General features: G+C 47.7%; 1 protein-coding gene across 1 annotated transcript; it reads left to right on the top strand.

Annotated features, from left to right (window-relative positions):
• Window positions 1-262,155: 262,155 nt before the first annotated feature.
• Window positions 262,156-265,528, top strand: PYY (peptide YY). The gene is made up of 3 exons (XM_075347715.1): window positions 262,156-262,343; window positions 264,138-264,221; window positions 265,197-265,528. The coding sequence occupies exons 1-3, from the start codon at window positions 262,156-262,158 to the stop codon at window positions 265,222-265,224; spliced, it is 300 nt and encodes a 99-aa protein (XP_075203830.1). The 3' UTR covers window positions 265,225-265,528.
• The last annotated feature ends 22,830 nt before the right edge of the window (window positions 265,529-288,358 follow it).

Raw genomic sequence — 288,358 nt, 5'->3', positions numbered from 1 at the left:
TTTTGGCCAGCTGGAGCTCGGACAGCAGGTTGCTGAGTTCCTGATACTTTGAAGCATCCTTGCCAGATATTTTGGGAAGGTCGTATAGTTGTTTGAGCAATGCGTCTTCAATTGCTTCAGGACTGCCGAAGCCTTTCTCTAGTCTGTCCCATGCGGTTGCGAGACCAGTTGTTGGGTCGCTGATGTAGACGGATCTGAGTCTCTTGATTCTCTCAGTAGACTGTGGCCCTAGCCACCTGATTAGCAAGTCCAGCTCTTCAGCAGCCGTAATGCCGAGGTCACACGTTGTGGTTTTGAAGGCACACTTCCACCCTCTGTAGTTTTTGGGCTGGTCATCAAACTTTGTGAGACCGGTGTTGGTGAGTTCTTGGCGGATCATGTACCTCGCAAAGTCGGACATGTCTGATCTTTCCGACATTGGGGGCACATTTGCTGACTGTGTGATGCTGGTTGCGTGGTTCGTAGCTTCTTGGTTCGGGAATATGGGAAAGTATGGAGTGGCGTAGGCATTTAGACCAGCGACCGCCGGTTTGGTGTGTACAGTCTCTGTTGTATGCGGGGCCAGAGCTACACAGTTTTTGGGAGTGTATCGCCTTGTCGGCATGTTAGGTTGCATGTAGACATGGGCATACAGAGGTTGCTGATGCGCAGGGTGTGGCTGTGCATTGGAATATGAAGCAGGTTCAGGCTTGAAAGTCTGAGGTGCATTGGACTGACCTGGAAGGCTGGAAGTTGTAGGTGGATCAGTGTCTTGAAGCTCTGGAGAAGTGTTAGCGCTGACGGGAATGTTGATGGTAGTTGGCAGTTCGTCAGCTTGGCTCAGCACGTAATCTCTTGTACGCTTAAGTGAGTCTTCTGTGTCGAGATCACACAAACTGGCGCTGCCTTCTTGGCTCCCACCCAGAGCTTGCTCAAAGACCTTTAGCCTTGCCATGGCTGCCACATGTTCACATTCCTTCTGAAGGGCTTCAAGTTCTGCTTCCTTGCGTGCAGATTCTGCTTTCATCTCTGCTTCTCTGCGTGCAGATTCTGCTTCCTTGCATGCAGATTCTGCTTTCATCTCTGCTTCTCTGCGTGCAGATTCTGCTTTCATCTCTGCCTCTCTGCGTGCAGATTCTGCTTTCATCTCTGCTTCTCTCTGGGCGAAGATGGCTTGCACTTTCATTGTTTCTGCTTCGGCACGCGCCTTTATGAGCTGCTCGTTGAGGTTTGAGTACCTTGATGAGCCTGATTTGAGTGAGCGCCTTGAGCTCTTAATGGGCCTGGATTTGTAAGATGCCGCTCCTGACAATTGCGCCATTTTTGCTTCAGTCTCGCTCACAATGTCGCGCATGGTTTGGTCTTGTTCAGCATTAAGCTGTTGGAAGTCCTGTAGTTCTTTTTGAGACTCAGATGTATTTGATCTCAGCAGGGTAGAGGAATATTTTTTACAAATCTTTGTAGGACTGGTATGTTGAGTACAGTTGTTCAAGGGCTCTCTCTGGTGGTAGCTCATGAGCATCGGGCGCAGATAAAACAGTCACTTGTTTTTCCACTCTTTGCCACAATAATGCTGTGTGGGTAAACAGTTCACTTCTGGCTGTTTCTAGGTTCTCTTTAACCTTCCATGTCGGTTTGGTCAACCGCTTAGATCTTGCACTGTAATTTGATTGTGAGTCCATGTGTTTCTCTTGTTGCTTTAGAGCAGGTAGTGAAAGGGTTCTTCTTACCTCCATCAGGAAGGGTGAATGCTGCTCTGCACTGGTTGTCAGGGAAACCTATACAATGTTGCAATCTTTGCTGCGAGCAGCCTGTGTTTGCAGAATGTATTTGCAGAGTCTCTGCTGCAGTTTACAATTAGCTTATGGGTGATTCTAGGTTTATAGCTCCACACAGTTCTGATAACAGGTTAATACTTTACAGGGCACATTCTATCTGCAGCTGCTATAAAATTTTATGCTGTGGCTTGTTATCAGCCCCTTGGGGTAATCCTTTCTCTGGATTGTGTGCAGTATAGCACTCCTGGAAACAGGTTATTTACTGATATATGTATATTAATCCTGGTCACAGCTAGTCCTTTTCACTATTCTGTCTCTTCCTAGAAGCTGTGAATCCAACCACTCTAATTATCAGTCCCTTAGATAACTGTATAATTGTACTCACTCTTCAAAGCATCAACAGATAGTTCAACTCAGCCCAAATGATGACTTGTAGGAAGACAAGGAGAAACGCTGTAGTTTTCTTCTAGAATCTTGTATTAAGTGCAAAGTAAAGGCAGGTGAAAAGAAATAATCTGTACAGGGTTGTAGACATGTCTTCAGCAATGGTTCCTCCTAGATTAAACTGGATGAGAAGGGAGGAGCTTTCTATACAGAAGCCAACTAAGGGAGGAACATAGGGACAAACTTCATACGGTCTAATCTACCTAGTAACAATAAGGAATTTCCTGATAGGAGGAAAAATATGCAATGCAAGAAATGTAAACAACAGGTTGTTTCCATTCATGGGACACAACAATAATGCCAGCTGGTTTCGTCCTGAGGAGACATTTTTCAAAAGGCAGTGAAATCAACTAGGTGGTGTAGCATCAAACGCACCACCAGCAACCTGACCAGGTGGGAGTTGAGTTAGCACATAACGAGATAACTGAGAGAATACACTTGTTTCCACTTGTTCCTGGCATCAGAATCATGACTCGATATGTGATGATGTGAAAGAGGTGGTGTCTGAGTACAACAAGCAATAGTTTGGTTGATCATAATGACACCAACAAGGTGCTACTTAGAGATGTGGCCTTGCTTCTAGAAAGATGAATGCGACAAGAAGTGGTAGGATGTATAACGCCCATGCCGGCATCCTCACACTCTCCTGTTCCCCTCCTCCAGTGAGACGTTGGTTTGCTCACCTGTCCAGGCGTCCTGAGGCGGTGGATCCTTTCCCCGTCCCATGCTGCTGCTCCCCCTCAGAGCATCTGCACTCCTGGCCTCTGCCCATAGGGCACACCTGTGGCCACACCCCCTATCTTAAAGGGCCAGCATCCTCTTAACCCGGAAGTACCTTCGAGGTCAGCTGGGAGGCCACAGGTACTTAAGGCATTGCTGCCCTATCAGTGGTGCCTGGGCAACGAGTCTTATGTGGGCGTCACACGGTACGATATATCGTGTGATCGCACAAGCGATCGTACCCGCCTCCGTCGTTTGTGCGTCACGGGCAAATCGCTGCCCGTGTCGTACAAAGTCGTTAAACCGCCATCACACGTACTTACCTGCAGAGCGACCTCGCTGTGGGCGGCGAACATCCTCTTCCTGAAGGGGGAGGGACGTTCGGCGTCACAGCGATGTCACACAGCCGCCGGCCAATAGAAGCGGAGGGGCGGAGATGAGCGGGACATAAACCTCCTGCCCACCTCCTTCCTTCCGCATAGCCGGCGGGTGCCGCGGGACGCAGGTAAGCTGTGTTCATTGTTCCCGGGGTGTCACACGGAGCGACGTATGCTACCCCAGGTACGATGAACAACTGGCGCCATGAAAAATAAACAATTTTTTTAAAAATAAGCGACGTGTAAACGACTCACAATTTGCGACCAATTCTGCGTCACTCGGAGGTGTCACATGAGACGATGTTGTCAACGATGCCGGATGTGCGTCACGAAAAACGTGACCCCCGACGATGCATCGCATGATAGATCGTCTCGTGTGACGCCCGCATTACACATTGCTAGTTGTCAGGTCCCCTAGCACTGTGCTGCTGTCTCTATCCCTGCTGTTAGTCCATGCTAGTTCTGCTGCTGACATCTAGTTGTATTCTAGCGTGCTGCTGTCGTTGCTGATACAAGCTGCCATGTCAGCCAAAATACCCGCTATCGCAAAGTATCCTTGCCAGCAGCTGCTGCCGCATCCATCCGTCCCAGACGGAACCTCTACACCTGCTGCTGCTGTTACCTACCACCTGTGACTGCTGCTCTCGTACCACTGGGGTCAGCCGTCGCAGCACAGTCTTCTTGATGGGCACCCAGACTCACACCTGCAGCGTAACACCATCACCATCAGGGGCTCTGGAGAAGACCAGCTGTGGGTTTGTAGTCAAGCCCCCTTGGATTTTCTGTGTGCTGTGGCCCAGTGGGTTTGTTAAAATCTCTGCTCACCAAGCAAGCATAACAGGATGATAGTTTGATCCTTGCTCATAGTGTTGGCCAACTTGCTTTTTCGACATGAGCAATGATGCCACTTCATGTGCTGATGGAGAGCCATGATTCCCAGTTTATTTTAACGTTGACATTCATTGGACTGCACTTGCAAAAAGACTTGAAGGCCAGCAATGGGGAAAATATTTCTAACACATGAGATGCCTGCATGCAGGACTTGCTGATTCTTACACCTTCCTCCTCTGATGACAGCACTCTGATTTAGTTCTTAATTTTTGTCCAGCTCAGCTATGATCTTCATCATCTCTATCTCAACTGACAGTCGCCTCAGTGTGGGAAATGTTCCGATCTTGTTGGCTTTACCTGCCTGATTCCAACCTCTAAATTTTCACTGATTCAGAGTGCCAGTACCACTGAACTGCTAGTGCTCCCACCACCACAGTTGACAGAGCCCCTTACACAGCTAGTATGTGTCCTCTATTTCCTCCTGCCCTATAGTACAAAATCTGGCTGTTCATCTCATTTAAGATTAGGGGACTAAGGGGTAGAAGAGAAAGAGGTGAAAGTAAAATATAGGACCTGCAAACTTTTAGCATTGAATTAAAGGGGTGGTTCACTACTCTACAGTAGTGACCACATCTCTGTAAAACTGATAGGGAAGGCTTTTATGTAAATACCTTATTCAGCCAATTCTGCATGTGAGTGGCGCTATTGCGGACTGATCATCCCCATGAAGTGACCTCCGAGCTCCATGACCTCTGGGATCCGGTGATGTCATGTCAACTTCCTGCTGACATGACATCACCGTGGCCTGTACCAGTCTTCCTGAGTGCCTGAGCTGTGGGTGACATTTCACCGCTCATCACAGCCCAGTGTAACAGCGCATCATATCACGTGTGCTCTCCTTCACAGCAGAACACCGCAAGCAGGAGCGATGCTGGGCTGTGATATGCGGTGAAACTCCACCCACAGCCCAGTGACTCAGGAAGACTGGGGCTGACCGCGGTGATGTCAGGTCAACTGGAAGTTGACGTGACATCCCAGAGGTCATGGAGCCCGGGGTCACTTCATGGGGATGAGCTATCCGCAATAGCGCCGCTCAGAGGCAGAATTGGCAACACTGGCAACACAAGGTAATAAGAAAAAGCCTTCCCTATCAGTTTTGCAGAGATGTGGTCACTATTGCAGAGCAGTGAACCATCTCTCTAATGTTCAGGTACATAAATACACTATGTGGCCAATACACAGACATATACATACACAGTGTGACAGCACACTGCAATTAATGAATACATGAACTTCGATATTGCTATAAACTTTGAAAACATATGGTACTTAGCATTTTGTTTTTATCAAAGAGCACAAACGCCATTCAACCACGTCAAGTTAAATGGATGGCTTTTGCGCTCTTTGATCAAAAAAAGCTACGTACTTTGCTTTTTAATGCTTGTAGAAATATTGGAGTTCATGTATTCATTACTCACAGTGTGCTGACACACTGTGTTTGTATATGTCTGTATATTGGCTACATTGCGTATTTTTTCATTTATTCAATACAAAAGGTGTGTGGGCCCTATATTATTCCTTGTTGTAGTACATATTGGGCAGTGTGGTCCCCTCCAGGGCTCAGCATCCTTATTAACCCATCTTCCCCACACAATGTTTTCATTGTGAGCTATGCCTGGTTCATTTTTCACTCCCCATTCAGATAAGGTCTGGCTTAGCACATGGTTTCCAAAATGTTTTATAATTTTCATACAAAACAGTGTATAAGAAACAAACCTCATGCAAAGAAACTCAGTACCTTATGTTTTTAACATTTACAGTAATATTGGATGTCATGTATTCATTAATCTCAGTGTGCTGACCCACTGTGTATGTAAAAGACTAGCTGTTACCGCAGTGGAGGAGGAGAACTGTGCAGAACAATGACTGAAACTTACGGTGTCACAGTCAGAGTTAATATCTCCACTAATATACACGGCAGAGACAAGAGGACAACGGTTCATTGTTTGGTAGCACTACTGCCCAGATGGCTTGTGCCACTAGTGGGGGTAGTGATGCTGTGTCTTGCAACTTCCACATTTATTTTACCATATATTGTTTACTACACTATAATTGACTTTCGTCAATATTTTCAAGCTCAATTATTGAGCCCATACCAAAAAGTACTGAATTAGAAATGAAAGGTAGGTTCACAACTAGTATTGCTGTGTCTGTGTCAGCATTTTCTATTAAAACAGGTATATGAAAAATACAGAATTAAATCTCTATTGTTTACATTTTTATTTACTATTTTTAACACAATTATTTTCCTCTTCTCAAAATGGTTAATTTATGCGTCCTAAAAGCCAAATGCAGTAGCAGCTTGCAGTATGTTTGTATAGATGTCAAATTTGTCTATTAAAACAGGTGTGTAAGGCAACACTATGGACGTTAAATGTCTGGATAGTATTAAAAAATGTTTGCTATTTTTTTAACACAATTATTCCACTATCCCAGAAAGGACTAAAGTTAGACTTGTTAGAAGTCTGTAAAAAAAATGTTACAGGAGGATGCAGTACCGGTGTGGTGTGTTTGGGTATCAAATTAGGCTACTCAAACAGGTGTACAATGAACACAAAGCTACATGTCTATATTTTTTTCTTTTTGCTATTTTTTGACAATTTTTTTTCCCTCTTTCAAAGAAGTACTTAACACAAGATGCTACGTCCAAAAAGCAAGCAACAGTATAGGCTAAAATATTGGTTTGGTAAGTACTAGTGTCAAATTTGACAACTAAACAGGTGTGCAAAAATTACAGTCACAGTGTATATCATGCAGTGTTCTGCTCTATACTCACAAGGTGTGATGGTGATTTCTGTCTCTGTTCACACTGCAGAGTCTGATACGCCACCTGGTGCTTTGGAGTTGCTCAGTCTGAGCCGGGCGTCAACCAGTTTTGTGCTCACTGGTGATTGATCTAGCAGGAGTTAATTCTTGCTGGCCTGTGAATTGCTGCGAGGGTCACAGGTTGCTGAAGACCTATCAAAGCCGCCTCTGCCCTTTAAAAGATGGTGGAATCTGCTCCTTTATGCTGATTATAGCGCTAGCGAAACCAGTCACTGTGCGTTGTGATCCAGCTATTGGTGAACTGCTGAGTGCGATTTGGTGTGCTGTGGAAATATCCTCATTGTTTGTTTATTTCCTCCCTGTACTTTACTTCTCCCTGAGCACAAATTGGCTCTTCCCCCGTGTGTGCTTACACTGTGTTTGAGCTTTGGTTTACCACAGTCTGTCTGTTTTTGTGGTCTTCATAACTCCTGTCCCGGCCCTCTCCGTGGGTAGGGTGGGAAAGTATGAAACCAGGGCCTGATCAAAAGTCAGGGCTACGCTTGTGGTCCAGACCTCGCCACCATCAGGCGTACCTCTGGAATAAGGAACAGCTTAGGGTCCCTAGCCTGAGGTCCAGTCTAGGTGCCCCCATTCCAAGTTACTGAGTCACACCCCATGATAGTTTATCTGAACTTTTAATTTTTTTTGCTATTAGGAAATGCTAGGTAGATTTCCAAAAACCCAAATGTCACTCATCCAGCTGAAAAGTATTGCGGAGCAGAGAACGACTGACTCCCTCACCATAATACGTCTACTCACCGCCAGGCTATTTGAGATCAGCATCAGAAAGTTAAATTGCAGATGGCGTAATTACATCACTGTCTTGTGTCACTTGCGACGTGTGATCTGATATAGAAGAGAAGGAGAAAGAAGCGGCTTGGAGTGAGAACAGGGGAATACAGTAGTTTTTTTTATTTAAATGTAGAGTGAACATTATACTATATAGGGTCCAGAGAGGAAGACATTGAACAGTATAGAGTGAGATTATACTTTACTGTTTTCAAGGCTTGACTCCAGGCCTCAATTCGCTGCCCTCTATTTGTGTAGTCAGTTTTCCTCTGTGTTGAACCACAGCCTGTATTGTCTCAGTCTAACTGTTAGTTCTATTGCCTTTCCTTTTCACTGCCTTTCTGTTTTATTTCTATTAAGATGTGTTCACTTCCTCACTTTGTTTGCATTATCATATCTTGGGAGAGGCTATTTATACTCACCATGCATATATCTTCAGTGCTTGGTATATTCCAACATTGATGGATGTTTGGAGTCCCAGGTCTTCAGTTTAGGATAATCTTGCTGAGTAACCGCTTTTGCTTTTCTCTGTAGCTTGTTTGTGGGCATTTCCCATTATGTTTCATTTAGGATTTGGAGGGGTTGCAATTATTCCATAAATCTTTTTGGGTTTCTGTCAGTTTCCTTTGTCTTTTCTGTATGACTGTCTGAACCCATAATTAGTCCTGTATCTCACCATCTTCCAGTGTACACTTCTTTTATGTTTATTGATGTTTTGAGTTACCCTTGGTTTATAGATTAGGATGCAGTTAAGGAAACTCAAGGTCAGCCAAATTTGGGTAGAGGCACCATTGTGTAACTTTAGGGTGCCAACCTCCACGGTTAGGCAGGGACCAAACAGGATCAGGTATAACGATCTGTGGCTAACATCTCCTCTGGTTTGTCTGTCTCCATATGAGTGGAAGAGCAAAATTATAACATTATAACAAGTCAATTTGGTGTGTTCCGGGCATCTTTATGGATTCAGTCTGCTCCTTAGCCGCACAATTACAGGCCTTATGCCTGGATGTTACAGAAATTAGGAACCAACAGCAGCAGACACGTTCGTTCACTACTAGTGACCAAGGTCATCAGTGTACTACATTGGGACCTAAGATAAAGATGCTGGATTGCTTAGACAGTGACCGAAGTTAAGTTTTCCATTTTCTCTACTTCATGTTAATTATACTTCCGTCTACGTCAAGTATCCTCTGAGTCCGAGAGTCAATAAGTAGAGATTATTTTGTCTTTACTCCGTGATGATCCATAGGCCTGACTTTTTCTTTTCCTGAGGGTTCTCTGGAGTTGGCCTGTGTAGAGGAATTTCTCTTGGCCTCATGTATGATGATCCTGATAAAGTCGCCATAGCTAAAAATAAAATATTCATAGATTGGTTCAGGGACATAATACATTAGAGGATTACTGCCCAAAGTTTAGATGTTGGGCTGTAGAAACTTCTTGGAATGATCCTGGTCTTCGGAATCATTTCTGCCAGGGACTGTCATATGAGAATAAGGACAGAATGACTTACAATTCCTGTCTGCAGTCTTTGGAGGAGGCCATGACACTTGCTATTCATCTAGACAGTCGTCTGAGGGACAGAGACATGTTTAAGGTATTGTGGTAGTGCTTCCTTCATAAATTGAGATTGGTGAACATATGCAAACTGTTGCTTGCAGGGATCCCAGAGAGGGAACAGAACATAGAGCTCCAACTCGGTTTTGCTTATAATGTGGTCATTCTGGTCACATTATGGCTCAATGTTTCAGGTATATTATTGACTTTGAAGAAGAGAAAAAAACCTTTAGTGTGAAGTTTGAGATTATCTCTAGTATAGGAATCAGGTATTTTTTTACAGGTGTCTGAAGACTAGAACAGGTTTTGCTTTTACACCTGCATTTGTGGATTCAGGGTCTGTTTTGAATCTTTTAGATCATGACTTCACTATTAACTGTGAGTATAATGTCTCTAATCTCGGTCTTCCCATTCAAGTTTCAGAAATTGATAATTCTCCTCTTTCTCAAAGCCACATGACCTTGAAGGTGGAAGATGTATGTACGAAGGTAGAGGTATAACACACTGAATTCATTACATTCATGGCGTTTTGGCTAGTTAATTCTACTATCAATTGTGAGACTCTGGTGGTTTAGTCTTGGGACGACTCTTTTTTTCTAATTGTTTATCTAGAGCCCTGGCATCTGTGAGATTTCATCCTCAAGAATTAATTCAGGACTTTGATGATGTATTTTCTGAGTCTGAGTGTGAAGTTCTTCCACTGCATATGATTGCACTATCTAATTAATTCCATGTGCAAAAATGAGTAAGTCTTGTTTGTTTAACCTGTCTCTTCTAGAGAGAGACATCTTGAAGAGTATATTCTAGCCAAGGGGTATATACGGCCGTCCACATCTCTAGTTGCCATGGCATTTTTGTTAGTTAAGATAACAGATGGAAGGTTGCGTCCATACTTGGACTTTAGAGTGCTTAATAAAATCATGGTCCTCAATGCCTATGCTTTACCCCTTATACCGGACCTGTTTAATCAATTAGCTGGAGCTAAATGGGTTTCTAAACTTGATTTGAGGTGGGCATATAACTTCATACATGTTCGACTGAATGGAAAACTGCCTTTAATATGCTTGGTAGTCATTTTGAAAATCTGTTGTTGCCATTCATGTTGACCAACGCTTCAATGGTTTCATAAGTGACATTTCTTGCTCTCTGGTGGTTAATTTCAAGGTTTTACAAATATTACCAAAAGTTCATTAAGAACTTTTTGGTCAAACCCAAGCCTTTAAAGGGGTGGTCCACTACTAAGGCAACCCCTTCTGATTCCACGTTTCCCCCAGGTAAAATAAAAAGGCCTATATTCAACTCCGCGGCCAGCCCTGCATCCAATCAGCTTCTGTCTCCTCGCCTTTGGACACAGGACCAATCAACGGAAGTGAGCTCTGCCGCTGCCGCACACTTCCTGTTGATTAACTAATTTGGTCCAATGGTGAGGACAGAGGCGCTGATTGGACATGGGCCTCGTGTGACATCACAACTCCACGTGATCCCCGGCAACACAAACTGCGCCAGTCACGAAGTTGAGTATAGGCTTTTTTATTTTACCTGGGACAAACATGTACAATCAGAAGGGATTAGTAGAGGACAACCCTTTTAACAGACATGACCAAGAAGGGAACATACTTTTCCTCATAGTGAACCAAGGCAGTATATGCCTTTTCTGCTGTCAACAAAGCCTTTTCTAAAGTCCCTTTTCTCAGTCAACCCGATATTGATCTGCCTTTTGTGGTTGAAGTAGATGCTTCTGCTGTGGGGATGGTGACTGTTCTTTTGCCAAAGAAAAATGGTTACCTTCATCCCTATGCTATTTATACTTCTATTTTATTTATGCTATTTATTACTTTATTTGTAGGCTAGAAAGCGGATAATATACTATATGGGGCCCAGAAGTTAGACAATATACTATATAGGAGGAGAAAACAGGTACTTTATGCAGTATAAACTCAGTACAGTTATTTATTATGCATTGCTTATATCAAACCATCATATTCCATAGCCTTTGGTGGGATTTGAACCCAGGACCCCAGCACTGCAAAGCAACAGTGCTAACCACTAAGCCACCATGCTTCCCTAAATAAGTTGCTTGTAACAAGCACACTTTTTCTGACAGGCACTAAGTTTAGAATTTTTTTTTCTTTAAGAAATATTGTGTTGTCTTGCTCCTTTCTTACGTATGAATAATGAAAAAAAAATAGAGGACAACAACTGGCTACATTAAAGGGGTTGTTCACTACTTGAACTACCCCTTTTAAAAGAACAATGCTTAACTTACCACCAGTGCCAACGCCCTTCCAGCGGTGTTGGCAGTCGACCTCCTGGGGCTCATGTTGCGTTGTTATGTCATATGAGCGAGCCCTGTGCACGATCAGTGCTGGCTTTATACCGTGTGCAGAATTATTAGGCAAGTTGTATTTTAGAGGATTTTTTTTATATTGATCAACAATTATGTTCTCAATCAACCCAAAAACATAAATATCAAAGCTTAATATTTTTGGAAGTTGGAGTGGGGTTTTTGTAAATTTGGCTATCTTAGGAGGATATCTGTTTGTGCAGGTAACTATTGCTGTGCAGAAATATTAGGCAACTTAATAAAAAAACAAATATATGTCCATCTCACTTGTTTATTTTCACGAGGTAAACAAATATAACTGCACAAAATTTAGAAATAAACATTTCTGACATGCAAAAACAAAACCTCCAAAAATTAATGACTAATTTAGCCACCATTTTTATGATGACACTCAACATCCTACCATCCATAGATTCTGTCAGTTGCTTGATCTGTTTACGATCAACATTGCATACAGCAGCCACCACAGCCCCCCAGACACTGTTCCGAGAGGTGTACTGTTTTCCCTCCCTGTAGATCTTAAATTTTATGAGGGACCACAGGTTCTCTATGGGGTTCAGATCAGGTGAACAAGGGGGTCATGTCATTATTTTTTCATATTTTAGACCTTTACTGGCCAGCCACGCTGTGGAGTAGTTGGATGCATGCGATGGAGCATTGTCCTGCATGAAAATCATGCCTTTTACTGATCCAGCCTCTGGCCCATCCATCTGGCCCATCAAGAGTCACTTTCATTTCATCAGTCCACCTCTGAAAAATCAGTCTTAAGATATTTCTTGGCCCAGTCTTGACAATTTATCTTATGTTTCTTGTTCAAAGGTAATAAATAAATCAAAATGGAATGAAACCGGTTTAAATGCCGTGCTAGAAACCACAGATGCTGTAGATAAAAAGATTTTTTTTATTTCATAATTCTACGCGTTTCAAAGGCATCTCCGCCTCCTTCTTCAGGAACAAAAATCATAATACAAATATGGCCAACAGAACCTATATATAGGGAAACAGGTAGCCATGTATGCATTCAGAAAGTGAACAGCCCATATGACTCAGAGCCGATGACTCAGAGCCACATGGAGAAGGGAAAACAAAAAAAAACAAACAAAAAAACAACCACACAATGAATCATCAAGAATGAACAGAAAGAAATCCTCTGTGAGAAAACATAACTATTTCCAAGGAGAACAATAAATAAACCAGTGAATTAAATGATGAAAAAACCTAAAAACAATTTTTGTGTGTTATTTAGTAAAGATAAATTGTATAGAAAAATAGGGGGGGAGCGAGAAAAAATGAATGAAAAACACAGTACAGATGGCATGCGAACCCAGAAAGTGTGAGTGATGGCACTGCTGCCAGAACCCCTGTGCTATATGGAAATTCAATTTACCATGAATTTCTACTCAGAGACAAGTGAACAAAAAGGATATGCAATTAATGTAAAAGAAGAAAAGCAAAAAACGAGTGACAAATTTATTAAAGGGGAATGAATGTCTCTTTAGTGTTTTTGCACGTATAAAAAGACATGTCTAAATGTCAAAGGATCAGAAAAGTTTATTTCTTTGGGACATAAAAATTATTGTAGATATATATATATATATATATATATATATATATATATATATATATATATATATTTCACTAGATGGTGTATTTAATAATAAGGGGTCCCTGAACTATTGATAGAAAAATTACTAGCGCAAGAAACACACTTCGCTATAGAGCGGTTCCACAAGAAGAGGAAAAAGCTGCCAAAGCGCATGCGTGGGAAAGGTGACAAGAGTTTAATAGACCCGAAGGTAATGAAAGTCCACAACTGTGGGAAAATATCTCCATACGCCTGCGCTAAGCAGGCAGGGAAAAAGGAGCGGTTCCCTGGAAAGAGAAAGAAACTGCTAAGGCGCGTGCGTGATGAAAATATATGAATACTAGATACTGAAAGGTAGCAAAAGTTCATACTCGTGGGAACTAAGCTTAGTGCGCCTACGCAGTGGTGTAACTACCGCGGTCGCAGCGGTCGCGATCGCGACCGGGCCCGGGAGGTTAGGGGCCCGGCGGCCGCCGGGCAGGTCAGCAGCCAGCTCCTGTCAGTGTGAGAGGAGCTGCGCTGATCTCTCACAGACCTCGCGGCCGCTATTTGACCCGCTGCCGCCGCCGACACCGGGCCCCCCTGCCTGATGTCAGCGGCGGCACCGGGGCCCCCTACCTGGTGTCAGCGGCTGCGGCTTCTCCCCCTGTCACCGCGCACAGTAATGATGAAGCATAGCGCGGCCGGTGTCGCGCTATGCATCACCATTCTCCCCCTGTGCGATGACGTCTCTCCCGAGCGACTACTGTGCTGAGTGCACAGAGTGCAGGACAGGAGGACGCCGACCGCAGCATCGGGAGAACGAGCAGCGGGGAGGACAGCAGCGGTGGAAGGAAGAGAGAAGGTGAGTACTTGTTTTTTTTTACTATAAGTGAGTAAACGGTGGCCAGAGGCTTGGAAGGCAGTTCTGGGGAAGCTGCATTATTGTACATGGAAGCCTGGAGAGGCTGCTTTATACATGAAGGTCCGAGGAGGCTGCATTATATATGGAGGCCTGGAGAGGCTGCTTTATACATGGAGGTCTGAGGAGGCTGCATTATATATGGAGGCCTGGAGAGGCTGCTTTATACATGGAGGCCTGTAGAGGCTGCTTTATACATGGAGGTCTGGGGAGGCTGCATTATATATGGAGGTCTGGGGTGGCTGCATTATTATACATGGAGGCCTGGAGATACTGCATTATACATGGAGGCCTGGAGATACTGCATTATACATGGAGGCCTGAGGAGGCTGGGTGCATTGTTATACATGGAGGTGGTCTGGAGAGATTGGGTGCTATATTATACATGGAGGCCTGAGGAGGCTGGGTGCATTGTTATACATGGAGGCCTGGAGAAGCTGGCTGCTACATTATACATGGAGGCCTGAGGAGGCTGGCTGCTTTATTATACATGGAGGCCTGGAGAGGCTGGCTGCATTATTATATATGGAGGTCTGGGAGGGCTGCATAATACAAAATGAAGGACACCTTATACATGGAATATAGGGGTGCCTTATGCATGGAGGAGTATGGGGCTGCATAATGCAATATGAAGTTTTATGGGGTTGCGTTATAATATATATAGGACTATGGGGGCTACATTATAATATATGGAGGACTATGGAGGCTACCTTATACATGGACTATGGGGGTGCATTATAAAACATTGGGGACTATGTGGTGCAGTGTAATATATGGAGAACTATGGGGTGAATTATAATATATGGAGAACTATGAGAAATTCATTATAATAATTGGAGGGCTACTTTATACAAGGAGGACTATAGGGCTGCATTATAATATATGGAGGCCTATGTGGTGCAGTATAATACATGGAGAACTATGGGGTGAAATATAATACATGGAGAACTATGAGAAATTCAAGATAATAAATGAAGGGCTACTTTATACATGGAGGATTATGGGGGTGCATTATAATATATGGAGGACTATGTGGTGCAGTATTATATATTGAGGACTATGGGGTGAATTATAATACATGGAGAACTATAGGAAATGCATTATAATTCATGGAGGACTATGGAAGTGTATTCTAATATATGAAGGGTTATGTGGGACCCTTTATACTATTTGGAAGGCTATGTGGGTGCCATTATTGTATTTGGAGAACTATATACAAGGGGGGACAAAGATACAAGCAGGGGATGGCAACGTTTTGTGCTGAGGGAAAAAGGCTCTTTTCCCTCAGCACCCAGCTTTCCCATGCTCTGCTATACATCTTCTCTCAGCACCCAGCTTTCCCATGCTCTGCTATACGTCATGTCTCAGCACCCAGCTTTCCCATGCTCTGCTATACATCTTCTCTCAGCACCCAGCTTTCTCATGCTCTGCTATACATCATGTCTCAGCACCCAGCTTTCCCATGCTCTGATATGGGAAAGCTGGGTGCTGAGGGAAAGATGTATAGCAGAGCATGGGGAAGCAGTGTGCCGAGGACAAGATGGATATCAGAAAATAGGAAAGCTGGGTGCTGATAGAGGGATTTCAGATCATGGGAAATCTGGGTGCTGTGGGTAAGAGCCAAGTGTCAGCATCATTATCCTGTACCCCGAGTGTCAGTGTCATTATCCTGTACCCTAAATGTCGATGTACGTGGAGGGGGGGCCCAGGTCTGAACTTTGCACCGGGGCCCATCAAACTCTAGTTACGCCCCTGCGCCTACGTTAAGCAGTCAAAAAGGGAACTGCTTTATTTTGGTGATAAAACATGAGAAATAAATGTGAAAAATATATATAAGAATGTATAAAAATGTGTGTAAGAAACGGGGCCTGGAGGAATTCAAGGAATCAATAAAAATGCGGTAGAAGCACATGTTAAAAATATTAAAAATATTAAAAACATTTACCCATAAATATGTCAAGTGGTTACATAACATCCCCATAAATCAGTATAAGCGCATCAGGAGGAATTGCTCCCTGGATGCTGATTTTTAGAGAACAGGTTGGGATACTGAGGGATCGCTTTATAGAAAAGGACTACCCTAAATCATTGATGAAGAAGGCCTATCAGGAAACAGTCAAATTGAAGCAGACAGATTTGTTAAAGCCGAAAAAAAGCTCCATCCCCTATGGATACTGAAGGGATTGATGTTGCTGAGAAAAAAAATGATTTTTCCATCAACTTCATCACTACATATAGCAGTGATAACAATATTATTAGCAATATTTTCTCTAGACATTGGGGGATTTTATTAAGGGACCCCATACTCAAAGGCATGCTACCCAGTCGCCCTGGGATCACCTTCAGGAGGGCACCGACTATTAAAAATATTTTAGCCCCCAGTAGATTGAGGGCACCCCAGGCTAAGAAGAAAGGCATAGGTTATGCAACTGGCTCTTATAAATGTGGATCTAAAAACTGCCTGTGCTGTAAGAGCATTTGTCATAAAAGGACCACCTTTTGCTCCCAGGGGGGTTCAGAGAATTTCCCCATAAAAAGCCGGCTCACATGCCAGTCAGACTTTGTAATATACCTGGTGGACTGTGTATGTGGCAAGCAGTACGTAGGGAGGACTAGCCAATCCCTCCACAACAGATTGAAGTCCCATAGGCACAATGTGAAAATAGGCTATATGTTACACGGTCCCTCTAAACATTGTGCTTTGAAGTATAATAAAGAGATGGTTTTTAACATTACACCTATAGAACAGGTAGCCATCGATGCCCCCAATAGAATGGAGACCCTAAGCAGAAAGGAAACTTTCTTGATCCATAAACTAAATACACTGAAACCTCTAGGTCTGAATGAGGTCACTGATTTGTTTTATTGATTTGGTTTTTATTGTGGAGACACGGGGCTCAGTGGGTGCTCTCGTCCACTAAAACCCGCCGCCTTTAGAAAGACAGCATGGCTCAGGGCTCATCCCAACTGAACGCCGGCCTCCTTAACCGTGGGCGTAACACTACTCAGACAACACAGGGTGAGGGAACCACAATAATTAGACTTTATTGGATCCCCAAACAATTAACGGCACATAACACATAACCAGCAAAACACACAAATGTAACAGGCAACAGAGTCTCACCCTTCCGCTGGCTCACCAGGGATTTAGAATGTCCATGCCTCACAGGTTCCAGGGCTACTCACTCCAATCCACATAACATAACTCACATCAGGAGCCATTAGAAAATAAGCACCGAGCCTCCCTTAATTAGGTAGGGAAGGTGCCGGCACTACTCATTATGGGAATAATAAACAAGAGAACAAGAGTAAAGTGCAAAAATAGACAACTTTTATTGAATACACAACAAGACAATTACTTCATTAACCCCTTAACGACCTTGGACGTACTGAGTACGTCATGGTGACATGGTGCTAAAGGACCCATGACGTACTCAGTACGTCCTGGCGAAATCGCGGTCCCGGAGCCCCGGGGAGTGAAATTTATTTACTTAAACGGTGGATTCGGGAAGGAGGGGACCTCTGCCTGACGTCAGGAGGGGTGGTGCCTCCTCCCCGAACCTACAGAGGCTGTGATTGGCTGACGAACGCCGCTCAGCCAATTACAGCCACTGTAATGTTCCAGCCATTGAAAATGGCTGGAACATTGAAATCCAGCCCTGATCAGTGCTGCTGTAGCACTGGCCATTGGCTGGAGCTGGGTGATCGATGCTTCACCCGCCCCCAGCTCTGATTGGAGAGACCGGTCTTGTGACCGCTCTCTCCAATCAATGTGGATCTGCGGCCTGTGACCGTCCCTGGAAGCCGAGGAGAGCGGTAAGTTGTTGTCCCCGATCGCCCCGCCGCCCCGCCCCTGTCCCCGATCGCCCCGCCGCTGCTCCCGCTTCACCGCTGTCCCCGCTTCACCGCCGCTGTCTCCGATCGCCCCGCCGCTGCTCCCGCTTCACCGCCGCTGTCTCCGATCGCCCCGCCGCTGCTCCCGCTTCACCGCCGTCCCCGCCGCCATGCTCCCGCTGCACCGCTGTCTCCGCCGCCGCTCCCGATCCACCGCCGTCCCCGCCGCCATGCTCCCGCTGCACCGCCGTCTCCGCCGCCGCTCCCGATCCACCGCCGTCCCCGCCGCCATGCTCCCGCTGCACCGCTGTCTCCGCCGCCGCTCCCGATCCACCGCCATCCCCGCCGCCATGCTCCCGCTCCACCGCCGTCCCCGCCGCCATGCTCCCGCTGCACCGCTGTCTCCGCCGCCGCTCCCGATCCACCGCCGTCCCCGCCGCCATGCTCCCGCTGCACCGCCGTCTCCGCCGCCGCTCCCGATCCACCGCCATCGCCGCCGCCATGCTCCCGCTCCACCGCCGTCCCCCGCCGCCATGCTCCCGCTCCAACCGCCGTCCCCGCCGCCATGCTCCCGCTGCACCGCTGTCTCCGCCGCCGCTCCCGATCCACCGCCATCCCCGCCGCCATGCTCCCGCTCCACCGCCGTCCCCGCCGCCATGCTCCCGCTGCACCGCCGTCTCCGCCGCCGCTCCCGATCCACCGCCGTCCCCGCCGCCATGCTCCCGCTGCACCGCTGTCTCCGCCGCCGCTCCCGATCCACCGCCGTCCCCGCCGCCATGCTCCCGATCCACCGCCGTCCCCGCCGCCGCTCCCGATCCACCGCCGTCCCCGCCGCCATGCTCGCCACTGTCCCCGCCGCCGTCGCACCCACCTTTTTCAGCCGCTGCTGCCCCCGATCGGCGGCGGCCGCCGCCTCCTTCATCGGCTGCCCCTTCTCCATCGCCACACCATCTATCCCTCCATGTGCTGCAAGCCACCCTCCCCCCACGTGGGGGGAGGGTGGCTGGCTTGCAGCACATGTGGGGGGAGGGTGGCTGGCTTGCAGCACATGTGGGGGGAGGGTGGCTGGCTTGCAGCACATGTGGGGGGAGGGTGGCTGGCTTGCAGCACATGTGGGGGGAGGGTGGCTGGCTTGCAGCACATGTGCTGCAAGCCACCCTCCCCCTACATGTGCTGCAAGCCAGCCACCCTCCCCCTACATGTGCTGCAAGCCCCCCTCCCTCCCCCTACATGTGCTGCAAGCCCCCCTCCCTCCCCCTACATGTGCTGCAAGCCACCCTCCCCCTACATGTGCTGCAAGCCAGCCACCCTCCCCCTACATGTGCTGCAAGCCCCCCTCCCTCCCCCTACATGTGCTGCAAGCCCCCCTCCCTCCCCCTACATGTGCTGCAAGCCCCCCTCCCTCCCCCTACATGTGCTGCAAGCCTCCCTCCCTCCCCCTACATGTGCTGCAAGCCTCCCTCCCTCCCCCTACATGTGCTGCAAGCCTCCCTCCCTCCCCCTACATGTGCTGCAAGCCTCCCTCCCTCCCCCTACATGTGCTGCAAGCCCCCCTCCCTCCCCCTACATGTGCTGCAAGCCCCCCTCCCTTCCCCTACATGTGCCATCTCTCTCTCCCATCAGACTCTGCCCCCCTCCCCGATCTGCTGCCTGCTCTCTCCCATTTTCCATCTACTGCCCCCTCTCACCCTCCTCGATCTGTTGCCTCCTTCATCTGCTGCCTCTTCTGTCTGCTGTGATCCTGCTGCCTAGATCCATCCTGTAAGGTAGGTATCCCCATCTCACCCCCCCCCCATCCTCTGCCGCTCCTCCATCCGCTGCGCCATTTCCCATCATCCATCCGCTGCGCCCTTTCCCATCCTCTGCCGCTCCTCCATCCGCTGCGCCCTTTCCCATCCTCTGCCGCTCCTCCATCCGCTGCGCCCTTTCCCATCTTCCATCCGCTGCGCCCTTTCTCATCTGCCACCCCGCCCTCTCGCATCGCATTATCCAGCGCAGTTGCTCGCTTCCAGACTGCAGTGGATGATGCGATGCGAGACTCGTGCATTGCTCTCACGTTTGGCACTGTCTTGGCAGGCGCTCATTTTTTTTTTTTTTTTTCTACTGATGTCTGTATTTTTTATTTCGCCAAACTAATTTTTTTTGTATGGGGGGGGGGGGGGTCTAGTTTCCAAAATGGGATCACATGTGGGGGAGCTCCATTGTTTAGGCACCTCAGGGGGTCTCCAAATGAAACATGGCGTCTGCTAATAATTCCAATCAATTTTACTGTGAAATGGCGCTCCTTCTCTTCTGAGCCCCGCCGTACGCCCAAACAATTGATTTCCACCACATATGAGGTATCGTCGTACTCAGGAGAAATTGCACAATACATTTTATGGTGCATTTTTTCCTGATACCCTTGTGGAAAAAAAGCTACCTGTTTGAAAAAACAATTTTGTGGTAAAAAAAATAAAATATTTTCACGGCTCAACATTACAAACGTTTGTGAAGCCTCCAGGGGTTCAAAGTGCTCCCTAAACAGCTAGATAAATTCCATGAGGGGTCTAGTTTCCAAAATGGGGTCAATTGTGGGGGAGCTCCATTGTTTAGGCACTTCAGGGGGTCTCCAAACGCAACATAGCGTCCGCTAATAATTCCAACCAATTTTGCTGTGAAATGGCGCTCCTTGCCTTCCGAGTCCTGCCGTGCGCCCAAACATTTGATTTCCACCACATATGGGGTATCTGCGTACTCAGGAGAAAATGCAGAATACATTTTATGGTGCATTTTTTCCTGATACCCTTGTGATAAAAAAAGCTACCTGGTTGAAGCAACAGTTTTGTGGTAAAAAAATTTTTTTTTCTTTTCACGGCTCAACGTTATAAACTTCTGTGAAGCCCCCAGGGGTTCAAAGTGCACATAAAACATCTAGAAAAAATATTTGAGGGCTCTAGTTTCCAAAATGGGGTCACTTATGGGGGAGCTCCATTGTTTAGGCACCTCGGGGAGTCTTCAAACCCGACATGGCGTCTGCTAATGAGTGCAGCTAATTTTGCACTCAAAAATTCAAATGGCGCTCCTTGCCTTCCGAGTCCTGCTGTGTGCCCAAACATTTGATTTCCACCACATATGGGGTATCTGCGTACTCAGGAGAAAATGCACAATACATTTTATGGTGCATTTTTTCCTGATACCCTTGTGATAAAAAAAGCTACCTGGTTGAAGCAACAGTTTTGTGGTAAAAAAAAAATTTTTTCTTTTCACGGCTCAACGTTATAAATTTCTGTGAAGCCACCAGGGGTTCAAAGTGCACATCAAACATCTAGAAAAAATATTTGAGGGCTCTAGTTTCCAAAATGGGGTCACTTATGGGGGAGCTCCATTGTTTAGGCACCTCGGGGAGTCTTCAAACCCGACATGGCGTCTGCTAATGAGTGCAGCTAATTTTGCACTCAAAAATTCAAATGGCGCTCCTTGCCTTCCGAGTCCTGCTGTGTGCCCAAACATTTGATTTCCACCACATATGGGGTATCTGCGTACTCAGGAGAAAATGCACGATACATTTTATGATGCATTTTTCCTGATACCCTTGTGAAAATACTAATTTTTATGGCTAAAGTAACATTTTTGTGTTAAAAAAGTAAAATTTTCATTTTTTCGTCTACATTGCTTTGGTTGCTGTGAAGCTCCTAAAGGGTTAATAAACTTCTTGGATGTGGTTTTGAGCAGAGTGAGGGGTGCAGATTTTAGAATGGGGTGACTTTTGGGTATTTTCTGTCGCCTAGGTTTCTCAAATCACTCCAAATGTGATGTGGTACCTAAAAAATTTTTTTTTGTAAATTTTGTTGGAAAAATGAGAAATTGGTGATGAACTTTGAACCCTTCTAACTTCCTAACGGAATTTTTTTTTTTTTCAAAAATTGCGCTGGTGTAAAGTAGACATGTGGGAAATGTTATTTAGTAACTTTTTTGTGTGACATATCTCTCAGATTTATGGGCAGAAAATTTCAAATTTTGAAAATTGCAAAATTTTCAAAATTTTCGCCAAATTTCCGAAATTTTCACAAATAAACGCAAAACATATCTGCCTAAATTTACCACTGACATGAAGTACAATATGTCACGAAAAAACAATCTCAGAATCGCCAGGATCCGTTGAAGTGTTCCAGAGTTATAACCTGTCAAAGTGACACTGGTCAAAATTGCAAAAAATGGCCGGGTCTTTAAGGTGAAAACAGGCTGGGGGCTGAAGGGGTTAAAATGGTGCACTACCAGTATATCCTGGGGATGCCAGCATAGAATAGACCAGTGATTATAGCCAACGAAGTCAAAAAGACCAATTAGTCAGAATCTATGTATATGGCAACAACTAGCCTAAACAGATCACAGTGATTGGGACCATACCCAGAACCAAAGGAACTGCTGTGTGGAAAGTGAGAAAATGGTCAGATCAAACCGTGGTTGCCCACCGTATAAGGGTGGGGAATCATGGTGATACCGCTGGCTATGCTGTTGATGAATATATGTGCACAGCAGGGAATCAGCATGCAATAACTATATAGCACAAGTGTGCAATTTAGGAAATGTTCCCTTACCTAAAGTGCTAAAGTGCAGATCAAACCAACGCAGGACAGCCAGCCGTGGACACAAGCAGTTCCTATGGGGTGTGAGAAGGCATCCTCAGGTCATCCAAAGGTCTCCATCCGACGCGCGTTTCGCGGGGATAGCTTTGTCAAGGTGGAAAACCAAAGTAATGACCCCATGACCTGCATGCCTGTTTTATATACCCCTCCTAATGTAAAATCCAACAGCTGAGTGGCCGGAAATGGCATGGAGACAGGAAGTGACATCGCTTAGTAACAAGCTTATGTCGCCATCGTACCTCAAAGTGGTTAAAAGTACATATAATCTGCGGGTCCATAGTGCCTCCAAACTAATCTTGATTAAACCGCTGGAAATTGGAACTGAATTAAACATCAGAGATCTGGCCCTGGCATATATCGTTACTACGGACGCACTTCCTGATACAACCAACAGGAAGTCGTCAGCACAAGGGGCAGGGAAAGTCCAGTGGCCGCTATGTACGCTGGCGTGTCGTAACTATAGACGCTATTCCGGATCGTTACCGGAAGTCGTCATAGGAGGGGGCGGGAAGATCCCACGTGTCCGCTATGGACGCTGGTAGCTAAGGAAGCTATGGAAGCACTCCGGTGAGACAGGAAGTCATCATAGGTCCTGAAGTCAACTCCACCCTATCGCCAGGTGAGTGACGCATGAATCGCCCAATAGCAATCCAAGTGCGGACATACGGGGATCACCACAAAGGAGGGCGGGGACAAGGAAAGGCCATATGACCGCAATGCAACGTCCAACCTAGGGCCACGCCTCTCCATCCCTGACTAATACAGATACAGATAGAGCGTACATCCCTGTTATAATAACTCATGCCACATTGGGTAAACCCCGTATGTCCGCACTTGGATTGCTATTGGGCGATTCATGCGTCACTCACCTGGCGATAGGGTGGAGTTGACTTCAGGACCTATGATGACTTCCTGTCTCACCGGAGTGCTTCCATAGCTTCCTTAGCTACCAGCGTCCATAGCGGACACGTGGGATCTTCCCGCCCCCTCCTATGACGACTTCCGGTAACGATCCGGAATAGCGTCTATAGTTACGACACGCCAGCGTACATAGCGGCCACTGGACTTTCCCTGCCCCTTGTGCTGACGACTTCCTGTTGGTTGTATCAGGAAGTGCGTCCGTAGTAACGATATATGCCAGGGCCAGATCTCTGATGTTTAATTCAGTTCCAATTTCCAGCGGTTTAATCAAGATTAGTTTGGAGGCACTATGGACCCGCAGATTATATGTACTTTTAACCACTTTGAGGTACGATGGCGACATAAGCTTGTTACTAAGCGATGTCACTTCCTGTCTCCATGCCATTTCCGGCCACTCAGCTGTTGGATTTTACATTAGGAGGGGTATATAAAACAGGCATGCAGGTCATGGGGTCATTACTTTGGTTTTCCACCTTGACAAAGCTATCCCCGCGAAACGCGCGTCGGATGGAGACCTTTGGATGACCTGAGGATGCCTTCTCACACCCCATAGGAACTGCTTGTGTCCACGGCTGGCTGTCCTGCGTTGGTTTGATCTGCACTTTAGCACTTTAGGTAAGGGAACATTTCCTAAATTGCACACTTGTGCTATATAGTTATTGCATGCTGATTCCCTGCTGTGCACATATATTCATCAACAGCATAGCCAGCGGTATCACCATGATTCCCCACCCTTATACGGTGGGCAACCACGGTTTGATCTGACCATTTTCTCACTTTCCACACAGCAGTTCCTTTGGTTCTGGGTATGGTCCCAATCACTGTGATCTGTTTAGGCTAGTTGTTGCCATATACATAGATTCTGACTAATTGGTCTTTTTGACTTCGTTGGCTATAATCACTGGTCTATTCTATGCTGGCATCCCCAGGATATACTGGTAGTGCACCATTTTAATGAAGTAATTGTCTTGTTGTGTATTCAATAAAAGTTGTCTATTTTTGCACTTTACTCTTGTTCTCTTGTTTATTATTCCCATAATGAGTAGTGCCGGCACCTTCCCTACCTAATTAAGGGAGGCTCGGTGCTTATTTTCTAATGGCTCCTGATGTGAGTTATGTTATGTTAATGTGTGTTTCTGTGCTTCTCACAGATTACTTGCATCCGAGCATGGATTTCCGCGCCCGTGATCGGGCTTGGTCAGCACATTTCGATAATGTTCTGAAAGACCACAACAAGGATACCACTAGCGATGTCAATACGCCTAACAGTGATATTTTGATTTTTAAATATAAGGAGTTGCTTAAAAGGAGATTGAGAATCTGCTGGAACCGCGCATTACTTTCTAAATACCTTGACAGAGACATGATCCCTCGGGGCCTGCGGGTCCAGATATTCCCATCCTTTCCGGTGGAGGATCCCTCCTTCCGTGAGAGGTGGGAGTGTCTGGCCCAGACATGCTCCTTGGGATTCCTGTCTCTGTTGAAGGAGCATAATACAACGACCCTCTCCACCATGGAGGCTGAGTTAGAGGAGCTTGAGAAAACCATTAAAAGCAACTGCACAGCTGATGTTGTCACTGGGATGGAGGCCGAAATTGAAAAAGAGCTGTCCAAATTGGAGAAAGAGGTCTGTGGTCAGAAACTGAAAAAATTCAACAGGGATTTGAGTGATTATGCCAGTTCCACTGCATATCGATGGCAAACTAGATCCAGAACAGGCCCTCGGGGACGAACCATCACTCGTGGCCAGTCTGCATCCCTTTCGTCCCTCACTTCTCTTGGTGAATCATCGGAGGCATCGGGCGGCGGCAGTGAGGTCGAATCGAGTGTCGGTGCCCGAGTAAAAACCACCCGCAACAAGCAACAGGCCACCCGACAGGGGGGGAGGAATAGACTCCAGGTGATTAACCTTTCCACACACATACTCTCCAACGATCAGTTGGAGGTATTATCAAGGGGTCTAACCTTCTCCCCTGTCAATAAATTTGATTTCTTTACAGCTTTGAAAGATACCCACCTTTTTGCACGGAAGCTGATACTTAAGAGACTCCACCACAGACGGGATGACACGGGACTGGATAGTCCCGCGGAGAGGGAGGCCTTGCAGGTATTGGAGGACCTGCTTGAAGAACAGTCCAGTGCCACAGTAGGTGTGTTTCCCAGGTCACTCCTGCCCAGATCTACAAGCTTTCCCCCCCTGTCCCTCTGTCCTGCTATTGAAATCTTTACTCGCCTAGTGTCTAGTGATCTCAAACAAATTTCATCACGGAGACGGCATGATAACCTTACTCATAGACAGCGATTGGCGTTAGAGGAATTAAACAACATATCCGATATCGTGATAAAACCAGCGGACAAGGGGGGTAATATTGTGATCTGGGCGGTAGCAAGTTATGAGAAGGAGGCATTGAGGCAGCTGCGTGACAGGAGTACCTACTCTAAGCTATCTTACAACCCTGTGCAGTCCTTTTCTCGTGACCTTTCCAGGATCCTTGAGTCGGCTTCTGAGGTTGGCTTAATTACCAATAAAATGGTGTGCGGGCTCTCCACCAAATATCCTACGATACCCACTTTCTATTTGTTACCTAAAATCCATAAAGATGCCCTCTGCCCTCCGGGGCGCCCCATCGTGTCCGGCATAGGAGGCTTGTGCGATCCCATCTGCAAATTCATTGATTACCATCTTAAGCCCCTAGTTGAAACCCTGCCTTCCTATGTCCGTGACACGACTGACGTGCTCCGGCGGATCGATGGCATCTTTATGGATCAGAACATGCTAATTGTTACAGCTGATGTGGAGAGCCTGTACACTTGTATTTCCCACCATGATGGTTTGGAGGCCACCCGCCTGTTTCTGGGGATGGCCGGTCGGGATAGCGAACTTAATACATTCATCCTTGAGCTGCTCCACTTTGCCCTTACACATAATTTTTTCATTTTTAAGGACCAATTTTATCTGCAGCAACGCGGCACTGCCATGGGGGCGGCCTGTGCCCCTGCGTATGCCAACCTCTTCCTCGGCATGTGGGAGAGGGAGGTCTTTGGCGAGGGTGGCACTGGGCTTAGCTCCCATGTGCAGTGCTGGCTCAGATATATTGATGATGTTTTGTTTTTTTGGCAGGGCACAGTGGAGCAGCTTGACGAATTCATGGGGCAATTGAATAACAATAACCTTAATATTAAATTAACATACAAACACAGCAGCAGGTGGATTGACTTTTTGGATATTAACATCGAAGTGGACCCTTTGTCAATGATTCAGACTAGTGTCCATCGCAAATCCACTTCAGTCAATGCCCTGCTGCATGCGTCATCTGCCCATACATCTTCGACAATACGCGCTATCCCGACTGGCCAGTTCCTGAGAACTAGGCGGATTTGTTCTACCGATGAGACATTTGAGTCACAATCGGCCGACCTCAGGAGCCGATTCAGGGATCGTGGATATAGCAACCGCTGTGTCCGAAAGGGGTATTTACGTGCTAAGCGGACTCCTCGTCAGCAGTTGCTTCAATATACTCCTAAAGTACAAAAAACTGATCCACCTATTCGTTTTATAGGTACTCATAACGATCACTGGCAGACTATGCGAGATATCCTGGGTAAGCACTGGCCTGTTCTTCGATCGGATCCTATTCTGGCTGACGTCCTCCCTCCTGGCCCTCTCATGACAGCTCGCCGGTCTAAAAATCTTCGGGACATTCTGGTAAGGAGTCATTACGTGCCACCTATTTGTAATCCTTTCAGTACCCGCGGTCCCTTGCTAGGGTGTTTTCCATGTGGTCGGTGCCTGGCCTGCCAGAACACCATCCGCACCTCCACATTCACGTCCTCAGATGGCACTAAGACATTTAACATCAGGTGTTATATTACGTGTGCTACTACACACGTTGTTTATTACGCCACGTGTCCTTGCTCCCTCGTGTACGTTGGCCTCACTTCACGTGAATTGAGGGTACGCACGAGGGAGCATGTACGGGACATTAGTGCTGCCAAGGACACTATTGACCCTACCACGCTGAAAACACTCCCTAGACACGTTTTTAAATTTCATGGGAGTAACCCGTCTGGACTGAAGGTACGGGGTATTGACCATATACGTGGCGGATCCCGTGGTGGCGATCTGAAAAAGCGTCTCGCTCAAGTGGAGGCCCGATGGATCTCCACTTTGGACACTCTGGTCCCCAAGGGGCTCAATGAGAACATCAGCTTTGTTTCTTTTTTATAATTTGACATCTAGTTGGCGTTCCAGCTATTTCCTGTTCTCCCTTTTTTTGCAATCCTTCTTTTTTTAATTTCATTGTTTGTGTGTTTATGAGTGTTGTTTTTATTGGTTTGTTCTTATTTTTATTTTAATGCTACCGAGAGCAATATTTTGCTCAATATTGTAATGACCTCTGACCTGCTATTAATTTTCGATACATTACCTTTTAGATATATTCCTCCTTTATGCGGTACGAGTGATTGTGTGCCGTAAGGCTGAAGCATGGCCTGGATTTCTGCCAGATACCCAATAGTGGGACAAATTGAAGGATTATCATCATCTTACGGAGAGAACAGCTCGATTCGTATACTCCGGTGGCTCTTTGCATATCTAAGATTTATTGAAGCTCAATTAGCATGTCCTAAATTGGTGTTCTGAGTAACTCTAATTGTACCATGTTTTCCATGTGTTCCTTTTTGCCATGCAATTTTGATCACCTTGGCACTTTATATTTGGTTTATAACAACTCTGTGATATGGGGGAAAAATGCTTTTCAATTTTGATTCTTCTTTATTCCCCCATGATGTTCCTCGGTACCTATCTTGTACACATGTACACCCTGTCTCCGGGGATACGTGTCCCTCGGAACAGGTGGTCTTGTGGTGACAGGACTTAGGACACAATGTGGTGGCTCATGGTCTGCGTTGGGTTTTGTCGTCCTGATTGGGAATGGTGGTGCGTGGTTGGGGGGTGACACGTCCCCACTAGCCACGTGGGGCCTTCCCACCAGGTATGAGAACTGATGATACTTTTGTCTTTGGACCGCTATGAGTGTTCACATATTGCGCCGAAGTCTGGGGAGATGTGGGCTGTTCTTTTCTCTTTCTTTTCTTTCTTTAGTTATTTCGGGTGCTATTTATAATCGGCTTTCCTGATTACCACATCATTCGGTAGTAGTACCATTACTTTTTCTGCCCGTCTAGTTACCCAATGTGGCATGAGTTATTATAACAGGGATGTACGCTCTATCTGTATCTGTATTAGTCAGGGATGGAGAGGCGTGGCCCTAGGTTGGACGTTGCATTGCGGTCATATGGCCTTTCCTTGTCCCCGCCCTCCTTTGTGGTGATCCCCGTATGTCCGCACTTGGATTGCTATTGGGCGATTCATGCGTCACTCACCTGGCGATAGGGTGGAGTTGACTTCAGGACCTATGATGACTTCCTGTCTCACCGGAGTGCTTCCATAGCTTCCTTAGCTACCAGCGTCCATAGCGGACACGTGGGATCTTCCCGCCCCCTCCTATGACGACTTCCGGTAACGATCCGGAATAGCGTCTATAGTTACGACACGCCAGCGTACATAGCGGCCACTGGACTTTCCCTGCCCCTTGTGCTGACGACTTCCTGTTGGTTGTATCAGGAAGTGCGTCCGTAGTAACGATATATGCCAGGGCCAGATCTCTGATGTTTAATTCAGTTCCAATTTCCAGCGGTTTAATCAAGATTAGTTTGGAGGCACTATGGACCCGCAGATTATATGTACTTTTAACCACTTTGAGGTACGATGGCGACATAAGCTTGTTACTAAGCGATGTCACTTCCTGTCTCCATGCCATTTCCGGCCACTCAGCTGTTGGATTTTACATTAGGAGGGGTATATAAAACAGGCATGCAGGTCATGGGGTCATTACTTTGGTTTTCCACCTTGACAAAGCTATCCCCGCGAAACGCGCGTCGGATGGAGACCTTTGGATGACCTGAGGATGCCTTCTCACACCCCATAGGAACTGCTTGTGTCCACGGCTGGCTGTCCTGCGTTGGTTTGATCTGCACTTTAGCACTTTAGGTAAGGGAACATTTCCTAAATTGCACACTTGTGCTATATAGTTATTGCATGCTGATTCCCTGCTGTGCACATATATTCATCAACAGCATAGCCAGCGGTATCACCATGATTCCCCACCCTTATACGGTGGGCAACCACGGTTTGATCTGACCATTTTCTCACTTTCCACACAGCAGTTCCTTTGGTTCTGGGTATGGTCCCAATCACTGTGATCTGTTTAGGCTAGTTGTTGCCATATACATAGATTCTGACTAATTGGTCTTTTTGACTTCGTTGGCTATAATCACTGGTCTATTCTATGCTGGCATCCCCAGGATATACTGGTAGTGCACCATTTTAATGAAGTAATTGTCTTGTTGTGTATTCAATAAAAGTTGTCTATTTTTGCACTTTACTCTTGTTCTCTTGTTTATCACTCCAATCCAGCAGCACCCCGCTTTTGGCGGGCACCCACCGTGACTGGAATAACGCCAGATTTAGGAAGCTGTGTGAGGTCTGCAAAGCCTGTAGCCAGGTGACCGGATTGTCCCAACCTGAGTGTCCTCCTTAGGTAGTCCTGGTATGATAATCTAATCCTGGCAGCCGGAGTCGAAATCCCTAGGCTGCGGATATGGTCTCCAACCAGAACAGGAGCCCCTAGATTGAAGCCATAAGATATCCTGATCCTCTAGTCAGCTCCGAAGAGCTTAGACTGGATCCATCAGCATCCAACAACCTTCATCCACCCTGGTAGCTTAAAGAAGTCCCTTTTATAGCCATAACCTTCCCTTAGGATACACTGCGTCCTCATCGATTGGTTGGACAAGATTGCTTCTCCCATTGGATGAATTTCAAGCTGCATGGATAATGTTCATTTAAATGATGTGCATAGAAAGACTCAGTATATCTACATGGAGTCGGCAAGTCACCGACTAGACAATGGCTACTAAGGTAATTACATCAATACACAACTACAATACAATGATTACTGGAAAAGTCTGAAGAGCAATAGGTAAGCAAACATGACTTAGCACACATAAGAACAATAGTCTGGCTGAATGTTAAGAAACTTTAACCCATGAGAGACCATGTCGTCACATTTATCTCCTGCCGCTCTCAGTATATCAATCCCAATTTTTCCTGGTTCCCTATAATAATATTCTGACTACTGCTAAATATTTTTATGTATATATTTATATTTATTTATTATTTATTTTGTATCTACTGCTGCTCTCAGTTTATCAATCCCAATTGTTCCTGGTTCCCTATAATGATATTCCGACTACTGCTAAATAATAATAATATTTTTATGCATATATTTATATTTAATGATAGATTTTTATATTCCCCCTCCCTTCTTTTCATTCTATTCATGTGTTGTTATATTAGCATTATTATTATTTATAATATAATATCTCTTATGGTAGCCCTTCATATATTTATGGGTAAATGTTTTTAATATTTTTAATATTTTTAACATATGCTTCTACCGCGTTTTTATTGATCCCTTGAATTCCTCCAGCCCCCGTTTCTTACACACATTTTTACACATTTTTATACATTCTTATATATATTTTTCACTTTTATTTCTCATGTTTTATCACCAAAATAAAGCAGTTCCCTTTTTGACTGCTTAACGTAGGCAGACTAAGCTTAGTTCCCACGGGTATGAACTTTTGCTACCTTTCAGTATCTAGTATTCATATATTTTCATCACGCACGTGCCTTAGCAGTCTCTTTCTCTTTCCAGGGAACCGCTCCTTTTTCCCTGCCTGCTTAGCGCAGGCGTATGGAGATATTTTCCCACAGTTGTGGACTTTCATTACCTTCGGGTCTATTAAACTCTTGTCACCTTTCCCACGCATGCGCTTTGGCAGCTTTTTCCTCTTCTTGTGGAACCGCTCTATAGCGAAGTGTTTCTTGCGCTAGTAATTTTTCTATCAATAGTCCAGCGACCCCTTATTATTAAAGACACCATCTAGAGAAATATATATAAATATATATATATATATATATGTATATATATATGTATATATATATATATATATATATATCTACAATAATTTTTATGTCCCAAAGAAATAAACTTTTCTGATCCTTTGACATTTAGACATGTCTTTTTATACGTGCAAAAACACTAAAGAGACATTCATTCCCCTTTAATAAATTTGTCACTCGTTTTTGCTTTTCTTCTTTTACATTAATTGCATATCCTTTTTGTTCACTTGTCTCTGAGTAGAAATTCATGGTAAATCGAATTTCCATATAGCACAGGGGTTCTGGCAGCAGTGCCATCACTCACACTTTCTGGGTTCGCACGCCATCTGTACTGTGTTTTTCATTCATTTTTTCTCGCCCCCCTATTTTTCTATATAATTTCTCTTTACTAAATAACACACATATTTATGTTTTCTCATAGAGGATTTCTTTCTGTTCATTCTTGATGATTCATTGTGTTTTTTTTTTTGTTTTCCCTTCTCCATGTGGCTCTGAGTCATATGGGCTGTTCACTTTCTGAATGCATACATGGCTACCTGTCTCCCTATATATAGGTTCTGTTGGCCATATTTGTATTATGATTTTTGTTCCTGAAGAAGGAGGCGGAGATGCCTTTGAAACGCGTAGAGTTATGAAATAAAGAAAATCTTTTTATCTACAGCATCTGTGGTTTCTAGCGTGGCATTTAAACCGGTTTCATTCCATTTTGATTTATTTATTAACTGCTCCCCGGGGCTGCTGCTAAACCACTATAATCACTCACATGCGACCATAGGGTGTTGTGATTGGCACAACCCTACCAGGTGAGTGTGCCTCTTTCTGTCTCTCTACCCTCATACCGGGTAAGACCCTATTGCGCTCTTTTTCCCCTACAGCTTTACAAGGTCTTGTTCAAAGGTGGTCGTTTTTCATCCTTCCTTACCTTGGCCATGTCCCTGAGTATGGCACACCTTGTGCTTTTTGATACTCCAGTAACATTGTAGCTCTGAAATATGGCCAAACTGGTGGCAAATGGCATCTTGGCAGCTTCACGCTTGATTTTCCTCAATTCATGGGCAGTTATTTTGCGCCTTTTTTGCCCAACACGCTTCTTGCGACCCTGTTGGCTATTTGCTATGAAACGCTTGAGTGTTCGGTGATCACGCTTCAAAAGTTTGGCAATTTCAAGACTGCTGCATCCCTCTGCAAGACATCTCACAATTTTGGACTTTTCAGAGCCCGTCAAATCTCTCTTCTGACCCATTTTGCCAAATGAAAGAAAGTTGCCTAATAATTAAGCACACCTTATATAGGGTGTTGATGTCATTACACCACACCCCTCCTCATTATAGAGATGCACATCACCTGATTTACTTAATTGGTAGTTGGCTCTCAAGCCTATACAGCTTGGAGTAGGACAACATGTATAAAAAGTATCATGCGATCAAAATACTCATTTGCCTAATAATTTCGCACACAGTGTAGGTGAATTAAACATCAAGAAGAAACTTTTATTGATGGTTGATACATCCAAAGGCAGGGAGAGTGATGCCAGCACTGATTGGGAGCAGGGGTCAGGTGACGAAATAATGTCACATGAGCCACAGGACACCACTGGAACTGCTACAATGAATATAAGCATTGTTATTTTAACTGGAGCAAACATGGTGATTGAGACAGGTTTGTCACTTTGTGATTATTCACACAGCCTGACACTGCTGATGGCACCTTTCTTATTTCTCCCAATAATTGAATTTCTGTATTTTTGGCTACATTCACACATTTGACATTTTTTGGGATCTATACACATATTCATGAAAAACACAAATCCATGTGAGATTAGTGAATCTCAATACAGGTCCTATTCTGATACATGTTTGCGGATCAAGTCTATAGGGATCCATGATATACAGATGGACATTTTAAGGCTTTACTTTTGTTTTGCATCTGTGTCTCATGGATCTGTTGCTTAGTGATAAGTTTGAATAAAATTGTGTCCTTCCAGAGGTTTTCTAATGGCATGGGAACAAAAACATTGCTTCAGTTAAAAAAGAATAGATGAGGAAAAAAACAGATGCTACATGGAAGCCCAGATACCACATGTAGGCAATACAGATGACACAAGAGGAATTTATGGTCTGTTTCTCACGGATGGTAAAATTCAGAAGGATGTGTAAATGTAGCCTTATTCGCATAGTACTACACTCATCTTCTTCACTGGTGCATGTCATATTACACTGAGGAGACACTGGAGCTAACTAAGGGAGTAGTTAGCAGACCAACCACTAGGGGGCAACAGTGTAGTGAAACAAGCCTGGTCTAATGTAACGCTGCCCTGAAAGGAAGTACTGAAGCACACCTCAGAGAGCAGTAAGCAGGAAAGCCCACTAGAGGGCAGTAGACTAGTCAGCAAGCCGAGTCTGCAGCAGGAGGTGTCGTCAGTGGTACAGGAGAAGGCAAAACATGGTCAGGTGATAGCCAAAAGGTCAGGAACCGGGAAGTCACGAAAACAGGATCTGGGAAGACAAGGACAAGGACTGGAATGGGGACACTGGGTAAGAGGTTGGGAAAATAGCAAAGGGACGAACAGAGATGGTCCCGGAGGGAAACAGAGGTGGAGACAAGGACAAGATGGGAGACACAAGCTAGGTCAGGACCAAAGGGGGACAGAGGTCAGATTGATTTAGGGGGAAGACAAAGATCTGGATGGGACAGAGCAGTACAGGACAGGTCACTCACAGGAATGTAACACAGCTGCGCCGGAAATATCACTGGTGAAGCACCGGAGGTGCAGCGCCAGGATATAGTGGCGTGCCCATCAGAGCGAGGCAACAAGCATTATCCCATCACAACCTGGAACCCTGAAAAGGAATACACGCATTGGCTCAGTGACGGCTGAGCCAGGCATAGATCATGACAGTGCAGTTGTACAACACACACTGTCTGGAGTATTTATTAAATTTTTATGGCTTTCTCTTTCCATTTCTATTAATGAGCTCTGGGTTCTGATGTCCTCCCACTATCCAGAATCACCACAAATAGTTGCTGTATTCCCTGCCTCAGCTTTTATACAGGCTACAATAGTCCCTTCTGATTGACGTCATTATAGCCATGCTGCCGCACCTCAGGTCATGTGAGTCTCCTGTGACTGATGAAATCTTCTACCTTGTATAAAAAGGCAGTGGTCATTTTGGGGGGGAGATTCACGTCAATCAAATCGCAAAATATTTAAATTTGGTCTGGCAAATTTCATAAAATTCAACACAAATTGATTTGACTCAAATCTAGAATATGGGAATCCAATCACAATATAGTTTTTCTCAAATTAGCTACTAGAAACATGTGAACATGTTAGATGAATTAAATGTTGATTCACAAAAGAATAGTGATAATAAACCATCCTGTCAAATACAATGGATGAGAAAATTAAAAGCATGTGCTCATAAAAGATTACTGTCTTGAATTTGTTGATGTACTTCGTTCTTAACTCTTGAAGGGGATATTATTTTATAAGTAACACATTCATGTTAACATATATACAGTAGATGCACATAAACACAAATATACAATCTACACACAGAATGCAAATGAAAAAGCATATATACACACATACAGAAGACACAAAATATACTCATGTCTACATATACACAATATACGTACATAAATAGATAAAATACAAATATATACCCATAATAGACTTACACACATCTACTCTGCAGCACAGTCCTATATATATACATATATACATGTACAACAGACGCATGAGTGCATACTTTGCAGGAAGTGATTAAAGTACATGTCCCAGGTGACTGGGTAACTACTCATGTTAAAAGCTCCGATGAGTATACTAATACTAATTAGAGCGGGGTGTGTGGTGGATCTATCTCCTTTCTGCTAAATGATGCAGAAAATGTCAGTGTGCCAAGAGAGAGTGCTGTACCTTCCGGAGCAAACCAGTCAACACCATCTGCCAACAAGGTCCCCTCGCTAAAGTTGTCCCCTCCCATTCTTACTGTACCTTATAGTGCACTGTACTGTGACTCCTGTGGACCCAACTACCCAACAGATAATGTACATAGCACCCCTCAATTTATAGATTTGCACACAGCAGCATAGATTTATCTTTATTCCTTCGAATGAAAATACATTTCTTGCTGTGTGGCATTATTACAGAGCTTTGGGTTATATAACATATCTTGGGAAGGCTGTATATGAAAAAGCCACTCACAGAATCCCACTGCTTAGTAGTCATTTGCATCTGTGATCTTATATACAGTCATATGAAACAGTTTCGGCACCCCTATTAATGTTAACCTTTTTTCTTTATAACAATTTGGGTTTTTGCAACTGTGTCGCCCTGGGCAAGCCAGGGGACACAGATAACAACACACACGCACCCCACATTCCCTGTAGGTACACCAGCTAACCCATAAATCCTTGTTGCCTTCCTCCAGAGGCTGATGATTCACACCAGGGGGTGGAGCCAGGCGGTTGGTGTCCGCCCACCTAGGAGATCACAGCTCTGGAGACAGGAAGTTCCAGGTTGTTCAGCAAGGGGGTAGAAAGGAGTAGGAGGTGAACAGAGTGTAGCTCAGGAGGGAGCTAGAGTGAAACAGCAGTGAAAGTGACAGAAAGCCTGAAGTTGGTCTGTGGCTGTGTGCCCAGACGGAGTCAGCAAGGTCAGCAGACAGTGGTGAAGATCTGCAGTGGGACTGTCTGGAGGTTGCTGGAAGGACCACGGAGGCTGTGTGTATCCGGGGGTCTGGAGCAGTATACAAAGGGCAGTCAGCACCAGAGCAGGGGCTTCTCGGATCCCAGCAAGGCTTGGAGTCGCTGTAAATTGCTAAATCCGTTAGTGAAGGGGACGTAGATCCCCCAACAAGCAAGTCCTGATTGACGGCAAAGGTCCAACCACAACGGGGAAACACCGCCACCGCCAAGGCACCAGTTTCCCAGGGCCGGCGCCTGCGGGCAAAGTGTGGAGCTCCTCCGGCACAGATTGCAGTCGGGGAGCGGGTAACCGGTGGGAATCCACCGCTACCAAACAGACATTTCAAAGGTGCAGGGAAGAGATCGTCACCGCTAACTGCAGGGAACCGCAGCACCGTAAACCGTCCGAGGGACCCGTCCAACCAGCCGTTTGTTTACCGAGAACTGTGTCGTGTTTACTGGCTGAGTGAGTACCTCAGTGCCGCAAGGCACAGCGCTGCCCCTGCGCCCCTGCACCCCACTGGCCCCCGGGATCACCAACCCCTACCCACGGAGGGGCAACACAACAACTGGCTGCTCCACATCACCATTCCCGGGATCCCCACATTGAGCAGCGGTGGTGAAATCACCACAACCGTGGGTGGCGTCACGAACTATAACAATCCCCACACCCAACCACAAAACCCCCCTTTCACTCACGGGCGAGGAGTATCGCTCAAGAAACCCCGGGATCCGGCCCACCGCTCGAGCCACCACTGAGCAGCTGCCGGACCCGAGCAGAAGGGGTGAGCGCGGTGTGCTGACACCCTCCTCCCCGCCCGCGACAACTTGGCGTCACGAACAGGATCTTACCGCTCTGCCGTCTGGTAGAGGTGCGCCTTGTTACCGCCGGAGGTATCCGGCAGAAAAATTTCAGAAGCCGCCATCTTTGGCGCGAAAAGTTCCCGCTCGAGCGTCTTCTCGAGCAGTAGAGGCGCGAAGGCCAAAACCCCGCCCCGAGAGAGGAGGGGCCGGAAAGAGCTAAGGGGGACGGAAACAAGATGTCTGCGCCCGACGGAGCCGCTGGAGGAGCGGTGGTCGCAGCCGCAGCGGCACCAGCGGATGGGAATGGGCCGGCCCAAGTCCCGGCTGTACCAGCGGGAGGTGCCGCGGCCCCCGCGCTCGCTCAGGTCATGCCGTTCTCTTTGCCCTATGCGCCCGGAGCCGCCTGGCTACCGCAGTATGATGGGAAACCGGATGCCCTACAGGCCTTCCGGAAAAAGCTTGGCCCGTTGCTAGAGCTGTACCCCCTGACTGATAAGCAACGCGCAGCGATAGTGCTAGGCCAGCTAACCGGTGCGGCTGAGCAGGAAGCGGAGACCTGGGCCGAGGGGGACCGGCTCTCGGCAGCCACCATCTTTGAGAAGCTACAGACTGCCTTCGAGACCCGGACCGAAGCTGAGCTGAGGATGCAGTTTTACCAGTGCCGACAACGAGCTGGGGATAGCATTCGGGACTATGCTCTACGTCTGCAGACCGCCCTCCGCACGTTGAAGCAGGTAAACTCTATTAATGAGGCGGATAGCAACAAGATGCTAGTAGAGCAATTTGCGCAGGGGATGAGGTCCCCAGAGGATCGAAAACAACTCCGGCTGTGGGCCCTGGAACACCCTGATGTGGACTTTGCCGTGTTAAAGGAGCGGGCTATCAAAGCACTACAGCCCCCGGCTGCCGAAGTTCTGGAGCCCGTCCCGTGGCCCGTCGAGACAGCTCCCGTTGTGGCGGCCTCAGCCAAACCAACCTCCCTAGTACCTGCAGCCCCGAGCAGCACAGTAGAAGAACTGGCAGCCCAGGTCCGTCGCATGGACGGAGACCTTGCTAAAATCCTTGCTGCACTACAACCTCTGACTAGACCTCAGCCCCCAGCACAGATACAGCTTGCTGACAGCCCTGAGGATGTACCCTGGATGCATCGGAGAGGTGCTAATCCCCCGCGGAGAAGGCCTCCAATCTGCTACAAGTGCCGTAAGCCGAGGCATTACCTTCGAGAGTGCCCGTTAAACGAGCAACCCCTGGGGCCCCGGGCCAATCCTCAGGAGTAGAACACCGTGGCCCCTCGGACTGGCGGGATCGGTATATCGGAGCTCGACCCATCATTCCCGTGGTTGTGGACGGTATACCGGTGATGGCTCTCTTGGACACTGGATCCCAGGTAACCACCATACCATACACCTTATACCAGCGGTATTGGGGGGCGGATGAGCTGGCACCCCCAGATACTAGTATAACGCTGATTGCTGCCAATGGACTTCCCTTGACCCAAGTGGGGTACAAGCAGGTGGCCATGACAGTGGGGCAAGCTGAACTGCAACAACAGGGTATGATTGTGATCATGAATGAGCCCAGTGATCATAATCCGAAGATAGTACTAGGGACCAATGTAATGGAGCACTGTATGGGTGATGTGTTGGCCCTATTGCAACAGCTGGCCGCCACGGCGGCGGGGAGCCGACAGAGAGCTGTGCAGCGTGAGATTCGAGCCTTGATGTACCGCCAGCATGTAAATTCAACAGGAGGAGAGATTGGTGGAGTGAGAGTGATGGATGTGGCCCCGTTGCTTGTGCCCCCTAGAAGTGAGATGATGATTTGGTGTAGGGCAGCAGTAGGGCCTCAAGGGCGTGACTACCCTGCAATGATGGAGCCCATGCCTTCCGAGCACTGGCCTACTGTAATGGCCGCCCGGGGGGTGGTGGATGTGAAGAAAGGGAGAGTGCCTGTGAGAGTGTTGAACTGTGGGGAGGAAGAAGTCAGGCTCCCCCGGTATGCCACCATTGCCAGGCTGCTCACCCTGGACCCTCACACCATCCAGGAAGCCAGTTCATCCACACTCCCACCTACCACCAGCACTCCCCCACCCCAGGGGGACACGAAGGAGTGGCACCAACAGCTACATGTAGGCACTGATGAGACCCCTACACATCACAGGGCAGGGGTATACAGGGTGGTGCAGGAGTACGAACAGGTTTTCAGTAAGCATCCCCTAGACCTTGGGCAGATCAAGGGGGTCCAACACCACATCCCCACAGGTGAACATCCCCCTATCAAAGAGAGGCATAGACCTATTCCCCCTGCACATTACCAGTGTGCCAAAGATATGTTGAGGAATATGAAGGAGGCAGGGGTTATTCGGGACAGCTGTAGTCCCTGGGCCGCTCCGTTGGTACTGGTTAAGAAGAAGGATGGTACCATGCGGATGTGTGTGGACTACCGGAAGATCAACCAGATAACCCATAAAGATGCCTATCCATTACCTCGTATTGAAGAGTCTCTAGCTGCACTGAGAACTGCAAACTACTTCTCGACCCTTGACCTCACCAGTGGATACTGGCAAGTGGCCGTGGCCCCAGAGGACCGGGAGAAAACCGCCTTCACCACCCCGATGGGGCTTTGCGAATTCAATAGCATGCCGTTTGGGCTGTGCAATGCCCCCGGGACCTTCCAACGGTTGATGGAGTGCTGTCTGGGACATTTAAACTTCGAGACCGTCCTGCTGTATTTGGATGATGTGATTGTTTATTCCCAGACGTATGAAGCCCATCTGGAGCACCTGGCCGAGGTGTTCGCGTCCCTTGCCGGGTATGGGATGAAGTTGAAGCCCTCAAAATGCCATCTGCTGAAACCCAGGGTGCAGTACCTAGGGCATGTGGTGAGTGCGGATGGTGTCGCCCCCGACCCTGAGAAGATCACTGCCATCCAGAGCTGGCCGAGACCAACTACAGTGAGAGAAGTAAGGCAGTTTCTGGGTCTGGTGGGGTACTATCGGCGCTTTATAAAGGGGTACACGAAGATGGCTGCCCCCATGCAAGATCTCCTCGTGGGACAGACCAAAGGTGGTAGACCCATTGGGGCCCCACTGTCCTGGGAGGACAAACATGAAGAGTCCTTTTGCCAGTTGAAGGCGGCCCTGACCGGAGAAGAGGTCCTAGCGTACCCTGACTATGGGCGCCCATTCATCCTCCACACGGACGCCAGTAACGTGGGGCTAGGAGCGGTCCTATCCCAGGTCCAGGATGGAAGGGAGAAGGTGATTGCCTACGCCAGCCGAAAACTCCGGCCGACCGAAAGGAACCCCGATAACTATAGCTCCTTCAATCTTGAGCTACTGGCGTTGGTGGGGGCTATCACGGAGCGGTTCCGTCACTACTTAGCGGCAGCAAAATTCACCGCATTTACGGACAACAATCCGCTGACCCACCTGAACACGGCTAAGTTGGTCGCGCTGGAGCAGCGGTGGGTAGCCCGGCTGGCCAACTATGATTTCACCATAAAGTACCGAGCTGGTCGTGTCAACATAAATGCCGATGCACTCTCCCGGATGCCCCATTTGTCAGAAGAGGGGTGCGGGGATGACGACCTTGAGGAGATTGAGTTGCCTGCGTTCCACCAGCCGCCTACTGAGAGGGTACAAGTATGTCAGCAAAGGGTGGACCCGGACCCATGGCCCAGTCAAGAGTGGCAGGACGCCCAGGACCAAGCGCCGGCTGTCCGTCTTGTCAAGACTCTGGTGGAACAAGGTGCTATGGGAATAGACCCTGCCGCTCCAGCCGAAGCCCAACGCTTGTGGAAAGAACGGAAACGGCTTTACCTACACCAAGGGAAGCTGTACCGTGAGTTGATTAACCCAAAGACCCATGAGAAGATATGCCAGTTAATCGTTCCTCAAGCTGATGTCGCTACTGTCCTGCGGGCATACCATGATGGCGCTGGCCACTTTGGGTGGAAGAAGCTGGAGATGCTGTTGAGGGAGCGGTTCTATTGGAGTGGGATGCGTGGATCGGTGGAAGCCTGGTGCCGAGAATGCGGTCCTTGTACGTTGAGGAGAAAGGACGAGGCTAGCCAGAGGGCACCGTTACATCCCATAGTCACCCATCAGCCGCTGGAGCTGGTCGCCCTGGACCATGTCAAGCTCACCCCTAGCCGAAGTGGGTATACCTACGCGTTGACCATGGTAGACCACTACTCAAGATTCATGGTGGTAGTCCCCGTTAAGGACCTGACTGGTCGAACCGCTGCTCGAGCGTTCCAGGCTTATTTTTGCCGACCCCATGGATACCCCGAGAAGGTGCTGACTGACCAAGGCCCGGCTTTTGAAGCAGAAGTATTTCACGAATTCTGCCAGTTGTACGGCTGCAAGAAGATCCGGACCATTCCATACCACGCCCAAACCAACGGCATGTGTGAAAAAATGAACCACTTGGTCCTGGGGCTCCTCAAGACGCTACCACTGGAAGAACGGAACATGTGGCCAGAAAAATTGCCCGACTTGGTCGACATGTACAATAATATCCCGTCCAGCTCGACGAAGTGCACTCCAGCGTATCTGATGAGGGCTCGGCCTGCCGGTGGATCTGGAGATGGGATTGGAGGCCCCAGAAGCACTCCCTTCAACGGTAGAGTGGGAAAGCCGGAGGAGGGTACAGTACCAGCAAATCCAGGAATATGTGGAGAAAAACCTCAGTCGAAGTCGAGAACAACAGGAGCAACGGTTCAATCAGAAGGCACCCGCAGGTCCTTTCCAGCCAGGCGATGTGGTGCTGAAACGGAAGAGAAAAACCCACAAGCTGGATGATCAATGGGAACAAGTCCCTTACGTCATACAACCCACAGAATGGGAAGATGGGAAGACCTATCAGATCAGTCGTGACCAAGGGAGCACCCTGGCCACAGTCTCCCGGGACCATCTAAAAAAATGCCCCCCAGCGTTGAAGGCAGAGGCTGAAGTACCGGTTCCTCCACCCGTGGAGAAGGCAGCAGAGGTAATCCACACTGTAATGGGTGACTTCCCAGCAAACTGGCCTACACAGAACGGCGCGGTGATACTTCCAGTGATACTGTTCCCACAACCCGTGGATGAAGAAGTAGTGGAAGCGGTTAACCGTGAGCCAGAACCAGTGCCAATGCCCAGGGATGAACCTGTACCCAGCCCCCCTACACCTCCGCCTGCTCCACACTATAGCAGGGAGGAGGAACCGATTGTTCCCTCTACCCCACTGTCTAGCCACACTGACACCGGGCCCCGAAGGTCCACCCGCTCCAACCTAGGTAGACCCCCACTTAGGTACAGGGAGACCGTTCTATGAGTAAAAGGGGTCCGCAGATGTGAAGGAGTGGTTGTTAGTTTGTTGTTGTTTAAAAGTTGAAGAATGATAAGTAAAATGATACCGAACAGTTACCTGATTTGCTTTTGTGATTAAACCGGCTGGAGCCGACACCGTTGTCCCCGTGGGGACCGTTGAAAGTTTTGCATAAGGGACTCCTTATGGACAAGCCCGTGAACTTGCAGGGCACCACAAACGTTAAGTGGCTTGTAAATATGTTGGGTACCGTTACCGTTTCCGCAATGCCGCCTCCGGAGAGGCAGGTTAGAGGGAGGGCCCTGAGCAGAGCAGGCTAGGGCCCAGCCACCAAAGGAACCGGTGGCTACCCTCTGGAGGGAAGGACAGATCCCGCTCGGGTAACTTGTGCTGGACTGTGGGTCAAGGGGTGCTGCCTGGGTTTTAGGGGCAGCATCAGGGCCAGGTTGCTTGGGTGGGAGAGAGCGGAAACCGTGACCGTACACCGTTGTAACGTTAAAAGTAAATGTGCCTCCCGTCTTGGGAAGAGTTGTTATTAAAAATGTATATAATTTACCGTTTATAATGTTATACCGTTTACATTTTCAGAAAACAACAAGGAAAATAAAACCGGTGTTGGACGGGCAGCCCGAGGACGGTCTGCGTTTTGCTAAGGGGGAATGTGTCGCCCTGGGCAAGCCAGGGGACACAGATAACAACACAGACGCACCCCACATTCCCTGTAGGTACACCAGCTAACCCACAAATCCTTGTTGCCTTCCTCCAGAGGCTGATGATTCACACCAGGGGGTGGAGCCAGGCGGTTGGTGTCCGCCCACCTAGGAGATCACAGCTCTGGAGGCAGGAAGTTCCAGGTTGTTCAGCCAGGGAGGAGAAAGGAGTAGGAGGTGAACAGAGTGTAGCTCAGGAGGGAGCTAGAGTGAAACAGCAGTGAAAGTGACAGAAAGCCTGAAGTTGGTCTGTGGCTGTGTGCCCAGACGGAGTCAGCAAGGTCAGCAGACAGTGGTGAAGATCTGCAGTGGGACTGTCTGGAGGTTGCTGGAAGGACCACGGAGGCTGTGTGTATCCGGGGGTCTGGAGCAGTATACAAAGGGCAGTCAGCACCAGAGCAGGGGCTTCTCGGATCCCAGCAAGGCTTGGAGTCGCTGTAAATTGCTAAATCCGTTAGTGAAGGGGACGTAGATCCCCCAACAAGCAAGTCCTGATTGACGGCAAAGGTCCAACCACAACGGGGAAACACCGCCACCGCCAAGGCACCAGTTTCCCAGGGCCGGCGCCTGCGGGCAAAGTGTGGAGCTCCTCCGGCACAGATTGCAGTCGGGGAGCGGGTAACCGGTGGGAATCCACCGCTACCAAACAGACATTTCAAAGGTGCAGGGAAGAGATCGTCACCGCTAACTGCAGGGAACCGCAGCACCGTAAACCGTCCGAGGGACCCGTCCAACCAGCCGTTTGTTTACCGAGAACTGTGTCGTGTTTACTGGCTGAGTGAGTACCTCAGTGCCGCAAGGCACAGCGCTGCCCCTGCGCCCCTGCACCCCACTGGCCCCCGGGATCACCAACCCCTACCCACGGAGGGGCAACACAACAACTGGCTGCTCCACATCACCATTCCCGGGATCCCCACATTGAGCAGCAGTGGTGAAATCACCACAACCGTGGGTGGCGTCACGAACTATAACAATCCCCACACCCAACCACAAAACCCCCCTTTCACTCACGGGCGAGGAGTGTCACTCGAGAAACCCCGGGGTCCGGCCCACCGCTCGAGCCACCACTGAGCAGCTGCCGGACCCGAGCAGAAGGGGTGAGCGCGGTGTGCTGACACCCTCCTCCCCGCCCGCGACACAACCGCTATTTCAGTTTCATATATCTAATAACTGATGGACTGAGTAATATTTCTGGATTGAAATGAGGTTTATTGTAATAACAGAAAATGTGCAATCCGCACCTCAACATAAAAGTGACATTAATATTTTGTAGATCCTCCTTTTGCAAAAATAACAGCCTCTAGTCGCTTCCTGTAGCTTTAAATGAGTTCCTGGATCCTGGATGAAGGTATATTTGACCATTCCTGTTTACAAAACAATTCCAGTTCAGTTAAGTTTGATGGTCGCCGAGCATGGACAGCCCGCTTCACATCATCCCACAGATTTTCAATGATATTCAGGTCTGGGGACTGGGATGGCCATTTCAGAACATTGTAATTGTTCCTCTGCATGAATGCCTGAGTAGATTTGGAGCGGTGTTTTGAATCATTGTCTTGCTGAAATATCCATCCCCTGCGTAACTTCAACTTCGTCACTGATTCTTGCACATTATTATCAAGAATCTGCTGATACTGACTTGAATCCATGCAACCCTCAACTTTAACAAGATTCCTGGTGCCGGCATTGGCCACACAGCCCCAAAGCATGACTGTGGGTAGCAAGACTGAAATTTTACTGTGGGTAGCAAGTGCTTTTCTTGGAATGCCGTGTTTTTTTGCCTCCATGCATAACGCCTTTTTGTTTGACCAAACAACTCAATCTTTGTTTCATCAGTCCACAGGACCTTCTTCCAAAATGTAACTGGCTTGTCCAAATGTGCTTTTGCATACCTCAGGCGGCTCTGTTTGTGGCGTTCTTGCAGAAACGGCTTCTTTCGCATCACTCTCCCATACAGCTTCTCTTTGTGTAAAGTGCGCTGTATTGTTAACCGATGCACAGTGACATCATCTGCAGCAAGATTATGCTGTAGGTCTTTGGAGGTGGTCTGTGGATTGTCCTTGACTGTTCTCACCATTCTTCTTCTCTGCCTATCTGATATTTTTCTTGGCCTGCCACTTCTGGGCTTAACAAGAACTGTACCTGTGTTCTTCCATTTCCTTACTATGTTCCTCACAGTGGAAACTGACAGTTTAAATCTCTGAGACAACTTTTTGTATCCTTCCCCTGAACAACTATGTTGAATAATCTTTGTTTTCAGATCATTTGAGAGTTGTTTTGAGGAGGCCATGATGCCACTCTTCATAGGAGATTCAAATAGGAGAACAACTTGCAAGTGGCCACCTTAAATACCTTTTCTCATGATTAGATACACCTGCCTATGAAGTTCAAAGCTCAATGAGGTTAGAAAACCAATTTAGTGCTTCAGTAAGTCAGTAAAAAGTAGTTAGGAGTGTTCAAATCAAGAAATTGATAAGAGTGCCCATACTTTTGCACCTGTCAAATTTTGTTTAAATGCAGATTGCACATTTCTGTTAGTACAATAAACCTCATTTCAATCCAGAAATATTACTGAGTCCATCAGTTATTAGATATATGAAACTGAAATAGCTGTTGCAAAAACCCAAATTGTTATAAAGAAAAAAGGTTAACATTAATAGGGGTGCCCAAACTTTTTCATATGACTGTAGATGATAGTATTATTCATTGTATTTATGTCATGGCTAAAGACAGGTTATCCATCTGAAATGGAATTTTCGCCTTTTTCGTGTGTGACATTTCAAGTGAATTTTATTGTGAATCAGTAAACTCTAGACAAATCTTTTAACCTACACGCTGGATTAAACTACATTTGTTTAAGCACCACATCAAGTATTTGGCTTGAATACTTTTCCAACCACAAAAAGAAGGTAAATCAAATTAAATCAGACAAACCCAGTCAAGACTGACCTCAGGACCTCTGTGCTGCGCAACACAGTAGGCCCGGAAGTTGTAACTACGATGCTATCATTTACCTAATTGTGTACTCGCCTACTGCGGTCACAGGAAGTCTACCTAGAATTCTGGAAAAATTTAATAATGATTGGTAGTGCAGCACAGCAGTTCACAAACGTAACAAAATGACTCTAAACCCACCTCTCCCCAGTGTAATTTCACATAGAGAATGATCAATATACCATAAGGTTCACCTTGACAAACACATGAGCATGGTGGAGGGCTTCTCCCCAGAATACCTCTGTATGCCCAGGAGGATTCCATTTTACTGTTGTAGTTCTATAAGGCACTTGTAGCTTGGGGAACTGAGTCTGTTGGCACTGACGCTATAAAGTCTTTGTATTTGCCTGTCTGAGTTTGGTGTCAAACGAACTGTATGTATGTGGACGCTCCCACTGTGATTCCTGTGGTAGGCCTGAGTTAAGGATTTACCGACCTGGGTCTAGTCACTGTAACGCTGCAGAGTTACGTCTGCCCGTCCACAGCTACATAAGCAGGGTATAGAAAGTCTCTGTGATTGCGTGATTCTACGGTTAGCTTCCTGGAGGGCGTTCCTGTCAATCTCAACACTGGAAAATTATCGCTTTCTAGCGTAACTGCAACGGTATCCTCTGTCATCCAGAGCAGTCCTTGTCTTCCCAGGAAACATGGTTCCACAGATGGCTCTGGATGAAGGTGCAACACGTCTGTCCCCTCCCAGCTCTCACATTCCACTCCCAAGATGGCTACAATCCATCTTCCTGTGATGAAGTTGTCGCGGGCGGGGAGGGGACGCTGCGCTCACCACGCTCGGGTCCGGCGCTGCTGCTACTGCTGCTCGGTGGCTCGAGTGGTGGGCCGGATCCAGGGACTCGAGCGGCGCTCCTCGCCCGTGAGTGAAAGGGGAATAGTTTTTGGGGTTTGGGAAGTCGGTCCGTGACGCCACCCACGGTTTGTGGTGAGGTTGGGAACACCACCGCTGCTCTGGACGGGGATCCCGGGAGCGATGACAGGGAGCAGCCGAGATGTTTCTCTCCCCTCCATGGGTAGGGGTTTTTGGTGGTCCCGGGGCCCGGTGATGGTGACTGAAAGGTGGATGGCGGGGTTTGGTGAGGTGCAGGGTCGCAGGGGCAGCGCGGTGCCAGACAGCACGGTGGTACTCACTCAGCCAATAACGTAGACGGAGTCTCTGGTAAAACAAATGGCTGGATGGACGGGTCACTCCCGGTAGGTTGGCTGTGACTGTCTCTCCCTGCACCTGTGATGTGTTTTCGGCTCCGATGGCTTCCCACCGGTAACCCGCTCCCCAGCGGTGTATTTGCCAGAGGAGCCCCTTTTTGCCCGCAGGTTCTGGCCCTGGGAACTCTAGCTGTGGCGGTAGCTGTATTTCCCTTCACGGTTGAGCGGTTGCCTTCAGTCGGGTCTTTGCTGCTGGGAAACCCCGGAGCTTCCTGTCGCTGATGGATTTGACTGGTTTAACGGCGACTCCAAGCCTGGTCGGGGTCCGTAGGCCCTGCCGAATGGTGCTGGCTTCTCTTCACTCCCCGGTTCGGTACCGGCAGGCCACAGCCCGTCCCCGGTCCTTACGGTTATGCGTCAATCGGCCTCTCCTGCAGACGGTCACCACCGTCTGCGAACCTTGCTCTTGGGTGCCCGGGCCACTTACCCGGACACGGTCAGTCGCTCTTGCTCCTCCACTACCACTTCACTCCACTCCCTTTCCACTCTCTAACTGAACTCTACTCCTTTCCAGCCTCCAGTACTGTGAACTCCTCGGTGGGTGGGGCCAACCGCCTGGCTCCACCCCACCTGGTGTGGACATCAGCCCCTGGAGGGAGGCAACAAGGATTTGCGTGTGTGACCGATGTGCCTAACCGGGGTGTGGGGTGTGTTGTTGCAGTACCTGTGACGTCCTGGCTTGTCCAGGGTGCCACAAACTTACTCCTGGTTACTCACATAAAATCCAACAAGAGTCTATAGAGGAGTAACAGGGGAAATAGTGGCCCCCAGTGGCCGGTGGTTAGTGCTGCTTAGCTAGTGGGTTCAATTTTAGGCAGTTGAGATAGTTAGGAGGGCGATAATGTGGAATAGGGATACGCAGGGGCGTGCAGTGTAGGGAACGTTGTGTGCCACAAATTGGCATTTCATCATCTATCGATTCCTAATTGTGTGGTCTTTCCAAAAATTTCTATTTCAGCATCTAAATAGTGATTGTTAATTTAGTGACAGGTGACTGATAAATGTTGAACTAGGATTGTGAAACAGCTGGTTAAAAGAGGGAAAGGGTACATCAAACATGAGTGGGACATCCTGAGGTCTTGGTGGAAAGGGGAATAGGCGTGGTGTTCGAGGTGTACATGGGGTAGGTGCTAATGTTCTTGAAAACTCTACTGAACAAACAGCGGCTCATCCTACCCAAAGACAACTGACAACTTATGTTACTGGACAGGCTACTCCACTCCCTTTCTTTGGCAGAAGCACAGTGTTACGACTTGTAGATGAAGGCCAGAAAGAGCATGTACTACAGTGGATGGCAAATGCTGCATCAAGTGGCCTCTTCTCCTCTTCCTCCACATCAACATTACACACAGTACAGTCCTCAGAGGTGGCACCTCAATTACAGTTGTTTCCACCTCGTCACAACTCTCCAACCACCCGACTTTGGGGAACCACAGTTGGGCGAGTCTGGAGGGGTGTTCACACATTTTCTTCCATGGGCATCAGAGGTCTGCTACAAACATTCACAGATTCAAGAGGAGGAAAGCATCTGTACCGATGGCCAATATTTTCGTCAGTTGGATCCGAGGCCGGATGAAGTAGGTCTCAGCAGAATGCAGACCCTCATCACCAGATGTCAACACCCGGGGGTGAAGTGATGATGACTAGACTCAGATACCTGAGGTGCACGCGTACTGTGCAGTGCAGTCAGGGTAGGACGAGGAGGAGGGTGACACTCATGGTGAAGGAGTGGGACAACAGAGAGGATGACGATGAGGTTGTAGATCGCATTTGGTGTGAACCCAGAGACACGCAGCTAGGCAGCTCAGTAGAGGAGTTGGTGGAGGAGGATGAAGACAAGGAGGTTACGTTGCTGCTTTCCGCACAAACACGTAGTGATGCAACCATGACTTGGTTGCAGGTCTCCAGTTCACTTAGAAGGCAAGGTTTGCCTAGCCTGGCCTTTTTTTCATGAAAATAGTTTTTATTAAAGTTTTCATTGAAAGATTCACATGTAGATGATAACTTAACATATAACTTACACTTTCCAAAAAAGGAAGTGGAGAAGAAAATGATATGCCAATCTTGTCATAATCAACACTAATGCAATATTGAATAACAAGGGATCAATTCAATAGAAATGTTGAAAACATTCATACCAAAGATTATTTTAGCCCGTAACATATCCACAATGAAAACAAAGATATTAGGGCTAACAAAATGAGAGAAGCTCATGTTTACAATGTCAGCAATGGTGATGAAAAGATAAAGCTAGAAAGCTAGAGCAAAAATGAGGAAAAAGAGAGAGAAAGAGAGGGAGGAAGAAGGAAGAGGAGAAGGAGTTGGGAGATGGAGGGAGGAGAGGGACAGTGTAGATAACACAAGTGGGGGGTATCAATTGTGACCCACTGTTTGGCGGACTTATTAAATCTCCAATCCAAGACCCTGAACAGCAATATCGCTTGATAGTATTGCTCAAAGTTGGGCATCCCTGCACCGCCTTTGGACTTAGGTCTGGACATTATATCAAATCTGAGCCTGGGCCACAGGAACCTCAAACAAATTTATTAAATGCTTTTTGTAGCTTTTTAAATAAAATTTGAGGACGTGTATTGGGTCGATTGGAAAGGTAGAAGAATCATGGTAGTATATCCATCTTTATAGTGTTTATTCTACCAAATCAGGAAAGTACGTTGATAAAGTGCCATATAGTTGAGAGAGAAGATGTCAGCAGGGCTGGCCGACACACATACTCCCAAATATTTAATGACTTTTGAATGGAAAGGATGTTTTAGTCTGGTAATTAAAGTGTTGAGAAGATAGATATTTATGGCTTTTGACTTGGCAAAATTTACTTTGAAGTTTGAGACTGCTCCAAACCGTTCAAACTGTTTAGGGCTGAGAAGGAGACACTTGGATTAGTTAAGTATAATGGTAGGTCGTCTGCATATAGGACAAGCTTAACATGTTTCCTTTCCATCTGAGGGCCTGTGATATCGGGAGAGTTGAGAATTGCTACTGCCAAGTGTTCCATTGATATATTGTAGAGTAAAAGGGAGAGGGGGCATTCCTTCTGAGTTCCATTGGCAACGGTGAAGGATGACAAAAGGGTATTATTGACTCTTATTCAAGCAGTAGGATTAAGATAAAGTGACATGATTAGTGATGGGTGAATTTGAACTGTAAAGTTCGCGGTCCACACCGAACATATAGTGCTCGTGCACACTGTCCCAAGCACGAGTTTTCCTTGGAAACTTGTGTTACAATTTGGGCCCAGTTCGGTCCAGGGGCTGTAAAAAAAAGCACATTAGAAAAAACATTATGATTATACTTACCGATCCCACGATGCGTCCTTCAGACCCACTATCTCCCGACCGCTTCTGCTTCTGAGTCCGATCATTAACTTCTGGCGGTATTCACTGCACTGCTCGTCACTCGGCAGTTTTTGGCTTTTTCCGTCCATGTTTGCGGTGACGTCAGGATTCACCCGAGTCCATGAGCCATAATGGAGTCTCTGCATGTTTTTTTTGTTTTATTTCTAATTAAAAATTTTTTTTATGAATTGTGTTTTATTTTTTACTGTTTACTAGAAATTCATGGTGGCCATGTCTAATTTGGCGTGATACCATGAATTTTGGGCTTAGTACCAGCTGAGAATACAAGGCTGGTATTAACCCCTTTATTACCCAGCGTGCCACCGCCATCAGGGCCCCTGGACGAGCCGAGTAAAGCACCTGAAAATGGCGCTAAGAAACAATGCGCCATTTCCAGAGCCTGTTGCGGGCTGTGGTTTTTACGTGGGGGCCCAGAACGCTTGGGCCTTACCATGCTGAGAGTCCAAGACCCCAGCTGCCTGGTTTTACCTGAGACACAAAAACATTGAACCAAAGCACATCTCGCATCAGAATCGACGCCACTCCATAAGGCACATAGGAGAAAAAAGAACTGGAGCTTTCAAAAGGCTGTTTTCGTAAAACATCAAGAAACTTTATTGTATATAAATTTAAAATTGGGTTTCAATCATTACAAGTAATATAGAGGTGCTAATAGCAGACAAGGTGAAAAACCACATAAAAGTGGGGAGCACAGGTGACCGCCACCCCAAATAGGGAAGTAATATTAACAGGGACAAAAAGTAATGAATAGTCATTAATGGCTGGCTAACAGATATAACGCCTCTGTCCTGACATAGTATAGAGAAACGTATGGCCCAATCGGCATCAGACCGTTAAACAGGGCAGAGGCATCAGAGCACAGCCAGTCACATAAAAAAGATCCAGTAACAGTCCCATAACTTACACATAGCAAAAGGGGTGATCACCAGAGCATCCCACACCAGTGAGAGGAGCCTTCCTACGCGCGTTTCGTAACACGGATAACGTCTGGCTTCATCAGGGAAGGTGTACGAAAAATGCCGTTCAAGGACCTTAAATGAGAGGTCACATGACCTCATTGGGCAGACCAGGACCTGAAAAATGTGTTCCGGCCAATCGGATCCCCGCTAGCACGCACGCGCACCGCGCGTCCGGCATCACACGCCCAACAGCCGTCCAATGAGAGAGGAGGCCCGGAGCATAGTAAACTCCGTGCTCCAAGGCCACCCCCACCCATCAGGAAGACGGCCAGGGGGCGGGCAAGGCCAGCGAGCGGCGCGCCTGGGTCACGGGGAGCAGAGGGCGGGACACAGCTCCCAGCCAGAGCCCGTCAATCAGCCAGTCGGGTTGCCATGACGGCGCGCAAACAACGCACGGCGAAAGTCCACACCCGGTCCCCGGCAGTCCAGCGAGGAGGGACGCAGTGAGCCCAGGGGTCCACAGCATCCCCCCACACTCACACAGGACGCCGGGCAGGCGGTGGGGACAAATCACCGCGCGGTGGAAGCGCGCACAGAAGCCAGAGGGCGGGACGGGCGGATGGCTGGGAAAAGTGTAAATGAGCCGAAGCGGGCAATAAATAAATACCCATGCCATCCCATGAAAAATACTACGATGGCATAGATAACAGTAACATCACAAATAAGCAATGCACAAAACAAGGAAACAGGGGAAATATTATGAAGGAGTCTTCTTAAAGTGACAGTGCATCCATATCATAGGAGAATCATAATCGAACAATTTTCCAAAACCGATGTCAGGTCCAAGTCCAATATGCAAACCACAATGGATTATAAATATCACAAGGTCCTATGAAGGCAAAAGGAATGAATTTAGAACACTGGAAATAAGTAATGGGGACAAAAGAAACCAATTAAAAACATTAAAAGTACCCTAAATTAAAAAGAAAGAATGGTGCAGTACATAGATACTCAAAAAATTCCTCATAAGAAAGGGGCGAAGTTTAAAGCCTCATTAAGGCCCTTTGGTGTTGCTGTGTCCAAAAAGTGGCGCGGGATAGTTTTTAATTCTGCCACATTGGTCGCTGTGATTGCCGCCCGAATATCCCTCACATGCTCCCTTACTCTTACTCTTAATTCCCTTGACGTCATTCCAATATAGATCTTATTACAATCGCATGTTGCGTAATAGATGACGTTGATGGTAGTACAGGAAATATGTTCTTTTATGGAGAAGTTTTTCATTCCGTCACTAGCATGGAAGGAGGAGCAGCGAGAGATATTCGGGCAGGAAACACAACGGCCACAAGGGAAGCAACCTTTAATAGGTCCGGACGAGCCAAAAGGACTACTGGTCACAGGTGGTATATAATGACTTTTGACCAAGTAGTCCTTGAGGCTTCTACACCGTCTGGCGGTCATCAGAGGTACAGGGGGTAGACGTGACTTCAAGGTGGGGTCCGATTGGAGGATCGGCCAAAATTTAGTTAGGATTTCCCTCATCTCCTGCCATTTGGCATTAAATGTGGAGATGAACCTTATATTTTCCACAGGCTTGGTTTCACCTCTCCTCCCGTGTAACAGATCATCCCTAGACACCGATCTTGCTCTCTGGTAAGCTTGTTTCAGAGTACGGTTACCATAACCTCTGTTTTTAAACCTCATCCTCAAATCATCTGCCTGATGTTTAAAAACGCTGTCCTGAGAGCAGAGTCGTCTCACCCTGAGGTATTGACCAATTGGGATGGCACGTACAGTGGAGTTGGTATGGGCAGAGGTAGCATGGAGTAAGGCGTTCACAGACGTCGGTTTTCTGTACACATCCGTCTGCAAAGCACCAAACTCATCTGCAGTAATCTTGATATCCAAAAACTCAACTCCACTGTCGCTAAAGCTATATGTCAATTTGATGTTATAATTGTTTGTGTTGAGCTGGTCCATGAAAAGCCTGAGTTGAGAGATGGTACCCTGCCAGATGATCAGTAGATCATCAATGTATCTCACCCACATGGACACCATGGGAGCGGCCAGGGCCGGATTATAGGCGGGGCAGGCGGGGCTTCAGCCCCGGGGCCCCCACCAAAAGAGCTTCCAAGGGGGGCCCCCACCACCAGGGCCATACTTGCCACCCGTCACCAATTTTTTTTTTTTTTCTTCACACCCTCTCCCCCTCCGTAAAGACAGTCTAAATCAGCTCTGTTTTCGGGGGGGGGGGGGGGGGGGTGGAGCACCTACATTCATTTGTATCTGCGTCTCTAAGACGCAAAAACAAACTGCGGGCGCAGGACGCTGATTGACCCGGAAGTACCAGCACCTGTACTTCCGGGGTCAGAGGTGTGCCTGCTCCCTGCTCTGCTGCGGCGTCCAATGCTACAGACGTCACAGCAGGACGCCGTGGATGTGGAGGAGAAGACCCACACCGCGGACGTCACAGCAGGACGCCGCGGATGTGGAGGAGAAGACCCACGCCGCCGACGCAGCGAAGAAGACCGACACCGTGGCCACGGAGGAGAAGACCGACGCCGCGGCCAGGAAAGGAGACTCACCGGAGCACGAGGATGGCCGCGGCACCGGAACAGCAGCAGGAGGACGGCGGCCTATACCGGAGCAGCAGGAGGATGGCATCAGAGCAGGTAAGGGCAGAGCTGAAGAAAGATGTGTGGTGTGATGCAGAGGTGTGTGTGTGTGTGTGTGTGTGTGTGTGTGTGTGGGGCGCAGAGCTGAAGAAAGATGTGTGGTGTGAAGCAGAGCCGTGTGTGTGAAGCAGAGCTGTGTGTGTGAAGCAGAGCTGTGTGTGTGTGTGTGTGTGTGTGTGTGAAGCAGAGCTGAAGAAAGATGTGTGGTGTGAAGCAGAGCTGTGTGTGAGAAGCAGAGCTGTGTGTGTGTGTGTGTGTGTGTGTGGCGCAGAGCTGAAGAAAGATGTGTGGTGTGAAGCAGAGCTGTGTGTGTGAGAGTGAAGCAGAGTTGTGTGTGTGTGTGTGTGTGTGTGAAGCAGAGCTGTGTGTGTGTGTGTGAAGCAGAGCTGTGTGTGTGTGTATATATGAATCAGAGTAGTCTCTGCGGCACCCCAGAACTATATGGGTCCCCCAGAGCGCTAAGCCACCCATCCCAGTAATGTGTACGCCACCAGAGCTGTTTGCCACTCCAGTAACGTCTATGCCCCCCCCAGTAACGTCTATGCCCCCTGACCCTCCTGTAATGTATATATTGTAGGCCCCAGACCCTCCTGTGATGTATATACAGCAGTGCTGTCAGTGTGCATGGTGTGCAGTCATGTCTGTTAGTGATGGCCATCATGCAACACAGCCACATGCCCTGGAGGAGCTGGAAACAAGCGGGGGAGGTGAGTGATGCTGCTTGTGACTTCTCCATATTAACACCTGTAATGCGTCTGTGTCTGCATGTATGTCAGTGTATATGACTGTGTATATATTTGTCTGTTTAAATGTATTTTTGTGAATTTGTCTTCAAATATGTATATGTACGTATGCCTGTATGTATATGTGCATGTCTGCGTGTGGATGGGGCCCACTGAGACTCAACCGGGGACCACAAAAACCTGGAGCCGACCCTGGCTGCCTTAACATTGGGATCAATTAAAAATATGTGAGTAACTCTACTTTCTGTGTATAAGTGACGGCTGTGAGTGATTCTGGACTGTATCTGTATTGTACTGTGTGTATAAGTGACGGCTGTGAGTTATCCTGGACTGTGTCTGTATTGTATTGTGTGTATAAGTGACGGCTGTGAGTGATCCTGGACTGTATCTGTATTGTACTGTGTATAAGTGACGGCTGTGAGTGATCCTGGACTGTGTCTGTATTGTAGTACTGTAAATCTGAATGTGGCAGAACAGGGTAAGATACATGTTCATTGGATTTATATCTAAATGCTACAGTTCGTGCTCTACTATTATGGCTAAAAATGTTAACGTTTATGGGGCCCCCACCAGATTTTCTGCCCAGGGGCCCCCACCAACCTTAATCCGGCCCTGGGAGCGGCCCATGCACCTCCGTCAACAAACAAACCCCTCTCCCAAAAACCGAGAAAGAGGTTTGCGTACAATGTTTTTGTGTCTCATGCTTTCTTTTGTGTTATTCACAGCACAGTCTCGGACAATGATGAACTTTAAAGCCCGCGAGGAGGCGTGGCTTAGTAAAATTAACGAAGTGCTAAAAGGTGAACCCACAGGGGTTTTGGAGAGTAATGGTGCATGTACTAGGGATTTGTGCAATAAGATGACAGAATTACTCAAGAAACGGACTAGGATATGGCTAAATTGTACGTTTTTGGAGCGATACGTGGAACTCGGTTTAATTCCGAGGGGATTACGAGTTCAAGTCTTCCCCTCTTTCCCTATTCAGAGTGATGAGTTTAAAGGTAAATGGGAGAATGCTGCCTCCGATTGTTCCAGGCAATTTCTTCAACTCCTAATTGGGCTGAACAAAGAGACCCTTACTACCCTGGAAGTTGATATTAACTCACTACAGGCCGACATTGAAAAAAATATGACAACAGTGGCGATTAATAAGTTTAATGAAGGTCTCGATCTGGAAATTGAGAAATTAAGTAAAGAGGTCCAAGATACTAAAATCCGTAAACTACAAAGAGACCTGGATGATAGACGTCAGAATAAGATGTATAAATGGAGGGGCGGTGGAGATAGATTTAAACCCTATCAACGCACACGTTTTGGGGGATCAAGATCTGGTTCCATCTCATCTTGCACGTCAGGTGAAGAAAGTGTTCCATCTGGCAGTGCCACTACACCTGGAAGGGCTAATCAGGGCCAGATGTCCTGGGACAACCGATTACGTCAACCCAAAAAGAGGGGTGTCGGCAGACCTAAAGACATGGGTTTAGGTGAAGGCCCCCAGGTAATAAACCTGTCCAAGCACATTTTGTCAATGGCGCAATTGCAAGTTTTAAGCAAGGGCTTAACATTTTCCCCCACTAACACCTTCGATTTGTTCACAGCTTTGAAGGATCTTCACCTTTTCTCCCGGAAGCTGATCCTTCATAAACTACATTCCAAATCACCAACAGGAGACACCGATCTTGCTACGGGGCAGAGTGCGACACAGATTTTGGAGGACCTCTCAGAAGAACCATCATCTCAGCTGCCAGGTGAGTTCCCCACCTCGATTGGGCCAAGATCCACGACTTTCCCCCCCTTGTCTCTGTGCCCGGCGGTGGAGATTTTTACTCGCCTCGTTACTGAGAACTTGCGGGGTATCTCCACCCGCCGATCACAGGACAATTTAACTGTAGTCCAAAGGAAAGCCCTGAGAGAACTGGGCAATATGAGTGATGTTATATTCAAGGCCGCAGACAAGGGGGGCAATGTCGTGGTTTGGCCGGTGGATCTCTATGAGAAGGAGGCTCACAGGCAGCTGAGGGATAGAGAGACGTATAGTAGATTGGATTCCTCCCCTCTGATTTCGTTCTCTGCCCAATTATACCTCATCCTCAATGATGCCCTAGACCAAGGAATTATTACCAAGAGGGTCTTTGATGGGTTATTTGTGAAGTATCCCAAAATTCCAACTTTTTACTTGTTGCCCAAGGTCCACAAGGACCCCATCAATCCACCCGGTCGGCCCATCGTTTCAGGGATGGAGGGGTTATGTAGTCCCATCTGTCAATTTATTGACTATTATTTAAAACCTTTGGTGGAGACCCTTCCATCCTACGTTAGGGATACGACCGAGGTTCTTAACAGACTTGATGGGGTTCATGTGGACCCGGGGACCCTCTTGGTGGTGGCTGATGTAGAGTCTTTATATACATGCATCAGCCATGACAATGGCCTGAGAGCAGCTCGTTTCTTTTTGAGCATGAGCAATTGGGATGGACGGATTTGTGAACTGGTCCTTGAACTTCTTGACTATGTACTCACCCACAACTTCTTCGTCTTCAAGGATAGATTCTATCTGCAGAGGCGGGGGACCGCTATGGGCGCGGCCTGTGCACCTTCGTACGCAAACCTCTTTCTCGGTTTTTGGGAGAGGGGTTTGTTTGTTGACGGAGGTGCATGGGCCGCTCCCATGGTGTCCATATGGGTGAGATACATTGATGATCTACTGATCATCTGGCAGGGTACCATCTCTCAACTCAGGCTTTTCATGGACCAGCTCAACACAAACAATTATAACATCAAATTGACATATAGCTTTAGCGACAGTGGAGTTGAGTTTTTGGATATCAAGATTACTGCAGATGAGTTTGGTGCTTTGCAGATGGATGTGTACAGAAAACCGACGTCTGTGAACGCCTTACTCCATGCTACCTCTGCCCATACCAACTCCACTGTACGTGCCATCCCAATTGGTCAATACCTCAGGGTGAGACGACTCTGCTCTCAGGACAGCGTTTTTAAACATCAGGCAGATGATTTGAGGATGAGGTTTAAAAACAGAGGTTATGGTAACCGTACTCTGAAACAAGCTTACCAGAGAGCAAGATCGGTGTCTAGGGATGATCTGTTACACGGGAGGAGAGGTGAAACCAAGCCTGTGGAAAATATAAGGTTCATCTCCATATTTAATGCCAAATGGCAGGAGATGAGGGAAATCCTAACTAAATTTTGGCCAATCCTCCAATCGGACCCCACCTTGAAGTCACGTCTACCCCCTGTACCTCTGATGACCGCCAGACGGTGTAGAAGCCTCAAGGACTACTTGGTCAAAAGTCATTATACACCACCTGTGACCAGTAGTCCTTTTGGCTCGTCCGGACCTATTAAAGGTTGCTTCCCTTGTGGCCGTTGTGTTTCCTGCCCGAATATCTCTCGCTGCTCCTCCTTCCATGCTAGTGACGGAATGAAAAACTTCTCCATAAAAGAACATATTTCCTGTACTACCATCAACGTCATCTATTACGCAACATGCGATTGTAATAAGATCTATATTGGAATGACGTCAAGGGAATTAAGAGTAAGAGTAAGGGAGCATGTGAGGGATATTCGGGCGGCAATCACAGCGACCAATGTGGCAGAATTAAAAACTATCCCGCGCCACTTTAAACTGGTCCATGGATGCAACCCCAGATCTTTTATGGTCAGGGGTATAGACGTGATTCACTGTGGGATAAGGGGGGGAATGTTAAAAAACTTTTGGCCCAACGTGAACTAAAATGGATCATCATTTTGGACACAGCAACACCAAAGGGCCTTAATGAGGGTTTAAACTTCGCCCCTTTCTTATGAGGAACTTTTTGAGTATCTATGTACTGCACCATTCTTTCTTTTTAATTTAGGGTACTTTTAATGTTTTTAATTGGTTTCTTTTGTCCCCATTACTTATTTCCAGTGTTCTAAATTCATTCCTTTTGCCTTCATAGGACTTTGTGATATTTATAATCCATTGTGGTTTGCATATTGGACTTGGACCTGACATCGGTTTTGGAAAATTGTTCGATTATGATTCTCCTATGATATGGATGCACTGTCACTTTAAGAAGACTCCTTCATAATATTTCCCCTGTTTCCTTGTTTTGTGCATTGCTTATTTGTGATGTTACTGTTATCTATGCCATCGTAGTATTTTTCATGGGATGGCATGGGTATTTATTTATTGCCCGCTTCGGCTCATTTACACTTTTCCCAGCCATCCGCCCGTCCCGCCCTCTGGTTTCTGTGCGCGCTTCCACCGCGCGGTGATTTGTCCCCACCGCCTGCCCGGCGTCCTGTGTGAGTGTGGGGGGATGCTGTGGACCCCTGGGCCCGGGGGCTCACTGCGTCCCTCCTCGCTGGACTGCCGGGGACCGGGTGTGGACTTTCGCCGCGCGTTGTTTGCGCGCCGTCATGGCAACCCGACTGGCTGATTGACGGGCTCTGGCTGGGAGCTGTGTCCCGCCCTCTGATCCCCGTGACCCAGGCGCGCCGCTCGCTGGCCTTGCCCGCCCCCTGGCCGTCCTCCTGATGGGTGGGGGTGGCCTTGGAGCACGGAGTTTACTGTGCTTCGGGCCTCCTCTCTGATTGGACGGCTGTGGGGCGTGTGATGCCGGACGCGCGGTGCGCGTGGGTGCTAGCGGGGATCCGATTGGCCGGAACACATTTTTCAGGTCCTGGTCTGCCCAATGAGGTCATGTGACCTCTCATTTAAGGTCCTTGAACGGCATTTTTCGTACACCTTCCCTGATGAAGCCAGACGTTATCCGTGTTGCGAAACGCGCGTAGGAAGGCTCCTCTCACTGGTGTGGGATGCTCTGGTGATCACCCCTTTTGCTATGTGTAAGTTATGGGACTGTTACTGGATCTTTTTTATGTGACTGGCTGTGCTCTGATGCCTCTGCCCTGTTTAACGGTCTGATGCCGATTGGGCCATACGTTTCTCTATACCATGTCAGGACAGAGGCGTTATATCTGTTAGCCAGCCATTAATGACTATTCATTACTTTTTGTCCCTGTTAATATTACTTCCCTATTTGGGGTGGCGGTCACCTGTGCTCCCCACTTTTATGTGGTTTTTCACCTTGTCTGCTATTAGCACCTCTATATTACTTGTAATGATTGAAACCCAATTTTAAATTTATATACAATAAAGTTTCTTGATGTTTTACGAAAACAGCCTTTTGAAAGCTCCAGTTCTTTTTTCTCCTATGTGCCTGGTTTTACCTGACTGGTAATCAAAATACAGTGGAAGCCCACACATTTTTTAAATGATTTTTTAAATAATTAAAAAAAAATTAATGGCCTTTACTGTATTTTGATTCTGCATCTTTATTTGGAGATATAATAACCAAATCTCATCTTTTAGTACATGGTGGTCAGTCAAAGCATAAAATATTAAGATGAAACAACATAAACAAACCACAGTAAACTAGTACAAAGGGTTATGTCGCCACTGGACTCCCAGTGCAGGTAGCTTGCATACAAAAAAATGTCTTTACCCCTGTGTGTGTGCTTGCATTGATTTTGAGCCTTCGTTTTCCCCTGTCTGTCGGTATTTGTGGAATTCATTGCTCCTGTCTGAGCCATCCCCGGGAGTGAGGGGGAGGGGGTGTTAGATCAGGGCTACTCAGGAGTCAGCGCTTTGCTGGCGGTCCAGACCTCACCGCTATCTGGTGTACCTCTGGAATAAAGGACAGCTTAGGGTCCCTAGTCTGAGGGCCAGTCTAGGTGCCCCTACTCCTAGTTACCATATATCACACCCTGTGACAACGTCACAATGTGACGTGAGCCCTTAACTATGTGGCACCCCAGGGTTGCCACAGTAACAACACAAAGGGTTAACTCCCCACACACAACACCAAGACCTCCTGGCCAGAAGGGGGAGACCAAGCTGCTTCCCTGTACATTCTGCTGGGGGGGAGGAAATGGTCAGGAGTAGTTTCAGTTTGGAAGTTCAGTGCAGAGCACTGAGGAGAAAGGATCTGTAGGTTGGAGGCTGGCTTTAGCTCACCTCAGGATCCACTGACCAATTCCAGGCCTAGCTGAGGGTCTGAGGGAAGGAGACAGAGTACACAGAGGAACATTCCTGGGAGACAGAGCATTGCAGAGCTCATCCCCAGTGGAGCACACAGAACGGATGCTGGATCCGAGACTGCAGGTTACATACTGCACAGTTACCACCAGAGAAGTGAAGATTCCAGATCTTTCACCTGTACCACAGACACAAGCAACAAGCGCAGAGTTCAGGAACATACTAGTAAGGACTCGAGTTGCCTGTCAGGTCGGTACCGAGGAGCACAGGGCCGGCTGCATAGTTCACGCAGCAGCAGGGACACAGACACACAGTGCAGGCAAGGAAGCCAAAACGGCCCGGCTGGGTGGGAGAAACCCTGAACCCCTCACAGACTCCGTGGACAGTACTCTGCTGAATACCATCATCAGTAAAGGACAAAGAAACTGCAAAACCGTGAGTCTGCCTGTTTATTGTGCTCGTGTCCTGCACTCCCCCCATAGACTACTATCACACTGCCCCGGGGAAAAGGCTCTACCCGTGGGGAGCCGTCCCATCTCAAGCTGCTTTCCATCACCCCCGGAGGTTCTGCAGCAGCGGTGGTCATCTCTGATCACATTCCACGGGTGGCGTCACGAACATAACCCCCCTTTTTCATTGTGGAACCAGGGAGCACGGACCGGGTCACGACACCGTGATCCCCTTTCCAGAAGCAACCCCTTGGCCCGGTTCTGGATATCCCCTTAACCCCTGGCGACACAACTTTGGCGTCACGAACAGGATGCGGACTGGACCCGGCTGCAACCCGGGTGACGTGTGCCTGTAAAGACTTATTGCATCGCATAAAAGACTTGCACTGTGAATTGTTGCAACAAAGAACGGACTTTAAACTTTGCAAAGATACCTGGAAAAATCCAAAAACATCATTGGTAACATTTTCCAGGCGCCATCTTTAATCGCGCCATTAGCTGCTACGCGCGGGAGAACAGCGCGCCTAAACTAAGACTCCGCCCACCGCTTGCAGAGGAGGTGCGCTCGGTGCTGCGACCCGAACGAAAACGCAGAAAAGTGTCCCAGGCTTGCTGTCAAGAAGACTGGTGAAATTAACTAAGGGGGCGCAAAGATGTCGCAGCAGGGAGACGCTGTTGTACCCGGCGGTGCAGCGGCACCTATCATGCCGTTCCTGATGCCGTACACCCCGGGTGCAGTGTGGCTGCCGCAGTACTCAGGTGAGCCCAACACACTTAATGACTTTATCGGAAAGCTAAAAATCTACTACAGCATGTACCCCCTGACAGAAGCTCAGCGTGTTGGTATGCTTATGGGACAGTTAACTGGCAATGCCCAGCGGGAGGTTACATCCTGGCCGGACGATGCAAAAGACACTGTAGAGCATATAATAGCTGGACTAAAAGCAGCTTTTGAATCCACTGCTGGCAGCCGGGCTAAAATGAGGTTCTTTGGATGCAAGCAAAAACCTAGAGAGAGCGCAAGAGACTTTGCCTTAAACTTACAGGAGGCGCTCAGAGCACTTAAATTAGCAGAACCTGCCTTAGCCCCTGGAGCAGATAAGCTGCTGATAGACCAATTCCTGGATGGACTCTCATCCCCTTCCCACCGGGGACAACTGAGCATGATGGTGATCCAGGATCCAGGACTAACATTTGCCCAGCTAAAGGATAGAGCCATCCGCCTCCAGCAGGTGGAGGAGCCGCAGGATATAGACTCTGTTCAACACCTTACAGTGGCACCCCAGCAGCCAGTAGTGCCGGTGACATCGGCCATGTCAGCGGCTGTTGCTAACCACCTGGAGCCCATCACTAATGAGGCTCTCCATCAAAAGCTTGAAGCCCTTACAGACACTGTTGCTTCCATGGCTAGAATCGTCCAGGAGCTGCGTGGATCCAAGTTTGCACCCAAGATTGAGCTGGCGACCAGCAAGGAGGATGTCCCATGGATGAGGCCTAGGAGATACCAAGCGACGAGAGGACGACCCAGCGACCGCTACCAGCCGGATGGACAGCCCATTTGCCGCCGTTGCAATGAGCCAGGTCACTTTGCCCGTGAATGTGCTTTAAATGGGGATCCCCTGGGGAGGCGGGCCGCTCCTCAGGAATGAACTCTCAAGGTCCCTCACCCTGCCACGACAAGTATGTGGGAGGACGTCCAGTCATCCCCATCGTGCTGGATGGCATTCCGCTCAACGCCTTGCTGGACACTGGTTCCCAAATATCATCAATTCCGCATGTCCTTTATAAGAGGTACTGGGCTGATTCAGACGTTAGCAGTGGTCCATCTAATGTTGCATTGAATATATGGGCTAGCAATGGTGAATTAGTACCACAGGTTGGTTTCAGAGAAATGACCATTAAGATTGGGAGAGTAGAATTGCAGAATCAGGGTATTATCATTGTTGATGTTGACCGACGAGAACGTGAACCAACTATGCTGCTAGGAATGAATGTAATTGAAAATTGTTTTGCAGAGGTAATTACTGTCTTGCAGCAGATCGTCGAGACTGCCAAACCTGGGCAACAGAGACTCCTGCAGAAGGAAATTAAAGCCTTGATGCTGAAGCAGCAGGTAGAAATGTCAGGAGGTGAAATTGGCAGTGCAAGGGTAAGTGACCCAATACCTATTGTAATTCCTCCCAAAACAGAAATGCTGGTCTGGTGTAGAGCCGCAATAGGCATCAGAGGGCGAGACTATCAGGCCCTGGTAGAACCTGTGTACTCAGACAGTAGGCCCACTGTATTGACGGCCAGAGGAATAGTTGAGGTACACAGGGGAAAAGTGCCAATACGCCTTCTAAATTGTGGGGAAGATGAGGTCACCCTACCAAAGTATGCTACCATGGCTAAGCTATATACGGTTGATAACAACGCCATCACCACCGTTGAGCCCTTGAAGCCGTCAAATCAGGCGGAGGACAATGGCTCAGAGGGAAAGCTGGAGGATTGGTGCCAAAAGCTACATGTAGGTACCAATTCTACACCCTCCCATCAAAAGCATGGAGTATACAGGGTAGTGAAAGAATATGAACAAATATTCAGCAAACACCCATTAGACTTTGGGCAGATCAAAGGGGTAGAGCACACTATACCCACTGGTAACCATCCACCAATAAAGGAGAGGTATAGACCAGTACCACCGGCTCACTACCAATGCGCCAAAGACATGCTCAAAGAAATGAAAGAAGCAGGGGTAATAAGAGACAGTTGTAGCCCCTGGGCAGCCCCACTAGTGCTAGTTAAGAAAAAAGATGGGACCATGAGGATGTGTGTAGACTACAGACGGATCAACCGCATTACACACAAGGATGCATACCCATTACCTAGGATAGAAGAGTCATTGGCTGCATTAAAATCCGCTACTTACTTTTCCACCCTAGATCTGACTAGTGGGTATTGGCAGGTTCCTGTGGCAGAGGCTGATAAGGAGAAGACAGCATTCACCACGCCGATGGGCCTCTGTGAGTTCAATTGTATGCCGTTTGGACTCTGCAACGCACCTGGAACCTTCCAGCGACTGATGGAGTGCTGCCTAGGACATAAGAACTTTGAAACTGTCCTCCTGTACCTGGATGATGTCATAGTCTACTCCAAGACCTATGAACAGCATCTACAAGACCTGGCAGAAGTGTTTGAAGCCTTATCCGGATACGGCATGAAAATCAAGCCATCCAAGTGTCACCTTCTAAAGCCAAGGGTACAGTACCTGGGACATGTCGTGAGCTCAGAAGGGGTAGCACCAGATCCTGAAAAGGTTACCGTGATAAGAGATTGGCCGAGACCCACCAGCGTGAAAGAGGTGAGGCAATTCCTGGGACTGGTGGGCTACTATAGAAGATTTATAAAAGGGTTCACGAAGCTAGCAGCTCCCCTACAAGACATCCTGGTAGGACAGTCAAAGAAGTCTGCAGCCCGAAATCCTCCTTTCCAGTGGAGTGATGAGAGAGAAGAGTCCTTTAAGAAGTTGAAGTGGGCACTGACAGGAGAAGAGATCCTGGCATATCCAGATTACCATCAACCCTTCATTTTGTACACGGATGCCAGCAACGTAGGACTGGGAGCAGTATTGTCTCAAAAGCAGGAAGGCAAGGAGAAAGTTATTGCCTTTGCAAGCAGGAAGCTCCGGCCTACAGAAAGAAACCCAGAGAATTACAGCTCCTTCAAGTTAGAACTACTGGCAGTAGTTTGGGCTGTAACAGAGCGTTTCAAACACTACCTGGCAGCTGCAGAATTTACCATCTTTACTGACAACAATCCGTTGACCCACCTGGACTCTGCAAAACTAGGTGCACTGGAACAGCGGTGGATAGCCCGACTGTCAAACTACAACTTTGTCATCAAGTACAGGGCAGGCCACAAGAATGGGAATGCAGATGCTTTATCCCGGATGCCACACTCGGGGGACGTGGAAGAGGAACCGGAGGGACTGGAAGAAATTGAGTTACCGGCCTTTCACCGTCCTAAGGTGGGACAGTATCAACCAAGTGTCTACCAAAAACAACAGCAGGCAACTCTCAACCCATTGGCACACCACGGATGGGCTGACACACAAGACAGTGATCCAGCTGTGAAGCTAGTGAAAGAACTGCTTACACAACAAGGTGCTTATCCTAATCAGAATGCCCCAGCTGAGACACAACATCTCTGGAAAGAGAGAGGTAAATTGTTCCTCTACCAAGGGAAGCTCTGTAGAAGGCACACCAATCCAAAAACACATGAGTTGGTCTGGCAGATCATCGTGCCCAAGAGAGACGTCAAGATGGTTCTGGAAGCTTACCACGACGGTGCTGGTCATTTTGGTTGGAAAAAGTTGGAAGTGCTCTTAAGAGAAAGATTCTACTGGGTTGGCATGAGAAAATCAATTGAAGATTGGTGTAGAAAATGCGGACCGTGCAACCTCAGAAGAAAGGATCAACAGAACCAGAGAGCTCCACTCCAGTCCATAGTAACCAAGCAACCACTCGAGCTAGTCGCATTAGACCACGTCAAGTTGTCACCAAGCCGGTCCGGCTATGTTTATGCCTTAACCATCGTGGACCATTACTCACGCTTCTTAGTGGTGGTACCCGTGAAAGACCTTACAGCTAGAACAGCAGCTAAAGCATTCCAGACTTACTTTTGCAGACCCCATGGTTACCCAGAACAAGTCCTTGCAGATCAAGGTCCAGCTTTTGAATCACAGATTTTCCAAGAATTCTGCAACATGTATGGCTGTAAAAAGATCCGCACAACAGCATACCATCCCCAAACAAATGGCTTATGTGAGAAGATGAACCATATTGTGATTGACCTGTTGAAGACCTTACCAGAGTCAGAAAGAAATCAATGGCCAGAGAAGTTGCCAGACCTAGTGGACTTGTACAATCATGTCCCGGTGAGTTCTACAAACTGCACCCCCGCTTACCTCATGCGTGCAAGGCCCGGTAAACTGCCAATTGATCTAGATATGGGAATTCTGAAGCCAGATGCAGAAGTTCAAGAATCCAATTGGGATACCCTACGTCAGCAGCAGTATCGCCAAGTACAAGAGTGCGTAGAGAAAAGTCTCCAACAAGCTAGGGGAAGACAGGAGAGAACCTTCAACCAGCATGCTCTAGCAACCCCATTGCAACCTGGTGACCAAGTTCTCAAGAGGAAACGGCGCACAAACAAATTGGATAATCAGTGGGAAACCACCCCATATACAGTCTTACCATCCAGTATGGATAATCCCAAAGTGTGTCTAATCAGTAAGGATGAAGGAAGGACATCAGCTGTCGTGTCAAGAGATCAACTCAAACCGTGTCCTGAAACCCTGAAGACACCAGAAGTCACCTTACCCATACAGGTACAACCTGTCAAGAAGGAAGAAGATGTATTCCATACAATCTTAGGAGATTTCCCAAAAACATGGCCAAATTACCATGGAGCAGTAGTAGTCCCAATGATCGCCTTCCCTCAAGTGGTGGAACCAACATCAGAACCCATACCACAAGAAGTCCCAAGACATGAAGAACTGGAAGTCGAAGCCGTAGAGGAAGAACAGATTCCTGGTCCCAGTGAGCTTGCCAGTCCTACAGTCAGTCCACCATCCTCACAAGTACCAGAAACACCAAATAGGTACACTTCCACCCACACCATTATGCTAAGTACACCCAGTACACCAGCAGTACGCAGATCACAGCGTAGTACTCAGGGTCATATACCAGCAAGATATAAAGACTAATGTGGAATTGCATATAAAATGTACATATGTTATGTTTATATGAAAAACCGTAACAGTTTAGTGTACAGAAAAGGTGAGAGAAGAGTGGTGTAAGGTGGCAGCACGGAGAGTTACAACTTGATCACATTGTTGGTGGCCCGAGGGCCGTGAGGTCTACTGCACTTACGACCAGAGTAGAGACACCTTTAAGAAGTGTTTGTTGATTGAAATGTTTATTTAATTGCAACGTTAAGACCAAAAGCCCAGTACCTACAGAGACTATACTGTATGAACACTTACATATTTTTGAACATTTTGGACTCTTTTTGAGCTTTAAGGTTTTTGTATTTTTTCCTTTTGAGACTCTGTATTTATATATACACTTGTTGTTCATAACTTGTTTGTTTGTTTCACAGTCCCGGAGTACTGTTCTTCACTAAGGGGGAATGTGGCACCCCAGGGTTGCCACAGTAACAACACAAAGGGTTAACTCCCCACACACAACACCAAGACCTCCTGGCCAGAAGGGGGAGACCAAGCTGCTTCCCTGTACATTCTGCTGGGGGGGAGGAAATGGTCAGGAGTAGTTTCAGTTTGGAAGTTCAGTGCAGAGCACTGAGGAGAAAGGATCTGTAGGTTGGAGGCTGGCTTTAGCTCACCTCAGGATCCACTGACCAATTCCAGGCCTAGCTGAGGGTCTGAGGGAAGGAGACAGAGTACACAGAGGAACATTCCTGGGAGACAGAGCATTGCAGAGCTCATCCCCAGTGGAGCACACAGAACGGATGCTGGATCCGAGACTGCAGGTTACATACTGCACAGTTACCACCAGAGAAGTGAAGATTCCAGATCTTTCACCTGTACCACAGACACAAGCAACAAGCGCAGAGTTCAGGAACATACTAGTAAGGACTCGAGTTGCCTGTCAGGTCGGTACCGAGGAGCACAGGGCCGGCTGCATAGTTCACGCAGCAGCAGGGACACAGACACACAGTGCAGGCAAGGAAGCCAAAACGGCCCGGCTGGGTGGGAGAAACCCTGAACCCCTCACAGACTCCGTGGACAGTACTCTGCTGAATACCATCATCAGTAAAGGACAAAGAAACTGCAAAACCGTGAGTCTGCCTGTTTATTGTGCTCGTGTCCTGCACTCCCCCCATAGACTACTATCACACTGCCCCGGGGAAAAGGCTCTACCCGTGGGGAGCCGTCCCATCTCAAGCTGCTTTCCATCACCCCCGGAGGTTCTGCAGCAGCGGTGGTCATCTCTGATCACATTCCACGGGTGGCGTCACGAACATAACCCCCCTTTTTCATTGTGGAACCAGGGAGCACGGACCGGGTCACGACACCGTGATCCCCTTTCCAGAAGCAACCCCTTGGCCCGGTTCTGGATATCCCCTTAACCCCTGGCGACACAACTACAATTACCGACAACACTGGAACAACACCAGAATGGGAGTTGAGTACAAAGTGTTTTCTTTTAACTGGGGGAAAGAAGTGGAATCAGAAAGGGTTGTCCTAGTAGTGGACAACCCCTTTAATGCTATTTAGAGGAAAAGTGGCCATTTTATGGCATAAAATGTACCTTGCTGAGTGTAATCTAAACTTCGTAGAGTGCAAAATAGGAAAATTGAAAAATGCTTTATTTTTCTGTTAACTAATCCTTCAAGCATTATCTTTCTCTGTCTTTTGAGGCTTAGGTATTATCTTGTTCTATATGATGAGACCCCAGTAGAAAAAGTTTGAAAAGTCCTGACTTTGAGTTAGTGGCCCTTTTATGGTATAATATGTCCCTTTCTGAAAGTTGTCCATCTAGATCAGGTCATTGCTGGAGCCTGATCAGTGTTTGTTCCAGTAAATGTTACCTGTCCACTCATCCCACACATACATTTTTTTCTATGATTCAGATAAGATAAGGAATCTCTCGTCGAGATGTTAATGCACATCCGAGGCAATCAATTTAATCTGTGTTCGGCTTGTTCCGGAACCTTCTGAAGCATCGATCAGGCTCCAGAGCTTGTTTAAACAAGATAAGGTAGAGGACCAAGGTGAATTAGTGAATTCTCTGATGTGTACACAGGAGATCCCCATCAGACTCTACTTAGCACATTAAATATCATGTATGTTAGGACTACTGAGCCAGAAGAAGAGAAATGATATCACAAAGTGAAAGATGTTACTTGGCACTGAGCCATAAAACCGTCAATTAAAAAGTAAAACAAATTTTTTTTAAAAGATATGTACAATTCTAAATAATCAATTATCTTAAACATATCATATAATATCATCTGTTTTTTTATTTTTTTTTAATAAAATATGGAAATGATCACATGAGAATAGTGGGGGTCTAAGAGCTCCATCCCCACCGATTCCATGAACCAAGTCCTAGCAGTGAATTCAGGAAATGGCCAGCTGAGGAAGACAACTCCATTTGAAAATTAGTTTGTAGGCAATGACTTGCCTATTGGGTATATTTATGATATAGAGAGTGGGTTGCAGAATTATTTCCTATGTTGAGTTTGAGGAAATCTATTAAACAATGTACCTACTGTGTATGTGCATTAAAAAAAATTACAAAAACTTCTCCTTGTTGGGCAAAAAAGATTTGTCATGTTTGATTTTTTTTCAGCAGATAATCATCTATTTTATTCTTGTAAACCTCTCATTCCTAAATATGAGTAGCATGAAGGTTAAGGATTAAAACATATTGGGGGAGAATTTATGGGTTATTCAGGATTCCATTGTTTTCCACCACCTTTACTGAGTGAATCATGTAAAAAAATATTATAATTTATTTTTCCATCTTGGTTCGTTGAACAAGGGATTTCAGATTAGTAATGGTGGGGGGGTCTCATAGACGCATCCCATTACTAATCTAGGGCTTAGTGACAGCTGTGAGCTGATATTAACCCCTTATTACTCAGATTGCCACTGCACCAGGGAAATCAGGAAAAGTTGGATTTAGTGCCACAATTGTCACATCTAATAGATGTGAAAATCCTGGGCAGCTGCAGACTGCTATTTTTAGGCTGGAGGAACCCAACAACCTGATTTTTTTTTAAATTATTTATTTAAATAATGAAAAAGAAAAAAAAAACCACATGTGGTTCCTCTCATTTTGATACACAGCCAAGATAAGAACGCGGCTGGGGCTGCAGTCTGCAGCCCTATGCTTTATCTATGCTCTGTATCATAATACGGAAAGACCCTACGGCAATTTATTTACTTATTTTTATACCACGACACTGACACGCAGACAGGGTCTGTGATTACAAGCAGTCAGATGCTGTCAGACAGGCTGGGGGCGCACATGCCTACAAACAATCACAGATGCCAGGACTGCCGATGGGCAGGGGAAGCAGTTAATATGTATGTGGTTAATAAGCAGCGCCGGAAGAAGAGTGAACTGTCCGGAAGCAGTTACAGCCAGCCCAGAGACACGGTAAGTATCGCTTGCTTGTTTTATTTTTCCTTAATTTTTAATTTAATTTCCTGAGTTGATGGCCCTTGATCATTAACTGGAGTTCCCTGAGAACTCCAGGCCTGGGTCAAGTACCTGGATACTTTTAAAACTGGTCCGGATCCGCCCATCACTAATGATGAGGTATTGGGGCCTGGTTCTTCACATGGGAATAGTGTATAAGACAGAAATGCGACAATATTGAAGTGTTGATATTTTATATAACACGCCAGTGCCCTGCATGGCTATGACCCACAAATGTTTTGAGGCCATCCACAAATTTTTGCACTTCAGTGATAATTGACAATGTCTTCCCCGTGAAGACCCCAATTTTGACCAACTTTTCAAAATTCTTCTGGTCATCAATCACTTCAGCAACAGGTTTGCTGAAGTGTACATTCCCCAGGGAGATTTGTGTGGATTAGTCGCTCATCCACTTCAAGGGAGGCTCAAATTCAATCCGTACCTGCCCAGTAAGAGGGCCAGGTATGGGATCAAACTCTACAAACTGTGCGAAAGTACATCAAGGTACACTCACAGATTTAAAGTTTATGTAGAAATAGGACACCCAGATTAAAGCCCTTAAATGCCCTGCTGTCTTGGGAGTGAGTGGAAAAATTGTGTGGGATTTGGTGCACCCACTGCTGAATCAGGTTTATCACCTCTACGTAGGCAACTGTTACATCAGCATCCCACTGTTCAAGTCCCTCTCTGCCAGAGCTACCGAAGCATGTGGTATTGTGCACAGGAATCATAGGGGCCTCCTGAAGACACTAATTGAGCAGCTGCTCAGAAATGGTGAGAGCAGAGCCCAATGTAGCAAAATCTGCAAGAGGAACGTCCTTTTCTTGACCACAATACATGATCCTGGTACCACCACCACTACTGTTCAAGATACCTCTGCACAGGTCCACAAACCGGACTGTGTCCTGGGGTTCAATAAAAACATATCTTTCTGATCAACATATCTTTCTGATCAAGTCCTCCAGCCCTATATTCCAAGATAAAGGCTAAGGTGTGGTACAAAAAGCTGGCTGTGCACAGTGTTTGTGCTCTCATGATGTGCAAGCCATACCGGAGCCTACCTTCAGTTCCAGGAAGTACTAATCAAGGCCTTTATATTTGGTAGTGAGGAAGGAGCAGGCAACAGTACCTTTGGATCTGAAGGTGCTCGTGTTGTACCAGGGCAACATTTCCCAGGTAAGGTCCCTCAACTAGCCAGGAGAAGGTGGTCACAAAAAAAGGTGCTGAGTGTGCTACAAAAGAGGGATAAGGAAGGACACTATTTGGCAATGCGATACCTGCCCTAACAAACCAGGCCTCTGTATAACAGAAGACTGCAAACTCTACCACACATCCATGAGCTACTAAATTCACAAAAGTCAATCTGACGAACTCTACATTGCTCACATACCAGCCTGACGTAGTTAATACAACTAACTCATGCCAATCTGATGCAATCTATACAACTTACATATACTACACTTAAATTCACATACCAGGAAAACACTACATCAATTCCAATATAGTCTCACTTGTTGGGGAATTCCATTGTTTAGGAACATCAACGGCTAGCCAAAGGCGACATGACACCTGCAGACCACTCAATAACACTGTGAGCCCTGCCCTGCGGCCAAACAATGGTTTTCCACCACATATGGTGCATCAGAGTACTTAGGAGAAATTGTACAGCAAATTTTGGAGTCCAATTTTTCCTGCTGTCCTTGTGAAAATGAAAATATTTGCTGCTAAAACAACATTTTTTGTGGGGAAACCCCCCCCAATTTTTTCATTTTCATGATTCCACGTTGGAAAATTCTGTGAAGCATCGGTGGGAGAAGTGTTACAACAAATTTTGGGGTCCATTTTCTCCTGTTGTCCTTGTCAAAATGAAAAAATTGGGGGATAAAAGAACATATTTGTTGAAAAAATGTACGTTTTCATTTTCACGGCTCAGCGTTATAAAATTCTGTGAAGCACTTTACACCTAAAATAAATTCCTTGGAGGTCTAGTTTCTAAAATGGGGTCATTTGTGGGGGGTTTCTACTGTTTAGACACATCAGGGGCTCTACAAACGCGACATGGAGTCCGCTAATGATTCCAGCCAATTTTCCGTTCAAAATCTTATATGGCACACCTTTCCTTCCAAGCTCTGCTCATTCTAAATTTACCAATAACATGAAGTCCAAAATGTCATGAAAAACGATCTTTGAATCACTGGGATCCCTTGAAGTGTTCCAGAGTTATAACCTTATAAAGTGACACTGTTCAGAATTGAAAAAAATGGCCTGGTCGTGAAGGTGAAAACATGAAACTAGGCTGGTCGGGTAAGGGGTTAATATCTTATTATATGCCCACTTATATATGCCTACTTATACCTGCTCCAGAAATGGCTGCCTCTGTCACCAGACACTATCAAATTCATTTTGCGAGTGGTCACTGGTGATGGAGAAGGCAGCATTGCCGATATTATTGGGTATCACAGATGCTAGGAATTTTAGTGTTGCGGGAGCTGTCTTGACGCCCACTCAGGAGGAATGTATGTGTTGTCCAGCTGCTCAGAAGGGATAATCAACTCCCTGCTGTGGCCTACTGGGCACTACCATATTCTATTTACACTCCATCTGCCTGCTGTGAGTTGCAAGTTATTGGATTTAGTTTCTCTGCAGGTGTGCTCTTATATTATACTGTTCCTGATCCTGTCACAGCTTGTTTCTTAAAGGGGTGGTTCACCCATTTTTTTTATTTTCTATATCAGTGCAACTTACAATTTTAGGTGTCTTCTTCATTGGCCTCTATTTTTAGTTCTGGCACTGAGTGGCGCTATCCTGCACGCTCAGTGATAGTCACGTGACCCCCTGGTGCTGTGGCTGCTAGTATCCTCTGACGTCATGTCAAGTTCCGGGCTCTCAGACTTGACGTTACATCAGGGGATGCTGGCGCCACTCACACTGATTGACTGGGTTGTGGCCAGGGATTACTGCACATCACAGCCTAGCATTGAAGGGAGGATCCGGAGGACGCCAGTGTGGAGCGGTGAAGAGCACTTAGCAGATTTGTGAGGTACGGGGTGCCAGTGTGCAGTACAGGGAGGGTTTCTTCAGCTGAAACCCCCCCTGTCACACAAGTATGTGATCGCACTATACAGCCGCCTGCTCTGCTCAGCTGTTGGACAGTGTGATCATGTACTCCCACCAGCACTACAGGTGACCGATTGCTGCATGGGACCAACTTCCTCCACTCTGTGACTTGTTGTGCAGGTGACAGAGTGGAGACAGTTGGTCCCATGCAGCACAAGTCAAAGTGTGCAGTAACTTGGTGACATGCAGCACAACAAGTCACAGAGTGGAGCAAGTTGGTGACATGTAGCAGACTATGTGTCAGAGCAGAGCATGTCACCAACTTGCTCTGCTCTGTCACCTGTCATGCTACATGTCACCAAGTTACTGCACACTGTGACTTGTGCTGCATGGGACCAACTGTCTCCACTCTGTCACCTGCACAACAAGTCACAGAGTGGAGCAAGTTGGTCACATGCAGCACAGCATATGACTGAGCACCTCTCTTCCCTCTCTCTCTCTTTTCCCTCTCTCTCTCTTCCCTCTCTCTCTTTTTTTCCTCTCTCCTCTCTTTTCCCTCTCTCTCTCCTGGCATGGTCAGTACAGAAATCTCCCAATCTATCGTGGAGGGGTGAGAGGGAGTAATAAACATGGAGTCCCTAAGTGTGTCTGTGTATTTATTTCTAATAAATTGTTTTTTCTCTGTGTGGTGTCTTTTTTTAACCCTTTATTGGAGATTCTTAATGGCCGGGTCAAACTTGGCCTGATATTAAGAACCTTGGGCTTTATACTAGCTGGTAAAACAAAGCTGGTATTAACCCCTCATTACCCAGCGTGCCACCTGTCACCAGGGCCACTGAAGAGTTGGATACAGCGCCAGAAGATGGCTTGTTCTGTGTCCCCCTGCATCCATCGCAGCGTGTGTGGGCTGTGAGGTCAGCTGAGTTCAGTCCAGCACTGGAGTCAGCTGATCTGAACTCAGGTGAACTCCAGCCCGCACACGCTGCAATGGATGCAGCGGGACACAGAACAAGTAATCGGCCGATACTGGAGTCAGCTGATCTGATTACTTGTTCTACTGGCTATGAGGTCAGAAGTTCAGCTGAGTTCAGATCAGCTCACTCTGGTACCGGTCAAACTCAACTGACCTCACAGCCCGCACATGCTGCGATAGATGCAGCAGGACACAGAACAAGTAATTGTCCGACACTGGAGTCAGCTGATCTGAACTCAGCTGAACTCCTGACCACACAGCCCACACACGGTCACACGTGATCGCCAGCAGGCAGTGACTGCTGTTAACCTGCATCCATTGCAGCGTGTGTGGACTGTGAGATTAGGAGTTCAGCTGACTCCAGTGCCGGCCGATAAATTCCGTGTCCCACTGCAGAAGGATCCGGTAAAATAACAATTGCGGTTGCATGTGTTACACATTTAATCCACAGGATCCGGTCATGTGCGGTTTGCGTTTTTTTTACTACAGGCAAAAAACACTAATGTGAATGTAGCCTGGAAAATGCATGCCACACGGATGATACGGATGACACACAGAGACTAAGCAAGAGGGGGAAAAGCAAGAGGGGAAAAAGCAATCTCATGACCCCATCATTTTTTTTCCCCAATTATTTATTTTTTTCACATGTTGCATTGGCTAAGGCTGCTTTCATACATCAGTTTTTTGCAATCAGGCACAATCCGGCGAAAAATGGATAAAGCTGGATTCGTTTTTTTCCTCATTGAATTGTATTAGCGCCGGATTGTGCCTGATGTCCTTGCGTTGCATCCGTCGTGCACAGATCCGGTGAGATTTATGTGTCCAGCTGCCGGAAAGGACGCAGCATGCAACGTTTTTTGGCAGCGGCAAAAAAAAAGGACTGCGCCGTCCAGCATCATGTACAATGAAAGCCTATGGGCGCTGGATCTGTCATAATGCGCCATACAATGCATTACAACGACTGATTCCGTTTTTTTTTTTACTGAGCATGCTCCGTAGCACAACAGATCCATCCAAAAAAAGGAACTAATGGAAAAAACTTGATGCAACTGATCCGTTTTTTCGCCTGATCCGTTGTATCAGTTTTTACACTGGAATGTGCTGATGCCAACAGACTGATGTGTGAAACCAGCCTAATCATACATACAATGAACTATACGAGAACAAGCAGAAGATAGATGCTTTCTTCCCCTGGTTGTGCAGAACTTGGAGCTTCTGCTGTCTCTATTGTGATTTCTCTCAGTGCTTCCACAGGGAAGACGGCAGGGAGGAGTCTTTGGGTGGAGAGCTGAGTGGGTGTGGTAGATACAGTCCTACAGCCACAAAGAATTATAGGAGTTGTAGGAACTGAACCCAGAAAGTCAGGAGAGAGATTAACCCCATCAGAGCTGTAGTCAGAAATGAGGATGTGCTGCTAGACCATGATAAAAGGTAATATTGCTGAAATAACATAATAGATGTGTGGAGAGGAACATATTAGCAAGATTTAGGCTACTTTCACACATCAGTTTTCTGTATTCAGGCACAGTCCTTTTTTTTCCTGATCCAACGGATCCTGAAAAAAAAGTGAAAACCGTATCCATCGGATCCGTTTTTTAACGGATCCGTTATGCCGGATCCGTTAAAAAACGGATCCGGTGGATACGGTTTGCATCCGTTTTTGCATCCTTTTCGTCCGTTTTTTGGCTGGATCCGTTTTGTTAATTACATTGGAGCATGCTCAGTTTAGAAAAACGGATCCGGCGGCCGCATCCGTTTTTTACCGCATTACGCCGGATCCGGCGTCCATAGGCTTCTATTGTAAAACACGCCGTATCGCGCCGGATCCGGCGCGATGCGTTTTTTTTGCCGGACAAAAAAACGTTGCAAGCTACGTTGCCTCCGGCCGCCGCTTTAACTAATTTTGCCGCATCCGGAAAAAAACGGATGCAACGCAAAGCCATCCGGTACAATCCGGTAACAATGCAAGTCTATGGGGAAAAAACGGATGCGGTACCGGATCCGTTTTACCCGTTTTTTTCCGGATTGAACCTGATGGCAAAAAACTGATGTGTGAAAGTAGCCTTAGGAGGATAAAAAAAAATCAGTTTTGGTAACTGGACAACTTCTTTAACCTTGTATTCTCCATAATACTCATTTTCACAGTGGCTTATTTGAGTTTGCTCTCGGTGGGCCTCCTGGTACCTGACGCAAGATATTTTCCTGACTGTGGTTTGTCTGACTGGCTGTATGTGGGTAAAGAGCCGAACTGCCCAATTGTGGCCTTCCAGTAGGGTTTAGGGCTCCAGGATCAAGTTCAGGTCAAGTTTGGGTCCCGAACTGAACTTCCGCTGAACCCCGAACACGAACTTCCCCGGTCCGCTCATATCTATTGGCTAGCACTAAGTATGTTCAACATTGTATGTTTGAGCGGACGGTCTCAGACATTACACCTCTTACAATTTTTGCTGGACTGGTCAACTATCTAATATGTCTGGAAAGTGTCCTTACATCATGTCTGATCAGTTGTCTCCACAAAAGATAAGAAGGGCAGTGAGCCCCATAGGGGTGAATGGACCCCATGACCATCGTGAGGGTGCAAGGTTAGGAGGGGGTTAATTGGTTGAACTGGGATAGGGGATAGTTAGGACTATGGGATTGGTGGAAGGAAGCTGTAGGGGGATTGGAGGGGAGCAGGGAAGGGGTGGGGGTTGTGGGGGGTATAAGAGAGGGGGGTGGACTGATTACCTCCCCTTTCGTCGCTGAAAAGTTGTGTCCCACCCGCCCGCCCTGATGTTATGTATATAAAAAAAAAAAAAAAAAAAAAGAGAGAAAAACATTGTATAAAAAAATAAAAAAAAAAAAAAAAAAAAAAGGAAACACTGGAGAATATAAGATTGCTTTGCCAAGTTGTTTTGTCACAGCGGGGTGATAGGTCCGTCTGAGAGGTTGGGAGTACCGACAGTTGGTTGGTTGGTACGAAGTCGCTCAAGGGGAGTGGCTTCGGATTGGATGGGAACTTGTGGGCGGAGGTCCCGCAGGTTCTGGGAAGGGGTAATTAACGATGGAACGTTGTTACCCCTCACCTTTGGGCCGGGTGGTTACGGCCGAGGTGGTCCTCTGGGCCGGTTTGGAGGTTACGGCCGGGGGGTTATGAAGGATGGTTGGCCTCTTGGACGGATCTATCGGTGTGTATGGTTATACGGGTATATATGTATAAGGTTTAAGTAACAATTGAGTGGCATGTTGAGCCACGAGTTTTGGTATACATATATACGGTTTAAATAAAACTGTGGCCATTCCTGCAATAAAGTCGTGGTTCTAGTCTTTATTTTAGGTAGATATGGTTGGGTGCTTTGTATGGTAACCTGCTTATCCCTGATAGATGCGTCAAGTTGATGCTAGAAATGTCAGGCAGAAGCCTAAAGCCTAGCTAATTCTATTGAGAAAACATGTATGCCTGGCTGAGCCCAACCTGCATCGGCATGTGGGGAAGAGTATAAGTGGAAGGATATCAAAGGTATAACAGTCTTAAGAATGGATCAATATATGCAACACACTAGTAGCTCAATGATGACAATTTCTTCACATGGTGGCATAATAACAGCCACTACTGTGTAATTATTGCTGTATGGGATAACTATAATAAAAAGGTCTTTACTGGTTTCTGGTTGGGTTATTATTGATCCTGGCAGAAAGCTCTAGCCGTTTATTGGTAGTGAGATAAGATAAGACTATTACACCATTTAAGTCTGCAAGCGTTATATCTTCAGTATCATGAAAGATGCATTCAATTATTACAAAGCTCAGGCAAAAATTGGCCCCAAGTCAGATGCATTAGATACTGTAACTTGTTGAATTACATGTTTTGTATCAGCAATAACATCTAGTAATGCTTCAAATACACATAGTAGGACCAAAATGTCTATTATTATCAGTAATATGTAGCTCAAATAATAATTATTTCGTTATAGGCATAAAATGTATAAAAGAAGTTGTTGTAACTGTATCTTAATTTCTTGGGGTACAATCTTGAGACCTCCCTGTCCGTGTATAGCTCACTCAGGGTCGTGATTTCAATCTGCCATCATATATTGTGTTGCCAACGTGAAATTATTTTTAAATGTTGTATCACCGAGAGCAACATCAAGTACCAGAATATGGAGACATGGCTATTATGACCTTCCTTTAGGTGGTCATCCTTCTAATGTAATGCTGCTAATTTTCATGGAAGCTTCGATCTACATGGAGCAAGAAGGCAGCCGAAACATTCAATGTCTTAATTCATGTTGATATTTAGGTTGTCTGTATCAGAACATCATATCTGTTGGTGCCCAAAGCTAAACCTGAAGAGGAAGAGCCAGGAAAGATGAGTAATAATAAACAAGGATTGTTATTTATTTGATTAATCAAATAGAATATGGCACATATAAGAAAAAAAAATGTTGCCACCCTTGTGTGTGAAGGACAGCGAACAAGTCAAATATGTGCCCATAAATTATAGCAACAGTTCTGCCATCTTTGGGATTGTTGGCATCAATGCCCCATGTAGATTTAGTCCACTATTAAAACAGTATGTATCCCTATGATTATTAAAATGTCATATATTTTTGCCATAATTATGTAGATATGAAGAGGAGTTATGTACATGGAAAAAGGAGGTGGTGGCTTAGTGACAGGAAATCCAGAGAGTAGACATTAATAGAACATAACACACTATGATTAGGTCAAAGTTACCTATGGAGTACCACAAGGGTCAGTATTGGGTCCTTTTTTATTTAATACAGTTATTAATGATCTTATTGAGGGCCAGGGATAGACATAATACATGTTCAGCTGGTCCACCTGCACAAGGACATTTGGGGCTGTTGAACCCAGTGAGACCATGAGAAAAATCTGTGGAAATACTTATGTTAGTTGCACTGTAACACAGCTGTGCTTGCACTCATGATGCTGCTGTGCGTTCTGTTTTTTTCCAGGTGTAGATTTAAATTTATTGGTATGCCTCAGTATGTGGCGCCCCTGTGGCTTCAGGCACCACAGGGTACTGCACCCTCATTAGGGTGTAGTACTTATCCTGGGTCCAGGGAAGGTCGAAGCCGGTTTACACAAATACCAACATACAGTGAGTGGGTTGCCCTCCCCAATGGGGACCGGGCCAGGGTCGGATCATAGTAGGGGTCAGTACAGCGATGGGTTTACTGTACGCCTCCGCACCAGGGGTTCCACGATCCAATGGAACCGGGGACTCAGGGTCAGGGAGAAGCAACCACCAGGGGGAGTCAGGAGCACACAGTGGGAAGAGCAGGTTGACCTAGTGAGAGTAGTGAACCAGCCTGTGGCAGAGGCTGGGGGCAACAGCTCAGAACACACAACACAACTACCATAGGGAAGAACAGCTTTCAGACACAGAACAGAGCGGATGTGCCGTGAGCAGATCTGCGGCCCAGGGCGCTCTACACAGTCGCTGGGGAGAAGCAGGCAGCTGCTTCCACAGGACCAGCACTATTGGGATACAGAATCCTAGGGCAGATATACTTAACGTTATCTACCAACTCCGCAAGGGTCGCGGGGAACGGCTAGAACAGTCACCAGACCCGTCCCAATGAGTCTGCAGCAAATAACATATATGATCCAGGGTTGAGGACTGGCCCCACAACGGAACCGCACTATCAGCATACAGAACGGGGCACTTTACTGACACCGGGACCCTCAAGTGCTTCACGCCATGGGGGTCCGATACTTAGCACATCAAAAGGAGGAAAGGGCTCACAGGCTGAAAAACATACTGGACTTGACTTTTCACGGATCCGGGATCGGCTGGAGCCCATCATGGCGGTGATCGGTACTCTGGGGCAGCGCCTGAACTACCTGTGAGTAAGAAGACCTGGAACCACAGCCCTTGCCTCTGTGTCCCCTTTACCGGGGCTGTTGCCCAGCACTGTGGTGCCTTCAGGGACCACCATCACCCCCATCATCCTCCTGGTGTAATCCTGCTCCGCCTGTGGGAGTGACACCATCCCGGCTGCAGCCAACATCTGCCCTGGCGGGAGACCCTGCAGTGGTGGCCCCCATCCCTGGACACGTACCATGGGTAATGTCACGATCATCTAAAATAGATTTTCCTAACCGTCACTACCACCCCCATCCTCCATCCTGACCCCCTTCTATATATAGTTAGTTATGTTTATTTTCTTGAAGCTTGGTGTGTCTTGGGACTTAAACTTAGGACATCTACCATAGCAGGCTGCACTGATAAGTATAGGAGTATTTTCTCTGTTTAAAAATCAAACTAGCATTCTTTTTATAAGCATATGGCCCTGGTAATGAGGGGCACTGCAGCCAGAAACTTGAGATGCTGCCCCCTGACTGCTGGCCCCTCTGCATGTTAAAATAGAGTTCTCCCCCCTGGAAAGACACTGACCTGCCGCCCCCGCCTCCTGTGGTGTGACTGGCTTAAGCCCCGCCTCCTGGATACATATCACTGTGCTGCCCAGCTTCCAGCCTCTCGGCTGCAGGACCCGGACCTGTTTGGACAGCCGGACACAGAGACCCGCTCCTGGAGGCGGTAAGAGAGCTATCAGCAGGGAGGTAAGCGTTTCAGCTCACAGCACTGTTAGCTGTGAGCGGCTCCCTCTCTGCTGAGGCACAAGCGATGTGTGACCGGTGAGCGCGGCATTCTAAGGGAACTACCCGCCCGCTGGTCCGCTTGTGCTCGCCATTATTTAACACCCTCACCCCCCCCCCCACCCCCCCCCTCCTCCCCTAAAATCAGCATGGAGGAAAGCGTTCTGCTCACGGCGCTGTTTGCTGTGAGCGGCTCCCTCCCTGCTGAGGCTCAAGCTACGTGCGCCGGCGAGCGGCGTTCTGAGGGAACTACCCGCCCGCCGGTCAGCTTGAGCCGCCATTAAGTTTGAAAAAGAGCGCTTCGCGCTCTTTGTCATTGGCCCCGCCCACCCGCCGCCCAGCCACCGCCGACCAGACACCGTCGCCAGTGCCGAGGAGGAGCTGGGTAGGGCTGTGTGCGCTCTGCACGGCACCTAAAAGGTGCCTCAGAGCGCAGCTGAAAAGCTCCGTTCTGAGGCGCATGGTGCCGGTAGAGAACGTGCGCTCAGCCTGCAGCTCCTGCCATAGACAGAGCAGGAGCTGCCGGCAAAGCGCACGGAAGTGACATGTCACTTCTTAGAACACAGGGATTCGGGCCCCAGCTGAATCGCTGCGTTCTACTATGCAACGTGCGTACGGCCTCTGCACAGTCTCCATAGACTGTGCAGGGGACGCAGGACGCATGAATTAGGCACACAGCCTAATTGAAGTGCAGACTCAGTGCAGTCCCTGTCACAGCGCAGGTTGGAGGCACGGTAGGGGGGAATGTAGTATGCAGGCACTAACCTGCAAGAGTTCAAATCATCCCATCCCACACACACTGAACTTCCCCTCCCCTCCGTTTGTATGCCCCGGGAATGCCAAGGGGGCTAGCCTGGGAATGAACCAGGGACCATGTGGGTCTCCCAGTGAGCGGGCGGGTTAAGGGATTCTGTTAGGACTTCAATGTTTAAATTGAGGGGGGCTGGTAGTGAACAGGGGCAAGAAGCAACAGTCAGCAGGTGGCGTGTTTTCCCTCCTGCTGATACCACACCTACACCAAGCCCCCTCCCAGGCCAAAACACACTCCATTTGACATTATGACAATGGTGACTGTTAACAGCCCCGCCCCGTTGTCACACAGTGGATTTCAGCATGTTATGGCGGCGGTGGGTGCGGTGCCGACTATCGCGTTGTACGGTCATGTGCAGGGGTCACGGTAGCAAGCTATGGCACGGGTAGCCATCATGTCCAGAGTCTGTCATCTTCACCATTGGATCGGTGTGAGCGTCGTCGTAGCAGGCGTTACGTGGGTAGATCTAGATCCAGTCGTCTTGTCATTTCCTGAATCACCAGGTGAGTACCCTGATGGGGAGTGCGGGGTGGGATAAGTGCCCCTAGGGAGGATAATGTGATGTCACAGGTAACAGGCTTCCCGCCCAGCTCTACATGTTGTCACTAAGTTATTTATAACAAACAATGTTATTGGTGCTGAGGGAATCGCCTTCCCCCGTTTTCTGTTAAAAGCTGTGATGGTATCTAGCATTCCTACCCCTTGTAGACAGCATTCCACAATCTACCTGCTCTAACTGTAAAGAAGCCTTCCCTATTTCGGAGGATTAAGTTTGGTGGCAGTTTATTTATATTGACCACACGGGTATTTATACAAATTATTATTATTTATTATGCGCCATATAATTCATGGCGCTTTGCATGCGAAAGGGGTTTTTACATAATAGGTACCAGTATAATAATCATAAACCATACAAGGCACGGTCTGGTACAGGAGGAGAGAGGACCCTGCCCGCGAGGGCTCACAGTCTACAAGGGATAGGTGAGGATACAGTAGATGAGGGCAGAGCTGATTGTGCGGCGCTGTATCAGACTGAGGGTTACGGCAGCTTGTAGGCTTGTCGGAAGAGGTACAAATGAGATATCCTCTGAGACGTCTTTCAAAAATTAAACATATCTTAATTTTTCAACCTTAGTTTAATACATTCCTTGTAATAATCTTGTTGCCACCGGTTAACTGACCCTTCAAGTGATTTTTTGATTAGTGACAATATTATGGGATCACGGGATCTAACCCCCCTGTTTTACCCCTAATGTCATGCTGCAATTGAAAGAAGGGATCGATATTGGCCACAGTTAGTTTTATCGAAATGTGAGAAGTATATCTCTGTACATTTGCATGGTTTGATTGTTTTTCTAAAACTGCTTCTTTTTTGTAGTGAAGTAATTTTCATCCTTTTGTACTAGATTTTCCCTCTTTGGTTAATTACGTATGTTTTAATTGGTTTTCCTTACCGTAAGAACCGAAAATAAACAAGTGAGATGGGAAAACCGGCAATGTTAGCTATTCGCAGAATAATTATGCCCGCTAATATTTTCTGGACAATTACTTCCACATACATATTCTAAAAGGTATAAATTCACTTTTAGTTTTTGTGTGCGTTGTATGGATTGGGGACGCTGCCCCATCGGGGCTTACGGTCTGGATTCCCTATCTGTATGTTTATGGGGGTGTGGGAGGAGGCTAGAGTGCCCGGAGTAGACCCACGCAGTCACGGGGAGAACGTACGGGCTCCTTGCGGATGGTGTCCTTGGCGGGATTTGGGCCCAGGTCCCCAGGGCTGCAACTAGCCATTGAGCCACCGTGCCATGCCATAATAGTTTCAAGAGCAGGAACAGACAGATTTGTAGATGGAGTATTACGGCGTTGCAGGGCCAGCTGTTTGGGATCATTTGCGATACAAAGTGTTTATATAGTTATATATATATAAAAAAAAAAAAAAAAAAACATGCTCCTTATGCTGGGCCCGGGGGGACATGGTCCATTAACCTAACTTTGATTGCGCCTTTCCCCCTATTTCGGTTCCAGCTACACAAAAAGGGGGGTGGACTGGGAAATAGGTGAATGACCAGTGGTCCGACGATGCCGGTGGGTAAAAGCCTTAACCAACTACAGCCCTTTCCTCGAATAAGTAATCAGGCTGATTAGGTTTTTGTGGCTTGGAATGATTATGGGTCAACGCAGGGTTGAAGGCAAAACAGGCATCTGGGTTCCGGGTTTGTATCGGGCACCTTATTGCAATCCCAATCTCAGGTATTTTGGTAACTCAACCCACCAGCAGGATCAAGGTTGGAGTTCTCAGCTAGATGGTGGGGTGCTCGGTGAAGTTAGGCCTATGATCCGGGCCTCCATTTTGCATTGACCTGACGGTTCGATGGTACGTTATTCAGCGGGTGTTGCTCTGGTGGTTGATGTGCGTGACGATTTTACAAGCCACCCTCTAGTAATACACGCCCTGCAGTATTCAGCGAATGTGCACCAATTTCGGTTGCAAGCAAACTGTTACGAGGTCGGTCTTCCCATTTTTAAATTGCGGAACGGTACTGAAGCGATGAGGGTCTTGTGGGGTGAAAGGTATTGAAGGGTTGGATGATTATGGTAAGCGAGTGGAGCACAGTAGGCCTATTCTTTTTTAGCCAAAGATTGTTTGTTTTGTTTTTAAAAAAAAAAAAAAAAAAGAAAAAGAAAAAAGTGGGGGTTTGGATTGTTCGCCCCATTGCAAATCTATACATTGATATTTTGGATCTTTTTCCCTCACTCGGCGGGTGTCCCGACGTTGTCGTTTATGTCTCTTAGGCGAGCGGGTGTATGGGACCAGTTTTTACCCATGACGACGGCACTTCATTTTAGCGTCACGTAGTTTGTCCTCCATTTTGTGGGCTGGTTTTTGGTTGGTAATGCGACGGTTACTCGTTCGTTATTTTTGGTGTTTGCCAGCCTGGTACCCGGCACGTACTCTCCCAGAGTTGGGGTGCTACAAGGCTTCAGGAGCCAGCATACATGAGCACAGTGTCAGTGGATCAGGTGACGACAATGGAAATGCATTATGAGGGACGACAGGTCGGAGTTGGTTTTCTTTTTTGAAATCGGGTTTTTATTCGACACGTAAGGAGATTCAGAACAGCGTACAGGGCTAATATAAAATGATATGATTGTGATTTGTTTATCCAAAAAAAAAAAAAAAAAAAAAAAAAAGTTTTGTCAGTACCACCTTGGTGAGAAGAGGTGTTTGACGGTTACGAGAATTCCCTGTTCTGACAGTGTTTTTGCCTTTCAGATCCAAGTCGGCCCAGTGATTGGGTCCGAGGTTACTTCCATGTATGTTGGCTGCGAGGAGAGCGGATCTTCGCCTCTTCGCCTTGGTGGTCGGTTCTTTGTTCCTGTTACAGTGAAAGTAATTGGAGAGGTTGCCGGGGCTTGGCTCAGCTGTGGGTTTATCGGAGGGGACCAAGATTGCGTGAGCTCTCTTTTTTACAATCGACTTGGTGATACACATAGGCTTCAAGTATCTGGTCCAAGGCCGTCTAGCTAGGCCTCTTACCCTTATCCGGTCAGAGAGGTACAAATTTCCCTGTTTTAGTGCAGAGTGTTACAACAATCCGGTCGAAGGTTACCCTCTGGCCCAGGGGGCTTGGAGCTATGGAAGAAGGTGATAAGGATCTCTCCTGGCGCATGGTCGATCGGGGCCTACCCAAGTTGTGCTGTTAATAAAGTGTTTTTATTAAAAAAAAAAAAAAAAAAAAAAGTTGGAGGTCTGGCACCGCCAGCTGGAAGGCAATATTTGGCTGTCCTTAAGCTCAGATGGGTACATCCCGAATGATGATGTTGTGGATATGGTGGTTGCGGAAATTCCTGGGACGGCTCAGGTATTTCGGTTTTTTGGGTGGGGTCGCAGCTTGCTGGCGCTGTGCTGCTCCTTGGCGGAAGGGGTAGGAAAAGTGGTGGTGAAATACCCGCGCCGGACGGCCGGATGGCGGTACATTTGCCTGAACCCCGTGATGTTGGCAAGTTAATGCCTGGTTAAAAGCTGCGACCAAATTTTATGCCAAAAGATGAGAGTGGTTTTTTCCCCATACCTCTCTCCAAAAATGGAAAATTCAAATAAAAGTATTTTAATTTATAAGAGAACGGTGTCGTGTCTTTCTAGGGGGGGAAAAATGGTGGTGGTTGGGTCCTGGCAGTCTGAGGGGCACTGCAGCCAGAAACTTGAGATGCTGCCCCCTGACTGCTGGCCCCTATGCATGTTAAAATAGAGTTCTCCCCCCTGGAAAGACACTGACCTGCCGCCCCCGCCTCCTGTGGTGTGACTGGCTTAAGCCCCGCCTCCTGGATACATATCACTGTGCTGCCCAGCTTCCAGCCTCTCGGCTGCAGGACCCGGACCTGTTTCCCACCCTCCCTCCCTTTTGTTTTCCAAGTTTGTTGGAGTTTACTGTGTTTTAAGTCGCAGCAGCGGAAGGGGTAGGAAAAGTGGTGGTGAAATACCCGCGCCGGACGGCCGGATGGCGGTACATTTGCCTGAACCCCGTGATGTTGGCAAGTTAATGCCTGGTTAAAAGCTGCGACCAAATTTTATGCCAAAAGATGAGAGTGGTTTTTTCCCCATACCTCTCTCCAAAAATGGAAAATTCAAATAAAAGTATTTTAATTTATAAGAGAACGGTGTCGTGTCTTTCTAGGGGGGGAAAAATGGTGGTGGTTGGGTCCTGGCAGTCATAGAGATACATCTCTATATACAGTTTCTCACAAAAGTGAGTACACCTCACACATTTTTGTAAATATTTAATTATATCTTTTTATGGGGCAACACTGAACAAATGACATTTTGATACAGTGTAAAGTAGTCAGTATCCAGCTTGTATAGCAGTATAAATTTGGTGTGCATTCGAAATAATGCAACACACAGCCATTGTGGCGCCCCTGAGTATATCAGGGTGAAACAGGGTACTGCAATCCTTACCCAGGGTGCAGGGCCTACCCCCCCATGGTTCCAGGTTCCTAAGAAACCGGTGTCACTACCATCAGCATAAATCCCAATCGCACCTCACATCATGACTTGTCAGACGCACCAGTGGGCTGGTTAAGCTGGAATAGGGCCAACCACCTAGGGGTCAGGCAGATTGGTGAGAGGGAGGAAGTAGGCAGAGTAGTGAGCGCCCTCAAAGAGTGAGGAGATGGAGTAGTAGCTCCTGGGGAGCTAGACCGAGGTTGGGTCACAGACGGTGGTCCGGGACAAGAGGAGTCAGGGAACGGTGGCAGTTACATTGGAATGGTGCGACGGACATAGTCTAGGAGGACTGTCGGCATCAGAAACCCAAAAAAACTGACCGGTACCCAGGGCCGTATTTGCCATTAGGCACTTGAGGGCACGTGCCTAGGGCGGCGCCTTCCAAGGGGGCGGCGCCCAAACCAAAATTTAAAAAAAAAAAAAAAAAAAAAAAAAATTTTTTTAAATCTTCCTCCCTCCCTCCTCCAAACTCTTTATTAAATCCGGCGCCTTTTTGGAGGAGGGAGGGAGCGCACAGTCATTTATAGTCGCGTCTATAACACGCGAATATAAATGACACTGTGAGCGTGCCGGACTTACTTCCGGGGTCAGAGGAGCTGTAATCAGCTCCCCGCCCCGACGTGCTGCCGTGCGCTCACTGTGCAGAGGTCACAGGAGCGTGAGGCCGCGCAGAGGAGGACGGGAGCCGCCGCCGAAGATGGAGCCGCCGCCGAAGATGGAGCCGCCGCCGGAGATGGAACCGCCGCCGGAGATGGAGCCGCCGCCGGAGATGGAGCCGCCGCCGGAGATGGAACCGCCGCCGAGCAAGATGTCAGATGCCGCCGCCGCCGCCGCCGCCACCGCCACCGTGGAGAACGGGAGATGCAGCCTGGAGCAGGTAAACGCTTTACAGCCGAAGACAGCGCCGAACAAGCAACCCGGGGGGGGGCGCAACATGGAGGATGGGGGGGTGGAACATGATATGGGGGCGCAACATGGAGGATGGGGGGATGGAACATGATATGGGGGCGCAACATGGAGGATGGGGGGATGGAACATGATATGGGGGCGCAACATGGAGGATGGGGGGATGGAACATGATATGGGGGCGCAACATGGAGGATGGGGGGGATGGAACATGATATGGGGGCGCAACATGGAGGATGGGGGGGATGGAACATGATATGGGGGCGCAACATGGAGGATGGGGGGGATGGAACATGATATGGGGGCGCAACATGGAGGATGGGGGGGATGGAACATGATATGGGGGCGCAACATGGAGGATGGGGGGGATGGAACATGATATGGGGGCGCAACATGGAGGATGGGGGGGATGGAACATGATATGGGGGCGCAACATGGAGGATGGGGGGATGGAACATGATATGGGGGCGCAACATGGAGGATGAGGGGATGGAACATGATATGGGGGCGCAACATGGAGGATGGGATGCAGCATGATGTGGGGGTGCAACATGGAGGATGGGGGGGGATGCAGCATGATGTGGGGGTGCAACATGGAGGATGTGGGGATGGAACATGATGTGGGGGCGCAACATGGAGGATGGGGGGGATGCAGCATGATGTGGGGGTGCAACATGGAGGCTGGGGGGGGATGCCACATGATATGGGGGCGCAACATGGAGGATGGGGGATGGAACATGATATGGGGGCGCAACATGGAGGATGGGGGGATGGAACATGATATGGGGGCGCAACATGGAGGATGGGGGGATGGAACATGATATGGGGGCGCAACATGGAGGATGGGGGGATGGAACATGATATGGGGGCGCAACATGAAGGATGGGGGGATGGAACATGATATGGGGGCGCAACATGGAGGATGGGGGGATGGAACATGATATGGGGGCGCAACATGGAGGATGGGGGGATGGAACATGATATGGGGGCGCAACATGGAGGATGGGGGGATGGAACATATGGGGGCGCAACATGGAGGATGGGGGGATGGAACATGATATGGGGGCGCAACATGGAGGATGGGGGGGATGCAGCATGATGTGGGGGCGCAACATGGAGGATGGAGGGGATGCAGCATGATGTGGGGGTGCAACATGGAGGCTGAGGGGGGGGATGCCGCATGATATGGGGGCACAACATGGAGGATGGGGGATGGAACATGATATGGGGGCGCAACATGGAGGATGGGGGAATGGAACATGATATGGGGGCGCAACATGGAGGATGGGGGGATAGAACATGATATGGGGGCGCAACATGGAGGATGGGGGGGATGGAACATGATGTGGGGGCGCAACATGGAGGATGGGGGGGGGGATGCAGCATGATGTGGGGGCGCAACATGGAGGATGGGGGGGGATGCAGCATGATGTGGGGGTGCAACATGGAGGATGGGGGGGGGAAGCAGCATGATGTGGGGGCGCAACATGGAGGATGTGGGGATGGAACATGATGTGGGGGCGCAACATGGAGGATGGGGGGATGCAGCATGATGTGGGGGTGCAACATGGAGGCTGGGGGGGGATGCCGCATGATATGGGGGCGCAACATGGGGGATGGAACATGATGTGGGGGCGCAGCGTGGAGGATGGGGGGGATGCCGCATGATGTGGGGGCGCAACATGGAGGATGTGGGGGCGCAACATGGAGGATGGGGGGGATGAAACATGATGTGGGGCGCAACATGGAGGATGGGGGGATGAAGCATGATGTGGGGGCGCAGCATGGAGGATGGGGGGGATGAAGCATGATGTGGGGGCGCAGCATGGAGGATGGGGGGATGAAGCATGATGTGGGGGCACAGCATGGAGGATGGGGGCGATGAAGCATGATGTGGGGGCGCAGCATGGAGGATGGGGGGGATGAAGCATGATGTGGGGGCGCAACATGGAGGATGGGGGGGCGCAACATGGGGATGGAGCATGATGTGGGGGCGCAGCATGGGGGATGGAGCAGAATGGGAAAATGAGGGAGGGTGGTGGACAGTATAGCAAATGGGAGTTACAGTATGGAGAATGAGAGGCATGGTATGGAGAATGGGGTAGCATGGGGGGGGGGGGCATTGTATGGAGAATGGGGTAGCATGGGGGGGGCATTGTATGGAGAATGGGGTAGCATGGGGGGGCATGGTATGGAGAATGGGGTAGCATGGGGGGGGCATGGTATGGAGAATGGGGTAGCATGGGGGGGGGCATGGTATGGAGAATGGGAAAGCATGGGGGGGGGCATTGTATGGAGAATGGGGTAGCATGGGGGGGGCATGGTATGGAGAATGGGATAGCATGGGGGGGGCATGGTATGGAGAATGGGGTAGCATGGGGGGGGGCATGGTATGGAGAATGGGGTAGCATGGGGGGGGGCATGGTATGGAGAATGGGGTAGCATGGGGGGGGCATGGTATGGAGAATGGGGTAGCATGGGGGGGGGCATGGTATGGAGAATGGGGTAGCATGGGGGGGGCATGGTATGGAGAATGGGGTAGCATGGGGGGGGCATGGTATGGAGAATGGGGTAGCACGGGGGGGGGCATGGTATGGAGAATGGGGTAGCACGGGGGGAGGCATGGTATGGAGAATGGGAAAGCATGGGGGGCTCGGTATGGAAGGGGAACCATGGTGGGCTTGGTATGGGGGGTCTTGATATGGAGAAGGGGCAGCATGGGGAGCGCTCAGTTAGGAGCCTGGGAGGGCTCGGTATACAGAATGCGAAGCATAAGGCTCATTATAGAGTGGGGACAGCATGAGGGGGGCAGTGAAGTGGGGGATGCATGGAGAGGTGGGGAAGGTGGAGGTCATAGTTCATAAGTGAGGAAGGTCTGGAGGGTATAATTCAGTGGGGAGGACAGTGGGGTTTTCATGTGAGGGGGCAGTGTAGTGGGAATGTTATAGGAGAGAATGTGGAGGCTGTATACTGTAAGTGACACGGTGTGGGGTCATTCTTTGTGCTGTGAGCTCAGTGATGGGCAATTATTTATTCTTGGGCACAGCCTTGGGCTTACTTAGGGTGGTTACTCTTTAGTGAGGAGAATTATGAGTCTGTCACCAGGTTTTTGCCACCTAATTTGAGAGCAGCATAATGTAGGGGCAGAGATCCTGATTCCAGTGTTGTCACTTACTGGGCTGCTTAGTGTAGTTTTGATAACATCACTGTTTAATCAGCAGTAGTTATCATTACAGGACTACTTGGTGTGCTGCAGGTAGTCCAGCATATTCATGAGCTCTGTATAACTGCGAGATCTGCAGCAGAGAAAACGACAGCAAACAGCTCAGTAAGTGACACATTGCTGGAATCAGGGGCTCTGTCTCTACATTATGCTGCTCTCAGATGGGGGAGCAAAACCTGGTGACAGATTCCCTGTACGGGCACCATTGCAGTATGTGCTGCAGCAGACCAAACAAGAGGGGAGTCTTGGGAGACGCTGGACAAAGTGTTGCTAAGAGCGATGACATTTTACTTTTACTCCCAAAATGGCAATTAATCTGCAGACACATTTATATAGGGGACGTCGCTCTGGCATGTACAGTTTTACCTTAATATTATATATATGCAAACTGTTCTGTCCCCCCTGGTGCGGCCGATGTCTTGGTGCAGATGTGCACCCTCCTATTTGCATATTAAAGACAGTCCCTCGCCCTTAGGTGAGTCAGTGCTGTTTAAAATCACTTAGCATTTCTGCACGTGTCCTGACACTGGAGGAGCAGAGTAGCACTCCAAGTGTCAGTGTGTGTGTGCCTGCAATGTGACTGCAGTGTCCGCGTGGGTGCGCCTGCAATGTGACTGCAGTGTCCGCGTGGGTGCGCCTGCAATGTGACTGCAGTGTCCGCGTGGGTGCGCCTGCAATGTGACTGCAGTGTCCGCGTGGGTGCGCCTGCAATGTGACTGCAGTGTCCGCGTGGGTGCGCCTGCAATGTGACTGCAGTGTCCGCGTGGGTGCGCCTGCAATGTGACTGCAGTGTCCGCGTGGGTGCGCCTGCAATGTGACTGCAGTGTCCGCGTGGGTGCGCCTGCAATGTGACTGCAGTGTCCGCGTGGGTGCGCCTGCAATGTGACTGCAGTGTCCGCGTGGGTGCGCCTGCAATGTGACTGCAGTGTCCGCGTGGGTGCGCCTGCAATGTGACTGCAGTGTCCGCGTGGGTGCGCCTGCAATGTGACTGCAGTGTCCGCGTGGGTGCGCCTGCAATGTGACTGCAGTGTCCGCGTGGGTGCGCCTGCAATGTGACTGCAGTGTCCGCGTGGGTGCGCCTGCAATGTGACTGCAGTGTCCGCGTGGGTGCGCCTGCAATGTGACTGCAGTGTCCGCGTGGGTGCGCCTGCAATGTGACTGCAGTGTCCGCGTGGGTGCGCCTGCAATGTGACTGCAGTGTCCGCGTGGGTGCGCCTGCAATGTGACTGCAGTGTCCGCGTGGGTGCGCCTGCAATGTGACTGCAGTGTCCGCGTGGGTGCGCCTGCAATGTGACTGCAGTGTCCGCGTGGGTGCGCCTGCAATGTGACTGCAGTGTCCGCGTGGGTGCGCCTGCAATGTGACTGCAGTGTCCGCGTGGGTGCGCCTGCAATGTGACTGCAGTGTCCGCGTGGGTGCGCCTGCAATGTGACTGCAGTGTCCGCGTGGGTGCGCCTGCAATGTGACTGCAGTGTCCGCGTGGGTGCGCCTGCAATGTGACTGCAGTGTCCGCGTGGGTGCGCCTGCAATGTGACTGCAGTGTCCGCGTGGGTGCGCCTGCAATGTGACTGCAGTGTCCGCGTGGGTGCGCCTGCAATGTGACTCCAGTGTCCGCGTGGGTGCGCCTGCAATGTGACTCCAGTGTCTGCGTGGGTGCGCCTGCAATGTGACTCCAGTGTCTGCGTGGGTGCGCCTGCAATGTGACTCCAGTGTCTGCGTGGGTGCGCCTGCAATGTGACTCCAGTGTCTGCGTGGGTGCGCCTGCAATGTGACTCCAGTGTCCGCGTGGGTGCGCCTGCAATGTGACTCCAGTGGGAGTGGGAGTGGGATGACGCGTCCCTGCTCCCGCGCGTGCGTGTTGCCGCCTGACGGCTGGCCCGCCCCCATCGGGACGCTGCTGACGTGCGCGCGCGTCACTCCAGGATGTGACGTGCGCGGAAGTGTATGCGCGCCCCATAATAAAAAACCCCTGGACTGCAACGAGCATAGCGCTGCCTTCTCCCTCCCTGAGGAAGCCGAATTTGAGCACGGCGCTCATTAGGCGAAACGTACGTTGGTGGGGTACGGGGGAGCCTCTTTCTTGTGTTTTTGGGATCATGCATTAGTCACTTTAAAAAATGCACTTTAAAAAATGCACTGGCCACTTTGTTTTTGAATGTTTTGTAAATACTCATTGGATGGTATCATGCCCCATTAATTAATCCTGGTATGCTTGAGCAGGTACTACATATATTATTGCACATGCACTTTATCTGCATATCTTATTGTTTATGCCTGCTCTAACAATGCCCCATTGCATGATTTGTATTACTCCAACTGGCCATTTGTGATTACTGTTCATTTCTTTGATCCTGATTATGCACTTCACACCCCTATGTGTTTTTATCCTCTTTTTTGCTGTTTGCACATCTTTTTATTGTATTTAATAAAATATATTCACTTTATTGGCACTTTTTGACTCTAGTCCTCCTATTCTTATATTGGTTATTTGAGTCTGTGCAATGGTCATACTGACCAAATTGGGCTAGACAATGTCTAGCATGACTTTTCATACTGCTGTATGGGGGTCCCTATATTTAACCTGTTTGCTTTCTGTGTTTTCCACAGTCTCCCTTAAGGCAATCATGGACTTCAGAGCACGTGATCGTGCGTGGAATAATAGATTTGACGACCTTTTGTGCAAATCCAGCGACACTAATCTACCTGGTGATGATACGTGCCCCCAAGAAATTCTTGTTTCCAGATACAGGGACCTCCTCAAAAAAAGATTGCGGTTGTCATGGAACCGGGCACTTCTGATTAGATATATTGAAAAAGATATGGTCCCTCGGGGTCTGAGGGTTCAGATCTTCCCGTCCTTTCCCATTGAAGATGACGACTTCAGGGATAGGTGGGAGGATCTGGCCCAGACCTGCTCGAAAGGTTTTTTGACACTACTTAAAGACCATAATAGTCGGTCCTTGACAACTATGGAATCTGATTTGAGACATTAGAAAAATCTCTTAAGGAGAAATGTACGTCTGAGCAGTTGTCCAAAATTAATGAAGATATTGAGGGGGAGCTTTTTAAAATTGAGAAGGAGACGAAGGACTACAAACTTCGGAAATTTAATAGGGACACTGCAGACTATGCCTCACATAGTGCCTACAAATGGCACTCTGGTTTTTCCAGAGGACGTCGGGGCTCACGGCCCAGGGCCCCATACAGGGACCGGTCTCCTTCCGCACGCTGCATGGTTTCCGGTGAAGGATCTTCGTCTGAGGCATCTGGGGGCACACTTGATGTGGATGAGAGTGTCGGTGCCCGGGTTAAAGACCGTCGTAAACAACACTCCACATGGAAAAAACCTTACAAGTATGTTGACAACCACAACCATCTCCAAATTGTTAACCTTTCTGATCATGTGCTCACAGATGCCCAGATTGAGGTCCTTTCAATGGGATTGTCTTTTTCACCGACCAATGGTTTCCATCTTTTCACAGCGGTAAAAGACGTTAACCTCTTCGCCAGAAAGGTACTTCTTAAACGTTTCCATCATAAGAAAGGCACGGAGGTGGACAGTTCCATGGACCCTGTGGAAAGAGAGGCGCTTCGGGCTTTGGAGGACCTCTTACGTGAACAGACAGTCACAAATACAGGTGTGTTTCCTGACTCATTACTGCCTAGATCTACTAAATTCCCCCCCTTGTCCCTCTGCCCAGCGCTGGATATATTTGTGAGGTTGGTCACTAGTGACTTCAAAAAAATTCCAACCAGAAGGACTAGGGACAACCTCACACACAGACAACGGGCTGCATTAGAGGAACTTCGTTCCTATAAGGATGTCATCATCAAAGCGGCGGACAAGGGGGGCAACGTCGTGATCTGGGCAGTAGATAAATATGAAAAAGAGGCAATGAGGCAACTGAGGGATAGGGATACCTACACGAGGCTTACTTGTAGCCCCTTAGCTGCATATTCTAAAGAACTAACCCATATTCTAGAGGCGGCGCTGGAGAAAGGCATTATAGACCAGAGGATGTATGACGGACTCTCCAATAAGACACCTAAAATTCCAACTTTGTATTTTTTGCCAAAAATCCACAAAGATCCCGTCAATCCTCCGGGGCGTCCTATCGTGTCCGGCATCGAGGGGTTGTGTGAACCCATTTGTAAATTAATTGACTTTCACCTTAAACCTTTGGTTGAGACACTCCCCTCGTATGTCAAGGACACGACGGACGTCCTCAACAGGATTGACGGCATCTTTGTGGAACATGATGTATTATTGGTTACTGTCGACGTGGAGAGTCTGTATACATGCATCCGACATGCGGATGGTCTGGCAGCAGTCCGTTTTTTCCTGGGGATGGACAGTCGATGCGGCAGGATGGGGGATTTTATTCTTGAATTGCTCCACTTTGCCCTTACTCATAATTTCTTTATTTTCAACGATCGGTATTACCTTCAGGGGCGCGGCACTGCGATGGGCGCGGCCTGCGCGCCTTCGTACGCCAACCTCTTCCTGGGTTTCTGGGAGAGGTTGGTCTTTGGTGACGATGGTGCGGGGGCTGGCGCTCATGTGCAGTGCTGGCTAAGGTATATCGACGATATTTTGATTTTTTGGCAGGGCACTGTGGAGCAACTTGAGACATTTATGGGGGAACTTAATAATAACATCTTCAACATCAAATTAACGCATAAGCATAGCAGCAGTTGCGTTGACTTTCTGGACATTAAAATCTCAGTCGGTTCTGAACGAACCATCCAGACAGACGTCCACAGGAAAGAAACGTCAGTCAACGCACTGCTGCATGCTTCCTCTGCACATACCCCCTCCACCATCCGGGCCGTGCCGACTGGCCAGTTCCTCAGGATGAGGCGGATTTGCTCGTCAGACACCACCTTTGAAAATCAGTCTGCCGATCTCCAGCGCCGCTTCCGGGACCGAGGCTACAGCAATCGGTCCATCAAAAAGGGTTACCTTCGTGCTAGGAACACCCCTAGACCTCAGTTGCTCTCATATAAGCCCAGGCAGGGTCCCCCAGAGCCTGAACTACGCTTTATTGGCACCTTCAACCATGAGTGGAGCACTATGAGAGGCATCCTAAATAAGCACTGGCCGGTGCTCCTATCGGATCCTGTGCTCTCAGATTTTCTACCACATACTCCATTGGTTGCAGCCCGCCGGGCTAAAAACCTACGGGACATCCTAGTGGCTAGCCATTATGTCCCTCCCGCCCGTAATCCATTTGGCTCCAGAGGTCCAATCACGGGCTGCTACAAGTGTGGCCACTGTTTGGCCTGCAGAAATGTAGTCCGATGCACGACTTTCTTCTCGTCCGACAGGGCACAAACATTTCAAATCAGGAAATATATAGCATGTGGATCCACACATGTGGTATATTTTGCTGTGTGCCCATGCTCCCTGATCTATGTGGGGCTCACTTCCCGTGAGCTCCGCATTAGGGTCAGGGAGCATGTCCGTGACATTGAGGCAGCAAAATCTGCCACGGACATCACACTGCTCAAAACGTTACCCCGGCATTTCAAGATCCACCACAATTGTAATTCTGCATTATTGGAGGTGCGGGGCATTGACATGGTGAGCAGCGGGTCCAGAGGTGGGAATCTCAAAAAAATACTTGCCCAATGTGAGGCTCGTTGGATCCACCGTCTGGACACGCTGGTCCCAAAGGGACTTAATGAGACACTGAGTTTTGCTCCGTTCCTCTAAACGTGCTTGAATTCCCGTATCACCAGGATTGATTTTCATTTATTATTTTTAGGGTTTGTGTGTTTTTATTTATTTCCATTTTTTATCATGTTTTATTCTCTTGTGCTTTCCCTCTCTCTTTTTTATATGCTATGCTCAGTCTTGCTGCATCATCTGGCGTGCACACTTTTATGTGTACATTAATCCATATGTTTTTTTATGTATATTCTTCCAGTATTCCTCTTTTGGATTAAGCACTCCTCTCTTCCTGGACCCTTCTACCCTTTTGGATACGCTGTCCCTAATAACCATCAAGTATATGAAGACACTGGATTCTATTTATATTATATGCCTTTTACTGTTCACATCACTGCTGTTATCATCTGGGCTGCGTATCTCCTTGTGGCCCTGTGTTTACTTAGTCACTTTCCTCTGCACGCGCGGCCCGTCTGTTCCTTCCTGGTGTGGGCGTGCTCGCCGTCACCTTGGTTGCCGCGCTCTCGCGGGAGTGGGATGACGCGTCCCTGCTCCCGCGCGTGCGTGTTGCCGCCTGACGGCTGGCCCGCCCCCATCGGGACGCTGCTGACGTGCGCGCGCGTCACTCCAGGATGTGACGTGCGCGGAAGTGTATGCGCGCCCCATAATAAAAAACCCCTGGACTGCAACGAGCATAGCGCTGCCTTCTCCCTCCCTGAGGAAGCCGAATTTGAGCACGGCGCTCATTAGGCGAAACGTACGTTGGTGGGGTACGGGGGAGCCTCTTTCTTGTGTTTTTGGGATCATGCATTAGTCACTTTAAAAAATGCACTTTAAAAAATGCACTGGCCACTTTGTTTTTGAATGTTTTGTAAATACTCATTGGATGGTATCATGCCCCATTAATTAATCCTGGTATGCTTGAGCAGGTACTACATATATTATTGCACATGCACTTTATCTGCATATCTTATTGTTTATGCCTGCTCTAACAATGCCCCATTGCATGATTTGTATTACTCCAACTGGCCATTTGTGATTACTGTTCATTTCTTTGATCCTGATTATGCACTTCACACCCCTATGTGTTTTTATCCTCTTTTTTGCTGTTTGCACATCTTTTTATTGTATTTAATAAAATATATTCACTTTATTGGCACTTTTTGACTCTAGTCCTCCTATTCTTATATTGGTTATTTGAGTCTGTGCAATGGTCATACTGACCAAATTGGGCTAGACAATGTCTAGCATGACTTTTCATACTGCTGTATGGGGGTCCCTATATTTAACACATTTATATAGGGGACGTCGCTCTGGCATGTACAGTTTTACCTTAATATTATATATATGCAAACTGTTCTGTCCCCCCCTGGTGCGGCCGATGTCTTGGTGCAGATGTGCACCCTCCTATTTGCATATTAAAGACAGTCCCTCGCCCTTAGGTGAGTCAGTGCTGTTTAAAATCACTTAGCATTTCTGCACGTGTCCTGACACTGGAGGAGCAGAGTAGCACTCCAAGTGTCAGTGTGTGTGTGCCTGCAATGTGACTGCAGTGTCCGCGTGGGTGCGCCTGCAATGTGACTGCAGTGTCCGCGTGGGTGCGCCTGCAATGTGACTGCAGTGTCCGCGTGGGTGCGCCTGCAATGTGACTGCAGTGTCCGCGTGGGTGCGCCTGCAATGTGACTGCAGTGTCCGCGTGGGTGCGCCTGCAATGTGACTGCAGTGTCCGCGTGGGTGCGCCTGCAATGTGACTGCAGTGTCCGCGTGGGTGCGCCTGCAATGTGACTGCAGTGTCCGCGTGGGTGCGCCTGCAATGTGACTGCAGTGTCCGCGTGGGTGCGCCTGCAATGTGACTGCAGTGTCCGCGTGGGTGCGCCTGCAATGTGACTGCAGTGTCCGCGTGGGTGCGCCTGCAATGTGACTGCAGTGTCCGCGTGGGTGCGCCTGCAATGTGACTGCAGTGTCCGCGTGGGTGCGCCTGCAATGTGACTGCAGTGTCCGCGTGGGTGCGCCTGCAATGTGACTGCAGTGTCCGCGTGGGTGCGCCTGCAATGTGACTGCAGTGTCCGCGTGGGTGCGCCTGCAATGTGACTGCAGTGTCCGCGTGGGTGCGCCTGCAATGTGACTGCAGTGTCCGCGTGGGTGCGCCTGCAATGTGACTGCAGTGTCCGCGTGGGTGCGCCTGCAATGTGACTCCAGTGTCCGCGTGGGTGCGCCTGCAATGTGACTCCAGTGTCTGCGTGGGTGCGCCTGCAATGTGACTCCAGTGTCTGCGTGGGTGCGCCTGCAATGTGACTCCAGTGTCTGCGTGGGTGCGCCTGCAATGTGACTCCAGTGTCTGCGTGGGTGCGCCTGCAATGTGACTCCAGTGTCCGCGTGGGTGCGCCTGCAATGTGACTCCAGTGTCCGCGTGGGTGTGCATGCAATGTGATGCAGGTACGTTCTGACACCTGGTTGCTGCCTGTATTTGACTGCCGATTCAATGAGGAAGGTTGTTGAAGTGAGCAGACAGCACATCACAGCGCCGTGTGCCCCTCCTCACTGTGCTCCTCCTGTGTTGGATGCACACATGCACTGACGCTTGGAGTGTGCCGCTGTGCTCCTCCTGTGTTGGATACACACATGCACTGACGCTTGGAGTGTGCCGCTGTGCTCCTCCTGTGTTGGATGCACACATGCACTGACGCTTGGCGTGTGCCGCTGTGCTCCTCCTGTGTTGGATGCACACATGCACTGACGCTTGGCGTGTGCCGCTGTGCTCCTCCTGTGTTGGATGCACACATGCACTGACGCTTGGCGTGTGCCGCTGTGCTCCTCCTGTGTTGGATGCACACATGCACTGACGCTTGGTGTGTGCCGCTGTGCTCCTCCTGTGTTGTGTGCACACCCGCACTGACGCTTGGAGGGTGCCGCAGTGTTGGGTGCGGTGCAGTCAGGAGATCTGGTGTTACGGTGCTCACTCTCACCAATGGATCACTATTAATCAAGACAAAGGCCTGGCTAGTATTTTCCTATATTAGGTGGTATCGGTGCACCCAGGCTTAGGCCGCGCAGAAATGTCCTCATTTTCATATCAAATGTGGCTTTTTCAGTGAATATTAAAGGGAACCTGTTACACCCTTTTTCAATTCTAAACTGCCCCCCCTCTTGTTAGTGACGCAATGTAAGTGATGCACATTTTCTGACTATAAGGACAATGGAGCAGTTTAATATTAAAGGTCGTGACCAGTTCCTTTTAAGCTGAACTATATGGGTGGGTTTATTTCTCCACAGATCATGTCCCCCATATAAATATTTCCGCAGTCTAGGTGTCATTTTGGGGTGACAGGTTCCCTTTAAGTCAGCTTAAAAATCATCTCACCTGATGAATGAGTTTTTTGCTCGTGCATCGGGTGATGGACACTGTTTAGATAAATCAGTTTCCCATCTTTGGCTGCAGTGTGAATGCTGCTTTTAAAGGGGTTTTCTCACATTGGGAACTTACCCCCTATCCTTGGGATGGGGAATAACTTTCCAATCGCTGGGGGTCCGACTACCGTGGCCCCGAGTGTTTCCCAGAACCAGAACATGCAGACAGAATGGATTCCGGGAGTAAAATTTCATAGTCCTGTCTCCTGAGCTGTGCACTTAAGAGGTCTTTTGAGCAATTGGTGGGGGTCTCAAGTCCCACCCCATGATGCCCCTTCTCCCTACTGAGCCCACCTCTGCCCTACTAATCTCCTCAGAATTAATGGACCTAAACCTATAAGATCTCGTCCAAAAGTTAAGTCTACTGCCTGGGACTAATCAGTATTGTGGTTCTTATATGGTCCACAGTCTAATGATGGCTGGTAACAACTACCAGCATCTCCTTACCATTGTTAAGGACATACTGAGAGTTGTACGTTAATGCAATACATAGATGTATATGGGTCTAACCTGACACTGCACTTGATTGCTGTGTGAATTTGGCATTGTATTCATGTACTGATGGTGGTTTTGGCGATGTATTGTCTTCAGGGTGGGTTTGGTGATGTGTTATTGTGTTTAGGGTGGTTTTGATGATATTACTGTATTGACAGTAGTTCTGTTGATGTATTACTGTACTAACTGTGGTTTTGGTTACGTATTATAGTATGTAGTGTGGTTTTAGTTATGTATTACTGTACTGATGGTGGTTCTGGTGATAGTCATGTGGCTGTTGTAATCTTTACCTTATCAGTCTTGATCCTAAAACATAGGGTCAGCGTGCTGGACTAAGGGTACCTTCACACTTAGCGATGCAGCAGCGATCCGACCAGCGATCTGACCTGGTCAGGATCGCTGCTGCATCGCTACATGGTCGCTGGTGAGCTGTCAAACAGGCAGATCTCACCAGCGACCAGTGAACAGCCCCCAGCCAGCAGCGACCTGCAAGCGACGCTGCGCTTGCACGGAGCCGCCGTCTAGAAGCTGCGGAGACTGGTAACTAAGGTAAACATCGGGTATGGTTACCCGATGTTTACATTAGTTACCAGTGTGAGCAGGGAGCAGGGAGCCGCGCACACTGAGCGCTGGCTCCTTGCTCTCCTAGCTACAGTACACATCGGGTTAATTAACCCGATGTGTAATGCAGCTACATGTGCAGAGAGCAGGGAGCCGCGCACACTGCTTAGCGCTGGCTCCTTGCTCTCCTAGCTGCTGTACACATCGTGTTAATTAACCCGATGTGTACATCAGCTACATGTGCAGAGAGCCGGAGCCGGCAGCACAGGCAGCGTGAGAGCTGCAGAGGCTGGTAACTAAGGTAAATATCGGGTAACCACCTTGGTTACCCGATGTTTATCTTGGATACAGCTTACCTCAGCTGTCAGACGCCGGCTCCTGCTCCCTGCTTGCTTCATTTGTCGCTCTCTTGCTGTCACACACAGCGATCTGTGTGTCACAGCAGGAGAGCGGCTTTGAAGAAAACGAACCAGGGCTGTGTGTAACGAGCAGCGATCTCGCAGCAGGGGCCAGATCGCTGCTCAGTGTCACACACAGCGAGATCGCTAATGAGGTCACTGCTGCGTCACAAAAAGCGTGACTCAGCAGCGATCTCGGCAGCGAGCTCGCTGTGTGTGAAGCACCCCTAAAAATACAGCTATCTGCATGTCTGTCAGCCGAATAAGTAATAGACTAAAGCCCCCATACACTATAGTCTGATTTTTAGGCCGGCAGCTATCTTGCTCGGCTCTCCCATATACAGGAGCACTCATTCTGCCAATTGTTTCTGTGTTCTTTATTAGAGCCGCTGCTGGACATCTCCGACAGCAGCTTATCATTTAGAGGATAATAGGATCTACACTCCGTAATTGGACATGCTGGATCTGTGAAGCCCCACAGGTGTTGTGTCGGTGCATTACCTTCAGGGACTCCACTCGGCTGTATCTTGTCACAGGTAGGAGATCTTCTTCTTGTCGTGACGCCACTCTCAGTATTGCGGCCAGTAGGGACCGCCACTGCAGGTTGAGGGACGCCTGGGGCTGATGGTGAGTGCAGTTAGTTGGAATAGCCTCCTGAGAGTGAGGCAAGCCCCAGGGCTCTGTGTAGGTGCGTAGAACCACAAGGCGCAGAATAACTCCACACAGGCAGAATGTCTTTCAGGGTTTTTACTCACTTCAGGTGACAGGGTGAGTAACCCGGGCGTAGCTGGGATAAACCAGGCGGGAACCAGGTATCCTTCAGGCTGACTTCTGATGGTGACTACCAACTCGCCTTCCTTAGCCCTTGGTGGTTTGGGGTAACCCCGACTTTGAGTCCCTATGGGGGTCACCCAGGGAAGTTGCTGAAGCCTCTCTCCCCTTCGTTTGCCGTTTGCTTGCTGCCTGGGCCAGATCACTCCAGCTTCTTGCCTCCTGTGAACTGTGGGCCCTAACTGTGGCTACGTGGCTGCGGCTTTTAGGTGTTGTGGTGTGGGCTTTGAGGGCCCCACACCGGCAGGTTTAGCAAAAGAAAGCTGGATCTATCTCCGCTTCGGGATCTGCCGCCCGTTTGGGCCTGGTACTCTCTAGCAGTCTCCTTACTTCCCACTCCGTTGCTCTCTCTCTAGCTGAAGATGGATTTCGGGTAGCACTGCTAGTTGACCGTTCTCCCCCGTCGGTAGCCACTGCGCGGACGCTGTCAGACTACAGCAGCCCAGGGGAAGGGGTCAGCTCTCCTCAGAGCTCCCTGGACTCTGCTCTGAACCGGCTCACATCTGGGACCTTCACTGCTGCTCCTGTCTGAGCTTCACTTCCATGCTCCTCACTCCTCCACACTCTGCTGCAGACTGTTTACTCCTCCTTCTCTTTTCCCTTTTGTGCCTGCCTACGCCACCTAGCAACCAGACTCTCTTACCACACCCCTTGAGAGGAGATGGAGGCTTTTGGCCCCCTCCACTATTCCAGTGGAGGTGAAGGCTTTTCCCCCTCCTGGGATCCCCAGGGGTCCTCTCAAAGGTACATGTGTGAGACCTGATCACTATGCGCCTGTGTTCCACACCCCGGTCAGCCTTCTGGATTACCTGTGTTGTACTGTCCCCAGCATGGGTGCAGTACTCAGTGGTGCCTGACCAGGTCAGGGGCGCCACATTCCCCCTTAGTTATCACCAGCACGTCCTCGGGCTGCAAGACAACATTTTAAAATGCATAAAACATTAAAACATGTAAAACATTTAAAAGCACCAGGTACCATACATCACCACCCTCCACCCACAAGTCCGTTAACCCACCCAAAACCCTCTCACGTTGGCCGCGCCTTCAGCCACTTCTGGCAGGATGTAGAGGCAGCTTTCATGGGCTGGTGGTCTTCAGGGTATACCTGGCCTGGTGGATCCGCGCCTTCAGCCACTTCTGGCAGGATGTAGAGGCGGCCTCCACAGTTGGTGCTGACCAGGTACCCTCTTTGTGGTGGAGAGCCAGGCCCCATAAACAGGCATGCTCTCTGGTCGCAGGCGAGCCAAGGCCCTATATACGGACGGGCTCCTCCTGGTTGCAGACGAGCCAAGCCCCTAAACAGGCTGACTCTGGTGGTGGTGGTGCCCTTTTGGTGTAACTATTTACACTGCGAGAGTTTGTGGCTATAGCCAGTTCATAGCCTTAAGGTTTATGGTTTTCTCACAATAGTTTATGTGGGCACATTCTTGAACTTTAAAACGTTGCAAAACAAACTTTTCAAAACTTTAACTTGCTGCATGCTTTCTTCTTGCTTTATGTGAACTTATGCAGATTCCTCTTCACCAGGGCTTGGGCCTGTAGGGCTGCGGCACCTGTTGCTTTCTTGACCTTTTTCCTCATCTGTAGTTGTCTCTTCATTAGGTCTTTGGTCTTTTCTTTCTTTATGGCTGTCTTTCCTTTCTTCTTTGGGACATGGCACTACATCTAGCGCATACCACCCTCTTTCTCCTTGGTGCATGGTGAACTGTACGGAGTCTCCTGTACGCAGGTTCCTTCCAGGATGTCCTCTGGGCAGATTAGCTCTGACGTCTCTCCTATTGACAAAAATGCCTTCTTTGATACCAGGTGCTACGATGAACCCGTATCCTGACTTGAGGCTGAAGTCCTCCACTACTCCTCTGCAAAGGGGTCCTCGGACCTGTGCTTTGGCTCTTCTCAGGAACCTTTTTTCTTGTAGGTCTCTGGCCGTGATGTCATCTCTCTGCTCTGGGGATGGCGGTGCAGGGGAAAACTGAGTTCTGCTGCGGCGCTGTGTCTTGCGGGCTGGATTCTGCGAAGTGCAGCTTACAAGCTCCCAGGTGAGGCTTTGGGGCAGATCTTCTTCAGCAGACGGTGTTAGGTCTTCTTCATCCCAGCGGGAATAGGGCAACATCTCCGGCTCTGGGCATGGATCCACTGCTGGTGGCTCCTGAGTCAGCTCCTCAGCTTCCTGGCCTCCCCTCCCCCTTAGTGCTTCTGAGCACTCCTTTGGTGGCAGTGCTGGGGATGGACTTTCTTCAGCAGGCCCAGGCGGGGGACTCTTTGGCGTGGTTGCTGCAGGGGTTGCCGGAATCCTCTTGGGGGTGTGCGGAGGGAGCATGTACTGATCCACCATCTCCTGTGGAAACTTGGCCTCCATGTCAGCCTTCAGCTGCCAGTATGCAGGGTCCTCCCCCAGCGTGGGCTTCCTAGCAGGGACCTCCTTGGACTGGGGAGCGGTGTCTGCTCTGGCCTTGCAGGCCGGGGAAAATGGTGATGCATTCTTATCTTGGCGGGCCGCGCCCGATATGGCGGCGGCCTGGTCTTGGCGGGCCGCGCCTGACATGGCGGCGGCCTGGATCGGCGTCGCTGTCGCGATGGGATCGGTGCAGGCCAGGCTGGGCGTCGCTGCAGCGATCGGAGCTTGGCGGGCCGCACCTGGCGTGGCTGCGGCCTGGTTCAGCACCTCACTTGCGGCGCGGACGAGCGTTGCTGCTGCGGTGGGGTCTCGGCGGGCCGGACTGGGCGTCGCTGCAGGGACCGGGTCTTGGTGGGCCGAGCAGGGCATCGCTGCGGCGGCCTGGGCTTGGCGGGCCGCACCTGGCGTGGCTGCGGCCTGGCTCAGCGTCGCCGCGCCGGACGCCCCTTCAGGGACCGCGGACGTGGCAGCAGGGGTCGGGGCACTCGCGCTGGCAGGGGCATCACTGGACTCACCCATCGGTGGCAGCATCGGGGTCTGAGTCGTCACCGCCCGGTCTGGCACTCGGCGCGCGGCTCTCCCCTCATAGGCCTGAACCGCCGCGGTCATCCACAGAAACTCCGTCCGTCCCTCTCTGATCAGCCTTCCGACCCTGGCCTCCAGTTGATCGCAGAACTCGGCGAGCTCCCGGCACCACCAGGCAGCGGAGCCCGGCTCTGGGTCTCTGCATTCAGACGCCATTTTCTCTAGCCACAAGCTGCTGGCTTCTTTTCCGTTCCGCCGTCTCTGGACGCTTCCGCTCTCTTCACAAGCGAGGTCAGAACTCTGCAGGGGATCTCTGGGTAGCCACACCTCTTCGTGGGCGGTAACTTCTCCCAGCGCGGGCTGCTGTTGTTTTTCAGCGCACTTTTCATGGTGGCAATATGGCGGCGCTTCCAATTTTCCAAGCGGACCGCCCAGGCACATGGTCACCTGTCTGAACAGGTCTAGTCCTTATCCTGTTCACAGCGCCAGATGTGAAGCCCCACAGGTGTTGTGTCGGTGCATTACCTTCAGGGACTCCACTCGGCTGTATCTTGTCACAGGTAGGAGATCTTCTTCTTGTCGTGACGCCACTCTCAGTATTGCGGCCAGTAGGGACCGCCACTGCAGGTTGAGGGACGCCTGGGGCTGATGGTGAGTGCAGTTAGTTGGAATAGCCTCCTGAGAGTGAGGCAAGCCCCAGGGCCCTGTGTAGGTGCGTAGAACCACAAGGCGCAGAATAACTCCACACAGGCAGAATGTCTTTCAGGGTTTTTACTCACTTCAGGTGACAGGGTGAGTAACCCGGGCGTAGCTGGGATAAACCAGGCGGGAACCAGGTATCCTTCAGGCTGACTTCTGATGGTGACTACCAACTCGCCTTCCTTAGCCCTTGGTGGTTTGGGGTAACCCCGACTTTGAGTCCCTATGGGGGTCACCCAGGGAAGTTGCTGAAGCCTCTCTCCCCTTCGTTTGCCGTTTGCTTGCTGCCTGGGCCAGATCACTCCAGCTTCTTGCCTCCTGTGAACTGTGGGCCCTAACTGTGGCTACGTGGCTGCGGCTTTTAGGTGTTGTGGTGTGGGCTTTGAGGGCCCCACACCGGCAGGTTTAGCAAAAGAAAGCTGGATCTATCTCCGCTTCGGGATCTGCCGCCCGTTTGGGCCTGGTACTCTCTAGCAGTCTCCTTACTTCCCACTCCGTTGCTCTCTCTCTAGCTGAAGATGGATTTCGGGTAGCACTCCTAGTTGACCGTTCTCCCCCGTCGGTAGCCACTGCGCGGACGCTGTCAGACTACAGCAGCCCAGGGGAAGGGGTCAGCTCTCCTCAGAGCTCCCTGGACTCTGCTCTGAACCGGCTCACATCTGGGACCTTCACTGCTGCTCCTGTCTGAGCTTCACTTCCATGCTCCTCACTCCTCCACACTCTGCTGCAGACTGTTTACTCCTCCTTCTCTTTTCCCTTTTGTGCCTGCCTACGCCACCTAGCAACCAGACTCTCTTACCACACCCCTTGAGAGGAGATGGAGGCTTTTGGCCCCCTCCACTATTCCAGTGGAGGTGAAGGCTTTTCCCCCTCCTGGGATCCCCAGGGGTCCTCTCAAAGGTACATGTGTGAGACCTGATCACTATGCGCCTGTGTTCCACACCCCGGTCAGCCTTCTGGATTACCTGTGTTGTACTGTCCCCAGCATGGGTGCAGTACTCAGTGGTGCCTGACCAGGTCAGGGGCGCCACAGATCCTTATTCCCCTGACAATCAGAATTGAGAGCCCCTGTTCACATTGGGCTATCAGCAGAACCTGTCGATATTGGCGGGTTTAGACAACTTTAGGTTAATGTGTATGGAGGTCTTAACTACTATCTGAAGGCTCTGGGCTCTATCAGGGCATGTGCACACGTCTTGTAGATGTCTGTGAACCCCTGGAATTATTCAGACAGAAAACACTTCAGGACAGTCATCATTTTATCCTGAAGCAAATATTTATTTTTTTTGCTGTGGCTTTTTGGTTGTTTTTTCCAACATCTTTTAGCTACTGGATTTTACTTATTTTTTTAAATGAAGTAGTAAGCGGCATCCAAGCAGCAGGCGCCATATAATGGACCGGTCACAACTAGTAAGCGGCATCCAAGCAGCAGGCGCCATATAATGGACCGGTCACAACTAGTAAGCGGCATCCAAGCAGCAGGCGCCATATAATGGACCGGTCACAACTAGTAAGCGGCATCCAAGCAGCAGCCGCCATATAATGGACCGGTCACAACTAGTAAGCGGCATCCAAGCAGCAGCCGCCATATAATGGACCGGTCACAACTAGTAAGCGGCAACCAAGCAGAAGCCGCCATATAATGGCCGGTCACAACTAGTAAGCGGCATCCAAGCAGCAGGCGCCATATAATGGACCGGTCACAACTAGTAACCAGCATCCAAGCAGCAGGCGCCATATAATGGCCGGTCACAACTAGTAAGCGGCATCCAAGCAGCAGGCGCCATATAATGGCCGGTCACAACTAGTAAGCGGCATCCAAGCAGCAGGCGCCATATAATGGCCGGTCACAACTAGTAAGCGGCATCCAAGCAGCAGGCGCCATATAATGGCCGGTCACAACTAGTAAGCGGCATCCAAGCAGCAGGCGCCATATAATGGCCGGTCACAACTAGTAAGCGGCATCCAAGCAGCAGACGCCATATAATGGACCGGTCACAACTAGTAAGCGGCATCCAAGCAGAAGCCGCCATATAATGGCCGGTCACAACTAGTAAGCGGCATCCAAGCAGAAGCCGCCATATAATGGCCGGTCACAACTAGTAAGCGGCATCCAAGCAGAAGCCGCCATATAATGGCCGGTCACAACTAGTAAGCGGCATCCAAGCAGAATCCGCCATATAATGGCCGGTCACAACTAGTAAGCGGCATCCAAGCAGCAGGCGCCATATAATGGCCGGTCACAACTAGTAAGCGGCATCCAAGCAGCAGGCGCCATATAATGGACCGGTCACTGTCAGCCGCTTCATGTCTGAGGAAACCTGACGCGCTTAAAAAAACTCCAAAGACTGAACATATGGACAGCAAGTCGTTTTACATTGCAGTGTATGAGTTCATTTCTTTAATATTTAGAGTTTGGGTTTTTTGGGCGGGTTATAGGGCGGATCTGTCTGGAAAAAAAAAAAAAAAGCTGTGTGCATATAACCGTAATCTGACTGATCAGAAGGGGGCGCCACCACTGACAGTGCCTAGGGCAGCAAAAACCCCAAATACGGCCCTGCCGGTACCAAGCACGACGGGGTACAGTACCCTAGCACAGGAACCGATTCAACGTCCTGAAAATTAACCTGGGAGGGAGAGTATCTTTACGAACTTCCCTAAGAGCTCAGAGATTGAAGGCGACAGCACACCGTGGGGAATAGGGCTTTCCAGTAAAGTGGCCCACTAAAATCCCAAGTGCCAGCCATCAAGAGCACAGCTACACTAAATATAGCGAGCGTGGCCCTAACAACTTCAAGACAAGGGGCCCCAACGGAGAACTAAATTGTGTATGGAGGCGACTCCGGATTACCAAGTGACACCGGTGGGAGCGGACACCTGGATGGGCTCCCCGTAGTTACTGTGATGCACAGAGTCTTTGGTTTATCTTCAGTGTGAGTGTCTGCTTCATAATCCTCATCCAGCACCACGACTACACACAGTGAATACCCTGGTTCCCCTGCACCCTGCGCTCCCAAATATTCCACTAAAACCCCAGAGGCCAGGGCCTTCCCTACCTGCGGAGGGACTGACACCTTGCTGCTCCCCACCATCTGCCCCGGTACTCTTTCCAGCAGTACTCCCATTACCACAACCCACAGGTGGCGTCACAAACTTCTCCCCTGTACATAATCCCCTTTCAAGGATCAGAGTGTCTGCCAAGCCCGGGTCCAGACCCCTCGAGCCACGACCATCCCGGATCTGAGCACCTCGGTCTGTGCCGGGGCAGCACACAACAAAAGTGAGTACACCCTTAAGTGACAATGGCCAAATTGTGCCCAGTTAGCCATTTTCCCTCCCCAGTGTCATGTGACTCATTAGTGTTACATTGTCTCAGGTGTGAATGGGGAGAAAGTGCGTTAAAAATTTGGTGTTATCGCTCACACACTCTCTTACTGGTCACTGGAAGTTCAACATGGCACTTCCGAGGATTTGAAATAAAGAACTGTTGCACTACATAAACATAGCCTAAGCTATAAGAAGATTTCCAACACTCAGAAACTGAGCTGCACCACGATGGCCAAGACCATACAGCGTTTTAACAAGACAGGTTCCACTTAGAGCAGACCTCACTATGGTTGACCAAAGAAGTAAAGTGCACGTACTCGGCGCCATATCCAGAGGGGTTGTCTTTTCAAAATAGATGTATGAGTGTTGTCACCATTGCTGCAGAGGGTGTGGGGTGAGGTGTCAGCCTGTCATTGCTCAGACCATACACTGCACACTGCACCAAATTGGTCTGCATGGTTATCATCCCAGAAGCACCTGACAGGTGATCCACTCGTGAATGCACTCTTTGAAAGACCCTTGAGACAGAGGAGCTGAGTCAATGGCCATAATTCATATAGGATTGGGTTACGCATCCACCCTTAACCCAGAAAAGCAAGCAAAGTGCTCATCAATGATATTTGCCCCTGCCTCACTATCTAAAAATACCTTGATGACGACCTCAGGCCCCCGAGTCTTTACCCTGGCAGGTAACAAACACTGAGTAGCCATCATGGAGGAGATACATAGGCCCAGGTAGGAATCCTCTAATCCATCTGAGCCTAGCAGTTTTCCGATAGCTGGCCTTTCTTAGGTATGAGGGGACACGCATTAATGAAGTGCTCCATTTTGACACAGAAAAAAATGCGCCACCAGATTGAAGAGCAAGGGACTCCTCTTTCATCTGAGTTGTCCCACCGTGCTGCATGTGCTCACCAGCAGTCTCCGGGGATGTCACGGGAGATGCTGCCCCCTCCCAGATAGACGTAGTCTCATGAAACCTCTGATGGAACCGGCTATCTATCCAGATTACTAATGCCATCGCAGACTCCAGAGAAAGAGGGGTGTCATACATGACCAAGGCCTCCTTAACCCTCTCTGAAATTCCCTGAAAAAACTGGCTCCTGAGCGTATTAACCAGCGCCGGAATTTGGCGCAGTAATCCTCCATCAGTTGATTCCCTTATTTTAGTGAACAAATCTTGAACTGGGCTAACAACTCCTTATTGGGGTCATCATAGGCGAGACCAAGTGCAGAAAAAAAAATGTCCACTGAACCAAACACAGTAGATTAGGGAGGCAGCGAAAAAGCCCATGATTGTGGATCACAGCTTAGCAGGTAAACTATGATCCCCACCCACTGGGGTTCCCAGAAAAGAGAGAGTGCAGTCGGAAGTACAGGAAGAGGTAAAGTAAAGGATTGTCACTAGAGATGAGCGAGCAGTAAAATGCTCGGGTGCTTGATGCTCGGGTCGAGCATTTTAAAATGCTCGGGTGCTTGACCCGAGCACCGAGCCCAATGTTAGCCTATGGGATACCCGAGCATTTTTCCGGCAGCACCCCCGGCCGTCTGGAAAAAGATCAAAAATGTTTCAAATGTAGAACAACAGTGCTCAAATGACATGGAAGCAGCACGGGGAAGACGCCTGTAAGCATTTCTGACTCCCATGTCCCTGCTGTGAGCAATGCTGTCTTAGTATTAGGGGGAGGAAGAATCAGGTGACCGCATCAGCTGATTACCAGCAGCTCCTGCAGCAATAAGACGGGAGTCTGCCAGACGAGTATAGGTTTTTTTTTGTACTGATGCATCAGCTGATTGTATAAAAGCCGTTTATACAATCAGCTGATGTGTCATGTGATTCAGGTCCTTGAACCTGATACATCTGATCGCTTTGCCTTCCGGTAAACCGATCAGATGATATTGAACCCTCGACCCCGGAGTACGGTGGAGGGGGGGTTCTGTAGTTCAATAAAGATGGAGTCACTAATTGTGTTGTGTTTTATTTCTAATAAAAATATTTTTTTCTGTCTTGTGTTTTTTTTTTTATCTTTACCAGAAATTCATGGTGGCCATGCCTAATATTGGCGTGACACCATGAATTTCGGGCTTAGGGCCATCTGATAATACACAGCTGGCCCTAACTCCATTATTACCCAGCGAACCATCCGGCACCAGGGCCACTGGAAGAGTTGGATACAGCGCCAGAAGATGGCGCTTTTATGAACACGCTATTTTCGGGGTGGACTGCAATTTGCAGCAGGGGGGCCCAGAAAGGTTGGGCCAACCTGCGCTGCAGATTCCAATTCCCAGCTGCCTAGTTGTACCTGGCTGGACACAAAAATTGGGCGAAGCTCACATAGTTTTTTTTTTTTTTATTATTTCCTGAAATTCATGAAGTAATTAAAAAAAAAGGGACGGCCCTATATTTTTGGTTCCCAGCTGGGTACAAATAGGCAGCTGGGGGTTGGGGGCAGCCCGTACCTGCCTGCTGTACCTGGCTGGCATACAAAAATATGGCAAAGCCCATGTCGATTTTTTTTTTTTTTAAATCATTAAAAAAAAACAAACAAACCCCAAACATATAACCCTAACCCAAGGGTTAGGGGGAAAAAAATTTTTCTATTGCTAGTTAAGGGTAACCCAAGCAGCTATTGGCTGTTAACCCCCACTGGGGTAGTCAGTGGTGGCGGGGCCCGACTCCGTGACCCTGGCGGGAGTCAATTAATATGGCTTCCGTGGGGGTGCTTAAAGTTTATATTCGTGACGCCACCTGTGGTTTGCGGCTATTAAGCCGCCGCTGCTGTATGGGGCCTTCCGGGGGTGATAGAATGGCAGCAATGGTGGTACTGCTCCCCACAGGTGGAGCGGACCCCGGGGCAACAGTGGGGGTTGTAAGAGTCTATGATGATGTTGTGGATGGTGCAGTGCAGAGGAAATAACAGAGGCAACACCAAGGGTGCAGTTTCAAGTTGTTTACTCACAATTCCTGGTTCGTAGTGCACTGGTGCCTTTGGACGGCTGGAACCCACTGTCAGGGACCTCCGCCGATCCTGGGTAGATCTGGGGGCAAAAGCCGGTACACCCCTCTATTGTGTCTCTTTCTCGGTCGTCTTCTAAGCCTCGCCTTTTATGGATGGACCTGGCTTGACCTCCACTACCGCCTCCGGGCCGGGGGCTAGCCTAGTTGGTATTCTACCCTCTTTCCAGAGGTTCTGCTGTGGGCTGTAGCCCTGGGCGTGTGCAGCTGCCCTGGGCCTCGGTTTTTGCCTTTGGAACTGATTTCGCGTCCTCCAGCTTCTAGGGACCGTCCCCTGTATGCGGCCTGATCCCTCCACCTGTTGTCTTCGTGGAACAGGCCACCAGCCTGAAAGCTGTCTGTGGTCCTGGAATCCCTTCTGTTCTACTTGGTGTCACCTGGACCTACTGGGTCCCAGGATCTTCACCAGGAAGCGTCGCTTTCTTCTTCTTGCTCCTGGCTGACTAGAGCTCTTTCCTACTGTCTTTCCTTCTCCGCTGACTCCCGCAGACCTCCTCACACTCCTTCCTTCTCTCTCTTCTCTCCCTTCTCTCCCTCCGACTGCCTAAACTCTGACCTTCCTTACTACTCTGCTCTAGGGTGGCTCCTCCCACCTTCCCCATTGCTAAGCTACCACCCTATGTGAGCAGGGATGGGTCTTATGGCCCCTCCCAGCATGCAGCATGGGAGGGTTGCTGCCACTGTCCCTGGTCCCTGTGTGTACCTAACAATGGTGTTGTGCAAATTTGCCTGTGGACCGGCGTTCACCCCTTTCCTTACCCAGGATGGGACATCACACCGCTGGATGGGGTGCAATGTCCCTGTGGTGACGGAAGCCTCAGGGGCGCCACATTTACATCACATCGTAATATGGCCACAGTATTACCCTAATACTGTATCATGGTCCCCAATATTTACCCCATAGTGTAATATCGCCCCCAGTATTTCCCGCACCTTGTTATATGGTCCCTAGTATTTCCCTCACACTGTATCATGACCATCAGTATGTATCACACAGTATAATATGGGACTCCTACTCAAAACAAAGATATTGACTACTGCAGAGGTAAAACCGGGACACATTTGAGATGGACAGTGATGCACTGGAAGTTGTAAAGGACTTCAACCTAATCGGATCAATTATTTAAGATGCAGCAATTACACAAGAAGCTAATAGGAAAATAGCTGTGGGCAAATCAACAATGAAGTCACTGGACAAGGTCCTCAAATTGAGAAAAATGTCACTGGTGATGAAGATATGGCTCATACATAGTCTGGTCTTAGTAACATTTGGATGGGAAACTTGGATGATAAAGAAAAAAGACAGAAGAATAATCAACGCCTTTGCAATGTGGTGCTGGAGAAGGATGTTATCAATACCATGGATGGCAAGAAGAACAAACAAATCAATTTTGGAACAAATCAAGGTAGACTTGTCACTCGTAGCAAGGATCACCAAGCCACGACTTGCCTACTTTGGACACATCATACAAAGAGTGTAGTCACTGGAGAAGGACATCATGGTCGGAAGAATAGAAGGAACAAGGTGAAGAGGAAGACAAGCAACCCATCGAAGAAGACCCTTTTGGACCTATCTAGGCTTGCACAAGATTTATCTTCCTTCAGAGCGTTCATCCATCAAATTATTATGGCTCGAAATTGAGCTGAAGGCCGTTAATTTTTTTAATAATTATAATAATAATAATAGAGCCCCCAGTGTTTCCGCCACAAGCAAAAAAAAAAATCTTATACTCGCCTACCCCTGAGGATCCTGAGGAGTCTAGGAGGAGACAGGACCAAGGTGTGAGAGAACAACCGTGGTGATATCATCACGCAGGGGCACAAAGAGTCCCAGCATGATGACATCATCACGCCGCTGCATGTCTCTGACTCCATCATACTCCCTGCTTTTTTGTAGACCGCAGGCCCAAATCAACCTGCAGTCTATAGAACGAACAGCGCTAGTGTGTGCAGTTTTGACCTTCATTTTTTGTCTCTTTATGGGGTGTCATCTTTTAAATAAAACTGTTTTGTTTTTTAAACATCCTGGAATTGACATCATCAGGTGCAGGTTACGTGCATTTTTTGTGTGTTTCCACAGCATAAACGCACCAAAAATGCATGTGCATTTTTTACCTGCAGAATTTCTGCATCTAATGCAAATCTATGGGGAAATTCCATGCAGAAGACGTATGAGCAGAAGAAATTGACATGCTGCGGCTTGGAAAAACTCACCGTTGGCAAGTTTGCACAGCATAACAAAGAAGCACAGCGGGCATGAGATTTCTATTAATTCCATCTGTGACGCCCTGGCAAAACCAGGTAGTCACACATTAGGCCCCCGCATAACACCTTCCCTCATATAGGTTACAGACAGCCGACCTGAAACCCTAGTCACCCCCCCTCAGGGCAAGACAGACACACCAGTGGGCAGGACCAGGCGGTTAGGAAATGCCCACCTAGGGGTCTGGAGAGCCCGGGACAGAAAACAGTCAGTTCAAGTGTAGAGTTGAGTTTGAGTTCAAGTTCAAGTTGGGAGTGGAGGTCCCAAGCTGACAGGCGCCAGGGTCGGAGCCCTGGTACCTTGGCTAGGTGGCAGACGGTGGTCTCCGTCGGCAGGAGACGGGAAGACGGCAGCCGGAGATCCGAGGTGGACCGGGACAGGGTTGGAGCCCGCCGGTACCGACACCAGAGATCCGACCCGGAAACCGTGCACAGAAGGGGGTACTCGGACCCTGAAGCCAGGACCGGAACCATCGGCCTAGCTAATCAACTGATTGAGGGCAGGATTTTAGGTCCTGTCCCAACCTAAGTCCCGAAAAGTAGACAACCACCCACAGAGAGGGATAGGGCCACCGCCAGGGCCTGTAGATCCCAAGGGTCAGCGTCAGACGGGCACGACTCCTCAGGTACACAAAAGGCCGGGAGCGGACTCCCGTGTTTCATACCGGGAAGTCCAAACAAACAACAACATTAGTGCAGAGGACAAGACGGCGACCACCAGCCCGGGAAGGGGACCCGAGTACAACCGGCCGCGGCGGCCGGCCACCAGCACCTTGGTTTACCAAAAGACTCGTGTGATTCATTTTATTTGTGAGTAACCAAATACCCCCTGGTACATCCAGGCGCGCAGACCCCTGCTATTGCCATACCTTGCACAGAGACACTGGGTCCCGGGGCAACCATCCCTACCCACGGAGGGGTTAACATCCAGCTGCCACTACATCTCCCCCGGGTGTCCCACAACAGCAGCGGTGGTGTCCCACTTCACCACACACTGTGGGTGGTGTCACGAACTGAATACGGCCAAGGCCGTACAACTATGTCCCCCTTTTTATTTGGCGTATCCTCGTGACCCCCGGGTCCGGATGATCCCTCGAGCCACACAGCGGGTCCGGATCCGAGCAGCCCGGCTGCTACAGGCGTGGGGGCGGCACACCCCAAAAACTGGCATCACGAACAGGATTGTAACCCATCCATCTACCTGGTGGAAGTGCGCCTTGATTTGGATAGTCAGCGGTGATCCGTTGAAAAATTTCCAGAAATCACCATTTTTGCCGCCATTTTTAGACGCGAAAAACAACAGCCCAGCGTCTTCTTCCCTGATAAAGGGCACGAAGCTGAAGCCCCGTCCCCTGGGAACAAGGCTGGAAGGTAAGCTCTGAAGCCGAAAGTGAAACTAACCAGCCGCACAAGGAAGTGCTAGCAAAAGACCAAGGGGGAAAAGCGGGAAGATGTCTGCTCCTAAACCCGATGCTGGAGCTGCGCCGACCGCTGGAATGACGGTGCCCCGAGGCGGAGTGGTGATCCCCGCAGAAGAACACGAATCAGATCGCTTACCAATGGGAACCGCTGCCTGGCTGGAGCGGGAGTTGGTGAGATTCTGTGTCCGGGTGCGGTCACAGTCACTGCAGTGTACCGCCCCGTGCTCGGCAGCCGAGCCGCTCGGATCCGGACCTTCAGTGGGTGGCTCGAGGGTCTCCGGACCCGGGGGTCTCGCAGTCACTTCAACTGAAAGGGGGGTTGTGGTTTGGGGGCGTAGATGTACGGCCGGAGCCATGTTAATTTCGTGATGCCACCCACGCTGGCCCGTGGGATCTCTGAGCCGTGGTGGTGGCCGTTTATCCCCCTTGTTGGGCTGTTGCCTTCAGTCGGGACTTTGGGTGGGACAGGACCTCTAGTCCTGGCCGCAATCAGTTAATTAGCTAGCCCCCAGTAGCTTCTGGACCTAGCTTCAGGGTCTTAGTACCTCCTTTGTGCTCCGTTTTCTGAGTCGGTTCCCCGGGTTGGTACTGGCGGGCCACTACCCTGTCCCGGTCCACCTCGGTTCCACCGAGCCGCCTTCCCGGCTGCTGCAGACGGAGACCGCCGTCTGCCTCCTAACCAAAGGTATCAGGGCTTCTACCCTGGCACCTGCTCAAATTGGGTTTCTCTCCTCTACTGGAGCTGCACACAGCTCCAGCCCACACACCTCTCCAACTTGAACTCTACACTTGTTCTGTTTACTTTCCCGCCTCAGGCAATCTGAGACTTCTCGGTGGGCGTCTTCCAACCGCCTGGTTCCGCCCCCTGGTGTGTCCACCAAGCCCTGAGGGGGGTGACTAGGGTTTAAATGTTTGGCTGAATGTTACCTATGAGGGACAGGTGTAATACGGCGCCCTATTTGTGACTACCTGGCCCGGCCAGGGCGTCACAGCAGCAGGTGCTGGAATGGAAGGCGGAGGTCCGGAGAATGGTGACCGTGGTGTGGGCCCGTGAGAGCCGAGTCGCCCATACAGCACCGCGTCGGGAGAGGTACACAGACCATCCCGACCTCGTTGACCTGCCCGGAGCTGGAGCCTATTCCCTACGGGATGGGAGAGTGCCGGCCGGCACAACTCCCTGGAGCAGCGGCATCACCTGCTATACCACCTCCGTTCCCGATGGAAGTTCAAAGCTCCGGGATGCATTGCAGCTGGTCCGGGGGTGCTGAGCCCCAGGTGCCGAGTGAGCCATATGGCCCCATGCAGCAGTGGTAGCAGAAACCCTGGCTACCCCAGTTATGCGAGTCCCCGTTGTGACTGCGCACCGTTGAAAAGTCCGAAGTTTAAAAGTTTTAAAAATGGACCACGGCCGTGAACTGGCTGGCCAACCCAAAAACTATTGGGCCTTGTAAATAGTCCCTGACCACCCTTCTCTCCCTGCTGCAGTCTCTGAAGAGGCTGATTGGAGGAAGGGCCTGCGGTAGAGTAGGCCGAGGCCCAGTCACCATTGAGACCGGTGACTACCCTCTAGACAAAGGGTCCCGGAATGGGGGCCCATGATCAAAGACTGCCGGGTAAGGAACTTTTTACTCAGCCCGTAAGGGCAACACCCGGACCTGTCCTGGACTTGGGCAAGGGCTGCACACCATTGCTTAGTGGTGGCACCAGGGGGCAGGTTGTTTTGTGTGGGGGTGAGGTGAGAAGGACCCGGTCCCTCCCGTCCCGGTTTAAATGTGCAACGTTTAAGTAAAGTGCCTCCCGTAAGGGAAGAAAAACAAATGTACCACTGTTATTATGCTTGTAAAATGTTCCTTTTCTATTTCCAGTTCCTGTTAAATAAATGCTGGTGGTTGGACAGCCTGCAGACGGTCTGTATTAAACCAAGGGGGAATGTGACGCCCTGGCAAAACCAGGTAGTCACACATTAGGCCCCCGCATAACACCTTCCGTCACCTAGGTTACATACAGCCGACCTGAAACCCTAGTCACCCCCCCTCAGGGCAAGACGGACACACCAGTGGGCGGGACCAGGTGGTTAGGAAACGCCCACCTAGGGGTCTGGAGAGCCTGGGGTGGAAAAACAGTCACTTCAAGTCTACAGTTGAGTTTGAGTTCAAGTTCAAGTTGGGAGTGGAGGTCCCAAGCTGACAGGCGCCAGGGTCGGAGCCCTGGTACCTTGGCTAGGTGGCAGACGGTGGTCTCCGTCGGCAGGCGACGGGGAGATCCGAGGTGGACCAGGACAGGGTTGGAGCCCACCGGTACCGACACCAGAGACCCGACCCGAAAACCGTGCACAGAAAGGGGTACTCGGACCCTGAAGCCAGGACCGGAACGGCCTAGCTAATCAACCGATTGAGGGCAGGATTTTAGGTCCTGTCCCAACCTAAGTCCCGAAAAGTAGACAACCACCCACAGAGAGGGATAGGGCCACCGCCAGGGCCTGTAGACCCCACAGGTCAGCGTCAGATGGGCACGGCTCCTCAGGTACACAAAAGGCTGGAAGTGGACTCCAGTGTTCCATACCGGGAAGTCCAAACAAACAACAACAATAGTGCAGAGTAAAAGACGGCGACCACCAGCCCGGGTGGGGGACCAGAGTACAACTGGCCGCGGCGGCCGGCCACCAGCAACTTGGTTTACCAAAAGACTCCTGTGATTCATTTTATTTGTGAGTAACCAAATACCCCCTGGTACGTCCGGGCGCGTAGGCCCCTGCCATTGCCTTACCCTGCACAGAGACACTGGGTCCCGGGGCAACCATCCCTACCCACGGAGAATAAAGGAAAGAAAAAAAGAAGAGGACAACGGGGCGCCAAATCTAAGTGTAGATGTATGTAGACACAGATTGCAATGATCGTACAAATTTTACACTCACCGTGCAGATTTCTTCTGTTTTCGCTAGTATGATCCATGTAGTGGATCAACTCTCTTATTAATCCTCCAGTATGCAGCATGAATCCTCGGGAAAAACAATGAGAGTCCTGAACAGGTGCTCCCACGTGGGTAATGGAGTAAAGAAAAAATCCCTTTCGGCGCTTCCGGAGGATAAATGGGATATCAGTGCAAGTTTGCAAAAACTTCAAGAACAAGGGTTTATTAATAGGTTCAATAAAAAACGGACAATTATGGACAACGCGTTTCAGCTAAAAGACTTCATCAGGTATAGTATACATTGCTGGTATTAAGAAAATCTAATTTATAGACTGATCTGTCTGTGTATGATGTAGGCGGGTATGAGGAAAATGGGTGTGTACTTCCAATTACATTATCACTCAACCTCAAGAGGTAAATGGTGGTTCTTGTGCTGAAATCCTTATATGGATCATGTGTAGGGGCAAGCAAATATTGCTGCTATGCATGAATGATACAAATTATGAATGAAAAAGAATAAAAATTCTAATTATTAATAAAGAAAATTTTGGTGTTTAAAATATGCGGTGATATAAAGCACATAATAAATTATTCAGATTAAAGACACACATTTTTTTTTTCTTCCTTTCCCCCTTTTGCTCTCTCCCTTTCCTTCCCTTTTCCTTTAGAGAATAGTTTAAAATTCATGCACTTATATAAAAATCACTTCCAGATATATTGCACTTATAAATAAAAGACAAAAAAAAAATAAAATATACATATACTGTACATTTAGACATTCTCTATCACATCTTTCAAACCATCTGGGTATAAGGTTTTCAGCTTAAAAATCCAATAGGACTCCTAACTATTTAATTTTTTAAAACTGTCACTATCGTCCTCTGCAATTCTTTCTACAGGGGTCACTTTTATATCAAATTTTTTTTGATGTTTGATTAACAGGTGTCTGGAGAGACTATGTTTAAGAAAACCTTTTTTCGCATTGTGCCTGTGGCCATTCATGCGTGACCGCACCGTTTGTGTGGTGCGGCCAACGTACTGAAGACCACATAGACTACATGGTCACTGTCACATATTAGATGTTGATTAATATTAATTGTCTCTCCTGTACTATTTGATGTGATACTATTCCGTTTGTGACTAATAATACCACAATAGGAGCATTTTTTTGATCCACATTTGAAAACGCCCGGGGGGTTTTGTGTGGAGAATTTTGCTGCCCTAAAAACTGACAAAGGTTTTTTTAAAACAGTCGGTGCAATAATATTCTTCACCGTTATCCCCCTTTTAAACGTAATACCTGGAACCTCTGGTAACCATTTGTTTAAAAAAGGATCCATTTTTAAAATGTGCCAATGTTTTTTTAAAATTGTCCTGATCAAATTACTACTCTGGTTAAATGCAGTTATAAAATTATATTGCCATTTTGTCCCTCTGTGGGTGTAGTATTCAGGGGCGATGAGGACTCGAATCGCCCCATGAAAAGATTAGCGAAACTTGGTGCGACCCGAGTCCCCATCACGGTGCCTTACCACTGCAGATATAAATAGTCCTGAAACTCAAAAACATTGTGCTCCAGAATGATTTTTAGCCCCGCTAAAAGAAAGTCTCTTATACCCTATACCTGAAATTATGGGTTTTTCACAAACAAAAAACCCAATAGAGCAACATTCTACCACTTACCAAAAATTCACAAAGACACAAAGACCCCCTCCGGAAGACCCATAATTTCGGGTAGAGGGTCCTTAACTAGTTATTTATCACACTACATTGATTTAAACCTGCAAGATCTAGTTACCCACTTACCATCATATCTCAGAGATTCCAACCAGCTAATAACAGAATGCAGCAGCTTAGATTGGAAAAAGGAATATTTATTTATCACACTGGATGTTAACGCTCTATATTCCAACATTGAGCATATGAAAGGTATCCAGGCGGTTTCTCATTATCTAATGGGAATACTAAACATGCCAGCTCCCCAAAGAGACTTTCTTTTAGCGGGGGCTAAAATTGATTCTGAAGCACAATGATTTTGAGTTTCAGGACTATTTATATCTGCAGCGGTACAGCACCGCGATGGGGACTCGGGTCGCACCAAGTTTCGCTAATCTTTTCATGGGGTGATTCGAGTCCTCATCGCCCCTGAATACTACACCCTTTAAGGAAAATATATTGCTATACAAACGCTATATAGATGATCTTATTAGTTTCTGGAAGGGTTTGGAGGAAGATGCCAACTTACTCATACAGGAGCTTAACAAAAATAGTTGGGGTATTTCCTTTACCCATAACATGAGCAAGGATAAAATTCACTATCTAGACCTTGAAATTAGTCATGCCGACAATAAAATTATAACTAAAACCTTCTTTAAAAAAACTGACTCAAACGGATTTCTTGACTTTCGTAGTGCTCACTATCCTAAATGGAAGCAGAATATGCCGTTTAGTCAATACCGATGAATTCGGAAGAATAATACTTTGGAGTCAGATTATATTGAACAATCGAAAATTTTAACAAAAAAATTTTTGGATAAAAAATATCCCCAAAAATTAGTAACAGAAGCCTTTGAGATAAACCTAAAAAAAAACCCAGATGGATTGTTTGGAAAGAAAAAATAAAGAAAATACTACTTTGATTCAGTTAAACACAGAACAACAGGTAGATCCACATGGGAATAATAACAAAAGAAAAATTGAACACAGAGGAACAAAATGGCAATATAATTTTATAACTGCATTTAACCAGGGTAGTAATTTGATCAGGACAATTTTAAAAAAAACATTGGCACATTTTAAAAATGGATCCTTTTTTAAACAAATGGTTACCAGAGGTTCCAGGTATTACGTTTAAAAGGGGGATATCGGTGAAGAATATTATTGCACCGACTGTTTTAAAAAAACCTTTGTCAGTTTTTAGCGCAGCAAACTTCTCCACACAAAAGCCCCCGGGCGTTTTCAAATGTGGATCAAAAAAATGCTCCTGTTGTGGTATTATTAGTCACAAACGGAATAGTATCACATCAAATAGTACAGGAGAGACAATTAATATTAATCAACATCTAACATGTGACAGTGACCATGTAGTCTATGTGGTCAGCTGCGACTGTGGTCTTCAGTACGTTGGCCGCACCACACAAACGGTGCGGTCACGCATGAATGGCCACAATACGAAAAAGGTTTTCTTAAACATAGTCTCTCCAGACACCTGTTAATCAAACATCAAAAAAAATTTGATATAAAAGTGACTCCTGTAGAAAGAATTGCAGAGGACGATAGTGACAGTTTTAAAAAATTAAATAGGAAGGAGTCCTATTGGATTTTTAAGCTGAAAACCTTATACCCAGATGGTTTGAACGATGTGATAGAGAATGTCTAAATGTATATGTATATTTTTTTTTTATTTTTTTTTTCTTTGTCTTTTATTTATAAGTGCAATATATCTGGAAGTGATTTTTATATAAGTGCATGAATTTTAAACTATTGTCTAAAGGAAAAGGCAAGGAAAGGGAGAGAGCAAAAGGGGGAAAGGAAAGGAAGAAAAAAAAATAAAAAAAAAATTTGTGTTTTTAATCTGAATAATTTATTATGTGTTTTATATCACCACATATTTTAAACACCAAAATTTTCTTTATTAATAGTTAGAATTTTTATTCTTTTTCATTCATAATTTGTATCATTCATGCATAGCAGCAATATTTGCTTGCCCCTACACATGATCCATATAAGGATTTCAGCACAAGAACCACCATTTACCTCTTGAGGTTGAGTGATAATGTAATTGGAAGTACACACCCATGTTCCTTATACCCGCCTATATCATACACATAGACAGATCAGTCTATAAATTAGATTTTCTTAATACCAGCAATGTATACTATACCTGATGAAGGCTTTTGTTAGCTGAAACGCGTTGTCCGTAATTGTCCGTTTTTTATTGAACCTATTAATAAACCCTTGTTCTTGAAGTTTTTGCAAACTTGCACTGATATCCCATTTATCCTCCAGAAGCGCCGAAAGGGATTTTTTCTTTACTCCATTACCCACGGAGAAGTTAACATCCAGCTGCCACTACATCTCCCCCGTTTGTCCCACAACAGCATCGGTGGTGTCCCACTTCGCTGCACACCGTGGGTGGCGTCACAAACCGAATACGGCCAAGGCCGTACAACTACGTCCCCCTTTTTATTTGGCATGTCCGCATGACGCCCCGGGTCCGGAGGATCCCTCGAGCCACACAGCGGGTCCGGATCCAAGCAGCCCGGCTGCTACAGGCGTGGGGGCGGCACACATCCACTTAGCCTGTACTGTAAAAGGCTGCATTTTTGATGTAGCGAAAACACGGGGGCTTGTAGCCTAAAGGTATGTGCACACATTAAGTAGTTGATTGCACACATTTTTGCACCATTTCTTTGCAGAAAAAAGCACACATTTTTTGATGCGTTTTTCAAATATCGCTACCGATATATCGTCGGGGTCACGTCGTTAGTGACGCACATCCAGCGCCGGTAGCGACATCGCAGTGTGTGACCCCAAGGAGCGACGATCAATGATCGCAAAATTGTTCAAAAACGGTGATTGTTGATACGTCGCTCCTTTCCTTAATATCGCTGCCGCCACAGGTACGATGTTGTTCGTCGTTCCTGCGGCATCACACATCGCTATGTGTGACACTGCCGGAACGACGAACATCTCCTTACCTGCGTCCACCGGCAATGCGGAAGGAAGGAGGTGGGCGGGATGTTACGTCCCGCTCATCTCCGCCCCTCCGCTTCTATTGCCCGGCCGCTTAGTGACGCCGCTGTGACGTCGCTATGACGCCGAATGCACCTCCCCCTTGAGGGAGGGATTGTGCGGTGGTCACAGCGATATCGCTGACAAGGTATGTGCGTGTGGCGCTGCCGTAGCGATAATTTTTGCTACGGCAGCGAGCACTAAATGTCGCACGAACGACGGGGGCAGGTGCTATCGCGCTCGACATCGCTAGCGATGTCGCAGCGTGTAAAGCACCCTTAAGGGTATGTACACACGTTGAGTATTTGGATCCAGAAATTTTTGCATCAATTCTGCATCACCTGGCAGGAAAAACGCAGTGGCAAAAAGATGTGGTATTGCTGTGTTTTTGCTGCGTTTTTTATATAGTTTTGCATTTTGTTTTTCACTTGCGTTTTTCTAGCGCCTTTGGACAGCAATATATGCTATTGAGATAGCTAACATATAGATAGAACAAGAAACAATTGTCAATATTAAGTTCATGTTATTATATCCAAACATGAGTAAACTAGCAGTATTTTAAGCTTATTTCATAAATTAAATTTATTCAAAAGCACATAATAAAAATGTAAATGAGATAAATGTAGAAGAACACTGATCAAAATTAGAAAACACGTTCAGATACCTGCAAGTTATTGGTGTTATTCTGGCAGATGGTGCTAATTTACATAATTATTTGATAAACTCTATGTCACTGGCAGCCTAACTTTCCAGTTTGCACTGACTTTGCAAAACTGATGTGCCAATCCAAAATGACTGAAACCCTCCAGCAGCAGGTTGTCCAAATGAAGTCCAAGGGGGTGACTCTATCAGCCATAGCAAGTGAAGTTGGTCGATCTAAAGGGTACTTTACATGCTGCGACATCGCTACCGATATATTGTCAGGGTCACATCGTTAGTGACGCACATCCGGTGCCGGTAACGACATCGCAGCGTGTAACACTAATGAGCGACGATCAACGATCTCAAAATCATTCCAAAACGGTGATCGTTGACACGTCGCTCATTTCCTTAATATCGCTGCTGCCACCGGTATGATGTTGTTCGTCGTTCCTGCAGCATCACACATCGCTGTGTGTGACACCGCAGGAGCGATGAACATCTCCTTACCTGCCTCCATTGGCAATGAGGAAGGAAGTAGGTGGGTGGGATGTTACGTCCCGCTCATCTCCGCCCCTCCGCTTCTATTGACCAGCCGCTTAGTGACGCCACAGTGACGTCGCTATTATGCCGAACGCACCTCCCCCTTGAGGGAGGGATTGTTTGGCGGTTACAGCGACGTCGCTAACAAGGTATGTGCATGTGACGCTGCCGTAGCGATAATGTTTGCGACGGCAGTGAGCGCAAAATGTCGCACAAGCGATGGGGGCGGGTGCTATCACGCTCGACATCGCTAGCGATGTCGCAGCGTGTAAAGAAACCTTAGGTCTGTGATTTTGAGAGTATAGGAATTTTACAACATCACAAACTTTTTCAAATCCCCAAGAAGGCTAGTCGCCCTTGAAAGACAAATGCAAGAGGGGACAGGATAATGTGGAGAATCTCCATGGATAATCGCTTCAACACTGCAGGTGGAATTGCTCGCCAGTTCAGCACTGAAAGGGGTAAGGATCTGTCTCGTCATACAGTGTCACAACGTTTAAGAGCATTTGGATGGAAAGCCCACTCTGCAGTGACTAAACGTCCCATTAGCAAAAAGAATCAAAAGGATAGTCTCACGTTTGGTGAGGAGCATGTAGTGTGGACAGAGGAATAGTGGTCCACAGTTCATTTTAGTGATGAAAACAAGTTTAATTTATATGGGTCTGATGGGAAACATTATGTTGAGGGATGAGCGAATATATTCGCCACTATTCGGTATCCAGCAGATAATAGGGTATTCGAGGTATTCGATTTCCGGCGGCTAATATGGTATTCGCTCCGATACTTTCATTTTCATTTCTGGACTTCCTGGCGCCTTTTTCCAGCCAATGAACACATCTGACGTTGCTTGCCCTCACAGTAACACCGCAGCCATCTTTGTTGTGGTGTTACTGTGATTGGCTTGGCATACATAGGGGCTATATAAGGCAGCTACCATTTTGTCTGCATGCATTAGATCCTGAACTGCCGGTGTAGCTAGACTGTACTGTGTGCGGGACAGCGTTTATAGGTTTACAGGTATAGGGACAGTGCAGTGCGTTCTATGAGATAGTGTTCCTGCTGCACAATCCAAAATAGTCCTTGTAAGGGCTGAATACAGTGTCCACTATGCGCTAGCAGCTGTGTAAATCATAGAACAAGGTATAGGGACAGTGTTACTACATTGCTTATAGTTAGGTGATAGCCGTTCCTGTTTTAAACCTGCAAAAAAAATAAAAATCCTATTTTTAGTGGTGCATATGGTCTGTTACTGCAGTGTTTGATATAGGGAGAGCTTATTCACAGGCAGGGAGAGATTTAAAGCTGTCCTGATATCTCCTACTAATAATCAACAATCTCAGCACTGCTACATCCCTTGTGTCTGTTAGGGCTCTTCTCCACTTGCGTTTACAAATTCACAGCGACACTCGGCTACAAATGCGTGTGTTCTGCGTACGGTGTGTGTTTTTTTCCTCACATAGCATCCGTATGACATGCGAGCATCATGCGAGAGCTATGTGAGTGTTTATGCATACCGCGTCAGACTGGCTACCGGAAGAATCTCCAGTAATACCAGTCCTGGCCGTGGTTACCTGCACTGAATCCCGGATCTGTCACCTGAGCTCCAGAAATCAGTCCGGTCTGTTCAGTGCATGTTAGGCCTGGTATTATTGGAGATTCCTCCGGCAGCCAGTCTGACGCGGTATGCAAGTGTCAAGGATCCGTGTGACATGCGCATGCCATCTGTATGGGACTCGCCCACCCCAGGGCTATGGGACACCCGGTGCCGGGCCGGACTAGTCCGGTGGTAGTCAGTGGTGGCTGGGCCCGGCTCTGTGGCCCTGGTGGGTGTCAGTAGAGTATGTGGCTTGAATTAAGTTTGTGTTCGTGACGCCACCTGTGGTATGCGGCTAATAGGCCGTCGCTGCTGTATGAGGCCTCCGGGGGATGTTATAGCAGCAATGGTGGTACTGCTCCCCACAGGTGGAGCAATGCCCGGGGCACTGTTGGTGCTTGTGAATGTCTATGCAGCTGAAATGACTGAGACCACTCCAAGGGTGCAGTTCAAGTTCTTTACTCATAATTCTTGTCGGGTCCCGGGAACCCTTGGACTGCTGGGACCACTGTCAGGGACCTCCGCCGTTTCTGAGTGATTCTGAGAGTAAAAGCCGGTACCCTTCTCTTAGTGTCTCTATCTTCTGCTGTCTTCCTTAGCCTTGCCTTTGATAGGATAAACCTGGCTTGGCCTCCACTACAGCCTCCAGGCTGGGGGGTCACCTGTCGGCTGATTACCCCTTTTCTGGAAGTTCTGCTATGGGTTCTGGCCCGGGGAGCCTGCAACTTTCCCTGGGCCTCGGTTTTTACTGTTTGGAGATGATCTTTGCACTCCTCCAGTCTCTAGGGACCGTCCCCTGTAGCAGCTTAATCCCTCCACCGATGTTCTTGTGGACCAGGCCACCGCAGCTCTAAACTGCCCTGGACAGCTATACAGACTGCCCGTGGCCCTGCGACTCCTTCTGTTTTCTACGTGGTGTCACCTGGACCTCTGGGTCCCAGGGTCTTCACCAGGAAGCGTCTCTTTTCTTCTTTCTAGCCCCTGACTGACTTGGGGCTTTTCTCTCCTCTTTACTTCTCCTCCTTTCCTGCCTCCAGCAGGCCTCCTTCTCCTTCCCCTCCCTCTCTTCGACTAACTACACTTGACCTTCCTCTCTGTGTCTGCTCTCAGATGGCTCCTCCCACCTCCCCAGTTGCTCTGATCTACCCTATAGGAGCAGGGATGGGTCTTATGACCCCCTCCCAGCATGCAGCATGGGAGGGTTGTCTGCCACTTTCCCTGGTCCCAGTGTGTTCCTAGCAATGGGTGTAGTGTGGATTTACCAGGGGACCGGAGTTCACTCTCTTCCTCTCTCAGAATGGGGCATCACACCACTGGATGGGGTGCAATGACCTGTGGCGACGGAAGCCTCAGGGGCGCCACATATGACATGTGCATGCCACCCGGATTCTGATTTTTTTCTCGCTCCCTTAGGATTGCATGGGGGTGCGAGAGCTGAAACTCGGTGAAATCGCAGCATGCTGCGATTTCACCGAGAGCGGGAGACGTGCCGTAAAACATTTAGCAAGAGGACACGGCCTCCATGATTAACACTGGTGCGAGTGAGATCCGATTTTTTATTAGATTGCACTCGCACATAGAAATCGCAAGTGGAGAAGAGCCCTTATACTAGTAATAGGTATTACAACTTGCAAAAAAAGGTCAGTAAAAGTAGGCAGAATCTGCTCTCCTGTGTGTGATGTCACCTCCCCCTCCCAATCTGGGTGTTTCCAACAGGATAAGAGAATGAAGTTTAGGGACACAGCGAGGAGCTATTTTGTTGTTGGCCGCAAAGTGATTATAATATGTCTAAAGTGTCACTGAGGACAGCTGCATAGTGCTCCTGTGTCTCCCTATGCCCCGTTGCTGGCTGTCTCCCTCCCTATGCCCGCTGCTGGTGTACCGCCCCGCGGCCTCGGCTGTGGCCGCCTAGCCGCTCGGATCCGTGCTCGCGTTCTACGGGTGGTGGCTCGAGCCTCTCACGGACCCGGAGGTCACGTCGCTCTGCAAGGGGGGTTGGCGCTACGCGCGGGGGATGCGGGTATTTGGTTTTGGGATGATAGTTCGTGACACCACCCACGGGTTGTGGTGATTGTGGACACCACCACTGCGGTGAAGGTACGGGGACTCCCGGGAGCAGTGTATTGGCACAGCTAGGTGTTGACCCCTCCGTGGGTAGGGGATGTTGGTCCCGGGGCCTGATTGGCGAGGCGAGGGCCGGGGTGCAGGGCGCAGTGTTGCGGTGCAGCGCGGTGCGGTGCCTGAGGGCACTGGTGTACTCACTCCGATACAAGACACTGGAATCGCTGGTAAACCAAACGGGGTGATGAACGGGGCCCGCAGCCGGCTGCAGCTTCTCCAGTCGGGTTGGCAATGTCCAACTTTCTCCTGCACCTGTGTGTGTATCTTGACTACTGTGCCTGGGCACCAGTAGTCCGCTCCCCGGCATATAAGTGTCGTAGGAGCCCGTTTGCCCGCAGACGCTGGCCCTTTGGATCTCTGGCCTTTGGCGGTGGCACTTATCCGGATGGGTTGGGCTGTTGCCTTCAATTGGGACTTAGATGAAAATGAACCCCTGAGGTCCAGACCGCAATCAGTTGATTTGACTATGGTGGTGGCTTATAGCCTAGTTCGGGGTCTGAGTACCCTGCCTGGTGCTCCGGTAACCAGCTGGCTCCCCGGTTCGGTTCCGGTGGGCCACTACCCTGTCCCGATCCCTTACGTTTCCACCGGTTGTATTCCCGGTCTCCTGCAGGCGGCCACTACCGTCTGCCTGCCTGACTGATCGGGGGTCCTAGGCTCCAACCCAGGCCCCACGCAGAACTGTACTCCTCTCACTCCTCTCTCCAAACTTAATCTTAATCTGCTTGTATCTCCTGCCTCAGGCCAGCAGACTCCTTGGGGGGCGTGTCTATCCACCTGACTCCGCCCACCTGGTGTGTCTATCTGACTCTGAGGGAGGCAATCAGGTCTTTGTTGACTGATGGTACCTTACTGGGGTGGGGGGTGTATGTGGTGTGTGTACTGACCTGTGACCCCTGGGGGTCCAGGGCGTCACACTGGCTGTCTCTATCCCTATGCCCCGCTGCTGGCTGTCTCCCTCCCTATGCCCCACTGCTGGCTGTCTCCCCCCCTATGCCCCGCTGCTGACTGTCTCCCTTCCTATGCTCCGCTGCTGGCTGTCTCCCTCCCTATGCCCCGCTGCTGGCTGTCTCCCTTACTATGCCCCGCTGCTGGCTGTCTCCCTCCCTATGCCTCACTGCTGGCTGTCTCCCTCCCTATGCCCCACTGCTGGCTGTCTCTCTCCCTATGCTCCGCTGCTGGCTGTCTCTCTCCCTATGCCCCGCTGCTGGCTGTCTCTCTCCCTATGCCCCACTGCTGGCTGTCTCTATCCCTATGCCCCGCTGCTGGCTGTCTCTCTCCCTATGCCCCGCTGCTGGCTGTCTCTCTCCCTATGCCCCGCTGCTGGCTGTCTCCCTCCCTATGCCCTGCTGCTGGCTGTCTCTCTCCCTATGCCCTGCTGCTGGCTGTCTCTCTCCCTATGCCTCACTGCTGGCTGTCTCCCTCATTATGCCCCACTGCTGGCTGTCTCTCTCCCTATGCCCCACTGCTGGCTGTCTCTCTCCCTATGCCCTGCTGCTGTCTGTCTCTCTCCCTATGCCCCACTGCTGGCTGTCTCCCTCCCTATGCCCCACTGCTGGCTGTCTCCCTCCCCATGCCCTGCTGCTGGCTGTGTCCCTCCCTATGCCCCGCTGCTGGCCGTCTCCCTCCCTAAGCCCCGCTGCTGGCTGTCTCCCTCCCTATACCTCGCTGCTGGCTGTCTCCCTCCCTATGCCTCGCTGCTGGCTGTCTCCCTCCCTATGCCTTGCTGCTGGCTGTCTCCCTCTCTATGCCCCGCTGCTGGCTGTCTCCCTATGCCCCGGTGCTTGCTGCCTCCCTCCCTATGGTCCACTGCTGGCTGTCTCCCTATGCCTCACTGTATCCCACGCCCCCATAAACTGTGCTGCCAGCCAGGATCAGAGGTCCAAGGTGACATGCGGTGAGGAGAGGTGATCTGTAGTGCAGTGCTGCTTAGGCTGCAGATCACCGCTCCCAGCCGCATGCACTCACCTCAGACCTGCACCCCCAGCAGGATGTCCTGTCAGCAATCACAGTACGAGCAGCGGACAGAGGCCCAAGGTGAGTACAATTGTGGAGGAGGGGTGAGCGGAGGCAATGGTGTAAGTGGAGGAGGGGTAGGGGAGCTGGGCATCAGAGGGGGGAGAGCTGAACGGCAGATGGGAGGGGCGCGGCAGAGTGCAGGGGGGTACGCGGCAGAGTGCAGGGGAGTACGCGGCAGAGTGCAGGGGGGTGCGGCAGAGTACGGGGGGGACACGTGGCAGAGTGCGGGGGGAGGGTGGCAGGATCAGTAACGGTGCAATCACCATTGCTTGACGTCGGTACTCACCCCATTCATCCCGGCGGGTGACAGTGGGAAAGTGGAGCACACAGCATATGCTCTGTGCTCCACAAAGATGGCGCTGGTCTCCTCCCTCTGCTGTGATCTGGACAGCCCAGAAAGCACGTCCATTTCACAGCAGTCGCCTTCTCTAATGTTACTAAATGGGGTCGGATTCCGACCACTGTCCTCTATGCCCTGGGGGCTGCCATAAAGGAGATGAGTAACTGTCGTTACAAACACCAAATCCAAGATGGCAGCCCCCAGTGCTTCAGTAAAACTAGAATTAAATAAAAACTAAATAAACAATGATTTTAATTTTGTATTAAAAATACTTGATTTCATAATCACTATTATTAATACAAAAATAAAAAACCCTTCCTTTAAGTTGCTTGGTGAACAAAACATTGAAATATTGTGTCGATGTGTAGCAGTTGATCAAAACCCCCCCAGTAAAGTACATATTGATGATTGTCTTGTATCTTATGCATATGTGATAAAGCGATGTGAATTTTTCAATTATATGTATTAGTGAGAGAGGTTATAGAAGAAAGATAGAAATCTTGGCATCTAGCAGTTATTTGAGGTTGATACAGGCACACAGGAATGAGAGATTTAGCTATGATTTTGGATAAGATAGGATTAATTCTAGTGGGAAGAAGAGAAAAAGGAGTAGTGCGGCCATGTTTGAGGGACAAGTGTGCCGCTCCTCGCGTCAGCAGCCTGCCGCTGCTGCTTGGATCCGGATCCGCAGTGGCTCGAGGGGTCTCCGGACCCGAGGGTGGGGGTCGTGCGGCCACTCGGAATAAAGGGGGTTTGTATGGACAGTTTGTGACGCCACCCATGGTGCGTGGTAAGGTGAAGTACCACCCACCGCTGCTATGGGGAGTACCCGAGGGCGATGGTGCGGGCAGACAGATGGTTAACCCCTCCACGGGTAGTGGGAATGCCCCGGGACTTGGTGATGGTGACGGGGAGGTGCCGTTGGGATGGTAAGGGTCAATTGCGTACTCACTCAGTCCAATAACGCTGACGCTGACAACCGTGGTAAACCAAAGCTCTTGATACCGCTGCAGCAGGGAGGGAGCACGCCTGGATCCCGTGCCCGTTGGTGTTGCTTGTTAGTCTGTAACCCTTGCCTAGGCACCTTGTTTCTCTAGTTGGTCCCTTTCAGCCTGAAACGAAACGGGTCCCGCTCACCAGTATGGCTAACTGGGTGAGCTTGCTCTCATGGTTCACGCTTGGGATTTTTGGACTATGCAGTGGGAAAGTCCTATCCCCCTCGTTGCGATAGTACCCCGATTTTGGAGCGGGTGGAAAACGGATCTTGAAGGCTCCGTCCTCGTCGGGTAAATTGGCAGGACGCCTGAAGCTCCTTCCTGACCTAGGGTCCACGTACCCCGTCATGCCCTGGCCCCTGCCCGGTGATGGCACAAGGCCTCTGGCTGTCCTCCTCGACAGTCCGTGCCCCTTGTCACGATCCCCTGCAACCGGGGTCCAGATCCTACCAGGCCAGACCAACATCTGCCACCTAGTAGTCTAAAGGAGCCCGGCTCCTGACCTCTCCTCTTGAGAGTCACTGCTTAACTGACTCCTGACATTCCTGACCTCCCCTTCAACCAACCCCCCAAGTGGGCGAACCTATTCCCTTCAGGTCAGCCACTGGTGTGTCTGGTGGGTGTGGTGCAGAGTGTTCCTAGGATTTTGATTAACTTGTTCTTAGCAACACCAAAGGTCAGGGACCTGTAACAAAGGAGGAGATGGATATCATGCAGAAGGGCAGATTGCATAATACCCTGTGATGACCTGATAGGCCAGGGCATCACACAAGGGCAGAGTGAATTCGAGAAAGGGAAGGAGAGGATGTGGGTCTAGGTGCTAGGGCCGGTCCTAAATACCAAGGCCACCTCTGCAGGTCCGGAACCCAGTGCTCATCCCTGCAGGTTATGAAAAACTGTCAGGGGATCAAACGGACAAGTACATAAAAGGGGGAAGAGGCAGAGATTCTGTAGTAATAAAAGACTTATGTCAGAGTGTCGCGGGCGGAGGAGGGGACGCTGCGCTCACCCACTGCTCGGGTCCGGCTGCTGCTGCTCGGTGGTGGCTCGAGCGGTGGGCCGGATCCCGGGGACTCGAGTGGCGTTCCTCGCCCGTGAGTGAAAGGGGGTGGTTTGGGTTTAGGGATATTGTCCGTGACGCCACCCACGGTTGTGGTGAGATTGGTGACACCACCACTGCTCTGGACGGGGATCCCGGGAGCGATGACAGGGAGCAGCTTGGATGTTGGTTCTCCCCTCCGTGAGTAGGGGGTTTGGTTGTACCGGAGCCCGGTGAGGGGTAGGGATGATGGCAGGCGGGTTACGGGGCCTGGTGAGGTGCAGGGTCGCGGGGGCAGCGCTGTGCCGCACGGCACGGTGGTACTCACTCAGCCAGTAACGAATACACAGTCTCCGGTAAAACAAACGGCTGGATGGACGGGTCCCAGAGACGGCTGCGGTGTTTCTCCTCCCGGCAGGTTGACGGTGACTGCCTTTCCCTGCACCTGTGTAGTGTGTACGGTTCCAATGGGTTCCCACCGGTAACCCGCTCCCCCAGCTTGGATGGGTGCTGAAGGAGCCCCTTTTGCCCGCAGGCTCTGGCCCTGGGAACTTTAGCCTTGGCGGTGACTGTGTTTCCCTTCACGGTTTGAGCTGTCACCTTCTATCGGGACTTGGCTGCTGGGAAACCCAGGAGGTTCCCTTCGCTGACGGATTTGACAATTTCGACGGCGACTCCTAGCCTTGTCGGGGTCCGTAAGCCCTGCCGGATGGTGCTGGCTTATCTTTGTTCACCGGTCCGGTACCGCCAGGCCACCGCCCGTCCATGGTCCTTACGGTTCACTCCAATCGGCCTCTCCTGCAGACGGTCACCACCGTCTGCCAACCTTGCTGTACCGTCCGGGCCACACACCCGGACCGCTTTCTGTCTGCTCCTCTACCACTTCACTTCCTTTCACTTCAAAACTGAACTCTCTTCTCCCTCCTTTTCCCGCCTCCAGGACTGTGAACTCCTCGGTGGGCGGGACCAACTGCCTGGCCCACCCCCTGGTGTGGACATCAGCCCCTGGAGGAAGGCAACAAGGATTTTATGTTTGGCTTTGGTGTGCCTAACCGGGGTGTGGGGTGTGTTGGTGTAGTACCTGTGACGACCTGGCTTGTCCAGAGTGCCACATTCCCCCTTAGTAAAATGCAGACCGTCCGCGGGCTGCCCGTCCATCACCGGTTTTATTTTAACTGTAAAAGATAAAAAAAAGGTAAAACATTTTAACAAGCATTTTGTATTCTTCCCACATCGGGAGGCACATTACTTTAAACGTTACCAACATTCAATAACGGTTACGGCTTCCGCTCTCTCCCACCCAAGCAACCTGGCCCTGATACTGCCCCTAAGCAAATGGGCAGCACCCCTTGACCCCAGTCCAGCACCAAGTTGCCCGAGTGGGTTCTGTCCCTTTCAGGGGCCCCGCGTCCATGGGGAACCCCTGAACCCCCCGGAGGATCGCCACCGGTTCCGGTAGTGGCGGGCCTGGGCCATCACTTTCTTCCAGGCCCATCCTCCCAAATCTGCCTTTCCGGAGGCGGTCACGGTTTCAAGCCAACAAATATTTTTATTCACATACCACAAGTTCGTGGTTGCCCTGCTAGTTCTCGGGCTTGTCCGTAGCAGTTTCTACGCATCAGTTTCAAGGGGTCCCAACGGGGGACCAGTTGCCGGCAACGACCGGTTCAATCAAGATGCAAATCAGGTGAACTTCTTCGCTAATCATTCTTACTTATCATTCACAAACTTTCTAAACGGTATTCTCAACACACAAGCCCCCCCCTAAAGAGTAGTTTCCCTGTACCTAAGTGGGGGTCTACCAAGGTTGGGACGGGTGGAACTTCGGGGCCCGGTATCGGTGGTGACAGGGAACGGGGCAGGGGGAACAACCAGTTCCTCCTCCCTGCTATCATGTAGGGCAGGCGGAGGCGTAGGGGAGCTGGGTACAGGTTCATCCCTGGGCACTGGCTCATGGTTGATCACTTCCATTACTTCCTCATCCACGGGTTGTGGGAACAGTATCACTGGAAGAATCACCGCGCCGTTCTGCGTAGGCCAGTCTGCCGGAAAATCACCCATCATGGTATGGATTACCTCCTTTTTCTTTCTCTGCCGATCTGGGAACTGGAGTTTCAGCCGCTACCCTCAACGCGGGGGGGCACCTCTTCAGATGGTCCCGGGAAACCGTGGCCAGAGTTCCTCCTTGGTCACGGCTGATCTGATAAGCCTTCCCATTCTCCCATCCTGTGGGCTGTATGACATACGGGGTTTGTTCCCATTGATCAACAAGCTTGTGGGTCCTCTTTTTTCGCTTCAGCACTACATCTCCAGGCTGGAAGGGACCAGCAGACGCCTTCTGGTTGAAGCGCTGCTCTTGTTGTTCCCGACTCCGGCTCAAGTTCTTTTCAACATATTCCTGGACCTGTCGGTACTGCACTCTCCGCCGAGTGTCCCATTCAGCTGTCGAAGGGAGTGCTTCCGGGGCTTCCAACCCCATTTCCAAATCCACTGGTAGCCGGCCGGGGCGAGCCCTCATCAGGTATGCTGGGGTGCACTTTGTTGAGCTGGAAGGGATGTTGTTATACATATCGACCAGGTCAGGTAGCTTTTCCGGCCACAGGTTCCGCTCTTCTAGCGGCAACGTCTTAAGGAGGCCCAGGACCAGGTGGTTCATCTTTTCACACATGCCGTTGGTTTGGGCATGGTAAGGCGTGGTCCGGATTTTCTTGCAGCCGTACAACTGGCAAAATTCTTGGAATACCTCTGCTTCAAAGGCCGGGCCTTGGTCAGTAATCACCTTCTCAAGGTATCCATGTGGTCGGCAGAAATAAGCCTGGAACGCTCTAGCGGCGGTACGGCCGGTTAGGTCTTTGACTGGGACAACCACCATGAACCTTGAATAGTGGTCTACAATGGTTAGAGCGTAGGTGTACCCACTTCGGCTGGGGGTGAGCTTTACATGGTCCAGGGCAACCAGCTCCAGCGGTTGATGCGTAATGATCGGGTGTAGGGGCACCTTCTGGCTGGCCTCGTCTTTCCTTCTCAGCGTGCAAGGGCCACATTCTCGGCACCAGGCCTCTACAGATTCCCGCATTCCACTCCAGTAGAACCGCTCTCTCAACTGCATCTCTTGTTTCTTCCACCCGAAGTGCCCAGCACCATCATGGTAGGCTTGCAGGACGGTGGGCACGTTAGCTTGGGGAATCACCAACTGGCGGATCTTCTCATGAGTCTTCGGGTTAATCAGCTCGCGATACAACTTCCCCTGGTGTAGGTACAGCCGGGTCTGTTCTCGCCACAGACGTTGGGCTTCGGCCAGGGCGGCAGGGTCTATCCCAGCAGCGCCTTGTTCCACCAGGATCTTGACTAGGCGGACAGCGGGTGCCTGGTCTGGAGCTTCCTGCCACTCCTGACTGGGCAGCGGGTCCAGGTTCACCCGTTGTTGATGGACATGCACCTTCTCAGTTGACAGCCGGTGAAATGCAGGCAACTCAATCTCTTCGAGGTCGTCATCCTTGGGCCCTTCTTCCGACAGGTGGGGCATCCGAGAGAGTGCATCAGCATTAACGTTGGCATGGCCGGCCCTGTACTTGATGGTGAAATCGTAGTTGGCTAGCCTGGCCACCCACTGCTGCTCCAACGCGCCCAGCTTAGCTGTGTCCAGGTGGGTCAGCGGGTTATTATCCGTGAAAGCGGTGAATTTCGCTGCTGCCAAGTAATGGCAGAACCGCTCGGTGATAGCCCACACCAGCACCAGGAGCTCGAGCTTGAAAGAGCTGTAGTTCTCAGGGTTCCTCTCAGTCGGTCGGAGCTTTCGGCTAACATAAGCAATCACTTTTTCCTTTCCGTCTTGGACCTGGGATAGGACTGCCCCCAAGCCCACATTGCTGGCGTCAGTGTAGAGGATGAATGGGTGGCTATAATCAGGGTACGCTAGGATTTCCTCTTCGGTCAGGGCCGCTCTCAGCTGGCGGAAGGATTCCTCATGCCTTTCTTCACACACCAGTGGGGCTCCTAGGGGTCTACCACCTTTGGTCTGTCCCACGAGGAGGTCTTGCATGGGGGCAGCCATCTTCATGTACCCCTTGATGAAGCGACGGTAATACCCCACCAGGCCCAAGAACTGCCTCACTTCCCTCACCGTGGTCGGCCTCGGCCAGTCCTGGATGGCGGTGATTTTCTCGGGGTCGGGGGCGACACCCTCCGCACCCACCACATGTCCAAGGTACTGCACTCTGGGCTTCAGCAGATGACACTTGGAGGGCTTCAATTTCATCCCATACTTAGCAAGGGACGCGAACACCTCGGCTAGGTGTTCCAGGTGGGCTTCATACGTTTGTGAGTACACGATCACATCATCCAAGTACAGCAAGACGGTCTCGAAATTTAGGTGTCCCAGACAGCATTCCATCAGCCGTTGGAAGGTCCCGGGGGCATTGCACAGCCCGAACGGCATGCTGTTGAACTCGCAGAGTCCCATAGGAGTGGTGAAGGCAGTTTTCTCTCGGTCTTCAGGCGCCACGGCCACCTGCCAGTACCCGCTGGTGAGGTCAAGGGTAGAGAAGTAGTTCGCGGTTCTCAGCGTGGCCAGGGACTCTTCAATACGGGGCAGAGGGTAAGCATTCTTATGTGTTATCTGGTTAATCTTCCGGTAATCCACACACATCCGCATGGTGCCGTCCTTCTTCTTAACCAGCACCAACGGGGCAGCCCAGGGACTACAGCTGTCCCTAATAACCCCCGCCTCCTTCATGTTCCTCAACATGTCGTCGGCGTATTGGTAGTGTGCCGGGGGAATGGGCCTGTACCTCTCTTTAATAGGGGGTGTTCCCTGGTGGGGATGTGGTGTTGGACCCCTTTAATCTGCCCAAAATCCAGAGGATGTTTGCTAAAAACTCGCTCATACTCCCGTACCACCCGGTATACCCCTTCTTTGTGATGTGTAGGGGTATCGTCAGTGCCTACGTGCAGCTCTCGGTACCACTCGTCTAGCTCCCCTAGGGATGGGTGAGGACTGGCAGTAGGTGGTGAGATCGGGGGCACGGCCTCATGGATGGTGTGGGGGTCTAGAGTGAGCAACTTGGCAAGGGTAGCGTACCGGGGAAGCCTAACCTCTTCCTCCCCACAGTTCAGCACCCTCACAGGCACCCTTCCTTTCTTGACGTCCACCACCCCTCGGGCGGCCATCACTGTGGGCCAGTGTTCAGAGGGCATGGGTTCTACCATGGCGGGATAGTCACGCCCTTGGGGACCTACCGCTGCACTACACCGGATCATCATCTCACTCCTGGGAGGCACAACCAAAGGGGCCGCATCCATCACTCTCACTCCCCCAATCTCTCCTCCTGTCGAGTTGCCACATGCTGGCGATACATCAGGGCCCTGATCTCACGCTGCACCGCTCTCTGTCGGCTCCCCGCCGCTGTGGCGGCCAGCTGCTGCAGTAGGGTCAGCACATCACTCATGCAGAGCTCCATCATATTGGTCCCTAGCACCACTTTCGGGTCATGATCACTGGGTTCATTCATTATCACAATCATTCCCTGGTGTTGCAGTTCAGCTCGTCCCACAGTCATGGCCACTTGTTTGTACCCCACTTGGGTCAATAGAAGCCCATCAGCGGCAATCAGTGTCATGCTACCATCGGGGGGAGCAAGTTCGTCCTTCCCCCAATACCGTTGGTACAGTGTGTATGGTATCGTGGTTACCTGAGATCCAGTGTCCAGGAGAGCCATCACCGGTATACCGTCCACTGCCACGGGGATGATGGGTCGGCTCCGATGTACCGGTCCCGCCAGTCTGGGGGGCCATGGGGTTCTACTCCTGAGGATTGGCCCGTGGCCACAGGGGTTGCTCGTTTAACGGACACCGTCGGGAGTAGTGGCCGGGCTTGCTGCACCTGTAACAAATAGGGGGTCCATACCGTGAGTCATTGGCCCTTCTCCGCTGCATCCAGGGAACGTCCTCGGGGCTGTCGGCGAGCTGCATCTTCGCCGGAGGCTGGGATCTGGTCGGAGGCTGGAGTGTGGCAAGGATCTTGGCGAGGTCCCCATCCATGCGGCGGACTTGGGCATCCAGTTCCTCCATCATGCCGCTTGGGGTTGCAGGTGCCGAAGGTGTTGGGAGAGCAGGGGCTACCATGACAGGAGCCGTCTCAGCTGGCCATGGGGCTACCTCGGGGACTTCCAACGCTGGAGGCTGCAGAGCTTTAATGGCCCGTTCCTTTAACACGGCAAAGCCCACATAAGGGTGTTCCAGGGCCCAGAGCCGAAGTTGCTTGCGGTCCTCCGAGGACCTCATCCCCTGTACAAACTGCTCCACTAGCATTTTGTTGCTGTCCGCATCGTTGATGGTGTCTACCCGCTTCAGGGTGCGGAGGGCGGTTTGCAGGCGCAAACCGTAGTCTCGAATGCTATCCGCGGGCCGTTGTCGGCATTGGTAAAACTGCATCCGCAGCTCGGCTTCGGTACGGGTCTCAAAGTTAGTCTGTAGCTTCTCAAAGATGGTGGCTACAGAGGACCGGTCCCCCTCGGGCCAGGTCTCCGCCTCCTGCTCAGCCGCACCGGTTAGCTGCCCCAGCACTACCGCTGCATATTGCTTATCAGTTAGGGGGTACAGTTCCAGTAGCGGGCTAAGCTTCTTCCGAAAAACCTGCAGTGCATCAGGTTTCCCATCGTACTGCGGCAGCCAGGTAGCTCCGGCACATAGGGCAAGGAGAACGGCATCACCTGAGCGAGAGCTGGGGCCATGGCACCTCCCGCCAGTGCGGCCGGGACCTGGGCGGGCCCATTCCCATCCGCGGGTGCCACTGCGGCTGCGACCACCGCTCCTCCAACGGCTCCGTCGGGCGCAGACATCTTGTTTCCGTCCCCCTTAGTCTTCTTCCGGCTCCTCCTCTACAGGGGCGGGGTTTAGGCCTTCGCGCCTGCACTGCTCGAGGAGACGCTCGAGCCGGAATTTTTCGCGCCCAAGATGGCGGCTTCTCCAAATTTTCAGCCAAACACCTCCGGCGGTCACAAGGCGCACCTCTACCAGACGGCAGAGCGGTAAGATCCTGTTCGTGATGCCAAGTTGTCGCGGGCAGAGGAGGGGACGCTGCGCTCACCCACTGCTCGGGTCCGGCTGCTGCTGCTGCTCGGTGGTGGCTCGAGCGGTGGGCCGGATCCCGGGGACTCGAGCGGCGTTCCTCGCCCGTGAGTGAAAGGGGGTGGATTGGGTTTAGGGATATTGTCCGTGACGCCACCCACGGTTGTGGTGAGATTGGTGACACCACCGCTGCTCTGGACGGGGATCCCGGGAGCGATGACAGGGAGCAGCTTGGATGTTGGTTCTCCCCTCCGTGGGTAGGAGGTTTGGTTGTCCCGGGGCCCGGTGAGGGGTAGGGATGATGGCAGGCGGGTTACAGGGCCTGGTGAGGTGCAGGGTCGCGGGGGCAGCGCTGTGCCGCACGGCACGGTGGTACTCACTCAGCCAGTAACGATTACACAGTCTCCGGTAAAACAAACGGCTGGATGGACGGGTCCCAGAGACGACTGCGGTGTTTCTCCTCCCGGCAGGTTGACGGTGACTGCCTTTCCCTGCACCTGTGTAGTGTGTACAGTTCCAATGGGTTCCCACCGGTAACCCGCTCCCCCAGCTTGGAGGGGTGCTGAAGGAGCCCCTTTTGCCCGCAGGCTCTGGCCCTGGGAACTTTAGCCTTGGCGGTGACTGTGTTTCCCTTCACAGTTTGAGCTTTCGCCTTCTATTGGGACTTGGCTGCTGGGAAACCCAGGAGGTTCCCTTCACTGATGGATTTCACAATTTCAACGGCGACTCCTAGCCTTGTCGGGGTCCGTAAGCCCTGCCGGATGGTGCTGGCTTCTCTTTGTTAACCGGTCCGGTACCGCCGGGCCACCGCCCGTTCACGGTCCTTACGGTTCACTCCAATCGGCCTCTCCTGCAGACGGTCACCACCGTCTGCCAACCTTGCTGTACCGTCCGGGCCACACACCCGGACCGCTTTCTGTCTGCTCCTCTACCACTTCACTTCCTTTCACTTCAAAACTGAACTCTCTTCTCCCTCCTTTTCCCGCCTCCAGGACTGTGAACTCCTCGGTGGGCGGGACCAACTGCATGGCCCACCCCCTGGTGTGGACATCAGCCCCTGGAGGAAGGCAACAAGGATTTTATGTTTGGCTTTGGTGTGCCTAACCGGGGTGTGGGGTGTTTTGGTGTAGTACCTGTGACGACCTGGCTTGTCCAGGGCGCCACAAGAGCAACCCGAAAGAGAGGATGTCAGATACCATGTCTGCCAATGAAAATGCAAGTAAAGAAACTTTGGTTAAGAAAATCCTGCTGTGGCATTGTCGCGGGCGGGGAGGAGAGTGTCAGCACTGCGCTCACCCATCTGCTCGGGTCCGGCTGCTGCTGCTCAGTGGTGGCTCGAGCGGTGGGCCGGATCCCGGGGGTCTCGAGCGGCGCTCCTCGCCCGTGAGTGAAAGGGGATTGGGTTTTGGGATATAGTCTATTGTCCGTGACGCCACCCACGGTTGTGGTGATTTGTTGACACCACCGCTGCTCTGTATGGGGATCCCGGGAGTGATGATGTGGAGCAGCCAGTCGTTGTGTTGCCCCTCCGTGGGTAGGGGTTGGTGATCCCGGGGCCCAGTGATGAGGTGGGAGATGCAGGGCTTGGTAGGCGCAGGGACGCGGGGGCAGCGCTGTGCCTTGCGGCACTGTGGTACTCACTCAGCCTGAGACGATGACACAGTTCTCGGTAAAACACACGGCTGGAAAGACGGTTCCCACGGACGGCTGCACTTGCTTTCCCCAGAAGGTGACGGTGACGGTCCCTCTGTCCTGCACCTAAGTTGGTAATGGTTGCGATGGGTTCCCACCGGTAACCCGCTCCCCGGCTTGGATATGGGCCGGAGGAGCCCTACTTTGCCCGCAGGCGCTGGCCCTGAGAAACTGGTGCCCTGGCGGTGGCGGTGTCTCTCCGTAACGGTCGGACTGTTGCCTTCAATCGGGACTTGGTTGTTTGGAGACAGACGTCCCCTTCACTGACGGATTTGGCAAATTATGGCGACTCCTAGCCTTGCCGGGATCCGAAAGGCCCCTGCCCTGGAGCTGACTGTTCTTCGTATACTGCTTCAGACCGCCGGGCCACTACCCGTCCGCGGTCCTTCCAGCAATCTCCGAGCAGTCACCCCTGTGAACAATCACCACCGTCTGCTGACCTTGCTGTCTCTCAGTCCGGGGCACACACCCAAACTAACTTCAGGCTTTACTACTCTTCACTTTAGTTTCTCTTTAGCTCCACTACTACTTCACTTCTACTTTCACTTCCTCAACTCCACTCCTTGTTTACTCCTTCACGTCCCTAGCTGGACTGCCTGGTTCTTCTCGCCTCCAGGGCTGTGAACTCCTCGGTGGGCGGAGCCAACCGCCTGGCCCACCCCCTGGTGTGGACACCAGCCCCTGGAGGAAGGCAACAAGGATTTTGGTAGCTTTGGTGTTCCTAACTGGGGTGTAGGGTGTGGTGGTGTGATGACCTGTGACCCCTGGCTTACCCAGGGCGTCACATTCCCCCTTAGCAAAATGCAGACCGTCCGCGGGCTGCCCGTCCAACACCGGTTTTATTTTCTGAAAAATATATAAAAGTGTAAAACGGTAACATATTTACATTTTATTACATCATCCCACAACGGGAGGCACTTTTCTTAAACATTGCAAACGGTTTACGGTTACGGTTTCCACTCTCTCCCACCCAATCAACCTGGCCCTGATGCTGCCCCTACAACCCAGGCAGCACCCCTTGACCCAAGTCCAGCACAAGTTACCCGAGCGGGATCTGTCCTTCCCCTCCAGAGGGTAGCCACCGGTCCCTGTGGTGGCTGGGCCCCAGCCGGCTCTACTGCGGGCCCTCCCTCCAACCTGCCTCTCCGGAGGCGGCAATACGGAAACGGTAACGGTAAACAACTTATTTACAAGCCACTAACGTCTGTGGTTGCCCTGCAAGTTCACGGGCTTGTCCATGGAAAGTTCTCCATGCAACACTTTTTAAACGGTCCCCACGGGGACAACGGTGCCGGCAACGGCCGGTTTTCCAAATCACGGTAGAATCAGGTTACTGTTCGGTAATCATTTTTGCTTATCATTTCTCAACTTTTTCAAACAAACACAACTCAGTGGTGGTCCCAACGGGGACTGGACAACGATGCTCCGCTGCCCTACTCAGAGTCCTCGACGTAGGCAGATCCATCCCCCTCCACCAGCATTTCAAACATGCACTGACATGCCTGCTGTGACAGGGGCACCCGGTACCCATTTCCACCGGTACGCGGGGTGTGGAAGACCACTGGACCTCCTACATAACGGGCGCGCTCCATTGCCTCTTCCAACTCAGCAGCGGACCCGGGGCTGGGGCCGGAGTCATCATCTCTTGTTCCTGCGTCAGGCGGGTCACCGCCAGCTGCCGCAGCCTCCTGGCCTTCAGCATTCAGCACTTCAGCCCCTTCTGCGGTAGCACGGAGCAGTAGATCAGGCGAGCTTACACTGAGGCGCCCCATAAGTAACGGCAAGGGTGATGCATAGGCCGAGACTAGGCCGGGCCCCTCAGCCGCAGCGGCCGGTCCAGGTAGGACATAGGGACGTGGGTCACCAGTCGACTCTGCTACATCCATTCCCCCTCCGTACCTCGGGGCAGTCGTAGTCAGCATCTCCACTTCGCTGGTCCACTGCTCCATCATCCGGAGGATTTGTTCCTGCTGACGCTGGTGGAACTGAATCACCCAGGCCCTCATCCAGGCCACGGTCCCGGGCTCAGGGTCTGGCACAGTCTCTACTGGGACTTCTGGCACCATGCTGTTAAGGGGCCGCGGTTCTAGCGGTTCCCCCTGGTGTACTTCAGGGACGTCCCGGATGTCTGCAGCCGGCTGGTCCGCCGGAGCAGCTGGGCAGGGTATCGCTACCGGTTGGGCAGGTAGCGGGCCTAATGGCGGAGCGGCAGCAGCTATCACGGGTAGCGGGGAGAGAGGCAGGGTGAGCGGAAACCGGCCGGGCCCCTCAGCTCCACTGGCCGATCCCTCAGGAATACAGGGGCGTGGGTCGCTTACCCGCTCCTCCAAACCCTCTTCTACCTCGCGTCTCCACATAGCAACCACCACATCCGCCATGTCGGTCTCCCACTCCCCCAGGAGGAGTTGCATATGGGCCTGCAGACGATTACTCAGCGGGACGGTCCGGTCCCTCAACCACGTCGCCGTGCCGGGTGCGGGGGTCTCGCTGTTATTAGCTGGAGCGGACATCTCGGCAGTCGTGCTTTCCAGGAACTAGCAACAAGATGGCCACAGGGTCCTGGCGTCCCTGCTTTTATAGCCACCTCACATGCGTCAAGCCGCCATCGCGTCCCCCTTAGCTTCTCTTCCGCCACTCCTCTATTGGGGCGGGGTTTTGGCCTTCGCGCCTCTGCTACTCGAGAAGACGCTCGAGCGGGGACTTTTCGCGCCAAAGATGGCGGCTTCTGAAATTTTTCTGCCGGACACCTCCGGTGGTAACAAGGCGCACCTCTACCAGACGGCAGAGCGGTAAGATCCTGTTCGTGACGCCAAGTTGTCGCGGGCGAGGAGGAGGGTGTCAGCACTGCGCTCACCCCTCTGCTCGGGTCCGGCTGCTGCTGCTCAGTGGTGGCTCGAGCGGTGGGCCGGATCCCGGGGGTCTCGAGCGGCGCTCCTCGCCCGTGAGTGAAAGGGGATTGGGTTTTGGGATATAGTCTATTGTCCGTGACGCCACCCACGGTTGTGGTGATTTGTTGACACCACCGCTGCTCTGTATGGGGATCCCGGGAGTGATGATGTGGAGCAGCCAGTCGTTGTGTTGCCCCTCCGTGGGTAGGGGTTGGTGATCCCGGGGCCCAGTGATGAGGTGGGAGATGCAGGGCTTGGTAGGCGCAGGGACGCGGGGGCAGCGCTGTGCCTTGCGGCACTGTGGTACTCACTCAGCCTGAGACGATGACACAGTTCTCGGTAAAACACACGGCTGGAAAGACGGTTCCCACGGACGGCTGCACTTGCTTTCCCCAGAAGGTGACGGTGACGGTCCCTCTGTCCTGCACCTAAGTTGGTAATGGTTGCGATGGGTTCCCACCGGTAACCCGCTCCCCGGCTTGGATATGGGCCGGAGGAGCCCTACTTTGCCCGCAGGCGCTGGCCCTGAGAAACTGGTGCCCTGGCAGTGGCGGTGTCTCTCCGTAACGGTCGGACTGTTGCCTTCAATCGGGACTTGGTTGTTTGGAGACAGACGTCCCCTTCACTGACGGATTTGGCAAATTATGGCGACTCCTAGCCTTGCCGGGATCCGAAAGGCCCCTGCCCTGGTGCTGACTGTTCTTCGTATACTGCTCCAGACCGCCGGGCCACTACCCGTCCGCAGTCCTTCCAGCAACCTCCGAGCAGTCACCCCTGTGAACAATCACCGCCGTCTGCTGACCTTGCTGTCTCTCAGTCTGGGGCACACACCCGGACTAACTTCAGGCTTTACTACTCTTCACTTTAGTTTCTCTCTTTAGCTCCACTACTACTTCACTTCTACTTTCACTTCCTCAACTCCACTCCTTGTTTACTCCTTCACATCCCTAGCTGGACTGCCTGGTTCTTCCCGCCTCCAGGGCTGTGAACTCCTCGGTGGGCGGAGCCAACCACCTGGCCCACCCCCTGGTGTGGACACCAGCCCCTGGAGGAAGGCAACAAGGATTTTGGTAGCTTTGGTGTTCCTAACTGGGGTGTAGGGTGTGGTGGTGTGATGACCTGTGACCCCTGGCTTGCCCAGGGCGTCACAGCATATTTCCTTTACAGCAACTGCAGCACCTGCCGAAGAGGAAACCATTGGAGAACCTGAGGGGAAGCCTCCTACACTCTTTATAGGTACACATTCAGAAATCTCTTGGTGAAGGGGTGCATCGCCTGTGTGGCCCGGCGTTTCCGTCCTTCACATGGCCAGGAAACACCCCAGATTCTCAGAAAAATGGACAGGCAAACAAAAATACACTAAGACAAGAATGAATTGTCATCAGTAAGGAACTGCAGAAGTCTTGGCATGAATTTGACATAAATGTTAAAATATAGGAAATGCTGATAATTGTTGTTCAGTAACCACAGAACTAAAAGGAATAAAGATGCTACATAAGCAACATTAGTGAAAACCAAAATTTGTTTCAGTCTGAAAAGTTTTGGCCATGACTGAAGTTCAGTGACAGGTCGCTTGTGATTTGCATACTTGCAGTCACGTGCTGACTAGCTTCTTTTCTGGCTTCTCTCAAGAGAGCATCGAGAGACGCAAGAAGAGGTGTTAGTCATCACGTGGCTGCGAATACAGAAATCCAGTATGTCTCCCGATGGGCTTAACAAGCAGAGCAGAACATCCAAGGTTTCCCAGCAGAATATTGCTCAAAACAACACACTGCCTCCATATGCCGACTCTGCATGCTGAGCAGGGGCGTAACGACCGCGGTCGCAGAGGTCGCCACTGCGACCGGGCCCGCAGGGTTATAGGGGCCCGGCAGCCGCTCTGCAGAGCCGGCTGCCGGGCCCCTATGTGCAGTGCCGCTGTGTAGTGGCCGACTACGCGACCGTCAGGGGGCCGGCCTGTGAGAGGGGCTCTCTGACCTGCGGCAGAGCAGAAGTGCTCCTGCACAGCACACGGAATCCATCCTTCCAGGACCTGCGATGATGTCACGCCCATGTGACTGTGTGGGAGGAGACACAGGATGCCGGGGAGAAAGCAGAAGATACTGATTCCTGAACGATTTTGGACATATGACTCGTAATGAAAAAAGAGAGGACATGAGGGGTGTGCAGGGTGAGTGGCAGATGAGGGCTGCAGACTTTGACAGAAGGTTGTGAAGGGGTGCAGAGTGTTTGAGAGGGGTAAGTTGAGGTACAGGCAGGGTGAGATATGTGGGGCAGGGTGTGAGACATATGAGGGTGTAGTGTCTGTGATATGGGGGGGGTGCAGGCTGTATGGGGAGCAGGGCGTGTGACATATGGGGGCAGGGGCGTAACTACCGCGGTCGTAGGGGTCGGAAGCAGAAGAGAGGTACTTGTTTTTTTATTTTGCTGGCTGCATGACACATGGAGGCCCTGGGGGGGCTGGCTGCATGACACATGGAGGCCCTGGGGGGGGCTGGCTGCATGACACATGGAGGCCCTGGGGGGGGGGCTGGCTGCATGACACATGGAGGCCCTGGGGGGGGCTGGCTGCATGACACATGGAGGCCCTGGGGGGGGGCTGGCTGCATGACACATGGAGGCCCTGGGGGGGCTGGCTGCATGACACATGGAGGCCCTGGAGGGGGCTGGCTGCATGACACATGGAGGCCCTGGAGGGGCTGGCTGCATGACACATGGAGGCCCTGGAGGGGCTGGCTGCATGACACATGGAGGCCCTGGAGGGGCTGGCTGCATGACACATGGAGGCCCTGAAGGGGCTGACTGCATGACACATGGAGGCCCTGAAGGGGCTGGCTGCATGACACATGGAGGCCCTGAAGGGGCTGGCTGCATGACACATGGAGGCCCTGAAGGGGCTGGCTGCATGACACATGGAGGCCCTGGGGGGGCTGGCAGCATGACACATGGAGGCCATGGGGGGGCTGGCTGCATGACACATGGATGCCCAGGGGGGGCTGGCTGCATGACACATGGAGGCCCTGGGGGGGGCTGGCTGCATGACACATGTAGGCCCTGGGGGGGGGGGGGGGGCTGGCTGCATGACACATGGAGGCCCTGGGGGGGCTGGCTGCATGACACATGGAGGCCCTGGGGGGGGGCTGGCTGCATGACACATGGAGGCCCTGGGGGGGGGCTGGCTGCATGACACATGGAGGCCCTGGGGGGGTCTGGCTGCATGACACATGGAGGCCCTGGAGGGGGCTGGCTGCATGACACATGGAGGCCCTGGAGGGGCTGGCTGCATGACACATGGAGGCCCTGGAGGGGCTGGCTGCATGACACATGGAGGCCATGGGGGGGCTGGCTGCATGACACATGGATGCCCAGGGGGGGCTGGCTGCATGACACATGGAGGCCCAGGGGGGGGGCTGGCTGCATGACACATGGAGGCCCTGGTGGGGCTGGCTGCATGACACATAGAGGCCCTGGTGGCGCTGGCTGCATGACATCTGGGGGTGCTGGCTGCATGACACATGGAGGCCCTGGTGGGGCTGGCTGCATGACACAGAGGCCCTTGTGGGGCTGGCTGCATGACACCTGGGAGTGCTGGCTGCATGACACATGGAGGCCCGGGGGGGGCTGGCTGCATGACACATGGAGGCCCTGGGGGGGCTGGCTGCATGACACATGGAGGCCCTGGGGGGGCTGGCTGCATGACACCTGGGGGGGATGGCTGCATGACACATGGAGGCCCTGGGGGGGGCTGGCTGCATGACACCTGGAGGGGCTGGCTGCATGACACATGGAGGCCCAGGGGGGGGGGGGCTGGCTGCATGACACCTGGGGGGATGGCTGCATGACACATGGAGGCCCTAGGGGGGGCTGGCTGCATGACACCTGGGGGGGCTGGCTGCATGACACATTGAGGCCCTGGGGGGGGCTGGCTGCATGATACATGGAGGTCTATGGGACTGCATAATAAACATGAAGGACACCTTATACATGGACTTGGGGTGCATTATACATGGAGATCTATGGAACTGCATTATACAAAATGAAGGACACCTTATACATGGAATATAGGGGTGCATTATACATGGAGGAGTATGGGGCTGCATAATACAACATGATGATTTATGGGGCCGCATTATAATACATGGAGGACTATGGAGCCTACCTTATACATGGACTATGGGGGTTATAAAACATGGAGGACTGTGGTGCAGTATAAAATATGGAGAACTATGGGGTGAATTATAATACATCGAGAACTATGGGAAATGCATTGTAATACATTGAGGATTATGGGGGTGCATTCTAATATATGAAGGGTTATGTTGGACCCTTTATACTATATTGAAGGCTATGTGGGGGCCATTATAGTATTTGGAGAACTATATACAAGGGGGACAAAGATACAAGCATGGGATTGGAATGTTTTGTGGTGAGGGGGAAAAGGCTCTTTCCCTCAGCACCCAGCTTTCCCATGCTCTGCTATACATCTCTCAGCACCCAGCTTTCCCATGCTCTGTTATGGGAAAGCTGGGTGCTGAGGGTAAGATGTGTAGCAGAGCATGGGGAAGCTGGGTGCTGAGGACAAGATGGATATGAACATAGGATAGCTGGGTGCTGATAGAAAGAGGGATTTCAGATCATGGGAAAGCTGGGTGCTGAGGGTAAAAGCCAAGTGTCAGCGTCATTATCCTGTACACCGAGTGTCAGTGTCATTATCCCGTACCCTAAGTGTCGGGGTACGTAGAGGGGGGGTCCTGGTCCAAATTTCGCATCAGGGCCCATCAAACTCTAGTTACGCCACTGATGCTGAGTCTTCCTCAGGTAATTGATGCACACACACCCAGACATCATTATACTATAAAGAAAACTAGTGCGACTGAGCCAGGTGTTTTATCCATCACAATTTGGGCCTTACACACTCAATGCCACACTTCACGTGTTTGAGGTTTAATGTTGTGTGCCAGATTTCTGTAATTTTCCTTACTCTTGGGCGCTCACTCTAGACAATATACTGATGCCGGGCCCAGTGCCAGGACATTCACTGGAGCCTGGGTCCAAGAGTGAAGCGGAGTGTAGGACTGAGGATGGTGGCGATCTATATATCTGGTTTAGGCTTGTAGAGATCATGGGTCAATCTATTGAACGAAGAGGAGCTGGGTGCCTAAAGCCAGCGGTGGTGGACACTGCACTTATCACCCACGCTGAACTCCTCTTCACGAATGTGCTTACTGAGGAAGGTCTACGAACCGAAAATGTTTTGTTGTTGTTATGCACATTAAATAAATCACACGTTGCAGCCAATCTTGGGAGTGCCTTGTATTCTTCTATTGACAAAAGGCCTTGGAACCTGAAGTGCACCCCTACATCTATTATCATCAGCACAGAGGAAGTGCCATTTACTTCTTGTTGTTTAAAGCCTGCTTTACAACTTACAATTAAGCATACGATATCGTATGCGATGTGACACGCCCCCATCGTATGTGCGACACGTTCAACGATTAATTGCCGTCACACGTATTTACCCTTCCATACGACCTCGATGTGGGCGGCGAACATCCACTTCCTGGAGTGGGAGGGACGTTCAGCATCACAGCGACGTCACAATGCGGACGGCCAATTGAAGCGGAGGGGCGGAGATGAGCGGGACGTAAAAATCCCGCCCACCTCCTTCCTTCTGCATTGCCAGCGGGATGCAGGTAAGATCTGTACATCGTTCCCGGGGTGTCACACACTGCGATGTGTGGTACCTCGGGAACATTGAACAACCCGACGTGCAATTTTTAGCAAATGAACGCCGTGTATGCGATGAATGGTTTTACGTTCAATCGCAATCGCACGTAGCTGTCACATGCTACAACACCACTAACAATGCCAGATGTGCATCACTTACGACGTGACCCCGCTGACACATCGTTAGATATGTTGTAGCGTGTAAAGCCCGCTTAACACATGCAGACAGCAGCCATTACATGGAGAATGTACTATAATATTATAGGACTGTCCTTTTCTTTTTTTTCCTTTTACCAAGTCTGAGTGCGACAGAAAAATAAAAAACACATAATGACATATGGTCTCTGGCCACACCGAGGGCCTCTGTCGGTCATCTTTACTTTTTCTTTGATATGACATATGGTCTCTGGCTGCATCGGGGGCATCTGTCGATCGTCTTTACTTTATCTCTGGTATTGTCAACCTTGGTCACCACTACGGACATGGATTTGGTAGAAAAGTCACGTGTCAGCCACTCTCAAGAGGAAAGTAAACTGACAGGGGCCCTGGCAGTGGTGTGGAGGAGCAACAGAGGATCAAAAGGAGAGTATATCCTTTATATCTTACAGGACACTCTGGACTTTGGTCAAATACTAAAAATGGTGGGGGACCCTTTTAATACAAAGTGATAATGAACTCTGGCAGCCGCAGGTTTAATTTCATCTGTCCACTATTACATAACTGATCTGTTCCCTGTTATAATTAAGACCACAACATATTAGCCACTTAGCTCTTGTGGTGTGTTATTACCAGTATATAGCTGTTCTCCTATCATTTAGTTCTACTTGTCTAGTAAATATAGTACAGGAAAATGAATAACAGTTTAAAAAAGCCACAACAATATGGCTGCACTAATGTGTACTAAAGACATGATGACTATTTAGATGGCTGTCCTCTGGCTATTGTAATGCATGTTGCCATACACGTTGTTATGGGGGACTGGCGGATTAGGATAAAGGTGATGAATATCCCAATCACCAATCAGGGTCCACCGTGCTCTAAAATGGTAAAGGAGCTGCTGGCAACCCGTAGGTCAGGCGAATAATACAGAGCTTGGTGGTTCCGAAATAATATAAGCCTGATCCAAGTTCAACGTCACTTTGACCAGGACTATTGTGAACCCTGTTAACCCCACTGGGTTTACACAGCCAAACCAGGAACTCCCCTGTTAACACCACAGGGGTCCTGGGGGTACACTGTCCGTGTGCATAAAGGGCACACCGGGGACAGTTGGGTTACGCCCCAAACCCAGGGTGAGCCACAATGGTGCTTTCAGGGGCCAATAGCAGAGTGCCACATCATCAGTGACATCACCAGCGGCCTATCAGGAGCCGCCACGTCACTGATAACACAATGGCAGCACCACCCCAAACACCCTACCAGTCATCGTCTGATGACCAGTGATGAGGTGCCAGATTATAGGGGTGGGCCTCCGTGAGCCAGTCCGGAGTGGCCACATCATCAGGACACCTGACGCTATCCAGCCTATCAGGGCCTGTGATCTCACGGACATGCCCAGTGAAGTCCTTACCGTACTTGGCCTCTATGCTCAGTAGCCTGAACCACAGACTTTGTCTTAGAAATCCGACTATCAGCCTGAGCATACTCAGTAGGCACAACACAGGACTTGGACGCAATGGGTATTCTCATTACAAATAAGCTGAGCAGCAGCACTCAATGTCAAGCAGCAGCTGCTAAAGCAAACAAGATTTTAGGGTGTATAAAAAGAGAGATTAGATCCCGTGATCCCAACGTATTGTTACCCCTCTATAAATCACTTGTAAGACCACATCTGGAATACGGGATCCAGTTTTGGGCTCCACATTTTAAAAAGGACATTCAGAAGTTAGAGTCAGTTCAAAGGCGGGCAACTAGACTATTACAAGGAATGGAAGGCCTCCCATATGATGGCAGATTGAACAAGTTAGATATGTTTAGCTTAGAAAAAAGACGTCTCAGAGGAGATCTCATTTATATGTATAAATACATGTGTGGTCAATATAAAGGACTGGCACATGACTTATTTCTTCCAAAAACAATACTAAGGACCAGGGGGCACTCACTGCGAGTGGAAGAAAAGCGATTCCGACACCTAAATAGGAAAGGGTTCTTTACAGTTAGAGCGGTCAGACTGTGGAATACACTACCACAAGAGGTTGTAATGGCAGATACTATAACAGCTTTTAAAAAAGGGCTGGATGATTTCCTCAGTACACAAAACATTGTTGGTTATAAATGACTTAGTGACTAAATGTAGAACTGGTGGAGGAAGGTTGAACTAGATGGACCTAGGTCTTTTTTCAACCTAAGTAACTATGTAACTATGTAACTATGTAACAAAGTCCAAGTACCTGAGAAAAGAGAGTTTTCACAAAAGTGTGGGAGCATGCTCAGTAGCCTGAACTGAGGACTTAAGCTGGGTTCACACACGACAACAACAACGACGTCGCTGTTACGTCACCATTTCCTGTGACGTAGCAGTGACCTTAGATGATCGCTAGTAAGCTGTCAAACATGTAATTTTAAGCAGCGACGAAGCAGCGATCATAGCGACCTCGACGGTCGTTGTGCGGTGTCACACGTGTCGCTATGCGACGACTCAGACCTTGATACAGGCGTGGTGTTTATCCCTAGACATGCTTTGCGTTGCCTCTTTTCACGCCCCTCTGTTCCAATTGGTGATCGCTACAGCGCCTTTGTGTTGCCTTTTTTCACGCCCCTCTATTCCGATTGGTGATCACTAGAGTGGCGCCTGATTGGGTGACTGTGCCAAACAAAGGAAGACACAGTAGTGCTTTCATTCATTCAATTTCATTTCATTCAGATCCACAAAGAACGACACACTAGCGACATCAGACAGAGACAGAGAATCTACTACGTGGAACAAAGAATGAAACTTAAAGAATGAAATCACTGTAACGCCTTCGGTAAGGTACCCAATCGGAACGCTGTTGTAACCACCAATCGGAGTCATAGGGGCGTTGCAAAATACACCGCAAAAACTCGCCCTTGTCCTGCCTTCAGTCCTACGTCACTGCCTTCAGCATCGTCGCGACCGTCGCTGCTGCTGTGTCAAACACAAGGATGCTGAGCTTATCATCATGGTGCAGCGGGATAGCAGCGATCAAAAAATGACCTGGACTATTCAGGAGCGAGCAGCAATTTCGCAGCAGGGGTCTGATCGTTGTTATGTGTCACACACAGCGACGTCACTGTTGAGGTCGTTGCTACGTCACAGAAAATGGCGACTTAGCAGCGATGTCATTGTCGCTGTGTGTGACACCCCCTTTAGCCTCATAAATGGCACTATCAAGCTGAGCATGCTCACTAGGTGAAACACTGGACTTAGGCTCTGGCTGGGGCAAATCAGCACACGCATGTGTCCTAGCCACCTTTCCACACTTAGACATGGTGTCGGAGGCTGTACTGCAGCTTCAGCTATAGAAAATCCTCCCTCTGAGATCAGCAGAGGTTGTTACTCAACAGCTAGGGCTGCTGTAACATTCCAAGGGGTGGGGAAAAATACACTATATTTTTGTATTTTTTTTTCAATTCTTTATAGTAGTTTTATAGGAACAAACGAATCTGCAGCTGCATCTCAATAAATTAGAATATAATCAAAAAGTTAATTTATTTCGGTAATTCAATACAAAAAGGGAAACACATATATTATATAGCGTCATTACAAACAGAGTGATATATTTCAAGTGTTTATTTCTATTAATGTTGATGATTATGCCTTACAGCCAATGAAAACCCAAAAGTCATTATCTCAGAAAATTAGAATATTATATAAGACCAACTGAAAAAATGATTTTACACTCAGAAATGGCCTACGGAGAAGTATGTACAGTAAATGCACTCAATACATGGCTCCTTTTGCATGAATTACTGCATGAATGACTCTATATAATATATGCGCTTCACTTTTTGTAATGAATAATTAAATATATTAACTTTTTGATGATTTTCTAATTTATTGAGATGCACCTGTATATCTATCTATTCTATGTAGCTGAATAATCTGTTTCTGGCTTCTCTGTCTGCAATACAGGTCAAGATTACCAAATCCTCTATGTCTCTTAGTACATGCAGTGGCTCTACAGTGGAGCTGGTGTCTATAGACAAAGAGGGCAAGCATTCTACACCTGTCCTGAGAAACCATATCGGATGAGAATTTAATTTATGCACTAGACTGGGTTAAGTTATTCACTGCACTGAAAGGAGGAGCCAGAGTAGTGACTGTGGGATTGAGCCCTCAAGTTGGGACAGTCCCGCTGAATACGGGACACACGTCCAGCACAGGGGCTTTTCAATGTCAACGTCTGACAATGTTTAGGGGATGCAGAGTGGAATTTCAAGATTTCCAGATGACATTAACCTCTATAAGAAAATCAACACAAAGGAAGGTAACGTTATATCTCAGAGGGATTTGTGGAAGCTGAATGCAATGTGGAAAAAATTACAATTGAAGTTTAATCTAGATAAATGTACAGTCAAGGAAACAAAATGTTCAGTTGTGTACATTATAGTAAAACAGCCATTTTTTTAAATGAAAACCTAATAAGTACATCCTTATACAGTACCTTTTATAACTAATGGAATAAACAGAACAAACATTTGGCAAATTAATTATTGTTAGTGCAAAATATCCCCCTTTAGGCAATTTTCTAGATAATGGACCTTCTTCTTTGCATAGTCTTTTCTGTTACATTAATTCCGGAATATTTTGTGCTTCCAGGTTTTTGTAATAGTGCTTCAGTTTTGGTTGAATAATCACACAGCAGGGGGCAGCTGAGACCCATTAATGGTTGTGTCCACAGCAGAGACACCACTTTAGCACATCAACCTCTTTCTTGCCTTCAGCTGTAGTAAGACTGAGGCTAAGCTCACATGTCCAGTAATCATCCTTTAGAACGGATCCAGCAGCAATACTTTTGCAAAAACGTTATGCACACACATCTTTTTTGTACATTTTTAATTAACTGATTTCAACTGCATCTGTTTTTTAACATCAGAGTCGCCGTGTACTCTATCGCGCACCATTTTCAGGAACATACGCCTACTGGAGGTGGACATCCAACGCAGTTCACTACATCTTCAGTAGGCGTATACACAGAGCACACGGTGACTCCATCTGCACCATTATAAATACGTCCAAGTCCCATTTTGCAGCGGGGTTTGACATAAGCCCTGTCAGGATCACTGAATGAGAGAAAGAACGCAGTGTGACAGGGCCCTTATCCTAAGGCTATGTGCGCACGTTGCGTATTTGCATGCAGTTACGCTGCGATCTGCACCGCAGCGTAACTGCATGCGTCCTGCATCCCCAGCATAATCTATGAAGATTATGCAGGAGCCGTGCGCACGTGGCGTATTAGAGCGCAGCACTTCGGCTGCTGCCCGAAGCGCGCGTTCTAAGAAGTGACATGTCCCTTCTTTCCTGCACTCTGCCTGCAGCTCCCGCCCGGACTCCTTCTGCAGCGATTTGAAGCGCACGTGTACTGTTCAAATCGCTGCAGAAATTTCTGCAGGGCAGAAAGCTACGTGCGCACATAGCCTGAATCTGCAGATGTAGAGGCTGGATGTTTGTAGCAGCACTTATTAATTTATGGCTATGGTCATTTCTCCATTTGAGAAAAATGATCCGATTATGCTAATCAGACGCTGATCAGTCTCTGATCTTAGTTTCAACAGAGTGGAATCTGTTTTTCTCAGATTGGAGAAGAATAAAAATACATTTCTCCACCTTCTCCATTCTCCATTCTGTCAGTCTGTGAAAATCAGACTGCATTGAGATGTCATCCAAGTGAGGTCTAATTTTTTTTCACAGAACCATAGACTTGAATCATTAGAGCGATTAGAGACAAATCAGACTTGTGTAAGAAGATGGACATACTGCCCATGTTCCCCTCTTGAAGACACCAGTGTTGTAATGAGTAATGTGAACTGTGACATGCATTAAAGAGAATCTGTCACATGGAAAAATGCTATTAACCTGCAAATATGGGGTTAATCTGCAGTTTAATAGCATTATGAACCTGCCTGCTGCCTACACATTAAACCCATATGGACGCCAGGCCATGTGGACTCCGCCCTCCTAAGCCAGAAAGAGTCTATGTGTGTGCATCACTTTGGGCGGGGTGTATGACTCTTACTGTTCTCTGCAGGGTGGTGTTCATTAACCCACAGCAGGTCTGTGGGATTATGCGAACTGTGCATCAGCTCCCTGGAAACACATGCAGATGACCCGCTCCTGTCGGGAGATTGTGCGCTGACATACGATGCGACACTAGCACAGTAACAATGAGAGTTCAGTTACCAGGACCTTTGATGACATCATAGTCATGTGACCAGTCTGTAGCCAATGAAGTAATACAACATTCACACCTGACTGGTCTCATGGCTATGACACCACGGAAGATCCTTTTCAGTCAGAGGTGATTACCAGGGGGCACAGCAATGATTGGACGGATGGGAGATAGAGTCTGCAGGACTCGTCATGGGACCTGTAAGTATGATCATAATGCTTTTAATAATGTGCTTTTTATTTACAGCCCCTGGATCCGATCTGGACCAGATATGTAACACGAGGTTCCCAGGAAAGCATGATACATGTACATGATCACTATGTGATTGGTATGATCCCCGATCTTTACAGATCGGGATCGCCCATCACTACTCACAGGTCCTCAACTGGCAGCTTCTTTAAATAATACCCACAAAACGCCTGTGTCAACGTCTACAGTGAAGAGGCGACTCCGGGATGCTGGCCTTCAGGGTAGAGTGGCAAAGAAAAGCCATATCTGAGACTGGCTATCAAAGGAAAAGATTAATATGGGCAAAAGAACACAGACATTGGACAGAGGAAGATTGGAAAAAAGTGTTATGAACAGACAAATCAAAGTTTGAGGTGTTTGGATCCCACAGAATAACATTTGTGACATGCAAAACAGCTGAAAAGATGCTGGAAGCGTGCCTGACGCCATCTGTCAAGTATGGTGGAGGTAATGTGATGGTCTGGGGTTGCTTTGGCGCTGGTAAAGTGGGAGATTTGTACAAGGTAGAAGGGATTTTGAATAAGGAAGGCTATCCCTCCATTTTGCAATGCCATGCCATACCCTGTGGACAGTGCTTGATTGGAGCCAATTTCATCCTACAACAGGACAATGACCCAAAGTACACCTCCAAATTATGCCTGAACTATTTAGGGAAGAAGCAGGTAGCTGGTATTCTATCTGTAATGGAGTGGCCAGTCCAGTCACCAAAGCTCAACCCTATTGAGCTGTTGTGGGAGCAGCTTGACCGTATGGTACGCAAAAAGTGCCCATCAAGCCAATCCAACTTGTGGGAGGGGCTTCTGGAAGCATGGGGTGAAATATCTCCAGATTACCTCAGCATATTAACAGCTAGAATGCCAAAGGTCTGCAAAGCTCGAATTGCTGCAAATGGAGCATTCTTTGGCAAAAGCAAAGTGTGAAGGAGAAAATCATTATTTCAAGTAAAAATCATTATTTGTAGCCTAGTCATTGTCTGGACTATATTCTCTATTCATTATGCAACTCATTTGATAAATAAAAGTATGATTTTACATGGAAAAGACAAAATCATGTGGGCGACCACAAACATTTGAACTGTAGTGTGCGTGTATATCTATATATATATATATATTTATATATATATATATATATATATATAAATTACACATATTTAGAATAACCGCCTCCGGAACAACCCAATGTATATGTACCGCCCCACGGGCTCGGCTGCGACCGCCGAGCCACTCGGATCCGTGCTCGTACGGTGGGTGGTGGCTCGAGCCTCTCACGGACCCGGGGGTCCCATCGCTCTGCAAGGGGGGGTTGGCGCTACATGCAGGGACTTGACGGGGAGGTTCAACGGCCGGGGCCGCGGTGGTTTGGTTTGGGATGTAAGTTCGTGACGCCACCCACGGGTTGTGGTGAATAGATGGACACCACCGCTGCCGTTAACTAGGCCTCCCGGAGACGGTGTTGCGCAGCTTGGTGTTGACCCCTCCGTGGGTAGGGGAGCAATGGTCCCGGGGGCCCGAGGGGGGTGCTGAGGCCTGGGAGCGGGCGTGTTCCCGAAGGCACTGGTGTGCTCACTATGACACAATACACTGGAGTCTCTGGTAATCCAAACGGGATGATGAACGGGGCCCGCAGCCGGCTGCATCTTCTCCCTGAACGGGTTGGTGGTTTCCGCCTTTCTCCTACACCTTGTATATGAACGTTTGACTCCTATGCCTAAGCAACGGTAGTCCTCTCCCTGGCTTGCTGGCTGTCGGGAGAGCCCTGTTTGCCCGCAGACGCTGGCCCTTTGGGTCTCTATGCCTTGGAGGTGGCTTTACCCTGTATGGTTGGGCTGTTGTCTTCTAACGGGTCTTGTGTGGGATAGATCCTAAAGTCCAGTCCTCAATCAGTTGATTTGACTCGGCCCTGTCGGTTCGGGGCTTTGTACTGGGTCTGAGTACCCCTCCTGGTGCTCTGGTTTCCAATAGGTTTCCTGGTTCGGTACGGGCGGGTCACCGCCCGACCCCGGTCCCTACGGTTCCACCGACTGTAATCCCAGCTCCTGCAGGTGGCCACCACCGTCTTCCTCCTTGCCAAAGGTGACTGGGCTCTGACCCAGCCACCTGAGAAGACTCTTGGCAGGCCTGGTCACAGGTCTGCCCTTGAACTCGTCCTCCTTCCTTCACTGTCAAGGCTACTCTCTAGACTGCTCTAGAACTTGTCTGAACTTGTGTCTTTCCCACCTCCAGGCCTGTGAACTCCTCGGTGGGCGGAGCCAACCGCCTGGCTCCGCTCCCCTGGTGTGGACATCAAACCTGGAGGGTGGTGACAAGGGTTTCTTGGTTGACTGCTGTCACCTACTCGGGGATGGGTGTGTGTGTGTGTGTGTGTGTGTGTGTGTGACTACCTGGGATGACCTGACTAGTCCAGGGCATCACATATAAAACTGTCACACTAGTTAACCCCTTCAGTGGAAAAAAAAAATCGTAGCCAAAACTATGTATTTTCATCAAAAAGCTGACAAAAAAGTGGAATAAAAATGCTATCAAAAACTCATATATAAATAAAAATTGTATAGTGGAAACATCATTTCATCTCACAAAAAACAAACCACCATGCAACTCCGGCAGCGAAAAAATAAAAAAGCTATACTCTAGTTCTCAGAATACAGCAGTGCAAAAATTATGTTTTTTTCTATAAAATAGTTTTTTATGGTGTAAAAGAAGCAAAACATGAAAAAAATATAAATGTGGTATTGCTTTAATTGTACTGAACCAAAGAATAAGCTGTTTTATCACTTTTATGACATGGTGACATTATGACATTAAAAAAAAACAAACAAAAAACAATTTCTGAATTGCTGTTTTGTCACGCAACACGCGTGGCGAGCACGTTCAGACCAACCGAGGTCTGACGTACAACAAAAAACATGCCTAAAAAACATCATAGATAAGGGGGGAACACTGTGGACACAATAACAATGGTGGGCCCCAGGACTAGTGAGAGACAGTAGGTGGGTACCTCCTAACCTCACCTACCCTCCTAGCCAGTCCCTATACAGTCTCTGCAACGGTCGCCAAGCAGCACCCTGGAACTCTACGAAAACCCTATAGATGCCCTGACTAGTGAGAGGCGAGTGAGGTGTGATGCCCTGGCAAAACTAGGTAGTCACAGAAAGAGTTAATCCTCCTTGGCACCAACACAGTCCCCACACAGATATACACCAGCCAATCAGGCCCTACTCACCCCATCCCCAGGAAAATGGGAGGGAGCGAGAGGAGCTTAGGAAGTGCATAGAGGAGTTACGTTTCAGTTTGTGCTGTAGTCAGTGAAGAGCTGTCAGGAGAAGCTTTGATCTCCCTGGAGAAGGTGGTAGTCGGGATTGGAGCCCTGGACTACCGGACTAGGTGGCAGTGAGGGCCACAGGCGACGGAGATCCGGTCGCGGGGAACCTGAGGCGACTGGGACAGGGTTGTAGCCCACCGGTGCTGAGAGAGGGAATCGGGTCCGGAGGCCGTTCAAGCGGACTAGTCCAGACAGGAAAGAGACAGACAGAGAGTGTGGAAGGAAGGGCCCCTGGCTGTATATCTGGGTGTGGGACCCGAAGACACCCGCCAAAGGTGACTGGCCATTGGCAATTTGGTTTACAAAAGGACTCTGTGTTTGTTGACTCCACACATCAGTGCAACCTCATCCAGCACCAGGACAACCATTGACTCCACACATCAGTGCAGCCTCATCCAGCACCACGACTACCAACAGTAAGTTGCTGATTCCCTGGCTCCTAGAGACTGCTCCCTGCAACCCCTCACAATACTCTGGGCCCCGGGACTACACCTCCCCTACCCGTGGAGGGGATTCCACCTTGCTGCCCTGCTCCATCAGCACTGGGCACCCACATACAAGGCAGCGGCGGTGCCACCATCATCCCTCACCGCAACCCATGGGTGACGTCACAGACAATTTCCCTTGTAAATAAACCCCTTTTCACTCGTGGGCGACGGACGGCTATGTGAGCCCCGTATCCGGCTGCCACTCGAGCCACTGCCCGGATCTGAGTGCCTCGAGCGGACCCCCGGTTGTGATCAGTCCCCCGCCCGCGACAGAGGTACACTGGACCAACCAGTGCACTAAAGAGACAAGAGGGTAGGAGAAACAAACAAGGGATAGATAACTAAAATGGAGAGGATACAACTTCAGGAGAATCCACAGCAGCTCCTTTCCCCAAGGCGGCTTTGGTGGAGGAAATGAAACAACATTTAAATGCGGAGTCCTAAATAGAGATATGGGAGTCCTCAAGCTTTCATTAGTCTCCAAAAACAGGGAGACGACTGTGACATATTTACTCTTCATTCAATCTCACAAAAAGTAGCATAGCAAGCGATCATAAAATATTATGTGACCCAAAATGGTACCAATAAAAACTTCAACTCATCCTACAAAAAACAAGTCCTCACATGACTCTGTTGACAATAAAATTAAAAACTAATAGCTTCAAAATTCTATTTTAACCTAAAAAATACTATATAAATCTGATATCACTGTGATCGCACTGACCTGAGGAATAAAGCCGCCCTATCACTTATGAACGGCATAAAAAAAAATAAATAAATAAAGCCAATTCTTTAACTACTGTTGATTTGTTTATTCTGCCTCCCAAAGATCGCTGTAGGGCTCAGCTCACATTTATCCTGCGCTCTATTACGTTACACATGTACACTGTCTCATTGAATATCATTGGTCCAAGTGAAATGTGGGATATGTAATTTTCTATCATTTGAATCAGTGTTTTCATGTACAGAGCTGTTTAAAAGCAGCAGACTATAAAATAGGTGGTTTGGGCGGCTGCCGAGGACTTGAGTCTCCAGAGGACACATGGCTTCTCAAACCACAAATCATCTCATTTGTAGCTACATAAAGCTACTTAAACTATGTGCACCCCTGCAGCCTCTGCCACTGACTGTTATCTCAGTCCCTGTGCTCTCTATTAAACTACATAAAGGCAGATTTTACATGTGTGTGGTCTAGAGAACTCTAAAATCAATAATTAATGGAAAATCATTACCCCCACCCCCCTTTCATTTGAACCTACTACTATTTAATCTATAAGATAGCCACTGACTAATGAAGTAATAAATACGAGAAATAGAGAGGTTGTATAACCATGTCATCAAAAGAGAGGATACGTTTATTTTTAAAACAGCCGTAATTTTACTGAAATGCCATCAAACCCTTTTCCTTAAACCCCTGAAGGGATGAACCGTCTGCTGTGTCAAGTAGAAAAAAAAGCATGAAAGTGAAATAAAAAGTAGGAGTGAGACTAGCTTTCCTGGCAAAGAGGACAGCACATTGAGCTGAGCAAAAAAGGGGGCACACTGAGCCTAGCAAAGAAGGGGGCACACTGAGCTTGGCAAAGAGCGAGCACACTGAGCCAGGCAAAGAATGGGGCACACTGAGCCTAGAAAAGAGGGGGGGGACACTGAGCTTGGCAGAAAAGAGGGTACACTTAGCCTAGCAAGGAGGGGGCACACTGAGCCAGGCAAAGAAGAGGGCTCACTGAGCCTAGCAAAGAGGGGGGCACACTGAGCCAGGCAAAGAAGGGGGTACACTTAGCCTAGCAAAGAGGGGGGGGGCACACTGAGTTTGGCAAAGAAGGGGGTTCACTTAGCCTAGAAAAGAGGGGGCACACTGAGCTAGGCAAAGAAGGGAGCACACTGAGCCTAGCAAAGAGGGGGGTACACTGAGCCAGGCAAAGAAGGGGGTACACTTAGCCTAGCAAAGAGGGGGGGGGGACACTGAGTTTGGCAAAGAAGGGGGTACACTTAGCCTAGCAAAGAGGGGGGGCACACTGAGTTTGGCAAAGAAGGGGGTACACTTAAGGGTGCTTTACACGCTGCGATATCGTTAATGAATTATCGTCGGGGTCACAGTGTTTGCGACGCACATCCGGCGTCATTAACGATATTGCAATATGTGACAAGTACGAGCGACCTTAAACGATCGCAAAAGCGGTCAAAATTGTTTGCCGCAGAGAGGTCGTCCTGAAACTAAAAATCGTTCTCTGCTTATTGGCGAAGTTGTTCCTCGTTCCTGCGGCAGCACACATCGCTGTGTGTGACACCGCAGGAGCGATGAACATCTCCTTACCTGCCTCCACCGGCAATGCGGAAGGAAGGAGGTGGGCGGGATGTTACATCCCGCTCATCTCCGCCCCTCCGCTTCTATTGGACGCCTGCCGTGTGACATTGCTGTGAAGCCGCACGAACCGCCCCCTTAGAAAGGAGGTGGATCGCCGGCCAGAGCGACGTCGCAGGGCAGGTAAGTGCGTGTGACGGGGGTAAGCGAGGTTGTGCGGCACGGGCAGCGCTTTGCCCGTGTCGCACAACCAATGGGGGCGGGTACGATCGCTTGCGATCTCGCTAGCGAGATCGCAGCGTGTAAAGTACCCTTTAGCCTGGCAAAGAGGGGGCACACAGCCAGGCAAAGAAGGGGGCACACCAAGCCTAGCAAAGAGGGGGGCACACCGAGCCCGGCAAAGATGGGGGCACACTGAGCGTAGAGAAGAGGTATACGTATTCTAAACACTACGCAAAGAGGAATGCACACTGAACCCGAGCATAAAAAAAAACCCAAAAAAGCCATTACTAAATGTGCACTACAGCACTAAAAATTCCAACTGTACTTTTTACAGATTTGGCAAAAAATTGCAATTTCTTGAGCCACCCCGCCACGTCACGGCAGATCTCTTTGGGGTAGTCCTACGCTAAAATATTTTTATAAAATGTGCCAGACGGCCTCTCATATGAAATAGTAAAACTGCTCTTAGCAGCACTCACCTGGTCTATTTCAATCCCGTACCCATGACATTTATGTGGGCGGGACAAGTTAAAGCAAATGCTGCATGAAGTAAATAGCCTGTGGACAGGGCCTGATGACTGAATGTGAACAGTCACCAACCGTCAAAATCTAGACAGGTGGAATACATCTCAAATTTGGCGGTTGGTGGCTGTTCACATTCAGTCATCAGGCCCTGTCCACAGGCTATTTACTTCATGCAGCATTTGCTTTTGTGATGCCCTGGACTAGCCAGGTAGTCACAGATAGGGCCCCGCATTACACCAGTCCCTAACTAGGTAACACCAGCCAACCACATTAAACCCTAGTTACCTCCCTCAGGGCTTGATGGACACACCAGGGGGCGGAGCCAGGTGGTTGGCCACACCCACCGAGGAGTTCAGAGAGCCTGAGGCGGGAAAAGTAGTCAGTTTTTTTTTTTTCCAATTTAAGATTTTATTAAGTTTCAAAGGAATTACAAAATTAAAACATACATCCATATTGTACCAAATGATACAAATCAGAAATCCCAAGTCACTGCTATACCATGCCTTCGCAGGCTTCGTGATATTCTATGGATAGTAGAAATAATACCTGGGTAAACATTTAAAACCTTAGATGATAATGTAACAAGACGAAGAGATTAAGTTGAGTGATAGTCACAGAATCCAAAGAAGGAGAGGTAATTCAGAGGAAAGAGGGGAGAGATAGAAAGCAGGGTGGGGCGACCGGGGCTGATACCTCATCTATTGAGCTAAAATTTGTCGAGAGGATGGTGTGTACTGTCTAAAAGAGAAAAAGCCAGGGTGCCCCCAATCCGGAGATTAAATTAGTTCAGGAAATTTCTCACTGGACAGGAAAGACTCCCACTGGAACCACTTAGTGGCTGTCTCCACTGTTTGCCCTCGTGATTGGGCCATCACCATCTCCATGCGATGGATCACATTTACCTCTGTTACCCACTCATCAAATGTCGGGGGGTAGAGTCTTTCCATCGCCGTGGGACCACTGTCTTGGCGGCCTGAAGAAGGTGACCCAAGATAGATTTTTTAAAAACCTTTTCCGGTACGTTAAAGATATACAGTAAAGCTGCCTCCGGGCGGCTGGGTACTACGATCCCTGTAACCTCTTTTATGGCTACCAGTACTTTGTTCCAAAAGATCGACAAGCCCGGGCAGTGCCACCAGATGTGAGACATGGTGCCTCCTGAGGCCCCGCAACGCCAGCACGTGTCCGGTATTTCGGAGCACCACGCATGAAGAGACGCCGGAACCCTGTACCACCTGGAAAGTATTTTATAGCTGGTTTCTTGCATCCTAGTGGCAACTGCCGACCTGTGGGTCAGGCGGAAACAACGCTCCCATAGATTCCTGGGAATCGTTTGGTTGAGTTCCAACTCCCAAGCTCTACAAAAGCGAGGAAGCGACCCCTCTGCTGCACTAGTCATAAGCTTATACACCCTTGAAATTGCATGACGCATGTCGGAAGGCCCAGTGCAAAGGTTTTCAAAAGGAGTTTGGGGTAGGGAAAGAGCCCTGGTAGTGTCCTGAGAGGTTAGGAAATGCTTGAGTTGAGCATACTCAAAGTTAAATCGCATTTTGAAATTCCGGCCCTCCACTATCTCCAGGAGTGGGATGAGAGACCCGCCCGGAGCCACCCGATTTAATCTTAAAGGAGTCAGTTTCGTGCTTCCCAGAAAATTATTAGATGACGCTCCCGGTAAAAACCCCGGGTTATCGGTTAGTGGCATAAGGGGCCCTCTCGGCTGAATCATGAGATTGCGTGATGACACAGAGTGGACCGTTTTCAATGTTTGTTTAGTACTATAAGACATCTCAATCTTATGTCTGGTGAGGAGCGGCCAGGTCCAGGGCAGGGTCGGTAACGATAAGGGGCACATATCCTGTGCCATGCAGACCCAAAGCTTAGAACCAGTATTATGTAAAAGGTCCAGGATCCTGGCATAAGCGGCTGCTAAGTAGTACCGCCTACAGTCAGGTAGTCCTGTCCCTCCCGCATTCTTGGTCCTAGTCAGGACGCTACTCCCTATACGGGCACGCCTTCCGGACCAAACAAATTGATTGAATATGCGCTGCATCTTGGCCCAATAGGATGCTGGAACATAAACCGGAGCTGTCTGTATCAAGTACAGCAATCTCGGCAGCGCCGTCATCCTGAGTGCGCTGATCCTGCCGAACCATGAAAGAGTGCCTCTGTGCCACCGGGCTAAATCACCCTCGAGCCGTGACAGGAAACTTTGGTAGTTTAATTGAAAGAGCTTGGACAAGTCAGATGGGATCTTGATGCCCAAGTACCCAATACTGCCATGGGGTGGCCATCTAAAGGGAAAGTTTGGTTTTATAACATTCACAGTTGTTTGGGGTAGAGAAATATTTAAGGCTTCTGATTTATCAAAATTGATTTTAAAATTGGACCATTTGCTAAAGCGGTTCAGCTCCACCATTAAGGATGGGAGAGAGGTGATGGGGTTACATAGATAAATAAGGAGATCATCAGCAAAGGCAGCACATTTATGCTCCCGGTTGGCGATTTTAATTCCCTTTATGTCCGGATTGGCCCGGATGGCCGACAACAAGTGTTCCATGACTAAAACATACAATAAGGGTGACAAGGGGCATCCCTGTGGAGTCCCGTTACGAATGGAAAAGGGTTTCGATAGAGTGCCATTGATCTTAAGGTGAGCAGTCGGGGCATGGTATAAAGCCATAATTTTGGATGAGAAAACCGGTCCCAAGCCGATGTGGTCCAAGGTCTGTGCAATTGACTGCCAGGAGACTCTATCGAAAGCCTTCTCAGCATCCAAAGATAGCAACATCATCGGTAGTTGTTTAGTATGTGCGTGTTGAATTAAATCCAAGGTTTTTATGGTGTTGTCCCTTGCCTCTCTACCCGGGACAAACCCGACCTGGTCCAAATGGATCAGGTCAGGAAGCAAAGGACCAAGTCTATTTGCCAAAAGCTTGGCATAAATTTTTAAATCTACATTAAGAAGTGATATTGGTCTAAAACTACCACACACCGTGGGGTCCTTTCCAGCCTTACTGAGTAATGAGATGTGCGCTGTGGTGGAATGGGGTGGAAAGTGGACAGAGTCCGAAATCGAATTAAAGGAAAGGAGCATTAGGGGTGCTAACTGATCAGAAAAGGATTTATAAAATTTGGCGGGGAATCCGTCGGGGCCAGGGCTCTTGTTTCCAGGTGTGTCGTGAATCACTGCCAGCAAGTCCTCCAGTGTAAATGGGCTTTCCAAGTTGTCAATTATAGAGCTATCGAGACGTCCAAAAGGTGAGGGCACTAGGGGGCCCTCATCACTCGACCTGGGGGGCTCAACCGGTAAATTATATAACTTGGAATAATAGTCGTGAAAAGTATTCGAGATTTCTGGGGTGGCATAGAGTATTTCGTCGCGTGGGTTCTTGATGCAAGGTATGAGGGTATGAGCTCTTTCTTCTCTCAGCGCGTTGGCCAACAATCTGCCGGGTTTGTCCCCAAACTCGTAAAACCTCCCCCTTCCCACCTGTATTAGACGCTGGTATGAGGAATCGAGCAGTTTTTTAACCTGGAACCTAGCTTGTAAAAGGGCTTGTAGATTTGTGGCCGATAAGGCTCGCTTGTGGATGAGCTCCAGTTCAGAGACCTTCTGGAGAGCTTTTACTATGCTTTGGGCCTTTTCTTTCTTGATTCGGGACCCGTGTTTAATAAAAATACCTCGTAGGACACATTTCAGTGCTTCCCACTTATATGTGGGGGCTGTGTCATCTACTGAGTGGTCCTCCATGAACCTAGTAATAGAGGTCTGAATGTCAGTGACACAAAGCTCATCCAGTAGCAACGACTCATTCAGCCGCCACGACCCTTTAGGAGCCGAAAGAGAGGGGATCTCTATTGTGCAATACACCGGCGCGTGGTCTGACCACAATATATTATCCATTCCCGTATGTTGGATCCATGGGAGAGCGCTATGTTGAATTAATATGTAGTCAAGACGACTATAAGAGTCCTGAGTGTGTGAATAAAAACTATAGTCTCTGTCCGAGGGATGCTGTATTCTCCAAGCATCAAACAATTGAATGCGCAGTAGAGCTTTTTTGATCCGTTTAATGGTGGTGTATGCAATACTAGATTTTCCTTTGGAATTATCTAATGTGGGGTCGAGAGTGACATTTAGGTCGCCACATAAAATCACCGTGCCCTGCAGCAAGGGGATCGCAACGTCAATCAGACGGGAAACAAAGCTGTCCTGTTTTTGATTTGGGGCGTAAGCATTAATTATTGTGAAAATGTGGGTTCCCACCCTCAGTGAGAGTATAATATATCTTCCAAGACTATCTGTCGTGCACTTTAAGATTTGATGTGGGAGGGATTTATGGATGGCTATTGCCACGCCTTTAGAACGGGAGTCTGGGTTGTCTGAGGAAACCCATGTCTGGTAATACTTATTTTTAAGAATAGGGGCATGTCCTTGTTTGAAGTGTGTCTCCTGGAGGCACGCTATTCTCACCTTCCGTTTATGAAGATGATACAGTATCTGTGTCCTTTTCTCCGGAACATTGAGGCCCCTGGCATTGAAAGAAGCAATGGTTAGATCCGCCATTTATAAAAGAGTAGTACATTAGAGATATATAAGAGAGGGTAACGAACCCTATCAGCCCGGCCGCTGAGAATAGAAAGAAGGGAAGACTGGAGGTAGGTAGGATATAGTGGGGAGAAGAGGGAAAGAGCAACGAAAACAGGGAGAACAGCAGGCAAAAAAAACCTTGCACAGTAAACTAAATCCGAACAATTGTTCCTAGGGAACATATCCGCCTGATCTAGGCAGGACAGAGGATCCCGGCCTATTTGGGGAAAAAGGATGTCAGACATAACCAAGCCGAGCTCCGTGCATGCAAGAAAAACATTAAAGATAACCACAGGAACCGGCAACAATATCAAATATTCATGTAGTACGGGCGATGAATAAACTTAAAGGCAGCATACATTCCGCCACTGAGCACATCTATATCGGTCACCGAGGACGACCCGTCCCCCGACCCCGCCTTTCTCTCGGGGGCAGCCCCCTGCCGGACACATGAGGTGTAGACCGTCCAGAAGAGGCCTGCCGTCCCCTAGGTACCCACTGCTGGAGTAGGGTAATCGGCCAGGTTGCAATAGTGATTGTAGGTAAATTCAGGCTCTTAGTAAAGGCCGGGAGGTCTTCTGGGGATCGCAAGACCATCCATCGGGAGTCCTTCCGCACCGACAGGGAGAATGGAAATCCCCATCGAAACGGTAGACCCCTCTCCTTCAAGGCATCAAGAAGGGGCTTAAGGGTCGCACGTTGGGCCAGGGTGTGGCGTGAGAGATCCGGCATTATGCGTATGGTAGAGCCATTAAACGACAAGTTTTGTTTCCCCCTGGCTGCTTGTAGGATGGCCTCTTTTACAGCGAAAAAATGCACTCTGCACACGATATCCCTCGGGCGGGGGTCCTCTGGATCCGGGGGACGTAGGGCTCTATGGGCTCTATCGAGCTCGAGGGGGGCCCCTGGTGGCCTCTTTAGCAGATTGTTGAAGATAGAACGGAGAGCAGTAGGTATATCAGGAGCGGCAATAGATTCCGGGATACCTCTAATACGTAAATTGTTCCTTCTATTTCTATTCTCTAAGTCGTCTACATGTTGTTGAAGGGAAAATAGTTGCTTGGATTGGTTTTCTACAGTCTCTTGAATAGATTGAATAGACGTCTGAGAATTTGATTGTTTCTCTGTCAGGGAATCGACTCTGTGAGTAAGTGAGGAGAGATCTTGCCGTAGTTGGATAAACTCTTGTTTACATTCCGCCACCACTTGATTAGCCAGTGCTGCAATGTCGTTCTTGGTGGGGATCGCTTGCAACAGTGACCGTAGGTCTGCCAGGGAGGCCGGGCGGTCCTCGCCCATCGAGGTGACAGCGTGAGACGTATTGGGGTATGAATAGAAAGAGTCCTGTATAGCTGGACCATATATTAGTGTTTGCGTTTGCGTGCTTTGGGGGTTTTTCATATCGTCCCATATTAGTGGCATGGACATATGGCGCATTGGGGGTGTTCCCACTGCTCTTGGCCCTCCATCTCTGGGAATCAAGATGCCCTTTTCTCTGTCCGAGACTGTCGGGCTCTCAGCCCAGGAAGAGCCAGTGGACCATCGATCTGGAGAGGGAGGGGTTGCTTCCCTCTGAGGTGTCCCCCAGGATTCGTTGGCCGCTACCCAGGATTCAGATGGCTACCCTGCATTTCCAGCTTCCCCTGCAGGTCTTTTAACCCCTGGTGCATACGCCTGGCTGGTTACTTCACCTCCCTCTCTGGTTGGAGTCCCGCTCCCCAGGCCCTCCCGCGGTCCCCGTACCTGTGTCCTTTCTCCCAGCAGTCCTTCTGGGCAAATCGCTGCTCCCTCCTTTCCTCTGGCTGCCGGGCCAGTGTATGCAGACAGGGGCAGTAGTGCCTGCAGCGCGACTTCCCCGTGCAGCGCCTGCTTCCCCCGTGCCCGGGCCTGCCACGGTGATGCTTCTTCTGGGCCCAGGCACACGTGCACTCCGTGCACGCACGCCGCATTACTCTCCGCTCCCCTGATGCCGGCCGCCGGTGAGTCATCCGGATTACCCGGCTCCAGCAGAGATGTCGTGGGATGTGAGGCAGGTAGGACGCCTGTTGCGGCCGACCCATCTTCCTTTCCCAGTCTGCTGGATGGCGTCTCCGTGGCGCGGCCGCCATCTTGGAATGGCGCCGCAGATGATGCCGCTTCCTCCACCGCAGGGGGTCCCCTGATTCCCGCCGTCCCCGGGTGTTCTTTGGGGGGTCCGTCCTTGTCATGTGAGGACCCTGCCGCCTCACCCCTTCTCTGGGTCTTCGGGCCCATCGCCCCAGCGGGCACCGGTGCAGGGGCCCCTTCAGGCTGTAGTTCTCTCCCAGGCTGAGAGGCAGTCCCAGGCTCCCGGGAACGGGTGAGGTACACCCCAATCGTGCCCTGAGATGCAGAAAGTTGCCCTGAGGTGTTGGGCTTGTTTTTCTTGGTGGATTTGCCCATTATATATATAGTAAACCGGCCCTTTGGAAGGATATTTAGAGGAGCTCTAACAAGCAGCTTCCTCACTCGGCCATGTCCAGCTCCGCCCCCCCCAAGTAGTCAGTTTTTACTCTGAGGAGTGGAGAGTTCAGTTTGAGAGTGCAGTGGAGGAGGTCAGGCCTGTGTGACAGGCCTGTGACAGACTGACAGATGCCAGGGTTGGGGTCCTGGTACCTCTGGCTAGGAGGCATATGGAGGCCTCTGCCTGCAGGAGCCAGGAAGATGGCTTGGTGGAACCGTGGTGGACCGGGGCAGGGTAGTGGCCCACCGGTACCGACCCGGGGAACTGACTTGGAAACCGGAGCACAAAAGGGGGTACTCAGACCCTGAAACGAGGTCTAGAAACTACTGGACTGAGCTAATTAACTGATTGCGGTCTACACTTTAGGTCCTTTCCCACCCAAAGTCCCTCATAGAAGACAACAGCCCAACGAGGGGGATAGAAAGCCACCGCCAAGGCTCAGAGATCCCACGGGCCAGCATCTGCAGGCAAACGGACTCTCCTGACATCCACAAGCCGGGGAGCGGACTCCTGACGCTGCAAGCGCAGGCAGCCCAACAGTTCAAACAGGTGCAGAAGAAAGGCAGAGACCACCAACCGGGAGGGGGATCCCGACTGCAGCCGGCTGCGGGCACCGACCACCATCATCTTGGTTTACCAGAGACTCGAGTGTTTTATTCTAATAGTGAGTACACTAGTGCCCTCCGGCCACCCATCTCCCTGCACTGCCAAAACACCCCAACGGGTCCCGGGGCCACCATCCCTGCCCACGGAGGGGTTAACAACTTGCTGCATACCATCTCCCCCGGGTGCCCCGTAACTGCAGCGGTGGTGTCCACCTTCACCACATCCCGTGGGTGGTGTCACGAACTCAAAACACGGCTCCGACCGTACACCTACATCCCCAAACCACCAACCCCCTTTTAGATCGGAGTGACCGCAAGGGGCCCCCGGGTCCGGAGATGCTCGAGCCACCCACCAGCGAGCCCGGATCCAAGCGGCTTGGTTGCAGCCGAGCACGGGGCGGCACACTTTGACCTGTCCCGCCCACCGCCATGACTCAGTCATGGGTACGGGATTGAAATAGACCAGGTGACTGCTGCTAATAGCAGTTCCACTATTTCATATGTGAGGCCGTCTGGCACATTTTATAAAAATATTTTAGCGTAGGACTGCCTCAAAGAGATTTGCCGTGACGTGGCGGGGTAGCTCAAGAAATTGCAAATTTTTGGTCAAAAATCTCAAATTTATAATAAGTACAGTTGGAATTTTTAGTGCTGTAGTGCACATTTAGTGCTGGCTTTTTTGTTTTTTTTTCTCACTTAACCCGAACATGTAAATTTAGAGACTTCTTTATTTAAACCTAGTAAAAAGGTGACCACCACTGCAATTATAGTATTTAAAGAGCCATAGGGCCATATTGCTGTCCGAGATGACTATGACGTCACTCAATGTCTGAGATATATGTAGGTTAACTTCACCAAGTTTCCTACTTACGTCTTTGCCCTTATAAAGCAGGTGGAATTTTGCATTATGATGAACTATGAAACTGCAAAAATGTAACATCACGTGGAGCAGTAGCCATGTGTGAGATACTCGTCCATTGCACCCGAAGGTGAAGGTCCTGCCTGGACTTGTGCGATGGGGGCGCTAGGCCCTTACAGACCACATGATGCCGGTGACGTCATCTGCCCAGGACCAGATGTTGGACAGTTCAATGAGAGACACCACTACTCTAGAATAAACTGTTTACTAAATGATAACTTGGTTGGGATTATGCAACGTAGATAGCAAGTGCATAGCTTTACAAATGTTTCCTTTACAACACAGATCATTTCATACACAGTCTCCTCAATTTTCCACTCACAGTCTCTTTACTTCCTTGAATTTACTTGTCACTGCCTCAACAAATCTTTGTTCCTTCACCACAACCCAGCTCAGTACTACAGACCAGTTAGTGAAAATCCTATTCTCAACCCGCGGGTCCGCGTCTTCCTCCTTTTAAAGTAATTATTTTGTCAATATAACTGGTAATTAGCTTCTCTACTTCTGACGTATTGGAACTCCAGCCCGGGGCACTCTCACGTGCTCTGTTCCGCCATGGCCTGTTACGTCTCTGAGTTATAAACTCAAGACCATACTGCTAGGCATCCTATCCTAGGACCTGTCTCCAGGTTATCACTCTGTCTTTCAGTCAATTCTCTGTATTTACTCAACATCATGCTATCTATTGCCCTGGTCTCCTCTCACATCAGGGACACCCAAAATATGCAGCTCTGCTCACTAGTCAGACCATAGGTCTGCTCTTACTGCAAGCTAATTACACCCAAGTATGAACCAGACTTGTGTAAATCCACAATTTTCTTCCTGAGATCTTGGCTGATTTCTTTTGACTTTCCCATGATGCTACTCAAAGAAACAGTGTGTTTCAGGTGTGCATTATAATACATCGCCAGGTGTGTCTCTAATTAACTCATATTGCCAATAGACCTATCAGAAGCGTCCAAAGACATGACATCATCATGTGGACTGTCTCATATTGTAAACGTGTGACTCACCCCAGGGCTATGGGGTACTCGGTCCCGGGCCGTTTATTTTCGGGGACAGTTCACTGGGTGGCCATTGTCCGGTTCCGTGACCCTGGGGGTCGCTTGAAAGGGGTTTATATACAGGGGAAAATTAATAAAGTTTTTGTCTTGACGCCACTTGCGGGTTGTGGCTAGGTAGATGGAGCCGCCGCTGCACAGTCTCTCACTGCTGGGGCTGATGTTAATGGCAGCCTAGATGTTGGCCCCTACGCAAGGGGGTAGGTGATGGAGTTAGGTGCGGAAAGAAGGTAGGCCACACAAGGGATTGCAGTGTAACTGGTTTTCTTTACTCACATCTGTGTGATGGCTGGTACCCTGAGGAAGGCTGGTCCTCACCACTGGTCCCCTTAGTCCCAGTGCCGGTTTGGTGACCTGGTGGCTTCTTTTCCCTCCACCTTTCCCTCTTTGGTGGGTCCCCATGGCTTGGAGCGTCTGGGGGTCCCCTCCTGGTAGCCTTTAGTCCGTACAGCGCCTGGTTCTCCCGTCACTGCTGGTGCCCCCGGACTTTACGGTCAGTGAGATCCTGGATGGTCCCCGCACTGTGCAGATTTTATCAGGTCTGCCTGGAGTGTTTGCCTGACCTAGGGCTCTGTACCCCATCGGTGCTATGGTTCTGAGAGCACTCCACTATACTCCTTCGGCAACCAAACGCCTGCGCCTGACAGGTCACTGTTACACACTCCCGTCAGTATGGTTACGTCCGTCTCCTCTCACTTCCACTTACTGACTGTCTGAACCCTCCTCCCTGGTTGTCGTCTAGTGGACTGGATCGGCTCCACCTCTAGGTGACCATCCATTGGGTCCAACTCTAGTTTTTCACCAGTCCTTGGGGAAGGGAAAAACAGGGATTATATATGTATTTTGGTGTTACCGGCACTGGCCTTCCAGGTCCCTGGGGGTAGGCCCTGCATCTTTGACAGGATGCAGTACCTTGTAGCTCCTGATGGCTTCAGGGGCGCTACATGTGCATATGTGTCTTGTTAGATAGTGTATGTAAATTTGTGGTTTCAACTGTGTATGTATATATATGTATATATATATATATATATATATATGTATATATTATACACACAGTGGGTATGGAATGTATTCAGACCCCTTTACATTTTTCACTCTTTATTTCATTGCAGCCATTTGGTGGTAATTCAAAAAAGTTCATTTTTTTTCTCAATAATGTACACTCCGCACCCCATCTTGACAGAAAAAAAACAGAAATGTAGAAATTTTTGCAATTTTTTTAAACAAGAAAAACTGACATATTGCATGGTTATAAGTATTCCGACCCTTTGATCGGTATTTAGTAGAAGCACCCTTTTCAGCCAGTACAGCCATGAGTCTTCTTGGGAATGATGCAACAGGTTTTTCACATTCGGATTTGGGGATCATCTGCCATTCTTCCTTACAGATCCTCTCCAGTTCCTTCAGGTTGGATGGTGAACGTTGGTGGACAGCCATTTTCAGATCTCTCCAGAGATGGTCAATTGGGTTTAGGTCAGGGCTCTGGCTTGGCCAGTCAAGAAAGGTCACAGAGTTGTTCTGAAGCCACTCCTTTGTTATTTTAGCTGTGTGCTTAGGGTCATTGTCTTGTTTGAAGGTGAACCTTCGGCCAAGTCTGAGGTCCAGAGCACTCTGGAAGAGGTTTTATTCCAGGATATCTCTGTACTTGGCCTCCAGTCATCTTTCCTTCAATTGCAACCAGCTGTCCCTGCAGATGAAAACCACCCCCATAGCATGATGCTGCCACCACCATGTTTCACTGTTGGGATTGTATTGGGCAGGTAATGAGCAGGCCTGGTTTTCTCCACACATACCGCTTAGAATTATCACCAAAAAGTTCTATCTTCATCTCATCAGACCAGAGAATCTTATTTCTCATAGTCTGGGAGTCCTTCTTGTTTTTTTTTGCAAACTTTATGGGGGCTTTCATACGTCTTGCACTGAGGACAGGCCTTGTTGGGCCACTTTGCCATAAAGGCCCGACTGGTGGAGGGCTGCTATGATAGTTGACTTTGTACAACTTTCTCCCATCTCCCTACTGCATCTCTGGAGCTCAGCCAGAGTGATCATTGGGTTCTTTTTTACCTCTCTTTTCAGGCTTCAGAGCTGCCTCCAGGTTAGGTCATTATCACACATGTCCATGCCTGGTTGGAGGTTTCCCTATGCTGGCTGTATCCCAATGCCTTGCTGACTATTTCCGTATGCCTCGGTGGCTGTATACCAATGCCTTGCTGACTATTTCCCTATGCCCTGCTGGCTGTTTCCCTATTCCACGCAGACTGTATCTTGCACCCCCATATACTGTGCTGCCGGCCAGGATTGGAGGTCCGAGGTGACATGCAGTAAGGAGGGGTGATCTGCAGCCTGAGCAGCACTGCACTACAGATGTCATGGGGCACTCAACACTCCCAGCCGCATGCACTCACCTCAGACCTGCACCCCCGGCAGCCTGTCCTGTCAGCCATCACAGTACGAGCAGCGGAGGCCCGAGGTGAGTGTGGCGGGGGTGAGTAGAGTGGGTTTGGGGGGGTGCACAGCAGAGTGCAGGGGGGCGCGGCAGAGTGCAGGGGGGGACTTGACCGAGTGCGAAGGGGGGGCGGCAGGATTAGTTACGGTGCAATCACCGTTGCCCAGCGCAAGTACTCACCCCATCCATCCCGGCAGGTGACAGGGGGAAAGTGGAGCACACAGCATACGCTGTGTGCTCCACAAAGATGGCGCTGATCTCTTCCCTCTGCTGTGATCTGGACAGCCCAGGAGGCACGTCCATTTCACAGCAGACGCCTTCTCTATGTTAAGTATAGGGGTCGGAGTCCAACAACTGTCTTCTATGTCCAGGGGGCTGCCATAAAGGAGGTGAGTAACTGTCGTTACAAACACCAAATCCATGATGGCAGCCCCCAGTGCTTCAGTAAAAGTAGAATTAAATAAAAACTAAATAAACAGTGAGTTTAATTTTGTATTAAAAATACTTGATTTCATAATCGCTATTATTAATACAAAAATAAAAAAGTGAGACCTTACCTTTAATGCATGCTGGTTCACTTGGATTAGTATACAGATTTTTTGTTCAATTCTATCCACAAGTATTTAAATACATTGAGATCTGGAGACTGTGGGAGGCAATCCAGCACCTCTTCTTCAATATGATTTAACCATTTCTTTGCCAGTCTAGGCGTGTGCTTCGGGTCATTGTCCTGCTGGAACACTATGTCTTCCTTTTCAAACCCAAAGTACTCAGGTGTACAAAGTAACTCGTATTGCAGGATAGTCACATATAGCTCAGCCTTAAAGCCACCATCAATCCTGATCAAGTATCCAATGCCTTTGGCTGTGAAACAAACCCATAACTTCAGCTTCCTCCACTGAACTTCATAGTTCCTTCAATTTCTCGATCCTTTAGCACGTTTGTCCCTTGTTTCTTCCAGACCTATTTGCACTCATCAGAGCCTAGTCTATTGACTTTTGTCTCATTTCTCCAAATCACCCATATCCAATCTTCAACTATTCACTTTTCGTACTTTTTTGCAAACTCAATCCGACGCTTCATATGACAACATTATAGTCAAGGCTTCTTCACCTTTTTTCAGGCAATCATTTAAGATTTGTGTAACGTGTGTTGCATTATGCTTGCATGGACATCTGTGATCTCACTATTAGCAAATGAACCACCTCCACTGCCGTGTTTGTCACGCCAAAGACCTTTCTTGGCCAAGAGACCATTCTCGATGACCTGGAAGATGCTGTTTCTCTTTTCTTGGGAAATCTTCTTCATGGCTGCTCCTTAATTCAAACCAGTGACCTTTAGCTTGGGAATCAACTTAATAACACACTGAGCCTTTATAAAATTTGAAAACTGATTAGAATTTATAGTTTACAGGAAGAAAAAGATTTTCCCACTACCAGGAGCAAATCATTAACAATGCAGTGACATGAAAAGAAATCGCATAACTAATCATATGCTAAATAGTTGCAAAACAAATTTATATATGAGATAGCCAAGATGATTGCCTTTAAAATGATGGTAGTCTCATGCTCAAAGATGTAGAGGATGGTGAGATATGGAGTCTGAAAGTCAAAATTTCAAAATATTGTTACCCTTTTGTTTGTCAGTGTATATGCACCAACCCCAGTGTCTCTTATATGATGTGTATATACCAGTCCCAGTGTATTCTCTATCATGTACACAGCAATCTGTGTGTGTTCTTTGTGAGGTATACACAGCTGTGTCAAATGTATCCTATATCTTGCATACAGCAGCATCAGTGTTTCCTATGTAATGTATACAAAACACAACTCTCCGTCAAACTGCACCGCATCCAAGAGCATCACAAAGATTGGCTGGAGACTGGCTCATGCAGCCTTTATCTATCCCCCATTCATCGAGGTGCCTGGACCATTGTTGTAAATAAGCATCTGTACCTTGTCGCCCCCACCTCACCCCATTGTAGATTGTAAGCTCTAACGAGCAGGGTTGTCATTATTTTTGCTTTAATTATTGTATCTTCTTTAACTCTTACTTATGAATGTTTGTTTCTATATGAAGCTCTCTGATTGTAAAGCGCTAATATGTTGGGCCGATAGAAGTAAATATTATTATTACAGCAGTATTGTTTTCTCCTATGTGATGTATACACAGCAGTCACATTGTCTCCTATCAATACTGGAGAGGAGAACAGGGTTAATGCCGTACTGTTGCCAAAATGACAATATGTTGATTATATCAAATTTCTTTTTTTATTCAGGCAATCAGTCTCCTTCATCAAGAAAAAGGAAAATATACAATCAACATATTGTCATTTTGGTGACAGCGCGGCATTAGCCCGGTTCTCCTCTCCAGTATTGACTTCAACACAAATGGGGCTGCTGTAGCCACTATTTCTCAGGCTTTTTCAGAGGTTGTGAGTGGCACAACCCTAAGGCGGGCTTTGCACGCTGCGACATCAGTAACAATGTGTTACCGATGCTGCAGCGATAGTCCCGCCCCCGTCGCACGTTCGATATATAGTGAAAGCTGCCGTAGCGATTATTATCGCTACGGCAGTTTCACACGCACATACCTGCCATGCGACGTCCCTCTGGCCGGCGACCCGCCTCCTTCCTTAGGGGGCGGGTCGTGCGGCGTCACAGTGACGTCACACGGCAGGCGGCCAATTGAAGCGGAGGGGCGGAGATGAGCAGGATGTAAACATCCCGCCCACCTCCGTCCTTCTCATTGCAGCCGGCGGCAGGTAAGTTGAAGTTCCTCGCTCCTGCGGCTTCATACACAGCGATGTGTGGTGCCGCAGGAGCGAGGAACAACATCGCACCTGTCGCTGCACCGGCATTATGGAAATGTCGGAGGCTGCAGCGATGATACGATAACGACGCTTTTGCGCTCGTTCATCGTATCAAAAAGGATTTGCACGTTGCGATATCGACTGCGACGCCGGATGTGCGTCACTTTCAATGTCGCAACGTGCAAAGCCGCCCTTAGGCTATGTGTCCACGGTAGAATGTACCTGCGGACTTTTCTGCCTGAAAATCCGCGACTTTCGCGGCAAATCCGCACCCGCATTTTGGAAATGCTGTGTCCATGCTGCGGATTTTTCCGCTGCGGATTTGCCGCGGATTTTGATCCGGAAAAATCTGCAGCATGTCAATTGTTTGTTGCGGATTTTGGTGCGGATTTGGGTATAGAATGGGAAAAAAAAAAAAAAAAAATCCACATCAAAATCCGCGGCAAATCCGCGGGTGCGGATTTGCCGCGAAAGTCGCGGATTTTCAGGCAGAAAAGTCCGCAGGTACATTCTACCGTGGACACATAGCCTAATAGGTGAGTTTTTTTTATGATTAATTCCCTATATTTACCTGTTAAGACCTCATCTGCGCTTTTTTATCGTTAGCTTCGCATCGTCTCTTATGTGATGTGTATACAGTAGTAACAATGTATCCTATGTGATGTATATACAGCAGTTTCAGTGTCTCATATGTAATGTTAATACATAAGTCTTGGTGTGTCCTATGTGATGTATGCTTGAGACCTCCAACTGCTTGAGTTTTATAAATGTAACTTTAGCACTGGTGAATTTCTCATTATAAAGAGACATTCAATGTAATATATATCTATGTTCAGAATAACTTACTGCTGAAAGTACTTTATAAAATTTATTGCAATATAAAGCAGTAGTGAGAGAAGTTGCAGCCATCACATTATTATTAAATTATTATCGTTTAACGGTCTTCAGCGAGATCGAGCCATGGCGATTTGATGGATGAATGCTCTGTAAGAAGATCGATGTTGTGCAAGCCTAGATAAGTCCACCAGGGTTTTCTCTGCGGTTATCTTGATCGTATCAAGCCACTGTGTTCCTGGTCTACCACTTCACCTTGTTCCTTCTATTCTTCCGACCATGATGTCCTACTCCAGTGATTACTCTCTTCATGTGATGTGTCCAAAGTAGGAAAGTTGTAGCTTGGTGATCCTTGCCTTGAGTGACATGACTGGTTTGATTTGTTTCAAAATTAAATTGTTTTTTTCTTGACATCCATGGTATTGATCACGTCCATCTCCTGCACCTAATTTCGAAGATGTTGATTCTTCTTCTGTCTTGTTTCTTTATTGTCCAGTTTCGCATCCAAATATTAGTACAGAAAGGAATAGACAATGTACGAGCTGTATCTTCATCACCAGTGAAATGTTCCTCGATTTGAGAACCTTGTCCTGTGACTTCATTGTTGATTTGCCCATAGGTTTTCTCCTATTGACTTCTGGTGTAATTGGTTCATCTAGAGTAATCATTGATGTGAGTAGGTTGAAGTTCTTTACAACTTCCAGTTCTTTGCCGTTTATCTCAAACAAGTCCCATTAGAACCTAGCAGTAGTCAATATCTTTGTCTTCTTTGTATTAAGTAGGAGTCCCATGTTCGAGCTACACTTGTTGCTATCAATAAAGTATTGTCTCCATATTTAAGACTGTTGATGACTTGTTCAGCAATTTTGATTCCTTCTTCTTTTTCAGACAGTCCAGCCTTCCTGAAAATAGCTTCTGCATATAAATTGAAGAGAAATTGCGACAGGATGGATCCTTGTCTGACACCTCACTCTACTTTAAACCATGCCGTGTCACCATGTTCCATCTCGACAGTTGTTTCTTGATTGATGTAAAGGTTCCTAATGAGGCAGATCAGATGGTTTGACATACCCATATCCTTCATAGTATTCCAAAGTTTCTGGTGATCAACACAGTTGAAGTCTTTGCTGTTGTAGATGAAACAAAAATTGAGCTCCTTGTTGTATTCTTTGGCTTTTTTCATTATCCATCTAATGTTAGGCGTGAGTAAATAAATTGTTTGACCGAATAAAGAAGGATAATTTTTAAGTTGATTATTTTTTATTGCCCCCAAATGAGGGTATAAATATACAAATGCACCTTAGCAGAAAAAAGTTCCCCTCCCACTTCTTTAATGGTTTCATCCTATCTTCAGCTTACCATATTTATCCCTCCCTCACCACCAGTATATGTGAAAACAGAACTGCTCTCCTATGCAGGGCTACCCCTAAAAGTCACCATTTGGAGATCTTCCCTTCATATCTATTAATAACGAACCAAGCCACAAACAGTTGTGAGCCACACTTCGTGAACCTGTGTGTCACATGTGGCTCCCGAGCCAAAGGTTGGGGATCCCTGGTAAAATATGTATGGGAGCCATATACAGCAAATTTGATACTCTATATTCAGCAGAAGAGAGTCCGCTAATACTACAGATCTGAGTGATTTGTGGCCACACTTATTGATCTATCTCACCTTGCGTCCTCCCTTGAATGATCCCAATATCCTTTGCTGAAAAGTTCTCAGCAGCAGCATGACAGAGCATTTCTTCTGCATAACAACCTTCAGACATTGAAGCTTCACACCTCCTCATTTAGCAATTAGTGAAACAGCAACAAGAAATGACCTAATATATATTCTAGTGGAGGAGTTGGAAGAAAAGAAGATCAACCATTCATCCATCCTAAACTCTAATTAGAAGCACTAAAATAATAAGAGATTTATATCAACACAAACACACAAAGTTAAGGATGATATTTTTGTTTGTTAAAAGGCCTGGATCAGGCAAAACATTCATGTAGATCATTGAGTTATTCCCCATGTCTTGGATGATAACAGATATGAATATCTAAATAGCCAGGATTGGAGAAGTAAAGCAAAGAATCTTCTGGTGGAACCAGACTCTGATAGAAGTAACCCTATTGGTCCAAGAAAACACAATAACTGATCACTAGTTTTTTTTTTTATAATGGGTAGGCCTCAGCATATTTTCCTCTGAGAGCCCAAGAGACCTCAGTCCTTTTCTAGTATAGTTCTCATAAGGTGTTTTTTCAAATTCAAGAACAGAGATTGAAGACAGATACCAAATTTGTATTGTAAGTAGGATGATTGAAAATGTCCCATTTCCACCTAAATGAGGAAAAATGAACTTAGCCCAATCTTCCAAGAAGGTATCAACCACTGAGGACTTCAGTTGTTTTTTAAACATCTTGTTATTGAATTTTAACAGAATTACTTTTACAATCTGCTCTTATACAAAGAGCATTCCATTGATGACATTATAATCAAAACAGTTCCGCGTCCCGCCCCCGCTCTGCGTGCGACCAGAAGCAACTTAAAACAGCTAACTTATGCAATTGGTATGTGTCCATTGAGCAGTTCAAGAAGATACCAAGAGGTCTGTCCAAACTGAGATTTAAGTCTATCCTTAAGCACTGTAGAAAAGTTAGGTATAAATAAAGACCATGTTTCAAAGAAACGCTTAGTCAACTTCTCCTTATTCGACAGTGCATCCAGCCAGTCCATTTTGAATATGAACATTAGTTTTGTTTGGATAAACGCTAGAGAGGGTGCTTCAGGATTTACCCAGAGATGTAGGATACTTTTTCTAGTGGCCGAGGCCCAAATAGTTAACATTGCCCTGGTACCTCTCGAAAGACTTTGTTGAGCCTCCTCCAACATGTTAAAAATCACCCACTGTGGTGTCAGAGCAAACTGAATATTGTATGTATTTTGTAAGACTGAGTGAACGCTTCTCCATACTCCCTGTATCTGAACACAGTCCCATAAGTGGTGAAAGATGTCAGTGTCTCTTATGCCACACTTAGAACAAAAGTATAAGGCAGTTGTGTCCATTTTTGATTGAATTTTTGGAGTAATGTATGCTCTATGTAGAATCATCAAGGCCATATCTGTATAGCAACTGGACGAGAGAAATTTACGTTGCAACAGTGTGGCTTGTAAGAAATCCTTTACCTCGAATTCTGGCATATCTACCTTCCATTTTGCTGGACCCGTTGTTTTCCCCTCCCATGTCCAAACTGTACGCAACATTGAATAAACCTGACTAGTCGAGGACGCCTGGCTTCTTGCCCTCCTAAGAAAGTTATCCACATTTCCTCCAAGATCTCCCTTTGGCTTGTCAACGAGATATTTTTGTGCCAAGCTACATGCCTGAAGAAAAAGAAAAGGCTGACCTACAAAGGCTGGAAAGCGGTGTGCCGCCTTCTCGTAAGAAAGCAACAACCAATCAGGCTCCAATAGATCTGCAGCATAAGCACAACCCTACATTGACAATGTTTCATAAATCCTCGGAGGGCGACCCTGGAGGAATCCTGGATTTCCAATAAAGGGTTGAAATGGGGAACTTGAAGAGTTAATTTTACTGAGTTTCCTCACCTTCCTCCACGTTTGTATAGTATGCCATAGTGTTGGATGATGCCTAACCTCACTCGGTATTTCATCGTTCCCTAAATGCAACAATGCTGCTAACGAGACTTGTGAACATAGCTTTTGTTCCATTTGTACATTGGCAAAGTGAGATACTCCTCGCACCCAGTCCACCACGTATCTCAAATTTGCTGCTAGATTATATCTGCCCAGATCTGGAAGATTTATGCCCCCTGCCTCTTTTGGTAATTGAAGCTTGATTAAGCTGATCCTAGTACGCCCCTTGTGCCCCCAAATGAATTTTCCAAAGGATGAATTTAGTAGCTTAATATCTGATTTGCGTAGAAGCAACGGGAGAGTCTGAAATAAGAACATTATTTTGGAGAATGCTACCATTTTAATTAAGTGACATCAGATAGGATATTTTCAGATGTTTCCAAGATTGGAGTAGATGTATTAATGAATTTATAAGAGGCTTATAATTAATTTGATATAGTAACAAGAGGTTTGCTGGGAGCTGAATCCCCAAGTATTTAATGGACTTGGTACACCACTGGAAGGGAAATAAGTTATCAATTTTACCCGATTTTTACATTGCCAATACCTCAGTTTTTTTGTAATTTACCCTGAAGCCTGAGGCCTTTCCAAAATTATTCAATATGTTCATTATCTCTGGAATCGCTTGAGAGGGATTGGTTATAAAGAATAAAATATCATCGACAAAAGCCAAAAGTTTAATTGTTGTCCCACTGACTCTCATGCCCTGAAATATTGCTAAATTATGTAGGGTCCTCAACATCGGGTCCAGAGCCAAATTAAACAATAAAGGTGACAAGGGACACCCCTGCCTCATTCCCCTCTGTACCTCAAATGGCTCAGAGAATGTATTATTTATAGAGAGCATGGATTTGGGTTCTGTGTATATCATCTTGACTGCTTCACAAAACCAGGATCCCACCTGGCGACATGCCAAAAGATTATGTAAATTGGCCTAAGAGACCCCGTCAAAGGCCTTGTTCGCATCAAGGCTCACTTGTTGTAATCTACCAGCTAGTATTTTAGTAAAGATTTTAAAATCAGAGTTGAGTAATGAGATGGGTCTGTATCCCTCCACCTGTAGTGGGTCTTTTCCTGGCTTAGGTAATACTATAATGTTTACCTCATTGAACCTGTCCGGAATTATTCTATCCGTGACTATCTTATTATACACTGCACATAAATGAGGTCCGATAGAGACTCCCAAGATCTTATAATATTCGTTACTAAATCCATCTGGCCCTGGGCTTTTGGCTAGTTTAAGTGTCAATAGTTTGTACTATTTCTGAAATATTTATAGGGGTGTTTAGTACCACTCTTTGTTCCTCTGTCAACATGGGTGCTATGGTACCATGGATAAAATCAGCTTCCCGGTCAACCTCCCTCGCCTCCGCCTCATACAGCGAGCCAAAGAATGCCCTGAACTCCTCCACTATTTCCTCATCTTTTGTTACCATGATACCATCTTTCTTTTTAATTTTGTGGCTTCTAGTGGTGGTTCTAAAGGGTTTGGTTAAAGAAGCTAGTAATTTCCCAGGTTTGTTGCCCCATTTAAAATATTTATGTTTCTGGTAGTCCAGGTTACTAAGTGCCATCTCATGGGCCAAGGTGTCTGCCGCCTCCTTGGCCTCCAAGGAATGTTGTTTTGTCATATCCATGTTGTTATTTTTAAAATCTTTATATGCCTGCGTGAGAAGTTTTTGTGCTGATATAGTTTGTTCCAGGAGCTTTTTTTCTCTTATGGCTGACATATGATATTATCTGACCTCTTACTACTGCCTTGGAGGCAGCCCAATATAAACCAGCGTCTCCACTATGCTCGTGATTATCATTCTCAAGCTCCATTAGTTCCGTAAAGAAGCTTTGAAATCCTCAGATTGATATAAATATGAAGGAAGCCTCCACCTTCTTTCCCGTAGTATTGTGGTAGATAATAACAATTTAAAAGTAACAGGTGCATGATCCGAAATACAGATGTCTAGGATGTTGGAGGAAAGTAAATGTGGCGTCAGTGCTGGGTTTAGTAGCCAATAGTCAATATCTCGTGTATGTAAGTCATGGGCATGTGAATAAAGTGTATAATCTTTATCTATTGGGTGCTGCATGCGCCATGTGTCCATTAGTCCCAATTGATCGATGAGATATTGCAAACCACTGTGGAGCGCCAATAGAGGTGATGGCTGGGGACTTGACCTGTCTAAAATTCCATCATGAGCCTCATTGAAATCTCTGCCTACAATTAAATTAGTCATATCCCAACCTGTGATACTTTCGGTCAATCTGGCTCTGAACTGTGGATCAGGAATATTTGGTGCATATATGTTTACTAAGTTGTAGATAGTGCCCTCTATCTTCACTTTCACCAATAATAATCTCCCCATAGGGTCCTCTGAAACCTCCAGAACTTCATGATTAATATGCTTATTGATCAATATAGCTACCCCTCTTTGTTTTCTCGTAAATGACGATTCTACGCATACGGCATATTTTCTGCTGTGAAGAAATGGGTGATTGCCCTTCATCCAGTGTGTTCCCTGTAAGAAGACAATATGGCAATTTAAGACTTCAGTTCTTTTACACAATTTTTTATCTCTACTGGCTAACACGGTACAAAGATATATTTTACCTGTAAGAAATGTGGGGAATTTAGATGATGTTTTACTACCCTGAAAGTTTTAGATACAGTGCCCTGAAAAGTACGTTTCCACATTTTTTCACGTTACACCTACAAACGTAAATGTATTTTATGGTTAATTTATGTGATATGCGAAATAGCTCGAGCTCAGCCTGGATTTTGATTGGGCCATTTCAAACGCATGAATATGTTGTGATCTAAACCATTCTATTATAGCTCTAGCAGTAAGTTCTACTTTGGTTTAACCTGACCAGAGCACCTTTTTCCACATGCCATGTAGGAAACACAGGTAGCATGTGGAAGATTGTGCTCTTGTCAGATGAGACCAAAGTAGAACTATATGAGCTAAATGCAAAATAATATGTGTCGTAGAAAATTAACACTGCATATCACCCTTAAAACGCCATCTCCACCATCAAACATGGTGGCAGCATCATACTGTGTGGTTACTTTTCTTCCGCAGGGACAGGGAAACTGGTCAGAGTTGATAATAAGATGGATAAAGTTAAATACAGGACCCACCTGCACAGGCCCTGTTGAAATCGCAGGCTCTGGGACCATAATTGTTATGCCCCTGCATTAATAAAGCACACTAAGTGGTTTGACATTAAAAGCTGCATGTTGCGTTATTTAAAGGGCACACCAAATTTAAACTCTTTTACAAGCTGTTCATTGACAACTTTACATTGTATTAAAGTGTAATATCTTCAGTGAGTACTGCCACCAAGAATTTTAGAGCTTTGTGGATTTTTTTCAAACACATGAATATGCTTTGATCTAAACCTTTCCACTGTAGTTATGGTAGTATGTTTAGGGTCATTGTCATGCTGGTGGACGTGAACCTACACTCTAGTCTAAATTTTTTTTCAGCCTCTTATAGATTTTCCTGCAGGGACATATTGATCATGGTCGCAGTGGGTGCAACCGCGACTGGGCTCATACAGGCCTGCTCCATATTTAGCTCCATCGATCTTCTCATTAACTCTGACCAGTTTCCCTGTTCCTCCTGAAGAAAAGTATCCCCACAGCATGATGCCGCCACCACCATGTTTGATGGTAGGGATGGTGTTTTCAGGTTAATGTGCAGTGTTCATTTTTCCCCACACACAGCATTTTGCATTTAGCCCAAACAGTTCTACTTTGGTCTCATCTGACAAAAGCAAAATCTTCCACATGCTAGCTGTGTTTCCTACATGGTATGTGGAAAAAAGTGCTCTGGTCAGGTAAAACCAAAGTAGTACTTACTCAAGAGCTACAATAGAATGGTTTAGATCACAGCCTAGTCATGTGTTTGAAATGACCCAGTCAAAATCTAGACCCAAATCCCATTGAGACTCAACGGCAAGACTTAAACATTATTGTCCACCGACGCTCTCCATCCAATGAAAATATATAATAAAATATTTACAAAAATTTGAGGGGTGTATTCGGTTTTATGATATACATATATATGTAATTCCCATTGAGAATTTATGACAAGACATGAAAATCGCTGTTCACAGACGTCTCTGTCCAATCTCAATGAGCCTGAGCTAATATGCAAATAAGACTGGGCAACCATTTCAGCCTCTAGATGTGCAATGTTGTTGTAAGCATAACCAAAAGACTTACAGCAGTAATTGCAGCTAAAGGTGGTCCAACAAAGTACTGACTCAGGGGGGCTGAATACAAATGCACATCATAATTTTCAGATGTACATTTTTGAAATATTTAGAAAACAATGTATAATTTACTTTACACTTCACAAATACTTGTTACTTTGTTTTGGTATATCACATTAAATCCCAAGAAAATACATTTTTGTTATAGTGTAATGTGAAAGGGTTCACAGGGTATTAATACTTTTACAAGGCATTGTATGTCATCTAAATTATGGGAATACACTGCTGGAAGAGGGCCGGTAACAACTGTCCATTTTTAGCCACTACCCTTGTCTAAAGTTCTGATTCTGAATCATTTTTACATTTAGGTTGAGTGACACTTTACTTTTTTTTGGCGGTCTCAGCTAGAGTTCTGTGTACAGAAAATAAGTTCTCCAAAAGGATCAGCTGGAAATAATTCTCAAGACAAACAATCTTATTAATTTGCTAATTTGTTCTTATTCATAGTTTTATGATGAAATCCACTTGCTGTGGTTTATTCATGCACAGACTGCATTATCATAAGCACTTGTGAATATAGTAAAACCTCAAAAACCAACTCTGCAAACCAAGTGGTTTTATGAAAGTAGAATAACAGGGTTGTATACTTCCCGCTTGTCCATAGACTGTCTGGTATTCAAGTGAACCGGACTGAGTTGCAATACTAGACCAAAAAGCTGTAAGTGGATCACTTTATCCCCAATCAATTTTAATTTAATTTTAATGTTTGTTTACTTCTCTCTTCCCTTCTTCCAACAGCTATAAATGTATTATTTTTTGTAGACATAGCGATAAAAAAAGACCTAGTCTTTTCCAGGCTGGTTGTGTTTGTGAATATCACCACTTACAATATGTATGTATATATATATATATATATATATATATATATATATATATATATATATATATAGTATATATATATATACAGTCATATGAAAAAGTTTGGGCACCCCTATTAGTGTTAACCTTTTTTCTTTATAACAATTTGGGTTTTTGCAACAGCTATTTCAGTTTCATATATCTAATAACTGATGGACTGAGTAATATTTCTGGATTGAAATGAGGTTTATTGTACTAACATTAAGTAAGTAACAATCAAAGTATGTAAGTAACATTAATATTTTGTAGATCCTCCTTTTGCAAAAAATAACAGCCTCTAGTCGCTTCCTGTAGCTTTTAATGAGTTCCTGGATCCTGGATGAAGGTATATTTGACCATTCCTGTTTACAAAACAATTCCAGTTCAGTTAAGTTTGATGGTCGCCGAGCATGGACAGCACGCTTCAAATCATCCCACAGATGTTCAATGATATTCAGGTCTGGGGACTGGGATGGCCATTCCAGAACATTGTAATTGTTCCTCTGCATGAATGCCTGAGTAGATTTGGAGTGGTGTTTGGGATCATTGTCTTGCTGAAATATCCATCCCCTGCGTAACTTCAACTTCGTCACTGATTCTTACACATTATTGTCAAGAATCTGCTGATACTGAGTTGAATCCATGCGACCATCAACTTTAACAAGATTCCCGATGCCGGCATTGGCCACACAGCCCCAAAGCATGATGGAACCTCCACCAAATTTTACTGTGGGTAGAAAGTGCTTTTCTTGGAATGCCGTGTTTTTTTGCCTCCTTGCATAACGCCTTTTTGTATGACCAAACAACTCAATCTTTGTTTCATCAGTCCACAGGACCTTCTCCCAAAATGTAACTGGCTTGTTCAAATGTGCTTTTGCATACCTCAGGCGACTCTGTTTGTAGTGTGCTTGCAGAAACGGCTTCTTTCGCATCACTCTCCTTGTGCAACGTGCGCTGTATTGTTGACCGATGCACACTGACACCATCTGCAGCAAGATGAAGCTGCAGGTCTTTGGAGGTGGTCTGTGGATTGTCCTTGACTGTTCTCACCATTCTTCTTCCCTGCCTTTCTGATATTTTTCTTGGCCTGCCACTTCTGGGCTTAACAAGAACTGTACCTGTGTTCTTCCATTTCCTTACTATGTTCCTCACAGTGGAAACTGACAGTTTAAATCTCTGAGACAACTTTTTGTATCCTTCCCCTGAACAACTATGTTGAATAATCTTTGTTTTCAGATCATTTGAGAGTTGTTTTGAGAAGCCCATGATGCCACTCTTCATAGGAGATTCAAATAGGTGAACAACTTGCAAGTGGCCAGCTTAAATACCTTTTCTCATGATTGGATACACCTGCCTATGAAGTTCAAAGCTCAATGAGGTTACAAAACCAATTTAGTGCTTTAGTAAGTCAGTAAAAAGTAGTTAGGAGTGTTCAAATCAAGAAATTGATAAGAATGGCCATACTTTTGCACCAGTCAAATTTTGTTTAAATGCGGATTGTGCATTTTCTGTTAGTACAATAAACCTCATTTCAATCCAGAAATATTACTCAGTCCATCAGTTATTAGATATATCAAACGAAAATAGCTGTTGCAAAAACCCGATTTGTTATAAAGAAAAAAGGTTAACATTAATAGGGGTGCCCAAACTTTCTCATATGACTGTATATATATACTGTACATATATATATATATATATATATATATATGTGTGTGTGTATATATATATATATATATATATTGTGAGGTAGCACGGTCGGCTGCGCAGCAGAAGACATGGGATCCAGGCATTAAGGTTCACAGCACACGGTTTAATGTCCAAACAAAAGTCCACAACAATATACATGTGCCTCTCCAGCAGAAAACTCAGGGAGTTGTGATCACTCCCTCACACCCGGCACACCTGCCCTTGTTCCTGTTTCCATTTAACCCTTCCTTCAGCCTGTAGGGAAACAGCATTAACCCTGGAGTGGATTTACTTTCTATTATGGAGTGAGCACAACCGGGGCGAGACATACCGGCCGTCATAGATAACCCCGGTCACAGTCTCACATACCCCCCCCTCAGTTCAAGCGAGCGGGGTTGAACTCCCGCCATCAAACACGGGCCGCGGGACAAGGCATCGGCGTTGCCCTGCAACCCACCGGCCCTATGTTCAACCGTAAACCGGAAGTTCTGCAGAGAAAGGAACCACCGGGTAACCCGGGCATTCCGTTCCTTGGCGGACCTCATCCAGACCAGCGGAGAGTGATCCGTCACCAAGCGAAACTGCCGTCCCAGCAGGTAATAGCGTAGGGACTCCAAGGCCCACTTGATCGCCAGGCACTCCTTCTCCACTACACTATAATTCCGCTCGGGAGGGGTGAGCTTCCTACTTAAGAAGGTGACGGGGTGTTCCTCCCCCTGAACCACCTGAGACAGCACTGCCCCCAGGCCGACCTCCGAGGCGTCAGTCTGTACTATGAACTCCTTCCGGAAATCAGGGTGTACCAGAACGGGCTGTCCGCACAGGACCCCCTTCAGGGCCCGGAAGGAGTCCTCGGCCTGCGGAGTCCAGCGCACCATGACGGACTTCTTGCCTTTGAGAAGGTCCGTCAAGGGGGCTGATAGTCCCGCAAAATCCTTTACAAACCTCCTGTAGTACCCCACGATACCCAGGAAGGCCCTAACCTGCTTCGTGGTCAGGGGTCTAGGCCACTTCTGGATCGCCTCAACCTTGTTAATTTGGGGCTTAATCACTCCTTGGCCTATCACGTAGCCCAAGTAGCGGGCTTCCGTGAGTCCCAACGCACATTTCTTGGGATTGGCCGTCAATCCGGCTGTTCGAAGCGCGTCCACCACCGCTTGTACCTGTTCCAAGTGGGTCTGCCAATCGGAGCTGTAAATAATGATGTCATCAAGGTACGCTGATGCATACGCCTGGTGGGGTTCCAGCACTAAGTCCATCAACCTCTGGAACGTGGCCGGAGCGCCATGTAACCCAAAAGGCAAGACAACATAGTGGAAGAGACCCTCTGGCGTAACAAAAGCGGTTTTCTCCTTGGCGGACTCCGTCAGTGGCACCTGCCAGTACCCCTTGGTCAGGTCGAGCGTGGTAAAATATCGCGCCTGTCCCAGCCTATCAATCAGCTCATCCACCCGGGGCATGGGGTAGAGATCGAACTTGGATATTTCGTTCAATCTCCTAAAGTCATTGCAGAACCTTAAGGAGCCATCGGGTTTTGGTATTAGGACAATCGGACTAGCCCATTCACTCCGGGATTTTTTGATGACCCCCAGGCGTAACATTGTCTTTACTTCCTCCGATATGGCTTGTCGTCGAGCCTCCGGTACCCGGTATGACTTCAGGCGTACCTTCAGGTGGGGCTCGGTGACAATATCATGTCGTATCAGACTGGTCCTACCGGGCAGCTCGGAGAAGACATCGGGGTTCTGCTGAACCAGCCGTCTGGCCTCTCGCCTCTGAGTCTTGGTGAGGGCTTCTCCAATCCTTACTTCCGGCTCGTCCTCTCCGGAGGTCGCTGGAGCCGGATGTGAACGACCCGAAGAGGAGGGAGATGGGGAAAAAACAGCCATCAGGCTTTCCCGTTCCTGCCAAGGTTTTAATAGGTTGACATGGTATATTTGTTCAGGTTTCCGCCTACCGGACTGCAATACTTTATAGTTAACCACCCCGACTCTTTCCTTTATCTCGTAGGGGCCTTGCCACTGAGCCAGGAATTTATTCTCCGCCGTGGGGATTAATACCAACACCCGATCCCCGGGTTTAAAGGTCCGCACGGTGGCTTGTCTATTGTAGCGGCCGCTTTGCGCGGCCTGAGCCTCCTGTAAATGCTCCTTCACAATTGGCATGACCGCGCTTATGCGGTTCTGCATACCCAAAATGTGTTCAATCACACTTTTATGGGGGGTGGGCTCTTGCTCCCATGTTTCCTTTGCCAGGTCCAACAATCCCCGGGGATGTCGCCCATATAACAATTCAAAAGGCGAAAACCCCGTGGATGCCTGTGGCACCTCATGGATGGCAAACATCAAATAGGGAAGCATCATATCCCAGTCTTTCCCGTCTTTTGAAATCACCCTTTTGAGCATGGTTTTCAGGGTTTTATTGAAACGCTCGACTAAACCGTCCGTTTGAGGATGATACACAGACGTACGCAACTGCTTGATCTGGAGTAGCCGGCATAGCTCTTTGGTCACTTTAGACATGAATGGGGTCCCCTGATCCGTAAGGATCTCCTTGGGCAACCCCACCCGGCAGAACACAGCAAACAACTCCCGAGCTATAAGCTTTGCTGCAGTATGTCTGAGAGGTATCGCCTCGGGATACCGGGTGGCATAGTCAACGATCATTAGGATGTGTTGGTGCCCTCGAGCGGACTTTACGAGGGGCCCCACCAGATCCATCCCTATCCGTTCAAAAGGGACTTCTATAATGGGTAACGGTACCAACGGACTGCGAAAATAGGTCAGGGGTGCGGTAAGCTGACACTCCGGGCAGGTTTCGCAGAACCGTTTTACCTCCCCAAAGACCCTGGGCCAATAGAACCTTTGCAATATTCGCTCCTGCGTTTTCTTGACCCCTAGGTGGCCACTCATCAGGTGTTTATGAGCCAAGTCGAGGACCCGCCGGTGATACGGCTGGGGCACCACCAACTGCTCTACCCCCACGCCCCGTATTTCATCTACCCGGTAGAGTAAATCCTGCTTAAGAGCGAAATGGGGGTACCTTACCTGGGCACCGGGCAGCTGTGCCACCCCGTCAACTACTGTCACCCGACTCCGGGCATGTATTAATGTAGGGTCCTGGAGTTGGGCTGTCCCAAACGTATCCGGGGACGCCTCCAACTCCGGGATGGGTTCGACCGTCTCAGCCTCTCCTGCCAATACCTCTAGGGGCGACCTATCGGGTTCACATTCTGTCCCTATCATGGGGACCCCTACGGCAGGCGTCCCGGATTCAGGATTGTAGGGCTCAGGTCCCGGACTGACCAATATCTGAGGGGACTTAGGAGGTCCCTTCCATAAAGTCCAAAAATAGGGCAGATCCCTTCCTAGGATCACATCATAGGGAAGAGTGTTAATAAGTCCCACCTCATGTTGCACCTGACCGCAAGGTGCTGTGATGGTGATAATCCCTGTGGGATAGTCTCGGCGGTCCCCATGTATGCAAACCACCCCCACGGTACGTCCTGTGGCCTTTACTTTAGCCCTCAAGGTTGATCGCACAAGGGTCACTAAGCTTCCGGAATCCAACAATCCTGTAACCGGACATCCATTCACCTGTATTTGGCACAAGTGGGGCTCCGTCTCTGGGGAGACCAGGTCAGCGGTACACACCACCTGAGCATACATTGAACCCCGCCGGGTAACCCCACAATCCATGGGCTCCGTGGTGAGTGGACACTGGGCTTCCATATGTCCCACCCGCTGGCACCGCCAACATCTAATGGGGACGGAACCCCCCTTGACGGGTTGTCGTTTAGGGTACAGAACCTTCCGGACCTCAGGAACGGCGGGCGCGGCCTCAGACGGAACGGTAGGGGACTCCTGCACCATTGTCAGCGGTGGGTCTTTGGCCCTAGGCTTGGAGGGGCCGGACCGACGGGCGGTACGCAAAGTCTCAGTGTCCCGTATCAAGTCCTGCGTAGCCACATGCCGCTCTACCAGGGACACTAATTGGTCCAGGGTACTCGGGTCACCTTGTCCTACCCACCGTTGAACGGTGACGGGTAAAGTGCGCACAAAACGATCAACTACTACCCTTTCCACCATTTGCGCCGGGCTCAGAGTGTCAGGCTGCAACCACTTTTTTACAAGATGCAACAGGTCATAGGCCTGGGAGCGTACGGGTTTGGCTTCCTCATAGAACCACTGATTTACCCGCTGAGCCCATACATAGGTATTCACCCCCAACCGAGCCAGTATTTCGGCTTTCAGGGTCACATAGTCAATGGCGTCCTCGGTACAGAGGTCCAGGTACGCTTTTTGGGGTTCCCCCGTCAGATAGGGCGACAATACCTCAGCCCACTGGGGGGTCGGCAGCTTTTCCCGCTCGGCCACCCGCTCAAACACCACCAGGAACGCTTCCACATCATCCCCCGGGGTCATCTTTTGCAACGCTTGTCTCACCGCTTTCCGGACGCTGCCGTCGTCACCCGGTCCCGGGGTTGTTGCTCCCAGTCCGGCACGGATCGACTTGGCCAGGAGAACCATCTGTTCTTGGTGCCTTTTCTCCTGCACTTGCAAGGATTGCTGCTGACGTTCCAACGCCCGGAGCAGGTGTGCATTGGTCTGTTGCTGCTGTGCATTAGCCTTTTGTTGCTGTGCATTAGCCTGTTGTTGCTGTGCATTAGCCTGAGCCAGCTGCTTTAGTATGTCCTCCATGGCGTCACCGGGTTTGGGCTGTAGTATAGCCGCTCGAATCCAGGACATGTGCTACTGGGTCACCAGGGATGGATGCTACACCTCACCGGCTGGCATGCCCGCATTCTCCACCATATGTGAGGTAGCACGGTCGGCTGCGCAGCAGAAGACACGGGATCCAGGCATTAAGATTCACAGCACACGGTTTAATGTCCAAACAAAAGTCCACAACAATATACATGTGCCTCTCCAGCAGAGAACTCAGGGAGTTCTGTTCACTCCCTCACACCCGGCACACCTGCCCTTGTTCCTGTTTCCATTTAACCCTTCCTTCAGCCTGTAGGGAAACAGCATTAACCCTGGAGTGGATTTACTTTCTATCATGGAGTGAGCACAACCGGGGCGAGACATACCGGCCGTCATAGATAACCCCGGTCACAGTCTCACAATATATATATACATACATATAGTAAGTGGTGATATTCACAAACACAACCAGCCTGGAAAAGACTAGATCTTTTTTTATCGCTATGTCTGCAAGAAATAAAACATTTATAGCTGTTGGAAGAAGGGAAGAGAGAAGTAAACAAACATTAAAATTCAATTAAAAATGATTGGGGTTAAAGTGATCCACTTACAGCTTTTTGGTCTAGTATTGCAACTCAGTCCGGTTCACCTGAATACCAGACAGTCTATGGACAAGCGGGAAGTATACAACCCTGTTATTCTACTTTCATAAAAAGGTTAACATTAATAGGGGTGCCCAAACTTTCTCATATGACTGTATACTGTGGAACCTTGGATTATGAGTTTCTTTGTTTGAGAGTATTTTGCAAGACAAGCAAAGCTTTTCACAAATTTGTAGCTTGGTTTACGAGCAAGAATTTGCAATACAAGCAAATACTCATCGCGCACACTTCCGGTTCCGTCCTTTTACCACGCTCTGACCTGCTCTGGCGCGCTCTGTGTAAACCTACTGGAGGTAACTTTCTGTACATATGTACTGTATACAGTATACCATTGTACAGTACAGTATATTCTATATAGCATGTCTATCAATTTGCATTGAGGATACAGTATTGCACTTTCTTTCTGCTAGCCTTTACAGCACATTGCTTATACTGTAATCTGCCTGTGCAGTATTCCTACCCCACATTTGGTTTAGTTCTGCCCTTATTTTGAGGAGAATAGACTTGGGGTGTGTTTTTTTTTGTGTACTTTACTAAAATAAAGAATGTCATATTTATACATCATTTTCCTCTCTATAGTGTACCTCTGTAGAGTGGCTAGGGGAGGCAGAAGTAGTCGTGCGTACAAGGGCTTCCGAGCAGCAACGCAGCTGTTCGGTAACCCATTGCGTCCCGGTCACCACTCCACTGCAGGGATGCTTTTGCCACAGTTCATTCATCCACTGAGACAATGAATCTGACACAGATGCACTTCTTGTAACCAGCGGAACTTTACTTGCATTCACCAAATGGGTACCTTCAAATCTCATTACACGGGCACCGCTTCTGACTCCAACAGGGTTCCCTCCAAACTCCATTTCATCATTAAATTTACCGGCCGACCACTTTCCTGGCACCTGAGCTTATTTGAATGCTACTAGGCCCTTCATTCTCCTGTCTGACGTCATACATCACTGGCAGATTCAAAGAGTTCTTTACCCACTCCGTCCCACCCTCAGGGATTTAGCTTGCGCTATTGAAGGGGCTTATTCCGACAACACTCCTCCGCCTGTGCTTCTGGCCAGAACCTACTCTACTCATTTAAGAGCCCATTGACCTTCTGTCTCACCTGGGAAATCATTGGGTTTTCTATCTAGGATAAACGGATGCCACCCTGACTGTCTGGACTCAACCCCACTTCTGGAGACACAATTACAAACAGTCCTCTAATGAGCAGGACCCCGCGTGTCGGGTGTCAAAGGTCAACCTTTAGGATCTTCTCTAATCAATGTTTGGTCTTCTTATATCTTTCTCCTACTGAGGACTCTCCTGTCCTCTTCCTACATCCTGCCCTATTTATTACTCTGCCCCCTACTTTTATTTAACCCCTTCCTACCTAGAGGTGTCAGGAAAGCATTAACTGGCCCACCTTGGCCATTTACCAAACTACACAGTGCAGACTAATACATTTAATAATAAACCTTCCTGTGTGCCGGCCATTTCTGCAGGGGTAGCGTAGCCTTGACCTTACACCTCCCACACATCAAAAATGTTATTGTAAGTTAACGTGCAGTTTAATTTGTTTTTTGGTTTTTTTTTTTAAACCAAATTTTTATTTATTTTCTTGTAATGGTAAAATAGGGTACAGAATGAAGAAAATAAGGGTCAACAAATCAAAATATCAAATAACATAGTCTCTACAATTTATCGATCAAATATTTGTCACGGTCATCAAATTTGCTCCTTCCCCTTCTTCGTCAGTTTATATTTCCATTGTTCAGTCTCCGCTATCCCCCTTCAGCATTCCTTGATAACTTGTTATAAACATTACTTATAAACACTATCCCTCCCATCCCCCCCTCCCCTCTCCATGCGACACAACCCAGAATTTGGCCAACTATACTTTCAGCTCGCACAGGGATCCTGACAGGTCTTCCTTCATGTACCATTCCGTAGACACAAATGTGGACATTATTTGTATTGTTTCTTCTCTAGAACATATAACCCTCATGAACTTTCTCCATTTACTGAAAAATTTTGCTGTCATCCTTTCTTTGCACCTCTCCACCATCACCTTCTCCAACATGAGCGTTTTTTTCAATTGATTAACAAGTTCTTCTTTTGTTGGTATTTCCTTCACCAGCCACTTCTGAAGAATAGCCCTTTTACTTATCATTGCTATATCATGGAAAAGATTCGGTAACTTGTCTCTCCCTTTCTCTCCCTCCTCTCGATGCTGATAGTGAAATAACCAGACCATTGGATCTAACTCTACATTTCTATTCCAGATTTTCCTCACTACCTCTTGGACTTGTTTCCAAAATCTTTCAATCCTTTCGCACTGCCATATCCCATGATATAGATCTGTTTTTTCCGTACCACAATTTGGACAACTCATCATCTTATCTGGATGTCTTGCATTCAGTATATTAAATCCATAGATAGCTCTATGTATGATCCTGAATTGGGTATCTCTTAAGTTCTCATTCACAATCTTCTTTCTCATCACCATCCAACCATTCAAAATCTTCTCCTCCACTTCTTGATCTCCCAACTGCTTTGCCCACCCTTCCAACATTCTTCCTGATATGTTAGGGACTAACACTTCTCTCATATTTCCATAAAGACTTGATATATTTGTGGCATGGATGTCCCTTAATATGATCGCATCCATCTGATTTGCCTCATATTCGTTATTTATGTTGTATAGTTTCTTCATTATCCCTTGTTTCTAATTTGTTTTATATATTTTTTACTGTGCTGTACAGTATTTTGTATTAGTGTACTGTAATAATTTTATATGAATACAGTACATTATTTTGTATTACTTTAATAAGTTTGTATAAGTACAGTAAATATTTTTGGGTTGTGGAACGAATTGTCTGTGTTTCAATCATTTCCTATGGGAAAATTCTCTTTGATATAAGAGTAACTTGGTTTAAGAGCATAGTCCCGTAAATAATCCAAGGTTCCTTTGTACATGTACAGTATATATACACACGCCTTAACATTGAAATTGCAATGCTACAAAGGCTGAGTTGTGGAGTTATGGAAATCATAGGATCAGCAGACTTGTTAGTAAGAGATTTTTTAGGATTATAGTAAGGTTTATGAGTAAACATGTATACCAAACAGGTGGTAATGTTTATTATATTCATATATAGGTTGAAAACATTCATTAACTGAAATAGAAACAGCTGTGTGAGAGGGTATGTTCCCACGGTGCTTTTTGTCAGCACAAAAAAAACCTGCTTTTTTTCTGCTTCTTTTCATGCTTTCATGCTTTTTTTCTTGCTTCTTTTCATACTTTTTTTCTTGCTTTTTTTCATGCTTCTTTTCATGCTTTTTTCCTGCTTTTTTTCATGCTTTCGTGCTTTTTTCCTGCTTCTTTTCATGCTTTTTTTGTTACTATGAATGCTTGTTTCAGCAACTGGAACAGCTAAACTCTACTACAAAAGTGAGATTGTGGCAGACAGTTTCATATCACAGGTTATAAACCATGTCAAGACTGAACACAAGAACAAGACACAAGGTAGTTATGCTGCATCAGCAAGGTTTCTCTCAGCAAGTATGTTAGAGCAGAATGACATTTCAAGGTTGTCTTTTCAAGTGCTTTTGAAAAAGCCATTGTTTTATGTTGAACTGCCTGATCCTTTTTTGTATGCTACTCTGTGCAATGGCTGCTGATTGTGGATTGCATCAGCCCCTAGTGTTGTACTAGTTTGCATTATTTCTAGGACAATTATGCAGTCTAATTGAATTAGCAAACAATGAAAGAACAGCCATGTTTCTCTTCCCCCTATACTGTTGGACACAATGCCTTGAAATGGGAGCTGAGAGATATAAAAAGGAGTCTGCTTCTGTCACCGGTGTAATGCTACAGGACTTCAGCCTAAGGACCATGGTTCCAGCTGGTGGATTACAGAAATGCTCCACTACCCACCACTACCCAAAACTAAGTCCACAAATTTAATTTGGAGAACCCAGATTGGGACTATCCGGTCACCTGACTACATACCTCACTGTGCTCAGTCAGCTTCCTAAACTAGCCGCTACTTCCTCTAAATGGGTGCCTGTCAAAAGTGAGGTGCTGCTGGCTGGTGTAATGGCCCTAGATTCTACAAAGTTGTGGAGGTTCTAATCCCTGGTGCACTACTGCTCTAATATCGCCTGGTGCACTACTGTTCTAATACGACCTGGTGTAATACTGCTCTAATATGGCCTGGTGAAAATAGTTCAAATATAGCCTGTTGCACTACTGCTCTAATACCACCTAGTGCAAACAGCTCAAATTTAGGCTGGTGCACTACTGCTCTAATACCGCCTGATGCAATACTGCTCTAATACAGACTGGTGCACTACTGCTCTAATACCGCCTGATACAAACAGCTCAAATATAGTAGATACAAAAAATTAGCCATAATATATATATCACACCTAGGGGAGCCACTCACTGGTGCTCCCTAGGGTAAGAGCCTACTCCATAAAGTATGTGCAACCGGAGAAAAAAGGGAGATGAGGCAACATTTAAGTTTGAAAAATACATTTTATTGATTAAAATCAAGTATTAATATTGTACTACAAAATCAAGTCATGGGATAAGTCTAACAGCTATGTAGGAATGCAAGGATAGTCATGTGGGAGCAATCACTTGCCTCATAGAGCCAGCCGATTAATGTGAAAGAGTAAAAGTTTGATATGCCACCATATTCATAAAAGATGCAATAGTATAGAGTTGCAGCAGAGTGACAACCCACATAAAAGGGGGGAGGAAAAGAGGAAAAGGTAACAGTATTATAATTTCTGCATATGAACAGAGTACAACAATATAATTCACCCCAGGGATTCACTGCAGCAGCAACAATTAGGGGGTTGACTCAGACGCTGTGCAGATCCACAGGCAAGGATCAAATATAGTGTGGCACAATTCTGCTGTAATACCGCCTGGTGCAATACTTGTCTAATATAGCCTGGTGCAATACTGCTCTAATATCGCCTGGTACAAACAGCTCGAATATAGCCTGGTGCACTACAGCTCTAATACTGCCTGGTGAAAACAGCTCGAATATAGCCTGGTTTACTACTGCTCTAATACCACCTAGTGCAATACTGGACTAATACAACTTGGTACAGTACTGCTCTAATACCGCCTAGTGCAATACTGCTTTCACTGGAACTGAAAATATTACCAGCACAGTCCAAAGGAAGGATGGGGTATTTAAACACCAAGGGAATACTGACAATCAACAAATGGATGGAAGCCGAGCTCCTGCTGGGTCCAAAAGCGATAGAGATGAATCCACCAGGAAAGCTACCTATACCAATGAATATTGACAGCACGAACAATGAAAAGTCAGGGAGTATTCTGCACAGCCAGACGCAATGACCTTCTTGGATGGCCAGAAACCACATGACTGTCTGTCACACGTGACACACCCATGACAGTGGGTAAACCGGTAAAACAGGCTATGTGGGGCCTTTATGAGAATTGTTGCTCTGTGAGGGAACTTTGCCAATCTTGGCTGTGTGGGTCAACTCTGAAAACAGGTTCTGTAGGGGCCTTTTTGAGAATTGTTGCTCTGTGTGGGAACTCCAACATTCTTGACTGTGTGGGTGAACTGGGAAAACAGGCTATGTGGGGCCTTTTTGACAATTGTTGTTCTGTGAGGGAACTCTAAAATCTTAGCTGTGTAAGTCAACTCTGAAAACAGGCTCTGTCCAGGCCTTTGTGAGAATTGTTGCCCTGAGGGGTATCTGTAACAATCTTGACTGTGTGGGTGAACTGGAAAAATTGGCTCTGCAGGGGCCTTTTGTTAAACTTGTTGCTCTGTGCAGAAACTCTGACAATCTTATCTGTATGGGCAGATTGGGAAAACAGGCTCTGTAGAAGCCTTTTGTTTAATTTATTACAATGTGAGGGAACTCTGCCAATCTTGGCTGTATTAGGAGGTAAAAGAGAAAGCGGTGTAAAACAGGGCGCAGCAGACCATAAATGAAGGAATAATAATTTATTTCAAGGACTGTGCTATCCTCTTCCTCAGGTGCTCTTACATCTGACTTGGCTGTATGGGTCAATTCTGAAAGCAGGCTCTGTGGGGGCCTTTGTGAGAATTGATGCTCTGTAAGGGAACTCTAACATTGTTGACTGTGTGGGTAAACACTGGAAAAACAAGTTCTGTAGGGGACTTTTTGAGACTTGTTGCTCTGTGGGGGGGAACTCTAACAATCTTGGCTATGTGGGTGAACTGGGAAAAAAAGCTCTATAGGGGCCTTTTTGAGAATTGTAGCTCTGTGGGAGAACTCTAACAATCTTGACTCTGTGGGTAAACCGAGAAAACAGGCTATATAGGGGTCTTTTGTTAAACTTGTTGCTCTGTGAGGGAACTCTAATTATCTTGACTGTCTGGGTGAACTAGTAAAAAAAGATCTGTATGGGCCTTTTTTGGGAATTGTAGCTCTGTGGGAGAACTCTAACAATCTAGACTGTGTGGGTGAATTGGGAAACAGGCTCTATAAGGGTCTTTTGTTAAACTTGTTGCTCTGTGGGGGAACTCTGCCAATCTTGGCAGTGTGGGACAACTGGTAACACAGGCACTGTTGGTGCCTTTTTGAGAATTGTTGCTTTGTTGGGGAATTCTACAATCTTGGCTGTTTTGGTCAACTCTCAAAACAGGCTTTGTAGGGGTTTTGTGGAAATTGTTGCTCTGTGGGAGAACTCTAATCACCTTGACTGTGTGAGTGAACTTCTAAAACAGGCTCTGTAGGGGCCTTTTTGAAAATTGTTGCTCTGTGGAGGAACTCTAGCATCTTCACTGTGTGAGTAAACTGGGAAAACAAGCTCTGTAAGGGTCTTTTTGAAAATTGCTACTCTGTGGGTGAACTCTAACAATCTTGCCTGTGTGGGTGAACTTGGAAAACGGATTATGTGGCTAACGTTTCGAGAATTATTGCTCTGTGAGGGAACTCTAACAATTTTGGCTGTGTGAGTCAACTCTGAAAACAGGCTCTGTGAGAGCCTTTGTGAGAATTATTGATCTCGGGGGAACTCTAACATATCTTGACTGTGTGCGTGAACTGGAAAAACAGGCTCTTTGGGTGTCTTTTTAGAATTGTTACTTTGTGAGGAACTCTGCCAATCCTGGCTGTATAGGTCAACTCTTAAAACAGTCTATGTAGGGGCATTTTGTTAAATTTATTGCTCTCTCAAGGGACTCTAACAATATTGGCTGTGGGGGTCAGGCTATGTAGTGGCCTCTTTGAGAATTGTTGCTTTGTTGGCCAACTCTGCCATTCTTGGCTGTGTGATTTGACTCAGGCCTTTTTGTGAATTGTTGCTCTGCGGGAGACCTCTAGCAATCTTGAATTTGTGTGTGGACTGGGAAAACAGGCTCTGTTGGGGCCATTTTGAGAATTTGTTGCTTTGTGGGGGAACTCTAACCAATTTGACTGTGTGTGTGAACCAGTAAAACTCGCTTGTATGTGCTTTTGAGAATTGTTGCTCTGTGGGGGAATTGTAACAATCTTGACTGTGTGGGTGATCTGGGAAAACAGACTCCATAGGGGCTTTTTGAGAATTGTTGCTCTGTTAAGGAACTCTGCCAATCTTGGTTGTGTGGGTCAACTAGGAAAACATGCTCTGTAGGGGCCTTTTGTTAAACTTGTTGCTCTGTGAGGGAACTCTAACAATTTTATCTGTGTAGGCCAACTCTTAACAGGATCTGTAGGGGTTACTGTAGTGTTGGCTGTGGATAAGAAGGAAAGTGTTTTGGCGTATGTGGATTGTTGAAAGTTTCTCTGTCCATGTTGCTTCCGACAACTACTCCACTTCCTCCACCTCCTCTTCATCCAGTCATCATAACACCTGCAAGACCAACTTGAGCACAGCCAGAGGGAAACGACAGCAGGTTGTTCTGAAACTCATCTGTTTGGGGGGAAAATCCCACACCACGCAGGAGCTATGGATGGCCTCTGTAGTGGCATTTTTAAAATTGTTGCTCTTGGGGGAAATATTCCATGGCATGCAGCAGACCGCCAGCTCGATTACAAATCCAACTACAAGCTTTTTAACTACAGCAGTTGTAGTGTAAACTACTGTAGCTTTGTAGGGGCCATTTGTTAAATTTGTTGCTCTGCTAATCTTTGCTGTGTAGGTCAACTCTGAAAACAGACTATGTAGGGGCCTTTTTTGAAAATTGTTACTCTCTGTGGGAACTCTCACAATATTGGCTGTGTAGGTCAACTAGGAAAACAAACTTTGTCAGGGGTCTTTTTTTTTAACCAATCAGTTTTTATTAAAGATTTCCATAAAAGAAACAGATTAAACATAACAAGCATACAGAGAGAAAAATAAGAGAATATTAGCCACTTCAAGTTCCGTAGGTGGGCCGCTACCCTTGGTGTTTATACAATCTACATAATACATTACTGACAAGAATATACTTCCACCCGTGTTTTGATAGGTTATCTGTGACTATTACATATTCATAGGTTACCGTTTGTCATCTTTTACTTTCCAAGGGCTAGACCGCCTGTCTATATGAATAACCTTACTAGAAAAGTGGTCAAGATATAGAGTGAGTAGATAGTAGAATAGAAAGAGAGGGGAGAAGGAGGGGACTTATACAAGGGGTTGCGGGAGGGAGGTAAGAGGGGGTTGTTTATTCACTGTCACTAGAACAGGCTCCTGAATGCAGGGGACTCCTTGAACAGTATCCACGGCTGCCATAGTTTGGTAAACTTCTCATTTGTGCCCGATACCCAAGGGGTCTTTTTTTAATTGGTTCTCTGAGCTCTTAAATCAGTCTCTGTGGGGGCACTCTTCCAATTTTTAGATTATTAATTTACTTCCTATGTAATTATGATTGCTATGGTGACAGAACCCCTTTAAGTAACTTTCTTATCCACATTTGATTGCTGGGAAATTGTCCTACTCTTACACTATTTTGCTTCCTTTTGCAACCCCCTAACCCTTACAACGACCATTTTACAGCGTACAAGTTTGGGTCTCCACTGACTTCTATGGGGTTTGGCATCTAGGGTCAAGTTTGGGTCCCGAACAAAACTTTTTTTTAAAGTTTGGATGAACATGGTGAACCCAAAAATCCACAAGTCCACTCATCACTAGTTGTTGTCATGCTGGAAGATGAAATTCCTCTTCATGCTCACCTTTTTAACAGAAGCCTGAAAATTGACTGATATTGGAACTGTTCATAAAGCCCTCTCATTAGACAATAACATGATGTCCCACACATTTTTGGCAGACTCGCAAGACATTGTCAGACTTAGATGTTTTTTTTTTGTAAGAAAAGGCTCCGTCCTGTCACCTTACGCCACAGGCCAGACATATGAAAAATATGGGACATTGTTGTTGTGTCGCCCTGGGCAAGCCAGGGGACACGGGTCACAACACCACCACACCCCACACTCCAGGTAGGCACATCACAGCTAACCAGAAATCCTTGTTGCCTTCCTCCAGAGGTTGATGATGCACACCAGGGGGTGGGCCAGGCGGTTGGCTCCGCCCATCGAGGAGCTCACAACTCTGGAGGCAGGAAGAAACCAGGCAGTCCAGCTAGGGACATGAAAGAGTGAACAGCAGATAGCTCAGGGAGGAGCAGGAGTGAGGAGCTAAGTGGAGGAGTTAAGAGAGTGGAAGTAAAAGTAGTAAAGGAGGAAAGCAAGTAAAGTAACAGAAGAGAAAGACAGCCTGAAGGGCCCAGCTTTGTGAGGGCCAGAACAGCAAGGTCAGCAACGGCGGTGACTGTCTGGAGGGGGACCGTTTGGAAGTTCCTGGAAGGACCCCGTTGGCTGTGTGCCCGGTGGTCTGGAGCAGTGTTCCGAAGGACAGTCAGCACCAGGGCAGGGGCCTCTCGGACCCCGGCAAGGCTAGGAGTCGCAAGATTTGCCAAATCCGTCAGTGACGGGGACGCAGATCCCCCAGCAACCAAGTCCCGATTGAAGGCAACAGCCCAACCCGTATTGGAGAGACACCGCCACCGCCACGGCACAAGTTTCTCAGGGCCAGCGCCTGCGGGCAAAGTGTAGAGCTCCTCCGGCCCAGATTGCAGCCGGGGAGCGGGTAACCGGAGGGAATCCACCGCTACCATCAGTCAACACAGGTGCAAGGAAGAGAGACATCACCGTCACCTACCGGGAGTGCAGGTGCAGCCGTCTGTGGGACCGTCCTACCAGCCGTCGGTTTACCGTACAAACTGTGTCCGTGTGTCAGGCTGAGTGAGTACCATAGTGCCGCAAGGCACAGCGCTGCCCCCGCGTCCCTGCGCCCTCCAGGCCCTACACTTCACATCTCATCACTGGGCCCCGGGATCACCAACCCCTACCCACGGAGGGGCAACACAACACCTGGCTGCTCCGCATCACCATCCCCGGGACCCCCACACTGAGCAGTGGTGGTGCAATCACCACAACCGTGGGTGGCGTCACGAACTATAACAGTCCCCACACCCAAAAAACACCCCCTTTCACTCACGGGCGAGGAGTGTCACTCGAGACACCCCGGGATCCGGCCCACAGCTCGAGCCACCAGGAGCAGCTGCCGGACCCGAGCAGAAGGGGTGAGCGCGGTGTGCTGACACCCTCCTCCCCGCCCGCGACAACTTGGCGTCACGAACAGGATCTTACCGCTCTGCCGTCAGGTAGAGGTGCGCCTTGTTACCGCCGGAGGCATCCGGCAGAAAAATTTCAGAAGCCGCCATCTTTGGCGCGAAAAGTTCCCGCTCGAGCGTCTTCTCGAGCAGTAGAGGCGCGAAGGCCAAAACCCCGCCCCGAGAGAGGAGGGGCCGGAAAGAGCTAAGGGGGACGGAAACAAGATGTCTGCGCCCGACGGAGCCGCTGGAGGAGCGGTGGTCGCAGCCGCAGCGGCACCCGCGGATGGGAATGGGCCTGCCCAGGTCCCGGTCGTACCGGCGGGAGGTGCCGCGGCCCCCGCGCTTGCTCCGGTCATGCCGTTTTCCTTGCCCTACGCGCCCGAAGCTGCTTGGCTACCGCAGTATGACGGGAAACCGGATGCCCTACAGGCCTTCCGGAAAAAGCTTAACCCGTTGCTAGAGCTGTACCCCCTGACCGATAAGCAACGAGCAGCGATAGTGCTAGGCAGGCTAACCGGCGCGGCGGAGCAGGAAGCGGAGACCTGGACCGAGGGGGACCGGCTCTCTGTAGCCACCATCTTCGAGAAGCTACAGACTGCCTTTGAGACCCGGACTGAAGCTGAGCTGAGGATGCAGTTTTACCAGTGCCGGCAACGAGCTGGAGATAGCATTCGGGACTATGCTCTACGTCTGCAGACCGCCCTCCGCACGCTGAAGCGGGTGAACTCTATTAATGAGGCGGATAGCAACAAGATGTTAGTGGAGCAATTTGCGCAGGGGATGAGGTCCCCTGAGGATCGTAAACAACTCCGGTTGTGGGCCCTGGAACACCCTGATGTGGACTTTGCTGTGTTAAAGGAGCGGGCTATCAAGGCACTACAGCCCTCAACTGCTGAAGTCCTGGAACCCGTCCCGTGGCCCGTCGAGACAGCTCCCGTTGCGGCGGCCTCCGCCAAACCAACCTCCTTAATACCTGCAGCCCCGAGCAGCACCGTGGAAGAACTGGCAGCCCAGGTCCGTCGCCTGGACGGAGACCTTGCCAAGATCCTTGCTGCGCTACAACCTCTGACCAGATCTCAGCCTCCAGCGCAGATACAGCTTGCTGACAGTCCCGAAGATGTTCCCTGGATGCAGCGGAGAAGCGCTAACAACCCGCGGAGCAGACCCCCAATCTGCTACAAGTGCCGTAAGCCGGGCCATATTTACCGACAGTGCCCGTTAAACGAGCAACCCCTGGGGCCCCGGGCCAATCCTCAGGAGTAGAGCACCGTGGCCCCCCGGACTGGCGAGACCGATATGTCGGGGCCCGCCCTATCATCCCCGTGGCTGTGGACGGCATACCGGTGATGGCTCTCTTGGACACTGGATCACAGGTAACCACCATACCGTACACGTTGTATCGGCAGTATTGGGCCACAGACGAGCTGGCGCCTCCAGACAATAGTATAAATTTGATTGCCGCTAATGGACTTCCATTGACCCAGGTGGGGTATAAACAAGTGGCTATGACAGTGGGGCAAGCTGAACTGCAACACCAGGGTATGATTCTGATCATGAATGAACCCAGTGATCATAACCCGAAAATAGTGCTGGGAACCAATGTGATGGAACACTGCATGGCTGATGTGTTGAACCTATTGCAACAGCTAGCCGCCACAGTGGCGGGGAGCCGGCAGAGGGCTGTGCAGCGTGAGATCCGCGCCCTGATGTACCGCCAGCATGTAAGCTCAACAGGAGGGGAGATTGGTGGAGTGAGAGTGATGGATGTTGCTCCATTGACTGTGCCCCCTAGGAGTGAGATGATGATCTGGTGTAGGGCAGCAGTAGGGCCTCAGGGGCGTGACTACCCTGCGATGATGGAGCCCATGCCCTCCGAGCACTGGCCCACTGTAGTGGCCGCCCGAGGGGTGGTAGATGTGAAGAAAGGGAGAGTGCCCGTGAGAGTGTTGAACTGTGGGGAGGAAGAAGTCAGGCTCCCCCGGTATGCCACCATTGCCAAGCTGCTCACCCTGGACCCTCACACTATCCAGGAAGCCAGTCCATCCACACTCCCACCTACCCCCAGCACTTCCCCACCCCAGGGGGACACAAAGGAGTGGCACCAACAGCTACATGTAGGCACTGATGAGACCCCTACACATCACAGGGCAGGGGTATACAGGGTGGTGCAGGAGTACGAACAGGTTTTCAGTAAGCATCCCCTAGACCTTGGGCAGATCAAGGGGGTCCAACACCACATCCCCACAGGTGAACATCCCCCTATCAAAGAGAGGCATAGACCTATTCCCCCTGCACATTACCAGTGTGCCAAAGATATGTTGAGGAATATGAAGGAGGCAGGGGTTATTCGGGACAGCTGTAGTCCCTGGGCCGCTCCGTTGGTACTGGTTAAGAAGAAGGATGGTACCATGCGGATGTGTGTGGACTACCGGAAGATCAACCAGATAACCCATAAAGATGCCTATCCATTACCTCGTATTGAAGAGTCTCTAGCTGCACTGAGAACTGCAAACTACTTCTCGACCCTTGACCTCACCAGCGGATACTGGCAAGTGGCCGTGGCTCCAGAAGACCGGGAGAAGACCGCCTTCACCACCCCGATGGGACTCTGCGAATTCAATAGCATGCCGTTTGGGCTGTGCAATGCCCCTGGGACCTTCCAACGGTTGATGGAGTGCTGTCTGGGACATTTAAACTTCGAGACCGTCCTGCTGTATTTGGATGATGTGATTGTTTATTCCCAGACGTATGAAGCCCATCTGGAGCACCTGGCCGAGGTGTTCGCGTCCCTTGCCCAGTACGGGATGAAGTTGAAGCCCTCAAAATGCCACCTGCTGAAACCCAGAGTGCAGTATCTAGGGCATGTGGTGAGTGCGGATGGTGTCGCCCCCGACCCTGAGAAGATTACTGCCATCCAGAGCTGGCCGAGACCAACTACAGTGAGGGAAGTAAGGCAGTTCCTGGGTCTGGTGGGGTACTATCGGCGCTTTATAAAGGGATACACGAAGATGGCTGCCCCCATGCAAGATCTCCTCGTGGGACAGACCAAAGGTGGTAGACCCATTGGGGCCCCACTGTCGTGGGAGGACAAGCATGAGGAGTCCTTTTGCCAGTTGAAGGCGGCCTTGACCGGAGAAGAGGTCCTGGCGTACCCTGACTATGGGAGCCCGTTCATCCTCCACACAGACGCCAGTAATGTGGGGCTAGGAGCGGTCCTATCCCAGGTCCAGGATGGAAAGGAGAAGGTGATTGCCTACGCTAGCCGAAAACTCCGGCCGACCGAAAGGAACCCTGAGAACTATAGCTCCTTCAAGCTTGAGCTATTGGCGTTGGTGTGGGCTATCACGGAGCGGTTCCGCCACTACTTGGCGGCAGCCAAATTCACAGCGTTTACGGACAACAACCCGCTGACTCACCTGAACACGGCCAAGTTGGGCGCGCTGGAGCAGCGGTGGGTAGCCCGGCTAGCCAACTATGATTTCACCATAAAGTACCGAGCTGGTCGTGTCAACATAAATGCTGATGCACTCTCCCGGATGCCCCATTTGTCAGAAGAGGGGTGCGAGGATGACGACCTCGAGGAGATTGAGTTGCCTGCATTTCACCAGCTGCCTACTGAGAGGGTACAAGTCTGTCAGCAAAGGGTGGATCTGGACCCGCGGCCCAGTCAAGAGTGGCAGGACGTCCAGGACCAAGCGCCGGCTGTCCGCCTTGTCAAGGCTCTGGTGGAACAAGGTGCTATGGGAATAGACCCTGCCGCTCCAGCCGAAGCTCAACGCTTGTGGAAAGAACGAAAACGGCTTTACCTACACCAAGGGAGGCTGTACCGTGAGCTGATCAACCCGAAGACCCATGAGAAGATATGCCAGTTGATCGTTCCTCAAGCTGAGGTCGCTACTGTCCTGCGGGCATACCATGATGGTGCTGGCCATTTCGGGTGGAAGAAGCTGGAGATGCTGTTGAGGGAGCGGTTCTATTGGAGTGGGATGCGTGAATCGGTGGAAGCCTGGTGTCGAGAGTGTGGTCCTTGTACACTGAGGAGAAAGGACGAGACTAGCCAGAGGGCACCGTTACATCCCATAGTCACCCATCAGCCGCTGGAGCTGGTCGCCCTGGACCATGTCAAGCTCACCCCTAGCCGAAGTGGGTACACCTACGCATTGACCATGGTAGACCACTACTCAAGATTCATGGTGGTAGTCCCCGTTAAGGACCTAACTGGTCGAACCGCTGCTCGAGCGTTCCAGGCTTATTTCTGCCGACCCCATGGGTACCCCGAGAAGGTGCTGACTGACCAAGGCCCGGCTTTTGAAGCAGAGGTGTTTCACGAATTCTGCCAGTTGTACGGCTGCAAGAAGATCCGGACCACTCCGTACCACGCCCAAACCAACGGCATGTGCGAGAAAATGAATCACTTGGTCCTGGGGCTCCTCAAGACGCTACCGCTGGAAGAACGGAACATGTGGCCGGAAAAGCTACCTGACTTGGTCGACATGTATAATAATATCCCGTCCAGCTCGACGAAGTGCACCCCAGCGTATCTGATGAGGGCTCGGCCTGGCCGCCTGCCGGTGGATCTGGAGATGGGGTTGGAAGCCCCGGAAGCACTCCCCTCAACGGCAGAGTGGGAAAGTCGGAGGAGGGCACAGTACCGGCAAATCCAGGAGTATGTGGAGAAAAACCTCAGTCGAAGTCGAGAGCAGCAAGAGCAGCGGTTCAACCAGAAGGCGCCTGCAGGTCCTTTCCAGCCAGGAGATGTGGTGCTGAAACGGAAGAGAAAAACCCACAAGTTGGATGATCAGTGGGAGCAAGTCCCTTATGTCATACAGCCCACAGAATGGGGAGATGGGAAGACCTACCAGATCAGTCGTGACCAAGGGGACACCCTAGCCACAGTTTCCCGGGACCATCTAAAGAAATGCCCCCCAGCGCTGAAGGCAGAGGCTGAAGTACCGGTTCCTCCACCAGTGGAGAAGGCAGCAGAGGTAATCCACACTGTAATGGGTGACTTCCCAGCAGACTGGCCTACACAGAACGGCGCGGTGATTCTTCCAGTGATACTGTTCCCACAACCCGTGGATGAAGAAGTAGTGGAAGCGGTTAACCGTGCGCCAGAACCAGTGCCAGTGCCCAGGGATGAACCTGTACCCAGCCCCCCTGCACCTCCACCTGCTCCACACTATAGCAGGGAGGAGGAACCTATTGTTCCCTCTACCCCGTTGTCTAGCACCACTGACACCGGGCCCCGAAGGTCCACCCGTTCCAACCTAGGTAGACCCCCACTTAGGTACAGGGAGACCGTTCTATGAGTGAAAGGGGTCCGCAAATGCAAAAGAGTGTTGCTGTTTGTTTGAAAAAGTTTAGAAAGTTTTGAAAAATGATGATAAATGATCATACCGAGTTTGTCACCTGATTGTCTGCAGTGATTAGAACCGGCAGGAGCCGGCACCGTTGTCCCCTTGGGGACCGTTTAAGTTTTGCATGGGAACTATCTATGGACAAGCCCGTGAACTTGCAGGGCACCACAAACGTTAAGTGGCTTGTAAATATGTTGGGTACCGTTACCGTTTCCGCAATGCCGCCTCCGGAGAGGCAGGTTGGAGGGAGGGCCCTGAGCAGAGCAGGCCAGGGCCCAGCCACCAAAGGAACCGGTGGCCACCCTCTGGAGGGGAAGGACAGATCCCGCTCGGGTAACTTGTGCTGGACTGTGGGTCAAGGGGTGCTGCCTGGGTTTTAGGGGCAGCATCAGGGCCAGGTTGCTTGGGTGGGAGAGAGCGGAAACCGTGACCGTATACCGTTGAAACGTTTAAGTAAATGTGCCTCCCGTCTTGGGAAGAGTTTTTGATTAAAAATGTATTTATGTTTTGCTTAACCCTGTTATCCCCTTTTTACAGAAAAATAAAACCGGTGTAGGACGGCAGCCCGCGGACGGTCTGCATTTTGTTAAGGGGGAATGTGTCGCCCTGGACAAGCCAGGGGACACGGGTCACAACACCACCACACCCCACACTCCAGATAGGCACATCACAGCTAACCAGAAATCCTTGTTGCCTTCCTCCAGAGGTTGATGATGCACACCAGGGGGTGGGCCAGGCGGTTGGCTCCGCCCATCGAGGAGCTCACAACTCTGGAGGCAGGAAGAAACCAGGCAGTCCAGCTAGGGACATGAAAGAGTGAACAGCAGATAGCTCAGGGAGGAGCAGGAGTGAGGAGCTAAGTGGAGGAGTTAAGAGAGTGGAAGTAAAAGTAGTAAAGGAGGAAAGCAAGTAAAGTAACAGAAGAGAAAGACAGCCTGAAGGGCCCAGCTTTGTGAGGGCCAGAACAGCAAGGTCAGCAACGGCGGTGACTGTCTGGAGGGGGACCGTTTGGAAGTTCCTGGAAGGACCCCGTTGGCTGTGTGCCCGGTGGTCTGGAGCAGTGTTCCGAAGGACAGTCAGCACCAGGGCAGGGGCCTCTCGGACCCCGGCAAGGCTAGGAGTCGCCAGATTTGCCAAATCCGTCAGTGACGGGGACGCAGATCCCCCAGCAACCAAGTCCCGATTGAAGGCAACAGCCCAACCCGTATTGGAGAGACACCGCCACCGCCACGGCACAAGTTTCTCAGGGCCAGCGCCTGCGGGCAAAGTGTAGAGCTCCTCCGGCCCAGATTGCAGCCGGGGAGCGGGTAACCGGAGGGAATCCACCGCTACCATCAGTCAACACAGGTGCAAGGAAGAGAGACATCACCGTCACCTACCGGGAGTGCAGGTGCAGCCGTCTGTGGGACCGTCCTACCAGCCGTCGGTTTACCGTACAAACTGTGTCCGTGTGTCAGGCTGAGTGAGTACCATAGTGCCGCAAGGCACAGCGCTGCCCCCGCGTCCCTGCGCCCTCCAGGCCCTACACTTCACATCTCATCACTGGGCCCCGGGATCACCAACCCCTACCCACGGAGGGGCAACACAACACCTGGCTGCTCCGCATCACCATCCCCGGGACCCCCACACTGAGCAGTGGTGGTGCAATCACCACAACCGTGGGTGGCGTCACGAACTATAACAGTCCCCACACCCAACAAACACCCCCTTTCACTCACGGGCGAGGAGTGTCGCTCGAGACACCCCGGGATCCGGCCCACAGCTCGAGCCACCAGGAGCAGCTGCCGGACCCGAGCAGAAGGGGTGAGCGCGGTGTGCTGACACCCTCCTCCCCGCCCGCGACATTGTCACATGCAGTACACAACCAGTACTTGCAAAACTTCCTGCAGCTCCTTTATTGTTGCTTTAGGCCTCTTGACAGCCTTCCAAACAAATGTTCTCTTTGTCTTTTCATCAGTTTTTGTGTGCCATGCAATTCTAGGTTGCATGGGATACTATGAGCACTTTGTATGGCCTAAATGTGCTACTGTGGCCTGCAATTTCTCCAAATTTTCCTGCCATCAAACACATCTGGGATGTCATTGGTTGGCAATTGCAGCTAAAGCCGCCAGCAGCGGATCTTGATGATTTATGTGCCCAAGAATGGCAGAAAGTTCCTCAGACAATCCTTAATGATGTCATTGACAGCAGCCAAGGTGTGTAAGTGCATGTATTTGTTTGTCGTGCTCATACTCAATGCTAAATAAATCTATATATTTTAAAAAAGTTGTTCCCATTTTTTTACCATTTGCGTTTAATTAACATGTTTATCCATCTAGGATTTCCAGTATTCCATGACTTCCTTTGTGGTATTGCATTCAATTAGTGTATCATGTCTTAATTTAGGCTTTTTTAACTCTTAAAATTAATTTTTAGAGATGTTTTTCTATCACACCACATAATCCAGAATATGAAATAATTTAACCCCTTTATGGTTCCAATGACATTGATTTAAAAGAACTTTGCAATACATATTGAAAAATTCTGTCAACAATTTACTTCTTTGTAGTAAATTTTGTAGTACATTTTTGTAGTACATATACATTTTGTCTCCTTTTTATTACTATTTTTTTTTCTTTTTTTCATTTGTATTACTTGTAATCTTCTTATAATCCCATGGGTGACATGAGGCGTTTGTCATCGACATATCTGGATGATAACAAGATGACCACCATAATGGATGAACTTAGCAGCTGTTCCATGTCTCCTCCTCGGAGAATACTGACAGTAACATGGTTAATGGCAAATTGAGTGTTTATAAAGAAATCTTGTTTTGTTCCCGCGTCATTTGTCCTCTGAGATTTACCCCACGCTCAATAACACTTTCCACTATCGAAACAACGAATTCAATTCCACATAGGACCCTCGGGGGTCCTTTCCACAGCTTGACGTATACAGGAGACCTGATGAGGTAAGGAAATTATCAATACAGGAGCACGAGTAGAAGGATTAGACGTCAGCCAGGGTCTTCTGTGCCAAATAACACACAAAATCATCACTTTGTAATCTTTACTTGAGAATGGGATCATCATGTGTCAGTATTTCAGATGTGGACACCATGACCATCCTGGTTGTCCCAACTTCCATGCAAGAGAATCTATGGTCCAGTTAGTCAGTGACCAATTAGTCATTAGGGGGTGTAATGTTCATACAATATATCAATATATTTCTCCTGCCTACCTGCTTTATAATGGTGATACCAGACAAGTAACTAAAGGCATACACAAAAATGATAGCACCCCATAACAAAACATAGCCTGGGTCCCCCAAACCTGAGAGCAGGAACAAAATTGGAGTATTCGTTTTCCAACATAGAGGGAGGTCTGATAATACTGAGTCATCAATCAAGGGTTCACCACAATGCTGTCACCCCTGAGTAACGTTCAACAGATTTTTCAACACTTTTCTATGTAGGAAAATGTAGTCATTTTAATATTTTATTAAAAAAGTAAGTTGCAGTAGTCAAAAAGCCTTTTTTGATTTTTATGTCAGAAAAAGTGATATTTTTTTTATATATTGCACTCAGTCTTAACACCACACTTTCAAGGTGTGTGGCACAAAACTGATATCAATGATATGGACTCCTTGAGGGACATTTTCTTTTCTTAAAGGGGTATTCCCATCTTCAAGATCCTATCCCAATATGTAGTAGGTGTAATAATAATAATAATAATATTAAATGTAGTATAGTTCTCCTGATATAGCCATGTCTCTTATCTCATGTAGATACAAGAAAAATAATTTTTTAAAATTGACTTGTGAGTAAGGATTAAGTTTGTTAGATCCGAAACATGTCAGGTTTCCAGGATTTTTAATATTCCTGTCTAAGGATTTTAATATGGGATGTAATAAAATTGAAATTTTATTTTTTGATAAAGTCCTCTTTTTCTGGTGCTGGATTATTTTCCTATGGTGTCTTATCTCATGTGCAGGGCATTGCAGCTTAGGTATACATGGTTATGACCACAAGCAACTAACTGAGTAACTGTCACTAAATGAGTGGATGTAACCATGGATACCTAAGTTGCAATGCCCTGCAGATGAGGTAAGTGACATAGCTAATCGGGAGAACTATACTACATTTCTAATTGGAGGTATTTGCTAATATTATTATTATTATTATTATTATTACACAAACTACATATTGGGGTTTGATCTTTGAAATGGGAATAACCCTTTAAATGCAAGTAATTTAGTATAAAAATCCTTTTTGTGATTGGGTTTCCTTTAACATTCTGTGCTCTTTGGCTTCTATAACCTCCCTGTCACTGTAACTAAAAGACTGAAGAATAAGTTACCAGTGAATCAGTCATTTAGGTCTGTCTCTAAACTATTTTCTAATCTGATTCATGACCAGATCAAAAACATTATCAATCAGTTAAGAAATCAGCTCAGATTGTTCATGAGAAGAGAGATTAGAGTTACAGATCCTATTTTTACAGACTTTCAATGATGGAGTCACTGTTAGCTCATTCTACAGTCTGATAAGCCCTGTGATACATAATGGATGTAATGAACCCTATTATAAAAAATAGTTTGTAGACAAAAATGTATGAATTTCAGTAAAAAAAAATATCCCTACATAATATGGCCAAATCATTTAGATACATCTGTAAATATACCCCATACCGCCCCAAATCTCTTGTTTCTCTCTTTTTTTTAAACAAAAAAAACCTTTTTAGTGAAATTTTCTCAAACATAAATGCACATATTACTTAAAACATACATACATATGACAAGGGTTAGCCAAAGCCTGCAATCACATGCAGGCTGCATTACCATGAGATAGTAACTAGTAGAATATATATTCCAAAAAGGGTTACTTTGATTCAAAGAAGAATAAACCAAAAACTTAGAGGGGAGAGGAAAACATGTTTGAAACAGGTATGTTTCTTGCATATAAATCACCCAACATGAGTGTGCAACTTTAGTCTTTCTTTGAGAGTTAAGTGGGACCCACCGACACCTTGTGCAACCTTAGTCTTTCTTTGAGAGTTATGTGGAACCCACCGACATCTTGATAGACCTCCATCACCTTGAAATATCTGTATACAGCGGTTCTCTTGAAGGTAATTCTATAAGGACGCTTCTTCCAGTAGTAGTTGCTCTTGATACCACACTGCAGGTTGAAAGCAAGTTCTAATGTCATCCTGATTGCGTTGTGGAAGAAGAGAGGTAAAACTTTCCCAAGTTGCAAAGAAGGCCTGCACCTTTCCCTCTCTATGTAGGGAGGCCTCAGCCCAATCCATCCGAAGCAGAACTGACAATTTGTCTTAAAAGGAGGAGCTTGGTCATGGATCCATACCTGACCTGCAAAATGGCTTTAATACCGGCTTCCAAAAAATTCAGTAGTTTACGAGCTCCCGGAGAGCATGTGTATTTATCTGATTCTAAATATCCAAAGATGGCCCATAGAGATTCATCAGGAGCAAACTTTGTCAGATGTGTGGTAGTGAACTGTTGTATTCTAGTCCAGAAGGGCCGAATGGCCGGGCATGACCACAGCCAATGGAATAAATTGGCTTCAGGGAAGTGGTACTTAAAACACTCAGATGTTGTCTAAAGCCCCATTCTGTGACCCTTCTGTGGAGGTTAGATAAAATCTATGACAGATTTTCAATCTTATTTCTAGAAAATGAGCTGAAGAGAGGAATTTGTGGGCTTGGTTCAGAGATTTCAGAATAGTGCTGCAGGATAAGGTGGGATCATCGATCTGCCATTTTGTTAGCGGAAATTGAGATTGCTCACAATTCAGAGCAACATGGATAAATTTGTAGTTGGTGGCTATGCGGCCAGACAAGGAATTAGATTTAGTGAACCATCAAAGGAGATATGGACTCCATTCCTGTTTAGAAACATGTACTAGTATCTTTGTCACATAACTCTTACCCTGTAGGTAATGAAAAGAGGGGAATGTAGTGGTACCAGCAGCAGGAATGTATTCTCAGGAAGAGAATTGTGGACTTGCACAAGTCTGGTTCACCCTTGACTGCAATTTCCAGATACCTGATGGTGCCTTGTTCATCTGTACAAACAATTACATGCAAGTACAAACAAAATTGGAATGTCCATCCATCATACCGCTCAAGAAGGAGATGAGTCCTCTGTAGCAGAGGTGAATGTGCTTTGATCAGCCATGTGAATATCAACCCAAGAAGAAAAGAAGAACCTTGTGAAGATACTGGTGGAAGCTGGTAAGATTGTGTCATTATCCACAGTGAAACGAGTATTGTATCAATATGGACTGAAAGGCCACTCTGCCAGGAAGAAGCCATTACTCCAAAAGAAACATAAAAATGCCAGATTAATGTTTGCAAATGCACACAGGAACACAGACCTTAATTTTTGGAGACATGTCCTGGGGTCTGACGAAACTAAAATTCAACTGTTTAGTTATAATGAAAATCATTACAATTGGAGGAAAAAGGGAGAAGCTTTGAAGCCTAAGAACACCATGCAAACTGTCAAACATCAGGGTGGCAGCATGATGTTGTGGGTTTGATTTGCTGCAGGAGGGACTGGTGTACTTCACGAAATAGATGGCATCATGAGGAAAGAAGATTACGTGGCAATAAAGAAGCAACATCTCATGACATCAGCCAGGAACTTAAAGATTGGGCGGAAATGGGACTTCCAAATGGAGAATGACCCGAAGCCAAACTGGTTACAAATTGGCTTAAGGATAACAATGTCAATGTTTTGGAGTGGCCATCACAAAACCCTGATCTCAATCCTAGTGAAAATTTATGGGCAAGGCTGAAAATGAAGGTGTGAGTAAGGTGACCTACAAACATGGCTCAGTTACATTAGTTCAGTCAGGAGGAATGGGCCCAAATTCCTACCAACTATTGTGAGAAGCTTGTGGAAAGAGATCCAAAATGTTTGACCCAAGTCATACAGTTTTAAGGGCAATGGTACCCAATGCTAATGGAATGTATGTAAATGATTGACTTTGCACAAAGTAATAAAAATGCCTTAAATATTCTCTCTCTCTTTCATTATTCTGGCATTTGGCAAATATGAACAATTTTGGTAATCCTAAATGACCTAAAATGGGAAAGGTTTATTCTGATTTCATGTCAGATAGTAAGGAAAAACATGCATGTGTCTTTTTAGATAGTGTATGTAAACTTCTGGTTTCAACTGTATAGCTTATATAGCCTAATTGTTCCTCACCTACAAATATTATATGTAGCCTGCTCATGCCTCTCCCACATACAGCCAAGTCCCCCCCTCTCTCACATATAGCTTATATAGCCTAGTCACCCTTCCTCACATATAGGCTATATAACCAAGCCCCCCTTTCACAAATATAGCCTATATAGCCTAATCCCCCACTGCCACATATAGCCTTTGTAGCCTAGTCCCCCTCCCCCACATATAGCCTATATAGTCTAGCCCCACATATATGTGTATATATAGTCCCCCCTCGCCCACATATAGTATACGTAGCCACATCCTCACTCTCTCAAAATTGATGCATATAGATCGACTTTTATATTACACATATCAATTTCACATTAAATAGTATTTAAAAAGGAAAACTGCTTCTCATACTAGTCTTCTGAGATCCAGGGAGGAGTCTTGTTTATGATCACATGACAATGTATGGCCAAATTTCCTCCATTCCATACCTTTTCCTTCCGTACTCACACACCCCCCGACCCCCTCATTTTACCACTTCAATTATATATAAATAACAATGCTACACCTTCTTTTTGGTTAAATTTGTCCACAGCAGCCATTTATTAACATAAATTAACAATAACAATATAAATAACTCAAATTGGGGGGAGGACTAGAGTTGAGCGGGATGGCAATAATCCGGGGCCGGCGGGTCGTTAACAGACTTAAAAATAAGTCCGATCTGCTCCGGAATCCGGTGCCCATATAAGTCAATGGGGACCGGAATCCGGAGGGTTAAAACGTTTATGGAGGGGCTAGGGGGCTAGCAGCGAGCACGGCATACTCACCGAGGCGCTGTCATGGCGGCACACTCCTTCCGGGTCACGCTGTTACCTTCCGGAGCCGACAATTCAATATTCATGGTTTTCCCCGTCCACCGGCGTGTGTTGGTTGCAGCTAGACATGCCCCCATCCTGAGTGGCAGCGTGTCAGCTAACTGCAACCAATCACAGGCGCCAGGACGGCCGGTGGGCGGGGAAAGCAGTGCACTGTCGGTCACGGTGGTAAACACACTCGGCAGCACAGTTATAGCGCTTGGCTGCAGCCCCAGCCGTCGCGCAGTATTTGTGCTGTTTATCCAGTGCCCGGAGTCACACGTGCGAGGCTGCCGGGTGCTGCCAGAGCCCCTCGCACGTGTGATTCCGGTGAAAGTAAAAAAAAAAAACGAAGTGAGGTCCCCCTAATCTTCACATCCAGCCATGATAACGCCGGCTGGGGGCTGGTATAACCTCAGTCCGCAGCCGTCCGGTATGCCACACCTGTTAGATGCGACATACCGGTGTGCGATACTGGCTCTTCCCGCTGGCGTGATGCGGTGCCAGTCGGGGTAATAGCAGGGGTTAATAGCGGCACATAGCTGCTGCTAAACCCTAGGTTTGTGATGGTACAGGCGCCTGTCAGATACCTGCATCACACAAACCTGTAAGTGACAGTAAATAAACATAGACACACAGAAAAATCCTTTATTTGAAATAAAATACAAAACACTCCTCCTTCACCACTTTATTAACCCCAAACACCCTGCAGCTCCAACGTAATCCACAGGAGAAGTCCCGCGGCGACACATCCGACTCTGCTACATCTCAGAGCGAGCAGCCATAGAGCACGACCGCCCACTCTGAGTGCAGTCTATTACTGAGCCGCGATAAGCGATGACCGCGGCAGAGACTGTCACAGGCTGGGTGGCGCGTCAGCCAGGAACCAATCACAGCTGAGAGGACGGCCGGTGGGCGGGGAAAACACGGAAAGCTGTGAGACTGCGTGCACAGCACAGGAAGTGAAAGCGCAACCCGGAAGCAAGTGTGCCGCCATGACATAGTCTGGTAAGTATGAAACGCTATTTATGTATTGATTTTTAACATTTTTATTAATTGCCGATTCCAGAATAGTGCTGAAACCGCGTGGATCCGGACTTTTACAGCCCGGGCCCACTCAGCCCTAGGGAGGACCTTAAAGCTATCAGATCTGGCACATAACACCAAATACAAGTTGTCTCTATTTTACCCTCAGCTGTGAACCCCCAGCTCAAGGGCACCATAACACAATAAGTGGCCCAAAATGTGTAACTACCAGCTCCTAGGCCACACCCCTGTCCAGAGCCCGGTTAAGTGCAAAATCACCAATACCACAATACCATCCGGGAGGGAATTATCCATATATCTCAGTCTCCAACACCAACTTTACCAACTCCAAGGACCCCACCCCACCGCCACAACCACTGTGACATGAAGTACCCCTAAAACAAACCAATTCCACAACCCCACCAAAGAACTCTTACACCTTTTTTTTTTACATCTTACGAACCCCCCAAAAAAAGGGGTGGGTGGGACTCCAATCTTTTGCACACCCCAAAATGGCCTTTTTCCCTGCACTTTCCTTTATATATCCCCCATACGCAGTGCCCCTCTCCCATCACCTTTCGCCCTGTCCCCTAACACTCCCCTTACATTTCCTCATGGACACCTGTCATGTGGGCCTATGCTCAGTTCTCTGCTTCGGCCCTTTCTTTAGCAGGAGAAGAAGGATGAGAAGAGGTTGGGCAGCTGCAGCAATTACCAGCACCAATCATATCACAGCCTCACCAAGCCCCTACTCTGAGGTGCAAGAGAGAAGTGATTGTGCAGACTGCCCAGCATGTGGCTGCTTTAGTAACCTTACTAACCCCCCTTACCTGCAGTCTTATTTTGTCAGGGGTGAGGACTGGGTGACAATGGAGCTGAGTAGAATGGCGCCTCTGCAGAAGAGGTGTCATCTAGCACAGCTATTTACTGCTCTACCAATCTGCATCCATAGTGGCAAACTCCCTCCTTCTCCTGCTTTGCTGTTAAGAGGTGTTGGAGTCAGATTGACACCTGCACTTTTAAAGGTGTTACTGTCAGTGGAACTTTTCCTGCATGGGTATCAGTCTGACTCCAACACTAAGGCGGGCTTTGCACGTTGCGACATTGCAAGCCGATGCTGCGATGCCGCACGCAATAGTCCCCGCCCCCGTCGCAGCTGCGATATCCTTGTGATAGCTGCCGTAGCGAACATTATCGCTATGGAAGCTTCACATGGACTCACCTGTCCTGAGACGTCGCTCTGGCCGGCGACCCGCCTCCTTATTAAGGGGGCGGGTCGTACGGCGTCACTGCGACGTCACACGGCAGGCGGCCAATAGGAGCAGAGGGGCGGAGATGAGCGGGATGTAAACATGCCGCCCACCTTCTCCCTTCCGCATATCCTACAGGAGCCGCGGTGACGCCGGTAGGAGATGTTCCTCGCTCCTGCGGCTTCACACACAGCGATGTGTGCTGCTGCTGGAGCGAGGAACAATATCGGACCGTCGCGTCAGCGTAATTATGGATTACGCCGACGCTACACCGATGATACGATTACGACGCTTTTGCGCTCGTTAATCGTATCATCTAGGCTTTACACACTACGATGTTGCCTGCGATGCCGGATGTGCGTCACTTTCAATTTAACCCCACTGACATCGCACCTGCGATGTCGTAGTGTGCAAAGTACCCCTAAGTGCCAGCACAGCAGGAGAAGGAGGGACTGCGCCACTATGGATGCAGATTAGCTCAAAAGTGAATAGCTGTGCTAGGATAGGAGGGAGTGGAGCCTCCAATCTCTTGTCAGTGTTGGCCTCACAGCAGAGCCCACCAGAGGATTCCCCAATTTCGCGGTGGTCCAGTCCAAGCCTGGATGAAGCAATGCACTATGCATGTCTAGAGAAAAATTAATTCAAGTTCCTGTAAAATTGCTAGGCACTTCTTTAATGAAATAAAAGGAGCCAAATATTGTTTCAATCTGTACCTTTTATCTCAAAGAAGTGGCTAGCAATTTTAAAGGTATCTGGATTAATTTCGCTCGCAACGTGCACAACGCACTGCTTCATCCAACTTCCATCCAGCCACATGTACTACTAACACCTGATCATATGACTGATCAGGAAGGAGAAAGTTGCAGTAGTCCACCTTTTAGAAGTGAGTGCAACTGCAATCAGACCGTTACTTCCAGAATCTACACCTAACAGGCACCACCACCAATTTCCTATACTACTCATCATAGCATCAGATTATCTATTGGGGGACCATGAATAAAATCATGTCATGTTTGAAGAATGGTAAGTCAATAAGTATCTTTTAAGGTGCTCCGGTATCTTAAGTCAGCGATAGCAACCACAGTTAGATGTTCCACCGTCATGTCTCAAAGCCATGCAGCTTCCATACTCTTCCTTGAGGTAGGCTGCAGTACATATGCACCTCCAGATTATGCATGAAACCCAACTAATAATACTGGTCAATATCTGATTCACAGATTACATTTTTTGTGGAAAAGGGTGATGACCCGCAAACTGATAGACATATTTCACAAGGGGATATTGTTATTGCTTCAGTGTGCGCATGAGGAAACAGCTTAATAGTCTAACAGACAGATCTACAGTGCTGAGTGATCCAAAGTTTAGCAGTAAGTGTCAATTTAGTATTTAGCAACTACTGGTCTAAACTAAAATTTAACCAATATTTTTTTTTTTTACTAATAATGTACAAAATCAATTCTCTAACAAGTCAAATGTTCACATCTGGTCTCCAGGTTTTGAGACAATGAGAAGACCTATTCTCATTAGGTTCTGCAGATGGAACCTCAACTTCCTGCTATGGTTTAATTTTTATATTTTAAACCAAAATTATTGAAAGTGAATTTTTTTTCCTGCTTTCCAGTACATTACATGATCAAACTGAATGATGTCTTTCAAAAGAACAAAAAACAAACTCCTACGGCTATGTGGATGAAAAATAATAAAGTTATGGCTTTTGGAAGAAGGGGAGGAAAAATGAAACCAAAAAAGCAGTAAATAGTCTGGTCATAAAGGGGTTAAAGATGAGCTAGTAGTACCTTTTCGGATTGAAGATGGACTGAGAATCAACTCCCAAATAGAGATAAGCGGACCCGTTGAAGTTCAGTTTGGTGGCTTCATCTAGACTTTAGATAAAATTCAGTTTGGGTCCTGGACTTGATTAGAACCCCAATTGAAGTCACTAATTTTGAGCAGTTTGGGTCTCCACCAACATGCAGACAGCCATAAACAGAACATTTCCGGGGATGGGGGGTGGGGATTTTCTCAATTTGTTTTTTTTTTTGCTGCATACTACATTCGATCACGCTGTTGCTACCCCCAGAGCGAGCCATTCAAACACTGAAAGTGGCTCACACTGGACTGACCACCGAGCGTATCCGAGCACAGCGATGCTCATGTGAGTGGTGTTCATACGTAAAGCACTTGAATTCCGAATCCGAACACGTTTTTTTTGTAATGTATGATTTTGGTATGAAGACAGAACACCAAACCTCGAGTTCGCTCATCTCTACTCTCAAACCAACTGCTAATTTTTAGAAGACACTTTCTTCATGCAGTGCTAAAGGGAAAAGTCTGCATGTTTCATGAAAACCATAATTTTTATCCAGGACAATTCTACATCGAAGACTCCACTGCTCATCTGCTAGTAAAGGCCTTACAGATGAAAGAACACTGAAATGTCCCCTTTCTCACCAGAGCTAAACCCTAATGAGAAGTTTTACATGGGAGATTTACAGTGAAGGCAAACAGTCACCTCTCTGAACAGTGTCTGGGAGGCTGTGGTGGGTGGTGGCCAAAAAGTTCATCATCAACTGATTAAAGGGAATCTGTCAGCAAGTTTTTGCTATGTAATCTGAAAACAGCATGCTGCAGAGGCTAAAACAAGATTTCACTGTCCCTTATCACATTGTGTGCTGTTGTATACTTGCAATAATAGTTTTAGCTTCCGGAGATTGTCATCTGGTGTGGGCCGGGTCACTTTTCTGAGCTTTGCTGTATTGCTAAATCTAAAAGCTCTAATTGTGTCAGAACCGCTGCACCCAGTAAATTAAGTGATACATCATTGGATTCAGGGACTCTTTGCCTACATGATGTTGCTCTCAGAAACCGACAGACTCCATGGATGGAAGGCTTACGACTGTTATTGAAAATAAGAGTATATAAATCACTGAGATGTATTTTTTAAATGTATGTTTGTACATTTGAGTTGGTTATTATTCTGACTGTAAAAGATGAAAAGAAACAATTGAGATGCAAAAATGTATATTTTTTATTTAGTTCCATAATAATTCTGTGCACTAATAATTTCCAAACAATTCTGCTCACATAGATTAGTCTCCTATGAAAGACAAAAACTCACTTTTACTTTTTTAAGTATTCAGGTTTATAGTTTAGTAACTTTAGGACTGACCAACAGCAGGGTAGTTATTTAACAATTAAAATTAATCAGCAAAAATACAAACTGCCAAATAATTATGCAAACAATATATTCAATGTAATTCAGTTATCAAAAGTCCTATATACTCTTGTACTTTTAGTTCACCTCTTCTAGACCTGGTAACGTTTCCTTTACCTGTAGATTCGGACCTTTTATTAAAAGCTTTATTTTCCTCCATATAATGGTAAGTATTAGTACAGGGCATTGGACATGTATTACCTCAGTGTGACAAAGTATATGATTTTCGGTAAGAGGCACTGATTGTATTTTCTTCTTCATCTGTATAAATCTCAGCACTGGCAGTGGAAACGTTAAGGATCCAGGACTCATTTATAAATCCCATTTTTGACATTGCAGCTCTCTGCCCTCAGGGTTAGTGACAAATCTCATCAAATAAGACAATTACTCAGGCTTTTCCTGGGCAGATACATCATTAAAACCAAATAAATTCAGACATATCTCAATTCCAGATATCCTAACTTTATATTATATATATGAGCGTGTCTGGTAACTCTTCCAATGCCAAGCTCCTTACCAAGGAGTAGCACTGTCCACAAGCCTAATATCCTGAAATGTCAAAAACATTAAAGTTACAACTCCTACAGTCTGGGTCTAATATAGGTATATATATTATGGAAATATAGCACTCCGCCAATTTCTAGGTGCATTGATAAGGTCCCAACCCTTCTAAAATAAATCTATGTTGGCCCTTGGGTGACAATCTGCTTGAGCATTGTTAACCATACCACCAGGATCTTCCCACACCCAATGGCCAATGGACCTTGGCATTAGCCAATGTTGGCCATCTGCATACACAAGCCTTATCTGGGATGGCCACAGGGAATTTAGATTCAAAGAATATGTCTTTGAAGTTCAGTCCATTATTAACATTGTGACTTTTTTTCCATGGTAAGAAAATTTCGAGATCATGGTTGTGTCCGACTTGCCCATTAATTGAGACTACCAGTAAGTGAAATGGCAGTACAGTCCCTGACAGAAGTTCTTTGCTTTTCCTGATGACTTCATCAATAAATTGTATGATTCATTGTTGAACCACATGGATGCAGTCCTTCAAGCTCATAGAAGTCACACAAAACGTTAAATATGGCTCTAATAGCACCACAACTTCATTCACCAATGTTATGCAACATATCTTTGTATTAGAAGTTAATTATTTGTTTGAATTTCACATTACTTTCTGTGGGCGACAAAACTTTTGTCTTGCCAAAATCTGACCTTTCTGTGTTCATTACATGATCAATATTTCAGCTTTGCAGCAACTTTATTTTCATGACCTAAACCAAATTTGGAAGGGTTTCAGCTTTCAAAAGAGTAATTTATAAAACTAATGGATGAATTTAAAGTCAGGTTATAAGCTTTTATTTACATAACATGGATAAGCGACAGAACTTCTGTCAGGGACTGTACACCATTCGTAGTGCTACTGTGACTTTGTTATATGGGGTAACAGGCCAACCTGGTGATGATGTTGTAGCCTGGTGACAGCAGTGGAGAAATTGGGGATATAGAGATGCCCATCACACCTGAGCATTGCTGCATTTGATATATAAGTAGACACCAGTATTATAAATGGGACTTGTGTACACACCTATTGTAAAATCATTGCAAATAATCTTCCAATTAAACAAAAGCTACTTTTTCTGGTATACAGTAGAGATGAACAAATCGATACACGTTGCCATGGTCTGAAGTCAAGCCCTTTCCTCTGTGCCAGTCAGTTTTCATTTCTGCACCCAGTATTCTTGGCTCGGCCACATGGCTTACATAAATCTTCCTCCCTTGTGTAAATATATATAAACCGTACTCAAATTTATTCATATGCATTAAAAGGACAACAACATCTATAGTGATAATAAGTAAAAAACGTGTTAAAGACTCACTCTCCCTATTGTAGCCCCTGGATTACTATACCCTACCTGACAGCGGAGGATTTTCACCCTACGATTTTGTGGTACCCCTGCTCCACCAAGGCTTGCCCTAAATAGGTCCTATTATAGCCATGTGGACAGATATACTGATATTCTAGCTATATAAACATTAATAATAATTGGTAGGGTACTTATTAAGGGATGGAGTCAGATCCTGTGTATTGATTGACAGTTCATTAGATATTTCGCTTCAACACGATTCACCTCCCATAGGGTTCATCAGGAGGCTGATAGGATAACAGTGCAAGTACTAGTATATAGTTCTGATATAAAAAAATAATTTTTAGAGGATATAGTCCCACATTATCAAAATATTGATAATACTAAGTAATTACATCCATATAGCCCACCTCAGGCTTTCAAAAATTCAACAGATATTCCCAAATATAAATATTTATTATTATATAAAAAATCCACACCACAGTGTAAATAAACAAGTGATCTCTAGATCATGTACATATTAAAATGTTCAAAGAAGACAATGAATGCAACAAGTTGACAAGGTTCACAGACCACTTAGAGCACAGGACTTAACTTAGGCTGGAAATATATCTTTGTTCAGCACCAGAGATTTATTGGAGCATATCAGTCCATAAGGTCCAAGCATATATGTGCTATTGCTCTTTCTGAAGTCCTTCAAAATGAACCGTCCACTTAGATGTCATATAGATATATTCAATTCCTCCACCTCGACGCGTTTCCCCACACAGCAAGTATGGTTCATCAGGAGGCTAGGAGTTTAAATACATTTAATCAGCATCAAAGTATATAGGGATACACAGTTTTAAAAACATTATCACAATAGCATGAAAAAAATAGTGAACCAGTAATGCATTTAGTACTTGCCAAAAGATGAGGATTTAGGTGCACAGGTCCATGGCATCAGAGAGACAGGATCAGCAATGGTACAGACAATGCTGTGTAGATGACCACCACTGTCCAAGTGATCGCCATGGAGCTGAACAACCATTAGGGTATATATATACCACACATAATCCACAACACCTGAGGGCACAACAGGGCGGACGCTACCGGATGTCCGGTGTACGCCCCTTAGATGACGCACGTTTAATACACGTGCTATACGGGGACAAAAACATTTGCCGTCCAACTATATCCGGCTAGACCCGGCCGCGCATGCCCAGTATCACGGACGCTCCACGTCCGCACCAGGACAGATGCCTGCCTGGATCATACTGAATGGATGGGAGAACAGACACTACCGCGCATGCGTGCGGCCTCCATCGATACAACTTCAGCGTCCTAGGTAACCGCGTCACATTAACCAATAGGGAGATCCTCAGCACGCATGCGCCTTATTGTGAAAGCACCGCGCCCACACCAAGACGGATGCCTGCCTGGATCATATTCAGTGGACGGGACAGACGCAACCGCGCATGCGTGCGGCCTCCATCGATACAACTTCAGTGTCCTAGGTAACCACGTCACATTAACCAATAGGGGGATCCTCAGCACGCATGCGTCGTGTTATGAACGCAGAACTTAGGCGATTTTTTCACCACCATTGAGAATCACTCAAATAGCGGTATTAGATATATTTAATTAGACACCGCATCTCTACAAGCTACCGCCCCAGGCCCTAAGGTATATACAGGACAAAATAACATTGGATTCAATTACATAGATCACACAGATTACACAAATATATATATGGTCAAGACCATAAACATAGATAATAGTTATGTATTCCTAAGACAAGCACATACAAAGATAATTCTGATGATACCCAATAATATAGAGACCCCTTATAATAAGTGGGCAGACTTCCAGAGTACAGTACGAAAAAGACTTTTAGACAGTATACACCCTGTCAGTGCTATATGGGGAGAAAGCAACTAAATAAAAGCTGCTCATTTAGCCCCCCTGGTGTCAGGGAGCCCAGCTTAAAAATCCATGCTGACTCCTTCTGTAGAAGGAGCCTATCAAAATCTCCACCTCTAGGGTTAGGTTTAACTAGCTCCAATACAGAAAAAAGAATATGAGTTAAATCACCCCTATGAATCGTATTCATGTGGCGGGAAATTGGTGTATCTCGTTTATTCCGAATATCGGATAAATGCTCCCCCACTCTCCTCCGGAGTTCTCTACGGGTCTTGCCCACGTAGTCCAAAGGACACGTGCAGCGTGCCCTGTAGACAACTCCGGAGGTCCTACAGTTACCAAAATCACGTAGGTGAAAAGTTTTGCCATTGGCCGAGCTCTTTATTCCCTTGCATTGTTCCATTGATCCACAATATTTACAATTACCACAACGGAACATGCCTACAATCTTTCTGTCCAGCCACGTTCCTACTGGTCTAGGTGCCTGGTACATACTATGGGTAAGCTTGTCACCCAAGGAACACCCTCGCCTGTATGTTATAGATGGTAATTTTGAAATGTGTTTGGAAAGGTCCGGGTCAGCCCTTAAAATACCCCAGTGTTTTTTTATGACTGAAAACACTCTATCAGATTGAGTGTCGAATGTACCGATTATACGTGTGATGTTAGAATTGTCTTCACGTATCCTCGGGGTCATAAGTGAATGTCTATTAACACTTTGGGCATGGGCATAAGACTGCTGTAAAATACGCCTGGGGTAACCCCGCTCCAGAAAGCGATCAAAAAGATCTACAGCCTGTTTTTTGAAATCATCCTCTCTGGAACAATTCCTGCGTATACGCAGGAATTGCCCCTTTGGAATACCTTTTCTAAGGGCAAGAGGGTGATGGCTGTCCCATTTAAGCAAAGAATTCGTTGCCGTGGGCTTACGATGTGTAAGTGTCTGGATTCTACCTCTCCCATCTTTTACTATAACCAAGTCCAAAAAGGTAATTGAGTTATGATCATACGTATACGTAAACCTAAGCCCTAGGGAATTATTGTTAAGACCCCCAACAAACCGCTCAAAATCAAAAGTGGACCCTGTCCAGAGGATGAGGATGTCATCAATGTACCGGACCCATAGTCCGATACATTGATGAGATTCCTCATCCTCCCCCCCAAAAACTACCGTTTCCTCCCACCAGCCCAGGTACAGGTTAGCATAACTGGGGGCACATGGGCTCCCCATAGCTGTACCCCTGAGCTGGTGGAAGTACTTAGTATCAAATAAAAAGTAGTTATGATATAGTGTGAAAGACAGCAATTCTCCAATGAATTTACTATGTCTACCACACTCGACGGCCCTGGTCCTAAGGAAGAAATCAACCGCCTGTAGGCCTAGCTCATGGGGGATTGAACTATAGAGCGCCTCCACATCAATGGAGGCCAAGATAGTCTCTGGGCTCACACTTATATCCTCAAGGATCTGCAATAAATGAGGAGTGTCTCGAATATATGAAGGTAGGGCGGTCACGAAGGGGCGTAGAATTTTGTCCACATAGATCCCAATATTCTGAGACAGGGAATTAATTCCCGCCACAATGGGCCTACCCTTAAGTGGCTCTAGGCCCTTATGCACTTTAGGAAGTGCATAGAACACAGGAATCATTGGATTAAGAGGTGATAAAAACTCATATTCACTATCCGAAATTAGGCCAGAACCCTTTGCTCTAGTAAGTATGGGAAGAAGAACATCCAGGTATGTTATAGTTGGATCATTAGGTAACCTCTCATATGTCTCCCCATCCTTCAATAAGGAGTAACACATGTCCAGGTATTTTGCGTGGCTTAGAACTACAAGATTTCCACCCTTATCGGATTTTTTTATAACGATATTATCATTTTTTGAAAGCCGATCAAGTGCCCGGGATTCCCCCTCCGAGAGATTCAAATGTCCATGAAATGATCTTGGGATTTTCAACAAATCCTCCTGTACAAGTTTAAGAAAGATGTCAACACTTGTACACATACTAGTTGGTGGAGATTTTTTACTCGGCCTCTTCAAACAAGTGAAGGGACCGTCTCCCCTACCTTTATTACTATCCTTGAGGAGATCAGTGAGGGATTGGAAGCAGTCAAAATCCTCTTCCTGAATGCCCAAGGCCCTACACTGATCCCGTGTATTCTGCTCAAAAAATAGTTTCCACTTCAGCTTTCGCCCAAATAACTCCAGGTCTTTTATCCAGCTGAAGCAGTCATAGTTATTTGAAGGAATAAACCCCAAGCCTTTTGATAGAACCGCATAGTCCTCGCTAGACAGGGAGGAATCTGAAAGATTCAGAATCCTCCCCTGGCCTGATGCGCCCTTGTTCGTGGGTAATAGCCCCCCAGGTGTCTCTGCTCCAAAAAAGACCCAGATGGACCAGAAGGCCCACGAGGAGGCCCATAATAGCCAAGCTGTCCATCTCTCCTTTTCTTTGATTTTTTTGGAGCTTGCCATAGAGGTCTATTAGTGGTCTCAGGGGGGTTTGTAGTTGTCCTTGATCTCTCGGAATCCGAGGTATCAAGATCAGAGGAAGATACTGACGGTGGTTGTCTAGGGGGGGGCAGAGATTGAAAAGCCTTATCCTCCCTGAACTCTGCCAAATCCCTAACAAATTGGGAGTGTTTTCTCTCCTTTAAGTTATTCTGAAACCTTTCTACAGAGGTTTGCAATAATCCTTCCCTCCTGACAAAGTCAGGATCGCTTTTTAGGCGTAAGATGTTATCAATACTCGAATTAAGGACTGTAGTGGATTCAGCAAATAATTTCTTTTCCTCCTCTAATAGGAGGGTCATTAATCTTATGGATGAAGCTATAGATTCTTTTCGCCACACAGCCAGAAATGTTTCCGACGCAGTCCTAGGGGAAGGATGAATATTAATCCTTAATCCCCTAGGAACAATCTGATGTTTTATATAGTTTTCCAAACCCTTTATTTCCCACCACGATCGTATATTGTTTTTGTAGTTCACCAATAGGTCTTTAAAGGAATCTTTAAGGGTGGACCCTGTGGTCCCTACAGAAAAATCGCTCGTGGAGAAAACTTGATTTGCTTCCTCAACCCAGGATGCCGTGTTGACAGGCCCTGATAAAAATCCTGCCATACTCTGGAAATTACTTTAGCATATAAACTAATGGATCAAACGTCCAGGGAATATTACAAGTTATACAAAAATTCAACAGATATTCCCAAATATAAATATTTATTATTATATAAAAAATCCACACCACAGTGTAAATAAACAAGTGATCTCTAGATCATGTACATATTAAAATGTTCAAAGAAGACAATGAATGCAACAAGTTGACAAGGTTCACAGACCACTTAGAGCACAGGACTTAACTTAGGCTGGAAATATATCTTTGTTCAGCACCAGAGATTTATTGGAGCATATCAGTCCATAAGGTCCAAGCATATATGTGCTATTGCTCTTTCTGAAGTCCTTCAAAATGAACCGTCCACTTAGATGTCATATAGATATATTCAATTCCTCCACCTCGACGCGTTTCCCCACACAGCAAGTATGGTTCATCAGGAGGCTAGGAGTTTAAATACATTTAATCAGCATCAAAGTATATAGGGATACACAGTTTTAAAAACATTATCACAATAGCATGAAAAAAATAGTGAACCAGTAATGCATTTAGTACTTGCCAAAAGATGAGGATTTAGGTGCACTCAGGTGTTGTGGATTATGTGTGGTATATATATACCCTAATGGTTGTTCAGCTCCATGGCGATCACTTGGACAGTGGTGGTCATCTACACAGCATTGTCTGTACCATTGCTGATCCTGTCTCTCTGATGCCATGGACCTGTGCACCTAAATCCTCATCTTTTGGCAAGTACTAAATGCATTACTGGTTCACTATTTTTTTCATGCTATTGTGATAATGTTTTTAAAACTGTGTATCCCTATATACTTTGATGCTGATTAAATGTATTTAAACTCCTAGCCTCCTGATGAACCATACTTGCTGTGTGGGGAAACGCGTCGAGGTGGAGGAATTGAATATATCTATATGACATCTAAGTGGACGGTTCATTTTGAAGGACTTCAGAAAGAGCAATAGCACATATATGCTTGGACCTTATGGACTGATATGCTCCAATAAATCTCTGGTGCTGAACAAAGATATATTTCCAGCCTAAGTTAAGTCCTGTGCTCTAAGTGGTCTGTGAACCTTGTCAACTTGTTGCATTCATTGTCTTCTTTGAACATTTTAATATGTACATGATCTAGAGATCACTTGTTTATTTACACTGTGGTGTGGATTTTTTATATAATAATAAATATTTATATTTGGGAATATCTGTTGAATTTTTGTATAACTTGTAATATTCCCTGGACGTTTGATCCATTAGTTTATATGCTAAAGTAATTTGCAGAGTATGGCAGGATTTTTATCAGGGCCTGTCAACACGGCATCCTGGGTTGAGGAAGCAAATCAAGTTTTCTCCACGAGCGATTTTTCTGTAGGGACCACAGGGTCCACCCTTAAAGATTCCTTTAAAGACCTATTGGTGAACTACAAAAACAATATACGATCGTGGTGGGAAATAAAGGGTTTGGAAAACTATATAAAACATCAGATTGTTCCTAGGGGATTAAGGATTAATATTCATCCTTCCCCTAGGACTGCGTCGGAAACATTTCTGGCTGTGTGGCGAAAAGAATCTATAGCTTCATCCATAAGATTAATGACCCTCCTATTAGAGGAGGAAAAGAAATTATTTGCTGAATCCACTACAGTCCTTAATTCGAGTATTGATAACATCTTACGCCTAAAAAGCGATCCTGACTTTGTCAGGAGGGAAGGATTATTGCAAACCTCTGTAGAAAGGTTTCAGAATAACTTAAAGGAGAGAAAACACTCCCAATTTGTTAGGGATTTGGCAGAGTTCAGGGAGGATAAGGCTTTTCAATCTCTGCCCCCCCCCTAGACAACCACCGTCAGTATCTTCCTCTGATCTTGATACCTCGGATTCCGAGAGATCAAGGACAACTACAAACCCCCCTGAGACCACTAATAGACCTCTATGGCAAGCTCCAAAAAAATCAAAGAAAAGGAGAGATGGACAGCTTGGCTATTATGGGCCTCCTCGTGGGCCTTCTGGTCCATCTGGGTCTTTTTTGGAGCAGAGACACCTGGGGGGCTATTACCCACGAACAAGGGCGCATCAGGCCAGGGGAGGATTCTGAATCTTTCAGATTCCTCCCTGTCTAGCGAGGACTATGCGGTTCTATCAAAAGGCTTGGGGTTTATTCCTTCAAATAACTATGACTGCTTCAGCTGGATAAAAGACCTGGAGTTATTTGGGCGAAAGCTGAAGTGGAAACTATTTTTTGAGCAGAATACACGGGATCAGTGTAGGGCCTTGGGCATTCAGGAAGAGGATTTTGACTGCTTCCAATCCCTCACTGATCTCCTCAAGGATAGTAATAAAGGTAGGGGAGACGGTCCCTTCACTTGTTTGAAGAGGCCGAGTAAAAAATCTCCACCAACTAGTATGTGTACAAGTGTTGACATCTTTCTTAAACTTGTACAGGAGGATTTGTTGAAAATCCCAAGATCATTTCATGGACATTTGAATCTCTCGGAGGGGGAATCCCGGGCACTTGATCGGCTTTCAAAAAATGATAATATCGTTATAAAAAAATCCGATAAGGGTGGAAATCTTGTAGTTCTAAGCCACGCAAAATACCTGGACATGTGTTACTCCTTATTGAAGGATGGGGAGACATATGAGAGGTTACCTAATGATCCAACTATAACATACCTGGATGTTCTTCTTCCCATACTTACTAGAGCAAAGGGTTCTGGCCTAATTTCGGATAGTGAATATGAGTTTTTATCACCTCTTAATCCAATGATTCCTGTGTTCTATGCACTTCCTAAAGTGCATAAGGGCCTAGAGCCACTTAAGGGTAGGCCCATTGTGGCGGGAATTAATTCCCTGTCTCAGAATATTGGGATCTATGTGGACAAAATTCTACGCCCCTTCGTGACCGCCCTACCTTCATATATTCGAGACACTCCTCATTTATTGCAGATCCTTGAGGATATAAGTGTGAGCCCAGAGACTATCTTGGCCTCCATTGATGTGGAGGCGCTCTATAGTTCAATCCCCCATGAGCTAGGCCTACAGGCGGTTGATTTCTTCCTTAGGACCAGGGCCGTCGAGTGTGGTAGACATAGTAAATTCATTGGAGAATTGCTGTCTTTCACACTATATCATAACTACTTTTTATTTGATACTAAGTACTTCCACCAGCTCAGGGGTACAGCTATGGGGAGCCCATGTGCCCCCAGTTATGCTAACCTGTACCTGGGCTGGTGGGAGGAAACGGTAGTTTTTGGGGGGGAGGATGAGGAATCTCATCAATGTATCGGACTATGGGTCCGGTACATTGATGACATCCTCATCCTCTGGACAGGGTCCACTTTTGATTTTGAGCGGTTTGTTGGGGGTCTTAACAATAATTCCCTAGGGCTTAGGTTTACGTATACGTATGATCATAACTCAATTACCTTTTTGGACTTGGTTATAGTAAAAGATGGGAGAGGTAGAATCCAGACACTTACACATCGTAAGCCCACGGCAACGAATTCTTTGCTTAAATGGGACAGCCATCACCCTCTTGCCCTTAGAAAAGGTATTCCAAAGGGGCAATTCCTGCGTATACGCAGGAATTGTTCCAGAGAGGATGATTTCAAAAAACAGGCTGTAGATCTTTTTGATCGCTTTCTGGAGCGGGGTTACCCCAGGCGTATTTTACAGCAGTCTTATGCCCATGCCCAAAGTGTTAATAGACATTCACTTATGACCCCGAGGATACGTGAAGACAATTCTAACATCACACGTATAATCGGTACATTCGACACTCAATCTGATAGAGTGTTTTCAGTCATAAAAAAACACTGGGGTATTTTAAGGGCTGACCCGGACCTTTCCAAACACATTTCAAAATTACCATCTATAACATACAGGCGAGGGTGTTCCTTGGGTGACAAGCTTACCCATAGTATGTACCAGGCACCTAGACCAGTAGGAACGTGGCTGGACAGAAAGATTGTAGGCATGTTCCGTTGTGGTAATTGTAAATATTGTGGATCAATGGAACAATGCAAGGGAATAAAGAGCTCGGCCAATGGCAAAACTTTTCACCTACGTGATTTTGGTAACTGTAGGACCTCCGGAGTTGTCTACAGGGCACGCTGCACGTGTCCTTTGGACTACGTGGGCAAGACCCGTAGAGAACTCCGGAGGAGAGTGGGGGAGCATTTATCCGATATTCGGAATAAACGAGATACACCAATTTCCCGCCACATGAATACGATTCATAGGGGTGATTTAACTCATATTCTTTTTTCTGTATTGGAGCTAGTTAAACCTAACCCTAGAGGTGGAGATTTTGATAGGCTCCTTCTACAGAAGGAGTCAGCATGGATTTTTAAGCTGGGCTCCCTGACACCAGGGGGGCTAAATGAGCAGCTTTTATTTAGTTGCTTTCTCCCCATATAGCACTGACAGGGTGTATACTGTCTAAAATTCTTTTTCGTACTGTACTCTGGAAGTCTGCCCACTTATTATAAGGGGTCTCTATATTATTGGGTATCATCAGAATTATCTTTGTATGTGCTTGTCTTAGGAATACATAACTATTATCTATGTTTATGGTCTTGACCATATATATATTTGTGTAATCTGTGTGATCTATGTAATTGAATCCAATGTTATTTTGTCCTGTATATACCTTAGGGCCTGGGGCGGTAGCTTGTAGAGATGCGGTGTCTAATTAAATATATCTAATACCGCTATTTGAGTGATTCTCAATGGTGGTGAAAAAATCGCCTAAGTTCTGCGTTCATAACACGACGCATGCGTGCTGAGGATCCCCCTATTGGTTAATGTGACGTGGTTACCTAGGACACTGAAGTTGTATCGATGGAGGCCGCACGCATGCGCGGTTGCGTCTGTCCCGTCCACTGAATATGATCCAGGCAGGCATCCGTCTTGGTGTGGGCGCGGTGCTTTCACAATAAGGCGCATGCGTGCTGAGGATCTCCCTATTGGTTAATGTGACGCGGTTACCTAGGACGCTGAAGTTGTATCGATGGAGGCCGCACGCATGCGCGGTAGTGTCTGTTCTCCCATCCATTCAGTATGATCCAGGCAGGCATCTGTCCTGGTGCGGACGTGGAGCGTCCGTGATACTGGGCATGCGCGGCCGGGTCTAGCCGGATATAGTTGGACGGCAAATGTTTTTGTCCCCGTATAGCACGTGTATTAAACGTGCGTCATCTAAGGGGCGTACACCGGACATCCGGTAGCGTCCGCCCTGTTGTGCCCTCAGGTGTTGTGGATTATGTGTGGTATATATATACCCTAATGGTTGTTCAGCTCCATGGCGATCACTTGGACAGTGGTGGTCATCTACACAGCATTGTCTGTACCATTGCTGATCCTGTCTCTCTGATGCCATGGACCTGTGCACCTAAATCCTCATCTTTTGGCAAGTACTAAATGCATTACTGGTTCACTATTTTTTTCATGCTATTGTGATAATGTTTTTAAAACTGTGTATCCCTATATACTTTGATGCTGATTAAATGTATTTAAACTCCTAGCCTCCTGATGAACCATACTTGCTGTGTGGGGAAACGCGTCGAGGTGGAGGAATTGAATATATCTATATGACATCTAAGTGGACGGTTCATTTTGAAGGACTTCAGAAAGAGCAATAGCACATATATGCTTGGACCTTATGGACTGATATGCTCCAATAAATCTCTGGTGCTGAACAAAGATATATTTCCAGCCTAAGTTAAGTCCTGTGCTCTAAGTGGTCTGTGAACCTTGTCAACTTGTTGCATTCATTGTCTTCTTTGAACATTTTAATATGTACATGATCTAGAGATCACTTGTTTATTTACACTGTGGTGTGGATTTTTTATATAATAATAAATATTTATATTTGGGAATATCTGTTGAATTTTTGTATAACTTGTAATATTCCCTGGACGTTTGATCCATTAGTTTATATACCACCTCAGGCTTTCACCCACAGGGTCCTGCTTCTAAACAATATGTTAAAATAACATGCTAGGTCATGCTAGGTGGGTGCCAGACTGGTATTATGTCGGGTGTAAAGAGAAGTGAGTCATCACTCTCTTCTTCTTAAATAGCCCACCCTTGGAATGCACTTCTTGGTACAAGCCAGGTATTTACAGATTTGTATAGTGTATTCCAGCATGGAGCGCATAGCTGATTACCACTAACAACCGATGCCCGTGCTGTGTTTTATGAACTATAACACACAGCGTGAAGGTGCCAAAAATATACTACCTAATAACACTGATAATGATCATCGCTGTCCTGCTAAGCGATCCTGTGTGGAACGCACAGCGTTTGCTTAACACATCACTTCTAGTTGGCGTCGTCAATATTTATCACCGCTGTCCCGCTGGAAGTTCCAGCCTGAAACGTACAGCATGATCGCGGTATGTCAAATCTGGTCTGCGCCTTCGATTACATCAGAGACATCGTCGAATTAAGTGTTCCACAGTGGAACGCAAGCTAATTAATACCTACACACCTGCATGTAACCAAGGGTAACTTCTCACCAGAAACAAGAAAGCTGTTCGTGCTCGAAACACGTTGGTGCTTGGTTTTGATTTTTTTTTTATTATAAACTACACTATAAACGTGATGGTTTAACCGCAACTTTGGATTGCTACTACCAAGAGTGCTGGAAATGTTCTTCTTTTTTTGTACACCTTACCTTCTCACCAACAGGTAGATAGACAATCAGTTCAGGAGATGGCATGGACACACCAAAATATAACAAGACAACCATCTAGACGTCCTTAATGTCTTGTAAGGAATGTATCAAATATAGAAGCTATGTATACACTCACTAGCCCATAGAGGATGTTAATCTAAGATAAAAGTAAACAGTATAGTGAATGACCTGATTACAGGGGCATCAATATCAATGATAATAATATGGAATATATTTGCAATGATTCAGGTATAGCATATTGGTATGCTGCCTAGTAGGTGTAAGGAGTAACGATAGTTGAGAGATAATGTTTAGGGATGATCGAATACCTCAAATATTCGGCTTCGCGAATATTTTCCGAATAGGTCACCGATATGCGACTATTAGATGCGCAATGTAAGTCTATGGGAAGCCCGAATAGTTCCGAATACTTGTTATTTGGGTCTCTCATAGACTTACATTGCTCATCGAATATTTGCGGATAGTCGAATAGCGGCGACCTATTCGTAAAATATTCGTGAAGCCGAATATTTGAGGTATTCGGCCATCCCTAATAATGTTGATTAGAGTCCCAATTAATAGGCAATCAGGGACTGGACTGATAATCAAAAAGTCCAGATATTCAGATTAGGTTCAACTTCTTGATTCCATTTGTCTATATGAGGTTTTTCAGAAAGCAGAAGTAGGATATTTCCTAAATTTGACCTTTTGGTGTTAAACAATCCAGCCTAAAGATCCATTCGCACTCTTTCCTCAGTATAAGATTTTCATGATTTCCCCCTCTGGTTTTGTTTTTAATCCACTCAATTGCAGAAGAAGACAAGACACAACTCCCATTCCTACATGTGTAACTTTCTGGATCAATTCCTAACATCACATAGAAAAAGGTTGTTCTATCAACTGGTCCATAGCCTCTACAATAGATAGGAAAAAGAGGGCATGGGGTTAGACTGAAAAATAAATGTTTTTTTTCAGATGTGGAGATTGCTGCAACTGTAGATGGGTGAGATCTTGGAAGACCTTCACTAGTGCAGCGACGAATAAAACATTCTACATCAGGATATTTTAAATTGTCCACAGGTGTAGTCTTAACGTGGGCTACGTGCACTTGCCCACTTAATTATGTGGGCAAGACAAAGAGAGAACTCAGGAGATGAGTAGGTGAGCACATGGGAGACATCCAGAATAAAAGGAATACCCCATTAGCCAGGCACATGAGAGAGGTGCATAAGGGCAACCTAAATGAGACATCTCTCTGTGCAACACAGCGCATCCCGATACTATTAGTGTTCAGCTCCTTAACAAATTTAAAGAATGGCATCATGACCTAGTCATAGGCCAAGTGACTCTGTTGCATGTGATGACATAATATCATGGGGCCTAGTAAACTCAAGAGGTGCCCAGGATGCCTGGCCAAAAATCCTGGATGCAGATGTGAAGACTGACTGCTACGCAAGTACTGGATGCTGATGTAAGGAAGTGGACCTATGGTCATTTTCTCCCCCCTGAAGACATTGGTTGTTTTAATACATCTGTGTGGTATATGTTATATTGCAAATATGTGGGTTTTAGAGTTTTCACTATCTCATTCCTATGGGCAGAGGAGTAATAGGGATTTGAGTGAGTTAAGTACAGTAATATACTTGTCTCCCATCTAGCTCTTCCCGGGCATGTAGCTGTGCAGGCTGCGCTGCTTGATGGAGGACACTTTAACAGACATGGCCATGTACACGGAGACTTCTGTATATACATCACAGGGGAGGCTGGGGGCTACAGTATATATTGAAGTGTAGGCTGAGGTTTACAGTATATATATATATCCTAGGGGAGGCTGGGGGCTACAGTATATACATCACAGGGAAGGCTGTGGGCTAAGGGGGAGGCTGGGGACTACAGTATATATCACAGGAGGGGCTGGGACTACAATATATACATCACAGGTGGGACTGGAGGCTACGATATATACATCACAGTAGGGGATGGGGACTACAGTATATATATCACAGAAGGGGTTGGAGCTACATTATATACATCACAGAGGAGACTGGGGGCTACAGTATATACATCAGAGGTGGGGCTGTGGGCTACAGAATATACATCACAGTAGTGCCTAGGGGCAAATACATCTAGGAAATGCTGGGGGCATAGACATTACTGGGTGGACACACACATTACTGGGGGCAATCTTGTTACTGGGCGGCATACATATTACTGGGGGGCATACACGTTACTGGGGGGCATACACACTACTGAGGGGCATACACATTATTGAGGGGCATACACATTACTGGGGGGCATACTTTTTATTGGGAGGCATAAACATTAGTGGGGGCTATACAAATTACTGAGGGGCATACACGTACTGAGGGGCATATACTGTACATTATTGGGGGCATACACATTATTGGGGGGCATAGAAATTACTGAGGTGGGGAGCATACCACTTTGGGGAGCATATACATTACTAGAGTGGAGGGCATACAGGTCTGGAGGGTATACACATTACTCAGGGCGACATACAGCTGTGGGGGTACATACAGCTCTGGGGTGGCATACAGGTCTATGGGCACATACTGTACGGCACTGGGGACCCATATAGCTCCAGGAGGTGGGAAACATACTCCTCTGGGGGTTCCATACTTGTTATGCTACTTTCACACTTGCGTTGTGTGGCATCCGTTGCAATTCGCCGCCTTGAGGAATTACGGTAACCATTGCAGGAAGCCATTTATTTCTCATAGGCTTCTATTAAGGGCGGATTGCAACGGATGATCTTGCGTTGCATCCGCCCCAGGGCGCATCAGTTGTTTTGTCGGTGAAAGTCAGTGATCGTCGGGCGGAAGGAACGCTGAATGTAGAGTTTTCTGTTGCTGTAAAAAATGCACTTCGCAGGATTCCGAGGAATCCGTTAAGAGGCATAATGAATGTCTATGGTGCTGGATTCCGTCGCCATGCATTTGGCGACGGATTCCAGTGCAGGATTCCGTCACGTTCTACTGAGCATGCCCAGCATGTCCAGCAGAATATTCTAAATCATTTAGAATCACCCTCTCTGTTGCTTGGTCGGTCTCTCTCTCTGTGGTCTCTCTTTGTGTGGGTCGGTCTCTCTCTCTCTCTGTCGGTCGGTCTGTTGGTCGGTCTCTCTCTCTCGGTTTCTATTCACTGTGCCCTCTCTGTTACTTAATCCTCTCTTGTTAGATATAAAATGACTGCTGATGGGGCAGCATTTGACCAGAAGACCAGTCCATCAGCTTCTCCATTAGAAAATAAGTCTTACCATGTTCCATCAGCAGTCATGTAATTTTAGATCTAATAAGAGAGAACACTATGAAATAATGAGAGAGTGCAATAAATAGCAAAAATAACAAGTGAATCCAATATGTAAGGGATGGCGCCATACATAACAAAAGAGGGCACCTTTAATGTATCTCAGCATCAAGTACAAAGAATAAAAAAAAAAGATTTGAAGAGACTGGAGATGTTTTTGACAAACCCAGGTCTGGCAGACCCCGCAAGAGAACTGCTCAGGAGGAACGTTTGTTGGTTAGAAAATCCAATGCTAGACCCTCTTCCACTGCAGCAGAGCTCCAACAGGCCTGGTCACCTCAAGTCCCTGTGTCAACTAGAATAGTTTGTAGGATTCTGTCTTGAAATGGCCTCCATAGTCAAATCAGTGCCCAGAAACCAGCACTAAACAAAAGGCAATTAAAACACTGTGTGGCATTTGCCAAGTCCCACAGCCTGCTAAACAGATGGACGCTGGAAAAATGGCAGAAGGTAGCATTCTCTGATGAATCTTCAGTTGAATTACACCACAGCCGCCGAAAATACTGCTGGAGACCTACTGGAGCCCGCATGGATCCAGAAAACAGGTAAGTTTGGTGGTGGAAAGATCATGGTCTGGGGTTACAGTGAGTATGGAGTTTGCAAAACATTTGTAAGGTGGAAGGCAATATTAATAGCCTAAAATATCAAGAAGTATGAGCTACCTCTTATATTCCCAATCATAAAAGGGTCAAATTCTGCAGCAGGATGGTGCTCCATGTCATACATCCATTTCTACAACAAAGTTCCTCCTGGCAAAGAAGATCAAAATGCTGAAGGACTGGCCAGCCCAGTCACCAGACATGAACACCTTTGAGCATGTTTGGGGTAGGATGAAAGAGGAAGCTTAGAAGACAAAACCAAAGAATCTAGATGAACTCTGAGGGGCATGTAAGACTGCATTTTTTGCTATTCCTGATGACTTCATCAATAAATTGTATGAGTGATTGTTGAACAGCATGGATGCAGTCCTTCAAGCTCAAGCTCATGGAAGTCACAGAAACTATTAAATATGGCTCTAATAGCACCACAACTTCATTCACCAATGTTATGCAACATATCTTTGTATTAGAAGTAAATTATTTGTTTGAATTTCACATTACTTTCTGTGGGCGACAAAACTTTTGTCTTGCCAAAATCTGACCTTTTCTGTGTTCATTAAATGATTAATATTTCAGCTTTGCAGCAACTTTATTTTCATAACCTAAACCAAATTTGGGAAGGTTTCAGCTTTCAGAAGAGTAATTTATTAAACCAATGGATGAATTTAAAGTCACAAATACGTTTTTATTTACATAACATGGATAAGCAACAGAACTATTGTCAGGGACTGTATATATGCAGCCTTGTCGCCATTAAAGAAAGGGGGGCCCAGGCACAATTTCTTGCACAGGGGCCCCAAGCTGTCAGTGTCAGGTCCCGTGGACCGTGGTGTGGAATACCGGGCTCCAAATGTTGTCTAGGTAACGGTTACAGAGGAACAGTTGAAGTGAGCAGTAGACTTGAGGGTTGGTGACAGGCGAGTGAGTCCTATAAGGAAGGCTTATAGGTCTAGGACGAGTGTTGGACAGCAAAAAGGGGGCCTTTGTTGTCAAAACGTTATGCCCTTCTGTGGACACTGTAATAGGGGTATCTACTAAGAGTGGCCCTTAGGACGAAGATAAGAAAGTAGTGGGGTATAGGAGCCATAGCGACACACCTAGACACGTGTGGCTCTCTATCTAGAAAGTTGCAAGTTACCCAGCTTTCTCCCCACTTGCATTTGGTTTCTGACACCAAAATTAGGATGTAACTCTGTAACTCTGGGGAAGGTGCCAGTGTACTGTAAAGAATGTGATGGAGAACATGTAACATGTCACCTCCTGCTCATCAGACTGGCTGAATATAAAAAAGGCACTGGCTGTAAAAGTAGACTTGGGTTCCTCACTGAAGGGCATAAATGGGACGGTAGAGCACTAAGTGCAACAAACTGATGGAGATCTCTGATCCTGAGGAACACACTCACTACCCAAACACTGAATTTTCTATAGCGTGCCCAGCCATGGAGAATGAAACCCTCTCACACGACTAGTGCTTTGGGCCATGTTACACTGCACCAGGGCAGAGGGAATCAAATCTCTGGTATTCCTCTCCTATGCAGACCTATGTGTCTCCATGGTAACAAAATACAAACTCTGTGTAATGTGATACCGCAGTCATGGTAGCCTCCGGAGTCTTTAATCCGGAGGCGACATGGTTTCACAAACTTGGGTTTTACTCCCCCCCCCTTCCTTTTTTGCTGCTCATTAGGTGTTGTAGGGGTTAATTTTGCTGTAGCAGCCCTGGTAACGTGGGTGGCTGGGTTTTAATTGGTCAGAGCCACTGTGCGCCGTTTTTTGAAGCTATTTGCTGATTGATGGTCTTGTTGTTATGTGGGAGCTAGGTATTTAAGTCCCACATCAGGTGTTTGTGGCAGTCCTGTGTGGAGAATCTGAGAAGAAGCCCTCCTGCCCTCCCATTTATATTTTCACTTGTCGTATGCCTTGATTAGTGGGGACAATTACCCTCCCCGTTCAAAAGGGGGGATTTGTTTGAAGCTGGTTATCATAAGAGTAATGGATTGATTATTTTTAGTATTTATGGAGGAATATTTATTCAAAGTTGATTTATTTAAGTAACCCCTTAATAAAGGCATCACGGCCATTTTGTTCCAATTCTGTCTTGTGTCCTTATTTTGCGTTAGATCTCATTATTAGGTTTTGTGTAACCATGCTCCCTTCCATTTGTTTTCCTTTTCCCAACCATGCTGAATGTACGGGTGAGGAAGATAACGGGACTGGTGAAGTAGATGTTGAATAGCTAGGTTCTAGCCTGTAACTAAAGAGACGCCTAGGTTTGCATAGCAGCTGTAACACTAAACGGCAGGCTAATACAAACCAAGACTAGCTGTGACGTTGCAGCTGGAAGTAAAAAGTCCTGCACTGCCTGCCCTCAGATTACCTTCAGGTTCGGTGGCTCACGTGCTGATGATTGCAGTGTAGCGCTAGTTTCAGGCGCAGCGTGCCGGTCAGTAAATAACAGCCAGGAAATCCAACAACAGGAGGAAGAAAAACTGACCGCATACAGCTGCTATGCCAAAAAAATTCTTTTATTCAAACGATTTTCTCCATAGGTGCAAGTAAAAATGCGGGAGGTGGCTTGGATGCGAGTCCCTCCAAAGGACGACGGCCGTTTCGTCTGTAAATCAGACTTCTACGGGTCCACCACTTCCACGGGTGAGGAAGATAACGGGACTGGTGAAGTAGATGTTGAATAGCTAGGTTCTAGCCTGTAACTAAAGAGACGCCTAGGTTTGCATAGCAGCTGTAACACTAAACGGCAGGCTAATACAAACCAAGACTAGCTGTGACGTTGGTTCATTTTTTAATGCATTAGAGAGATAATAAAATTGGTAATAAAGGTGGTTATAAGTTTAAATGAATTGTTGTGTGGCCTAATAGCTAGATGGACAATAAACCTGTGATCCCGGTTATTACAGCGTCAGCCACACTGGTACTCAAGCACTTGACTGGGTAATAACTTCACTTCGCTTATACTGTTCACCACATCCTCAGTCCCTCCAGCTTTCACATGGAGCTGCCCTGAGATATTATATTATACAGCAATGCAAATATATAACAGGCGGGAGATAATTGGCCTGTAACTCAAACTAAACATAGGACAATCCTACTATTTGCACTCAGTGTTTGCTTTCTTATTACCCTTCCTAGGAAACCTAGACTCCTACTCTCCCTTGTCTGTAGTCTGGTCCAGAGATAGTTAACCAATTACTGCCAGCTCTACCAAAATCACATTTTTGATTTTTGTTTTAATTCTACAGTATGTATGGATGGAGATATCACATAGATAGATGGTAGATATGAGATATAGATGTTACATATAAAGATGAGCGATAGATACAGATGTTTCCTTTCTTAAATTAACACACCAAAGCAGAAAATTACCTCTACACAACAAAAGCCATAATTAGGTGTTGAGTTACACTAGTCTGTGGCACAATATACTGTATTTCTTCATCATGATATCTTTGGCATGTTAAGAATGATATAAAGATATTACAGTACTTTTTAGAAATTACCACAGGCTCACAGAATGATTGAGATCTGGGGAGGGATCATGATGATATAGCCAAAAATTGTACGTTTTGTTCACCGAACAAGTTCTCACTTTTGCCTTTTGATATGATGCTTCATCGTGCTTGAAAAATCATTGTTCATCTCACCAAAATGCTCTTGGATCATTGGGAGAAGTTGCTCTTAAAGAATGTGACCAGAGCAGGGCCCAGAGGAACACGTGGGCAGCTGTGGTGGTAAGTACGTTGGAGTCCCTGCCTGGAGGAGGTAGCGGTTCAGTGCAGGGACACCGGCATTACAAAGAGGAACTAAACATACTCCTACAGTAAATTCTCACAATGATCCAAGAGCAATTTGGTAATAAAGAATGCTTTTTCCAGTATGATGGAGACCATGTCATAAGGTGAAAGTGATAAGTGGCTCATTGAATAAAATCTGGGAAACTCACCCTATTGAGAACCTGGCGTCAATCCCCAAAAAGCGACTGGACACACAAAAACACAAAATTGTTTTAAATTCCAAACACTGATTCGGCATGAATTGGGTTGCCATCAGTCAGGATATGTCCTGGAAGCTGATACACAGCATGCCAGGGCGACTTTCAGAAGTCTTTCAAAATAAGGATTAACACGGAAAAGCTGTGGAAAGATAAGGCGCAATAGGGTCTTACCCGGTATGACAAATGGTGGTGAATGTCAGAAGGAACACTCACCTGGTAGGGTTGTGTCAGTCACAACCCCTTTGAAAGCATGTAAATAACGTGGAAGGCAGCGGTCCCGCAGCAAGGAGTAGTTTCAAACAGCAGGAGAAAAGCAGGTTTTGAATACCGCGCCAAACCACAGGAGTCCAGGTGAAGATAGTAAAACTCTTTTCTTTATTTTCACAGGTCTATGCGTTTCAAGGACATATCCGTCCTCTTCCTCAGGACAAATGTGCAGAGAATACTATAGCCTATAGTATAAGGATTAACACTGTAAAGGTTGGGTCTTTACATAAACTTGATATATTTGCCAATAAAAGTTTAAAAAAGTATATTTGTGCCTGTCTTGAAACTTTGGTGTTGATTGTATGATATGAAACCCTTATTTAGAAAAGTCTAGATGTAGTTCTTCCCATCCGTTTTGCTAAAACCATGGTTATTGATCATGTAATGCCAGGCGTCTCTGTTTAGGGATCAATATCTAGTAGTAAAACAGGGTTCATTTGCTATGAGGACCCCTTTGTACACCTATATCCTTAGCCAATACCTTATTCAGATGTACCATGACATCATTGGTACTTATTTTGACCTCAAGCCATTCTTACTCAAAATAAACATTACCTGTCAAGACAAATATAAGAACACAAAACTCGAGACTGAAAAATTAAATTACTTTTTTTGCCTTCTTATATTCTGGCACAGCAGAGAATTGTGAGTAACCGTCATCTGCATTGCACACACCAGTTTCAGGTCATACCACAATCATCATTGTGTGACCTATTGATCCTGAATCATAAAGTGACTGGTACCAGCTGTCACTTCCAGTCAACCTTTTCCGATGACAGTGGAGATCCCTTATCGATAGAGGTGTAGACGGGTAAAGGTGAGCGGATGGGTAATATGATTTGTGTGTGTTCCAACCGAGATTATTTGATCACGCTGTCCCCTGCTATATTCTTCCTTGGTTCTTCAGGGAAGCTGCTAATGGGAACATAGACCATATTTCTCCTGAAGATGCTGAATGATGACGAGATAAGTCGCTGAAACTAGGATAACAGATGGATTGTCTTCTGAAGCCTAAGGAAATATTTTCTGGATAGGATACCTACTGTCAGAGAAATGCACGCTAAATACAGATGGAATTTAACCTGTAAAAGACTGGCTTCACATTGCTAGTCTTTAGTAGAAAGTGATAAAAATTAATTTATTGATGACTTGAAATTAATATATACTGAACAAAAATATAATATAAACGAATCACTTGTTTTTGCTCCCATTTTTCATGAGCTGAACTCTAAAGGGTGCTTTACACGCTGTGACATCGCTAGCGATTGCTAGCGTTGTTGAGCGCGATAGCACCCGTCCCCGTCGCTCGTGCGAAATTTGGTGATCGCTGCCATAGCGAACATTATCGCTACGGCAGCGCCACACGCACATACCTTTACAGCGACGTCGCTGTGACCGCCGAACAATTCCTCCTTCAATGGGGAGGTGCATTTGGCGTCATAGCGACGTCACTGCGGCGTCACTAAGCAGCCGGCCAATAGCAGAGGAGGGGCGGAGATGAGCGGCCGGAACATGCCGCCCACCTACTTCCTTCCTCATTGCCAGTGGACGCAGGTAAGGAGATGTTCGTCGTTCCTGCGGTGTCACACACAGTGATGTGTGCTGCCGCAGGAATGACGAACAACATCGCACCTGCAGAAGCAACGATATTTGGAAAAGGAGTGACGTGTTAACGAGCAACGATTTTTCACGTTTTTGCGCTCGTTAATCGTCGCTCCTTGGTGTCACACGCTGCGATGTCGCTAACGGCGCCGGATGTGCGTCACTAATGACGTGACCCCGAAGATATATCATTAGCGATGTCGCAGCGTAAAGCACCCTTAAGAGCTAAGACTTTCTCTATGTACACCAAGCGGATTTTTCTCTCAAATATTGTTCACAAATGTGTCTATAATGGTCTGTGTGCACGTTGCGTTTTTTCATGCGCTTATGTAGCGTTTTAAACTACAGCGTAAACGCATGTGTTCTGCGTTCCCAGCAAAGTCTATGGCAATTAAGCAAATTCCATGCGCATGTTGCATTTTAAAAGGCAGCGTTTTGGATGCCAAATTTTTGACAAAATCGATGCGTTTTAAAAAGCAACATGTCACTTATTTTGTGCGTTTTGGATGCATTTTCCACCAATTGAAATAGATGTCGATCTCTCTCTCTCTGTCTGTCAGTCTCTCTCTGTCTGTCAGTCGGTCTCTCTCTCTTTCATACTTACCAATCACCGACGCAGCGCTGCACAGCTGTCACAGTGCTCTAGCGGCTTCTCCTGCTTTTGAAAATGGCGGCCGCTGATTATTCCATGTCGTATTCACTGCTTCCCCCGCCCACCGGCGCCTTTGATTGGTTGCATACAGATGAGCCCCCACGCTGAGTGACAGCTGTCTCACTGCAACCAATCTTAGCTGCTGGTGGGCGGGTCTATATCGTGCAGTAAAATAAATCATTTTAAAAAAACAATGTGCGGTTCCCCCCAATTTTGATACCAGCCTAGGTAAAGCCACACGGCTGAAGGCTGGTATTCTCAGGATGGGGAGCCCCACTTTATGGGGAGCTCCCCAGCCTAAAAATATCAGCCAGCAGCCGCCCGGAATTGCCGCATCCATTAGATGCGACAGTCCTAGGACTCTACCCGGCTCATCCTGAATTGCCCTGGTGCGGTGGCAATTGGGGTAATAAGGAGTTAATGGCAGCCCATAGCCACCACTAAGTCCTAGGTTAATCATGGCAGGCGTCTATGAGACACCCCCCATGATTAATCTGTAAGTTAAAGAAAATAAACACATACACCCAAAAAAATCCTTTATTTGGAATAAAAGACAAAAACACTTTATTAATCCCCAAACAGCCCTCCAGGTCTGGCGTAATCCACACGAGGTCCCACGACGCATCCAGGTCTGCTACATCGGAAGCTGACAGGAGCAGCCACAGGCCATGACCACTCTCTGTCAGCTCCACGGAGCAACTGAAGTGAGTCATGCTGTCAGCGATGACGTCTCCCAGGTTACCCACAGCCACCGCTGGATCCTCCACTGTCTCAGGTGGAGGACTACAGCTGTGGCCGCGGGTAACCTGAGTGACGGCACCACTGATCGCGTGGCTCACTTCAGTCACTCAGGTGACTCGTAGGTGGCCATAGCTGGAGTCCTCCAACTGTGACAGCAAGTCGCCCAAGTGACTGAAATGAGCCCCACGAACAGCGGTGTCCTCACTCAGGTGATTTGCGGTGATCGGACAGAGAACTCCAGGTGGCCGCGGGTCACAGGGGATTTGCGGTCACCGGTGAGTCCTTCACCGGTGACCTCAAATCAGGCCGCGGCACACAGACAGAGCCGCGTGATGACAATGAAGTCAGGTGAAGTTCATCCGAGTTCATTCTGATTGCGCGGCTGTCTCGCAGCCAGCCATGCTCTATGGGGATGTAGCAGAGCCGAGTGAGAACGCACTGTCAAAAATGCATCCTTTCTGCATTCAAAATGCATATAAAATGCAGCGTTTTGGATGCGTATTGAAACGCACATGCAGTGACAAAACTCTGCGTGTTATTGGTCACACCAGAATGCAACGGGCGCACATAATAGTTGTTCTCTTCACGGATAAATCCTGTTTTTTACAGTACAGGGCAGATGGCAGAATACGTGGATGGCATCATGTGGGTGAGCGGTTTGCTGATGTCAATGTTGTGAATCGAGTAGCCCATGGTGGCGGTGGGGTTATGTTATGGGCAGGCATAAGTTATGGACAATGAAACTAGGTGCATTTTATTGACGCTATTTTGAATGCACAAAGATGCCATGACGAAATCCTGAGGCCCAATGTTGTGCCAATTCAAGACCATCACCTCATGCAAAGCAAGATAATCTGATAATGCATGGCCTCATGTTGTAGGGCTCTGTACACAATTCCTGGAAGCGGAAAACATCCCAGTTCTCGCATGGCAGCATACTCACTGGACGTGTCATCAACGAAGCATGATGTATGGGATCCTCTGGATCGGTGCATACGACAACGTGTTCAAGTTCCTGCTAATATCCTGCAATTTCGTACATCCATTGAAGAGACGTGGACCAACAATCCATAGGCCACAATCAACAACCTGATTAACTCTATGCGAAGGAGATGTGTTACACTGTGTAAGGCAAATGGTGGTCACACCAGATACTGACTGGATTTCTGACCACCCCAAACCCTCCCAATACTCTAAAACTACATATGTTAGACTAGCCTTTTATTGTGGCGAGCCTAAGGCACACCTGTGTAAAAATCATGCTGTCTAATCCTATTACTCCATATAACCTCCCATATATCTATTCATATTAGCCAATATAATCTCTCTTATATTTCCTCCTATTACTCCATATAACCTCCCCTATATCTCCTCCTATTACTCCATACAACCTCCCCTATATCTCCTCCTATTACTCCATACAACCTCCCTATATCTCCTCCTATTACTCCACATAACCTCCCCTATATCTCCTCCTATTACTCCACATAACCTCCCCTATATCTCCTCCTATTACGCCATATAACCTCCCTATATCTCCTCCTATTACTCCATATAACCTTCCTATATCTCCTCCTATTACTCCATATAACTTCCCTATATCTCCTCCTATTACTCCATATAACCTCCCTATATCTCCTCCTATTACTCCATATAACCTCACTATATATCATCCTATTACTCCACATAACCTCTCCTATATCTCCTCCTATTACTCCACATAACCTCCCCTATATCTCCTCCTATTACGCCATATAACCTCCCTATATCTCCTCCTATTACTCCATATAACCTTCCTATATCTCCTCCTATTACTCCATATAACCTCCCTATATCTCCTCCTATTACGCCATATAACCGCCCTGTAGCTCCTCCTATTATTTCATATAACCTCCCCTATATCTCCTCATATTACTCTATATAACCTTCCCTATATCTCCTCCTATTACTCCATATAACCTCCCTATATCTCCTCTTATTACTCTATATAACTTCCCTATATCATCTCCTATTACTACACATAATCTCCCTATATCTCCCCCTATTACTCCATATAACCTCCCTATATCTCCTCCTATTACCCCATATAACCTCCCTATATCTCCTCCTATTACCCCATATAACCTCCCTATATCTCCTCCTATTACCCCATATAACCTCCCTATTTCACCATATAACCTCCACTATAATTCCACCTATTACTCCATATAAATTCCTCTACATCCCCTCCTATTATTCCATATAATCCTCTATATCTCTTCCTATTACTCCATATAACCTCCCTATATCTCCTCTTATTACTCTATATAACCTTCCCTATATCTCCTCTTGTTACTCCATATAACCTCCCTATATCTCCTCCTATTACTATATATAACCTCCCTATAAGTCCTCCTATTACTCCATATAACCTCCCTATATCTCCTCTTATTACTCTATATAACCTTCCCTATATCTCCTCCTATTACTCCATATATCCTCCCTATAAGTCCTCCTATTACTCCATATAACCTCCCTATATCTCCTCTTATTACTCTATATAACCTTCCCTATATCTCCTCTTCTTACTCCATATACCCTCCCTATATCTCCTCCTATTACTCCATATAACCTCCCTATATCTCCCCCTATTACTCCATATACCCTCCCTATATCTCCTCCTATTACTCCATATACCCTCCCTATATCTCCTCCTATTACTCCATATAACCTCCCTATATCTCCTCCTATTACTATATATAACCTCCCTATAAGTCCTCCTATTACTCCATATCACCTCCCTATATCTCCTCCTATTACTATATATAACCTCCCTATATCTCCTCCTATTACTCCATATAACCTCCCTATATCTCCTCCTATTACTCCATATAACCTCCCTATATCTCCTCCTATTACTCCATATAACCTCCATATATCTCCTCCTATTACTCCATATATCCTCCCTATATCTCCTCCTATTACTCCATATAACCTCCCTATATCTCCCCTATTACTCCATATACCCTCCCTATATCTCCTCCTATTACTCCATATAACCTCCCTATATCTCCTCCTATTACTCCATATAACCTCCCTATATCTCCTCCTATTACTCCATATAACCTCCCTATATCTCCTCCTATTACTCCATATAACCTCCCTATATCTCCTCCTATTACTCTACACAACCTCCCCTATATCTTTTGGATCAATAAAACTTTTCTCTCCCCCTTACTTAAAAAAACCCTTTCCCTATAACTTTTCTAATATTTTCAATAATAGTGTATAATCTTATATTTTTTTTACTAATATATCATAATTTGTATGTTTCCTAAAAATTCCTTTATGAACAAGCTGAAATGAATATTAGACTAATTTATACAGAGCTGCACCCTGAAAAAATATAAGTAGATGGCTAGTGTTCAGCACCATGGACAGGGTACGGGGTGAACTCATCACAATTTGTTGTTTTAAGTGCCTTAATTATATAAAACTTGAGAAAATACTACTGGCACAAATTGTGATAACAAAGCAACTGAAGCAACTTTAGATAAGCATTTTTCTTCAATTGCTGATGAAGAAACAATTTACTAGAATGATACTAGAAATTATTTGCTGTAATAGGAGATATAGGGAGGTTATATGGAGTAATAGGAGGAGATATAGGGAGGCTATATGGAGTAATAGGAGGAGATATAGGGAGGTTATATGGAGCAATAGGAGGAGATATAGGGAGGTTATATGGAGTAAGAGGAGGAGATATAGGGAGGTTATATGGAGTAATAGGAGGAGATATAGGGAGGTTATATGGAGTAATAGGAGGAGATATAGGGAGGTTATATGGAGTAATAGGAGGAGATATAGGGAGGTTATATGGAGTAATAGAAGGAGATATAGGGAGGTTATATGGAGTAATGGGAGGAGATATAGGGGGGTTATATTGAGTAATAGGAGGAGATATAGGGAGGTTATATGAAGTAATAGGAGGAGATATAGGGAGGTTATATGGAGTAATGGGAGGAGATATAGGGGGGTTATATTGAGTAATAGGAGGAGATATAGGGAGGTTATATGGAGTAATAGGAGGAGATATAGGGAGGTTATATGGAGTAATAGGAGGAGATATAGGGAGGTTGTATGGAGTAATAGGAGGAGATATAGGGAGGTTATATGGAGTAATAGGAGGAGATACAGGGAGGTTATATGGAGTAATAGGGGGAGATATAGGGAGGTTATATGGAGTAATAGGAGGAGATATAGGGGGGTTATATGGAGTAATAGGAGGAGATATAGGGAGGTTATATGGAGTAATAGGAGGAGATATAGGGAGGTTGTATGGAGTAATAGGAGGAGATATAGGGAGGTTATATGGAGTAATAGGAGGAGATATAGGGAGGTTATATGGAGTAATAGGGGGAGATATAGGGAGGTTATATGGAGTAATAGGAGGAGATATAGGGAGGTTGTATGGAGTAATAGGAGGAGATATAGGGAGGTTATATGGAGTAATAGGAGGAGATACAGGGAGGTTATATGGAGTAATAGGGGGAGATATAGGGAGGTTATATGGAGTAATAGGAGGAGATATAGGGAGGTTGTATGGAGTAATAGGAGGAGATATAGGGAGGTTATATAGAATAATAGGAGGAGATATGGGGAGGTAATTTGGAGTAATAGGAGGAGATATAGGGAGGTTATATGGAATAATAGGAGATATAGGGAGATTATATAGAGTAATAGGAGGAGATACAGGGAGGTTATATGGAGTAATAGGAGGAGATATAGGGAGGTTATATGGAGTAATAGGAGGAGATATAGGGAGATTATATAGAGTAATAGGCGGAGATACAGGGAGGTTATATAGAGTAATATGAGGAGATATAGGGGATGTTATATGGAGTAATAGGAGGAGATATAGGGAGGTTATATGGAGTAATAGGAGGAGATATAGGGAGGTTATATAGAGTAATAGGAGGAGATATAGGGAGGTTATATAGAGTAATAGGAGGAGATATAGGGAGGTTATATGGAGTAATAGGAGGAGATATAGGGAGGTTATATGGAGTAATAGGAGGAGATATAGGGAGGTTATATGGAGTAATAGGAGGAGATATAGGGGATGTTATATGGAGTAATAGGAGGAGATATAGGGAGGTTATATGGCGTAATAGGAGATATAGGGGAGGTTATATGGAGTAATAGGAGATATAGGGGAGGTTATATGGAGTAATAGGAGGAGATATAGGGAGGTTATATAGAGTAATAGGAGGAGATATAGGGAGGTTATATAGAGTAATAGGAGGAGATATAGGGAGGTTATATGGAGTAATAGGAGGAGATATAGGGGATGTTATATGGAGTAATAGGAGGAGATATAGGGAGGTTATATGGAGTAATAGGAGGAGATATAGGGAGGTTATATGGAGTAATAGGAGGAGCTATAGGGAGGTTATATAGAGTAATAGGAGGAGATATAGGGAGGTTATATAGAGTAATAGGAGGAGATATAGGGAGGTTATATGGAGTAATAGGAGGAGATATAGGGGATGTTATATGGAGTAATAGGAGGAGATATAGGGAGGTTATATGGCGTAATAGGAGGAGATATAGGGAGGTTATATGGAGTAATAGGAGGAGCTATAGGGAGGTTATATAGAGTAATAGGAGGAGATATAGGGAGGTTATATAGAGTAATAGGAGGAGCTATAGGGAGGTTATATAGAGTAATAGGAGGAGCTATAGGGAGGTTATATAGAGTAATAGGGGGAGATATAGTAGAGGGCATTTGGTGGTAATAGGAGGCATAATAGAGACAGAATAAATGATGTGATCACAAGACATATTGGTGGCGGACATATATAGTAGTAGGACTATTGATATTAGGGAGTTATGCAGTGCTGCAGAAAATATTAGTCTGTTTCCTATGTGTAGAAATATACATTTGTGAGCAGGACATGACCTACCTATGAGGTCGCTCGTATTTATAAATACAGCAGTTACTTGTCACTTTTGTATTTTGGTTTTAGTTAGACAACCTAAATCACGAAAACTAGAAATGGAAGAAAAATGAACTTCTGATGAGACAGGCTGCACTCGATCACTGGGGATGGAGAGGCCGCTGATGCTGAGTGCTAGGCAATGTTTTAGAAGTAATGAACCCATACAAGCAGAGTCTCTAATTGGTCTATAAACAAACACAGGTGAATGTCTCTGCATTACTCTAACATGAAACCACTACATTAACTAATTATCTCCTATCTCTGAGGATAAAATGTTAAAATAATTGAGTTGTAAAAGCAGATTACTCCCCAAACCTGAAGGTTAATAGACAGGCTCCTCACCCACGCATACCTCTATCACTTTACCTCCTTCTAGATCTGTAGCCTCCACCCTCACCCTATACAATATGTCATAATAGACAACTTATTGATCAATCAGAGATGAGTGAGTGTCTGGTCATAGGGGATGGAGCTGGAAACCTTGAGTGGGAGGAGGAGCTGACTTATTCCTCTGCTGTCACAAGACATATAAACCCACAGAGGGATCACAAGGCAAAGCAGATCCTTAGCAGGCAGCAGCAAGAGAGAAGTGTTGGGAGCATCTTCACCGGTCTGCACAGTCCTTCCTTCCATCACACGAGTGAGAATAAGAGCATGTTCTGCCTTTCCTCAGCACAGTGAGTACAAGCATTGTTCTTCATGTCTTGGTCCTTCCTTTACTTTCTCTATTTGGCTTTTATAGTTTTAAGGTTGAGAGAATACACAAGTCCATTGAGTTCAATTGTTTTTATCATGTTGTACTGAAGACCAATACTATGTTATGTTGCTATTATCATCACAAGGTTGTAAAGCCATTGACATTCAAGTTGAAGAACATTCTGTAGCCCAGAAGACGTGATTATTTTACAATCAACACCTTACATACCAGAATGATGTTATTAGAGTAACTTATCATGTTGATCATCTAAATATAAGTGTCTCGGAAGTTTCAAGATAAGATTCCACTTTTTGATTATACATGTTTATGTTCCAAATACTTCTTACACCATTATGATTTAGCAATGTAGGATGCCGGGTGCAGGGATGGTCAAAAATAACTTTTCTGTAAATGTAAGTTGTTTATATAAATCACCTTTTTAAAAGGGGAAATAAGAATTCATTGGAAAGACCCAATATTTGGTCTGTAAGACATCACTACAATGGATAGTTTACTCTTCTCATGTATTCTTCAGGCACTGATGGCATGTTCATGGTGAATCTCAGTGAGTTCTGAGGAGTTCTTACTATGGGCAAAATAATTTTCGATATTATTGTTTTCTATTTTATTAGCAATTTAATGAATTAGCCCATACCGAAAGATATAAGGGGCAAATACCTATTCTTACCTTTTGTTTGTCAAATTACAGCTGAAAGGGTGTAGGGATTAGTATTGTACAAGTCATAGGAAAAGGTTCAAAAGTAATTTAAGGAAAGAGAATATAGGGAGGTTATATGGAATATTGGGGGGTGATATAGGGGAGATGATATGATAATAATAAGGTAATAAGAGGAGATATAGGGGAGGTTTTATGGAGTAATAGGAGGAGATATAGGAACGTTATATGGAATAATAGGAGGAGATATAGGGAGGTTATATGGAGTAATAGGAGGAGATACAGGGACGTTATATGGAATAATAGGAGATATAGGGGAGCTTATGTGAAGTATTAGGGGAAATATAGGTGAGGTTATATGGAGTAATAGGAGAAGATATAGGGAGGTTATATGGAGTAATAGGAGAAGATATAGGGAGGTTATATGGAGTAATAGGAGGAGATATAGGGGGTTATATGGAGTAATAGGAGGAGATATAGGGAGGTTATATAGAGTAATAGGAGGAGATATAGGGAGGTTATATGGAGTAATAGGAGGAAATATAGGGAGGTTATATGGAGTAATAAGAGGAGATATAGGGGAGGTTATATGGAGTAATAGGAGGAGATATAGGCAGGTTATATGGAGTAATAGGAGGAGATATAGGGAGGTTATATGGAGTAATAGGAGGAGATATAGGGAGGTTATATGGAGTAATAGGAGGAGATATAGGGAGTTATATAGAGTAATAGGAGGAAATATAGGGAGGTTATATGGAGTAATAGGAGGAGATATAGGGAGGTTATATGGAGTAATAGGAGGAGATATAGGGAGGTTATATGGACTAATAGGAGGAGATATAGGGAGGTTATATGGAGTAATAGGAGGAGATATAGGGAGGTTATATAGAGTAATAGGAGGAAATATTGGGAGGTTATATGGAGTAATAGGAGAAGATATAGGGAGGTTATATGGAGTAATAGGAGGAGATATAGGGGGTTATATGGAGTAATAGGAGGAGATATAGGGAGGTTATATAGAGTAATAGGAGGAGATATAGGGAGGTTATATGGAGTAATAGGAGGAAATATAGGGAGGTTATATGGAGTAATAAGAGGAGATATAGAGATGTTATATAGAGTAATAGGATGAGATATAGGCAGGTTATATGGAGTAATAGGAGGAGATATAGGGAGGTTATATGGAGTAATAGGAGGAGATATAGGGAGGTTATATAGAGTAATAGGAGGAGATATAGGGAGGTTATATGGAGTAATAGGAGGAGATATAGGGAGGTTATATGGACTAATAGGAGGAGATATAGGGGGTTATATGGAGTAATAGGAGGAGATATAGGGAGGTTATATAGAGTAATAGGAGGAGATATAGGGAGGTTATATGGAGTAATAGGAGGAAATATAGGGAGGTTATATGGAGTAATAAGAGGAGATATAGAGATGTTATATAGAGTAATAGGATGAGATATAGGCAGGTTATATGGAGTAATAGGAGGAGATATAGGGAGGTTATATGGAGTAATAGCAGGAGATATAGGGAGGTTATATGGAGTAATAAGAGGAGATATAGGGAGGTTATATAGAGTAATAGGAGGAAATATAGGGAGGTTATATGGAGTAATAGGAGGAGATATAGGGAGGTTATATGGAGTAATAGGAGGAGATATAGGGAGGTTATATGGAGTAATAGGAGGAGATATAGGGAGGTTATATGGAGTAATAGGAGATATAGGGAGGTTATATAGAGTAATAGGAGGAAATATTGGGAGGTTATATGGAGTAATAGGAGGAGATATAGGGAGGTTAAAGGGAGTAATAGGAGGAGATATAGGGAGATTATATGGAGTAATAGGAGGAGATATAGGGAGGTTATATGGAGTAATAGGAGGAGATATAGGGAGGTTATATGGAGTAATAGGAGGAGATATAGGGAGGTTATATGGAGTAATAGGAGGAGATATAGGGAGATTATATGGAGTAATAGGAGGAGATATAGGGAGGTTATATGGAGTAATAGGAGGAGATATAGGGCAGGTTATATGGAGTAATAGGAGGAGATATAGGGGAGGTTATATGGAGTAATAAGAGGAGATATAGGGAGGCTATATGGAGTAATAGGAGGAAATATAGGGAGGTTATATGGAGTAATAGGAGGAGATATAGGGAGGTTATATGGAGTAATAGGAGGAGATATAGGGAGGTTATATGGAGTAATAGGAGGAGATATAGGGAGGTTAAAGAGAGTAATAGGAGGAGATATAGGGAGGCTATATGGAGTAATAGGAGGAAATATAGGGAGGTTATATGGAGTAATAGGAGGAGATATAGGGAGGTTATATGGAGTAATAGGAGGAGATATAGGGAGGTTATATAGAGTAATAGGAGGAAATATTGGGAGGTTATATGGAGTAATAGGAGGAGATATAGGGAGGTTAAAGAGAGTAATAGGAGGAGATATAGGGAGATTATATGGAGTAATAGGAGGAGATATAGGGAGGTTATATGGAGTAATAGGAGGAGATATAGGGAGGTTATATGGAGTAATAGGAGGAGATATAGGGGAGGAAATATGGAGGCAGGTTATATGGAGTAATAGGAGGAGATATAGGGGAGGTTATATGGAGTAATAAGAGGAGATATAGGGAGGTTATATGGCGTAATAGGAGGAAATATAGGGAGGTTATATGGAGTAATACATTGACATAAAGTGATTATATGGAGCAGTAGGAATAAATATAGGGAGAGATTTTTACAGAACATTAGCAGATAATTTAGGAATAGTAGAGAATATTAGGACAAGAGCGGAGCTAGGATTGGGCTACGCAGAGTGAGGGAGTGGGAGGTGCTAAGAAATTTGCTGATGTTAGCAGATCATAACATTGGGTTTGCTTATTAAAACGCTTGGTATTGAATGCTAATAACATGATTTTTTTTCCCCAATGGAATCTTTTGTTATAAACCTTATAGTGATTTAATCTCAGCATCATATGTTGTTTTACTTCATTCTTTGAATACAACTTTTTATTGGAACCATATCTCTATTATTGACACATAGTTATCAGTCAAATTTTATTACGTAAATTGAGACTCATGTAATTAACAAGAGCGGTGAAGATACTGCCTAATGGATGCTGATCAATTAGTTGTTAGAACATAAATATCTTGGTCTGATTTCAGTTCAGGCATTGCTTGCTCTGTAAATCAAAAAATGTGGATGTGGCCACATGCCAATTGAGGGGGTGTTATAGTCCACTGAGACCTTGACCACACCAACACTACTCCGAGGGGCACTCTTTTGTCCATGAAATAAAACATTTTTTTAATGTAAACCTAAACCAGTGAAATCTATGCTTCAGGTCTGACTTTTATAAGGGATATAGGGCTATGGTCCCTATATAGGCCGCTTTACACGCTACGATATATCTAACGATATGTCGTTGGGGTCACGTCGTTAGTGACGCACATCCGGCATCGTTTGACATATCGTAGCGTGTGACAGCTACGTGCGACTGTGAACAAGCAAAAATACTCACCTTATCGTTGCTCGTTGACACGTCGCCCATTTTCTAAAAATCGAACGTCCTTCTGTGCTCCGGTTGTTCATCGTTCCCAAGGCAGCACACATCGCTCCGTGTGACACCCCGAGAACGATGAATATAGCTTACCTGAGTCCCGCCGGCAATGCGGAAGGAAGGAGGTGGGCGGGATGTTTACATCCCGCTCATCTCCGCCCCTCCGCTTCTATTGGGCGGCCGCTGTGTGACGTTGCTGTGATGCCAAACATCCATTCCCCTTCAGGAAGAAGATGTTCGCCGCCCACAGCGAGGTCGTTCGGGAGGTAAGTACCTGTGACGGGGGTTTACGACTTTGTGCGAAACGGGCAACAAATTGCAAAACGCACAAACGATGGGGGCGGGTGCGATCGCACATGCGAACGCACGGTAAGTCGATACGTGTAAAGAAGCCTTAAGATTATATAAGTAATGAAATTTGAGTTTTGGGGGGTGACAGACTCGCTTTAACAATATTTAATGTTGATTAGCATAGTAAATTTCTCCTTTTTCAAGGTAAAACTATTTTTAAGGGAAAATTAATAGAAAATGATGAACTATTATTGATTTGTTGAACAGGAGTCCAGCTGTTTGGGGGCATTTACAAATCATCAATAACCAATAATACCGGTACAATAAAACTCTAATCCAGCATCAATGGGTTCTTAAATAATTTGGATTAACAATAATATAAGAAAAATCTATGAATCTCAGATGTAAAGTTTACGAAAGAAATAAATTTTGCAGAATTTTTAGACCTCTTGAATTATCAGTCTCCAGCTTAAAGGTATTTAACAGTTAAACCAACATTTCTGGGTTGTAATATGATGTTATAAAAGTTATGTTTTTTCACTAGTCATAATATCATAATGGCTTTTTGGAAACCAATGTATTATTATGAAGACTTAGATGTCAAGCTGAAGTATTCCTTGGCTAAGTAAAACATTGGCCTAATCCAAAATGATATCTGTACTCCTTAAAGGAATCTTCTTAGATATTTTGATGTCTACTTGTCAATGTATAGAAGATGATGTGGATTGAACACTTGCCAATGTAAACGTTGTCTCATTACCAAAGTCTCTTTTTTTCCCTCTGATTTGAATATTTTACTTTTTTGGCTTCTGAATCCTCATACATCTTCATAATGGACATATAGATCATCCTTATAATTGATATCAGTTGATCACTTAATACTTACTTCCAGTTCTGAAATGTCTTGGTCAACCAGATCTAAGAAATAAGACTCTTGATTGTCCACTCCTTATACTTGGGCTAAAATGCCCATAGAGATGGAATTGGGGACCTCAAGTTTTCTTTGAGCATATTAAACATTATATGACCATCTTTTGAAGTAAATTCTTCCTGTGTTCTTGTTCTTGCAGATGGTAACCTCTATGAAGCTGTGGCCAATGATGGTAGCTATTGCAGTGTGCGTCTTAATATGTTTAGGGACAATAGTAGAGGGATATCCACCAAAACCAGAATCTCCTGGAGAAGATGCTTCCCCAGAGGAAATAAATAAATATCTGACCGCTCTGAGGCATTATATCAACCTGGTGACAAGGCAAAGGTACGTGATATCATAAAAAATAAAGGGTCTTCATTTTTGGATTCTACCTTTGAAAACAAACTGATCCAATCTACTTCTATTTGTACTTAAACACCAAAAGGGTTAGTCTGCTTTGAAGGATCACTTTTGGTTAGTCAGCAAGAATTTAATTTGTTTTGAAGCAACACAACAGGAAAGATGAAGCATTATACAGTTCCCACTAAAATTAAATGGCTGATAGACTTGATCCTACAGAATAAGAAATACTCTTTGGAGCTCCATTCTGGTGGCCTGATGATGGAGTTGAAGAGGAGCCTTCCTATTACATATGCCCCTTTCACATTGCGTTCTGATCTCCGTTCAGTGGTTACGTCTGGGCTTCCGTCCAAAACCCCCGCAAAATGGGTTTTGGATATATGTGCCGATGGGGCCATTGACATAATGGTGCAGACAGAGTCAACGTGTGATCTGTCATGCACCATTTTCGGTAGGTGGACACCCAGATGTAGTAGACTGCGTCTGGGTGTCTGCCTTCATTAGGCGTATACCCCGAAAAATGGTGCACGACAGAGCACACGGTGACTCCATTTGCGCCAGTATAGTCAATGGCCCTGTCGGTGCATACCGCCGAAACCCATTTTGCGGGGGGTCCGGACGGAAGCCCCGACAGACCATTTAATGGAGATCAGAAGGCAATGTGAAAGGGGCCTAACATTTCTCCAAAAAGGCATTTTAAAATGTTTTAACCCCTTCAACTTTTTTTTATATGATAGAAGTGTTTATCCTTAACATTTAACTCCAACCGATGACTAGTTATTGAAAAAATACATCTCCCTATTTTAGACTTCCGAATCTCCTTAATTTATTAAACGAGAATTTAAACTTTATATTATTTCACTTGAAGTGTGCATTAGTGGGAAAATTTTTAGAAATTCCTAAAAAGGACAATTTCTCAGTGGCTCCAACCAAGGGTCAAGTAATGCTTTGGTTCAGGGCCTTGATAGACCTTGGTCTGGGAACGGGAACTGTTCTGGCTTTCTTGATAACAAGCAAGACAGGAACTTGTCTACTTAGAGAAATGTTAGTTAAGGTACCGTCATACATAACGAGATCGCTAGTGAGATCGCAGCTGAGTCACGGTTTCCGTGACGCAGTAGCGATCCCATTAGCGATCTTGTTATGTGTGACACCTACCAGCGATCAGGCCCCTGCTGTGAGATCTCTAGTCGTTGCAGAATGGTCCAGGCCATTTTCTTCAAAGGCAATGTTCTGCTTGGCAGGACACATCGCTGTGTTTGACACTGTGTGACAGGGTCACAGTGACTGCTGAGATCGTTATACAGGTCGCTACTGCGACCTGTATTGTTCCTGCATCGCTGGTAAGATCTGATTGAGTGATATCTCACCTGCGACCTCCCAGCGACTTACCTGCGATCCCTATCAGGTCTCATAGTTTTCGGGATCGCTGGTAAGTCGTTGTGTGTGACTGGGCCTTAAGTCATGAGAATGACAATAGACTACACAGTAGGTAGCAGCTAATATATTGTCACTAATGTAGCTACTATTTGTTATGTCATGTATGAGATGTGTTTTTTTTCTAAAGGACATAGTCATATACCATATATCATACATTCATATTAGAATAGCAAATTATACCAGAACATGTAAATAGTTTAGGGAAGTACGGTAAGTATCATAGGTGACAACTGAAATCAACTGGAAACAAGAACTTGGGTTTCAGTCAAAATTTTTCTCGATGTTCTAACTATTATTTTATAGTATAATAAATCCTAATGCATACTCTGTTTTGAGCAGATATGGGAAGAGGGACAGTCCTGCTGACAGTCTGATTTCTGAGCTACTTTACGGAGACAATGGAAACCACAACAGCAGATCACGGTAAGTAAATGAGACACCTACAAACACACGATAAATCAGTGGTGCCCAACATGGTAAACTATATTGACCTATCCCAATCTCTGCATTGAGCTGCACTGTAAAACTACAAGGATTCCCAGTATGTTTGGTCTGTATGGCCAATCATTCATCTCAATAAACAACTTTTAAAGATTTATGTTTAGGGAAATATTTTTGGCCTAAAGTAAAGATGTCCATATTGTTATTGCTGTCTCAAAATTAAAGCTTAAATTAAATATGAGAGTAATCATCTTGGCTCCGCCTAAATATTAAAGTGTAATTGCAACTTAGAAAACTTCTGACATGCCATCATGATGGAAGTTTTGATTGTTGGGGCTCATGGTGCTGAGTCTTCCATCAATGGCAAAACCAAAATAGCAGAAGTGCTCAGTCGCGTACTGTTTTCTCCAACACTGAAAGCTTTTTTATTGTCACAGAGGAGAGCAGAGCTGGGAATAGGCTAGTCATCGTTTTCAGTGATCAGTGGAAGTCTCAGCACCTTGACCCTCGTCATTCAAGACTTTCGAAATGTTGCTATTACATGTAAAAAAAAATTTTAAAGCACTTTAAAAGGGCCATCCATGATTAGAAAAACATACCGTTTTTTGAAAAACACAACATCAAGTGATTTAATACATGTGGCATACATCCATAGCAAAACCACCAGTTCCAGCAAGCCATGACAGCCTTTAAGTTGGAGATTAATTTTTTAGTTGTATTATTTGGCCCTTAGCTCTAGTAATCAGCACCGAGGACTGAGCAACAACTGAAAATACATCTCTAGCTCTATCATACTGATGGACTTCATCTTCCTACCTTTGAGAATGTCAAGATGATAACAGAACAGAGTTGGTGGTCAACAATAATCTACAATATACCAATAAATTAATTAGAATATTATTAAACTTGAGTTTGTATTCCAGAAAATAACTAAAACTGTATTTCATGTTTCCTCAGGTACGATGACTCCTCCTACAACTGGTGACCCTTGGACTTTTCCCTCTTCCCCTCCCTTTTCCCGGGTGATTGCTTCCCACTTTCCCTTCTTTTTAACGTATCAATTATTTTTATGCCATTTTGCATTTTGACTGGTTCCTGTATCTCATCTCTCCGCCCAGCGGGGAGTGTGCAGAGTGGACGGTGCCACCCTTCAGTGGTGTCAAGAACACGCGTGTGCGTGTTGTGTGTGTGTACACCATCCTACCAGAGCTGCCTCTCCCATGATATGCAGTCTGTGATGTTTGACAGAGAATTCCACTGTGTCCAGAAATAAAAGCAAGTTATCAGTGTGTGATTGTCCTTTTTAATTATAAATCAACCCCTGAACAGCAAGCCAACAGGCTTACTTTTACTTTTCTACACAAATTGGGATATTTATTGATTTGTCTGGTGCCCCTGGTAATGAAGGTCATTGGCCCTTTACCAACCACTATAGTCAAAGTACACTTTGGATAAAAAAAAAATATTACATTATCTTTTCTATTGGGTCATGGGCCCTCAGACACTGGGCTAAAGCCTGAATACACCTTTTGTATGGCTGGCACAGAAAGACATTGGATAACATTATTCCTCCTTTGCTTTCAGACTCAACACCTTATTTAAATATGACTATTATCACCAATCTTGATGTGAAGATATGCAAGAATGCAAGAGGTCAGAACTCCAAAGGAATAGACCTACCCTGAAAATAAGCCCTAGCATGATTTTACGGGATTTTAGGAGTATGCTTTAAATATTAGCCCTACTCCAAAAATAAGACCTAGTTACAGTCAAGGCCGGAGTTAGGGGGAGTCAAACTGCACAATATCTCAGGACCTCCACTCTTAGGCACCCCAGCAGTTGTATTCCGAGGTTATGATTTGTTTAAGGACCTTCACAATCATGTGACATGATGTAATCAAAGGTTTTCTTAATTGCAGGAGTCTAAAAAAACAAAACAGGAGACAGGCTGGTATGCAGTGAGCAGGAAAATTTCACAGGGCCCCCATTCCCCTACGGACCCCAACAATTATATTGTGATAATACTACTTCAGCACCTTTGTGACTTTACGTCAAGTGACTAGGTTGTCACCAAAAACTCTCTTAATTGCAGAAATTTAAAGCTGAAGAGGATAGATAAATAGATAAATGCTGCTGGTTGGGGACCAGAATGGGCACAATACTAGAGGATGGGGAGGGGACCAGGATGGGCACATTACTATAAGATGGGGACCAGGACCAGGATGGGCATATTATTACAGGATGGGGACAAGGATGGTACACATTACTACCAAAGGACAAGGATGGGCAAATTACTACAGGATGAGGACAAGGATGGTGCACATTACTACAAGGGGACATGGATGGGCACATTACTACAGGATGAGGACCAGGATAGGCACATTACTACATGAAGACAAGGAGGGGCACATTAATAGAAGATGGGGACCTTACGGAGTGATAGAATGCACATTACTACAAAGAGGCAAGATGGGGACATTACTACAGGATGTGGACCAAAGCACATTACTAGAGGATGGGGAACAGGTTGGACACATTACTACAAGATGGGGTCAATGATGGACACATTACTACAAGGGGACAAGGATGGGTACATTACTACAGGATGGGGACATTACTTCAGAATGGGGACCTGGATAGGCACATTACTACAGGATACTAACAAGGATGGCCACACTACTACAGGATCGGGGCAAAGATAGACAAATTACTACAGGATGGGGAGAAGAATGGGGCACATTACTACAGAATGAGGATCACGATGGGGCACATTTCTACAAGAAGGGGAACAGGATGGGGGATATTACTAAAAGATGAGGACCAGGATGGGCACATTACTACAATATGTTGGCCAACATTAATATATGGTGCTAACTGTAAGTTGATATTACTTACAAGAAGGGGATAAAATGTAAAAAAAAATAATAATGCTTGAATTTTCTTTTACCATTAAAAATGCTTTTTATATATAAAGAAAAAAGTGCACATTTGTTAAAATAAACAAGCGAAAAATGTTCAAAAACAGTAATCCAAAGGTATATAGATAAAAAAATGGTACTACTAAAAATGTCACTTGGACCTGCAAAGAATGCAGCCCCCCAAATATTTTTTTTCATATGTGCAGCTCATATACCCAGTCGACTTTGAGACCCCTGCTCTAGCCCATCTTTCAGAGCAAAAAAATAATAGAAGACCATGTCTTATTTTCTGGGGAAACATGGTATATTGAAGAAGATTAGCTGTGTAATAATGCAGTCAAAGACAGGGATACAGAAGTTCAGTTCAAATAGGGTTTTTCCTGTTTTTTATTGCTGGTGTGCCAAATAAAAGCAAAAACTGTGTGTCCAGTCCTAAAATACAAATTGACCCATGCTCAGCTGAATAGTAACTAGACCTCAGCTTCCCTGACTAGGTGACTGAGGTGGCCTACTACCAACCACCTGAAAAAAAGGCCATGTGTTACATCACACCAATAGCACCAACTGGAGACTAGCAATGCTCTCTAACAGTCTCTTGAATAGACGTCTTCTCTCCCCACAACCAGTTTTGTTCCAGCTAAAGTACACACATTGCACTCCTTTCTAAACCCAGTTATGAGTCAACCCAACACTTTGACAAACTGAGAGCAACAGAGTAGGCCAGGAAGGGAAGGACAGGCCCCAGTACCAAACTTTACTATCTTTCCACAAAAATTAAGGCCCAAAACAGGGTTTACCAAAGCAGTTAGCCATCCTTACTTTGTTAGGGATATTTAGTAGGGATGATCGAATACCTCAAATATTCGCCGAAAAGGTCGCCGCTATTCGACTATTCGCGAATATTCGATGCGCAATGTTAGTCTATGGGAAACTTGATTAATAACTATTCGGAACTATTCGGGCTTCCCATAGACTTACATTGCGCATCGAATATTCGCATAGTGGCAATCTATTCTTCGGATATTTGCGAAGCCGAATATTTTGTGTATTCGATCATCCCTAATATTTAGCCCTCCTTGATTCCTACAACCTCAAATAGGTGTTCCTGGATGAGATATATACTAGAGTCTAGTGTGCATACAATCACCAGCCTCTTGTACGGTCACTACCTCACAATATGTATATTAATAGTCATGATACCATGAGAAACATTTATCACATTTCCACAGGAATGGATTGTTGATCACACATACGCCATACTGGTTTATTTATTGTCAATGGACTGATGGGGAAAGCAGAGCGTTGTACTTAGCTATGTCTGTCAATTATATACACTTTTTTTTTGTTTTTTTCTGTTTGCATCTTTTTATTAACATTTTACAAATTTTAATACAAGAAATACAAGGAATAAGGGAGGAATTAGGGAAAGGGAAAACAGGAATAGACATAAAGCAAAAAAAGAAAAACCAACAGTTAAGTGTCGCCTTTATGGCCAATGCTTCAAAAGTATTAACATCAAACGTTTTGTAACCAACGTACTTGGAACAATAAAAACAATAATATACATGAGAAATAATAATCATTACATGTCAGGAGACTAAAGCCTGCTTTACACGCTGTAATTTCTCGTGCGATCGCACCCGCCCCCATCGTTTGTGCGGCACAGGCAATTTCTTGCCCGTGTCGCACAAATTCGTAACCCCCCCGTCACACGTACTTACCTTCCAAACGACCTCGTTGTGGTCGGGGAACATCCACTTCCTGAAGAGGGAAGGACGTTCGGCATCACAGCGACGTCACACAGCGGCCGGCCAATAGAAGTGGAGGGGCGGAGATGAGCGGGACATAAACATCCCGCCCACCTCCTTCCTTCTGCATTGCCAGCGGGACGCAGGTAAGCTGCAGTTCATCGTTCCCAGGGTGTCACACGGAGCGATGTGTGCTGCCTCGGGAATGATGAACAACCGGAGCACAGAAGGACGTTCGATTTTTTGAAAATGAGCGACATGTCAACGAGCAACGATAAGGTGAGTATTTTTGCTCGTTCACAGTCGCTCATTTGTGTTACATGCTACGATATGTCAAATGAGGCCGGATGTGCGTCACTAACGACGTGACCCCGATGACATATCGTTAGATATATCGTAGCGTGTAAAGCGGCCTTTAGTTATATGCAGACTAGGCATAAATGTTTCCGCCCATAAAGACCATCTCAATTTGTATCTCAAAAAGTTATTTTCTTTCAATGCAAAAATATACTCATACGAATTATGTGATGATATCCTTTCAATAATTGCTATTATGGAAGGTGCTTCTACCTGTCTCCATTTTGAAGCAATCAGATGTTTTACCAAGAGTAGAATATGGCAAATTATGTGTCTGCATGGGTCTTTAAACTCTTCTATACCAATTAACAATAGTGCGAGTTGGGGGGAAAGAATGAAACTCTGTGATGTAACTTTATTTATTGGATCACACACATCTACCCACATCTTTTTTAAAGCTGGACAACTCCAAAAAATATGAAAAATAAACCAATTTTTTGCACAATCTCTCCAGCACAAAGGAGAGTTAGATAAGGAAATTTTGTGTAGCTTTTGAGAAGTAAAATACCACCGAGAAAGCACCTTAAAATAAGTATAAATTATATACACTTTAAATGAAATGGCATTCACATGTGTGACTGCTCCATTTGTACTCCTCAAGAATGGAGGCTTGGTGCCTATATAGCAGTGTTCATAGGATCCTTAGCTGTGGGCCCCCCATTGATCATACATCTATCACATATTTTATAGCTATGAGCAAAATTTGTTTTCTTGTGATAAACCGACTAAACCATTCCCCAATCTTTCCACATACCTCTTGCTTTATCAGAAGTGTCCTATAGACATTTGTACCGCCCCGCTCACAGTAGCCGAGCTGCTCGGATCCGGACCTTCTGTGGGTGGTTTGAGGGTGTCCGGACCCGGGGGTCTCGCGGTCACTCCGATCAAAAAGGGGGGTTATAGTGGTGGATGTAGGACGTATATGTACGGGCTAAGCCGTGTTAAGTTCGTGACGCCACCCTTGGTATGTGGTGAGGTTGGACACCACCGCTGCAGTGACATGGCACCCAGGCGAGATGTTATGCAGCATGTTGTTAACCCCTCCGTGGGCAGGGATGGTGGCCTCGGGACCCGTTGGGGGTTTGGTGCAGGGAGATGGGCGACCGCAGGGTGCTGGTGTACTCACTATTGAAGGAAACACACGAGTCTCTGGTAAACCAAGGTGATGGTGGTCGGTGCCCTCAGCCGGCTGCGTTCTGGTTCCCCCACCTGGCTGGTGGTCTCTGTCTTTCTCCTGCACCTTTGTGTAATGGTGGACTGCCTGTGCTTGCAACTTCAGGAGTCCGCTCCCGGCTGGATGTGGCCAAAGGAGTCCTTGCCCGCAGACGCTGGCCCGTGGGATCTCTGAGCCCTGGCGGTGGCCTTTTATCCCCCTCGGTGGGCTGTTGTCTTCTAATTGGGACTTTGGGTGGGGAAGGACCTCTAGTCCTGGCCTCAATCGGTAAATTAACCGGTTCCAGATGCTTCTGGTCCCGGCTTCAGGGTCCCAGTACACCCCTGTGTGCTCCGGTTTCCGAGTCGGTTCCCCGGGTCGGTACCGGCGGGCCACTACCCTGTCCCGCTCCACCTCGGTTCCACCGAGCCGTCTTCACGACTCCTGCAGATGGAGACCGCCGTCTGCCTCCTAGCCAATGGCACCAGGGCTCCTACCCTGGCGCCGCTCAATTTGGGGTATTCGCCTCTGCTGGAGCTGGACACAGCTCCAGCCCACACTCCTCTCCAACTTGAACTCTAAAACTGATCTGAACTGTTTACTTTACCGCCCCGGGCTATCCAGACTCCTTGGTGGGCGTCTTCCAACCGCCTGGTTCCGCCCCCTGGTGTGTAAATCTAGCCCTGAGGTGGGTGACTAGGGTTTTGAGGTTGGCTGATATCACCTGTGAGGGAAAGGTGTAGTGCAGGGGCCAGCTGTGACTACCTGGCCCGGCCAGGGCGTCACACATTTCCTCCTAATAATTACCTATAAGCTGTTGATTGGTGTACAACAGCTTCAGTTACAAAGGCCTCAATACACATTAGATTAACGTTAAATGAACATGTAGTTCTCGGCAGGACAAGCCCTCCATCTATAGCAGTGTTCCCCAACTCCAGTCCTCAAGAGCCATAAACAGATTATCTTTTCAGGATTTCCTTAGTGTTGCACAGGTGATAATTCCATCCTGGAAACATGATCCGCCGGTGGCTCTTGAGATATGGAGTGGGGAACACTGATCTATAGTGTATGCAGGACTTCTAATTATACCCCAACATATGATGGGGGCAAAAAAGGATTGGTCATTTTGAATTTCAGTACCTGATTTTTGCTCCTAAAGCCTGCTGTTAGGTCCGGGTGGTGGAAACACTGGACCGTACACTGGATTCCCCTGGTGAGGCAGCCAGGCAGGTCACCCCGCCAGAGGGCCTTGATGCACGGCAGCCGAAGCACTCCTAGTAGCAGGACACTCCATATAGAGAGCTGGGAAGTAGATCTCCCTGGGAACACAGAGTTCTAGACGGTAGTCCGGGTGACGAGGCTCAGGGTCCGAGGCCGGGTTGTAAGGTCAGGCGGAATCCGGAACCAGCTGGAGCGAGATGGCAGGTCACCAAACGGAGCCAGGGACTGAAGACTGGCGGAACTGAAGAGGTGGTGGAACATCAGCCGACAGTCACCGACAGGAGTACTGGAGCAGACGTGGTCAGGATCGGCTGGCGTGGCAGGACAGGCTCTGCGAGACAGACAGGGGTTAATACTAGACAAAGCAATAGGAGGACCTGAACTCCTAGCTTACTAAACACGTAGAACAGGCCCCGCCCACCAGGAAGGAGAATCCTCTTATACCCTGTACCTGCCTATGCAATATCCTGTTTCAGGACGCTGGCCCTTTAAGAGAGGGTCAATGACCGTGCACGCGCCCTAATGCGCATGCGCGAGGCCCGTGTGCCAGAAGCCAGAGCAGGAAGCAGTGCAGAAGAAGCAGGAGTGCCCGGCAGTGTGTCATGCGTCGCAGAGGGGTGCCGGGAGCGGGGAGCAGGACACATGGAGGGAGAGGAAACAGGAGAGCGGTGAGCAGGGGAGCGGTGAGCAGGGGGCGCCGTCAGGGACCGGGGAGCGGGGCATGGGAACCGGGGACCGGGGCACGGGAACCGGGGAGCGGGCCACGGGGACCGGAGAGCGTGACACCTGCTTTACACGTTGCAATTTCGCATACGATTTCGTATGCGATTTGCAACGCCCCTATCGTATGTGTGGCACGTTCAATTTGTTGAACGTGCCACACATACGAGTAACCCCCGTCACACGTACTTACCTTCCATACGACCTCGATGTGGGCGGCAAACGTCCACTTCCTGGAGTGGGAGGGACGTTCGGCGTCACATCGACGTCACGCGGCAGCCGGCCAATAGAAGCGGAGGGGCGGAGCTGAGCGAGACATAAACATCCCGCCCACCTCCTTCCTTCCGCATTGTGGGCCGGGAGCCGCAGGACGTAGGTAAGATCTGTTCATCGTTCCAGGGGTGTCACATACTGCAATGTGTGCTACCCTGGGTACGATGAACAACCTGACGTGCAATTCTAGAGACAGGTACGATGTGTATGCGATGAACGTTTACCGTTCAATCGCAATCGCACATACCTGTCACACACTGCAATGTAACTTACAGTGCCGGATGTGCGTCACTTACGACGTGACTCCGCCGACACATTGTAAGATACATTGCAGCGTGTAAAGCGGGCTTAAGGGAAATAAGACACCTTTCTTTCACAAGCACACATGCGTGAGTATGGGGAGTTGGGAGAAATAGTTATTGCCTGAACAAGCATTTGGCTACCAGTAATCTATTGTGTATGTGCAGCGCGGCACAGGGTAGTAGTTGTGGGCGAGGGATTGAATCCGGATGCCCCAACACGCTACATGAAATGACAGATCCCGGCTTGGTGTGTGGACTTTCACTGTGTGGGCTGGGAAGCCATGTTGGCTGCATACTATCGCTGGTGTCAGCTGGTCAAGACGAGATGACAACTTACACTCACAAGGAGACCAACAGTTCACTTTAGAGTTCTTGCACAAGAGCATATAAATCGGAAAAGTGAAATGCTATAAAAAAAAATTGCATTACACTTGGACCAATGCTATTCGATGAGACAATTCCGATCTGAGATTTTCTTCTCAGGACAAATTGTACTGAGGAAAAAAACGCAGCATGCTGCGATTATCAGCGGGTCTCACATCACTCGCACACTTACAAGTATGGTTGTGAGTGAAACATCAAACTGAACTCAGATGACATCCAAGCGCAGTGCAATATATGCAGATACAGGCAGCAGAAAAGATGGAAAGATTAATCTCTCCCTATTCTCTGCACCTGTGATCCGATCATAGGGTTGGATTGCAGTTGCATGACACAAGGCTCATGGCGGCAGCAGAGCCTAAGATGAGTGTCATTAGCAGATCACATCTGATGCTCTCGCATCGGATACCATATGCTCCTCTGATTTCAGCCTTAAACCACAACTCTTTAATATACAGTTCATACTCAGTCACAACTTCACATTCCAGAGGGCGGGCACATATCTTCCACCACATTATCAGAAACAGTTCAAGTCCCAGTATGGCGCCCCTGAGGCTACCATCGCCACAGAGGTACTGCAGCTCAGTCAGAGGTGTGGTGCCCCATTCTGGGTAAGAAAAAGGCCATCTATCGGCTCACGCACCAAAAACCTGCAGACACTCAATTGTTAGCTCACACATTAGATCAGGGCCGGGGCAGGTCCCATTAATGCTTAGCGACCAGTAGTCTGGGTATGGATAGGAAAATCTGTGGAAAGAGAAGCGCAATAGGGTCTTACCCCGGTATATAAGGGGTCTTGAATGAGCAAACCTACTCACCAAAAGGGGTTGTGAAAGTCACAACTCCTATGCAAGCATGTAACTCCAGGTCACGGCATCAGTCCCCAAATGGCAGATAACAGACAACGGTAGAGAAGGGTTTCAACGCCGCGCCAATGACCGACAGATCCTGAAGTGTCAGATTAATGTTGTTTTATTTCACGCACAGGTCAAGTCAACGCGTTTCAAGAGACTCAGCTCTCTTCATCAGGACAAGCTGGCAAAGAACATCAAATCACTTTTTTTTATGTTCTTTGCCAGCTTGTCCCGATGAAGAGAGCTGAGTCTCTTGAAACACGTTGACTTGACCTGTGCGTGAAATAAAACAACATTAATCTGACACTTCAGGATCTGTCGGTTATTGGCGCGGCGTTGAAACAGTAGTCTGGTTATGGCACTTAAGCCCTATGCACTGATCTAATACCAGCTGGGGGGACAAACTTAGTGGCTGAGGTGTCTGAGGTAAAGTGGGCGGAGCTAAGTTTGAAAGTTGACAGCTGACAGAGTCAGTCAGTAAGAGGGAGGGAGGAGACCGACTAGGGGTGAGGGCCCTAAGGGTCCTGCTCTGCTCTGAGGAGATGGAAGAAAGGATCCCAGTGACTTAGGGGAGGTGTGTCAGATACCCCTATAGTGACGTTTCACAGACAGTAGCTCAAAGTGAAGGGATTGGTCGTAAATGGGTTCCCGGTCCCTAGGCTAGGACAATACTTCAGAACTTCCTAGTAACACCGGAGACCAGGGTGGCTGTACGCACCTTTGGGCCACAAGCAGCACATAAATCCACTGGAAAGGGGCCACAGAGGACCAGGGAGCCAGACAGGAAGAATTCCACTTGAAGGTCCCCAGGGGGAGCCAGGCAGGCAGAAGTCCCATTGCTGGTCCACGGCCCCTGGCTCAGGGCACCTTGTGTGGAGGCGCAGGATAGGAGGGAGAAAGTCAGCGCAGAGAGACGGCCAGGAAATGCAAACAAAATGGAGAACCGGTACTGGCCTCGGACTTATTCGGGATCGGTGGTTGCCCATCACTGAGGATCCCAGCACAATGAGTAAAAGACTTATCGCAAAGCCATGATGTCGTCTCCATTCTTCCTGCGTCACAGCCTGCCCTCATAGACCTTTCATTTAATCAATTATTTCGGGTCTCACTCTACCTCTGGGGAGTAAAACACAGCTGCACCCTCATCACCTGCCCCAGGAAACCCACAGCGCAGCGGCGGCTCACATAGCCGCAAAAACCACAGGTGGAGTCACGAACTTTAAAAATTTCTAAAAAATACAACTCCCTTCGTCATCCTCCTTTATTTTAAAGACACCCCAGGGTCACGGAGCCGGACCCCGCCACCGCTGACATCCCCGGACTAGTCCGGCCCAGTTCCGAGTACCCCCTGCCCTGGAGCGAGCGTGTCAATTTGGCGTCACGAACAGGATGAACTAGACCCAGTAACACCGCGTAAGATGTGCCTTGTACTGATTTTATTGAACTTTAAATCGGGCCGCCATTACTGCTCCACAGAAATTAAACTGCATCATACAGAGAGCGGTTGAAAAAGTATGCAAAGATAAGCCCCGCCACGTGCTCTGCCGAGCACTGACAACTACTGTGTGTTAATGAACTGAACTTATTATACTTTACACAGTTGTGGCCCATGAAAATAACAGAAGCTATGTGCAGGCTGGAGGTCAGAGGGCATTCACTCTTCATGGGCGGGAATACAGCTTGGAGTCAGAGAGCTGTTCCTGCCCCAAGGAAAAGGAAACTAAACTTAAGTGTGTTACCTGGAGTTTGGATGAGTGGAATCGCTCCAGAGTGAGAAAGATTGAAAAAGCAGTGAGGAGCAGGGAACCGGACTGCAGAGAACTGGCACCGGGTTCACCTGAACGACAAGAGGACACGCTGACACCATTACTGGCACTGGACCTCGACTTCCTGGGAGATGAGGTGAGGCTGCTGGAGCAGCAGTTACTGGGACCACAAACCGGTGTGGTGCAAGAGATGGCAGAAACGCACATGCACCAGAAGACTAGGCGACATCCAGCGCCACAGGAGGAGCGCAGCAGATACCGGTGAGCTGATATCCCCAGTTACCCCAGTAGAAAAAGACACCCTGGTGAGGCCCCTTCTGAGTCCTCCAGCCCACACACCTGAATGAGCACGGCCTCACTCAAACTGGGACGACTTACCAATCAGCGGGAGAAGACTGGCCACCCCATTCCAACCCGTTCTCATGCTGACAACCCTAACAACGGCTTACCTGGTGCCCGGAGCCGTTCCAGAGCAGGATTTCAACATCTAAGTGAATTTTTGGAAATGCTAGTGTAAATAGTTATTTAAAATGTTTTTCTTTGCCAGAATGTTTTTGTTTTAGGTGATTAAGTTCATGGACAACTAGGTCACTGGACTATGGGTGACCAGAATTTTCCGTGTATATAATTAGCACCCGTTGTGCTCTCTACCAGAATTAAAATACCACAGAACAAAAACCGTCCGGCTGGCAGAACTCGTGGTGAACGAATGCTCTGTCGCCAGTCCAGAGCCTACGTGGGGGGTTTGTTGGAGGCGGGTCCCCCAAGGACTTATCTACACTTGGAGCAGTGTGATAGACACCCAGTTCAGGGATCACTCTGGACTCTCAAGAATGATAAGAATGTTTATTTATGATTTTCAAGTTAAGTAACATTAAAGTGATCAAGATGGAGAAGGAAAAACCGGGCACAGCTTGGAGCCGGCAATTAATGCAACATATCACCTGTCTTAATAGAGGGGAACATTGTTCGCTAGTGTGGAACTGCCATGAGGGGTGCACGTCACAGGAAAACTGGAAAGTGGTACATCACAAAAATAGAACGGAGAGCACTCAGAAATTGAAGGCAGAAATCTTGTGTTTATTATTTACATGGAGCAGGTGTACCGCCCCGCGGCCTCGGCTGCGGCCGCCGAGCCGCTCGGATCCGTGCTCGTACTGCGGGCGGTGGATCGAGCCTCTCACAGACCCGGGGGTCATATCGCTCTGTAAGGGGGGTTGGCGCTACGCGCGGGGGAATGTGGGTGTTGTTGGTTTTGGGGTGATTGTTCATGACGCCACCCACGGGTTGTGGTGATGGTGGACACCACCGCTGCGGTGAAGGTACGGGGACTCCCGGGAGCGGTGTAGTGGCGCAGCTGGGTGTTGACCCCTCCATGGGTAGGGGGATGTTGGTCCCGGGGCCCGGTTGTGCGAGGGCCGGGTGCAGGGCGCAGGGTTGTGGTGCGGTGCCGTATGGCACTGGTGTACTCACGATTAAACCACACAGAGTCACTGGTAAACCAAACGGATGGATGGACAGGGCCCGCAGCCGGCTGCAGCTTCCTAGTCGGGTTGGCAATGTCCGCCTTTCTCCTGCACCTGTGTTTGTAGTGTGACCACTGTGCCTGGGCACTGGTGGTCCGCTCCCCAGCGTGTATGTTTCATAGGAGCCCCTTTTGCCCACAGGTGCTCGCCCTTGGATCTCTGGCCTCTGGCGGTGGCTCTTATCCAGACGGGTTAGGCTGTTGCCTTCAAACGGGACTTTGGTGGGAATGAACCCCTGAGGTCCAGACCGCAATCAGTTAATTCGACTATGGTGGTGGCGTATAGCCTAGTTCGGGGTCTGAGTACCCTGCCTGGTGCTCCGGTATCCTGTTGGCTCCCCGGTTCAGTTCCGGCGAGCCGCTACCCTGTCCCGATCCCTCACGGTTCCTCCGGTCATATTCCCGGTCTCCTGCAGGCGGCCACTGCTGTCTGCCTGCCTGACTGTTTGGGGAAGGGTCCTAGGTTCCAACCCAGACCCCGCGCAGACCCCGCGCAGAACCGTACTCCACTACTCTCCACTCTGCTGTACTGAACTGAACTCTCCGTGCACTGCACTGTGTTCCTGCCTCAGCCCAGCAGACTCCTCGGGGGGCGTGTCTTTCCACCTGACTCCGCCCACCTGGTGTGCCTGTCTGACTCTGAGGGAGGCAATCAGGTCTTTGTGGTTGACTGGTGGTACCTTTCTAGTGTGGGGGTGTGCGGTGAGTGTAGTAACCTGTGACCCCTGGGGTCCAGGGCGTCACACAGGCATAAAAGGACAGAGGGGAGAGGGACCGACCACCCACGGACGACAGCTGTTTCACACCGGCAAGTCACGGTGTCGTCTCCATTCCTCCTGCGTCACAGCCTACCCTCATAGACCTTTTATTTAATCAACGGTTATCTCGGGGCCTCACTCTATCTGTGGGGAGTAAAACACCTCAGCTGTGCCCTCATCACCTGCCCCGGGAAACCCACAGCGCAGTGCACTCACATAGCTGCAAAACCCACAGGTGGGATCACGAACTTTAAAAATCTAAAAAAAAACAAAACCTCCCATCATCATCCTTCTTTATTTTAAAGACACCGCCAGGGTCACGGAGCCGGACCCCGCCAGCGAGGACGTCCCTGGACTAGTCCGGCCTAGTTACGAGTGCCCCCGGCCCTGGAGCGGGCCTGTCATCAGCACAATCCAGGACAGCGTTACAGTACACACTGTGACGGTCACCTTCCTTTCCTGCAGTCCCATGTCCAGTCTCCTTACGGGTCCTATAATAACAGGAGCAAAGCTTTACTCACTCGGATGTTTATCGGCAAACTGCTCGGTTGGTTGACTATGTTCATAAGCCAGTTAAGGTCCACCCGGTACCTTGCCTGGTTTCTAGAGTCATGCATCTGCAGAAATCACCCGGTACTTTGACAGTTAAGGGGTCTGGCTGCTAGGGTTCCATCCTTCAGCTCTTATTATCTTGGGCCACACCTTTCAATGAACGGTGTAGTCTCTGATCATGCTCTGTGCCTCTGTTCACACTTGAGGTTGGCACTACCTTGCCTTTTCTCCTTTTTTGCCAAAGACCATCCACTGTACGCGACCTTCACAACTGACCGATTACATGTCTGTCAGTTTTACTCACTAGATCTTCACTTTATCTTCTAGAATGAAATGTCACTTTCCCTTTCCCTTGACTCCTCCCAGGGTACGATAGTCCCAATACTTAACTGTCTCTGACCCTGCTGTCTGTTGCTGGACAGAACTTCCTTAGAAAACATCACATTAATATTACATTATCGCTGCTATACATTATACAGGGTGGGCCATAAGACATCACAATGGGGGCACAGACTGCAACGGAGGGGGGGGCACAGAGCACTGGGTTGATGGCAAACAGCACTGGGTTGGTGGCATACAGCCCTAGTGGGCGTACACAGTACTAAGGGGGTACACAGCAGCGGGAGGCAGGAGGCTCTCAGAAGCAGGATGCAGGAGGCTCACAGCAGCAGGAGGCAGGAGGCTCACACCAGCAGGAAGCAGGAGGCTCACACTAGTGGGAGGCAAGAGGGTCACACCAGCGGGAGGCAGGAGGCTCACACCAGCGGGAGGCAGGAGTCTTACACCAGCGGGAGGCAGGAGGCTAAACCATCGGGAGACAGGAAGATCACACCAGCAGGAGGCTCACACCAGTGGGAGGCAGGAAGCTCACACCAGCGGGAGGCAGGAAGCTCACACCAGTGGGAGGCAGGAGGCTCACAGCAGGAGGGGCTCACAGCAGGGAGACGCAGGAGGCTCACAGCAGCAGAACGCATGAGGCTCACAGCAGGGGGAGGCAAAAGGCGCACAGCAGCAGGAGGCAGGAGGCTCACAGCAGCGGGAGGGAAGTACAGCAGGGAGGCCGATAAATCTGCTGCTCCTTCTGTGGGATGGGAGCTCAATGAATTTTGTACTTACTGCGCGCAAAAAAACGGTGCCAGTCTGCTGAAGACCTAATTGTATGAGCACCACACATTGTGATTTAAAGTTCCAGCTGCCGCCCGAGTACTGCGGTCCACGAGCATGTGTCCAGGGGCCGCATAAAAAGTAATTGCGGGACGCATACGGTTGTCCACTCCTGCTTTAGTGGTTTACTGTCGTTGTTCCATGCCACAAACATGTCAACAACTCAATAATGACTAAAGCTACGTTAGAAATGAGCACACCATTGTTGTTCTTGTGCAATTCTCTATGTGTTTGATGTTTCACATGAACCCCTTCCCATTGAAAAAAGTAAAGTTGAATTCAAAATGGCGGTTTTGCAGATGGCCGCCATGGGCGTCACCCGGCCTCAAATGCTTGGCCCCTCCCATGCTCTCTCTGTCTCTCTCTCTATCTGTCTCTCTATCTCTGTTTATCTCTCTGTATGTCTCTCTGTCTCTGTCTGTCTGTGTCTCTCTCTATCCATCTCTCTCTGTCTCTGTCTGTCTCTCTCTTTGTCTCTCTCTGTTTCTATCTGTCTGTCTCTCTATCTCTGTATGTGTCTGTCTGTTTCTCTCTACCTCTCTCTATCATTTCTCTGTCTCTCTGTGTCTCACGCTGTCTGTCTCACTCTCTGTCTTTCTCTCTATCCATCTCTATACCGATATCATATTACCTCACACATATGCTCTTATACTAAAGGCCGCTTTGCACGCTACGACATCGCTCAAGCGATCTCGCTGGGGTCACGGAATTTGTGACACACATCCAGCCGCTTTAGCGATGTCATTGCGTGTGACACCTATGAGCGATTTTGCATCATCGCAAAAACGTTACGCTGTAGTTCGTCGTTCCTGCGGCAGCACACATCGCTATGTGTGACACCGCCGGAACGAGGAACCTCACCTTACCTGCGGCCACCAGCAATGAGGAAGGAAGGAGGTGGGCAGGATGTTACGTCACTCTCATCTCCTCCCCTCCGCTTCTATTGGGCGCCCGCTTAGTGACGTCGCTGTGACGCCGAACGAACCACCCCCTTAGAAAGGAGGCGGTTCGCCGGTCACAGCGACGTCGCTAGGCAGGTAAGTAGTGTGATGGGTCTGAGCAATGTTGTGCGCCACGGGCAGCGATTTTCCCGTGTCGCACAAACGATGGGGGCGGGTACGCACGCTAGCGATATCGGTAACGATATCGCAGCGTGTAAAGCGGCCTTAAGAATGTCCTTCGTTGCCTATAGCAACCAATCTCTATCTCTCTGTTTCTATCTCTCTTTGTCTGTCTCTCTATCTCTGTCTGTCTCTGTCTGTCTGCCTCTCTATCTGTCTCCATGTTTGTCTGTCTGTCTCTCTCTACCTCTCTCTATCATCTCTCTCTCTCGCTGTCTCTGTACTTTCGCTGTCTGTCTCACGCTCTGTCTTTCTCTCTATCCGTCTCTATACCGATATCATATTACCTCACACATAAGCTCTTATACTTAGAATGTCCTTCGTTGCCTATAGCAACTAATCAAAGCTCCTTTTAATGATCTGTAGCTCCCAGCTCCATTGATTTTAATGTAAGCAGGTTTTTTCGTGAATACCTATAAAGCACAGGGTTAAATTTTCCCATCAAGACATAGTCTATGACGTTCCCTGAGTCACATGAGAAGGCTGTGCAAATTTTGAAGTTGTAAATGCAATAGTGCAGATTTCTTTAGCGAACATACACACACATACATACATGCATACATATACACATACATACACTCAGCTTTATATATTAGATGGAGTGTCAGAACATTTTCTAAAGTAAGTATAAATGGTTTTAGAGTCTCAGACTGCACTGGCCAAAATTGGAGCTTTTCAGCTGATGATTATGTGATGCCCTGGCAAAACTAGGTAGTCACAGGTAGGCCCCTGCATAACACCTTCCCTCACTAGGAAACACACAGCCAACCAGTAAACCCTAGTCACCCCCCTTAGGGACAGACAGACACACCAGTGGGCGTGACCAGGCAGTTGGGACACGCCCACCCAAGGGTTTAGACGGCCCAGGGCGGGAAAAACAGTAGATTGCTTTAGAGTTCAGTTTGGAGAGGAGTGTGGGCTGGAGCTAGGGGTAGCTCCAGCAGTCAACTCCAAGTTGAGCGGTACCAGGGTAGGATCCATGGTGCCTTGGCTAGGAGGCAGACGGTGGTCTCCGTCAACAGGAGACTGGAAGACGGCTCGGTGGAACCGAGGTGGACCGGGCCAGGGTTGTAGTCCGCCGGTAGCGACACGGGGAACCCACCCGGAAACCGTAGCACAAAGGGAGGTACTAGGACCCTGAAGCCAGGAACCAGAAACAAGTGGAACTGGTTAATTAACCGATTGAGGCCAGGACTAGAGGTCCTGTCCCACCCAAAGTCCCTTATAGAAGACAACAGCCCACCGATTAGGGATAAGAGGTCACCGCCAGGACCCATAGATCCCACGGGCCAGCGTCTGCGGGCACGGCTCCTTAGGCCACATACAGCCGGGAGCGGACTTCTGAGTTTTATACTGGGAAAGTCCACCTTACACAACGGTGCAGGAAAAGAATAGAGACCACCAGCCGGGTGGGGGATCCCGAACACAACCGGCCGCAGCATCGGCCACCACCACCTTGGTTTACCAGAGACTTGTGTGTTTTCCTAACAGTGAGTACACCAGCATCCCCTGTGGCCGTCATCTCCCCTGCACGCACTAACCGGGTCCCGGGGCCACCATCCCTGCCCACGGAGGGGTTAACAACTTGCTGCACAACATCTCCCCCGGGAGCCCCGTGTCCCACCTCACCACATACCGTGGGTGGCGTCACAAACCTATTATGGCCTAGCCCGTACATCTACGTCCCCATTTTATTCGGCGTGTCCGCGAGACCCCCAGGTCCGGAGACCCTCGAGCCACCACCCCTGAAGGTCCAGATTCGAGCAGCGTCGGCTGCTGGCACGGGGGAGGCACAATTATCATTGATAAAAAAGACAAAATGCTTGTCCTGTTTTTGGAACGATAATGAACATTTATTGGTCGGTCATTGGCAAAAACAAACAATGGTTCATTTCAGTGAAACAGATGTTGATCTTAAGTTATGATCGAAATCATCCATTTCAGACAGCTGTTATTTAATACTAGAAGGTGGCCCGATTCTACGCATCGGGTATTCTAGAATTTACGTATTGTGTAGTTCATGTATGATTTTTGTTATATATATAGATGTTGTCTGTAGTTACCAAGTGTTTGTGTAGGGCGCTGTACATGTTCTGGGTGTTGTCTGGGTGTGGCGGGGGGTGAGAGCGTTGTTGTATGTGTGTTGCGTGTGTTGCGTTGTTTGTGGAGCGCTGTGTGTCTGTAGCGTTGTGTGTGTTGCGCGGTTTGTGTGGGTGTGGGGTGTGTGTGTGTGTTTTGGGGGAAGGTATGTTTTGTGCAATGTGTGTGTGTTGCGTGGTATGTGCGTATATTTATGTATGCCGCGGTGTTTGTGTGTTGGGTGTTGTGTGTGTGCAGCGTTGTCTGTGTGTGTGGGTGTCTGTGTAGGGCGGTGTTTGTGGTTCCCAGTGTGTGTGTGTGGTGTGTTGTGTGTGTTGGGGGGAGATGTGCACCTCCCATCGTGCTCCATCCCCCATGCTGCACACCCACCATCGTGCTCCATCCGCCATGCTGCGCACTCCCAAACGTGCTCCATCCGCCATGCTGCGCACTCCCAAACGTGGTCCATCCGCCATGCTGCGCACTCCCAAACGTGGTCCATCCGCCATGCTGCGCACTCCCAAACGTGCTCAATCCGCCATGCTGCGCACTCCCAAACGTGCTCCATCCGCCATGCTACGCACTCCCAAACGTGGTCCATCCGCCATGCTGCGCACTCCCAAATGTGCTCCATCCGCCATGCTGCGCACTCCCAAACGTGCTCCATCCCCCATGCTGCGCACTCCCCATCGTGCTCCATCCCCCATGCTGCACCAGCATCAGCCTCTCTGCCCCCAGCATCAGCCTCTCTCCTCCCAGCATCAGCCTCTCTCCTCCCAGCATCAGCCTCTCTCCTCCCAGCATCAGCCTCTCTGTCCCCAGCATCAGCCTCTCTCCTCCCAGCCTCAGCCTTCCCCAGCATCAGCCTCTCTTCTCTCAGCCTCCCCCCTCCCAGCCTCCCCCAGCATCAGCCTCCCCCAGCATCAGCCTCCCCCTCCCAGCCTCCCCCAGCATCAGCCTCTCGCCTCCCAGCCTCCCCCAGCATCAGCCTCTCTCCTCCCAGCCTCTCCCAGCATCAGCCTCTCTCCTCCCAGCCTCTCCCAGCATCAGCCTCTCTCCTCCCAGCCTCCTCCAGCATCAGCCTCTCTCCTCCCAGCCTCCCCCAGCATCAGCCTCTCTACTCCCAGCCTCCCTCCTCCCAGCCTCCCCCAGCATCAGCCTCCCCCTCCCAGCCTCCCCAGCATCAGCCTCTCTCCTCCCAGCCTCCCCCAGCATCAGCCTCTCTCCTCTCAGCCTCCCCCAGCATCAGCCTACCCCAGCATCAGCCTACACCCTCCCAGCCTCCCCCAGCATCAGCCTACCCCAGCATCAGCCTACACCCTCCCAGCCTACCCCAGCATCAGCCTACCCCAGTATCAGTCTCTCTCCTCCCAGCCTCCCCCAGCATCAGCCTCCCCCTCCCAGCCTTCCCCAGGATCAGCCTCTCTCCTCCCAGCCTCCCCCAGCATGCCGTGCTCCTCTGCCGACACTCAAAGATCCGATCGCATACACTCACACACACACACTCACACATCAGAACACACTCACACACATCCGATCGCATACACTCACACACACACTGAAGATATCGCACATACGCGCTCACACTCACAACATCCGGAGATACCACATGCTTCTGGCCATGTGATCCTCCGGCAGGTCCTGGAAGGTCAATCCACAGTATCGCCGCCGAGAAGCAAGCGATATCCCAGGATGTTGTGAGTGTGTGGATGCGATGCGATGTGATGTGATATGTGTGTGAGTGTGATCTGATGTGTGTGTGTGTGTGTGTTGTTATGTGTGTGCGTGTGCATGTTCCGCCGCTGCAGGACCTTGATGCGTTGGTAACTATGCTACCATGGTTACCAGCGTATCCCGTCCCCCGCTCGCACGGGAGCCCAAACCAGCATACGGCGGCAACCCCAGCAATGCGAGGGTATGTGTCGGCTGGGTTGGCGGCGTACGCTGATGTGGGCTCCTGGGGGTACAGTACTCACCTGGGAATCGTGGCTCAGTGTCGGTTCGGGGAATGCGTGCGGGGGGCGGGGCCAGAGCGAGTGTGCATTGCGTGAGGAGGGCGGGGCCGGGCCGGGGCGAGAGGCCAATCCGTGGGGGGGGCGGGGCCATGGCGAGCCCAGCGGCCAATCAGCTTTGTGTCACCGTAAGGACACAATTTTGGAGCAAGACAGACAGACACAGATAGACAGACAGACAGACAGACAGACAGACAGAATAAGGCAATTATATATATAGATGTATGGCCACCATGTTTAGAAGCAATGTGACACTTGATGCAATGACTAGGACTTTTTTCCTCTCGGATTCACACAAAGTTTAAAGGGAACCTGTCATCAGAAATTTTGCTTTAAACCAAAAAGTTTCCCCTTCTGCAGCTCCTGGGCTGCATTCTAGCAATGTCCCTGTACTTTTTGTGGCCCCTTTTAAACCAAATTAAATACTTTATAAACTTGTACCTTTTTCTATGTAAATTTTGTAAATCGTCCATGGGGGCGGGCTCTCTGCTGACCGTTGCTGTTCCTCCAGCAGATTTACGCCGCCCCCCAACGCTGAATTTCCTATCTCAGGACGCCGCCCCTGGGCGCCCGTGGTCCCGTGCATGCGCTGTGCGACTGTAGCGGGACTGTGCACTGTGTGCACGTGTGACCGCTGGTGACGTTTTGCGCAGGCACGAGGTTATGGGCGGCGCTGTGAGTGTCATCAGCAAGTGCCGCCCATAACCTCGTGACCGCACTTTCCCCTCTTCCTCCAGCGTTCTGCGCAAGCGCTTGCTGGCCAGATGACCCGACGTCACCTCTTTCCCATCTTGCCCTGCTGCAGGGTAAGATGGGAAGGAGGTGACGTCAGGTCATTTGGCCGGCGAGCGCTTGCGCAGAACACTGGAGGCAGTGGGGGAAAGCGCGTCCACGAGATTATGGGCGGGCACTTGCGATGCAATCACAGCGCCGCCCATAATCTCATGCTTGTGACACACGCAACCAGCGATCCTGGCGTGGGTGGCACCTCGGGCGCAGTGGGCGGCGTCCTGATGGATGAAATGGAGCGTTGGGGGACGGCGTCACTGTGCTGGAGGAACAGCAACGGTCAGCAGAGAGCCCGCCCCCATGGACGATTTACAAAATTTACATAGCAAAAGGTACAAGTTTATCAAGTATTTAATTTGGTTTAAAAGGGGCCACAAAAAGTACAGGAACCTTGCTAGAATGCAGCCCACGAGCTGCAGAGGGGGAAACTTTTAGGTTTCAAGCTAAATTTCTGATGACAGGTTCCCTTTAAAATAAATAATAATCAAATGAGGACACTTGCAGTCTATCGGTGCCATGTTACAGATTCATATCACTTAGATCCATATGACGGCTATGTTTATATAACCTTAATCCTACCAAGTACTAACACCAAGTAAGTGATCCAGGATTGAGAATTTCTGGGAGATATTACTTACCTTGGCCTAGTGCATCTGCTCGAACAGTGTTCAGAGAAGTCTATGGGAGATGCAGAAATAGAAATCCTGCATTACTCTGAAGCCTGGCTGACTTTGGGAGTAAAATCTTAAAAATACTACAAAGTCTGCAATAACTACATCATGAAGCAAGATCTGCTATAAAAGAACCTACCAGGATCATAGCAACAGAGGCTCACACAGGAAGTACACTGCCCTCTGCAGCCAAAACGGAGTATTGCACTGGCACCCACAGAAGCCAACATGGGCAAAGGTTTTATTTACAAGGTCCATCAGAAGTTGTAACCACTTCTTTACAGTTTTCCCAGAGCTGCAACTAAACTCACGTAATCTTCACTCACACTCAGGCCACCTCTGCCCTCGTGCACACAAGACTCACACCCAGTGGCGTAGCTAGGGTTTCAGCTCAGGGGGGGGCAAAACATCTGAGTGGGCCCCTTACCAGGTAACCATGATAACTATGGTGGCGCAGACTAATCGTGGGTATAGTGGAACCTCGGCAGATGACACTGATATTACCGCTATATGGTGACTATATAGTGGTAGATATCGGTGCTGCAGCACATACAAGAGATCACAGTGCAGTTATAGATGGTGACTTACAGCTGACGTTCTTTCAGATGGAATTGTTCACCTTTTCTGTGTTTTCCATCTGGCCCAGACCAACATGACGACTTCTTCCAGCCACAACTCATCTACAGAAATTACAACAAAGACACATTTGACTCCTCACACTTCCGGCACCGAACCCCATCTAATCCCAACCTGCACAAACTCCTCATCCTGCCGTCACCCCAATACTGAGCCACTGCTGCCGTGTATGTCCTTATTACTGCACCTGCTGTGTGCACAAAAACCGACTCTTACTGCCACACATAGTAATACCACCACTGTGCCCCCACATAATAATGCCACCACTGTGCCTCCACATAATAATGCCACCACTGTGCCTCCACATAATGCCACCACTGTGCCCCCACATAATGCCCCCACTGTGCCCCCACATAATAATGCCACCACTGTGCCTCCATATAATGCCACCACTGTGCCCCCACATAATAATGCCCCCACTGTGCCCCCACATAATAATGCCACCACTGTGCCTCCACATAATGCCACCACTGTGCCCCCACATAATAATGCCCCCACTGTGCCCCCACATAATAATGCCACCACTGTGCCTCCACATAATAATGCCACCACTGTGCCCCCACATAATAATGCCACCATTGTGCCTCCACATAATGCTACCACTGTGCCCCCCATAATGCCCCCACTGTGCCCCCACATAATAATGCCACCACTGTGCCTCCACATAATGCCACCACTGTGCCCCCACATAATGCCCCCACTGTGCCCCCACATAATAATGCCCCCACTGTGCCCCCACATATTAATGCCCCCACTGGGCCTCCACATAATAATGCCCCCACTGTGCCCCCACATAATGCCACCACTGTGCCTCCCACATAATAATCCCACCACTCTGCCCCCACATAATAATGCCCCCACTGTGCCTCCACATAATGCTACCACTGTGCCCCCCATAATGCCCCCACTGTGCCCCCACATAATAATGCCCCCACTGTGCCTCCACATAATGCTACCACTGTGCCCCCCATAATGCCCCCACTGTGCCCCCACATAATAATGCCCCCACTGTGCCTCCACATAATAATGCCCCCACTGTGCCTCCCACATAATAATTCCCCCACTGTGCCTCCCACATAATAATGCCACCACTGTACCCCCACATAATAATACCACCAC

The sequence above is a fragment of the Anomaloglossus baeobatrachus genome, chromosome 5, assembly GCF_048569485.1.
Source record: "Anomaloglossus baeobatrachus isolate aAnoBae1 chromosome 5, aAnoBae1.hap1, whole genome shotgun sequence".
Classification (NCBI taxonomy): Eukaryota; Metazoa; Chordata; class Amphibia; order Anura; family Aromobatidae; genus Anomaloglossus; species Anomaloglossus baeobatrachus.
Note: the sequence above shows the minus strand (reverse complement) of the source record. Positions and strands in the feature narration are given on the sequence as shown.

Bases quoted from the DNA above. Each gene is read 5' to 3' on its own strand.
- PYY (XM_075347715.1), top strand. From the start codon at position 262,156: ATGGTAACCTCTATGAAGCTGTGGCCAATGATGGTAGCTATTGCAGTG. The intron at 262,344-264,137 runs GTACGTGATATC...TGTTTTGAGCAG, and splicing joins AACCTGGTGACAAGGCAAAG to ATATGGGAAGAGGGACAGTC. The intron at 264,222-265,196 runs GTAAGTAAATGA...ATGTTTCCTCAG, and splicing joins AACCACAACAGCAGATCACG to GTACGATGACTCCTCCTACA.